This window comes from Lissotriton vulgaris, unplaced genomic scaffold (genome assembly GCF_964263255.1).
Source record: "Lissotriton vulgaris unplaced genomic scaffold, aLisVul1.2 SCAFFOLD_2325, whole genome shotgun sequence".
NCBI lineage: Eukaryota > Metazoa > Chordata > Amphibia > Caudata > Salamandridae > Lissotriton > Lissotriton vulgaris.
This window is the reverse complement of record NW_028254618.1, coordinates 89,369-377,726: the sequence shown is the minus strand read 5'-3', so window position 1 is coordinate 377,726 and position 288,358 is coordinate 89,369. Positions and strand designations below refer to the sequence as shown.

Genomic DNA, 288,358 nt, shown 5'->3' with positions numbered 1-288,358 from the left:
AAGGTTAATAAAGCAATTGTGAAAGTGCAGTTATTACCCACACAGCCGTCACAGCCCACACAGCTCTCACAGCCCACACAGGTCTCACAGCCCACACAACTCTCACAGCCCACACAGCCCACACAGCCCACTCAGCCCACTCAGCCCACATAGCCCACACAGCCCTCACAGCCCTCACAGCCCACACAGCCCACACAGCCCACACAGCCCACACAGCCCACACAGCTCTCACAGCTCTCACAGCCCAGAGACATTTTAAGGCATGGGCAAAGTGGGCCCTTTCCAGGGGGCTCGTGAGAGAGCCAGCTCGGTTCTGCAGAGTCTTGCCCAGATGATCATGATTAATTCTTAAACAGATCGTTTAAAAAATCAATTTCCTTAAATGTATTTTTAATGTGGGTGATTTGAGAGAGCCTATTACAGACATTTGGCAGAGTAATATTGTGTTTGTTTTATGCAACATCCATTAAAAAAAAGTTTATTTTAGATCAAACAGGACCTCTCATATGAGAAATGGGAGGGTGTTGCTAAATTTATTTGCAGTAATATTAGTGAGCTGCTGCTGTGTTACAAATTTGATTCAGAAAAGGGGGTGGTGATGAACAGAGTGTCTGAATTAAGCAGACCACTCTTACCCAGTCCAAAGATCAGGGCTTGATCCAACACCGTTTTTTAGCTCACTGCACCATCCCAGCTCAGAACCTGGCTACATGCAAATTAGTCTGTTCCTGTCCCAGTGCATGATGGGAACAGGGCAAACCAAACTACCATGCCAATTCTTATACTGGGAAGGAAACAAGCCCTGATCTTTGGACTGGGTAAGAGTGGTCTACTTAATTCAGACACTCTGTTCATCACCACCCCCTTTTCTGAATCGTGTTACAAATTTGGCACTATCCCTGAATTTTAGAACTGGACGAGTGCACCTGTGCACTGTCGGTGACTTGCAGGGTCAGATTGAGATGAAAAATTGTCCCAAGCTCCCCTTAAAAGAGCGGCCTACATTTGCAGATAGCAACCTTTCATGAATCATTGTGTGGTTATCATCAGGAGCTCATTTTTTAGAGATATTTGTGATAAATTACGCTTTTTAAAGTTTCAAAAGCCAGTAGCATCATCCAAGACTGGAAACACCAATAATCTATCACAAATCACCCATCTGCCTTCTGACGCATACCTTCAGGTCCACAAAGCTCTCACCATCAGGTCCCTGAACGTATACCTCTCTCTTAGATCTCCAAGCCTTTGCTCACCCTGGGATTTCTGAATCCCCTGTCAGGACCTAAAACTCCTGGTCATCCTTAGGGCTTTTCAGTCACTTCGAACCTACATGCCGTAGAGGTTCATTGTCATCCTAAAGTCTTCTGCTCACCTCAAGGACTCACAGGTTCTGTGCATTCTAAGGACTTGAGGCTCTTACTCCCTATCAGTTGGTACATAAACTACCCACTTTCCAATACGACCCTTAAGCTCATTTCCACTCTTTGGTCCACTGAGCGTACTGCTCAGGCTCAGATCTCAGAGGCTGCAGCTCTCTCTCTAGTGCTTTTGGATTCCAGATTTCCAAATAATTCCCTTGCTACTTTGCATATAATCAGCACCAGATGTTTAAAACGCCTGCTTGCTCTTAGTGGGCATTGGGAGTGAATATTTGCCTCAGTGGTATTGCTTTATTTAGGCCCCTGAGTCTGCAGCTCACCTTCAGCTTCCTGATGTTCATGCTCTCTCTGAGGTCCACAAAGCCTTGCTTGCTCTCAGGATTTAAAGGCTCCTGATTGTACCAGGACTCCTGCACACCATCCGTTGCCCAATGTTCTTCATACCATCCGTTGCCCATAATTCCTCACTGTCATTTAATTGTGGCTCCTTGCCCTAGTCAGGGGCGCAGAAACTCCTTCTCAGGGACATTGTTCATCGAAGCACCGACTAACCTTAAGCCCCTGAGGTTCCTTCAGACTATTAAAACTCCTTCTCAATTTCACATCCAAGCCTTCTTGCTTACCTTCTGAACACTGACATTCGTGATTACTCAGAGGCCCCCGAATCTTCTGCCAATCCTTAGCTGTTCGGAAAACTCTTTGCTAAACCTCAGGCATTAATGGTTGTACATATCTAAGGCTTTCATCAATCAGAACTGAGCCCTTAAACCGAAAATAATGACAACTGGCTGTCCACACTACAATAACACTGATTATGTGAATATTTACGGATACTTGACAAAAGGGGCATGTAATGCACCGTAATAGGTAACTATTACACTCTGAAATACTCGGTTTTATCCTGCTGTTTACAATTATTCTCATGTTAATTACAACATGATTCGTCAAGCCCCAAAAACTGCGGGTAAATCCTGCCCTAAACCCACACTGATGCCGAACCAAGATAAGCACAGCAAGTCAGCGAAACCCCAAGAAAATAACAGATCAATGTAGTGAAAACTCTAACAAAATTACAGTGTAAACATCGCTCAGTGGAAAACTCATCCAAAAGAGGGCAGCCAAGGATGTGGTCCGTCGGCTAGGCTGCCAACTTTGGTGTTGAAGACCAGGGTTCGAGCCTCGAGGTCGCGTCCACATCCTGTGGTTCTGGGCAAATCACTTAATCTTCCCGGTCCTGAGTGTGTAATGTAAATACGGTGCTCATGTAAAGCTCTCCAATACCTTCAGTTCGCGCTATATAAATATGCAAAAAAAACTCCTACGGTTTGACCTAGGAATGCCAGATGTTATGAATTATTTGTGCCACCTGGGAGCAGATGAGCCTGTCAGAAGAGCTTCATGCTGTAGTGTAACAATGGAAATCAACACGCATTAAGCTCACACTTACTGTTCACCGGCCTTTTCCAATACCTTACCACGAAACGGGTACGCGGTGTATGCACCTGCTGCACCTTCACTTGACATAACTCCACATTCAGGAAGCAACAGTGACAAAGCCCACACAAGCACTGACTTTCAACCTTAGGGCAGACTGTTCAGCCCTTCACTGTTACTCTCAACCTGCACAGGGGACCAAGGGTCCAGTCTCACCAAGCACTCGGGTTCTCTCAAACCTTCAACTGCACATGGAAGCTCTCAACACTCATGCTACACCACAGGCTATTCACACATCCTCAAACAGCACACACCAGCTGTCCATAGTCATGCAGCATAGGACAAGTGTCAACCTTATAAATAAATAATAAACTTCATATCACAACGAAGGATGCTGCACAATTCTCAAACGGCAGTTTCATCCAGAAAAACCTATCTATCGGCTCTTATCACTCTAGTATCTTTAAATGTCATACTACAACACAGATTGTCTCCCTGACCACTCCAAATTGGATAATCCCTCATTTGACAAGATGAGCTACCTTTCAACTACCCGTCAATTTTTCTCTTGTGGATCACCGGCCTCCTCAGCTCGGCCCTCCCCACCCATAACTAGGAGTGATGTTCAACCACATCTGTCTTTCCTACAACAATGTCAGTTAAAGACTCTGAGAAAAGGTGGTGGGATCCTGCGTTATTGCCGTCCTGGACTATGGCAAAGCTATCCTCCTGAATTGCCTGTTACGAAGCTCCAGCGACAGCAGGATATAGCCATGCACCGGTGAATGCTCTCAGGAAACTGAGTGTTTCGCAGTGGGGACAAAACCTGAATTGGCTGCCGATAAAACAAAGGGTTCTTCTTGAAATACTCTGCTTGACTCAGAGCATTCCATCAGACAGTTACTATCTGTGCAAGACTATTCTGCCGCTGCATGCAAGTCTGCACGTTCACTGATGAACAGCATGAAAGTGCACCCTGGCAAATAAGGTTATTTTAAGATATTGTTAAACGCCGCATTAAAATGCCTCAGATATGATATGTTATTAGAGCTGTCCGTGTATATTTCTCCAACTCAGAGGGGCGCAGTGACCTAAAACTACCGACGTTTTTTTACCTCACAAAGTCGCTTCAGAATGTGTCGATCACTACCCTCTTCTGAGACTGAAATGCAGCCTCGGACAGACTAGTGTTAATAAGCATTACAACACCTTTGCGAGCAAGCCTCACGGGAATCAATTCACAGAGGACAAACAAACTTATACTACACTTCTTCACGCCTCCCGGCGATGGCACATGGGAGTCTCTCCTCTCTCGCCGCCGTCTGCTTCTCCTCCTGCCCGGGGTCGCGCCACTCTGCCCCTACCCACGCCGCACCCCCCTAGCCAATCCTGGTGATGCATGCAGCGCCAGGATTGGCTGGCCCATCGCGCAACATCTATTATTGGATGCGCGGTGGACCAGCCAATCCTGGAGCTGCATGCAGCACCAGGATTGGCTAGGGGAGCACACTCAGCACTCGCCCTGGGCAGCCCTTGTAAACCCGGCCAGGCTGAAGCCGCACCCCTGGCCCCTACTCTATGCCAAAGTGTTTTTCGCGCAACAGCGCGTGCGCGGGCAAGTCTCAGCCCGGTAATTCCATGCGCAGCTCCAGCAGACCAGCAGACCTGCCCCCCCACCCCTGCGCACTCCGGACCGCACAAATTACCAGGCATCAACATGATCATATGATCGCCTGTCCCTCCCGCTCTGCGCTGAATTTGAAGAATTAGCGTTATGTTTATAATAGTTTAGCTGCAGTGCCACGGTGCGTCCAGGGCTTAGTGGGGCTACGCCCCTACGCCCCAATGGACGCACCGTGGTTGGTGACAGTGTTGCAAGATACGTATACCCATCCCAAGCCCAAAGCTGTCATAGTGTAAGCCTAAATTCAGCCCAACACATACCAATATTAAACCAAATGAGCTCAAAGTTGCAACTCTCAAATACCGGAAAATAGCCTTCTGGAAACTGTCTAAGCATACTTCTAATTACTATTCACCTTTGTACTTCCACTTCCACAATACTGTACAAATTCTGTTAATTTCTACTCATTGTGAAGATCAGTGCCCACTGTGACGTTTTAACTTGTATTTTTGTCACACAAAACCAAATCTTGCACTGAATAATAAACTCTACGAGATAAATTATAATCCACCAAAATGAAGTCTGACTACCTGAACGTCAAATTGTTTTCGATACAAAAGGAGATGATGGACGGAGCGTTTGAGCAAATCAAACACTCACCCCCCAGTCAACAGATCTGGGTTTAATCCATCACCATTCTTTAGCTCACTCAGCCACCCCAGTTCAGACATGGCCATATGCAAATCAGTCTGACCCTGTGCCTCATGGGAGCAGTCCAGCCCGAACTGCCAAGCCATGTCTTCCCTGGACCGGAAACAAGCATCCTGGGACCGGTTTTGGATTCATAATCCTCATCAGCCAGGCTATCTTGAATCCAGTGGCCAAGTGAGCAAGGGACTCACGTCTGAGCATACCCTGCCAATTAAGGTCGAACAAAGCGATACAAAAGGAGATGATGGACGGAGCGTTTGAGCAAATCAAACACCCACCCCCAGTCAACAGATCTGGGTTTAATCTATCACCATTCTTTAGCTCACTCAGCCACCCCAGTTCAGACATGGCCATATGCAAATCAGTCTGACCCTGTGCCTCATGGGAACAGTCCAGCCCAAACTGCCAAGCCATGTCTTCCCTGGACCGGAAACAAGCATCCTGGGACCGGTTTCGGATTCATAATCCTCATCAGCCAGGCTATCTTGAATCCAGTGGCCAAGTGAGCAAGGGACTCACGTCTGAGCATACCCTGACAACTTAGGGCGAACAAAGCGATACAAAAGGAGATGATGGACGGAGCGTTTTAACGAATTAAACACTCACCACCAGCAGTGTGGATCCAAAAACTTTACGTTAAAACGGTATAAGCATTTAAATCCTGAATCTTTTTGCAAATGTTGTGACAGTCTATCTTACAATTTGCATAATATATGTTTTTAAATTTCAGCAGCATATCTTACACTGGGTGAAATAACTTTTTTTAGTCTGGAAATGTACATACTCGTAGCACTTTTGCAAGCGGGCACCCCATAGCTCTATCAATACACGTCGACCAACCCAGATTCAAATCAGTGACCCTCCGGTTGCACACAAAGACATCTAAAATGATCACATTTACAAAAGTACACTGACTTACCAGATCAAGGCGTCCTCTCCCCCCCCACCCCTGATTAGTTTAACTTGTATATATTTTTCATTTTAAGTGTGTAGATTATATTTTATAACACAGTTAAATGCAGCTAAGGGGCAACTAGATTGAAAATGTTATTCTGTGAGGCCAAGTGTCAGACTTCACCCACACTCTGACACCACCCATTGTACTCTGGATCATAGTTTCTCAATTTTTTTTAACAATGCATTTTGACTGCTGCCTACACACCCACCATTGCTCATCAGCCTTTTGCCCTTGAACTGCCTACAACCCTGGTCTCACCTCCTAATGGGCATGCAAAACTGGCTGTGCACCATGCGTGACTGCACATGCACAGTGCTGCTTCCATGTTTCTGATGCATAAGAAGGGGCAGGAGAACTTCCTCAAACCTCCTAATTTAGTACAGAAGGAAATAGAGAGGCTGCCCCAAGTAATGGATTGCTGACCATGGCCATCACTCACTAAACCTGCTCATTATATTGGTGAAGGGCACATTTGTTTCAGAGGAATGAGGCTGCTGTATGCAACCACTCAAACACCACCCAAGTCAGGCTACCACAAGATTAGTGACTACAGGGAAACTGCAAGGTCAGATCTGCATGCACCACTCGGGTACGGCTATGTGGGCTAGTGAATGTAGGCAAAAGGCTTGGGCAGGGCATGAGGCAGACACCCGTGTGTTTCTGAAATTGTACAATAAGCAGGATCACTAGCGAGGATATTAGGAGTGCTGTGGTGTTAGAGATGAGCAACAAAGTGGTCAGTTATTACGAATCGTAGTGATAAACTGTATTGTCTTTCTCCTGTGACTGTAGAGTGGAAGCAGTACCTCAAGTGAGGCCAGACCCTTTCATCTAGCTTTTCAGCTAGAAAAAAACCTGTGACAGAGCACTCCCCGGAGCAGCACCAAGAATATGGCACTCGCTTTCCGCACACATCAGAAAAATCTCTTCTACTCCCCTATTCAAAAGGGACGCAAAATCATTCTTTTTTTGAGTTTAGAAAGCTTTATTGAAACAATTATGCCAAGTAAAACATCAGTACAGAAACACAATCAATAAGAGGGAACAAAAGGAAAAAAGGAATAATACAATATGAATGTGAAATATAAAAAACAAGAACCCCAAAAGGGGAAATATAAAGAATATACTGAGAGAAAATGATTTTTTAAAAAATTTATGGAGTTGGGAAAGAAGAGAAGTAGGGGGAAAAGTAAAGAAAAAAAAGTGAAAGAAAGGTAGAAGAAAGGGGAACAGAGAGTGGGAAAAGTAGAAGGAAAGAAAGAAAGAAAAAAGAGAAGGATGTGGCATATCAGGGTAGACGTCTGGAAAGAAAATCGGTTAAGGGTAACCATAACAAATCTCTTTTGATTAAAAGAGAAGTAGACGTAGCATGTGCACGATCTAGTCTGTGATGATGACATGACAAATTCCACCAGGCAGTAGAAGAGATCTTTGAGGTATCTTTCCAGTTGGAAGTAATAATCTGCAAAGAAATGGCTATAAACAAATCTATAAAATTACGAACATTGCGTGAAACATTCCAAATAGGAGAGGAACCACCTAGAAAAATGTGAACAATATCAAAGATATGATTGGAGTTTAAAATCTCATTCAGCTTGCACCATATATGTTGCCAGAGGGATACTACCAAGGGACATTGAAAAAACATATGAAACAAAGTGCCATCAGGATGAGAGCATGACCAACAATGGCTGGAGCCTAGGACTTTGAACTTAAAAAGGTCATTTGGGGGGGGCGTGGCCAAGATGGCGGCCAGGACGGACGTGTAACCACGGAGCTCCTCGCCCTGAACTCTCGTAACCCCCACAAAGCCCCTAAAACATAGCAGATTGGCCCCCCATGCGCTGCAAAAGCGCTGCACAAGGCGGGGTAGACCCGGAACCCCGGAGTGTAAGCCTACGGGGCTGCTGCTGGACATCTTGCCGCCGCCGCAAATCGAGGCAGGAAAGGGCCGAAGACCGGGCTCCGCACTGTCCGGACCTGCCGCGACCCTGCGGATGCCCGAAGCTACTGCGGGGCAGAGCTGGTGAGTCGGAGGCCGTTCCCCGGTGGGGGTGTCCCCGGAGCACAGGAGAGCCACACTACAGCCACCGGCGGGGACGGGACGCCTCGCGGCTGAAAAGCGCTGCAGCCCGGGCAGTCCCCTAATCTAGCACCAGGCTTGGGCCTGCGCAGACACCGGAACTGCTGACGTGGGAAGACACAAGCCCCGCGCTGCACCGGCCGGGCTGCCGCCGGTGAACCGGGCGGGACACCGGCACGCAACACCTGTGGCCACTGGGTCTACGCTGTGCAGCGGGAGAGGACGTGGCCGGCGCCCGAGGCGGGCCTCAGCCGGAAGACTCTGCACGCCGGGCCCTGGCTCGGGCCTATACGGCAAAGAAAGACACAGGGCGCGCACACGCCGGGGGCCCGCCTGATCCGGCGAGGTTGTGCCCAGGATTCCCAGTGCAACCCCCCGCACCGCACAGTGCCCTGCATCGGGCCCACACAACGGCGCCTCACTCGGGCCCCGGCCCAGCCTGAGCTCCTGTACTTCAGCGGAGGGCCCGTCGACGGCCAGGAGCACTGGTCGCGCATCGGAGTGGCTGCTTGGATCTGCCCCGACCGGGGACATCGGGCCTCCCACACAGCGGTGGGGTACCCTGGAACAGCACCTGTGCCCCACCTGCAACGAGGACGATCCGAAGCACAACACTTACCGAGGTGAGGAGCTGGGGAAACTCGAGGGGCCTGGTGTTCGCGCCCCCGGTGGGAGGAGAGATGATGTAGGCCCAAAGCCGGATCCTGCACTGGGCCCACTAACGACTGCATGCAGTGCCCGGGGAGGAGGGAGCTATGCCTGGGCTGCGTCCTGAGTGCGTGCTGAGAGCCCTGTAGACCACCGGTCTAGCGGTGTGAGGCCCCTGTCTGCACCGCCGCCTGCTACTCGGGGGTCGCGAGCCGAGCCTCCGGCGAAGGTGGTACGCACGCAATACTCGCCTGCACTTCAGGCCCATCGCCGGGGCACGCAAGGGACTGGATCTAAGAGCATCCGTTTGACACCGCACTTTCACTCCATTGGGGCGTAGACTGCTCTTCGTCTCGCCCCACAATGTCGAATGCTAACCGCAGAGGGGGCCGGCCGATCAATGAACTGCTAATGAAAACCTCCTCTAAATCAGAGAAAACCCAGGCACCCACGTCGCCGGCAACTCAGACAATCACCCCATCCAGAGAAACTGCGGATGCCCCTATCACAAAATCATTTCTAGAATCCCTCTTCAACACGTTGCGTGAAGACTTTCAGACTCTAAAGCAGGAACTGGTGAGTGAACAGAAGGAACTGCGCCGGGACCTGGATGGTCTGGGGGAAAGAGTGGTGGCAGTGGAAGAATCTAATCATGCACGCTGTTAAGACTTGGTGCACCTCCAACAAGAAGTTGTCCGTCTCCAAGAGCAGCAGGTAGGCCTCCAAGCCCACGCGGAGGACCTTGAAAACCGCTCTCGGCGGAACAATATACGTGTTCGGAGAGTGCCATTGAAAGCGGAGGGGAACAGTGTTATGGAATACCTCCAGGACCTCTTCCGAGAGGTTCTCCACGAACCTGCCGACTTCCCCATTCGTATCGACCGAGCGCATCGAGTGGGATTGCCACGCCGGGCTCCGGCCCCCCCGCCAGACATCCTAGCGTTCCTCCCGGACTTTCCCCTAAAAGAGAGGATACTGAGAGACGCACGCAGAGCACAGCCTATCCGTTTCCGAGACATCCCCATTGAACTCTATCAGGATCTCTCAGCTATTACTCTTCAGAAACGCAAAGACTTTAGGGTCGTCACTACGTTCCTGAGGGACAAAGGAGTGCCATACTCCTGGGGTCACCCGTTCCGCCTGATCTTCAAATGGGAGGGAACCCTGCATCAACACCGCTCACTTCAAGACACCTGCGCCGTGCTGGGCATTGAGCTGCCGACGACATCTCGGATGGGGATTTTACCCCGGGATCTTCGCAGGCGGCCCGGACCCATTCATCTGGAGGAGACTGGCAACAAGTGAAGAGATGCCGCGTGCCTAAACACCGCCTCCGCCCGGACCCGGGAACGATTGCCAAAGATAAGGCTGCAGCCATTGAAGAGGTCGTTAAGGACACTACCACCAAATCCTAAACTGTGCCTCGGAAGGGGGCCATGTTTGCAACGCTATTTCTGAGTGGGGGGAGGGGGAGAGGAGGGGTGGGTGGGCCACGAGGGCTGCCACTGCCACAGTCTCCTTCACTTCCTTGACCTACAGGCCTGAACTGACTTTGGATAGGCCTGGGACTTTGACTTTGGGTTGGGAACCACAAGTTGGGGTTAGGGTGGGAAGGGAAGGGAGGGGGTGTTTGACAGGGGGGACAAGGGGGATTCTGGGCGAGAGGGAGGACAAAGGTTGGGGAAGCTGGGGTCAGGGTTGGGTGGGGAAGGAGGTACCGGGAGAGGGAGGGGACCAGTATGCCAAGGGACGTCGACAAACTTCATATACTGAACACTGTTCGCCGCACAAGTTAATGGGCATGTCACAGCGCTAAGCCGAACCCACACCACTCCCAAATGTCTGATACACTTAAAATATTGTCTCTCAATGTAAAAGGCCTTAACAATCCAATTAAAAGACGAGCTGTACTTTCATATCTGGAACATTCGGAGGCAGACATCTGCTTATTGCAGGAGACTCACCACCTCCCTAAGGACTGGCACAGGATGCGCTCCAGAGTCTTCCCCCAACAGTTTTTTTCATCTCTTCCAACTAAAAAAGGGGGGGGGGGGTGGCCATGCTTGTGTCCCGACGCTTTCGGGGCCGGATAGGGGTCAAAGTGGGAGAAATTAAAGGCCGCCTCCTGGCATACACCCTTTTAGTAGGGTCCAGCACGATGACAATCGGTTCCATTTACGCCCCGAACACTGGCCAAGAAATCTTTCTCAAGAATGCACTTTCAGAAGCACTACAACCTCCTACTTCCCACCTGCTCATTGGGGGGGACCTCAATCTAGTTATGGACACACACAAAGACAGGTCCGGGCACCGATATGGGGACACTGGAGCGTTATCTGAGGCGGGTGGGTTGTGGCTAGAGGAAAGAGGCCTAGTGAACCTATGGAGGGCGAGGCACCCCAACGCGACACATTTCACATTCTACTCGCATGTACACCACACATATGCGCGCTTGGATCATTTCCTAGGCTCCTCAGAACTAACGGCCCGCATCACCGACATCTCCATTGTCCCAGCGGCCCTCTCTGACCACGACGCAGTGGAATTGACGCTTACCGTACCCATGACCACACGCACCCCAGGCTCATGGCGGCTTAACGAAACCATGTTGCAAAGACCGGCCGTCACCACACAAATCCATAAATGCATTTCTGACTTCCTCGCCACCAATGATGGCTCCGTCACCTCCATATCGGCTCTCTGGGGAGCCTTGAAAGCTGTAGAGCGGGGGGAACTGATTGCTATAGCAGCTGCAGACGCCACAATTCGCAAAGAAAAAAGAGAGGATCTCACAGCACAAGTGGCTGAGCTTGAAAGAGTTCACAGCCGCACTGGAGCTCCGAGAATTTGGAGACAGCTAAAGGCCGCCAAAGCCCAACTGGCCAGCCTTGATACCGACAGAGCTGAGTTTGCCGCCCTCCGACTCCGCCATTCCTACTACGTAGGGGGCAATCGCACCGGGCGCCTTCTAGCTAGTGCCCTAAAAGCCAAGACCCAACGCTCCAAAATCACCACCCTCCTGAATGACTCCGCGGAAGCCCTCACTGAAGAAATGCAGGTTGCGGACGCCTTCCGCTCGTTTTATGCTTCCCTATACAGGGAAGACAAAGTGTCGCCCGCTGACATAGATGCATACTTGCAATCAGTGGATATCACACCGCTGTCCAAGACAAACTCGGAGGCCCTGGATGCTCCTATCCGCTTGGACGAAGTCCTGGCCGCCATCTCCCGACTGCGACCGCTCAAGTCTCCGGGTCCTGATGGCTTCTCCTCAGGCTTCTATAAACTCTTCGGTCAACTTTTGGCACCGGTACTCACGAGATTATTCAATTCATTCGAAGGCCCGAGCTCCATACCCCCAGATATGCTTGCAGCAGACATAGTGGTGTTGCCCTAACCAGGCAAAAGCCCAACACACTGCTCGGCGTTCCGTCCCATCTCGCTACTTAATTTGGATTTAAAATTGTTCACTGGGGTGCTAGCAGCCCGCTTGGGCCCCTGTCTTCCAGGGATCCTCGAACCAGATCAATCGGGCTTTGTCCCGAATTGCCAGTGCAGCGATAATACTAAAAGACTCCTACACCTAGTGGACAAAGCCCACTTCCAGGACTCAGACTCAGCGCTGTTGGCTATAGACGCAGAAAAAGCGTTTGATCGTGTCGACTGGACTTACCTGCAGAAAGTCCTACAACGATACCAACTAGGCGACAGATTTCAAACCTGGATAGCGAGCTGCTACTACCACCCTCATGCTAGGGTCCGCTTGGGTAGTCTTAAATCAGACCCCTTCGAGATACAACGTGGCACGCGTCAAGGGTGCCCTCTCTCACCCCTCCTATTCGCCCTTTATGTGGAGCCGCTCGCGCAGAAACTCAGGGATAATCCTAATATCCATGGTATTACTTTCGGCCATGAACCTCACGTGGTGGGATTATATGCCGATTACATCATTGCCACCATGAACAGATCATCCCACTCTATACCTGCCTTCTTACAGGAACTGGAGAATTTTGGGGCCGTATCTGGCTTCAAGATCAATCGGGGGAAATCCCTGATCCTGCCTCTGGGCAGTAATGCTCACCCTCACACTCCTGCACCCGACTTTGGGTGCGACCTTCACGCATCCTCGCAGCTCCCGTATTTGGCGATCACTCTCACCTCCACCACCGATGCGACGGCATCCCTTAACTATAAAACACTCACTTCCCAGATCCGAGCTGAACTTGCGCGCTGGTCGAAACAACCCCTTTCCCTGTTAGGCCGCATAGCAGCGGTGAAAATGTCAGCCTTGCCTAAGATCTTGTATATCTTTCAAATGCTCCCGATCCCACCGCCGCCTGGTGCATTTCCGGACTTACAAACCGCCCTCCACCAGTTTATCTGGGGTAAGAAACTCGCGCGCCTGCACAAACAAGTTGCGCACAGAGCTGTAGACGATGGCGGTCTTGAAATTCCCAACCTCCTGCAATATTTCCAGGCCTCACAAATCCGCTATTTGGTGGAATGGTATTGGCCAGAATCCGAGAAGAGGTGGTTGTTCCAGGACAGGGCGATGGCCCAAACCTCACTACGGAAGATAACATTTCTCGCCCGCCAGCACAGACCACGATATCTACTCAGATCCCCCATCACATGCACCGTCATGAAAGTTTGGGACGCAGTGGCGGTCAAGAGAGGCTTAACAACTTTCCCCTCCCCGCTCACCCCGATACTAGATAATCCGGAATTCCCACCAGGCAACGACCCTTGCGCCTTCCCGCAATGGTGCGGTAAGGAATGCCGTTCCGCTGGCTATTTCTTTGATTCGGAGAGCTTTCTTCCCCTTGACACCATTGTGCAGGACTATGGGGTGACCAAACCTCACCTGTTCCAGTACTTCCAACTCCGCCACTGGCTGTCGGGCCCAGACTGCGCTCCCTTAGTGAGTCAGAAAAGGGGGTGATGATGAACCGAGTGTCTGAATTAAGCAGACCACTCTTACCCAGTCCAAAGATCAGGGCTTGATCCATCACCGTTTTAGCTCACTGCACCATCCCAGCTCAGAACCTGGCTACATGCAAATTAGTCTGTTCCTGTCCCAGTGCATGATCACCACCCCCTTTTTTTGAATCATTTTGTCCACCATAAGCGTGGAAGGGTATACTCAGACATGAGTCCCTTGCTCACTGCACCATCAGGATTCAAGCAAGCCGGGCCGAAGATGGCTGAAATGCCAGAAACCGGTCCCCGGAAGCTTGTTTCCTTCCCGGTATAAGAATTGGCTTGGTAGTTTGGTCTGCCCTGTTCCCATGATGCACTGGGCCAGGGACAGACTAATTTGTATGTAGCCAGGTTCTGAGCTGGGATGGTGCAGTGAGCTAAAAAACGGTGATGGATCAAGCCCTGATCTTTGGACTGGGTAAGAGTGGTCTGCTTAATTCAGACACTCTGTTCATCACCACCCCCCTTTTTTGAATCATTTTGTCCACCATAAGCGTGGAAGGGTATACTCAGACATGAGTCCCTTGCTCACAGCACCATCAGGATTCAAGCAAGCCGGGCCGAAGACGGCTGAAATGCCAGAAACCGGTCCCCGGAAGCTTGTTTCCTTCCCGCTATAAGAATTGGCTTGGTAGTTTGGTCTGCCCTGTTCCCATGATGCACTGGGCCAGGGACAGACTAATTTGCATGTAGCCAGGTTCTGAGCTGGGATGGTGCAGTGAGCTAAAAAACGGTGATGGATCAAGCCCTGATCTTTGGACTGGGTAAGAGTGGTCTGCTTAATTCAGACACTCTGTTCATCACCACCCCCCTTTTTTGAACCCATAGTGAGTCGGCAGCTGACGTCGTTCGAAAAGTGGCTGATCACAAAAGACTCCGACCGACATCTTATCTCGGATCTTTACAAGATGCTTTTTCCTGCGATCGGCCCGGGCAAGACAGCGGGACAGAAGCGCTGGGAATCGGAGCTTGGCAGGACGTTATCACCCAAGGAATGGGGGTTCATATATTACAGAGCGGCGCACACCACCCGTAATACTAGTGCCAGGGAAGCAGCAGTAAAACTGACCATCTACTGGCACCTCACCCCGGTCAGACTCAACCGTGGCAACCCTCTTCGGAGCAAGCACGCTGTGTTGGAGAGGCTGCGGCGAGCAGGGCACCTTGACCCACCTGCTGTGGGATTGCCACACAGTCCGGGATTATTGGAAAGTGGTCCTGGATGATATTGACTCCACCTTCCAGACCGAAATCCCACGCTTCCCCGCGTATGCCATTTTAGGACTGCCTAATGCGCTTACATTTACCTTGCAATCCACGCGCGACAAACAAATGGGCATTGCCATGCAAGCAGCATCATAACATATCCTGCGTCTCTGGGGTTCGCCCACCGCCCACACTCACACTGGATGGTTGCATAAATTGTGGTTCACGGTAGGCATGGAGCGCATCTAAGCCACATTGACACACACCACAAACTCCTTTCAGAAAACTTGGCAGCCGCTTTTATCTCTACTGTCCAAAGAATTTCATGAAATCACCTGCCCCAAATATCTTCGCATTCTACGGCTCACAGGCCCACCACAGAATCCTTCGTGAGTCCGAATACCCTGCAACACACAGCTCTAACAGTGACATACCGCAGATCCCTAGTGAACGGCATACTAGTCGGGATGGAGGGAGGGAAAGGGCGTTGGGAAGAGGGAGGGGGGTTTGGTTCTTCTTGTTCTGGTCGGTTGACCACTTTGCACGGCACCTCAGTTACAGCACTGGCTATACTTGTCTACGTTGGCATATTGCTGTCACTTCCTTGATGATGTTTATAGAAGACGTGCCTGTCTGTCTCGCTCGCCATATATGCCTGCTTCTTGATTGCTGTATTGAAATGCCCTTTTTCGCTTTTGAAATCAATAAAACAGATTTGAAATTAAAAAGGTCATTTGGGGTAAGAAAAAGTCTGTTATAAAAGAAATAAAGAGTCTGAGTGGTGCTAGCTGAACGAGAAATGGTGTGAATTTTAGACCATATGGATTCCCAAACAGGAAAGGAAAATTCCTGTGCTAGATCCTTTTCCAATGCAATTTCAGGTTTGGATTTAGGGCGATCAGGAATAGAACTGGAGAGGATCTTATAAATTGTAGCTGCTTTGTGTGGGGTGGTAAAAACTAAGGGAGTGGAATCAGGTGGGACAACATATGATAAGGTAGTGTGGTATGTGAAGAGGGTAGATGGGGCTATTTTGAGATCAGGAAACTGGGGAGAGTGTGAATTGGATATTTGAAACGAAGAGCAAATGGTATGGAAATCCAATACAGAACCATCAACAAAGAGCTCATCCATATACATAACACCTTTGTCAATCCATTCCTTCCAGAAGAGGGCCTTGTTGTTAATTGTCAGAGAGTGATTGTACCATAACGGGATAAGGGAGTGTAAATACGCTTGAGAAAAAGAGGAGCGAAACAGTGAGAGGGAAAGCGCCCTGGAGAGCTTAAAAGTGGGAGAAAGAAATCGTTTTGGGGGTAGAGATAATTGGATAGCAGCGAGAAAAGGAAAAGGCAAAAGCTGGGCTTGCTCTAAAGCACTCCATGCAGTGGAAGAGGGGGGAGGTGAATCAGCAAGGAAAGGCCATATTTGCTTTAAAGTAAAGGAAGAATGAAAACTGACAAGGTTGGGAAAATTTACACCACCTAATTGCTTTGGTTGCTGAAGGCGTGATATGGATATCCTGGATTTGCGGTTATTCCAGAGGAAACGAGTGAGGATACGAATAATCTGAGTGACAAAATAGGCAGGAAGAGAAATAGGCAACATAGAAGGGTAAAAATTAATTATGGAGAGAAACATCATCTTAACAGTTGCCAATCGACCCCACCAGGATAGGAATAGGGGGAACAACGCTCTATAAGGGCAGAGAGCTTGGAAAGAATATCTTTATGATTAATTTTAACGGTGTCTTTAATGGATGGAGAATATAAGACACCTAAACTTTAATGCTGGTAGGATTCCAAGCAAAATCGGAACCATGAAACATATGTGCAAGACAGTATTTGTTAAGAGGTAAGACTTCAGACTTATCAATATTTAACTTATAACCAGAGACTAATGAATATTCGGTAAGTAAAGACAAAATTGCTGGTAAAGAGGTTGCAGGGTTGGAAATATAAAGTAAAATATCATCAGCATATGCTGTGAATTTGATGTCTAATGATTTATAAACAAAACCGGAATAGGAGGTAGAAAGACAAATTTTTTCAAGGAAAGGTTCTAGTGCTAAGGGGAGACAGAGGACAACCTTGTCTAGTGCCTCTGTGTAAAGGAAAATAAGATGACTGAGCACCATTAACCCAAATAGAAGTAGAGGGGGACGAATATAATAATTGGATACGTTTAATAATATGAGGACTAAAACCATGCCAGCGAAGGGCCCCAAACATGAAATCCCAATTAACCCTATCGAAAGCTTTCTCAGCATCAAGGGTGATAACAGCGAGAGGGGTTGTCATTTTGGAAGCTAAGTGAAAAATATTAAGGAGAGCTCTAGAATTATCAGTGATAGATCTGCCCTTAACAAAGCCGGACTGATAAATATTGATGAGGTCCGGAACAAAAGTAGATAAACGGGAAGCTAAGATTTTGGCATCATTTTTACAATCCGTATTAATTAAGGAGATGGGCCTATAATTCTTACAAAGGGAAGGATCTTTATCTTTTTGGGGGAGTAAACATAACATGGCTTGGGTAAAGGAGCCTTTAGATTCGTCCGCGGAAAGAAAAGAAGATATCAAGGAGGATAAATGTGGTATGAGACAATTTTTGAACTGAAAATAAAAACGAACAGTAAAACCGTCTGGACCGGGAGATTTGTCTTTGGGTAAGAGAGTAATTAGTTGTAATATCTCTTTCTCAGAAATGGGAGCATCCAGAGAAGAGAAATCGAGGTCAGCGGATGAGGATTTGGGTATATTGAGAAAAAAGGAGTCTATTTGAGAAGGAGTTGGGGTGGATTCAGGGGTATATAAAGAGGAGTAATACTGAACGAAACAATCAAGAATGTTATCATCCATGCAGTGACGGATCCCAGTAGCGTCAGATATAACAGCTATTTTAGATTTTTGTTTCTTAATTTTAAGATAATTTGCAAGAGACCTGCCCGCTTTATTACGCCCACCATACATCTTGGAGTTAAATTTTAAAAGATGATTGCAGGCGGAGTCGCAGGAAAATTTGTTAAATTGAAGTTTAGCTTTGATGAGAGAAGAGAGAGCTTCAGGAGAGTTGGAGGTATAAAAAATGTGTTCTAGATCCTTAATTTGTTTGAGAATAAGAGAGGATTTGGAAAGGGCCAATTTCTTTTTACGCGAAACGAAATCAATAATAAAGCCTCTGGCCGAAGCTTTAAAAGCATCAAAAAACAAAATGGAATTGAGAAGTGGAATTAAGATTAGTGTGAAAGAAATCATCCATAAAAAGGGTGAATTGGTCGACGAACTGAGGGTCCAAAAGAAGAGAATTATTGAAACGCCAACGGCGAGAGCTGGGAGCAGGTGAGGGTAAATCAAAGTCTAGGATGACAGGGGCATGATCTGAAATGAGTATAGAGCCAATCTCAACATTTGTCATAAATTGAAAAGTGTGTTGGGTGAGAAAGATATAATCGATCCGGGAGTGTGAAGCATGGACAGGGGAGAAAAAGGAAAATTCCAAATTATCAGGGTGAGAAAGTCTCCAGGAGTCAATTAAACCGCAAGAGGAAATTGCTTGGTAAAAGGATTTTTCCATTTTATTAGGAATATACCTGGCCTGAGATATATGATCCAGAAAGGGGTCCATTAACTGATTACAATCACCTCCAACAATCAAATCAACACTAGTTTGAGAGGAGAGGAGCATGGAAAAATCAGTCCAAAAAGTAGGGTCAATACCATTTGGACCATAAACATTGCAAAAAGATAAATCAGTGTTATTAACCTTAACATCTAAGTATAACCATCTACCATCAGAATCTGAAATCTCATTTTTTAACTGAATTGACAACGATTTATGAAACAAAATAAGAACACCATTCTTATTGTTAACTGACGGTGAACAGAAAACATCACCCACCCATTGTTTACACAGAGAGGATAGATCTTTTTGGGAGAGGTGGGTTTCTTGCAAAAGAGCAACTTGGCATTTCAGTCTGGCTAAATGGGATAACACCGGTTGTTTTTTAATCGGATTACGAAGACCTTTGACATTCCAAGAAATGACACGAAGATCATTCATTTAGAAGTAAAAGAGAAAAGTAAGCGTGAAGATAGAAAAAGTTGAGGGAAGAGAAGATAGACAAGAGCAATAGAGAGATAGTCTAGAACCGACAAGGAAAGAAAAATCTGAAAGGAGAGAGAGAATCCAAAAGGGAGATAAATAGCCATTACCACAGTGTACGGAGAGAGAACAAATGGAAAATATAAGAGGGAAAAGGGAAGCAGAAGTACATGAAAAATGCCATGAAGAAAGAAGAAGAAAAGAAGAAAGAGATGGAAAGAGGAGTGGGAGATAACAGCTCCCCTGAGAAAGAGAAAAGAGAGAAGGATGGCAAAAAAAACAGAAAGGTTTCAGGCATACAGGACAAATAACGTGAAGATCAGTAGAGTGAGAGCGGGAGCAACAGGAAAAGACGACCGCACAATAAAAGAAGATGTCAAAGGCATGGCTTCAAAAATATGAAATAAAGGAATGAAAAATACGATACAAATAAAATGGGAGACCAAACACAACGATATAAGACAAATGAAGGAGACTTACCAAACATTCGTGAAGGGAAGGCAGCGAACTGGGGCGCCTAAGACGAACAACAGCACAGTACATTAGGGAGAGCAGAGAACCAAAACACTTGAAGAGTAGACCTAGAAAACCAGGTAGCAGAACAAAATAATATTACAAGGAGGAACAATAAGACGTGGAATTAAAAAAACAATAAACGAATTACAGTAAACAAAAACATTGAGAGATTAAGAACTGCTGTGTTCCATGGAATCCTCCTTGTGAGTGTTGATGAATTTCCGAAGGTCCGCAGGATCATCAAAGCTGAAGGATCTGTCTTTATAAGTCACCTTGAAAAAGCAAGGGTGAATAAAACCGTATCTGGCATTCATGGATCGTAGTGAAGGTCTTAAGTCCAAGAACTCCTTTTGTCGCGCAGCAGTCAATTTAGAAACATCCTGAGAAAGAAAAGGTTTGTGACCAGACAATAATAACTGCTTGTGCTGCTTGGCATAGTGAAGAATAGTCATAAGGTCAGAGTAGAGAAGAAAGTAAGCGATGATGCCTCTTGGTTTGGAAGATGGAGAAGAATTTTTGGTCCAAGACGGTGCGCCCTTTGAATATTCACATCCAGATGCTTAGGTATGCCAGTAATAGGTAGAACCTGGGTCTTTAGAAATTGGACGATGTCAGACCCCTCTGAATTCTCTGGAATACCATAAATGCGCAGGTTATTGCGCCTATTGCGATTTTCCAAATCCTCAGAGGTTTTCTTGAGCATATCAACTTCTTTTGTAAGATTAGCAACCTTAGCAACCACATCCTGAGCATCACTAATCTGCTGCTCAACGTCAGAAACCCTTTATCCAGATTAGACCATTTTTCATCTAGTCTCTGTAGGGTGGCAGTGGTATCTGCCATAAAGGGGCGTATGAGGCAGGGTTCCTCCTTGATATCTTCTAAGGTGACAGGAAGTGGAGACTTAGAAGGCGAGGGAGGATACTTTTTGAGGCGTTTGCCAGAGGCAGCAGGGTCCTTGTGTGTAGAAGATGCAGTAGTAGAGGCTTTAGAGTTATGTGCGTGATCCATAGTATTAAACTCAGAGAGAACCAGTTGTTAATGTGAAAAAGAAATGAACAAGCGATGCAAACAGATGAGGATCTGACGGAGAGAACAGCACAGTCAAATTGGAGGAAAATAAAAAAATAATAGTAGCACTAGTGCAAGGACTGAAGAAAATGCCACACAAAAGCCAATGACGCACAGTCAAATAAGTGAAGCTGAGGCAATGATAAATCCGAGGAGCAACATGAAAGCAGTCATTTGGGGAATTAGCAAATATATGTGATATTAGATAAACAGTAGAGGAGTTGGAAGGTCTGAGGCAAAAACAAAGTCATTTAAAAAAAAAAAAAAGAAGTGAAAAAAAACCAAAATGGTGCCCGCAGTTGAAGGAGGAGCATTTCCGTCATTTTTCAGGTGAAAAACTGCATATTAAGCCCCACAAAGCATACCATGATGATGAGTGGCATTTCCGATTGTGGAATCAGCCGTTTTGCGGAGAAAACACTGCCAGGAAGAGAATCCTTCGTAGCAAAGCGCCGCTGAAAATCGCGGAGCTCAGAGGGGAGCGGCCATCTTGTCTGCCGCGTCGCGCGCTCTCCACAAAATCATTCTTGATATGTAAATTCCTCCCATGAACTCTCACATGGACAATTCCTGTTCTACACTCCAGTTCCACATCTTCAAACTTGCCTCCTCTATCCCACTAAGGATACCCTCGCCTCTCGACCTGTGCCGATGCTCACAACTATGCTACAACCCTCCAAACAACATGTTCTGTTCATTCTTTGTATACTATGCTTTGCTAACTGTCTCATTCGTACTGTGCTCTCATTGTAAAGTGCTCCGATACCCTACCCTGGGTCTGGTCCGCGCTATAAAAAAACTCAACAAAAAAAAAACAACAAATCTACAGTGCTTCTCTCCTGGTTTTTCCCCTTTTACCTCTCTGTTCCTCCAATACTGTCAGAGACACTACAAGGAAGTAGGGTGCGAGGGACACAAGGAGGCAGAAGTGCTGCCAGGGTGAAAGGGTGCCAAATACAACATGGAATGGCTGGCCAGGGTCTTATAGCGAGGGGAAGTGGGCATCCAGTGCACCAAAGGGAAAGTGATATTTGTGGCAGGAAATGGCTAATGCTAATAAGGCTGAGTATTGTGCTGGTCTACACATTTTTTTTATTGAGATCCATCAAAAATATACCAATTCATCCAAATGACACAATACAAAATATCCAATAATAAAACCTTTTACAATAGCCATATTGATCATAAAAAGTGAATTGAAGGTTACATAGTCAGGGATAAGGGAAAAAAGGAATAGACCAAACATTAGAGATCAGATACAGAATTCTTTCATCAATAGCTAGATAATCACTGAAGTGCCCACTAAGCAGCAAAAATAGAAGTCTGGGAAAAGCTGCAAATATTGCCGAATTTGAGGCTACTAATGGTGTTTTAGGTGTTATAAAGGTCAAATGCAGTGTCGCCTGCCAGGTCTAAAACGAGCTAAAGTGTCTATAGTGCATTAGGTCCAAAGATTTGTGCAAAAGTAATATGATCAATATATAGGTCATAATTACTGTTTTTTATCCTGTTGACTTAAACCATTTTTAAGAAAGGGAGGCTAAAGTGTCGTGCGTGCAATAAAGTGCTATACATTAGGTGTCTATAGTGTAATAAAGTGCAAACGAGTATGCAGGTTTGTCGACACATATAAAGTTAGTTACAATTTCTGCATATTAGGGTAGCCTTTACAAACCTTTACAAATGTAAGCTCTTATTTAAAATCCAGTCGAAATGAGCCGCTTAAACTTTTTCAAACTTCTTAATCCCTCCAATTCGTAATGCATACAAGCACTCACTATTCCTAACCTGCTTCATTTTCCGAGCCCATTCACATTTTGTTGGTACCAGGACTGATCTCCATCTCTGAAGCAAGAGTGACCTGGCGACCGCCATCGCAATGTATAATAATTTAACCAAGTTATCGGAGAGATGAAAAGAAGAGTCATAGCCATTAAAAACAAATAAAAAGGGTCATAGCCTAGGACTTTCAGCCAAATATGGGAGTCTATTGTAATGAAACATTCAGCCTCCAGATGACGAAAAATGTAATTCCAGAACCCGTGCTGGTCTACACATGTCTTGAGTCTGTACCTCCAGTATATGTGGCTTTCCGGCTTCATAGTCTCCATCCAAATGTAGCCAATAAGCTTTCCAGCTCCTGACTGCAGGAGTTCACAAAGGTTCTGAGCTCCCTCCTTAGTTGGTCTTTATGCCCTCAGTAGCTGAACAACTGGGCTGCAGAGATACAAGAAAGGAGAAGAGGTATGGGGAAGAAAGTCTTCAAGAGAGGAGTACTTTGGAAAGCTGGGCATTAGGCTCTTGAGACGAACAGGGACCAGGGGAGTGAGCAGAGGTAGTGGGTGATGCAGTGGGCTGTTAAGTGACCTGGGATGGTCTGTCGCAAGAAGGGGACCGTGAGAGCTTCCAGAGTTCTTCGTGAAAGAAAACCTATGAGTTGCCCTCCTTGCACGATACTGTGATCTGTCTGTATCTCCTTTCCTGAGACCAATCTCTAACTTTCAATTAGTTGTATCCATTGGCATATGAAGTATTTTGAGCTGCCCAGTCATGCACACAAAATCTGCATTTGCTTTTCTTTCCCATTTGACGGTCTCTCTACTAGCTTTGTAAAGAGTTGTTTGAACACATTTATGACACCGCCTTCAGTTTTGCAGTATAAAGTTTACATGACATAACGTGTATTTGTAAAGCACACGTTTACCGGTAGTTATCTTGGCGCTGAATAACAGATGTTTATTGTTACCCAACTCAATGGTACTGACCTGACCTCAGATGGATGAAAGGCTGAGTGGACCCGTAGGGATTTGAACCTGTGACCATGAGGTCTAACACAGGCCCCTGCAGTGGAATCATTAGTCCACTGAGCCACCAGACCCGGCTATAGACAGGCATGTTACATGAAAAACAAGACTACAGAAACGTATGGGGAAATTTTAATTGGTGCTTAATTGACCTTTGCTCTGTGTCCTCTTCAGAGAGGCCAAGGCAAGGATTAGATGAGCATGTAGTTTGAAAACCTTTTTGACAGTCACAAGCATTTTGAAAAAACACAGTTTTCAGCCTCAACTTCAATAGTCAATCATGCCCCATTCCAAACATTCATCCACACTCTGAACTCATCCACACACTTAGAATGTTGCATGAAAATTAAAACTATGAAATCACATCTGGAAAATTACAATTGGTATTTAAATAACCATCTGTCCAACAAGGTCAAGGAGAAGATGAGCATGCAGTCTATACACCTGTATGACAGTGACAGGGAGAAACTCGCACTGCTTTTAGTTTCAGCTTCAACTCCAGAGCTCTTAATCATGCCCTGCAGTAAGCACTCTACAAGGCTCCCATGTTGCATGCACAACAAAGGTACAGAAAAAACATTTGGGAAAATATCAACACACGTTTTTGCAGTTGTATTTATATAAGGTGAACTTGCGGTTACATTAAGCGATTTGCCCGCCAAAGACAGGAACTGAACCGGGTTCTCCTTTAGTAACTAAGTCAGCAGCTCTGGCCCTTAGGCCATATCTCCTTCATAATTTAATAAAGCATCACAGGTTCTGAACAAGGAGCAGTAGGGAGGCTCATGTGTACCAGCATGACGTAATGGTGGTGCCTGGCGCTCCTGGGAAGACTGTGGATGGGGCGGGCCCTGTAGAGTGGCACATGCAGAGACTTTCCTGTTTCGTCTGCTCTTTTCAGTTACAGTGTCGAACTGGATTCAAGTCTGTCCAAGTTAACGCACAAGTCCGTGCACTTCTGATGCAACGTAACAATGTACTATTCATTTTATTGACATAACTGGGCGCTGCCACCGCCTTAAAAAATGTGCACAAAGGGCAAATATAAGCCCAAAAAACAGGCACCCACCAATTGAGTTTTTTCCTGCACAAATGCGAAGAATATCCCCCATTTGTGCTGGAACTAGCTTAATCTGGCAACACTGGCTAGTGAATGATACTGTTGTGGGACTCAGCAAATTAGCCACAGTGGGAGCTAGCTATGTTTTCTGCTTCTGGTCAACTCCTAAATAGCAGAATTGCAAACTGCTAACTATTTTGTTGGCTAAAATATAATACAGAAATCCCCTCGTATAACACACTCCTAATTGCAGTTTGTATTTGAAAGAACACAGAAACACACGCAAGCCCTATTCTTTTGAGTTCTCGCCTAGGCAGAACATACGCTGTCTCATTCGAGACCTGCAGTATCCACTCCCTGGGTATTCAGCATGCCCATCCCTTTTCATTGGTTCCTTTTGCGTGCCTTTCTTAATGTCTTTATTTTGTGTGGTCAATCATTGCCATATGTCCCTCCTTTTTGTGTGTTTGTCCCACCCATGGAGACTGGCCATTACCTGGATTATTTCACTTTAGGCCATTTGTTACTTTTGGCGCACTATTTTTTTCATTGGTTTCTAGCCGTAACACAAGCACTCGTGTTTTCAGTCGCTGTTGGTTTATGGCTGTAACAGGAGAACTTGTGTTTTCAGTTGCGTTCCTGGGCTCATAGTTTACTTTCATTTTAAACCTGCATGGGCCTTTCAGGATCCAATAAACAAATAAATCCAGCCGAGCCCCCACTTAACACCAGCAGTCTGCCAAGGGCACCACATCCCACTCAACAACACAAAATACCAATCCACATAATTACACTCCATGACAATCTCAATCTACATAATTCCAAGACACTCAATACAACATAATTACTATCCACATAACTCCACTGCCCACCATGCCACATAATTCCTCTACACAAATCCACTCCACGCCACACTATTCCACACCACACAATTCCATAACTAACCATTTCAATGGAACCCACATAATCCCACCTCACACCACATACATCCACTGCATAAACATGGGTAAAACATAGACATTTACAATGCTACAGATCTAACTCTCACAAAAGCTAGGCCTATTGGCTTTGCCAATGCTAGTCCCCAGTTGGTTTCACCTAGTGGACGATAAGCTCATCACACTAAAAACTGTGTCCTTGTGTGTTTGAGTAGGTGTAGAAATGAGAGAACACAAAGCACTCTAGGAAGAAGTGCTGTAATGTGCCTCTTTTAACTAACTCGTAACTCATGTGTATGGAAAACAAATGAATTTACATATTTTGTTTACACCTGCCAAGTTAACCTCCCGTGTCTAGAAAAATGAACGTGTAGTTGCTCATGTAAAGGGCTCCAATACCTTCAGGTAGAGTTTTCGCTATACAAAAACTTCAACAACAAAAACAAAGTTGCCCATGTGATCCAGCGTTTCAAAAACAACAGGTACTCCACTCTCATATACTCACCTCGGCCCATAAACTCACAGTGCGTAAAACCGCGGGGGTCAAATTTGTAATTTCCACAGTTTTCAGGATTAGTTATTTAATATTCTTAACTAACCTTCCACTGATCAAAACGTTCTTTCCTCTGGTCAATGGACCATTAGTTGAACTAGTTGATGGTGAAAAATAACATAAAACTAACTGTTCTTTTATTCAATGTAAATAACCAAAGACTCAGGAACGTTTTAAATCTTTATCTAAATTAATGCATGTGAAGCATTCCAAAATACATTGCAGTCACCGTCATTAATAGGAGAGAAAATTCAATTTATAAACACCAAGCATATACTTCGGACTCATCCAATAATCAATGATCAGAAAGGGAGAGGACAGAGAGAAAAGGACATCAACAAATAACCGAAAATAAAACTTACCAAGAATGGTGTGAAAGACCAACACCCTGGCCAAAGGGCTGGTAAGGTTCCCCCGGAATAGGGCAGGACACAAAGACATCAGGACAGGAATCAGGACAGGATAGATGACCTCTCTAAATACCGACGGTTGCGTCGCACCCCTCTCTGATACTCTCTTCCTCCTCGAGATTCTTCTGCGACCTTCTGATCTAACCCAATTAATTAGGATAGAAAGTTCTGCCTCAAGTTCCGCATTCGGTTCTTCTCACAGCATCTCTCCCAGCAACACAGCATCCGAAGAATCATCTGCATCCTCTGTTCTGACTAACTAACTAAAACTATCTTAAATTATACCTTTAGTTCTGAATATTCCACCCACTAAAGTTTCAATATCGCAAAAATACAAAATCTGATTGGTCAGGGTAAGGGGGAAACTCCATCACACCATGCTTATATGTCATTAAAATCAGTTCAACTACTGTTCGTAAACCCATCCCCTTAATTTTTATTCATACATTTTATTCCCATCCACTACATGTATCCATTTTGAAACATTAATGACACTACGATGAATAGAACATCTCATTGCTGAACTCTGCACCATCCGTTCCCATGCTTGTAACACTCTATCTTGGCTCCCGATGTTAATGTTAATGTTAATGTTATGGTGATTTGTATAGCGCACGGCTGCCCCAGCCAAGGGGCGTCCCGGCGCTGCGAACAGACAGTTTACAGAGAGATAGAGGCGCAGAAAGTGAAACAGTTATTGAAAGAGATGAGTTTTGACAGCCTTTCTGAAGGCTAAGAGGTCCTGTATACCACGGATAGCTTCGGGCAGACTATCCCATAACTTGGCAGCCAGAAAGCTGAAGGATCGGCCGCCTACTCTGGCCAGTCTAGTGCGGGGGATGATCGCAAGATGTTGCCCCTCTGAGCGAAGCGATCTTCTAGGAATGTACTCTGACAAAAGCGGGCGCAACATTGGGGGAGAGGCAGTTTTAAGGATTTTAAAGGCTAAGCACAGTGCCTTAAACTGGATCCTTTTGCCCACCGGGAGCCAGTGCAGTTTTTCCAAGGCTCCAGATACCGAAGAATGGCGAGGGAGACCTACCAGAGCCCTGGCTGCCGCATTCTGAACTCTCTGCAATCTGGTGATTTCAGCTAGATTTGCCCCCAATAAGAGAGAGCTGGCATAGTCCAGTCTGGAAAGGATGGTCGCCTGGACAATTAACTGGCAAGTGCGGCAGTCAAAGAACTTCAAAATGGGCCTGATGTTACGCAACATCTTTGTCATGGCCTTCATGGTTCCACTCAGTGGGCATGCGCAGGCATCACATCACTTCATTCAGTCTGGTTATGCAAGAGAGGCCAAAATATGCTCTAGTGATAAAGTCAAAAGACAGATGTTACTTTCACAAATAAAATGGCCGCACTGTATACCACCCACCTCTACTCTATCCCAGTTTAGTTATTAATGTCTTTTCCTGCATTAGCATTAGTAAAAATCACTCGCTTTAGTTCAAACAAGCAGATGCCATGCACGCGAGTCTTCAAGACTCCAATTTAGTATCTTTTGCTCATGTGCCAGAATTTCCCTTCAAGCGTTAGCGCGTCATACTGCGTTGATGCAGTTGACGCATGCGCACCACAGTTTCCCCGTTTAGAATGATATTAGTCCGTCTTCATTGTTATCCGCATTAGTACACACATATGCAAGCTTCACTAACCCTCGTATTCATGTGGTGTGTATTAGTTATTCATGAAAACGGGATTAGTAACTTGTTAGTGAGTTAAACGAGTGGATTGCTCCGAGCAAGTTTCTTCTTTACGAGTCCTTGATCCATCACATGTACATGCATCGCTAATTTGGTCCGTCCTGTTTTGGGTTTTTTCTTAGCATTCTGGGACTTGTAGTCCTGGCTTTATACTGAGTTAAATACTTCTTACAAGTCCCAGTATTCTAAGAAAAAACTCAGACTGGCCTAACCAGGCACATTTGGACCTGGTAAACCGAGCAGCTATATTTAAATAAGCAAAAGTAATAGGGCCAAAGTACATTGTAAGCAAATTGAGGTTATAAATTCACATATAAATTCGTTTTACTTAACATGTATCAATTTTTTTTATTATTTATGTGAGCTTATAAAAAACTTAATTAAAGTTTCTCATAGGGTAGTATAATCCTGCCTTTTTTCACAGAATTCCTCGTTGTGCCTATTTCATGGCAGATGCTGCAATAAAAGCAAATTAAAATAAATAAATTAATAATTTCAAGCAAATACGTGTCATCTCTGGATATTAGAAACACATCATATATCAAGTTCTATGCAATTATAGTGTTCTAGGAATGCTAATATTGGCTAATATTGGTTTGCTTCAAGCAACTGAAGTTAAACTGATTTGTGAAAAGATACCTCAGAAATCAAAGCACCCGCCTAATATGGAGTGATATGACGTTCCTGTTGTACAGCAAACGTGAGCTGGAGGATACGCTCTGGTCTCTGCAGCAGGTGCTTCTTCCCAATGAACTTTTTTTGTAAGTATTTTTTCAGTTCACTTATATTTTTTACTCTATTTAGAATGGGAAGTCATGCTTTGTATTGATCTATTTTACTGCTATCAATATGCAAAATAGCATATTCCAATAGCATACATGCCAAAAGACCAATTCCATTGGGATTCTCCAGATTTTTTTTCAGATTTTTTTTCACCCAAAAATAATTTTATCTAGGCTGCTTTACACCTGCATTTGCCTCTGCTTCAATAGTGCTCAACGGGGAACATAAATCCCCCTGTTTTTCCTTTTTTTATCTCTCCATTTCACCAAAGTTGGCATATTTTCTATAGCCAAAAGTATCCCAAAAAATTGAAGGATGGAGTTCTCAAATTAACCTCTGGCACTGATAATTTCTGAGGGCTGCCGCCCAATCCATCATTATTTTGCGCACCATGTCACCTCAGTCTTGACCCTGCTCCAATCAGAGCAGTTCTGCCCAAACTGCCAAGGCAGGGAACCCAGGACCAGTTTTACTGTAGTAATGGGTTCTCGCCCTGCCAAGGACCTCGCATCAGGGGTTAGACTAATGCATTTTAGTGTGTGGTCTGCATCACCGCACTAAAATGCATTAGCCACGCAATGATATACAGGCACAGTCTTATCATTGGGATATCCCGAATCAATTATTTAGCAGTCAGTGCAAGACATCAAAGGCGGCAAAGGCACTACTGGAAGACCTAGAACACATGGGCCTGATGGTGCTAAACGGAAGATTCGTAAAGGATTCACCATCTGTGGCCTCATTCACCTCAGCCACTACTACCTCTTTTATTGATTATACGTTAATCTCCCTCACGCTATTTCATCACGTTCTGGGCTACAACTTAGGAGACAAGGGTGAAAGTGATCATCGCCCTCAAGAGGTCAGTTTAGGAGCCCTCCCAGACGATATTCTTCTAAATGCAACTGGGCTGCAGGACAGTTACACCATCAACCTTAAACGTATTAAAACGTCAGTAGCAAATACTGCGGAGGTATTTCTAGCGGCAAAAACTCAGCTGACCACCGCAAACTATCCTTCCGGCAATATAGTGGCAGGCTGGGAAAAATTTACGATGGAGTTTGCGAACAACTACTCGACAACTGTACGGCACTCTCCACGACCAGCACAGGGTGCTTCAATGAAGATCTCGGGCACCCAGAAACTGGCAATGAAATCATACAAAAAATCGATTAATAAAGCTTTAAGATTGCTAAAGAAAACCCCGGGGGATGCAATGCTGCTAGCATGGATCCGCAAGCAATGAGCGGATATCAAAAAACTGAAATGGGCAATTAAAAGGGCTAATGACGTTGACTTCTGGGCCAAACTTCATCATGCATCCATGGGCAACAACAGCGCCCAGTTCTGGTCGATCATAAACAAACTGCTAAATCCAAAAATCAGTGGAATAACATCACACATATCGAAATCAACTTGGGAAGGGTTTCTTGATGAACATTTTAATCACCAGGATAGGAAAACAAAGGGGCCTCTTAATCTTCTGGGTGGCAGACAACCGCAAATTCACTCACCAAGTGAAGACGTCATTCTAGTACCCTCTGCAGCTCAAATCAGGAAACTAATCTCCAAAGGTAGAAAAGACGGGGCAGCTGGACCAAACGGTATTCCCCCGGCCCTCTTCAAACTTGAACCTGATTACTGGGCCGACACACTGATCCCCCTCTATTCATCTGTCACCAACTCTGGGTGCTTCCCCGCCTCATGGAGGGGCTCGATCATTTCACCGATCTATAAGGCTGGGGATAGACTCCATCCAAAAAACTACCGACTGATTGCACTCCTTGACGTTGAGGCCAAATACTTTGCAGGACTCCTATTGACCCATCTGCGAGAATGGGCTGCAAACCAAAGCTTAATACCATCCAGCCAAACGGGGTTCTGCAAAGACACGGGGACAACAACTAACTTGATCGCCATCTCGTTGCTCATTGACAAGGCAAGAGCGACCAAGCAGGCTCTCCACCTCTGCTTTGTGGACTTTAAAGCGGCCTTTGACAATGTCAACCGAGAAATCCTATGGCGAAAACTGGCCTCCTGTGGGATTCCCTCGCCCCTACTAAACCTTTTGATTGAGTTGCACACAAATACATGGGTCCAGGTAAAGCTTGGGAACGGCTCGCACCTCTCTAGGCGCATTCCGACCACAAAGGGCCTAAAACAGGGGTGCGTGTTAGCTCCAACTCTTTTCAATCTTTTTACAGCTGACCTGCCACCCGCCTTAGATACCTGCAATTCGCATGCTCCGCGGTTAGGAGGTAAAGGGCTGTCCAGCATCTCCTATGCAGATGACGTGGTCCTGGTCAGTCACACGAAAGTTGGCCTTCAAAACCTTATCAACACGCTTCATGGTTATGCTGTCGAAAACCTATTAGAAGTGAACATTAGTAAAACAAAAGTTCTTTCGATAACTAGAAGCAAAAAGTCGTACACTTGGATGCTTGGTTCGGATGCAATCTCAAACTGCTCTGAATACAAATATCTAGGGATCCAAGTCGATAAAGGCGGCCGCTACCAAAATCAATTAGAGGCCATCAAGAGGAAATGCATGCTAATAGCCGTGATAATGAAACAGCTAAAGACCAATCTGACCGGTGAGACTCTACTTCCTCTATTACGAATAGCCAAAATTAAAATAGAGTCATCAATCACGTATGGCAGTGAGGCCCTAAGAGGAATTGATGCTAAACTTCTGGACACAAGCATCTCAAAGGCCTATAGATTTCTTTTTAATCTACCATCCTATACTTCGCAGGCCCAGATTCGGTTGGAATTCGGGTTGACGTGCCAAACGCTTGCTCGAAGAGGTTCATACATCAAGTGCTGGCACAAATTAAAGAACTCCCAAGAAAACACCCTGAACCGACAGCTCTGGCAAGACATGCTTACCACATCGCGATTGCCGGCAAAAAAATACCTAGAGGAGTCCTTGTCCATAACAGGACTGAAACACCTATGGGAGACTCCTGTATCACATGCGCAATTCAAGCGCATAGTGAACAAGAGTCTAAAGAGACAATCGCATGTGGAGGACAAAGCATTGCTCTCTTATAGGCAACATGCCTGGATGACCTTGTGCACATATAGAACACCGGGGCTCCAATCATATTTTGGTCTGGGGTATGGCTGGAAAACAAAAGAGGCCTTTTTCAAACACAGGCTGGGGATTCTACCTGCTATTCCTCACTTACCACCATGGTTGAGGCAGAACTATGGGACCAAATGCCGGCTATGTGGAACAGGAATCGAAGATTTGGAACACCTATTGTGCACTTGTCCGAGGCTGAACGAAGAAAGAGTAGCTTTGTTGAAAACAGCTTTCAACAAACTAGGAGTCCGCTCACGTAGACAAGCTGTCCTCGCTTGTTTTGATCCTGGTCTCCCGCTACTAAACGGGAAGCTAGTGAAATTTCTGAAACTAGCGGAACGGAAACAAATAACCCAGGCACTTGTATAGTGGAAGCCCAGTATAGGACTAAGCGCATTTACATTTTTTCCCGTGGGGTTTTATTGTTTTTTACCTTTACTATTCGGTCAACCATGAATTTCTGTTTTTAAGGTCTTTTAAATTTCTTATGAGTTTGTTTTACTGCACTTTTTTGTAACGGTTTTTATTAACCTAAACAATAAAAATTACTTACTTACTGCATTAGCCACGCATTTTTTGTGCCTCAACGCGCAGAAGCTGGGAGTGGCCGCGAGCATCATGAGGCACTAGGAACAGCAGGAGTGATGTGCACACCTTGCTGCAAGACTCACACTAGCCTCAATCTGGTGTCTGTGTGTCAGAGTTTACATATTAATAATTGACTGACATGATTCAATAATTAATTATTAAGCAGCTTGCAACAACAGCTCTCACCTGGAGCCGGCGTGCCACATGCGGGCTCAGCTGAATGTATTGATTAGCAGCTGAGACCCCACCGTCGCTGCCTCAGAGGCGGTACTTTTATTTTTATTTTATTTTATGCGTTTTTATATAGCGTGGACTTTACCCGAAAGTGTCAGAGCGCTTCACAATAGGAACAGTAATGCTACATGAGGAGAAAATTACAAGTGAACAAATTACAAAAGCAAACGTTACGTTACATGAGGCAATAGTGACAATTGTGAGCAAACAAAATAGAAGAGGTAGCAAACGGTACATTACAGGAGAAAAAAGTGACAAGTGTGAAAGTTACAAAAGCGTACAAAGTACAAGTAGAGGTATAATACTTCAATGAATTGCAGACACTCAAAACACAAGAGCAAACGTTACGTAGGCAATGGTGGCATTTGTGCAAGTATCAAAAGCAAACAAAATGCAAGAGGTAGCAAACAATACATTACAAGAGAAAAGTGACCAGTGCATGTTACAAAAGAGTACAAAATACAAGTAGAAGGATAATACTGCAATAAATGGCAGACACTCACACCGTGTTCAGAGATAAGTGCACCCCTAGGTCCCCCACAGACCCCATTCCAAGTGATCAATCTCAGATTTCATGTGTTGACAATTGCTCCAACTGTATTTCAGAGCCCCGCCACCCAAGCAATGCCCCGCTTCCAGTGGGCATAGTGCTCTTCTCCCTACCCCTGTGTTAAAAGCGCTCCAGCCCTTCGGGTGTGAACAGTGCACCAGTCCTGTGCTTAACTTGTAAAAGAATAAGTGCTGGGGCTCCCGTCGGACGCCACTGCAGCGTGCACCACACACATGTCAGGTGGCCTGTGTAACCTATATGCATCCTATCCGACAGTGCCCTTACGTGCGGACATGATTCTGATGCACATCTGTTTTAATCTTACGGGTCTCTCAGGTCCACGTGTGTACATACACAGTCACTGTCAATGAAGAGGTCCATCCGGTCGGCACAGGTAGGATATTTTATATTTCAAAATCCTGCTGCAGACGGTCCTGGCCCACATGTACTGCTGCCTCCCACCGGCAGAATTAAATTAAGGGACAAGCAGTGACCTTCTCTGCTGGAAGAAGGGTACATTCCTTCACATCCTGTGGTCCTGCCCTGTAATACAGACATACTGGGTGGCACTACAGAAACTCGCCGGGGAGGTCGTAGGAGTGGAGATACTGGCCTCAGCAAAAACGTGCCTCCTGCACATATGGGGGGAGACCCCCTGCCGAGTTATAACAAAATATGGCTATCCTTGGGTCTCGGAGTGGCAAAACACAGTATAATTTTCTTGGCTGTTTCCGAATATATATTTAGGGACACGGACGGCCGTTCTATAGTCCTAACTCTCTACCTTCTGGTTTTGAATCATTGGCAGCGCACAGCTGCGAGAGCCTTTCTCTTTCTTTTTCTTTTTCTTTCCCTTTTTTTACCTTTCCTTGAAAATCCATACTGTCAGAGAGATACACACCATGGCGGAGAATTTGGGCTTCACCTTTTCGGAGGATATAATCAGCGACATCCTAGCTGCACCACCACTAATGGCAGACCTGAACATAGCGAGAACGATAGCGCAAAGTACCGCAGGGAATCACTATCTGAAAAGAAACGCAATCACATCAGAACCATTTTGCACGAGGTCATACTCACAAGTATTTAAGAGCCAACCCCGCACCAAGAGGGTTGATACTGACCAACGCCCCAAAAATATTCCTAGAGGATGCCGCATTTCAAAGAGATTGGGCGAAAATCGCATGGCGATGCACAAGAGATTGGATTGTGTTAATAATCCAAACTGCAAAAAGATTGGGAGACTCATACCTAATAGAGATCCAGGCAACAAAAAACCACTTCAGAACCACATTAACTGCATACAAAAAGAAACTAGATGAGGTCAATAAAGAAATGCAGGAATACAAAGAAAACCTAACACAGTCGAAAATCCAAAGCTTGTATATATATATACATGGTCAGTGACATCACTGATGACATCATCCAGTGACTGTATGTTTCTGTAAAGTTAAAATATGTCTTACATATTGAAGAATGAGTGGATGTATAAGTGTCTGGATGAAGGATTTAGTAGGTGCATGACTGACTGTATGAGAGAGTGATTAAATGTGTCTCACTGAGTGCATGGGTTAGTGATTAAACTGTCTTAATTTGTGCATCATTATATCTGTTGTTCTGTTAAGTGCTGCATGTGTTGATCAGTACCTATATGAGTAACTATATGGGTTATTGATTGGTTGCCCAAGTATTTGTTTGGGAGAGTGAGTGTGTGTATGTGTGGGTAGCTGGCAGGTGTGTGACTCTGTGCATAGATATGTGAACAGTTGATTCACTAGATGTATGGGTTCAAAACTGCATGTGGAAACAGCTGTATGGGTGGTTGTCTGTGTGCATGAGTGTATTGGTGAGTGAATGGATATCTCAGTGCTACATGTCAAAGTAAGTACATATGTAAAACACAGTACATGTGAGAGTTGACATATATAAATTACTGTGTATAAGAGCTAGTGAATGTGTGAGTGGCTGCATGGATCATTGAAAACTTGTATCAGTGATTGTATAAGAGAGTAAATATGTGTTAGAATATGTTTGAATAAGTAAGGTGTGTATAACTGTATAGTTGAGGAAATGGAGGTGTGATTGATTATTTGCATGACTGACTAGGTGTATGAGTAACTCCATGGATGAGTAACAATCTGTGTGTCTGTTTACACTGAGTGTATCTAAGGTTATGTTAGAGTCTGAAGAGGTTCATCGTATTATCACATGAATGATGTCATCAGTGATGTTGTCAGTGATGTCATTTGAGTTGTCATCAATGATGTCATCAGTGATGTCACTGACCATGTCATGAATGATGTAATATGTGACATCATCAGCAGTGGATTGCGGGTGCGCGATATATAGTTAGTGCAACTCACTATATATGCGAATTTCAGTGGTTTTGTGTGAGTAAAATAAGGTTTTGTAAATGCTAATCCCTAACTATATATGGTCTATAACCTATGGTTTTTTCAGTGAATTTTCAAGGTTTTGTAAATGCTAATTCCTAACTATATATGGTCTATAACCTATGGTTTTTTCAGTGAATTTCCATGGTTTTTTAATAGCAAATATCAAAAGCTGTAAAATGTATTCTTCTTTTAAAGGAAAAATATATTTTATATCTTTTTAATATAATTTGTTTATGCATCTGCCAAACCCTGACCTCTTAATAGTGCACTGTGGTGGAAATGATTTTGGGACTATGACTGGGGTTGGTCTGGAAATGCTTTTAAAGGACACCTTTCATCAATTGATGACACTTTTTCCCCAAACTGCCTTGGTATATTCCAATATATGCCAAAGACAGAAATGGAACTGGTCCAACCAATTTTGTCCACAGTTTGAGAAAGCACGGAAACATGTGAGTAAATCTGTTTCTGCTTACATGAGAGACTTTAGAATGGGTTTAATATACAACAATAACTTGCGTTACAACATGCAAGACATCTACAGAGGAGATGGTGTGCACTTCTCCGATGAGGGGAATAGAATATTCCTCCTGAATTTAAAACTGTGCATTGGAACCTACTTGTAGGTACCTAAATTAGCCACAGAACCCAATAGCTCTTTTCAGAGCTACCCTACCTCTGATCATTCAAAATGTTTATCTTTTTCTAACTTTTTTCACTATTTTTCACCAAAGTACGCTCCCCGGTTCGCTTACCGGTGCGCGTACCGGGCGCTCCCCACGCAATTTTTTTTTTTGCCTATATGAGCGTCCTAAGCCCCCCTCAGAAAACCTAGAGGGTCAGGAAGTGTCTACCGTGCCCCCTTCTACCCATTCCGAACATTGTTTCCCCTCCATCTTGTGTCCCAATTCTACCGATACACAAAATGGAGGACTCCCGTAACGCTGCCGGTACGCGTACAGGGCCGCGCACCGGTGAGCGCTCGCTAAAAAAAGGTGGGAAAGTAATTTACAGAAAAACCACTGGAGACACTTTCATCAAATATAGAATAGGGCCTACTACATAGCAGTCCCTACCATTTACCCAAATTTGATGGAATTCCATTGAGAAAATTATGCTGTAGGCCTGACTAAATATCCTGAGGTAAAATACATGACAAAAACACATATGAAGTGTGAGAATTGACAACCAATTAAAATGTTACTTTCATTTTCTACTATTATTTCAAGACATTTGATTGGTTATGTACCTGAATATATATAAAGAAAGAGAGAGAAACACAGCCATTTTGACTACTACTTCCTGAAGTACATTTCAAGAGCATTTTTACTGACAACTTTAACTTTTTTTTCAAAGGTAAGATATAATTTAAAAAATTTGAAAGGAGAACTATGCTATGCACTTTAAATAATTTAGGAAAACGTTTTCAGATAGTTACATACTGTCCCTCTATAAGAGTTAGTCATTGAGAAAGACTTAATTATTTAAATTATTGATTGAGTTAGGCTTCTGTGGTATAATTATGAATTTACTTAGGCTTCATCACAGGCACTTTTTAATAGTTCTACATCCTGCCTGAAACCATGCACTGCCCAAAGATAACTACATTGTTAAAAACTCACAAGTACCTGTCTGAACTTAAACCCAACAGTGCCCTATCCCCACTGATATATTTATTGTTTATGCAATTTACAGCAAGAAAATGGAAGCACAGCAAAAAGAAAATACAATTTCATTTCAAATTAAGATTGAAAACAATCCTAACGAAGAAAAAGAAGAAGTAGACTTTATGGATGAAACAGTAGACCAAGAATTAATAAAATGTGCTGAAGAATGTGATTCTTGGAATGAAAAGGAGGACATACCTGATTATTTAATGTTACAAATTCTCTTAGATTTTGAAAAATCAGAACAATAAATTTATATTTTAAAAGTTAAAATTGTTTGAGACATTATTCTTTTTAATATGAAAATTATGAAATAGTACCCAAAAAGATAAAATATAAAGTGAGACTTAAAATATACTGTGCAACTTTTTTGTGTTACATAGTAAGTTTGTTCATAGTTACTTCCTTTCTCCCACTATATTATCTCCAATGTGTATTTAACATCACTTTATCATCTCCTGCCTCCATGTTCTTTCTGCTTTCCTGACAGACTATTCTATGAATTCCATATACCACAATAACTTCTGAAACAACATGCAAGATATCTACAAAGGAGACGGTGTATTTTTATTTTTAGACTCTGCATTGGTACCTACATGTTGGTACTTAAATAAAAAAAAACAAAAAAAAATACAACAAAAAGAACAATCAATAAACATACAATATTTGAAAATTCTTTAATTCTTTTTTCCCTATATTACGCTCCCCTGACCGCTTCCCGGTGCGCGTGCCGGGAGCAACCCCCGCAAAAAAAACGATAATAAAAATGTTTTTTTTTTTTTGCCCCGCGGGGTCCTTTTAAAGCCCCCTCATCAAACCTAGGGGGTCAGGGAGGATGTACTCTGCCCCCTTATGCTCATTTCCCCCTTAGTTTTTGCCACCTCTTGTGTCTCGATCCTACCAAGACACAAGATGGCGGCCGCTCCGGACTGTTTAGAATGTTCACAGTCACCGGGGAGCCAATCCGCTTCTCCTCGCGAAGTTCCGTTACGCGTCAGGTACGCGAACTGGGGCGCTAACCGGGACGCTGTCACAGATATATATATTTTTTTTAACATTAATTTCTCAAAATCCACTGGAGCACATATCTTGAGACCTAGCAAAGGCACGTCGGGCAAACAATATCTACAATTTTGCCAAGTTTCGTGGAAATCCATTCAGCCGTTCGAGCTAAAAGTGAGTCCAACCTATGAGGTGTGATTGATTCTTTGCATGACTGACTAGGTGTATGAGTAACTCCATGGATGAGTAACAATATGTGAGTGTCTGTTTACACTGAGTGTATCTAAGGTTATATTAGAGTCTGAAGAGGTTCATCGTATTATCACATGAATGATGTCATCAGTGATGTCAGTGATGTCATTTGAGTTGTCATCAGTGATGTCATCAGTGATGTCACTGACCATGTCATGAATGATGTAATATGTGACATCATCAGCAGTGGATTGCGGGTGCGCGATATATAGTTAGTGCAACTAACTATATATGCGAATTTCAATGGTTTTGTGTGAGTAAAATAAGGTTTTGTAAATGCTAATCCCTAACTATATATGGTCTATAACCTATGGTTTTTTTCAGTGAATTTTCAAGGTTTTGTAAATGCTAATTCCTAACTATATATGGTCTATAACCTATGGTTTTTTCATTAAATTTCAATGGTTTTTTTAATAGCAAATATCAAAAGCTGTACAATGTATTCTTCTTTTAATCGAAAAATATATTTGATATGTTTTTAATATAATATTTTTATGTATATATTTATTTTTTATTTATTTTTTTTGTTTCGCTACCGGTTAGCGTACCGGGTAGCTTCCCGTTAGCTCAATTTGGTGCCGCGACCCGGTCCGCCAACCGGTAAACGATCCATTAGCGCAACTGCCGCGTTAGAAAACAACATCGTGACGCGTCGCGTAAGCGCGACGTACCGCGTTGCCGCGTAATGCGTCTTATGACGCGCCGCGTTAGCGCACCCGGAAGCGTTCCAGAACGCGAACCGAGGCGCGAAGCGCAGCACCCCGGAAGCGCTCCGGGTGCGTAGCGGGACGCGTAACGTAAGCGTAACAGGTCATGTGACTTGAAAATAACACTTTTTATTGGTTCATTTCACTTTGGTTTCATAATGATGTAAGGCTAGGTCATGTGACCTAAAAATAACACTTTTCATTGGTTTAGAACATTTTTTTTCTCCCAAATGATGAAAGCCCCCACCTTTTTTTCTCACTCTGACTTTCAACTTTGTGAGAGGAAGACCTACTTTGATTATTGAAAGATGGCTTCAATAGTAGCTGCAGCTGGAGGACCCCCACCACCACCACCACCTCCTAGGAAGGAAGGACCACCTCCCCAGTTCATTCCCAACCCTGAGGAAGAGGAGGAAGAAGAGGAACAGGATGTACATGATTGAGTATTCTTGCCAGAACAGCCCCGGAAATCCCACCACAAGGACAATTTCATTTGGCAGTTTTTTACATTTCCTCAAGGCCAAAAAAAGGTCAATCCTCGTAATGTAGCATGCCTGATCTGTAAAGAAGTTCTGTCCCGAGGCACAGATAAAAAGTATAGCTTCGGGAACTATACTATGCATCGCCATATGCAAAGGTGGCATCCAATAAATTACAGTGTGGCTGAGGTTCGTAACCTCCGTGAAAACCCACCAACTCCTGTGGCCACCACCTCAACACAGGAAAGTCTTTCGGGACCAGAGGCAAGGGAGACGGTCCCCAGTATCCAGACAAATTTTGCACACATCAAGCTAGTGTGTATATATTGTGGGGGATTACTTTGTTACGGCGAAATTAGTATAAACTTAATGAACAGAGCATATGAAAATCACAAGTGCTCAAAACGCCCCAAAAAGTGATTTTTTATTTTTTGCTCCTATTGAGCTGTTTCTAATGCCTGTTTTTCGTTCTTCCCCCTCAAAAAAAACCCAATTTTTTTTAAATTGTTCAAAAAATACAAAAGAAATTAAAAATGTTCAGAAAAATAATAAAAAAATATAAAACAACAAAAACAATAAAAAAAAGTTCTTTTCAGAACTACCTCCCATTTATAAAAAAAATGCTAAAATGTTTAGCACTCTTGCATTCTCTTTTTTTTTGATTTGCTTCCTGGTTCGCGCCCCGGTACGCGAACCGGAAGCGAACCAAAACAAAAATGAAAAAAAAAATAGTGTATATAAGGGAAGGAGACAGAGAGAATAATGTTAAAAGAAAGACAGCTAGAGGGAGTAACACAGAGATACTGTATAATAGATAATTATACAAAGAAAAGTTGTAAGAGGGAAAAATTGAGAAAAAGAAAATAGAAAAGGAAGTGAAAGAAAAAAAGAGTGTAGAAGAATAATAAACAAGAGTTACTTGGAGAATGTGAATGAATCTTCAAATTAAAAAGAAAGAGAGTAAAGGATGTGGAATAAGAAGTAGGGATAGAACCGGAGTAAAACAACAACCCTGAGGGAAGGTGTTAAAAAAAAGAGAGTGAATGTAAATAGGATTAAAACAAGGTGTATCATAGTGAATAAGATTAAAACATGTGGAATGACAGAGAAAAAACAGAAAGAAGAAAAGAAGAAGTGATAGAAAAAGAATAATTGAAGCAGCAAAAAAATGAAAATAAGATAGTGTGCATGAACTACAGAGAGAAAGCATAAAGAACAACTTGTAAAAGAGTGAAGAGACAGTGACAGTTTGTGTTACAGAAACGGACTGAGTGAAAAGGAGTGAGGAACTGTGAGAACAGAGGGACTGACAAAAGGAGTGGAAGGAGTAGAGTAAGTAAGTAATTGAAAAGGAATGAGGGAAAAAGCAAAGGAAGGAAACTGAGGGTTAAGGAAATAAAGCAGTGGAAGTAATAGAAGTTGAATGTGATAGAGATGTAAGGGAAAAAGTACTAAATACTTACTTTATAGTTGTTGTTAACTCCATCACTTATAATTTTTTTACTTTCAATCTGTGAAAGAAAGAACAAAAATTTGAAAAATATTAAATATTAAATAAGGTAGTAAAAGACAAGTGAGCATGAGACAAGATGAGTACAAATTTAAAATCACAATACAAAATATAGAATTAATTATACATGTTAAATGGTTTATTTTTGCTGTTCTCAGAATATATCAAATTTCACTAAAAACAGTGAGTTGAAGGTATTCATCATATAACAGCAGGGAAAAAAAAACACAATCAAAATGATTGTGTTTAAAAAACCCATATAATATAACAAATCAGAAATCAGAACTCATCAAAAGTACACTTACTTTCCATGACGTCGAATGATATGCGATGAACAGCTTATACTCTGTTGTGCTCTAAAAAATCTGTGCCCGCCACTTTCTGAAAGAAAAGCTCTTTCTTTCTGAGTAATATGTTAGAAACAATAAATGACTTTTTGCTCTCTACCACACTTCTCCTCACGGCCAAATCGTGTAAGAGCCAATTTAATCTCTTCGAATTCCTCAAAGCAAATCCCGTCATTTTCTTTTTCCCCGACTTTCAGAAAGAAAACGTCCAAAATCACTTTCACAATCTTGTACTAATAATATCTCCCCTTCTAGTTTACTCATGTTTCACATTTCCTATAACATTGATACCACTTTCTATGAGGCACACTTACACTACCTCTATGACTTTTCCAATTTTTTCATTCTCTTGATCTTAGTTACTAACAAAGCAATTTTAAACAACAGAGTAAATCATATCAACTCTTTGAATCATTATAGACCAGTTATGTATCTCTATGACACTTTACATTTTTATTTATTATGATCACTCTAATTCACAAAGCAATTTAAAACACCAGACTAAAATTTATCAACTGCTCCAATCTTCGTAGGCCACTTTCCTTCCCTAAAATTTTGGTTTTAAAAACACTAGGTAAAACATTTTAAAGTCAAACGGTAAACGTTTTTTGAAAGTTAAAACAGAATCATTGCAGAATGACCAGCCGTTTCCAGATTTTAAATAAGCTGTGTAATGTCCTGAAGTTGTTGAAGGACCGTCACTATATATAATTGCTGCAGTTACAAAAGTCTTTCCTGATATTGACAACTGCGAAGCCACAAAATTTTTAATTAAAGTTGTCAATTTAGTTCCATTAGACCTACATTGTTGGAACATTAAAATGACATACTGGCCATAACTTCGTATAAATAATGTAGACAGCATTGCAGACTTTTTTTGAAAGGAATAAATCAGGTTATTGTACTTAATATTTTATGAGTTATCTAGACGCAGTTTGGATCAAAAATTCTATCAGATCATCATTTGTTCAAACTGTTTATTTCTATTTCATCTTTTTGTTTTTTTCAAGCTCTCCTTTGATCTCTATTGTTTATACATATATAGACACTTTTTTGTTTTTTTGTACACATAATTTTTACATATAATTCATTTTAGTTACTGTACAATAGAAAAAATCTTTAAAACATTCAACAATACGCAGAAGTTATTCCTTTCAACCCGTTTCGGCGCTTCGCATTGCAGACTTACATTGGCTACACTCCATGTTTTGATCGGCTGCTTTGCCTAGCTTATTAAAGGATACTGATTTACTGTCAGGCAAAGTTAAATATATAAATCTTTCTGAGTCTACACTAGTAATACTTGATAGCCTACAGTTCTCGCAGTCATGCTGCCATTGATAAGAAGGGCCAAACAGATAATCTACATCTACACCTTCATCTTGCAAAACATCAAGCATATACATTAAAAACTCCTGACAATCCTGTTGAATATTTTGAGAGAATTGCGTTTGACCTGAACATTTGTCTAAGAGATTTCGAATTTCAGATACACTTTCTATTTTTCTTCTATCAGTGCTACATTTCTCTAACACAGAATTTAACAAACAGCAAAAACTTTGATCCGAATTGATCACAATCTGTTCTTTTAAAGTTTCTAGAGAAAAGACAACATTAACCACTACATTAGCATAGCAATTGACACCAGAACTATTTTCAAATTGAAAACCAACAACATCTTCAACAGAATTCATTTTCTTTCTGCTTACAATTTTGGGTTCATCGACTTTTTGTCTTTTTGCTACAACCTCCCTACTATTGGTGACATTTCTTCATTTCCGGCCTACCACACGTTTCTCAAACAAAGGATATTGAGGCAAATGTGGCGCATACTCTCTTCTTAACCTATTGTATTCCTTAACACAATCTAGATCCGCACAAATGTTTGTGACATCACACTCAATCAAGTACAATCCCGATAAAGTTCTGACTCGTGACAATGCTACATAAGGCATACCCTCTTTGAACACAGAACTGCCAATATTCACCAAAGCACTGTCTACACTTAAACCTTGTGATTTATGGATTGTCACCGCATATGCCAAGCAAACAGGAAACTGCTTACGGCGAACATATAAGTCTTTTACAAGCAAAAACCTAGCAGAGCAACGACCGATTAGCTGTACTTCCTCAATGCCATCAAATTTAATTTTTAAAAATTCAATTCCATCTCTATTTCTGTATTTCTCAAAATCAACAACATTAGCCGTTGATCCATTTACCAGACCTCTTTCAACATGTAAATTCCTTCTCAAAATGATACAGCAATTTAAACACACATTCAGAGTCTTTTCAAAACCAGCAGTTTTAGATATAGTCTTCTCTAATGAATCCAATTTAGATTTCAAATTCTCAGACAAAATAATTGTTGCTCCCATATGCTCTATTCTGTCAATAGCTTCCAGTTTCACAATCTCTTGGTTTTCTAAATTCAACATTTTGTTGTTGAAGATGGAACATTCTGCAAGAGTTTGCATCAAACATATTCCAGATTTCTTCTCAGTAATTTTCTGAAAAATATTCTCTGGCAGAACGTCTTCTTCTGGATACAAATTTGACAGTAATCGTGCATGTAAAGCTTCTTTCCCACGCTCTGTCACTTTCCCGATTCTAACATCTTGTAGAATATTCTTGTAATCTTCATCCTTCGCCTGACGCATATTTTCACGCAGCTCAGCATAATTGAAGTTTAACCATATGTTAACGTTGCCAATGCTCCCTAGGCACTTCCTGGTATCTTCATGCGTAAGCAGTTTAAACACTGGTTGTCCTTTCTCTGGTGTCAGCTGCAGAAGATCACCGAAAACAATGATGTGTTTGCCACCAAATAACACATCATACTCTGTTTTAAGAACTTCCTGCATTCTCAAATGCACAAAGGCAAGCATGACATTGGAAACCATGCTTACTTCGTCAATGATAAGACGTTTCATCTTCTTCAAGACTCTAGATACTTCACAACAAGCATCTCCAGATAACTTGTGGTATTGTAATTTGTTATCATGCTCCACTGGCAGCATCAGTAGCCGATGCAAAGTAATACCTTTAATGTTATGTGCTGCCAGTCCAGTTGGAGCGGTGACAACACAAGACAGCGATGACTCAGTCCTTTTCTGCAGATAACATGAAATTGCTTTAATGAGGAAACTTTTTCCAGTTCCTGCTTCTCCCCTCACGTACAGTCGGACAGGCTTCAACGACGTACATGAGCACTCTTTCTTCTCATTTTTTTTTTTTGTAAATATCTTTTTATTGCAGTAAGATCAGAAATGCAGACAGTAAATTTAAGCCATTCCCCTTGGTGCTCAGTGAAAGCGCCGCTCCCTCACCCCAGTATCACACAGCCATTCAGCTCGCACCCCGGAGGTCGAGCGGCAAAGTCATAGGTACAAAGATACTGCGCTGGATCGTACTGTACATGGCTGTAGCCACCAAGTGGGTGGGAAATGGCATAGCTGCTTTTGGGTCCTAACACTCCCTCTTCCATGTCCCAAGTCCAGTGTGAGCCAGGAGTCCCCGTACACCCTTCATGAACAAAACCCCCTCCCCTTCCCCGTAACCCCCTCAACCATTCCTACCCCGCCACCCACGTCTAGGATCCCCCCCCAGCTGCTCCCCACCCCTGCCCAGTCCCCCCACCCCCCCAGGCGTGCCAGAGTATCACCTAACCGAGCTCTCAACCCCTTCACCAAGATCAGCTCCGAAACAAGGCCCCAGGATTTATCAGCAATCATTCGTAAATCATCACAATGGGACGCAAGGGTAGCGAAATAGCAGCGCGGGCTTATACTGTCCCCCCGTCAGGCGGGTGTCCCGCAGGAGCCGGGCTATGCACCGGGGAGTCCTCCTCCTCCACATCCAGGAGCGTGAGATCTAGGACCAGCCCCTCCCACGCCCTGGCTCTCTCCAGTGCCATGTCATTGTCTAACCTAAGCGCCGCTCGCAGGCGAAGTTCACCCTCACATCTGGCCCATTTAAGCAGCTCAGCCTTCCAGCGCTCTACTACGGGGCCCCGGGACGCCTTCCACTGGGACGTAATGGCCCGCTTCGCCAGGAGAAGTCCCAAGTCCAGGAACTTGCTAGTGACTTTATTCTTTGATGTGTGTGGGAACCAGTGTAGTATGCAATGTGCCATGGTGAGTTGCAGGTCCCTCTCCGTCACCTCCCTCAGGACCTCCACTACTTCCTCCCAAAAGGGCCCCAGCTCAGGACAGGACCAGAACATGTGTTGGAAGTCTGCTGGATCCGCCGGGCAGCGCGGACAGGACGCCGGGTGGGCCGGGAAGTACTTATGTAGTTTGTCAGGGGTCAGGTAAGCCCTATGTAGGACATAGAAGTGCACCAGCTGGAATCTCGCGTTGCGCGTGCCATTCCGGGCCCCCTCCAGTATGCCATTCCAGGCCTCCTCGGGGATCTCAGTCCCCAGATCGGCCTCCCATTTCGCCTTCAAGGCCAACAGTGGAGCGATGGATTCCGAGAGCATGCGTCGAGATAGGCATGTGACCGCCCTGACCGTCCCCGTCATCATCACGACGTACTGGCAGCCCAGCGACAGCGTCGGCTCCGACATGCCCGCCCCCCAGTGCTTGCGAATCGCCGCCGTTAACGCCGCATGTAGGAGGAAGTCCCCCCCCGCCAGCTCAAAGCGCTCCTGCAGGAGAAGGGCAACATCACCCCGTTTTCGTACAGATCGCCCATGGAGGAGAGCCCCCGCTGATCCCAACCGGCCAGCCCGTGCCACGAGCCCCCGTGCGGCAATGTCTCGCAGAGTCTAAGTGGGATCTCAGGTGCGTACGGGACCGTGACACCGCACCTCCGGCGGTATCTGTTCCAGCATTTTCGGGCCGTTGCAAACTCCTGCGTGAGGTGGAAATCCCCCATCGGAAGTCCCAGGACAATCCGGGACAACACCTGGACCGGACCCGCCGGCTCCCCCGACCCGTCCGCCTCTCTCCTAGCCCGCGCCACCCACTGCGTCAGCCACTGCAGCTGTGCCGCCAAGTAGTAGAGCTCGTAGTTGGAACAGCTAGACCTCCGTCCGCCCGAGGGCGGAGAAGTGTGGCAAGGGCCACCCTACGCCTGCCCGCCCCCCACAGAAAGCCGATGACCATCGATCGCAGCCGTCGAAAGTAGCTCGCCGGGATCCAGATCGGGAGGGTCCCGAAGAAGTAAAGCAGCCGCGGCAGGGTCACCATCTTGAGGAGCGCCACCCTCCCCATGAGCGATAATGGGAGCGTGCCCCAAAAGTCGAAGTTCCCTTTAGCGTGCCTGATCGCCGTACCGATATTCCCTTCAAGGATATCGGCACTGTCATGAAAGATCGAGGTGCCAAGATATCGTAGGCTCCTCTCTTCCCAAGTCACGCCTTCCGTAGTTAGCGGACATGGTCCCCGTGGGCGGGCCGGGAATAGGTGAGATTTCGCCCAGTTCACTCGAAGGCCGGAGACCTTACTCAGCGATTGCAGGAGAGTCTTAGCCCCACGCAGGGAGTCCGCCGAGTCCGCCAGGAACATCAGTAGGTCATCAGCGTATAATGCGATGTGGTGTATTTGGCCATAGACGTCCAGGCCCTGATATGCCCGGCCCAGCCGGGCCCGCGCCACGAGGGGCTCGACAGCCAGGGCAAACAGCAAGGGGGAAAGAGGGCATCCCTGACGGGTGCCCCTGCCCACCCCACACATCTCAGAGATGACCCTCCCTGTTCTGACTCTTGCCGTCGCGTTTGTATAGAGCAGCCTCGTCCAATCGACGAAGCCTTCGCCAAGGCCCAGAGCTCGTAGCACATGGAAGAGATAAGGCCATTCCAGGCTGTCGAAGGCTTTCTCCATGTCGACAGCAAACACCACTGCCTCGTCGCCGTCGTATGTGTCGGCCTCTAGGATATGCAGGAGTCGTCGCACATTAAGCGCCGTGTTGCGGGCCGGGATGAAACCCGACTGGTCCGCATGTACCAGCATGGGCATGTGGGGGAGCAAACACGTCGCCAAGACCTTGCTCAGGATCTTGTAATCCAGGTTGAGCATGGACAAGGGGCGGTACGCCGATCTGTCCCATGGCTGCTTACCCGGCTTCAGTAGGGGGACAATCAGCGCCTCCCTCGTGGTCGCAGGGAGACAGCCCAGTCGCCTCGCCTCGTTGTACAGCCACGTCAGCCGGGGCGCTAGGAGATCTACGTAGGTAAGATAGAATTCTGTAGGGAATCCATCGGTGCCCGGTGTCTTGTTTCTCGCCATGCTCTTGATGGCGACCCGCACCTCTCTCTCCTCGATCTTGTCCCCGAGTCGTTTTGCGTCCTCCTCTTCCATTTCCGGCAGGTCAAGACCCTCCGTAAAGGTCTGGAACTCCTCCACCGAAGGGAGGACCCTGCTGCGGTAGAGCTCTGTATAGTAGTCGTAAAACAGCGCGTTGATCCCCTGCTGATCAAATCTCGCCGCCCCCGCGTGGTCTCTGAGCTCAAGGATGACCGAGCTCCGGCGGGCCGGGTTGGCCAGCCAGGCCAGAAGAGCCCCCGATTTGTCGCGTTCCGAGTGCGCCCGCGTGAGGTAGGCCTTGTAATCAAAGCATCGGAGGCGCTCCACCGTTGCCGCCACCGCCTCCCGCGCCCCCAACAGGGCCTCGTGAATGTCCGGCCGTTCAGGCCTCTCTCTCTCCAGCCTCCGCAGGGTCTCGTCCTCTTTCTCAATTTCTACCAGTAGTGTTCTCCGCACCCCCGATGACGTCGCAATGCACTGGCCCCGTAGTACGGATTTGAAGGCGTCCCATTCCGTCGTGGCCGAGCCCGCCGTGCCCGCGTTAGTTTGGAAATACGCCTCGATGCCCGAGGCGATCGTGGTACGGAAGAGCTGATCTTCCAGTGCCTCAGGGCGGAGTTTCCAAGCCGGTATTCTCGGGCGGATCTGCGACCAGCGCAGCCGCACGAGAAGCGGGTTGTGGTCAGAGATCGAGCGCGTGAGGTACTCGCTGTGGCACACTTCCGCGTGCACGTCCTGTGAGCACAGGAAGGCATCAATACGGACATGTAACTCGTGGAGGGCGGAGAAGAATGAGTAGTCCCTGTCCGACGGGTGGTTAGTCCTCCAGGAGTCAACCAGTCCCCACTGGCGTTTCCAGGCTGAGCGCGCGAGTGCGAGTCTACCAGCTGGTGCGTTCGGAAGGGGGGGATGGGATCTATCCAGGGCGACGTCGGCCACACTGTTAAAGTCGCCGCCCAGGAGCAGGGGCTCCACTAGGAACTGGGCTAGTTTATTGGACAGTAGGGAGAGGAATGCAGTTTGGTCCACATTCGGGGCGTACAAGCAACCCAGGTTAAGGTCCCTCCCGTCCAGCTTGCCTCTCACCATTATAAATCTCCCCTCCGGGTCAATTACCTGTTGTGTGCACTGAAAGGGGACCCCCGCCCGTATCCAGATGGCCACCCCCCTAGCATAAGCAGAGTAACCGGTGTGAAAGACCTGCCCCCTCCAGCGCCTCTGCAGTGCCCTCCCTTCTTTGTCCAGCAGATGAGTTTCCTGAAGGAAGGCTATGTGTATGCCCCGCCTGACCAGATAGGAGTGGATCTTATGGCGTCTATGCATCGAGTGCATCCCCCTTACGTTCCATGTGAGACATTTGTAGCCTAGGTTGGATCCCATGGTAGTGTCCACCAAGCCCCGTTCGCCCTCTCAGCAACCCCCCCGGCACGCCTAGGTCCCACCCTCGTCCCCCCCCCAACTTGCATAATCAAACTACCCCAACACCCACACCCCCGGACAGACAACCAACGTGGAAACCCCATCCAAACTCAAGTATCCGAAAGCGTGTCACTACAAAATAGGACTGGAGAGGCAGCGATGCCGGCTCCATACGGGCCCGAAGCCCCCCGCCCCCGCCCCAACACCCCTAACAACAAACAGGAGAGGTCCCCCGACTCTCCCCGTCCCCAAGGTCTCAGTAAGAAGTCCCGGGGGGCACCCGCAACTCACTGCATAGCGTCCGGAAGCGGCCCCCCCCGCCTGCACGCCCCAGTACCTTACTTATGTGGCCGGTCTTCCACGAGCCGTCTCAGCCAAGGATACCATCCGCTGTCTGGGGAGTCACCACCGGCATGTCTGTCTCTGACAGCTCGTGCCCACTGCTGGAGCCAGGGCTGGGAGCACTGGCCTTCGACTGCTCCGACGTGTTGCTGGAGGGGCTGGCGTCCCCCTGGCTGATGGCCGCCACTGCCTGCACCGCCTTGGCTCGTTCCTGCTGCCAGCCCGAAGGGGAGCCAGAACGTCGCGCCGGTGCCGTTTCCGTGGAGTGTCTCCTGGGAGGGGTCCGTGGTGTGTGGGCCGTGCCCGGCTCCCCCCTCGCGTCCAACCAGCTCCAGGCCTCCTGTGGCGTTGTGAAAAAGTGTGTGCGTTCTCCATCGACCACCCGCAGTCGCGCCGGGAACAGCATAGCATAGGGCAGTTGCAGCGATCTCAATTTCCGCTTGACCGCCAGGAAGGAGGCTCGTAGCTTCTGCACATCCCTGGTGAAGTCCGGAAAAATCATGACCCTGCCGTTGTCGATTCTCAGGTCCGGGACGTCTCTCACCTTCCGCAGTATATGGTCTCTGTCCCTGAAGTGCAGGAGGCGCAGTACAATCGGGCGCGGAGGCGCCCCCGGTTTGGGGGGACGCGCAGGGACCCTGTGTGCCCGTTCAATGGCAAAGAACGGCGAGAGCCCCTCCGGGGCCACCTCAGATCGCAGCCAGACCTCCAGGTAGGTGACCGCGTCCCGCCCCTCTGTGTTTTCAGGGACCCCAACGAGGCGGAGGTTATTGCGCCGAGAGCGCCCTTCACTGTCCTCCGCTCAGAGCTCTAGCACCCGTACCTTCTGCGCCATATCCGCCAGTGACTTTTTCAGCTCCACCACGTCCCCTGGGAGACTTTTCAGGGTAACCTCAGAGGTCGTCACCCGCTCCTTCAGCTTCCTGTGGTCGTCCTTCAGTAGGGTCAGGTCCGACCCAATGGTGTCTATGCGCTTCTCAAGAGCCTCCCGCGACGCCACAATCGCCTGCATTATGTCTCCCAGGGAGGGGTCTCGCGGGTGGGACGAGCTCCCGGCTCCCTCCCCTGGTGGGACGTCGTCGACAGGGTGTCCCGGGTCGTCCAGCTTCAGGGCCTCGAAGCCCTTCTTCCTGTTGCCTCGTACCATCTTCGCGGGCAGCGCTCGTCTGATGGCTCTGCAGTGGCCGCCGATACTCCCGCTCTTTGTCCGCCTCAGGTCCGCCGACTCCCTTGCTCTCTGGGCCCGCGCCTCGTGGGGTCCAGTCCGTGGAGCCGTCCAGAGGCCAGGTCCCGCTTCACCAGCGTTGTGGGGCACCAGCGCCCCAGGTCTGGGCACCTAGAAGGCTCCGGCAGGGTGTGCGCCACTGAGCACCAGTCCCGATGTGGCCCGCTGTAATCGGGCGTCCCCGGCCAGTTAGGCGCTTCCTCCCGTCTGTAAGTTCAGCGCCTCATGTGGGTGGGGAGCCAGCATCACATCCCGAATTTCCCTCGTCGCCCTCTTCGCTCCTGTGCCACCGACCACCTGTGGCGCAGGCTCCCTGGCTATGCCACCGCCAGGAGGGCAGGACAGGTGCTCTCCGCAGGCCCAGCACTCCCCGCGGCCACCGCGGCCCAGCAAACGGCCGCCAGGACCAGATATGCGCCTCTTCCCGCCTTCAAAGACAATGCCTCGTTTGGGAGGGTAGCCAGTACCTCATCCCCCGCTCTCCCCGTCGACTTCCGCACTCGTGTGCCCCCAAACCACCTGTGGTGCAGGCTCCTCGTCTAAGTCACCACCAGGGGGGCGGGTCAGGTGCCCCACGCTGACCCAGTGCTCTGCGCGGGTCCAGTGGGTCCACAGCCGGCCGCCAAGGCGATCACCGGGACTCTGTCGGCGCCATTTTGGAGTCAGACAGGCCGATCGTCCCCCGTCCTCTGAGTCCACCCGCGATGGTGCCAGCCTCTACCCCTCACCTCCGCTCGCTCCCGGGGGGTCTCGTCTGGCCAGCGGCCCGCCAACACAGCGCCAGAGGGCTTCTCCTCCTCTCCCGGGCTCCGCCGCCAGGCGCGTCACAGCAGGACGGCGGCCGCCATTTTGGGCGCTCGCATCCCCGTGTGCCGCGCTCGCCGCCAAAAGTCCGGCGGGGGCAGCTACAGGGGCCCCCCGTCCTCCAGAGTCTCCCTGCGTGCCCCTGATGTCCACCTGGGCACTGTTGAGGGGTCGGGGAGTCCGTCGGGGCGCAGGATATGTGGTGGTGCGAGGCGGGCACGGAGGAGCTCCGGAGTCCCGCTTCCACCTACATCGGCGCCTTAGCCGCGCCCCCCTGCACTCTTTCTTCTCATGACTTAATCCATGATCAATTTGGTTGGTAACTTCGTCATATATTTTCCTCTGCTCAATGTTGAGTTGTCTTTCCAAATCTTCTAAGTTAACCGCATCCTCCTGAGCATGTGCCATGGCTCTTTCCACTTCAATCATGGCAGTGGCAGCTTCATTTTCAATAACTGGTCCTCCTAGTGGATCCTGACTCAATGAAACAGAACTCTGACTGTCCTGAGAACTGTCTCTAGCAATCTCGGCTGCAATTGTTGCTTCCTGCTCGATTTCTGCATTCAACATTTCTAGATATTTTTGAAAACCAGGACATTCTATGGACTCCTTGGCTGCATTGAAAGAGTCTTTGTAACAGAGGAAATCTCCAAGCAGTTCCTCTTCTGCACGCCAAGGCTTGAAAAGTTGCAAAAGAGCTAAATAGAAAAACTCTTTTCTTTCTGGAGATTCGCAACTCAATTTTCGATGATTTACCAATTGACATTTTCTTTGCTTGACCAGACATCCTCACTTCCAATTACAGCATACACTCCTTTATCAATATCTTCTTTGATGTTCCTCTTGAATATGTAATTTTGTAGAACCTCATACAGACAAACATTCTCCAGGTGACTGCTTCTATTTGGATAATATGTATCCAACATGTTGGTCTTCAAAATATCTGTACTGCTTGGCTCCTTTTCCACCAAATACTCAATTTCCCGTACAGGTTTCAGAACTCGATTACGCGTTGCAGCAAGACCAAGACTCGCCCAAATGATACTCCTAGATTTGGCATAGAGACTTGCTGAAGATAACCGGTCAGAACATTCGTAAGCTCCGATTTCTCGATGCGACAACATCTTCAGACTGAAACTGTACAACTTCTTACTGAGGCTCTTTTCATGGGAAATGTCCTCCCACATATCCTTCAGTTCTGTCTTTTCTTTTTTGTGATGTAAGACGTCACATACCGAGCCACAGCCATACAGTTGTCAGCCACAAACTGTATATCCATATATATATATGGTATATATATGGGAAATTTGCGATTAGCAATTTGCTAATCGCAATTTAGGAATGTTAAGGAATCGCTAAAAAGAAGAGATTTCCTACATACATACCAATTTGCGATTTCTAAATAGCGATTCCTTAAAAATCGCTATTTAGAAATCGCAAATGGTCAGGATGATACATATGGCCCTAAGAGTTTTAGCGACTAAATGCGAGTATAATGAGATACAAGAAAGACTGTTAGCGTGCAGGAATCCAATGCTTCAAGAGGTAGTTGAAATTGCAAAGGGAATAGAACGTTCACTTGAGTCTTCGAAAGTTTTATCTACAGAAAGTACACATTCTACTAATGTTTTTTCATTACAGGACAAAAGAATAATGGGTAACAGACTAGTAAAACTTCACAACTTGGCAAAAGTACTGATACAAGATATGTTGTTTGTTACAGGTGTGGCTCTAAAAGTCACAAGGCTGATTTCCAAGGATGCCCAGCGGTTGGTAAGAAATGCATGAAATATCAAAAAATTGGTCACTTTGCATCAGTATGCAAGAACATTAAAGGGAACAATTTTCAAAAGGTTAGAATTAGCAATGTAGAAGAATTTGATGAAGAACTGTGTTCCATTATAGTGTTAACAGTTGAGGAGTCAACCGGTAGAATGAAAGGACCGTTATGTGTGATTCAAATAGGAGAAATCGATTTAAAAGTTATGGCTGATTCAGGTTCACCTATAATTATTTTGTCAGACAAGACATACTTTGAATTTTGGCCACATGTTAATTTACACACGACAGACGTAAATCCAAAAGCCTTTGGTGAATTTGACATAGACATGCTTGCCTACTTTGAAGATACTTTCAAGTTTAAGGAGAGGTCAAACGAAGCAAAAATGTATGTGGCTGAAAAAGGGTGAAACATTGTTGGCTGGAAAGATTTAGGTAGACTTGGTATCATTTTAAAAACAGGTTCAACAGAGCCAATAATTTTAGGAGAAATACAAATTTCAAATGTTTATCAACAGAAAGAAAAGATAACATTGGAAAATGTTTTAGAAACAATCAAGCAGTATTTGCTAATCAGATAGGCTGTGTAAAAGGTTTCGAACATATCATTAAAATAAAAAAAATGTGATGCCAGTAAAACATAAAGTTAGAGTAGTACCACTTTCCGTAAAGGATGATTTGAAACAGTTACTAGATAAGTTGATGGAAGAAGAAGTAATAGAACCTACTAATTCATCAGAATTGGTTTCTGCAATTGCAATCATTGAAAAAAGACTGGGGATATTTGGATGTGTGCTGACTTGAGATCCTTAAATAAAAATGTTGTTGTGGACTGTCATCCTCTGTCCAAAATACAGGAGATGTTGGCAGCCACATCAGGGTCCAAAGTTTTTTCTTTGATTGATTTCAAGTCAGCATACCACCAAGTTAAACTGTCTAATGAGTCCAGGTGTGAGAAGTTGGCCTGATATGTAGTGTTTCCAATTCTGGAACCACTTGGTATCAGTCCAAACAAACCCCAAAGATGTCAGGTTGTAAGTCAACCTTGTTAGACAAGCTATCCTAGTGGTAGCATGGACTAAGCAGCCTTAAAGGCTTAACTTAAGAGGTCGTGTTAAGCGAGCTGTTTTACCACATACAATCCTGTAATCAAATGAAAGGACACCACACAAGTATATATTATAAAAATATATGTATTTATTTCTAAATTACTCCCCAGTACTCTTTATGAGGAAAGGGGCACAAGCGTTAAATCAAAAGCACTGTTACACATATAAAGTTGCACAATTATGGATGAGGGCGGGTGGCCACTCAGACCATATATTAAAAAAGTGGTATAAGTAACACTTATCGAACAATGGTTAGGCCTAGGGCCTAGAGATTCGCTGGGAGCAGTCAGGACTAGCAATGATGAAGTCGGGAGTAGCCCACAGGAGACGGGTGCAGCACGGAAAGTGCGGCGCGCACCAATGCACTGTCAATGGTGCGTAAAAGTCAGTTAAAGTGAATTAAAAGATACTTCCGCTGAACCTAGGAACACAAAACTTTAGACACAGACCCTAGAGGTGTGTACCAGTGTATAGACACCGGCGTTGCAATGTTACCTCACCCACAGGCCGTGGGTGCACAGGGTCGAAGTGGCGTCGGGTTCTGTCACGCAGGTTCTTGGTGCTTGAAGCTGTTGCAGCTGCAGGCGCTGTGAAGCAGAAGTGTCCGGTGCGATCCAAGGGTGGATCGAAGTAGAAAAGTACCTGAAAGCAGAGGGGACAGAGTCTGGGTCACTCAGCAGTGACCAGGGTGGAACCAGGACGGAACCAGGCAATGTCGGGCGCAATCAGGCGGTTGTCGATAGGCTTCTCTCCGCTGTCACGTGGGCTCTGGGGCATCTGCGACGTCCAGGAGCAGGTCACGATCTGTCCCACGTAGGCTCTCGCCGTCAGCACCGTCGGCTTCAAGATTGCAGCAAACAGCACTTGGCAAAAGCAATCCACGCGGAACCGGGAGATTGCTTATCACTCGAACCAGGAGGGTCAGAGTGGGTGCTCCTTTTCACAGGAGCTGGTGCAGATCTGGAGCAACCAGAAAAGCGAGTCGTATTTCAAGTTTCGTCGGCACAGGGGCCACAAGCCAGCTGGCAAGTGACCGGGCCAACGCGTCGAGCGCACACAAGCAGAAGGGTCCCACGCAGCACTCGTCGAGTGTGGAGGGGTGAGCTTTGGTGCAAGTGGAGCTCGGGGCTGGGGCTTCTCAAACCCCGGTGCACAGCTTCGAGGGTCACTCGTGGGCTGCACGGTCAGCGTCTCGTGGCCTTTTCAAGATGGCGTGCCCTACGCTTCCGGTCGCCTCCACGGGTCTCAGCTCTGCAGGGACTGTGGATCGGGCAGGTAGAAGGCAGGCAAGCTTGATCTCGTCGATCTCTGTCGCTCGAGTTCCGGCGGGAACTGCAACAAAGCAAGGGTCGAGGGCTGGATGGTGCCTGTTTGCACAGGGTGGTCACTCCTTGACCACAAGGGAGATTCTTCAGTCTTCTCACGTCGTGTAGAAAGTCGAAGGGTCCAGAATTCGTTTCTTATGTTTCTTCAGGATGATCTGAGTTGCATTGGCACTGCTCCCCCTCTTATTCGAATCTCGGGGGTTGATCTCCTGCTAGGTCCCTCCCCTATGGGTGGGACCAGGAAGGGGGGTGGTTACACCCCCTTTCCTTTGTCCAGGTCTCACTGGAGCTGGGGCTGGGCTGCCCCAGAACCGGTTTGACCGGATTATGCAAGGGGAAGCCTTGTGCTCCCCAGGCACTGTCTGGTTTCATTCAAACCTCCCTGCTACAATCCACTATCTCCTGTCTGGGGTGGTGTCACACCTCCCTGTGACAGGAAATCCTTTGTCCAGGCCTCCTCTGCTGAGTTTCGGTCAGCAGCAGGAGGTCAGACATGTGTCTGTGGCAGAAGCATCCATTTTGTGGATCTGAGGCTCTTTTAAAAATCAACCGCGTTTTAGCAAAAGTAACATGTCGTCCCCTCTAGAGGGGTGGAATGCTACCCCCGTCGCCAGGACTGGCGAGGGGGTAGTATTCCAAATCGTATGACACCTTACACGACATGTTTTGATAAAGCCAAACCAAAGTTGACATATAACCGCGAGGATTATAATGCATTTTATAGTATATGGTTTGGCATTATCCCGGAACAGCTAAGGGAATTGGTCCCGACAGCTGCAGACAGGCTCAGCTCATGCTAGAGCACCATCTCACATTAAACCACGCACTCTGCCTTCAGGATTGTTAAGGCCTGCCATAGGAGTGGCTCACAGGTTTATATGTGTCCAGATAGGTTTAGATATAGGCATACTATATCTAAGCAAGGGGTGATTACACCACCTTGCCCCAGCTGAGTGATCAGCCAGTTGTGTCAATTTTAGATAGCCAGCCAGGGGTGGCAAAAGATATGCTGCAGCCCCTGGTAGGCCTTGGATGCACCTATGCCCTGGGCACCTATAGTGCTCTGTACAGGGGCTGATAAGGTGACCCAAGCCAATCTAGTTATGCACCTAGGGTACATGGCATCCATTTTACAGAGAGAGCAGATAGCCTGGGGCCCTGATTAGCAGGGAACCAGGCCAACTAAGTCGAAAACCAGCTAAACACAAGGCAAAAAATCTGGGGTAACCATAGTCAGGTAGCCACCTTCCTACATAACCCCCCCCAAAACGAAAGGAGATAAGGCTATCCTTGTCCAGGTAAGCCTTTATTGCCTGAGTGGCCATATAAGGAAGTACCTGCACTAGCATGGGTACCCCCTGTCTCATGGTCCACTAAGCAGTCCCTCACCCTAGGGGTATTAGAGGGTCTCCACCATAGGGAATCACTACCTTGGGTGTGTTTATGCAAAGTTAAAGGCTGGTTTGGATATGGAGTATTGAAGTGAGACTCCACTAATTTTGGGCTCAACTTCCTCCAATTATCTTCCACCATGTGGGCCTTTCTTTCTTCAACTGAGTTGCACTGAGCTCTCAGGGTCAACCTCTGGCTACCTAAAGCTGGAGGCTGGGTCCCTCTGTTTGGTTTGCTGGAGGGACAGTTCAGGTTTGGGCCCTTTGGGTCCCAGGTTTGGCTGTGCCCAACAGAATCCATCTGGGGGAGGTCCCTAACTACTTTTAAGGGGGCTCCCTCAGGAGTTTTTAAAGTTTTCACCTTACTAGGGCTACTAGTTTTGGTGCCCCTAATCTGTTGATGGGGGTGCTTTATTTGACAGGGGGCCCTCTGGGTCTCACTGTCCTTCTTGTCCTCTGCAGCCCTGGGCTGACTAAGGCAAGGTAGAGAGGGGCAGGTTACCTGCTCCAGACTGGATCCCACCTGAGAAGGGTCCACTGCCATCAGAGGCTCTGTCAGGCCAGGCCTAACAACCTCTGGGGCAGTTCCTTCATCAGGGGTAAGATCAGTTCCCTGAGGAGGCTGATCCTGTCCTACTGTCTGGTGAGGGGGAGATTTCTCTTCCTCCTCCATGCTCTCAGTTTGGGTGGAGTGATCCATCATTTCAGGCTTCACAACACACATATCTGTTTGAGTTTGGGCTGTGGCCATCACAGCCCCACCAACCTTTTCAGGAGGAGACTCAGTTTGGGTTTCTGCTGTTATCATAACAGCTTTGCTATTCTGGTTTGGAAGAGCTTCTGGTAAAGATGGGGCAGAGAGTTGCTCAGCCCTACCAACCTTTTCAGGAAGGACATCTTGAATTGGGGCTATAGCCAGTACAGCCCCACTAACCTTTCCATTGGAATTTACCATTCTAGAATGGATTTCCTGTTCAACCTCGGCCCAGGCTGAGATTTCTAAATCATTACCCAGTAGGCATTCTACAGGCAAGTTTGGTGACACTGCCACTCTCTTTGGGCCAGTGACACCTCCCCAGCTGAGACTTACTACTGCCATGGGATGATTTGTTTGGATGCCATCAATGTTTGTTACCTGGTATGTGGCACCAGGTAAAAGTTGCTTAGAGGGGACTATACAGTCAGCCACCATGGTGATGCTAGCCCCTGTGTCTCTAAAAGCTTCAACTTTCAAACCATTGATGATGGGTTCTTGTCTATATTTGCTCAAGGTATTTGGGCAAACGGAGAAGTTGGCAAACCCCATGCCAGTCTCATAAACAAGATCATTTGGGGATGGGGACCTGGATAGGCCAGGGTCCCCTTGGGCTCCAAAAGTAAACCCACCCAGATTCCTGGGTGTGCTCCCACTTCCTGGGGGATTACTACTGACAGTAACAGGAGGTGTTGGAGCTGGCTTTGGAGGTATGTTTTCTTTATTGCCATTCTTGGGACAACAGCTGTCTGTTTTGTAATGCCCAACCTGTTTACAGGCATGACAATAAGGCTTTTTCTCATTTGATGAAGTGTCTTGGGACCCACCCCCCTTCTTGGAGTTTTGGGGCCCTGGGGAAGTGTTTTCTTTACTTTTATCCCCACCCTTATCTTGAGGCTTGGTAGACTCCTTCTTCTGGTTATTGTCCTGATTCTTAGGCCTAATCCTGGTTCTGACCCATTTATCTGCCCTCTTTCCCAATTCTTGGGGAGAGGTCAAATCTGAGTCCACCAGGTGCTGGTGTAAGAGCTGGTTCTGACAATTACTTAGGATCTGCTCCCTCATAATCAAATTATACAATCCTGTGAAGTCATGTACTTTGCTGCCATTCAGCCAACCCTCCAGAGCCTTAGTTGCACAATCAACAAAATCAGTCCAGTCCTGAGTCTGTGTCTTCTGGGTGTCTCTGAACTTTAACCTGTACTGTTCAGTGGTTAAGCCAAACCCATCTATTAGAACACTCTTCAGGACTTTGTAATTGCTGGCATCCTCATGTCTGACAGTGAGGAGCCTATCTCTCCCTTTCTCTGAAAAGGAGTACCATAAGATTGCTGCCCACTGTTCCTCAGGAACCTGCTGTACCATGCAGGCTCTCTCAAGAGCAGTCATCCATTTGTGGATGTCATCCCCTTCCTTGTAGGGGGGCACAATCTTTGTCAGGTTTCTACTATCATAGGACCTGGGTTTCTCTTTAGGAATTTTGCTGCCACCAGTGGCATCTAAGCCACACAATTTTCTTTCTCTTGCTAAAGCAAGTTTAGCTTGAGCCAAGGCTACCTCTTCCCTTTCTATTTGGAGTTGGACAGCCCTCATTCTGGCCCTATGCTCTTTTCTCTGGGAGGGAGTCATCCCTCTTTGAGATTCTCTTGAGGCACTAGAAAGATGAGAGTCCCCTGATGGAGATCTCACCCTCCTGTTGCCTGGGAGAATTTGGTTATGAGATCTGGAGTGGTGCTGGCCCTCTCCATTCTCATGTAGGTCCAGGTTGGCCTGGTTAAGCCTGGCAACCTGTACCTGGTTTCCCCCCTGATCCTGATCTTCAGGCTCTTCTAAATCAGAGTCTTCTTCTTCCTCCTCCTCCTCTACTACTTCATCTGGAAGATTCTCATTCTCAGGGGAGTTTATCCCTTCACCTGATTCTAAGGGAGCCTGGCTCACCTTATCTAGGTCATCCTTTTCTAGGAGAGCTACTAGGGAAGGAATGGTAGGGCCTCTGCCCTTTTTTAGCCCCCTGGCTGTGCACAAGGCACTCAGGTCTTTGTGGCTAAGGTTGTCATATCTGGATGTTGTCCCTATAGGATCAACTATTACAGGAGCAGAGCCTGAGGCTCTACCTGTATCAGACATGACTGCTAGTGAGGTGTAAGTGATGCACTTACCTACACTAAGTGGTTTCCTACTGTACCTTGCTAGTGAGTTGTAGTCAGGGTGTGCTAATCCCTTTAATCTACAACTACTAAGTTCAGTAGAACTTAATATGCTAAGCTTTTTGATTTATATGTACCTAGAGGTACTTGATGTGATCTTTCAATTTGATAAAGATTGCAATGGTAAAACAAACAGCAAGCTCAAATCCGCATCGCTGCACACCAATGTGAGAAGTTGGCCTGATATGTAGTGTTTCCAATTCTGGAACCACTTGGTATCAGTCCAAACAAACCCCAAAGATGTCAGGTTGTAAGTCAACCTTGTTAGACAAGCTATCCTAGTGGTAGCATGGACTAAGCAGCCTTAAAGGCTTAACTTAAGAGGTCGTGTTAAGCGAGCTGTTTTACCACATACAATCCTGTAATCAAATGAAAGGACACCACACAAGTATATATTATAAAAATATATGTATTTATTTCTAAATTACTCCCCAGTACTCTTTATGAGGAAAGGGGCACAAGCGTTAAATCAAAAGCACTGTTACACATATAAAGTTGCACAATTATGGATGAGGGCGGGTGGCCACTCAGACCATATATTAAAAAAGTGGTATAAGTAACACTTATCGAACAATGGTTAGGCCTAGGGCCTAGAGATTCGCTGGGAGCAGTCAGGACTAGCAATGATGAAGTCGGGAGTAGCCCACAGGAGACGGGTGCAGCACGGAAAGTGCGGCGTGCACCAATGCACTGTCAATGGTGCGTAAAAGTCAGTTAAAGTGAATTAAAAGATACTTCCGCTGAACCTAGGAACACAAAACTTTAGACACAGACCCTAGAGGTGTGTACCAGTGTATAGACACCGGCGTTGCAATGTTACCTCACCCACAGGCCGTGGGTGCACAGGGTCGAAGTGGCGTCGGGTTCTGTCACGCAGGTTCTTGGTGCTTGAAGCTGTTGCAGCTGCAGGCGCTGTGAAGCAGAAGTGTCCGGTGCGATCCAAGGGTGGATCGAAGTAGAAAAGTACCTGAAAGCAGAGGGGACAGAGTCTGGGTCACTCAGCAGTGACCAGGGTGGAACCAGGACGGAACCAGGCAATGTCGGGCGCAATCAGGCGGTTGTCGATAGGCTTCTCTCCGCTGTCACGTGGGCTCTGGGGCATCTGCGACGTCCAGGAGCGGGTCACGATCTGTCCCACGTAGGCTCTTGCCGTCAGCACCGTCGGCTTCAAGATTGCAGCAAACAGCACTTGGCAAAAGCAATCCACGCGGAACCGGGAGATTGCTTATCACTCGAACCAGGAGGGTCAGAGTGGGTGCTCCTTTTCACAGGAGCTGGTGCAGATCTGGAGCAACCAGAAAAGCGAGTCGTATTTCAAGTTTCGTCGGCACAGGGGCCACAAGCCAGCTGGCAAGTGACCGGGCCAACGCGTCGAGCGCACACAAGCAGAAGGGTCCCACGCAGCACTCGTCGAGTGTGGAGGGGTGAGCTTTGGTGCAAGTGGAGCTCGGGGCTGGGGCTTCTCAAACCCCGGTGCACAGCTTCGAGGGTCACTCGTGGGCTGCACGGTCAGCGTCTCATGGCCTTTTCAAGATGGCGTGCCCCACGCTTCCGGTCGCCTCCACGGGTCTCAGCTCTGCAGGGACTGTGGATCGGGCAGGTAGAAGGCAGGCAAGCTTGATCTCGTTGATCTCTGTCGCTCGAGTTCCGGCGGGAACTGCAACAAAGCAAGGGTCGAGGGCTGGATGGTGCCTGTTTGCACAGGGTGGTCACTCCTTGACCACAAGGGAGATTCTTCAGTCTTCTCACGTCGTGTAGAAAGTCGAAGGGTCCAGAATTCATTTCTTATGTTTCTTCAGGATGATCTGAGTTGCATTGGCACTGCTCCCCCTCTTATTCGAATCTCGGGGGTTGATCTCCTGCTAGGTCCCTCCCCTATGGGTGGGACCAGGAAGGGGGGTGGTTACACCCCCTTTCCTTTGTCCAGGTCTCACTGGAGCTGGGGCTGGGCTGCCCCAGAACCGGTTTGACCGGATTATGCAAGGGGAAGCCTTGTGCTCCCCAGGCACTGTCTGGTTTCATTCAAACCTCCCTGCTACAATCCACTATCTCCTGTCTGGGGTGGTGTCACACCTCCCTGTGACAGGAAATCCTTTGTCCAGGCCTCCTCTGCTGAGTTTCGGTCAGCAGCAGGAGGTCAGACATGTGTCTGTGGCAGAAGCATCCATTTTGTGGATCTGAGGCTCTTTTAAAAATCAACCGCGTTTTAGCAAAAGTAACATGTCGTCCCCTCTAGAGGGGTGGAATGCTACCCCCGTCACCAGGACTGGCGAGGGGGTAGTATTCCAAATCGTATGACACCTTACACGACATGTTTTGATAAAGCCAAACCAAAGTTGACATATAACCGCGAGGATTATAATGCATTTTATAGTATATGGTTTGGCATTATCCCGGAACAGCTAAGGGAATTGGTCCCGACAGCTGCAGACAGGCTCAGCTCATGCTAGAGCACCATCTCACATTAAACCACGCACTCTGCCTTCAGGATTGTTAAGGCCTGCCATAGGAGTGGCTCACAGGTTTATATGTGTCCAGATAGGTTTAGATATAGGCATACTATATCTAAGCAAGGGGTGATTACACCACCTTGCCCCAGCTGAGTGATCAGCCAGTTGTGTCAATTTTAGATAGCCAGCCAGGGGTGGCAAAATATATGCTGCAGCCCCTGGTAGGCCTTGGATGCACCTATGCCCTGGGCACCTATAGTGCTCTGTACAGGGGCTGATAAGGTGACCCAAGCCAATCTAGTTATGCACCTAGGGTACATGGCATCCATTTTACAGAGAGAGCAGATAGCCTGGGGCCCTGATTAGCAGGGAACCAGGCCAACTAAGTCGAAAACCAGCTAAACACAAGGCAAAAAATCTGGGGTAACCATAGTCAGGTAGCCACCTTCCTACACCAGGGATTACACAACTTTTGTAACTCCATTCGGAGCTTATAGATTTATAAGATTACCATTTGGACTTGCATCAGCTGCAAGTGTTTTCCAGAAATTGATGGAAGTATTTTTTAGAGATGTTAAAGGAGTTGAACAATTCCAAGATGATATACTGGTACATGACAGTACTGTGTGATACCATAATACAATTTTAGATACAGCTCTAAGCATTTTATAAAATAGAGGCATGACAGTTTCAAAAAGTAAATGCCAATTTCTAATATAAAATGAAATATAATATTTAGGGCATATTTTGAGTCCAGATGGAATCAAACCTAAGGATGATTTAGTAAGAGAAATCACTGAGGCACCCACACCTAGAGACAATGACATGCTCAAGTCCTTTATGGGGTTAAGCAAACATTATTTGTGCTTTATTGAGGGTTATGATGACAAAGTTGAACCAATGTGCATCTTATTTTGGAAAGCTGTCAATTTTTTTGGGGGGAGAAGAACAGGATCCCGCTTTTAATGTGATTAAGAATGTCATTGTGGCTGCACCTATGTTACAACCATTTGATTCAGAAGGGAAAAACATTGTCACTGTAGTGCTGTTGTTATAGGAGCTGTGTTTACTCAAAGAATAAGGGGGCATTAACGTACAGTAGCATTCATTTCAAGACGATTACGTAATGCAGAATTGTACTACAGCACAATTAAAAGAGAAACGTTGGCTTGTGTATGGGCAGTAGAAAAGTTGAAAATGTACCTTTGGGGCAACAATTTTGAGTTAGTGACAGATCATAAACCTTTAATTAACATGATGGATGGTTGTGGGAGAGGAAATGGAAAGGCTTCTTTGAGGTTAGTGAGATTGTTGGTGAAGTTACTAGAATTCAATTTCCGAATTAAACATATATCGGGTTGTCAAAATTGCTGCACTGGCTGTTTATCTAGACTTCCCGTTTTTGATCAGGATTTTGATCATTTTGAAGATACTGAGTGTGTTGTAGCACCCATATTTGCAATTCTAGATAGTGATGGAACCATTTCTGAAAAAGACTGGATTGAAGTGATAAAAACGGAAGCTATGTGACAAAGATGTATAGGACACTTGACAGGAGTTTTGCCACCCATAAGGAATCTTGATACTAGTTTAAAGAGTTTCCAACATGTTGTAGAAGAATTGACTATAGTAAATGAAATTTTATTAAGAGGGAATTTGTTTATACCACCACCACAACAACTAAGGAAAAGTTTAATAGATTTAGCACACAGGGAACATCCTGGATCCATTACAACTAAAAAACATATAAAAAATTATTACTGGTGGCCAGGTATGGACTCAGCCCTTAATTCATATATAGATTCATGTACAGAATGTTTAAAAGCCGGCAAGCATTGGAAAACAAGCAAAAAGAAATGCAAATAGTTGCAATTCCTAAGGTACCTTGGTCTAAAATCACTATTGATTTTACAGTACCATTGCATATATTGGAAGACAATTGCAGATTTATGGTTGTGGTGAGTGACTATTACAGTAAGTGGATTTATCATGAGTTTATACCACATATCACTACACATTGTGTTATAGACTTTGGGGTCTACCTGATATTTTAGTGTCCGATACCGGTACACAATATGTTTCACATAAACTGACAAATTGTTTAAAATATGACGGTATTAAACAGGAGAAGACACCATTACATTCACCTAAACCCAATGGTCAAGTAGAAGAAGTAAACAGATTTTTTAAAGAGGGTGTGTAATTAGCTGGTGCATCACATCTTCCTATTCGTGATTTATACAAGATAAGGTAAACAGTATACTTATAATGAAGTAACTGGTTTTACGCCATTCTTTTTAATGAGAGGAAGGAAAGGAAATACTTTACTCAAGCCTAAGTTTGGATCTGTATTCACAAATTCAAAACATAGTGAAAAAGTTAAGATGCTAAACTCAAGATTCATCAGAAAATTGTAGATAAACAATTGTTGGCTTAGTTATATCACGATACTTTGCATAGAACAAAACACTAAAATATTTGAAAAAAGAGATTGGGTTATAGTGAAAAAATCTATTAAAGTTCAAAAAGGTATCCAATGGAGCTGTACATTTGAAAGATAAAGGTTGGTGGAATAAGAGTGACGTAATCAAGTCGAAGTTACATTTTTGAGATTTCTAACACTGATCTATTTGTTGATAATGATCTGCTGTTCTGGAATGATAATGATAGAATTGTATAAAGAAATAAAGATACCATGTTGTGCAATCATATGTAAAAATACCAGTAATGAGAATTCTAGCACAGAAAGCATAATTAATTCTTCTGTTGTCAAACATGTTTCTGAAGCCAGTGATTACCATAACATTAGTCAATCTGCTGAAACTCAAACAATAGATGTTCTGATGATGAAATTAACTTTAGTAGAAACATTTCAACTTCTTATCATTCAGAAATGTCACAAAATGTTATTGAAGAAACTACTACATCAGGCAGGTTCACAAAGTTACCTAAGAAATATCAAGAATATGTTTTATTTTAAGTTTCTTTATTTAAAGAAAGGGAGATGTTGTATAGGTGTATATAGTTTATGTATCGAGAACATCCATGTTAATCTTAGTATCAAGCGTGTCTAAACATTCACATACTCTGTGTGCATGATTACATTGTGATGTCAATTATAGAATCCTTATACAGTATCTATCTGAGGTCATATAACGTTTGACTCAGATGAGCTTTTGGATTTTTTTGATTCTCCTTGCATGCCCCTTTACTGCATACGGGCCTTTATGTTCCTATGTTAATAAACTTTTGATTAACATACTTTGGAGTGTGGCGCACATTATGTCACAACACAGCAGCCATTATTTTCCCCAGCACTGTCCCAGTGACTCTTAGTTTGTAAGTCAAAGATAACAATGGTGATTAAGCTACAATCCTAGTATAGCACAGTGAGCTATGAACTGACATCAAAGAGCTGCATGTAAACTCCAATATATGTTATAGCGTTATGTTTTTTACCCCAGTCGTTCATTGTCCTTATGTTGCTAAAAGGGGTGAGTTTGTGCAGAGACACATTCTTATTAGTAAAGTCAACCCCGACCACTATGGTAAGTTTTAAATCCCCAGTTTGTGCTTTTCCATAACAAACACTCTTAAAATATACTGCCTGCTAGTATGGATGGAATGGGATTCCTACACCTTGTAATCCTCATTGTTTTATGTAACATTTCCTAGACTAATTGACACACTTGATTCATTGTCTCTATATTATGTGTCTGATGTAAAATTCTCTGACACCCTACACTGGTATGAGTAGCGCAATAAATCAGATGAAATGCATGTGAGAGAGGCGCTATGGAGATATGAGGGGCAGTGTTTGAGAGTGGTAATGAGGGAATACATGGAGAAGAAGGCCTTTGGATATACTGCACGTGTGTATATATTTTTTGTATTTAACTGCGTATGTATTCACATGTGTGCACAGAATATTAATAAAGTACTGCCTCTGAAAAACGTGTTTATTAACATGGTTCATGCATGCCGACCCTCCTGATTGAAACAGGAGACTACCGATTTCAAAGCTAGTCTCCGGCCTCCTGATTACTGCAAGCAAAAAACAGATTCCTCAGCAGGTTTCAGCCAACAGGGACTGGTCTTGTGTGACGCTGAATATGCACTGCTAACCTGCTAATGCAGACCAATGCACAACATGTTTATCAATATCTCTTAACCTGCCACAGCGTTTTCTCTGTGCTCCTGACAGGTAAGGAATAAACGTATATTTGTATTTTGGATCCCTGCATCATCACACTCGCAGGTCCCACACATTCCAATAGATCTGATTCTGGCTTCAACAAAAGTCAATGGGAGAAATACATTCTACCGATGTATTTTCTTTTAAATCTCCCACTTTCCTTTTCTAAAATGTTGACAGGTATGGTGCTTACACTATGTGTGATCAGCTTACAAGGGCAATGGGTTCGTGCCCTTCTGTTTCAGGTGCTTTGCTGCAGTTTCATGCACATATAGGTGTAACTTCTGATATTTATGTTTCCATGGACTCCATTGCTTGTTTTTGGTCGCGAGAAAGTGTCACTGTAAGTGTCACACACGGTCGTTGAATGTCACTCATAAATACACTGAAACTACGAACATGTCACACATAAGCATTCTGAAACCTTAGCAGCTTTGCGAAAGGGCTTAGCCGACTTAAATCCCCGTGTGCACGCAACTCCCGCGAGTAGAGCAATCAGACTGCTTAGTGGTATGCATGAACAAGAGCCATGGTAGTACTGCTTTCGATCCCCATCCTGGTAGAAGTAGGGACGTTTGACCAGTCTATAATGGCCGCCACGGTTAGGAGTGACAGGCAGGTCTTCCTTCTGCAGTCCTTTTTCTGTGTTCATGGTCGGTTGTAATTCATAGCTCTGTAAATGCGACGCCGCGGTTTAACAGTGTTTTTATCGGATACCATGGGTATTGCCCTAGTCTGTAACAAGTATATTTCGCGTTGCCCCTAGTCTGAAGTAGGATGGCCATGCTCTTATGCCTTGACTCATGGTTCTATGGATTCATCATGTCTGTTACTCGGGCGTGGCATGGCCCTTCCAGGCTTCCGTAATTCTGTATGGTGTAAATTAAACCGGGTCAGTCGACCCAGGGATAGAGGTAACCTGAAGTGCTACACGCTTGGGTTTAAGGGCCAAGTCTTGTGTCACAAGCTCAGCGGGGCACAGTAGGGGGTTCATCAGTCTCTGGCCACCCTCCCAGGAAGAACAGCTGCTTTTACCGGAACAGTGCAGGTGCCAAGAAAGCAGCTGCCCTATTACCGGTTGGATCGTTTCGACTAGAGGAGATGGAGATTTTGATGGACAACATTCTCAAGACCAGCTGGTGAGACCAGCAGCATTCCGAATATCCTGCAATCTTTACTTTGCAGTTTCTAACATCGAACTAAATTTTTACCTGACACCCTCTCGTGTGTTCACCCACCTTTTCCCCCTCCTGCTAGCGGGTTCATCTCTATCACTGACAGCCTCTCCCTCTGACAGTCGCCCCTCCCTCCTGCCGACACCCACTCCTCCCTCCTGCTGGCATCTTCTCCGCCTCTCTCGTGCTGACAGCTTCTCCGCCTCTCTCGTGCTGACAGCTTCTCCTTTTGCTGACAGTGTCTCCTACATCTGACTGACAGCCTCTCCTCTCTCTCCTGCTCACAGCCTCGGTGAATTCCCTGCAGCTGACATTCACGGGTTCCTCCTGCGGCTGACACTCTCGACTCGATGCTTTCCAACGAATGACAGTTTCTATATGCCTTCCTCTGTCTCTGTGTGTCCGCCCACCTGTTTCTGTTTGTGTCCCTCATTTGTCTCTGTTTGTGTGTCTCTGTTTGTGCCCCTCTCTTTGTCTCTGTTTGTGCCCCTCTCTTTGTCTCACATCCCTTCGTACCGTGCCATCACGATTGACTGCTCTTGTGCCTACGCTCCACCCCTGGGCTCACATCTCTTGTGTTTAGTTTCCAAGTACCTTTTGGCTAACATTTCTAGGCATCACCCCCATTATTATGACACACCCCGTTATCTTTTGGCTCACACTTTTTCCATGAGGTTGCTTCCCCCTTCTGGCTACTGCTCTTCTCCTATTCACCCCTCTTCCACTTTCAGGCAGACAGGCAGTCAGTTCTCTGTGTTCAATAATGTTAATGAGGCTGCAGTTCCGTGACTCTCATTCAGAATGACATTAGGTCTTGCCCGAGACAGTCCTTGTGGTGTTATTTGCGAGGCTGTTTACTTACAGGGTGCCTACTGTTGGTTGGCTTCATAGTCACACTAATTTTCTTGCTTCTCTTTGGTTACGTGTTCTGGCATTTACTGTGTTTGTCCCTCACCTGGTGCATGGCCAAATTACTGTTCTTTGTCCAGTGTGTTCTCTTCCACTGCTTGCACTTTCGGACTTAGATTTGAAACTTATCACAGCTGTCAGGTTTGCTAACAACATCTTGGGGACATTCAGAAAGCTTCCCTGGGAATGCATTCTGCCCATTGCTTACCATTGGCTTTGTAACTCACATTTGTTTGCTTTCTATTTGCTGGCGTTATTTGTTTTAGGCTGTCCAGATAGAGTTTCTCTTCCTTGGCCCATACCTTATTTACTGTATCTTTCCAAATGCTCCCTTTCTGTTAACCGACCTCTAAATTTTGTTATTATCTTGTCACATTTGCTGTGCTTTCAAAGACAGAAGTCAAGGGTCAAGCTTTGTCTTCTAGGGAGCTTGGTGTTTAATTTTCTTTCTCTGACTTCAAAGTAAGAGAACTTACGTAATAATCACAGTGGGGGTGTGCTGAGGAAGGATGTACAATGTTATTTTTTACTACATAACATAACATAACGTGTATTTGTGCCACTACCACACAACAACATTTATATGGCTGGTAATTAACTGTGCGGATATTTCGGAATATATCAGAATTAAGAAAACACAAATTCAGCAAATACTTTAGTAATTCTGAAGTGTGGTGGGCTGTATACTTTTACCAGTAAAACTGTGTGTCTGTGCAAATGTAATGGTCATTTCAATGTAAGATGTGCTATCTGTAATGGCAGTGCGCAACCACACCATGCATACTAAACTTTACCCCACCGCACTGAACTTTAGGCCACTCTACTCTGCACCACCACACTTTGTCACTGCACTCTACTCTGCACCACTCTACTCCAATCTACTGCACTCTACACCAATAGACTGTACGCTAATACACTCTAATCCACTTTACGCTGCTCCACTCTACACCAATCCACTCTAAGCCACTTATGATCTACTCTGCACCACCGCACTCTACGACACAGCTCTCTACGTCACGCTACGCAACTGCATTCTACGCCACTTCAGTCTACTCTGAAACAACCTACTCTCTGCCACTGCACTCTTCGCCACTCTATGCCACCTCGTGGTCACAATTATACACACCTAAAAGGTAATTCACTTATCGCATATTTGGAGACTCTTACACGCAAGCTCTTTCCCGTCCGTCTCTTTTTACAGAGCCCTAATCATCGTAGTCTCCTCAATCTAAACGCGGCATTCTTCGTGGAGAGAGCAAAACAAACAAACCATGCCGCGTTTAGATTGAGGAGACTACGATGATAAGGGCTCTGTAAAAAGAGACGGACGGGAAGGAGCTTGCGTGTAAGTGTCTCCAAATATGCGATAAGTGAATTGCCTTTTAGGTGTGTATAATTGTGACCACGAGGCAGATAAGGATACATAGATTCGTTTGAGACATTAGCTGGGATCAGCACCTTCTTGCCCCGTTAGACATTGATGCAAAGAGTCAAACGGATGAATTCACGGCCACAGTTGTTACATGAGTAGTCGTGGCAGAAAGAGCGACATTATAGGATAAGGAACGTAGGAACGTATATCCGAGGCCACATAAAGGAAGGAAAGGTGTTTTCTTTCTGACTTGTTTGGTATCGAGTATAATTGAAATTTGGTTCCAATCCCTCTGTTTTGGTGTTTTTTTTCCCCCGGGTTGAGTAGACACTTCTTTTGGTATCTGGCTGGTCCTGAAGAAGGTGGCATGTCATCCCTGTTTAGCCACCGAAACGCATCGACTAGAGTCTGATCAAGATCCTGTCTTGTGCAGTTGCTGGATATGGTCTACGAAAACTACTATATCATTCTGTAGCAGATCCTCCCAGATTGATTGAATGTGTGTTGGGGGAAAGAGATTTTGTGGTATGAAAGTGGTTGTGTGAATTTGTTGTGTGTTTCCTCTCTCGGGGTTAATATTTGTTGTGTATATTATGCCTTTTGATTTTTTTATATATATATTCTGCTTTTGAATAATTCATGTATTGTTATTCTATAATTGTGAAAAAAAGACAAAAATGTTATTTATGAAAAAAAGAGAATAAGATAAAAATATTTTTGATAAAAGAAAAAAATTATAAAGATATTTTTGTGAACTGGCTTGTGTTCTGAACAGTTCTTGGATGGCTCACATATGAAATTGAAATAATGTCAATGTAAAATAACTGTAGGTCAGAGGGAGACTCTTTGTTTTGATGATTCTGTACTTCCCCTCTTCTCCCTGAACTCTTATTGCTCTTTCAGAGGGGGTCCCCTTTTTATTGCGCTAGATGTATGGATCGTACAGTAGATGGGTGATTAGGTTGTCAAATATGTGAGTAGATAGATGTGTGGATGAATGAAAGGTTTGTTGGAGCAGTGAGTAGATAGTTAACACTAATTCGATGAGTAGGTAGAGGAGTGAGAGTAATTGATTTGATGGGCAATTTGGTGGATGATTGAGAGTGAAAGCATGAGTGGCTGTCTCGTCAGTCGGTGGTTTTATGGATGAGAGAATGGTTTATCAGGTGAAAGAGTGAATGGAATCATGGGGGTAGATAGTTTGATTGCTTTGGTTTATTTAACACTTGGCTGATGGTTATTCATGAATCCGAATGTAAAATAACAGTTTAAAGAAAAACAAGTTTACAAGAAAAGCGTCAGAGTAACATTTGTTTACTAATTAATGTAAAGTCATGCTGTTAAACTGTTAGCTCATTATAAATACGTTGCCGAGGAAGTACTTTACAGAGAATGCTTCATGCTGAGCCGTTAGAAGAATCAAGGTGATTTAAGAAGTCACAGTTTATAAACAACTTCCGTGAGGCGAGAGAACATGCTGGAATCAAAACAGAGAGTGTGTGTTAGCTGAGTCTTATCTGCATAAATGATTCCTCGTGGAACCCACAACAGACACTCTGCAAACTTGGTTTGATGTTTCCTGGCCAAATGTTTATTCACGAGTAATATGTGCTGTGTGCCAGGAAGAGCTTTTCAGAGTCACATACCTAGTCCTTTATGTACCAAACCTGAAAACCTAAGGACAATTGATGGCTTTTATTTTTTTTCACTCTTGAGCTAATGGTTTCAGCATTTGTCTTGTTTAGGCACTGGTTAACTTGTAACAAAAGTAGGCAAATAGAAAAAAATATTGCAGCCGCATGCTTTTTTTGTTTACTTTTGTTACAATCGCGGCACCCCCGCTTAGGCTTTGAACATCTTAAGCTAAAGCGTGGGTGCTGTGATTGCTTTAAAAGTAAAGAAATAGAAAAAAAAGCAATTTCTTTTTTTCTATTTCTTTGTGTTTGAAGCAGTCGCAATACCCGCGTTTTAGTTTAATGTTTAAAGTTGAAGCGCGGGTGCTGCCATTGTAAAAAAAAAAAAAAAAAAAGTAACATTGAAAAAAAGGTATATGGCTATGTTCCGCGATCAGAAGGAAGAAAAAGAAAGCGTGGCCGCCACTATTAGTACTAAGGCGTGCCATGCTTGTTAAATAATAATAATAAAACCTTGTGTGCAAAAGCAGGCAGGAGAAAGCCCTTTAAGAAAATACTGCTTGGAAGCTGTAATTAAAACATGCCAAATAACAACACATGTAACCGGGGGTGTCTTTTTTTTATGTGATGAGTTTTATATAGCGCACAGCTGCCCCAGCAAAGCGGCGTCCCAGCGCTGACAGCAGGAATTAGGAGGCTACTAATAGAACGCCAGGTGTAGGCTGGAGGGAAGAGGTGTGTTTAAATTGCCATACAGAATGCCAGGTAGTTATTCATGCTGCGGATGTGCATAGGAAGAGAGTTCCTGAGGTTAGCTGCCAGGGTGTGGAAAGAGCGCCCACCAGCACGCACCCTCCTCACCCACGGAACAACCGCCTAAAGCTGCCCCATGAACCCTTCATGGAAGGTTACAAGAAGAGCAAAGGCGGTACTAAGGAGGGACTACTAAGCCTATTGACCAATGAAAAACCACCATTTACATAGGATAGGAGCCAATTAAAAAGGTGGGCGGAAAGTGAGCAGAGCTTCATGCCCATATCCTGAATAAAGCATGTCTTGGAGACAGCACAAGCACAGCCTAGGTGAGATCTAAAAACGATAGGATGAGTTTATAAGATGTTTCTAATAGTTTTAAATTATATTAATGTGTTTCATTTCTTCAACTCATGATATTAAATGTTTAATCATTAATGTGCCTTAAAATGTTGTTGCAGCCTTAGATTAATAATTATTGGAAGTTGGTTTACATTAAAACATCTTTAATATTATTTTATAGTGATTAAACATTCATGTTTTTTTCTATACTTTACCTTAATGAGACTCCCGCAGAGTGGCAGAGACCTCTGGGTGAAAAGTTACTAGTAACTTTAAAAAAAATGTTTTTATTAACTTTTTCGAACTTGCCTGAATAAGGTAACCAGAGGAACATAATCCGTCATTCTCCAACCCATACACAGTGTATTACAGGTACGTTTTATGGGTGGTATGCTGGCGATAGCAAATTGGATGAGGGAGCAATGTCTCCAACTCAACCCGGGGAAAACTGAGTTAATGCTGCTGGGGAAGTCTGCAGGCCTCTGGGCAGCAGATTGGTGGCCTCTCCAACTGGGATTAGCACCGACACCCTCTACTTCAGTAAAAAGTCTGGGAATCCAATTGGATGCCAAACTTGACATGAAAGAAAATGTGAAAAACATTGCAGGCTCTTGCTATCATAATTTACGCCTGCTACGCAGAATTATCCCCTATCTTCCCCTGGAGCACCGTAGAACAGTGGTGCAGGCATTGATAGGAAGTAGGCTGGATTATGGCAATGCCCTACTAGCAGAGGTAGGAATTTCTACCCTATCTAAGCTGCAGGTAATACAGAACACCGCGGCCAGAATGGTCTTGAACTGCCCCCCCCCCGGTACCCCCTCCCTCTGCTCCAAAAACTGCACTCGCTGCCAATCCAAAAGCGCGCAATGTTCAAGATCTGCTGTCTGTCTTTTGAGGCCCTAAGAGGGGAAGGCCCAGCATATTTTAGGGACAAACTCGTCAAGCATAGTAGCGAGTGCAATCTAAGATCAAATGCCCTTGCTCTACTGAGTGTTCCTCGAATCCGACTCACCCGCACAGGCGGTAGAGCTTTCTCATTTATTGCACCAAAGTACTGGAACTCGCTTCCACTGACACTGCGAAAATCCCCAACCTACCTGATCTTCAGGAAGCAACTAAAAACCTGGTTGTTCTGAATCTTTTAACCACAGGACTTCCTTCCCCTCTTTTTGGTGAGCGCTGAGATGCCCCTGGGTGAGCCATGCGCGATAAAAGAGCCATTAACATAACATAACAACAACATTAGCAGTTCACTGCGTTCTGGTCCCTCTTCTCCTGCCCATCCCCATTTTTTGTATACAGCTCCGTTCCCCCATGAACTCAAAATCACCTGCATACCTATTAAAGGTGGTCTTTTTCTGGGTGCGCCCATAATCTTAGCAAGCATGGCTCCTTACTATTAACTTTACATTTATAAATATTGTTCTTGTAGGCTTCAACCCCAGTTTCGAGGGAGGTGGAGACACATTATTCTGCACCTAGTAGTTAATTTACACTTCGAAATAGTAAATAGCCAAGAAGTGTACATTTACTAATAGGTGCAGTATTAAGTTTACACCTAAGTAAAACTATGCGTTCACATTTACTTTTGCAATTAGGCTCACTTTTTTGTGCCTGGCAGAATGAGAAAATCCTGATACAATGTGTTGAGGACCTCGTGGTTGAATGGGGTGGATTAGCAAAGTTTTTGTTCTTGCATCTAGTAAGACATTCATACATTTGTAGTTGCTTTGTGGTAGTCTGTAGAATACGAGGTAGGAGTAATCAATGGCTGGAGTGGAGTATGATACATTTGGAGTTTGTATGGGAAAAGTTTTGATGTGTGCGATTTTCAAATATTTCTTAAAGATGAAAGCTAAGCCTGCTCCTGTCCAGTGTGTTTTCTGTTGATGAGGTAATATGCCGGGGGAAAATTTTCAGGACATGAGGTTGATGTTGTTGCTGAGCCAGGTTTCTTTAAGTAACTTCTTGTGCTGTTTTGTGGAGGAGACCAAAGATGCTCATGCAGTTCTTGTTCATTGGACGTAGTATGAAGAGAGAGGAGTGGGCAGGAGAGAGATGGATGTGGGAGGAGGAGGGTAAATGCTGATCGTGACATTGTTTGATCTCCTGGCTAAGCTGGTGGCTTGAGTAGAGAGGGGGGCTCAGCAGTGTAGACAGATGACGGGCACTTTGGAGTGGCTGGGCTGGGAGTCAAGGGGTCAGTAAATGCTGGAGTAGAGTGAGGAGGGAAAGGGATGTGTTCTGATCCCTAGCTTCTTCCTGATGAGACACATTGAAGGTGGTTGAGCATCTTGGATTGTGGTAAATCGTGTATGTATTGTTTTTAGCTCTCGCCTGCCAATGCGCTTGCGCATTCGAGCTGGCGAGAGATATAGGGGCTTATCCAGAGTTCAACCAAACTGGCGATTTGATGCAGTGCACGTGAACACAAGTACGGGCATTCTCGCCACATGCCCTTTTTTTAAAGTTCTTTCATTGGCTCGTCACTTTAAGTCCTCCCACCCTCTCCATCTCGCGCCTCACACTGATCACCCCCCCTTTGCTCTCCAGCATGCCATCATGCATCCCACAGCTACCACACTCATTCCACAGCCTCTCTCCCATTGTCTCTCCACTTAGTCCACGCTCTTTTCAGCTAACTCGCGCGCCTCGTGCTTATCAACTCCCCCTTGCTCTCCAGCACGCTATCATGCATCCTACAGCCACCACACTCATTCCACAGCCTCTCTCCCATTGGCTCTTCACTTCACAGCCTTTCTCCCATTGGCTCTCCACTTAGTCCACGCTCTTTTCAGCTGACTCGCGTGCCTCGCACTGATCACCCCCCTTGCTCTCCAGCACGCTATCATGCATCCCACAGCCACCACACTCATTCCACATCCTCTCTCCCATTGGCTCTCCACTTAGTCCACGCACTTTTCAGCTGACTCGTGCGCCTCGCGCTGATCACCCCCCCCTTGCTCTCCAGCACGCTATCATGCATCCTACAACCACCACACTCATTCCACATCCTGTCTCCCATTGGCTCTCCACTTAGTCCACGCTCTTTTCAGCTGACTCGCGCGCCTCCCGCTTATCACCCCCCCTTGCTCTCCAGCACGCTATCATGCATCCTACAGCCACCACACTCATTCCACAGCCTCTCTCCCATTGGCTCTCCACTTAGTCCACGCTCTTTTCAGCTGACTCGCGTGCCTCGCTCTGATCACCCCCCCCTTTCTCTCCAGCACGCTATCATGCATCCTACAGCCACCACACTCATTCCACAGCCTCTCTCCCATTGGCTCTCCACTTAGTCCACGCTCTTTTCAGCTGACTCGCGCGCCTCGCGCTGATCCACCCCCCTTGCTCTCCAGCACGCTATCATGCATCCTACAGCCACCATACTCATTCCACATACTGTCTCCCATTGGCTCTCCACTTAGTCCACGCTCTTTTCAGCTTACTCGCGTGCCTCGCGCTGATCCCCCCCCCCTTGCTCTCCAGCACGCTATGATGCATCCTACAGCCACCACACTCATTCCACATCCTCTCTCCCATTGGCTCTCCACTTAGTCCACGCTCTTTTCAGCTGACTCGCGCGCCTCGCGCTGATCACCCCCTTGCTCTCCAGCACGCTATCATGCATCCCACAGCCACCACACTCATTCCACAGCCTCTCTCCCACTGGCTCTCCACTTAGTCCACGCTCTTTTCAGCTGACTCGCGCGCCTCGCACTGATCACCCCCTTGCTCTCCAGCACGCTATCATGCATCCTACAGCCACCACACTCATTCCACAGCCTCTCTCCCATTGGCTCTCCACTTAGTCCACGCTCTTTGCTGCTAACTCGCGCGCCTCGAGTTGATCACCCCCCTTGCTCTCCAGCATGCTATCATGCATTCCACAGCCACCTACACCCACTGCATCCATCCATTCATCCATCCATCCATCCATTCATTCATACAACAAACACACTACATCCATCTATCCTACTACATCCATCCATCCCACTGCATCCATTCATTCATCTAACCATCCATCAAACCATTCATCCCCCTACTCCATACATCCATCCACACACTCCGACCATCCATCCAGCAACCCACTTAATCCATCCGTCACCCCACTCCACCCATACACCCATCCCCTCACTCCATCCATCCCCCCTCTCAATCCTTCAATATATACATCCATCCATTAGTCCCCCCACTCCATCCGTCCGTTCCCCCACTACATCCATCCATCTATACCGTGTCTCTCTATTGCCCTACCTCTATTCATCTTTCACACTCACTCACTCTACCTCTATTTATCTTTCACACTCACTCACTCTATCTATCACCCTCACTATCCATTGCATCACCACAGCATCACTTATAGCCACCACAACATTACTATACGCTACATCCATCCTCTCAACCCATCCATCCATCCTCTCACTACAACCATCCATCTATCTACCTACAATAATCCATCCATCCAAACATCCATCCCACTGTATCCATACATCACATTTACAAAGAAATAAATGCTTTATTGAGTCCCCTCACTCCCCCAAGGTACCTACAAACACCCATCCATCCAAACATCCATCCCACTGTATCCTTACATCCCTCCAGCACGCTATCATGCATCCCACAGCCACCCACCCCCACTGCATCCATCCATTCATCCATCCGTACATTCACAACCATCCATCCATCTACCTACAATAATCCATCCATCCCACTGTATCCATTCATCCATACATCAAATTTACAAAGAAATAAATGCTTTATTTAGTAATGAGTAGTGAGCACCACTACAAAAGTATGCACAACAAAACAATGCTAAGTTGTGCTGTTGTGCTGCTGAGTGGTGCTGTTCTGGGGCTAAATGATGCTGTAGTGATGTTCAGTGATGGTGTTGTGGTGCTAAGTGTTCCTGTTGTGGTGCTGCATGATGCTGTGGTGATGCTAGCTGATCCTATGGTGTTAGTGAGTGATGCTAGTGTGTTGATGAGTGTTGCTCTGGTGGCGGTGAGTAATGCTGGATATGTTACAGAGTAATGCTAGTGTTGCGCTGAGTGATGCTGGTGTTGCACTGGTGCTGTGGTGGGGCTAAGTACACCACCACAGTACCAGGGTACAACAGCACAGCATCACCCAGCGTCACCATAGCACCACTCTGCACCACAACAGCAACACTCAGCACCAACACAGCAACACTCATCAGCACAACATTATCACTAAACAACACCACATTATCACTAAGCACCAACACACCATCACTCTGCACCATTACAGTATCACTCAACAACAACACAACATCACTCTGCAATACCACAAACAACACTCTGCACCAATACAACACCACTCAATACTACTACAGCACTACCACACCAACACTTATCAACACACCAGCATCACTCAAGACAACTCCAGCATCACTAAGCACCACCACACACCACCACAACATCACTTAGCAACACAAATTACCACAACAAAATAATTATGCAACGCCACATTATAACTACACACCACCACATTATAACTCACAACACACACAGCAACACTCAGCAACACTACACCATCTCTCAGCAAGAAAAACAATATTTCCAGAAACAATTACATTTCAAACAGTAGAGGAGAATACAAATAAAAAATTAACAAACAAATAAAATATCTCCATTATGTAGTACCACCAACAATACCCCAAAAAAAAATAAGGGCCAAATTACAAACATTCAAAAAATACAATTGCACCAAAACTTAATAACTAATAAAAAAATTAATGAATTCATGCAATGAAGGACCAAATAACACGCCAAAAATAAAACCCACTCAATAATAACTTACTAACGAATAAACAACTCATGGAATTCTATTTAAAAGGCCAATCCTGTACATACTTCAAAGAAAATGATCAAGTTACCCCCCAAAAAATGAAAAGACGAACGGAAGTAAAACAATCATGTTATTAAAAATACAAGACCAATACTGTACATACGATAACTGAAATAATAACCCAACACCTACAAAATACATACCGATTCAATATAAGCATGGCAATACTTTATTACATTAAATTATTAATACATAACCGCTCATAAATAAAGGCAAATACTATTTACAAACACAAAATACTTAAGCAAAATAAATAAATGTATCATATTTACACATTAACTATAACTTTAAATCAATACATTGCTATACATTACATAAAAGTACATTAAAACATGGCACATTCACAATTAAGAAAGTTCAATACATATTTAACTATATGCTAAGTACATCCGCTAAAGCCAAAAAAAGGCGCGATACACAAATGTCGAACATTACTATGAAACAGTCATACAAATGAAAAATAATCTCTACAAAATCAATAATACATTCACATAATACATTATATAGTCTTACATTATAAACGTACCTGTCAAACGACGCAGGAAGAAGACCGGAACAACAACACGCCTTTCCCACACGAATGTTGCCGAAGATCTGTGAATTTCCCAATTGACGCACGTCGAACGCAACGCAACGCTACGTCACAAAACGTAGCGCTGCGATTGGCTACAGATTAAGTCATACCTCAAACACTTTGAAACTTCACTAGAACGCTAAACACAAAACGTAAATCACGTAAAGGAAACACATAGCTTCCGCCATTTAAAAAAAAATAATTTTTTTTATAAACGATGTTACAACACAATACATTAACACACATAACACATACTTAACAAATATATAAATACACACACGTTACAAAAAAAATACATGCAATACACTAACACTCACACAACATCACATCTGACAAATACAATAAAACATCACACACAATGCATAACGCCACAACATATAATACACTAATAACAAACATCTACACAGCAGCATTAATACACACCATCACAGCAACACACCAACTCAACTCTGCAACACCAAACCAACACTCAGCACCACCACATCAACAGTCAGCAACAGCACAGCACCACTCACAACAAATACAGCAATACTCAGCATCAAAACAGCAACACTCAGCTACACCACAGCAACACTCAGAAAAACACATGCATAATTAAACAACACAACACAACATCACTGTACAACACCACAGCAACACTCAGCACCAGCCCAGCATCACTCAGCAACACACCAGCATTACTTAGCGCAACACCAGCAACAATCCGCACCAACACATCATCACTCAGCACCACACAAAAAAAAAATTATAATTGCATCAATCCGCAAAACACCTGAAACAATCAGCAGAACAACATTAGCCCCTTCGCTGCTTGTGACGGAACCATTCCGTCATCAGTCACGGTTGGGCTGTGCTGATGACGGAATGGTTCCGTCACGACCACAACCATTTTCATAGGGGCCAAGCACAGGAGGAAAATATCGCCCGCAGCGATGCGGTTAAGAATAAACATCACAACATTTACAATGTGAAAAACAAGTGCATCAACACACCACCACAACATCACTCAGAAACACACAAAAAATAAATAAATAAATAATAAATTAAAAAAAACTCGGAAAAAAACCAAAATTTCAATCTTGCTGTCACTCAACTGCCCTCACTCTACTACTCTAACACCCTCACTCTACCGACAGCAATCTACCACTCTACCGCACTCACTATACCGCTCTCACGCCCTCACTCTACCTCACTCACTCTACTGCCCTCACTCCCTCACTCTACCAACCTCAATCTACAACTCTAATGCCCTTCCTCTATCACTCTATCACCCTCACTCTAAAGCCCTAACTCTACCACTCTCACTCTAACACCATCACTATACCACTCTACCTCCCTCACGCCCTCAATCTACCACCCTCATTCTACCGCCCTCACTCTACCGACCTCACTTTCACACTCTACCGCCCTTACGCTCTCACTCTACCACACACACTATACCTCACTACCACCTTCACGCACTCACTCTACTGCCCTCACTCTACTACTCTAATACACTCACTCTACCGACCTCACGGCCTTCACGCTACCATCCTCACTATAACACTCTACCGCACTCACTCTAACACTATGCCGTCCTCACTCTACCACTCTAGTACCCTCACTCTACCACTCTACAACCATCACTCTATCCCCCTCACTCTACCACTCTACCTCCCTCACCCTACCACTATAACGCCCTCACTCTACCGCCCTCAATCAACCACTCTACCAAACTCACCCTAACACTCTACCGCCCTCACTCAACCACCCACACTCAACCACCCTCACTCTACCACCCTCACTCTATCCCCCTCATTCTATCCCCCTCATTCTACCGCACTCACTCGAACATCCTCACTGACTCTACCGCACTCACTCACTATAACGCCCTCACTCACTCTACAACCCTCCCTCACTCAATCGAACTTCATCACTCTGCCGCCCTCCATAACTCTACCATCCTCACTCACTCTATCGCCCTTCCATCACTCTATCGCCCTTCCATCACTCTATCGCCCTTCCATCACTCTATCGCCCTTCCATCACTCTATCGCCCTCCCTCACTCTATCGCCCTCCCTCACTCTATCGCCCTCCCTCACTCTATCGCCCTCCCTCACTCTATCGCCCTTCCATCACTCTATCGCCCTTCCATCACTCTATCGCCCTTCCATCACTCTATCGCCCTTCCATCACTCTATCGCCCTTCCATCACTCTATCCCATCACTCTATCGCCCTTCCATCACTCTATCGCCCTTCCATCACTCTATCGCCCTTCCATCACTCTATCGCCCTCCCTCTATGGCCCTCCCTCTATCTAACATCCTCCCTCTATCTATTGCATCAACATAGCATCACTCAGCACCACCACTGCGTCACTCAGGGGCACCACACATCACTATGCGCAACAACAGCATCACTGAGCGCCACAGCATCACTTGTAGCCAAAACAACATCACTCAGCGCCACAACACCATCAATCTGTGCAACAATTCAACAACTGGTTCAATTATATTCTAGCAATGTTTCAAACTTTATTACAAATCTCAGAAAAATATGTTAAAGGTTTTCACTTCTGTTCATGTTAAAACATTTTTATTTGTCAGGTCAATACATGTAAGACAGGGGAAAACTATATATTGTACCATTACTAATGCTATACATGTAACATGTGATAATTTTATAACTATTGCCATTTCTAAAAACTTAAATAATACTTTTATATTTTGCAAAGAAAAATAACATTTTCCACACCAAAAGCTCAAACTTTTCTATTGCGAGACCTATTGCATTTCCAATGCTTGTTGTGTAAAGGTGACATTTGATTATGCATGGAAGGTTCCAAGCATAAACAGGTTGATATTGATCAGACCTCATTGCTCATTGCTCCCCTGAGGCGGAAGCCGGGGGATAGAATAGACCATTACTAGCGTTTTGCCAGAAATTGCATTACTTGTTTTAAAAATATTAATTTGCGCCGCAAAGCCTTTTAATTTTAATAGGATCACTGCCCACAGATAAGCGCAGCAACTTCAGTGCTAAAAACTGTAAGAATCGCCCCATACCCAGCTGATTAAGGTGCTGAGTGAGAGGCGGCCATATTGGGCGTACACACAGCCCCAGCGCTCTAGTATTCGAGGCTCCTGCATAAAAGCATACGGTGATACCTCCCCGCAGCGGACGCGATCAGCGGGCGCGCCGGAAGCGCGCCGAAGTCGAGCCAAAGTCCAGCCTGTCTGTGCCCGTCCGCGCTAAGGACGGGCTGGTGGCTGCTGTATCTGCTCTACTCATCAAAAATGCTTTCAGGACAGATAATCAGGGAAAAGCTACTGTCTTTAAACCCCAGTAATACGCAATGTCAACATGCTATAGAAGTAGATAGGGGGCTAGGACCCATTTCCTGTATGACGTGTAAACAAACACTACAACCCTATGTGAGGTTCACTCCGAAAATCACACACAAAACTATTAATGGAGGACTAATCAATGCACGCTCTATGTGTAAGAATGCACTACACATACATGATTTGATCGTAGAAAGCAATTTGGACTGTCTCATGGTCACTGAAACGTGGCTAAAAGACTGGTCCAATCCAGACATTGTATGTGCACTTCCACCTGGCTATATGATACAGAGACTGGACAGACCTGTACAAAGAGGAGGAGGGATTGCTGTCATACATCGAGAGACCCTCATATGTAGTATTCGGGAATTACCTGATATCAAAGGCGCAGAATGCCTAGCCTTTAATTTACAAGCCCATGACTCCTTTACGTTTTCAGGGGCAATAATTTATCGCCCACCAGGACAAACAAGCCATTTCCTGGAAAGTTTGGGAGAAGTACTCACCAGTTTGACACTTAAGCCAATTTCACCTTACTGGGAGATTTAAATCTTCATCTTGACAGCATTAGCGACCCAAACGTATTATATTTTAAAGACACAATGCATGTGTTGGGGCTTACAATTCTCGCGAATGACCCAACACACACAGAGGGTCACGTGTTAGATTGTATCTGCTCTAATCTTAATTCCATTAATGTTTCCACGCCCTTGCTCCAAACTTGGACCGACCACAAATTTATTGCATTTCACCTTAAAACGGAAGAAATTAAGACTGTAAAATCAGATAAAATGAGAAACCAACTCCATGTTGGACTAAAATCATTGAGCACCCAGATCTACTTGACTGGGTCAAAGAGAATAAACCAGAGATAGTAGGAAATGCTGTTATTGACAATCTTAGCTATGAAAGATGGATGAGAGCTATAGGTGAGAAACGGATTTCTGGAGGAACCAAAAAATCTACATCCAAACAAGGGAAAATCTCAGCTCCCTGGTTTACGAATGAATTAAAAGATACACTACGAACAGTTCGTAGACTTGAACGTAAATGGCGTAAGCACTATGATGATGATGACCAGGTTAATTTTAAAATAGCAAGACGGAACTATCACGCACTTATTAAACGCACTAAAACAATTTATTTTACAAATAGGATAGAAGCTTCGCAGAATGATCAAAAGGAAATCTTTTGTATTGTTACAAGTTTCCGAAATCCAAAAATCCTATCTCAGGATATACCACCATCACAGATTTTTTGCAATGAGATTGCAAACTACTTTGAACAAAAGATTGTTAACATTACGAAAATTTTTCCAGTTATCCCTCTAAACAATGAAAACAGCATACAAGGAAATAATCCCGGGACAACCATATGGAATACTTTCGACATGATTGATCAGGCAGACACCTTACAAACCATGTCAAAAATTAAATCGGGCTCGCCACTTGACCCATGTCCCCCTTCACTGGTTCACATGATCAAAGAAGAGGTAAACCCCATGATTAATGATATTATCAATGCCTCACTCCAATCTGGAGAAGTCCCCAGTACATGGAAAACTGCGATTGTAAAACCACTGCAAAAAAAGACCTTACATGATCCCTCTGTCCTAACGAACCTGCGACCTATTTCTCAACTCCCTGCACTATGTAAATGTGCTGAAACCCTGGTCAATAAACAGCTATCAACATTCCTGGAGGTAAATAACATCTTACACCCCAACCAGGCAGGTTTCAGAGCAAACCATTCCACAGAATCAGCACTACTATCCACAACAGAAACCATAAGAGCTGCACTAGATCAAGGGAGTAAAGCTGTCCTGATTCTCCTTGATCTATCGGCAGCTTTCGACACGGTGTCCCATGCCATTTTATTACATCGCCTAGCTGAAGCAGGCATAGGGGGCACCGTGTTGAACTGGTTCACAAATTTTCTGTTACATAGAAAACAAATAATCAGGTTAGGACAATATTATTCAGAGGAGAAGGAGATTGGCTCAGGGCTGCCTCAGGGCTCTAGTTTGAGCCCTACTCTATTCAATCTGTATATGGCACCCCTGATCAATCTAATTGCTTCCTATAATGTGAATACGGTTGCATACGCCGACGACACTCAACTGGTCCTGATCTTGGATGATGATACAGATAAGGCCGAACGGGTTCTAAAAGAGTGTCTGACTGCGACTTTCAACTGGATGCATGATAACCACCTTAAATGCAACTCTGCTAAAACAGAGATCCTACCATTTGGGAAAAACAATCTCTTTTCTCCACACACCTGCTGGCCATCTGATGCGGAAGCTCCCCCAAATACCATCAATGCAACTCGTAACCTGGGCATAAAATTTGACAACATGCTTTCCTTGAAACAACAATCTAAAGAAATAGCGGCCGTCTGTTTTAACATCATAAAAGGCCTACGCAAATTCTTTGATTACCTGCCGCTGTCTGCCCGCCGAACAGTAGCAATTGCTCTAATTACATTGAGAATTGACTATTGTAATAGTCTGTATGCAGGGGTGACAAAATCCACCCTGCATAAATTACAGATGGTTCAAAACGCGGCGGCGCGGCTGGTCTTAAGGTGGCCAAGAAAATAGTCAGCGTCAGCCCCCCTGGACAGGTTGCATTGGCTTCCCATCCAGAAGCGGATATTATTTAAAATCCTTGTGATCACATTTAGGTTTTTTCACAAGCGTGGCCCAAAATATCTGTCCAACAAATTTCACAGATATCATCCCAATAGAGAACTTAGGTCAGCCACGGCCAATTTGATGACTGTCCCCAAGTTTAGACTTGCCACTAAGGGCGGAAAATCACTGGCAGTTCTTGGAGCCAAAGCCTGGAACACACTCCCCACGCACCTCCGCCTAATCACATCAGAAAAGAACTTCAAAAAATCTTTAAAAACTTGGATCTACGGATTGTCAGAATCAAAATGCAAAACTCTGGTCTAACTGTACATAACAACTTGAACGCAGATAAAAACATCTGATAATCTATCAGCCATGAAGTCAAAAGCGCCAGGATGCTCCCTGGAGTGACAGAGCGCTATACAAAACCCCCCAAACATCAAACATCAACATCAGATACGTCTTTAAGTGGAACCTCAGGATTCGTACGTGGTGGTGATTAGGTGTACTCTAAATTGATCATCTCTGTTTTGTGGAAGGCTAAGTGGGTTATCCCCAGGTGTGCTTATCCCCCGCACCCCCTTTAAAACCTAGGAAGGGTTGTTCCATCCTGTAGAAGTGGAGACGGATAATGTCTAATAACGACTGTCTTTTGGACCCAGGGTAGCTATCCCATCTCAATCAGAGGGGCTGTTGCCTGAGGGACTACCCCACTCTGTAAAAGTCAAGTATTGTGTTAGAGTGAATCCCCTGAAACCAAGGTGTGGCTGTTCCGTGCTAAGTGGCAGAGAGAGGGGTGTAAACCGGATTGGTTTTCTTCAGCCTGTGTTTAGGTGGACACAAAACACAGACTTTTGGGGGCTAACCCTGGTATAGTTATCAGTATATTCTTGGTTTAGGAAGTTAGTAGTTACTGAAGGGCAGATGGCTCAACTGGCAGTTTGGTGGAGGAGGCAGGGTTACTGACCCCCCTGCTATTTCGAGCATCTAACAGGCTCAAACGGAAGTGATGCCTTAAGCTGCCGCCCTTAAGCTGGACGCTGTGGGGAGCTAGTTTTGTGCACAGAAAGAGGTGGGAACTCTGGTAACGCTACCCAGCCCTATGGATCTCAGAGATCTTTGTGATGCTAGAGATCCTGGTCCCAGAAGCAATCAAACCCCACGAAAGACAGCAATTCACAAACTAACAAATTAACTGGCTTCCAATTTATGTTAAACTACACCATTGAGAAATGTGGTTAAAATTACAGTCAATGATTACAAAGGCAATCCAAATGTCATTGCATCAAATAGAGCAGTGATTATCAAATCCATATTTATGTCCAAGGCAAATTGCCTACACTTTTTGCAAGAGGGAGACACCTACAACCCACAATTTCTTCTGGGAGATTTCATATCCAGTCCTGTTTTGTCTTTCAGCATTGTTCCAACTCCTTTTTTCCCCATCCACCCTGCTTTTCCTGCCTTTTCATTGTCTCCACATACCTTTTTAGGTCGAGCAGACCTACCCTCAATGCGTGAGCATTGAAGGTGTCTGCTTCAGACCTATTGTGGCCCGTATTTAGGAATGTGGACAGCTATCAGACGCGCGCTTTGACAATGTCAGATTTCACCTCGGGAGCGCGCGTCTGAGCTGCGCTTGCGCGGAGCAAAGCCCTTGCTCACACACAGACACAGGCAGCCCCCACCCCTCTGCATGCACGCACGCACACACACACACACAGGTGCGCGCATGCACACGCAGGCACACGGCACACATACAGGCACAGGGCACACTATCCCCTGCCTCGCATTCTCTCAATCACACACAGTCACGCATGCGCACACACATTCCCTCGCGCACACACGCACACACGCGCGCACACGCGCACACACTACAACAACAGGAGATGTGCACGCGACTGGCTGCTGGCATCTCGCATCTCTTCCGCCTTGTTTTTAACGTTTCGGAGGATTAATAGCCGTGTTTGTAAATTAGACTACACAACTGAGCAGTAATGCAGCGCCAGTACTATTGAAAACACAAAAGCCCTGTCTAGTGGGAGACCGTTGGTGACTGCAGATCAGAGGAACGACACACATGGGCCAAGTGAGGCTTCCATCGAACACAGATTTCACGCTCTCGGAAATTGTGCAACCTTCTGCGAGATGAACTCGGCCTTCATAAATAGTGCCATAGTATCACTTATACCGTCTGGCATGGTGAATGACTATGAAAAACCCTCTGCACATTCAGAGCTAGGGCCCGCATGCCGTAAATCAGACAGTGGGATTTCTTTAGGAGTACTTAAAATACTTTAAACTGAGCATTAAAATGGATTTACAAACCATGAGTGTATTGTGTTTAGTGAAAGCATGTCCTGGACGGTGGCCGGAGTGTCTCTACAAAGGTGAGCTTAGACATGTGGTTAATTACTGGCGACAACTGAAGCTTGAGGAGATGAGGCTTTGTAAATTAGCTTAGTAAAGTGCCCTGGCTTCACCCGATCTGAATACGGGTGTTCTACCGCTGACTGACTGCTCAACCCCTATGTGTCCTGACGAGTGCTAGGCAAATGGCTTTACTCGCTCACTCAGATTCTCGGGGATTTTTTCACCTGCTATTTCACACCTCGACTCAAAAGTCGCTCATTTACCCAAACCTCGACTCATTCGGTCATCCTCACGCCAATTTGTTCCCTCCCTCGTTGAAGGGATATATTGTAACCAATCGATGTTGAAAGCATTGACCTGGTGATATATATGTATGGGGCGAGGGAGGGGACACGCACGTGCAGATCTGTGACTGTGCCTGCATGTCTGTTGCGTCTGTGTTTTGGTGAGTGTGTACGCATGCACGTGCGTGTGTTTGTACAAGTGTGTGCATGTGGGCGTTTTCACATATCGGAATATCTCTGAGTGCATCAGTGCTGTTAGCGTGTTTATCTGTGCACTTAGTGCAGGGGTACATATCTGCAGATGTATGTCAGTGTTTTGTGAGTGTATGTGTGCGTATTCATAAAGCTGTGAGTCTGTGTGTTGTGTATGTGCGTATGCTTGAATGTGTAAGGGACAGAGCGGGCAAAGCAGGGCTGCTCTGAACACACTACTCAGCAGGGTACTTAAAACCGCTTCTATTAAATGAGCCCTAATTTCAAGGGAGGGCATTGGATACGTAGTAGAAATGAAAAGCACAACCAACTATATAATTGTCATTTTACTATATGTGCCGCCCTATTTGTATCATGCAGCTTCAACCGAGGTCTGCCTGCTAAGGAGCAGTTACCGCTCTTCCAATCCCTCTGAGAGCCCGCAAAGCATGCGCCTGCTTGTTCATAGATGTATTAGATATTAGTGTAGATTTCATGCTAGCCACGCCTATTTGCTTTGTCATCTCTAGCTTTCTGTTTTTTTTTTTTACTGACCCCACCACAAAGAACATATCTTCTGCAATGTAGAACTGCAGATGACATAACATTTTTTGTGCTCTCTATTGCTTTACGTCTGGCACTAGTATCTGCTGCGCAGAGTAAGCTTGTTATTAGATGTAGTAACTTACACTTGAAGTTTGTGAATACTGAAGAATAGTAATCATACTCAAAACTGTAAACTTACTCAAATTGTATATTACCTTTGTAAATCGGAGCCAGAATGTTCAGTACGGCCTTCTTCTCAAGCTTCATTCAGGCAGAAATAACAATACGGCACACTGTCTTGCAAAAGGTATAGAATGTTCTATGTAGATACCAATAAATAACCATGTGCGGCATTGGCAGCTTCTCCTCGTTGCACAGAGCATGCAACCAATCACGCACAGAACAGGTTCAGTATGGGGAAACTTATAACTGCTGATGTTTCACTGATGGGCACAGTACACCAGTGCCTTTTTGATGGTGAGGTCCTTAGTGCCTCATATTTTGAAGCCTCTCAACTATTTGTTGTGCACCTTTTATTTTGTTACCCTAATTTAGAATACATTTTTTATATTTTGCTAGTCATTAGATTGCAGTAGTTTACCTGCCTTATTCTGTACTACATACAATTGCAAATTACTTTTTCTTGCATTCTGTGCAAGTACATAATACTTCACATATACACATGCACCACATACAGCAGGAAAGCTCTATGCAGCTGCCAAGAAACTTCAAACAATGAGTGACACATTCAGAAATTCAAAATTTATTTTTAACCGATGGCAGAACGCATTCTGGAGTTTATACTTTCAGTACTCTAATTGCAGGTATGTGCCTAGATGTCCTGACATGGAAAATGAGGGAGCTCCTGTCACCTATGTGAACCTTCCTTCAAATGTAAAGCAGACACGGACAGCAGTGCAAACATCTCTCCTACATCAATCATAGACAATAGGGGTACTAGCATCCTTTCAAAAGCATAGGTATAATTTATGGAGATGGCTGCTGGTGATGGACACCTGCGCTCAGTTTGGGGAGCAGCACTTATTCTTCATCGTCAGCATTTGACCTTGAACAGCAGAGAAGCAAAAGATGAGAAAACATTGCCAAAGGGAGAAGCAAGGATGAACAAGCATTTGCAATGCAATAGGTCTCACATTATAAAAAGCTTGAGATATTGGTGTTGCATTATTAGCAATGGCAATAGCTCAAACTTTTTTAATCATGGTCTCCATCTATGCCGGATCACTGTCATTGTTATTTGTAATATCAATACATCAAACTCACGTAAATACAAAACATATTGCATTATAAATGCTATAGTTGTCACATTTACGAAAGAAAAAACTATTGGCATTGTAAATGACAAAGCTATTAATTTCGCTATTTTCAAAACCAACTCATAAATAAAATAATTGTCATTTACAATACCAATAGCTCAAACTTTCCTAATGCGAGACCTATTGCATTGCAAATGCTTGTTCCTTTTCTTATTTGCTAGGCGTAGGTTATTTTCCATTGCTGTCCGCGCCCTCGCCTTTCCTTTCATCACTTCCTCTTACCCTTACACCAGTCTGTTTTGAAACTTCTTTCCCCATTTCTCTGCACCCGCATGGCAACCTTCACCACTGGTTTATCTATCACTCTTTGTAGAGCTCCTGTTGGCTTCGGAGGCCTGCGCATGGCGCTGACAAAGGTTACTTTTGACAGCTGCTAGCCATCCAGATGTACATTGTTTTTGCCTAAACAACCTCTGTTGGGATAGTCTGTCATTGGGTTCTCTCTTGTGCCCATGCAGTGGCTGAGGAAGTGGCGTACAGTATAACTCATATCATCATGTACCAGGGCAAGGATGGCAAATGGAGCGATAACGTTCCAGATAGGGAAGGGAGAAAGATGGAGCACATAAGTGTGAAGTTGGATAGAAATGGAGGAGTTTAAGATTCAAACGGCAGGGAAGCAGAAAGTGATCAGAGAAGCAGCAATGGGAAACACAGGGGAAACAAGGGTTGTGATTTGACTTTTAGTGACATTGGTGAGGAAATGATGCATGGTTTGCGGGGAAAAAAGCTTTACTACGTGTTCAAATTTTAAATAAAGTAGACTAGAAAAAGGTTAGTCATACGTGAAGTGAAGTAGTAAACAGAAAAACAAGCATTGGCAGTGCCAATAGGTCTGGCTTTAAAGTAATGTTGTAATGTAATGTGACAAGCAGTGGCAATGCCAATAGGTCTGGCTTTAAAGGTATGTTGTATGGCAATGTGATTCAGAAAAGGGGGTGGTGATGAACAGAGTGTCTGAACTAAGCAGACCACTCTTACCCAGTCCAAAGATCAGGGCTTGATCCATCACTGTTTTTTAGCTTACTGCACCATCCCAGCTCAGAACCTGGCTACATGCAAATTAGTCTGTTCCTGTCCCAGTGCATGATGGGAACAGGGCAAACCAAACTACCAAGCCAATTCTTATACTGGGAAGGAAACAAGCTTCCGGGAACCGGTTTCTGGCATTTCAGCCGTCGTCGGCCCGGCTTACTTGAATCCTGATGGTGCAATGAGCAAGGGACTCACATCGGAGTATACCGTTCCACGCTTATGGTGGACAAAATGATTCAGAAAAGGGGGTGGTGATGAACAGAGTGTCTGAATTAAGCAGACCATTCTTACCCAGTCCAAAGATCAGGGCTTGATCCATCACCGTTTTTTAGCTCACTGCACCATCCCAGCTCAGAACCTGGCTACATGCAAATTAGTCTGTTCCTGTCCCAGTGCATGATGGGAACAGGGCAAACCAAACTACCAAGCCAATTCTTATACTGGGAAGGAAACAAGCTTCCGGGGACCGGTTTCTGGCATTTCAGCCATCGTCGGCCCGGCTTGCTTGAATCCTGATGGTGCAATGAGCAAGGGACTCACATCTGAGTATACCCTTCCACGCTTATGGTGGACAAAATGATTCAGAAAAGGGGGTGGTGATGAACAGATTGTCTGAATTAAGCAGACCACTCTTACCCAGTCCAAAGATCAGGGCTTGATCCATCACCGTTTTTTAGCTCACTGCACCATCCCAGCTCAGAACCTGGCTACATGCAAATTAGTCTGTTCCTGTCCCAGTGCATGATGGGAACAGGGCAAACCAAACTACCAAGCCAATTCTTATACTGGGAAGGAAACAAGCTTCCGGGGACCGGTTTCTGACATTTCAGCCTTCGTCGGCCCGGCTTGCTTTCGTTTTGGCCACTATAGGTGTGGCAGGGTATACTCAGACATGAGTCCCTTGCTCACTGCACCATCAGGATTCAAGCAAGCCGGGCCGACGACGGCTGAAATGCCAGAAACCGGTCCCCGGAAGCTTGTCTCCTTTCTGGTGAAGAATAGGCTTGGTAGTTTAGTTTTCCCTGTTCCCATGATGCACTGGGCCAGGGACAGACTGATTTGCATATAGACAGGTTCTGAGCTGGGATGGTGCAGTGAGCTAAATAACGGTGATGGATCAAGCCCTGATCTTTGGACTGGGAAAGAGTGGTCTGCTTAATTCTGACACTCTGTTCATCACCACCCCCTTTTCTAAATCGTATGGCAATGTGAAGCATTACAAGTAAGAAGCATGGTAATGGATACATGTTAGTGTGGAATCAAAAAACTGTAGAATAATACTGGTGTAGGTTAAAAGTTCAGATGACAGTAGCACTGTGAAGCCAGACCTAAAAATCCATGTAGGTTAACAACTGTCCTCCTCCCACCTGTGATGCTCCCAGAGAAAAACAATGTAAATTATCTAGTTGTCGAATGCACTTTGATTGCCTTCCAATGTTGTGTGTGTGTCAAGTTTGGGTAGATGAATAAATAACAAAAATGATCACAGCTGCTAGAGGGTAAGCACGTTTTTTTGTGGAAGCACACAAGGTATGCCCAATCAAAACACGTACTTCTGGCTCTTAAAATGTGGACGGGGCCAAAGTTCCTCTGAAGTGATGAGTACATAATTGTCAAGCAAGAACATAAAAATCAGTTACGGAAATCATGCAGCATACTAGTGCCAGAAAGAAAATGTATGTTTGGGGTTGATTCAGCCAAAAGAGTGCTTGAGTACATGTACAAGTTTGGAGAGGTAGAACTAACTCCTTGGTACCTAGATAAAGTTGTGCCTGGTGCTAGGTAGGCTCTTTGTCAGCAGAGTGTCATATTCCAAGTAATTGGTTTATTTGAAGTGAAAAGCAGCCTTTGGGTATCTCAAATTCCTGTAAAATGTTGTTTTCTAGCTCAAGTTCTCCTGCCTGAGCATGGAAACACAGACTCTCATGTCAAAGTAGAATCTTCTTGCTGTGATTACAAATTTCAATGTTCTGACGAAAGACATTTAGTTTAATATGTGATGGAAAAGTCAAAGACATGTTTCCTTTCTTTGTACAGGGCCCTCACTACGTAGGTTACGATTTTAGACAATCTGTGCTGTTTTTTTCCCTTGTGATTTATCAAAAACATGTTTACTTGTTATTTTGTAGAATCCACATTCTAGTCCAGAAAGCTGAAAATATGAGTTGGCACTACTGTTTACTCCTACTCCAATGAACCCTAAGAGCTAATGCTGAGACTCAACCAGAACGTGGTTTTGGCCCTGCTGACCTTGGCAAGTTCACTGTTTCTCCTGTTTCAGTTGTACTACTACAAACTTTATTTATCACCAAAGGTAAGGCATTTTTCTTTTATTATTTTGACTGTCCTTATCTCCTGATTATTTTGTTCATTTATTGTGCGCTCCGCTCATGGTCTGGGGTGCCTTTGCAGTGCTCACACCCGGGATTCCATGGTGATTTACTCTTTTCATGGGAAATCCCTTGAGTTTTATTCATTGTAGACCTTTTAACTCAACCTGAGCTGCCTCATTAACACCTAAGGAGGCAACTTGTCTACTACAGGTTAGGGATATCCTAATTGAGTTCACCCCTCCTTCGCCCCTTTTGTGGACACTATTGATGCTCTGAACTCAGGAACCCTACCAGGAAATAATCCCCCCCCCCCCAATTTTGTCCACACCTGAGGTAAAGCACCTCCTCCTGATTTTAACACTTCCATCTACTCTTGGATTTAATACTAACCTTTCTGCATCTAAGCCCACCCATTTCCATTGCTCTATTCTCCATTCCGTGAGTGTAGCATGTGTGTTCACTAACGGAATTCTTCCACTTATCTTCCATGTATTTTTGACAATACTTTTCCCACTTGTTCCTTACTTATAATCATTGCTGTGGCCAACACCATTGAGTCATGCGTCATGAGGTGAGTACCCTTTAACTCTTCTAAGACTTCTATCCGCCCCACCCCTCATCTCCCAAGCACCTTGCCTCAGTGTAACACCACCTCTCCACCTGGTACCCCCCCCCCCTCTACCTCACAGCTCCCCCGGTTTCTTCCCTTTTTGTTTCTATGTCTAATCGCCCACCATGCAGCTTTAGCACATAGGCCAATAGATATACCCAACCCTGTTTCATTGTTGTTGGTTGGAAATTATGTTTTAAAGATTGTTTTGTTTGTGTTGGGTGAATAATACACTCATTTATTGCTGTATTTCTATTTCTAAATAGTTCTGTAATAAACCATTGTTTTTCTGTACTAGGTGCGTTTTAGGCATGCAGTAACCGGTTCTATGAGGGGTTAATTAAGATCTTGGTCCATAATACTCTTTATAGTTTGTAACCTTAATACTCTTTTTAGTTCAGTAGCTTTTGACTTGCTGTTCCGGAGTGACCGTATAACAAGGCATCAGAAGCTAATATTACATTATCTTCCTACTTCAGTTTTTATAAATATCGTGAAGCTAAGTTTAATACAGCACTGGTGACACATCACAGGGTATACATTGCCCAACTTTAAGGCACATCAAAATCAAATGCTTTGCCCAGAATCACACAGGTTGGTCAGTTGGGGTGCCCTAGCCACTAAACCACATCTGCTCCACATGAATCTTTCTAAAGCTTCACAATGATCCATAAATAGCTTCCATTTGGGCCCATGGTATTTAAAGTGTCTTGCTTTGCAATTCCAAAAAGTGTTAAGATTTTATCCCTAAATCAGTAAGCTGAGCCACGTTAATCCATGACTAGCTTGTCCTGTAGAAAATGTTTATTTTTTTGTGGATTTCAGTGATGTTTTTCATTTTTCCCAAACCTTTTCAAATAGTGCTTTTCTAGTAATTATTATAAAGCACACATTTAATTCAAAGGGGAAGTAATGCAGAATATGTAGTGTCTTCCCATTGGCAGTGGATCCAGCAGACTTATATTAGACTGTTATAAGCATGGAAAGTCTGCCCTTGCACTCTAACTCACACTCTGATCTTATTTCGCTGTCACACTAATTCTGTCAGGACTCTCCATGGTTTACAGGACTATTAATGGATTTGTTATATTCAAATGCTTTAATAATAGATTCCTGAACACAGTCAGGGACCATTCACCTACTCCTTACTGAATATTATGACATTGAAGGGGTGGTTAAATCCTGCCAACAACACTGCTTTTCTGGACTCTTGATAGCATATCTTTCTTTAAGTTAGTAATGACCTTCCTTTTAACATGTATTCTGGGATTTTACATTTTGCTGTTGTTGGACCTGGTCCTCTCTGCAGGGTTACTCCAAACATTTTGCCTTTACCCTCCTAGAACTGCAAATTTGACTTTGCAATATAACCCTCTTACCAAATCCTAAACTCTCCTTCTATGGTATATAAGTCACTTCTAAGGTAGGTCCTACGTAGCCTGTGGGGCAGGGTGCCTTTTATTGGACATGTACTTTTAAGTTTTACATGTCCTGGCAGTGAAAACCCTTTCAATTAATTTTTCACTACTGTGAGTCCTACTTCTCCCATAGGATTAGATCGGTTGCCTTATTACATTTAATAAGTGCTATCTTTTGATTGGAAACCGGTTAACATTTCATATTTAGTGTTTGAGAAATTGTAATTAAAAATCCTCTTTAATGAGGGGCGTGGCCAACAACATGGCCAAATAGTCGCACTCTCCATGAGCTCCGGCCGGATATAAATGAAATCAACAAAAATCCTGCCATAGTAGGTTACATCCACTACAGCCATGGCAATCTAAATGCAAGCGTCACACCATCAAGTTGCTATTTGGTGATTTCTGGCCCTGGATCCTGCCGGAAATTTGAATTTGGGGAAACAAAATCCTGGCCGCTGGCAAAATGGCGACACGCACCGGCTGACTGTATCCTGGGCCTGACTGCTGGGGTTCTGCACCATCCATTACAGTGGGTGGCCCTGTGGTGACGAATCACCGGGACAGCCTTTGAAGAGCACCTGGCCCCATGGTGCTTGGCCTCTGCTCCCCCCTGGCAGTAAGGGCTCTAGTTTGCTGGGAGCTACACGGGCACAGGGGTCGCGCAGCCGAGGCCTTTTGAGGTGGGAGGAAGGAGAAGTCGAACAACAGTGCCAGCACGCACTAGAAAGGAGTTCCTGGGCTGGACTGCTATCAACCACCACCAAATGCGGCGGTAGGTGTTATATGGAGGCGGCCCGTATCTTGAGCTGCTAGGAGGATATTTACTTGCTCTCCTAGATGGTCTGAGTCTTGTGCACTGTGGTGGGGGACAGTGGAAGGCATGTGTAGTAATGTGGACCGGTGCAATGCATAGTGCCCAGTAATTGTGCAGCGTAGGACACAGTGTCAGAAACACGGGGGGTGCACCTCAATAAAGGGTCCAGGGAGCTGTTTTCTCCTCCCTCCCAGCTGGGCCCTGTTGGCTGCTCCGCTCTCGTCCCCCCTCACACCCCAACCCCCCTCCCTAGATGTACTTGCGTTAGCTTGCAGAAGGTTACTGGATCCTCGTCCTGAAACTAGCATGCCTGCTGATCGCCCAATGTCATGGCGAAAGACAAAGAGACTAAACTCCCTCTCCAAAGAAAGATGGACCGCTATACCAAAATTATGTGCCCTCATGTAGAGTGGGAGGAAGGCTAGAGCCTCTGTCGAGTAATGCTGCATTATTGTAAGTGATCCAATCCCCGAGAGAGGTGCGAGAGGGTAAGATAGGGGAGGTATGCTCGGAGGAGTCCCTGTTGCGCCAGGACCTATGCAATGTCTTGAAAAAAGTTACTGAGGCTGAGACTCAACTCTCCGAGGAGGAGGACACAGTACAAAACTTCTGAAAAGGGGTGGAAGAGCTCTGTTGCACCAGTAAGGATGTAATATGGCGTTTGGAAGATGCAAAAAATCAAGCGCATCGTTCACTTTCCGGAAGGCGCAGAAGACGCCAGTGTGCCTGTGGTCTTGGCAAACTGTCTGTATGTCTCACTATCGTCCGACCAAATTTCTGCTTGCTTTATAATAGAATGGGCACACAGGATGCCTCACCGCGGCCCTCCATAGCAAAGTTCCTTAACTTTTTGGATTTGGTTATGATCCTCCAGAAGGTACATCGCAAAGAGGAGGTCGGGTACGAAAACTGACTATAGTGGTGAGGTCCAACACCAGTGACGTACGTTTGACTCTGTGAAAGTGAAACAAAGAGCCCTCCAACCTCAATACATGTTGCTGTTTCCAACACAGCTAAAGATCCATTATCAAGAAAAGTCCCTCTTCTTTCAATCGGCAGAGGAAACCTGGGCTTGGATAGAGTAGCAGCCAATCTTGCCCTCACAGAAGGCACGATAATCCAAACAATGACTGTCCCAGAGCCTGGGTGCCAGACCTGAGGACAGTCCGCAGCAGAGATGGGAAGGAGGAGGCCGCAGTCCATAACACTGGGGCAAGAGAACCCCTTACCTGCCGAGGAGAACAGGCCGGGGAAGGAGGCTTTCCACAGACATGGAAGGCGAACATTATCAATCTTCAAAAAGGGCCATGGGCTCTGCTGGACAGCGGGCTTCCCCATCAGGGTCAGTAGAGGATGAACTGTCCTTGGAGGCTGAGAGTCTGCATACCCTTGCAGCTAAATTTCAGTGTTGGAGCAAGATGTAGAGCCACAGCAGCAGCCGCCACAGGCACAAATTTGAGACCCAGAACAACCAGACCCCTGAAATGGCATCAGTAAGCTGGTGACCAGAGAAATGGACACACAGATACCCAGACACTCCATGGGTGATTATATTCGTATTGCGACTATTCTCAGTCCCTCTTTGACTTCTGTGGGTTTCCACTCATTGGCTTTTTTCTTTGTGTTTGGTCTAAAGTTTTAAGTGATAGTATGTTTGGGCACTAAGTAGTATTAGGGGCTGGGCGACAGACCTCTCCTTCTCCTCTTGCATTCAGTTGTTCTATAATAGAGCGGTTAAGTGTTGCAGCGATCTTGTGGGGTGGAGAGGCAGGTTGGTTAGGAAGGGGGAGTTCAATTGTTCTTTTATATTTGTTGGTCAAGCAGGTTTTTGGAGAACAGACATACACACAAAAGGCACCAAGTGAGCTACATGAGCTTTCTCTACATCGTTAAGACAATTCCCAAGACTACACCATGGCTATGTCGACTTCAGCTAAAACCTCTACCTTTACAGTACTGACCTGGAATGCCAATGGACAAGGGGATAAGATCAAGCACAGGCTGGTGGCACAATATATTAAATGAACATAACCTGACATGGTAATGCTTCAGGAGACACACCTACAAGGTCTTCAGTGTAGATTTCTTGGCAGGGGAGTCTACACCACCCGGGCCCATGCGGACTATACTTCCGGGTCTCAGGGAGTGGCAATATTAGTTAAAAAGTCCTCCAGTTTTGAAGTGACATGCAGATGGACTAACCCCCTGGGTCGATACGTAAGGGTTAGGGGGGTGTGGGGCAGACAGGAAGTGTGTTTGGTATGTGTGTATTGCCCACCTCTGCTGACGAAGGTGGTGGACATTTTGGAGATGCCCTCATCCCTTCATGTTTTAGGAGGGAATTTCAGTGATCTAGTGCACACGCCACTTGATCGATCTGAGACACATAGAGGTCCTACACACACTACCCTGCTGGCCTGCTTCCCTAGCACGTTGGGGCTAACTGACATATGGTGCTGCCAGCATCCGCACAATAGACGTACACCTATTTTTCAGGGGCCCACAATGCGTACTCCTGACTGGACTATACATTTGTGTCTACTGGTGAGGTGGGTGAAATAGGGCAGGCTGACTACTTAGCATGGGCCTGTCTGATCATTCCGAGCTCCTGGTGCAAATAGGACCGTGTCCTAACTGTCCAAGCATGGGGTGGAGACTTATTGCCTGGGACCTGCAAGATGGGGAGGTAATAAGGGGTCTTTGGCCTAACACTGAACTTTTCTTCTTAGACAATAAAGACAGTGTCACCTGTGGCTACACTGTCGGAGGCCTATAGAACAGTGCTGTGCGACAAGGCTCGAAATGTATTATCCCGGAAAAAGTAGAGTGGGTTTGTGAGGTTCGAACAACTAGAGCATCAAATCCTCCACTTAGAGGGACGGTCCATTAGCAGGTCGGATCCCTTGGTCTCCCGGCCCTTCTACTAAAGTACCATGACCTGGTGCAAAACAGCGCCAAAAAGCAGAGGCTGGTGACGCTACACCAACTCTACGAGGTCAGGGACAAGGCGGGGAAGCTCCTTGCCTGGCTTAGCAAAAATGAAGTGAAAGTCAGATGGGTACAGGGTCTTATTGATGGCACGGAGACCACTCACAACACAGACGTACAAATTACTCAGGTGTTTGCGGACTGCTACAGATCATTCTATGATGCGCGTCCATTTAGCAGTTCCTCAGATATAGACCACTATCTGGCTGCCATTGGGACCCCAGTGCTCGGAGAAGAAGAGGTAGAGGGGCTGGAAGGTGACCTAACATTGACAGAAGTACAGGAGGCGATCTCTAAGCTAAGACCGGGTAAAACCTCAGGCATCTACGGCATACCCCCCAAGTTTTATAAACGCATAGATTTACTTTGACCACACTTATTAATTCTTTACTAAGATGCTGGCAAGGCCGGTACTCTTTCACTAGACCTCCGAACAGCCACGATCATGGTCTTACATAAAGATGGCAAACTCAAAGTCGGTGCAATTCATACCGTCCCATTTCATTATTAAACACGGACGTAGAAATTCTAGCCACAATACTTGCGACCCGTTTATCGAAGGCCATCGCATCACTGATTCACAATGACCAGTCCGGGTTCATGCCAGGTCGTGCTACCTGCCGAATCTCCATTAAATACGTAAGTGGCTGATGAAGATCAAGGACTGCATGGCTCCACATGTTTTTCTGTCAGACGCAGAAAAGGCATTTGATGTGGTGCATTGGCCTTTTCTGGATTGTACACTAATCAAATTTGGATTTGGGCTGAAATTTCGGAAATTGATACCGCTATTATCTTGAAAAGATAGCAGTGGTCAAGGTGAATGGGAGGTTGTCCTCAGAATTCGCAAGTGGACAAGGGACAAGGCAGGTGTCTCCCCTATCCCCTCTCCCTTTTGTGCTTACTGTGGAATCCTTGGCATGTGGCATTCAAGCACAATCAGGGGTTTCCGAATTACTCACAATGATGACGAAGAGGAGAAGATTTCCCTCTATGCCAATGGTATTGTTTTATACGTAACGGAACCTATGACAACTATCCCCGTCCTCTTCCACAACTCCCGAGGAATATGGGAGACACTCGGGATATAAGATTAATTGGAATAAGTCCACTCTGTATTGCACTGGGCTTACATAAGATTGGCCTCCCCTTCCTGGGAAGTTGAAACTGACTACTAAGGGCTTTAAATGGCTCAGTATCTTTATGACACCGCTTAGGGAGGTGTGTCCCCACTGCAACATTGGGAGGGTAATATCTAATTTTTGGGGAGATGCAGAGCGGTGGAAAGACCTTCTCTAGTTATTAAGTTGGGCGGACATTTTTTAAATGATTACCCTTCCCCGACTTCTCTACGCCTTCCAAAATACGTACCACCCACTCATTTGGGCAGTGTTCACCGAATTGCTGGATAGGTACGATCGCTGCTATGGCAGGGTGGGCACCCCAGGGCAGCACCGAAGACTTTACAGTGCAGGGGAGACACTGGAATTTCGCACTCACCTGCACTATCTCTATGGTGGTAAAGATATGTGCAGGCTACTTCCTGCAATTCAAGTTACCTACCCTGGAACTATGGGAGCGGGCAACTAGATCAATTGAGTGGGCGCTGAGTTACCAGAATGCGCACCATAGATGAGGAGACTGATGTAGGAAGAGCTAACAAGACAAGCAGTGTCCCTCACATATAAAACACTAAACAATAATGTGCCTGATAATCTTGGTCAGCTTTGGGAGTGGTGTGAGAGGGACACAGGAGAAGTTAAAGATATATTCATTGGGAGGCGGCCCTTATGCACCACAGTGAGGTAGCCATTAAAGCCCGACTATGCCTCATCCAATATAAAATTCAGTATAGGATATATTAAGACAGAAAGAGATTGCATCCAATATGGAGGGCAGATACCCTGGCATGTCTGCGGTGCCAGAGTGCCAGGCAAAACTTTCTACACACATTATGGGGATGCCCCATCATCCAGGCCTACTGGAAGGCAACCATTGAGGAGCTTAATGCGGTTCTGGAGATATCCCTCCAGCGGATCCAAAATTTGTCCTTCTGGGCATCCAAAATGAAGTAGACGCTCCTAGTTCCCAACTCCTCTTTATTGCCCTTGGTCTAGTGGTTACTAGGCTGATTTGGCCATACTATTGGGGTGGCCAAGGTTTCCACTATCCAAGAATGGAGAACTAGTATGGACCTCTATATGCCAGCAGAAAAGGTCACTTTTGAAAGTAGGGGATGCCCCCCAGACATTCTGCAAGGTCTGGGGTGGTTGGATGAGTTATTATGGGTTTGGTCTGTTGGAGGATGCCCAGGGACACCACGTGGCCACATATACAGGCCCTAGTACTTCCTTTGGACATGATGGTCAATCGGAATGAATGTGAATCATTGTTGATATTGCTATGATGGTGTACTGAGATGTAATGCGATGTTCCTTTTTATTTGTCCTACTGGTCCTATGTGGAATCACTGTTGCCTATATTGTAATGTACTCTGTGAATGTTCTCCAGGCAACTGTTGTTGCTGTTGTGATGACACTGCCTTTATTATGATCACCAAAAACAATAAAGATATTTGACAAATAAAAATTTTCTTTAATTGTAAAGTCGGATTTTAAGTTACAATTTTGGAAATGCCACATTTAGAAAGTTGGCTATCCTACCTTAAACTATTTGGTGCCTGCAGCCTATCCTGGTTCACATGACTGGGTGTAGTTGGCAGTTGGGCTTTGTTAATTCGTCCCAGGCAGCAACACTGTGTAGAGGGATTAGGTGTGCCTGGATGGGCCATCAACTAGCAGGATTTGAGTGGGGGAGATGGGATACTGCAACTAAATAAACTATGCTCTGCTTTCACACAAAGGACTGGTCACCCCTGCATTGTTCATGCTGCCAGCTTGGAGCCAGAGCAGAGGAGTTCGGAAACGTCAAGCATTTCAAAGGGTATTCTTTAGAAATGTCTCCAACTTTAAAGAAGGTACCTTGTATAAAAAGGTGACCCTCAGACTCACTCTTCAGTTCACTTTCCGAACCTGCGGAAGGATTCTGAAGAGTGCCTGCTGCTGTGAGCTGCTGTGTATGCCACAAGACCCCTTTATTGCACCTGGAAGCACTGCTTTGCTGCCTGGAGCTTTCCTTAAACCCTCCGATGCCGGACCTGCTGCTTGAGCCTTGCTTCATCACCTGCACCCAGGATTACCAGAGTGACTCCAAGGGATAGTTATCTGGCCTTCTGTTCAGAGCCTCAGGGATAGAAAAGGCTCCCACAATCTTGAACTTGCACCTTAGCCCAGCATGAGTGAGTCCTAACCCTCCAGTGTGTGACGCCTCCAGTTCTGGACTCTTGGTGGTGGTGCTAAAGGTTCCCAGATGGCCAAAATCCAAAACTTGGGCTGTAAAAAAGTTTTGGACTAAAACTGCTCTGAGAACAGAAGGAAGACCAGGACCATCCTGCTTGTCTATCCGCCCCCCCCCCAGGTGCCTTGCAGTTCTGCCTGACTTTGTGGCACTTCTTGTTACGTTGTTCTCCGCAGCAGCAAATCCTGTTCGTGTCCTTAGCCAAACAGGCATCAGGCCTCGTGGAACTGCCTAATCTCGCAGGTGATGTTTGACTTCCAAAACAGTGACTAAGTCCGAACATAGAAATCGTGACAACAACTTCATTCAAGCGGCTCTCTGACTACGATGCTCCCTCCTCTGAAACTGCCTGCAGCCTTGCCCCATTGAACTATACCTACTCAGAAAATTTTTCTCAGAATATCTTCTAAGTATGAGAGTAAGCACTGATTGGGCCCAATTCACCGATTTATCCATCGCGGTTGGCCATATTTTTCTGACTTTTACCTGATCTCTCATGACCAGATGTCCGCGGTTGGTGCTGTGAATTTTTTAGGCACTAGATTTAACTTAAAACATTTTTAAATCATAACTCTGGTTCGACTGATTGGATTGTTGTTGTTTTGGTCTCTGATACTTAATTACATTTTTATCTATTTTCCAAATTGGTTTTGGATTTTTGTTGTGTGTTTTCACTTAATTACTGTTTGTGTGCTGCACAAAAATTTACACATTGCCTCTAATTTAAGCCTGACTGCCTTTGTGCCAAGCTACCAGGGGGTTAAGCATTAATTTAGTAAATTTTGTGGTTCACCCTGACTAGGATTGTGGCTGTTGCTTACACAGGGGTCACCTCCCCCCTGTTGCAACAGCCCAATTTCTCACAGCTGTGAACAATGCAACTATGGGCTCAAGAACCAAAGCAGTAAAGTGTAGTTGGATAAATAGTCCAGATTTCATGAAGGTATCACACATACTAATGGCCTCCATTCTTCCATAAAGATTAACCGGTGTGGTCAGAGGTTGTGGGATCCGGGAGGGCGACCAAGGGGAAGTGCCTTCTATTAAACTGCTGCTCTCCTCTTCCACACTGATCTGCTCCTTCACACTGGTTCGCAGTCGCTGTTCCTTGAGTTTTTACAATACACAAATGACCGTTTTTTTGCACTGCTTGTGTTTCAAAAGCAGCAGCTAAAAACAGTCTCTTGCGTGATGAGTGAAGTGTGCGCGCATCACAATCAAGATTGCGCGTTCGGGGAAGTCATTGTGCACACACCTTACAAGAAGCACTGGTCACAAAAATCCCATAGACTCATACGGCCAGTTATAGACCGCATCATCAATGAGGTCCAAGGTCATTTACCTGACAGGGCATGTCTTTGATTCATTCAACTCTGTCCCCTATACCCCTGTCCATGCACACTCCGGGCCCTTGCGAGCATACGGAGTATACATTCCAGACACAAAAAACATCTAACATAACCAGTGTATTCTGCTCACCTCTACTACTCTCCTTGCCTGATTAAACAGTCTCCATTTACATCTGAGAACCGTGTCACAATGCAAATACTGGAAGATTCTAAGTGCTAAAAAAATCGATGTCCAATGTTTGTACATTCAAATAGCCACTTTCCAATAATCACCAGGCATGTGTTTTAATCTGATATGTGGCATATAGTACACTATCGAGATGTTCTAAACACAGTATTCTCAATACATTTCCACTGTGTGGTGTACTTTTCTTTATCCTTAATCAAAATGCCTTTGTTGAATTTTATGTATGGATCTGCTAAAAGCCTCACTGAGAGCAACCTGTTAAAAGCACGTGTAGCGTTCATTGCTACTCATCATGCAGTGATGGGTTGGCTAAAATCGTACGAAATGGAATGGTGAACTAAAAAATATAACGTACAAAGCGTATCATACACAATGAAAAGTGCTGTATTTCAATTCCATGTGACACAAGACAGTTGCCCTTTTGTCAATATTTGAAGTGTTGTTCTGGTAGAATCTGATTCGAGGTTACCATTTGATTGGTGTTAGAAAGGTATGGGGACAGTATGAGGTTCAGGGAGTCAGATGGGCTGCTGGCTGGGATACTTGGAAGGCCAGGCTGTTGGAGGCTAGGAGGGGGTGCTCAGACCGGCCTCCAACGTGTCATCCCATTGTGCCTGCTTATAGTGGAGAGGTACAAATTCTGGGTTTGCGCCCAATCCAGATATAGGATCTGATCGAAGTGTGTCCTGTACTTAGTCTATCATAAGACTGTAGCAGCGCCTCAATGACGAAGCACAGCAAGGTTAGAATTGGTCATTAGTTACTTTTATTCTCATCCGGAGAGTACGTGACCTGAGAGTTTAGATTGGACTGGTATTGGGCAGGGCAAGGTTTGATTTGGCTCTGCCTAAAGTGGAAAAAAATTGATGGACTGAAATGCGACCCGAGAAATTATGAGTGTCTCAGATTAATTCATGCGTTCAATCCATCACATTTTGTTTTCTCCCATAAGCGTTACAGATCATTCAGTGGGTCCACAGAGATGTTTTAGACAACTGTTGTGGCACCCATAGTGTGAAGAAGAGATATTTTCTATCTTTATTCCTTGTATTTATGAAGTGCCTGTTCACCAGCAGGCATCATTGTACTTAGGCACAGAAATACGAGAAGGACAGGTGCCAGATGAATAGATCGAAAGGTTTTTAAGACCAAAGATGCCCTCTGTCCTGCGACAAAAATAGCAATAGGTTATTCCAGAGTTTTCTTGACTTGCAATACCCATGTGTGGACACGAAGAGAGTGTCAGGGACGGTATGGTTACAGAGACAGCTCAGTTTTCTAATAGTATATCTTTTGACACAATCTAAGACCATGCATGTGTAAGTCACATGGATTCATTTACAAAAATAATGACCAGTATGACACCAAAATTCTGGTTGCACATAAAGATAAAAACAGGTATCCTGGAAGCCGTTATTTTCTGTTGGTGTACCCTCTTCTGGAGTGTTTACAAATGGCAACATTAAGAACTTGGGAGGTTTTAGACCGACCTTCCTTAACATGCAGAGATCCAAAAATAGGGATGTAAAGGTTTTCTTGAACTCAAAAATGTTCACCTCTCCCTTAAAATATGTTTTTTTGTTTTAAGGTACTAACTTAAATAAAATAATGAGTGTTTATTCAGCAATCTTTGTAGGTTAAGGGATGTGTTGGAAATGTTTTCCTTTCTGCCAGGTCACTCTAGATTTGTGTTGCCTTTTGCGGAACGCTATTTTTGCTGGGCATTGACCTTTATGCACCTCACCCCTGCTAACCAGTGATAAAGGGCATACTTTGAAGATTGACATTCTTATACACTTGATAGGCATAGTTAACTTACCTAAAAGTCCCTAGTATATGGTACAAAGGTGTACCCAGTGCCTGCAAGTTAAATGTCACAGTTGGGCTGCAGCATCCATTGTGCTATCATCTTCAGGGACAATTTAACCATGATTGTAGGCCTGCCACCAGTAGCCTAGCTGTCCAGGTTTTAACTGCAAACTCAACCTGTCAAAAGAACTCCTTTTAACCGGCCTAACCCTTTAAAAAATATATATTTATTGGTTTATCATAACAGATGCATTGTACATATAGTAACCAGCAGCATTGGCAATTAGGCAAAGGTGTTCCGGGCACACAACATGGCAAGCAACGTAAAAAGCAGAAAGAAAACGTGTAGGGGCACTGCATCATACCTGGGTGCCCCCAACTCTTGGAATGAGAAGTCATGTATTCACAACTGAACAGTCAAATAGCACAACATAACTAACTCCTGCTGCTCGTCCCCCATCTGTATTGCTTACATTTGACAGATATATATATATATATATAGACGAGGTAGACCCTGTTCAGTGCTTCTTTTAGTTTATTTGCAAATTAACAACCATACCATCACGACGCGTTTCGGCAGCTCCCTGCCTTGATCATATATATATATATATATATATATATATATATATATATATATATATATATATATATATATATATATATATATATATATATATATATATATATATATATATATATATTTCAGCTCCAATCTCCTTTGCCCATACCCAGCCGGGTTGGGAACGAAGAAACAGCACTCACAGGCTCAGATAATGCAGCAAAGATTTTTATTTTTCAAGCAAACGCGTTTCGGGACAGCGTCCCTTCGTCAGTGGTTTAACAGTGAATATCACGCCGCGCCATTTTTTAAAACCACAATAGGTTACAAAAATGAAAAACGGACTCATCACAGCTTAAATGAGGTAGCACCATCTTGGAATGTCCAAAACGGTTTCAAAGTCCATAATTACGTACATTATTCAAACGCAATTTCAATTTGTTCTTAAAAATGATAGTGAAACATTTTTAGCCGTGTATCGGCTTAAACCGCCCATGGCACTATTTCCTCATATATTATCTTTGTTATGGGGTGTTCTCTCGATTGGGCTCAGCAGTGAAACTAATTATATAAATGCCAAAATGACAAACATGGTTTATAAACCATGTCAGCTTGAATGGTATCATCCAGGTTATTACCTTGCCGTGTATCGGCAATTGCAGCCTGATGGCTGCATGGAGTTGCACTTGCCTCGTCCCTCTCAGAGGACACCCCTCATGTACATGATTTGAGTTAGCCGTCATATGTTCAGAACCTAACAGACATAAATAGCCACCACCCACCACAGATTTTCAACATTTTCTATATTTTTTACTTTGTATGTCATTACTAAGTTCATATTCGGTTATTTCAAAAGTCACATCATCCAATTCATCCATTGTTCAATTTAAACAAAGTGAATAACTCATCCTAGATGAGTTGCCATTTCCTCTCCCATGTTAAGACCTCCTGGCGCCTTAGTCTCAAGATCAGCAATGTAACGGGATTCAAGTCTCCTGAGAGTCAAAAGTCTGTTCCCTCCCCTTGGGCTTTCCGGGACACAGTCTAAACAGAAAAATCTCAACAAATCCCTGTTGCTATTATGCTTGATTGCAAAGTGTCGAGCAACAGGGTAGGTGAAATCCTTGTTCATAATCGCTCTCATGTGTTCTAGGACTCGCAATTTTACAGGGTTGATTGTACTTCCAACATATTTTAGTTGGCAGGGACACATAAGGCAATATACGGCATGGTCTGTCAGACAGGACATGAACTTGTTGATCTTTCTTCCACCGCGACACCCCCTCACTTGATAGGTTAGTGTGCGTTTACTGAAGGCACACGCTTTACACTTCCCACAAGGGAAGAAACCTCTTGCGTCCTTTAGCGTACCTTTGATGTTACGTACAGGTTCCAAATAGCTATGAACCATTTGGTTTTTTAAAGATCTAGCTTTCCTAAAGGTAAGTTGTGGGGTTGAGGGTATATCCGGCCCCACTATGTGATCCGTTTTCAGAATATGCCAGTGTTTGGTCAAAATTGTCCTGAGTTTAGCGGAATTCGCCGAGTATGTGGTTAGCATGCGAAATTTTCCTTCTACAATAGGTCTTACTTTCTTTACGAACAAAGTACTTCGTGGCAATTTCTTTACACGACTCAGAGTGTCAAGTAGAAGATTCAGTTTATATCCCCTTTCTAAAAATCTGTCCATGCTATCAGAAATTGCTGAATTGAAGTCTTCCTCATGGGTACAGTTCCGTTTTAACCTCAAGAACTCCCCATAGGGGATGCTATTGATCAATTTGCGTGGGTGACTGCTTGTTGCAAAAAGCACGCTGTTCCCCGCTGTTGGTTTGCGGTAGAGGGAAGTGAAGATTTTTCCTTCCTTTATTGTCACCTGTAAATGCAAGTAATTGACTTGTGTCTCACTCACATCCCCTGTAAATCTGAGGTTACAGACATTCTGATTAAGCAACTCAATATACTCTTTTGCCTCATCAATGGACCCATTCCATACCAGGAACAGGTCATCAATATACCTGTACCAGGTCACCACTTTGTTGTTCCATGTGGCGTTTGCGGGACCCCAGGCTTCCTGCTCCTCCCACCAGCCCACGAATAAATTCGCGTAGCTGGGGGCGAAGCAGGAACCCATCGCAGTCCCCGACTGTTGCCTGTATAGGACCTCCTGAAAGAGAAAGATGTTATTGTCTAGACAAAAGTTAACTAGTTCGAGTAACATTTTGTTATGCATTGCATATTTCAATGGCTTCTTTCTCAGGAAGTAATTAACAGCATTGAGTCCTTGTCCATGCTCTATGCATGTATATAGGCTTGTTATATCGAGCGTTGCCATTACATAGGTTGGTTGCCATGCCAAGCTTTCAATTTTTTCGATGAAGTCTGTAGTGTCTCGTATGTAGGACTTCAATTCCAAAACAAATTCGAACAGATAATGATCTAAAAATTTAGAAAGGTTTTCTGTCAGTCCGCCAATGGAGGAAATGATTGGTCTCCCTGGGGGTTTATCAATGTTCTTATGAACTTTTGGCAGATGGTAGAATGTAGGTAGAATAGGGTTCCAATTCCAACATCTGTTTACAGTGCCATTTCCTCAAAAGTTCATGTAAGGTCTAAATGCTTGTAAGATATTCCTTTTTGTCAATCTCTGCGTAACAGTGTGCATCCTGTAGTTGGCGTCTGGCTTCCTCCACATAACTTTCACGTGACATAATCACAATGTTGCCCCCTTTATCGGAGGGTTTGCAAATGATGGATTTATCGTCTGCCAAGGTCTTTATCGCCATTCTCTGTTTTTTAGTGATGTTAAAATTGTCCATTGATCCTTTGTTCGTTGTTCTCATGGCCATCAGATCCCTGATGACCGCGTCGGAGAATGTATCAATGGCATCCGTTGTAGTTTGTGGTGCAAATTTAGAAGGTAATTTGAAACCACTGTTGGGAACTTCTTGATCAACACCAACGTGCGCTAGTCTCTGGGTGAGAGTAGTGTTAGAGACACTTCTTTCACAATCATTTCCTTGGCGCAGGTTTTCTAGGAGCTCACATGCCGTTAAATCATTGACAGTTAAGAGATCGGTCCCCTTCTTATTGCCACGTAAATATTTAGCCTCTTTGGCTGTTGGTTTCACTTTAAAATATTTGTGCAACTTGAACTTCCTGATGAATTTATAGAGGTCAATCCTTGTTTGGGTGTATTCCAGATGCACATTTGGGCAAAAGGTAAGTCCTAGTTTTAAAACAGACTCCTCGCACGGGGATAGAACTCTCTTCGAAAGATTGACAATAGTCAAGGAATCTTGTTTCACCATCTGTTTACTCTCATGCTTCTTGTTGTGCGCAAGGCTGTACTGCTCTTTCCTTTGCCTCTTCCTCTTCCAGCCACCTCGTCTTGTTTGTCTGCCTCTTCCGGTGGCTTGTTTTTTCCACCCCTTAACCAACTGTGCCTGATGACTTTGAACTCCTGATGAAAAGGAGTCTTATCTGGTGAGTCGGAAGGGCCTGCCACTTCATCCCCAGAGACTTCACTCACAATGACATCAGAATCCGAGGTTTCTATTCTTGATTCGGAAGTTGCCCCTGGCATTAGATTTTTCTTTGCCAAGTCTTTTCGTGGCTGATCGTATTTTTTGGCAAAGGTTAGTACCCTGCCCATCGCATAATCGCGCTCATCCCGATCAAATTTCTCCTGCTTCCTCATCTTGATTTTTAACTCATATTTTTGTAGCCTCTTTTTCATGGCCGAACGCAATTGATCTTGTTCATCCTTGTCTGGGTTCTTGAGTATTTCTTCTTCTAATGCCTCAATTTCGTTGACCGTCTTGTCCCGGTCACTCCAGGCAAATTGCACTAGAATCTCCAGCATTCCTTTACAGGATAAGGCAATATGAGCGGCCCAGGCTTCCAGCAGGAGAGGGTCGGGATTTTCGTAAGCAGGGACGGTGAATATTCGCAGCCCCCTGGGCACTCCCTGTACTTCGATGTAGCCCTGAAGTGATGTTCTCTCCCACCACTTACGGAGTTCTCTTTCATAAAGTTTCTCTAATTTTTGGAATTGTGTGACCAAGGTCCTTTTGACATCTCCAGTTGCTGCGGGTGGTGGTTTTGTTATGTCCGGGTTCTTGTTTTTGAACATATCCCCCGCTGTGTCTCTACGTTCACTCATGTTAAACATTGTAAATGCTTAATGGAGTTGGACGTTCCGATCCTGGAACCTCTCCTCCCACCTCTTGTTGCTGCCGTTTATCAAAAGAGCCCTCGACACACCGTCAAAATAATTCAGTTCAAAGTTCTAGAGTACCGGACAGTAAAATAGGAAGAAATCCTTGAATGCTGGCTTACCGCTCTTCTTCGTCGCGGATCGCTCAGTCTCTCTTCTGGCTTCTCCTTATGTATATTCCCTTCAAAATCCGGTACAAAAAATTTCTTCTCCCAGATCTTTTTCTGCAAGCAACGAAGGATCACTTTTTCTCCTTCTCGCTCGCAGATGGCGATACACGGCAAGATAATAACCTGGATGATACCATTCAAGCTGACATGGTTTATAAACCATGTTTGTCATTTTGGCATTTATATAATTAGTTTCACTGCTGAGCCCAATCGAGAGAACACCCCATAACAAAGATAATATATGAGGAAATCGTGCCATGGGCGGTTTAAGCCGATACACGGCTAAAAATGTTTCACTATCATTTTTAAGAACAAATTGAAATTGCGTTTGAATAATGTACGTAATTATGGACTTAGAAACCGTTTTGGACATTCCAAGATGGCGCTACCTCATTGAAGCTGTGATGAGTCAGTTTTTCATTTTTGTAACCTATTGTGGTTTTAAAAAATGGCGCGGCGTGATATTCACTATTGACCCACTGACGAAGGGACGCTGTCCCGAAACGCGTTTGCTTGAAAAATAAAAATCTTTGCTGCATTATCTGAGCCCGTGAGTGCTGTTTCTTCGTTCCCAACCCGGCTGGGTATGGGCAAAGGAGATTGGAGCTGCAATTTAATAACGCGGTACACTGCCGCGTTCAACGGCACCCAACACCAAGAGTGACCCACGGTTTCGGTGTATCTGGAGCCTTAATATGTAAATATATATAATATATTTTAAATGAATCATAATGTAGTATTAGAACATGCAGATCATCATTATAATGATTTTTAACATGTTTTCTACCCATGTTTTCTACCTATGTTTCCTTTGATCAATTGGTACATTTTAACTTGGAAAAGGTGATATGGTGATTTTATATCTTCTTATCCAAGTTTCACTGCAATTTGCATTATGCACTGATTTGCACATGTAGATATTTTGCACTAGCACCTTTAGTCCTTCTTTTGGGGCTGTCTGAATTTTAGCGCTTTTCTAAAAAACATTCTTGAGATTTAAGGGCTTTTTATTATGCCATACAGTCATCCGTATTATGTTGTGGTAATGAATTTTAGTATTTTAAATCCTTAAAAATGTGCCTCAGATTTGTGTACATAATATCTTACAATTAAGGATTACCTGTGAAATTTACTATTTATGAATTAGCTATTTAATAGGTTAATAGCTTTTTTACATATTTTTTTTTTATATGATGTCCACGTCGATTATGACTGCACTTTAAGGTATGTTTTCTATGTCTATGCGCTCAAATGACTTGCCTCTGATTGCACCACTCTTTATTTAAACACTGTTATTGGTTCCTAATGTCATGTGAACAAGGCTACAGTGACGTAGCCGAAATGCGCCATGCTGGAGACGATGGGACAATAAAACCACCTTTGCATACTATTTCAGCGTTTTTCGTGGTCTGTACTTGTCTTGACGTTGGCATCCAGGGCCAAGAAGCAGGAGTTGAGATATATATATATATATATATATATATATATATATATAGATATATATATATATATATATATATATATATATATCTATATATATATATATATCCTACTGGTGGTCGCCAGTAGGTATATATAGTTAGGATTTTTTTGAATAGGGATTTCTGAAAATTCTATGTTGAATAACTTTGGCGTTGACAGACGGAATTGGCTGACATTTTCAGGAAAATGGCACATTTTGTTTCTGAGCGTCCCCTGAAAGTTTGGGGCAGTTTCGTCAAGCGGGGGCCGAGAAAAAAGAGGGGTCCCAAAACGTGTTTTTAACATTGAGTTTTCCATAGGGCAGTTGGACTCACTTTGCGCTCGAACGGCTGAATGGATTTCCACAAAACTTGGCAAAATTGTAGGGACTGGTAGCCCGATGTGCCTTTGCTATGTCTCAAGATATGTGCTCCAGTGGATTTTGAGAAATTAACGTTCAAAAAAATATATATATCTGTGACAGCGTCCTGGTTAGCGCCCCGGTTCGCGTACCAGACGCGTAACGGAACTTCGCGAGGAGAAGCGGATTGGCTCTCCGGTGACTCAACATTCTAAACAGTCCGGAGCGGCCGCCATCTTGTCTCTCGGTAGGATCGAGAGACAAGAGGTGGAAATAAACGAAGGGGGAAATTAATGAAAGGGGCAAGGTAGACCCCTCCTGACCCCTAGGATTGATGTGGGGGCTATTAAAGGGCCCCGCGGGGCAAAAAAATAAAATACATTTTTTTCGATTTTTCGCGGTGGAAGCGCTACCCGGTACGTGAACCGGGTAGCTCACCGGTAGCGTAACGGGAGTCCGCCATCTTGTGTTTCGGACGAATTTAGTCACAAGATGGAGGATAAACAATGTTGGGAATGGGTATAAGGGGTCACGGGAGACATATCCTGACCCCCTAGGTTTTCTGAGGGTGGCTGAGGAGGCCCATATATGTAAAAAAAACAACCTTTTTTTCCAATTTACGCACGGTTAGCGCCCGGTCCGCGTACCAGGTAGCGTTCTGGAAAGCCTAACAAGGGGAAAACCAAGGGAAATAGCAAAATAATATTTTAGAGTGCTTTGTGGTAGGGTAGCTCTGAATAGAGCTGTTGTGTTGTGTGGGGGATGTAAGTACCAACATGTAGGTACCAATGAAGAGTCTAAAATTCAATGTACACCGTCTCCTCTGTAGATATTTTGTATGTTCTAATATGGGTTATTTAAATGTAAATGTGTGGAAAAGCACTTCATGCTTTAAAGCAATTGTATTTTTGAACTGATTGTTCTTTCCTCTTAGTCCTCCTCTTTGTTTTTTTTCCCCCACACTCTTCTTCAGCATGATAGTTGATAAATTCTTTCCCTCAAAAAATGTATATACATAAAAAAATTATATTAAATGCATATAAAATATATTTTCCTTTAAAAGAAGAATACATTTTACAGCTTTTGATATTTGCTATTAAAAAACCATCGAAATTCACTGAAAAAACCATAGGTTATAGACCATATATAGTTAGGAATTAGCATTTACAAAACCTTGAAAATTCACTGAAAAAACCATAGGTTATAGACCATATATAGTTAGGAATTAGCATTTACAAAACCTTATTTTACTCACACAAAACCATTGAAATTTGCATATATAGTTAGTTGCACTAACTATATATCGCGCACCCGCAATCCACTGCTGATCATGTCACATATTACATCATTCATGACATGGTCAGTGACATCACTGATGACATCACTGATGACATCTCAAATGACATCTCAAATGACATCACTGATGACATCACTGATGACAACATCCAGTGACTGTATGTTTCTGTAAAGTTAAAATATGTCTTACATATTGAAGAATGAGTGGATGTATAAGTGTCTGGATGAAGGATTTAGTAGGTGCATGACTGACTGTATGAGTGAGTGATTAAATGTGTCTCACTGAGTGCATGGGTTAGTGACTAAACTGTCTTAATGTGTGCATCATTATGTCTGTTGTTCTGTAAACTGCTGCATGTGTTGATCAGTAGCTATATGAGTAACTATATGGGCTATTGATTGGTTGCCCAAGTATTTGTATGGGAGACTGAGTGTGTATGTGGGTGGCTGGGAGGTGTATGACTCTGTGCATAGATGTGTGAGCAGTTGATTCACTAGATGTATGGGTTCAAAAGTGCATGTGGAAACAGCTGTATAGGCGGTTGACTGTGTGCATGAGTGTATTGGTGAGTGAATGGATATCTCAGTGCTACATGTCAAAGTAAGTACATATGTAAAACACAGTACATGTGAGAGTTGACCTATATAAATAACTGTGCATAAGAGCCAGTGAATGTGTGAGTGGCTGTATGGATCATTGTGAACTTGTATCAGGGATTGTATAAGAGAGTAAATATGTGTTAGTATATGTTTGAATAAGTAAGGTGTGTATAACTGTATAGTTGAGGAAATGGAGGTGTGATTGATTCTTTGCATGACTGACTAGGTGTGTGAGTAACTCCATGGATGAGTGACAGTCTGTGAGTGTCTGTTTACACTGAGTGTATCTAAGGTTATATTAGAGTCTGAAGAGGTTCATCATATTATCACATGAATGATGTCATCAGTGATGTGATCAGTAATGTCAAATGAGATGTCATCAGTGATGTCATCAGTGATGTCATTTGAGATGTCATCAGTGATGTCATCAGTGATGTCACTGACCATGTCATGAATGATGTAATATGTGACAGGATCAGCAGTGGATTGCGGGTGCGCGATATATAGTTAGTGCAACTAACTATATATGCGAATTTCAATGGTTTTGTGTGAGTAAAATAAGGTTTTGTAAATGCTAATTCCTAACTATATATGGTCTATAACCTATGGTTTTTTCAGTGAATATATATATATATATATATATTCCGTTTGCCAACACTACCAACATGTACCCCAGCCATCTGTCCTCAGACAGTCACATTCAGCCCCCCAAGATGGTCATTTCCTTGCCAGGACAGGTCATCATCTCCTGCCTCCTCCCTAGTTGGAATCCTGTTCAGGGTTAAGGGCTGTACTCCCTCTGCAAAGTATCTGCTCAAGACTAACCACCGCAACCGTGGGTTGAGTAATCTTTTCAGCCATTCCAGATAAACCTTCCATTGACCCAAGAGGTTTAATCTCCTAGCCCTGGAATCAGCACATACTGATAACTCCGCTGAAGTCCAGTGGACTACATCTTTCTGCCACACATGGACAAAGGGGTCCACAGTCGCCTTCTAAGACATTGCTATTAGGTGTCTAGCGAGTACCAAGGACAAATTGAGAAATACAGATAGCTGCTTTGTCTTCTTAGTCAACACTCCAGTATTAAGTAAGCAGCATGAGTGGTCCTGTGATAGAATAGCAAAATCACATTCTCTAACTGGCATCTAGGGTAGGTGCCCCTGATTCCCACATATATCAACAGGCCTAACCCTTATTATTAAATATTGATAAGTCACCTCTAAGAAGGCCTTATTGCCTATAATGTAGGGCACAATATATTTAAAAGTTGGACATGTAAAGATTCAGTGTTAAATATGTCCTTACTGTAAAAACGTCCTAAATACCTACTTTCACTGTAGCAGGGTTGGATTACCCATAGGAAAGCTTTTGGCTACAATATTAAGTTTAATAAATGACCTCTCCGCCTATGAAACGGCTCTACATTTAATTTTTTGACTTTTTTTATTATTAATTCACAGGTGAAGTTGGATTTGTAATAAATATTTTAAAAACATGTCTTTTAAAAAGTTACCTTTGCCCTGCCTGATGTCCCTGGAAGCTAAATCTACAGGTTTCTGTTGCTGCTGCTACCCAGTAATTAGCATTTAAATAGGCATGAATGCGGTGTAAACTTGCCTTCCAGGATAAGGACAAAAGACCTTAGGTGTTAGGAGGTGTTGTTGTGCCCCTGAAAGTATGGCCTAGGCCCAAGGACTTTATTAACTTCAAAGAGACCTACTCTGTCACAAACAGATGTACTTAACACTAAGACCTGCACCCTCCTTTTGTCTCCTCCGTATCCATCCTGCTCTCCTCCTTCCCACCCAAGCTCCACCCCCAGGCCAGCCTTAATCACAGTGGGCATCTTGTTGACATCAGTGTCTGATCTTGCTGGAGTTTCAAGACCTGCTTGATCAACCATCTGGGGCTTTTCATATAACATTTGGTTCACAGTTCAAAGAAGAGAAACAGAATGGCCAAACAATTTGTGGGTATCCACTGTCTGGTTGCTGACAGCTCATCTATTTTCTACCAGACGGCTGCCTCTGAGTTTGTTGGGGGTACAAGGGCAGCATAAACCTGGATTTTAGTTTGAGATGTGAGAGGACACTAGGATTACCATAGTACAGCCCCCCCCCCAAACAACCAGCCTTTAGAGATCAAGTTTAGTGTGACCAAAGACTTTGGCTATCTCGAAAATGCGCAAAGTGGATAGGGTTAGCCTTTGAACCTTCATCCCATTAGTTAGGGTGTCTCCAGGGGTCCTTCTCGTCCACTAACTTGCGCCAGGCATAAATGTGGCATCTCCAGGCAACCACTTCAGACACTGTTGGACCTGTGGAAGATCAGAAGAGGCCTGAAACTGCCGTCTGAGACATGGGAAGAACCTAGAAGGCTGGACCTGTTCTCCCTCTTGTACTCAGGACAAAAAAGAGGACTCTAAGGGTCATAAAGCTGATTTCCTGTTAAAGCTACAGGGATACAACAAGCTCCAAGAGGTCTTTCTAGCAACTGCCCCGCTGGTCATTGGCAATTAAAGTTGGACTGACTGCCTGCCACATTGAGTCTCTAAATGCTTCTGCTAAGGTTCTAGGGGGCTTTAGAAGTGTACTCCTGTGCTGGATTGGGTCTTAAAGGCCTAAAGTCAGAAGGTAAAATCTTTTACTAGAGCGAACCTGGTTAGTGTATCCGACTTGCACTCATTCACAGTCAGCATCAAATTGTGCCTAGGCCCTGTTCTATCACGACCATTGACAATCAATGGCACTTTATGCTCCTTGGTGCTATTTCTCCAAAATTCGTACCTCCAGTTCGCCTTATTAATTGTTGTCAATTTGGTGACATTGTATTTATTAAATTATACTCTATTTTCTCATTTGTTTGGGGATTTTTGTTTTGCATTTCCACTTAATTACTGTTTTAGTATTGCATAAATTCTTTCCACATTGCCTTTAAGTTGTCGGTCTGCTCAGTGCCATAACTACCAGGGGGTGAGCTCAGGTTTATTTAGTTACCTCAGTGGTTCACCCTTACAAGGATTGTGGCTATTATTTGGTTTAGATGTCTTTTATTGATTTTGTCCACAAAGAGAACAAATGAGCCATTGTGCTCTGCAATCAGAGTGGGGATGATCGGCATATGTTCTTTGAATGCCACTCACTTCAGTTTATTGGACGTTTGTGGAGAAGGTAATAAGTGAAATTCTCTGCCCCAATATAAAAATTAGTCTAATGTTGGTAATGATGGGGGTGGAGGAGAAACCGGTTTCACCCGTATCGAAGTATATGCAGGCCTTATTGTTTTACTTGATTCTTCTCGCCAGGAGAGAATTATGTAAGAAATGAACAGACGCTGTACCGCCATTAGGGAAGGAATGGCTCCAGGTGGTAAAATTCATTTGCAAAATGGACATAGGAGTTCAAAACAGTGCACACTCTGAGATATGGGATGATTTTTTAAATTGAAATGGTACCATCAGATCCTAAAAAGTTTTTGGAGTCCTATGATTACACCTGCGTGGAACTAGCAACCAGGAAACTGGGTGGGCTGATACGCAGGACTATTAAGATATTGCAAACAGCCTGGGGCGGTACAGGTCGGCTGGCTGGCTAGACATTGCAAACTATGGTGGTATGAGGAAAAAAATAAAATAAATTGTGCTCTTCAATCATCGGGTTGTAACCCGGCACATCACTATTACGTGCTTCAGGCCTAAACGACAACAAACTGGGAAAACGAAATACCCACTTCTCCTCCTCAGAAAAGAAAGAAAAAGGACAATCTGATGAAAAAGGAAGTGTTACGGCCCAACAATCAGATCCCATAAGCGGCTAGGTAGCAGAGTTAGCGGTGGTAGGCGTTGGAGGGGGATCCGCCAACCGTAGCAGTCTGGAATATTTGGGACAGGTGAGCTCTGTAAATTCGGATGTCAAGAGTGCAAGGAGGGGCGCCCATAATTTGTGGAATGAAGTCCCGGGGTTGGTTAACGAGAGAACGATCTTCTCCATCCCTTAGATGGACCATAGCTTATAGAGCCAGCCCAATCGTGTAGGGACTGTAGTGGAACCCCAATGTGTGAGGATATTTTGTACTGCTGCGCCTAAAGTTAGCGCCATCTGTTTGCCTCTCCTAGAGCTAAGCGGGAAGGTGATGGCATTGGGGAGGCCCAAGATTTGAAGCTGATTCTCAACCCCCTCAAATAATAACCCAATTTCTTACAATATGCAATTCTGATATCGGAAATCTAGCTTAATTAAAATATATTCCCACTGTCATCTCAATCTTTGGCCTCCTCTTTAATACTTCCTCATTAGTTCTTCATACACACACTTAAAGCCATGTCTGGGGACTTTGACCACCAAACTCAATGGCGATTGTTTTTCACATTCTTACTATTCTTTATTTGTTATCTATCCCTGTTACGCTCATATTTTTCTTTGGACGTGTTAACTAGTAGCAACTCTGCTATCAATCAGTCTCTGCACCAATGTAATCCTAGACCAGAATATTCTGATTCATAATTTAAATTAAACAGAAATAATTGTATATTTAAAAAAGAAAGAAAAAACCTTATCTCAACTACAGGCGTTTTCTTTAAAGTTTAAACCCTCACCAACTGTAACAAGTTGTCTTTCAAATAAATTGGAGATAATCAAGAGTAAAATGTACTATGTAAATGTATACCAAAACACTCTAATCAAACCATTAAACATTACTGACAAAAATCTAGAACCCTCCCTCTATATTTAACTCATCCACATTTCTTTTTCAAATTAGTAGAGAGGAGCTAATAACCCATGTAAAGAATAATGTGGCCAATAAACTGTTCATTTCTCCAGTTAACTTTCTTAAAGTATGTCATTACGCTACACAGATATTCTATCAACAGATATACTTTCTGTCCATGCTCAGGCGTTCTTCATAGCAAGGAACCAAAATTGAGCAGCACTGAGCACTAATTGGTTACTGGTGGGGGAAGAGATGGTTGTATCTCGCACTAGACCAGAGTGGTCTCCATTTATTTATTTTCTGAAATAAGTCCCTCATTTAACATTAAACCCCAGTTTAATGATGGTCTTTCTAAATAAGATTGAGGTGTTAATTGACTAAGATTGGTGTTTGTGACTTGCTTGTTTTAGCAAATGGATGGTGCCCATCTATTGTGGCACTGTGGATAAAAAACAATGGACTGGAATAGGACTTACAGCAATTATTAGTGTCTGTGATTATTTCAAGCATCACACTGCTTCTGGTTGCATTAATGACGTCCTCTTCTCAGCTCCTAGGGCCTGACTAATGTCACTTGCTGGAAGGCTTTTAAGTAATTATTTGCACTTCCCCAGGAAATTAAGAACACGCCTACAATAATGTACAGTGTTTTTCTAATGTTATCGATGCACACACATTAACTTGGGTAAGTGTTAAATTAGGAAATATCACTTCTGTTAAATAATACGTAGCACTCTATTTTTTTGTAATGATACTCATGCACCAGTGAGGCATTGCTCACCTCTCAATGCTGTGTGAATAGATTACAAAACAATTGTGCTGCTTGGAATTCTTCTTCACTGACTGAAACTATGTGACTTCAATATTCACGGATCCGAATCATTTCCACATTGTGACTTGTTCTTTCATTTGCTTTTTGTCAGAATGGATCTGCTTTTTCCAAGTTGAAAGGAACTCTGACGGCACAAGAGAGTCCACGATGGGTAAGATCACCACGATGAACATTGTTATACTTATTCATTTTTTTAAGTTTAACTGGTATCCTGGAGTCTATGTCCTTACACTGCCCAAAAACAATAGAGACATTGCAGACGATGTGTTTAAAATCCTATATCTGCCTTGCCACAGTGCCTATGATCTCGAGTTATAGTTGTTTATTACAGAATGTAGATGCTAAAGCAGCAACTCACCTTTGTGCCACTCAATTGTTTTACTTGAAATTAGAAAAGTCTGTCTGTGGCTCCAAATTAATTAACATTTTCAGTGGTTTCCCCTTCAGTTTGATCCAGCTAAAGAGTCACCATCTTCCCCCCGAAGCTAGCCTTCGAACTGTATTTCTTTAATATCTGAAAAAGACCCCAGCTTGCAAATTGTCTAAAATAAAAAATGTTAGTGGAACATCTTGTAGTAAAGAAAAAGTTGCAGTCTATTGGGTATAAATAGATGTATATCTGCTTCAAAAGAACTTATTGATCTACGGTGCCTTGGTACACCAAGGTGTAAACATCACCTAATTTATGTTTTGGCAGTTTTTTTGGCTCCCCTACTAGACTCAACCAAGAACTAGAGCAGGTTGTCTTACAGGGAAAATATGACATTTTCCAGTTTGCAGTGCTTCTGCATCCTGAAAGGTGAATGGCCATAATGCAGTTCTGACATGTATTCATCTTACCATAGTGGTTGGTTTATAATCTATTCAGATGTACCCCTGCAGAAGTCAGTATGTTGTCAAGTTTTTCAGTCCAGTGGAATGTTGCACTTAGTTTGTTCCTGGCTGTGGGCCTTTTAGAAATAGATCGGTACCATCTTCATGAACACATCCTTGTAATTTCTTATTGAGAGCTCTCTCTTGGAGTGGGGGAATGTTTCAGAATGGATGGGGTAACTAGAGGATAATCTTTGGCAGTGGTATGAAGGTGTGTTAATTGCCACTGCTGGGCTTTGATTCTTACATAGAGTCACACAATTTGAAAAATTTCCCATTTCCCGACCCTTCTTGGGGTGCACAGGGCAGAAAGAGGCTAGTGGATCTTGACCGTGGTGGTTGAGGTCACTAGCCACTGGTGTCCTAAAGCTGTCTTACTATGACTCAGTAAAACTGGGTTGTACCAAGTACAACCCTTTCCATACTTGACTCTGAGTAGTGAGGGTGATCACCAGAAGGCTTCTCTGGGAGTTAATGTGGGTGGCATGAGCTTAGAAGATAACAATCAATTAAGTCATAATAACTTTAGTACCCAGCCCAGTGCTTGTCATTTGAAGAAAAGAAAGTACTTTTTAATTACATAGCACTAAATACCACAATTTAAATTCAGTATGCAGGACAGTGGTGTTGATGCAGTTATCCTTGTGGTGCTACACCAACTGATTTTCTTATGCAAATCCACCTGGGATCATCAAGGGATAGTTTCACCTTTTTAGCAATTAGGGCAGAAGCTTGAATCTGGCTCAAGTGCAGTTTTAAATACACACGAGTCAAATGCTCACATTTTTCACGTTGTGCGAAAGTTCTTACTCCTAGTGGTGTAGTGGATAATTCGTTAGTCTCTTTCCTGTGGCCTACTCGGCTGCCTAGTAGGCCAAGCAGAGCCCTTGTCTTGATATGTGAAGCCACCCAGCTCAGTACAGCAATGGACTGTGAACATGGTGCTTGCACAAAGGTTCAGGCTCTACTGCTGTGCCTCCTTTCGGACAGAGTATGGGGATTAGCCCCAACTGGGCTATGTGGCTGAAACAAGTACAGGCCCCAAGTGGACTGACTCAGTTGCCAGAGCTGTTGTAGTCTGCATCTGATTGGTGCAGTCACTACATCAGTTCTGGTCTTGTCTTGCCTGATGCAGGCAGTTGCAGCCCCTATCAGACCGATGTAGTCACCTCAGCAGATGTAGATCCGAAGCAGACTATTTGAGCCACAATGGCAGATGGAACCCCGAACGATCCTAGACTGTCGAGAATCTTCTCTGATGGACAAGGGGAATCCTCTGTCAAACTGGTTGCTCCTAACTTAGTGCTCAGATAGTTGGCTTCTTCTGGATGGGACTTGTTCCATAGGATATGCTGAGTTTCTCCTCCTGATCAGACTCTCAAGCTGTAGGCCTAGGCAGACAGGCAGGTAATTGCAGTCCCACCCCTCATCCTACCATCAACCAAATAGCAGTGCTCAGGAAGAACTAATCGGCAGCCCGAGTCCTCATGGAATTTCTTAAGGTAGCCCTGTCTCCATCCACCAGGATTTGTAAGGAGAAAAGGGAGGGAGCCCTTGACGCCAAAGGAATAGGGTTCAACTCAACCGTGTTGCAAAAAAAGTGTTTCCTTTGGAATGCACTTAAGACTCAATAGATATTGTGATCTATACACTCACATGCTAGCCTCATTAATACACATTCAAGTTCTCACCACTCTTATGAGAGAAATATAATTATAAACCCAAGGTCAACAGTCTGGAAAAAGTTGTTTGTAAAAAATATATAGATCTATTTATTCATGATGATATAATACTGTACATAAATCATTTGATTTGTAGTCTTTGACTTGTACCATTCCTAACATAAAATCTAGAATAAATTCATAACATTGTATACATTATAAAAACAACTAAGTTAAAACGAGAGTACTTCAAAAAGACAAGGTAATATGTCATAACCTTTCCAAAGGAAACACTTTTTTATCCATCCACCAGGCTACAGACAATACTTTTCTGTTATCTGAGGAAACGGTTCTTATCTTTTTTTGTGCAGCATTAATTCAGGAGAATCCAAAAATTATCCCATTGGTTTAAATACTCTAGCTTACCCTCACACATAGCCCTATTACTGCTCATTTGCTACATGCACACTTCACAAGCGTGAAACATACATGATGACAGATTTCTGGACCTAAACATGACAGCAAAACAGTACAACCCTATATCCAAGAGTGTGCATGCCCTGGCGGCTGTTTTTGCGATGGTGGTCAATGCAACTGTAATCCTGTATTGTTAATAAAGTCAATTCTGGCATGACACTCGTCCCTCCAAAATTCAAATAACCCTCTTAGTATCATATACATGCTCAGTCAGTCAAAACAGCTTTATTCGGTATAAAATCAAAACCACTGAAGAATAAAAACAAACGTGATGAAATACAGCATAAAATGTAAAACCATATTGAATACGTTGATCAGTTATGCACACCAGCAGTTAAAAACACATCTTATGCGATGTATACACCGACATGGGCTCCATATCTCTTCCTCACTGAAAAACAGCATCAAATAAAATTCATTATAGCCAGGCAGATCCAGTATGAAGTCTGCCTATGAAAGTGTGCCTTTATGTTGTCTGATGTTAGCCTTTTGTACAATCAGCACTAGAAAATGTTTCAGAATAGACCTATATAAAGTGCAGAGAAGGGTAAAATGAATTGTGGTCTGTTCTGAGATGTTATTGCAGAAACATTTTGTTAAATCAGCGAACGATGCTGCTTGTATGGGAAACACCACTTAAAAATGAATTGTATTAAAACGAAAATGGGGCATATGAAATCTATGCTGTGAGATGGGGGGAAAAGAATAGATGTCATTTCAATACAGGCAACTCTTTAATCGACCAGTAGTGACCTGTCTTCAATTTACATGACACCATCCAGCAAGTCTCTTTTTGGAGATTAAAAAAATCGTTTTGACTAAAAAGGTACACTCACTTGATATGCTCACGGGCTTAGCAAAAAGTTTGGGAAGCCCCAACCTAGTGAAAGTTACCTCAACAAAAGCCAACCAAGGTGTAGCAGCTGCGTTGTCTAGAGACCGACAATCAGCGATAATCATCCTTGAGAGTTTTGCTTCTGGTGTTGTCAAGACTCTCAGCCTGAACAACAAAAAGAGTTAAGCTTAATGCCTACCTCTGTATGCGCCAGCCTGCCCTCTTTATGATACAAAAAGGTGGGGGATGATTAAGGGGACAGCTATAACCCTGCACGAAAATTAGTATCTGAAAGAAACAGGTTAGTATTAGATTCCTTACCTTAGAATATCCCCAGGCGTCAGACTGGATCCGGAAATTTTTGCATAGCAGTACCCTTGCGCGTTGGTAGGCGTCGTCTGCGGCTCAGCGTCCGTTGTCTGCGTCGTGGGCGCCGTGATGACGTCGTCGGAGTACTTAGACGCCGCCTCCGTGTGATGACGTCAGTTCTTCTTTTTTCCGCGCCAGCAGCGCAGATCCGGAAAAAGTGGTACCTTAGTCACTTTTTGACTAACTTTTTTGAGATCTTTTTGATCATTTCTTCTAGTCTTCGACTCCGATCGGTGCCGATAGGGATGCCAGGTTTTAAGCCTCGTGGGGACTGCGACTGACTGATGTCGGTCACCGACCCTCACCGTCGGTGCCTCCACTGTCTCGGCGTCGATCATGACGACAAGACCTGCTCCGACTGTCGGGCCTTAACCTCGAAGGCTAGGCGGGAGCGGTCCCGGTCCGGACGGAGGTCGAGGGACTGGTCGCGGGGGCGGAGCCATCATAGCTCCGGGAGTCGACATCATTCCTCCGGGTCGAAGTAGTCGTCGGGTAGGCACAAGAAGTCGAAGAGATGTCATCGCTCTTCCGGCTCCCCCCGACGCTTGCGCGATTCGGGTGACACCGCCCACGCGGCTCCGTCTGAGTCACAGGGTCGCGGCCTGTCCCATACCCTCCAGTCCCTGGGCAGCAAGCGACGCCGGAGGAGATCGAGCGCTTCCTCATGGCCATGAGGTCCCTCTCTCCTCCGACGGGTTCCGCGGCGCCTTCGGGCCCAGCGGACCCGTCTGGGGGCCCTAGCGGGTCGGGTGCTTCGGTACGTCGCCGCCGGGTGCTTCGGCCCCGACGCCGCTGGCGCCTTTGGGCCCGGCACCGCAGGGCCCCACTGGATCCGCTTCTGGATCCGGATCGTCGCCGGTCGACCTGACGACCTTACCGGCGCCGGTTCCACAGGTGTCACCTCCGGCGCCGCACTCAGGCGGCGCCGTCCCCAATACCTCCCTTAACCCGGTTCCGGCGTCGGAGCGGCGCCGCTTGGGGAGTTCTACTTCAATGAACCGGCCCGTTCTTTGAAAACCCTGATTATCAGGAGATGGGTGATGAGGAGTATTGGGAGGGGTCTGAGGACCCTCTGACACGTGAGTGTCAGTCCCAGGAGGACTACACAGGTGGACTTGGGGATGCCAGTGGTCTGGAAATTTCGCCAGACACTGGTTTTGTCTCGCCTCCTACCGTGGCTTCGGAGGAGGGGGGCACCCTTCTATGTGGTGTTGACGCAGGCAGCCAAGGCCTTGGGCCTTGAGCTCCCCGTCGCGGCCGTGAGGACTAACCTCCTCACTGAGGTCCTTAAGTCAAGCTCAACAGAGCCTCAGCTGCCGTTTAATGAGGCCTTGACTGACGTTCTTTTGGGCACTTGGTCCAGGCCCGCTACAGGCCAGCCTGTAGATAGGAACGTGGCCACCGCCACCGCCCGGCCCGGGCGACCCTTGTTTCCTGTCCACCCACCCCACACCCGAGAGCATGGTCATCCTGGCCTCTAATTCCCAGACCGCATTCCTGTCGGCTCCGCCTGATCGGGAATCCAAGAGGTATGAGAATTATGTAAAGAAAATATTCTCCTCCCTTAGTTTGGGACTGCGGTCTTCCAACACAGCATGCCTCTTGGGCCGTTACACCCACTCCCTGTGGGACACGGTCGCGGACGTGCTGCCACAATGCCCGGCGGAGGTCAAGGCTAAACTCGCCCAAGATCTTGCGGAGGGTCGAGATGCGGCACGTTTCTCCATCCGGTGTGGGCTGGATACCACCGACTCACTGGGCAGAGTGATGGCAACGACGGTGGCGATTCGTCGCCACGCCTGGTTGAGGTCCGCCAACTTTTCGGCCGATGTCCAAAATACTCTCATGGACATGCCGTCTGATGGCCGTCGCCTCTGTGGCGACAAGGCAGACCATGCGCTTGAGCGCTTTAAGGACTCCAGGGCAACGGCCAAGTCCTAGGGCCTCTTGGCCCACGCCAGCAAACGGGTGCCTTTCGCTCCTTTCGTGGCCAAGGAAGGGGCACCCCCACACGTGCTGCCAGCCACGCACCGCAGACTAACATCCAACGCGGTGGTGGCCGTGGAAATCACTGTGGAGGCGGTCGGGGACAATGGCGAGGCCAGTCCACACCTTCCCCCGCAGCATCCGCCTCAAAACCCTCACAGTCCGTGCTTTCAGGCCCATGTGACGCCAGTGGGGGGCAGGGTTCGCCATCACCACTCCCACTGGCGCACTGTCACATCGGACCGGTGGGTGCTGCAAATCGTCCGAAGGGGTTATCCCCTCCCCTTCGAGACGACCCCTCAAGCCATGCCACCGCAATACCACTGCGTATCGGGGATCATATGCGGGTTCTGCAGGAGGAAGTTACGGCCCTCTTGGCCAAGGGGGCCATCAAGCGCGTTCCTGGGCCAGAAGTAGGGTATGGTTGCTACTCCCACTACTTTCTGGTACCCAAGAAGGGCAAAGGGGGCCTACGACCTATTTTGTATCTACAGAACGTCAACGGCTTCCTCCGGAAGGAGAAGTTCAAAATGCTGACACTGGCTCAGGTCTTAGCTGCCCTGGACCCAGGAGACTGGATGGTAGCGTTTGACTTGCAGGACGCTTATTCCCATATCCCCGTCCTGCTGGCCCACCGGCGCTACCTGCGGTTCACGGTAGGCCACGAGCACTTTCAGTTTACCGTGCTCACCTTCGGCCTTACCAGCGCCCCATGGGTGTTCACGAAAGTGATGGCGGTGGTCGCAGCTCATCTGCGCAGGTTAGTGGTTTCAGTCTTCCCCTACCTCGACGACTGGTTGTTGAAGGCGGGCTCGCCCCAGACAGTCGTCAGCCATCTCCAGACGACGGCAGACCTCCTGCACCAGCTGGGGTTCTCCATCAATGTGCCGAAGTCACACCTGTGCCCCTCTCAGAAGCTCCTTTTCATCGGAGCGGTTCTCGACTCGGCGCAGTTTCGTGTTTACCCCCCCGAACAGCGGGTTCAGGATATACAGGCTCTGATTCCACTCTTTCAGCCTTTATCCCGAGTCTCGGTCAGGTTGACACTTGCGGCTTCTGGGGCTGATGGCTTCCTGCATCCTTCTGGTGCATCACGCCCGTTGGCGGATGCAGGCTCTGCAGTGGGACCTGAAGTTTCAGTGTGCCCAGCATCAGGGCAACCTGTCCGACCATGTCCTGATCTCGGAGCGCACTGTGAGACAGCTGCAGTGGTGGCTCACGGACCGCGATTGGGTCAGCGGCAGATCCCTCTCCATTCCCCAACCGGCGCACGTAGTTGTGACGGACGCGTCCCTCCAGGGCTGGGGAGGCCACATGTGAGGGCGGAGATCAGAGGCCTCTGATCTCCGGCGGAGTCCCTGCTCCATATCAACCTTTTGGAGCTGCAGGCGATTCGTCTAGCACTGAAGGCATTCCTCCCCTCTGTCCGGGGGAGTGTAGTGCAGGTGTTCACGGACAACACCATCGCCATGTGGTACTGCAACAAACAGGGCGGGGTGGGATCGTGGACCCTCTGCCAGGAGGCTATGCGCCTTTGGCAGTGGCTGGAACATCAGGGTGTGTCCCTGGTGGTTCAACACCTGGCAGGTTCTCTGAACGCCAGGGCGGAAGAAGTCAGCCGCCGATGCATGATGGATCACGAATGGCGTCTGAACTCGGACGTGGCGCAAGGTCTCTTTCTGCAGTGGGGAGAGCCTTGGTTAGATCTATTCGCCACAGAAGAGAACGCGCAATGTCATCAGTTCTGCGTGTTGGAATTTCCAAGGCGGCACTCGCTCGGAGACGCTTTTCGTCGCGAGTGGAGTTGCCGTCTGTTGTATGCCTTTCCGCCTATACCACTTCTGCCCAGAGTGCTGAAGAAGATCAAACGCGACCGGGCCCAAGTCATCCTTGTGGCTCCGGACTGGGCACGAAGGTACTGGTATCCCGAGCTACTCAGTATGTCAGTCGATCCCCGCGTTCGTCTGCCTCTTCAGGAGGACCTTCTGTCGCAGCAGCAGGGGACGGTCCTCCACCCGAACCTGTCCAGTCTCCACCTCCATGCTTGGAGGTTGAGCGGCGACAGTTGAGGCCATTTGACTTGCCTCTGTAACATCATTCTGGCAGCCAGGTGTCCCTCAACAAAGTCGGTATACGCCTGCAGGTGGAACAGATTTGTGGCATGGTGCACAGCAAAGGCTGTGGACCCTCTCTCTGCCCCTCTTTGAGGTTCTTCTCTTCCTTCTTTCTCTTGCCCAGCAGGGCTCTGCTCTGGGCACTATCAAGGGCTACCTTTCTGCCCTTTCAGCCTTTCTAAGGCTGCCTGATCAACCTTCTTTGTTCAAGTCCCCTATTGTAACTCGTTTCCTGAAAGGCATCACGCACACTTTTCCACCTGTTCCGTTTGTGATGCCTCAGTGGGACTTGAACCTGGTTCTTACCTATCTGATGTGCGCTCCCTTTGAGCCACTTCACAACTGTCCTCTCCGCCTTCTTACTCTGAAGACTGCTTTACTGGTTGCCATCACCTCTGCCAGGAGAGTGAGTGAGCTCCAGGCCCTTTCCTCTAAACCTCCTTTCCTTTCTGTCCACCCGGACACAGTTGTGTTGCGGACTAGACCCTTTTTCTTGCCCAAGGTCGTCACGGCCTTCCACATTGGACAGTCCATCACCTTGCCCACCTTCTTTCCGCCTCCGCATCCCTCAAAAGAGGAAGAGCGGCTCCACCGTCTGGACCCAAAACGTGCGCTCTCGCTTTATCTTGATCGCACTAGCCAGTTCCGGGTGGATGACCAACTCTTTGTTGGTTACTTGGGCGCTAAGAAGGGACAGGCGGTACACAAGCGGACCATCTCATGGTGGGTCGTGTTGTGTATCAAGGCATGCTACTCCTTGGCTAAGAAGGAGCCTCCTGTTGGGCTGAGGGCCCATTCCACTCGGGCCACGGCGGCTACTACTGCCCTGGGTCGGGGAGTCCCCTTGCAGGACATTTGTCAGGCAGCTATGTGGGCCTCGCTGCACACGTTCGCAAGACACTACTGCCTGGACTGTCAAGTCCGGAGGGATGGCTTCTTTGGGCGTTCCGTCCTCCAGGACTTTCTGGTTTGATTATTGGTTCGCAGACCCACCACCGGGGTTGGTATTGCTGGGGTATCTATTCTTAGGTAAGGAATCTAATACTAACTTGTTTCTTTCAGATGAACAAGTTACTTACCTTCGGTAACGATATATCTGTAAGAAACAATAGTTAGTATTAGATTCCTTACCGCCCCACCCATCCTCCCCGTTCTGCGAACCGATATCTAGGGTTAAGGTCATCCCCTTTCAGGGCCCTAGTTTCAATGGCACCACATTATCTTTGCCTTACCCCCACCTCTGCACCAGCCAATTGGCACACATTTGCTTTTATAGCTATGCAGAATTTCCCATATCAGTTGTGGCTCAATCTAGAGGCTAAACAGAAAACAGATTCAATTGCTCTTTGCATATACTATACCCTAAGATTGAGTAACTGGTTCCAGCTTATAGTGTAATTGAACGGGATACCAAGGTAGGTAAACTTACATAGCTAGGTCCCCTTTGTTCCTTTTATTTAAAAGGTCTCAGTTTTAGTGTTCTTGGATCCACAGCTCATAACAAAAGACTTATTTAGATTTGTTTTTAATCCTGAAACATTAATAGAAGAGCTAAATATTTCTAGTAGAATTTGCTACCCATTTGCTGTTCAAGCTATTAAATCTGCATCATCTGCGTACAAATGCACTGGGACAGAACAATTCCTCAGGTGGGACACATTCTTATCCTCCTGACATAAGTACTTGTGTAGCCCATTTATATGGAATAAAAACAAAGAAGGGTCATCTGCCCTTTGTGCTGCGGCAAGTTTTAACTGAAGTGTCCCAGTGATACGACTCAACAGATAGATCAAGATCTTATCAATATACATCTCCTGCATAAACTTCCACAATTTTGATCAGAGTTGTGTGTTAAAAGCGCAGGAGAGGTCCATAAACCTCATGTGGATAGCCCCTCTCCTGGCATTGACATTCTGATTACAAGATGGTTAAGGATTTGAATTTGAATTTAAAAACATTTATATAGCGCTCTGCTACCATGCGGTTTCTTGGCGCTTTAGGATTGCGAGGGGGATGGCAGGAGCGGAGGGGGATCAGACCTTGTAGGCTTGGGAAAAAAGCAGAGTTTTAAGACCCTTCCGGAACTCTGTGTAGGAGGAAGTCAATCGGAGTTCTGTCGGGAGGGAGTTCCAGAACGCAGGAGCGAGAACTGCAAATTTTGTTCCTCCGGCCTTTTTCTTGCGAAAACGGGGGATGGTTAGCAGGGCCTGATGGGAGGAGCGGAGCTCTCTGCCAGGTGAGTAGGGTTTGATGGCGGAGCAGATAAACTCCGGAGCGGTGCCCATTTTGGCCTGGAAGGTGGTGCAGCCGAGTTTGAACAGGGCACGCTCTTTCACCGGCAGCCAGTGCAGTGCCTGCATTAGGGGGGTAGCCCGATGGAATTTAGGCAGGCCGTGGATCAGGCGAGCCGCCTGGTTCTGCACAAGCTGCAATCGGCGAATGGCGTAGGCTGGTGCGCCATTGTAGATGATATTACCATAATCAAGGCGCGAGAGCACCATGGCCATCACTATGATTTTTAACGCAGGCAGAGAGAAAAAGCGAGAGATCTTCCTAATAGTTCTAAGGGAGAAGAAACAAGAAGAAACAACTGAGGAAACCTGTGAGTGAACGGAAAGTGAAGAGTTGAGGAAAATGCCAAGGGTTTTGACCTTGGGAACAGGAAGCGGGGGGACACCAAGTGAGGAAGGCCAGTGGGAGGGGGACCAGGGACTGCAACCACCTCCAGTCAAGACTAACTCCGTCTTGTCTGGATTGAGTTTGAGGTGGTTGCAGTTCATCCAGTCCTGGATGAGCAACATGACGGACTGGACGTTCTGGGAGGAGGAAGGGGAATGGGAAAGGTTGAAAATTAGCTGGAGGTCATCGGCGTAATTGAACACCGTGACCTCGAGCTGCTGTAACATAAAAATTAGAGGGTAGATGTATAAATTAAACAAAAGAGGGGAAAGTGAGGAACCTTGGGGGACTCCACAAGCAACCCTGCGAGGAGCAGCGGTGAAGCCAGCTAGGTGAACCGCCTGAGCCCTGTCGCTCAGGAAGGATTCAAGCCAGGCGAGGGCCAGGCCCTCGATGCCCGCCGCCTTGACACGGGTGAGAAGGGTGGAATGGTCCACCGTGTCAAAAGCGGCGGACAGATCTAAAAGGATGAGGGCCTGCTGACGGTTGGTGTCGATGCCCTCGCGTAGGCTGTCCATCACTGAGGTCACCACCCTCTCGGTGGAGTGGAGGGGGCGGAAGCCCGCCTGCCTGGTAGAGAGGCAGTGGTTGGCTTCCACATAGGCGCTCAGGGTGCTGGTCACGTGGGCTTCTAGAACTTTACCCAAGTAAGGCAGGAGGGAGATGGGGCGATAGTTGGAAGGGGGGGGAGGGGTCTGCACCAGGTTTTTTTAGAATGGGGATGATGGCCGCGAATTTGTGAGCAGTGGGGACCGCTCCGTTGCTGAGCGAGTCGTTCAAAAGTGTGACGGGGGGGTGGGGCAGTTTAGGAAGATTTCTCTTAAGATGTAAGCAGGGGCAAAGTCAAGGGGGGAGCCTGACTTTACCTTGTGAAGCAGGGGGAAGAGCGTGGCCTTGGTTAAGGGGGGAATGGAAGTGAGTTTAGAGGTGATGACGGGCGGGGAAGGGTTGGTAAAAGTGGAGGAAGGGAGAGGAATGTTGGCTTTAATCTTTGCGACCTTGTCAACGAAGAAATCGTTGAGTGAGTCGCAAAGCGGTTGGGAGGGGGGAATGGAAGCCACAGCTCTATTAGACGAAGCGAGTTCGTGAACTGTGGCAAAAATCTCCTTAGTTTGAGATTCCGCTGCCAGTATCCTGTTGGAATAGAACAGGGTCTTAGCATCCAGGATACCCTGCTTGTATGTCTTAAGCACGGAGAGGTAGATGTTTTTTTTTAGAGGGCAGTATTCTCTTCTCCATACACGCTCTGCTCTGCGAGCGGCCAGTTTCATAGCCTTGAGGTCAGGGGTGAACCAACGGTTAGCGGCGTGAGCTCGCTTAACCGTGATCCGCCTCAAGGGGGCGAAGTCTTCGCCAGCACGGGTCAGCCACCCATCGATCATGGCCAACTGATCCGGGGCGGCGAGGCCGGAAAGATCGGGGCAGGCGTTGACTAGGGATGAATGGAAGGATGGCATGTCTGCCTTGCCCCATTTCCTAACCCAGGTGTTCTTGGGAAGGGAAGGTTTAGCCACTGGGGCTAAGGCAAGGGAAAAGGAAATTAAAAAATGGTCTGACCACGGACAGGGGGATATAACAGGGGAGGAGGTGGGGATGTTCAGGGTCCAAACCTGGTCGAGAGAGTGGCCATGCACATGGGTAGGACTCTGAACATGGGTAGTAAAGTTAAGGCTGGTCATTAGTTCGGTGAACTCCTTAGATTGAGAGCTTTCGGCCGGATCGTTAGGCCAAAAGTTAAGGTCACCCAGGACCAGTACAGATGAGTTATTAATGACCAGGGTTGCGAGGATGTCCTGGAGGCAAGAAACAAAGGTGGGGGTAGGGTTAGGGGGGCGATAGATAAGAACAGCAGTTAGGGGAGTGACATGGGAAGTAGAGCGAATAATCAGGCAGTCAACTTAAGGCACTGCTAGAACTTTGCCTACATCTGGCCGAAAGCTAAACTGTACGTCAGACACCTTATTCTCAATTGCCCAGTATTCCAATTTTGAAACTTGTTGGACTTGGCCCTTTTGGCAGGCTCACCCCTAAACTTTTTGCCTTTTCTGTGACCTGATATTAGTAGTTTTTGCCCTGTGTACACTTTAGCACAGTGGCCCAGTGTAAAAAGCGTGCGCGCTCTGAGTGTAGGTGGTGAGATTGGCCTGCCCTCCCATAGGAATGCATGGGGGATATGTGTGTCCATGGTAATTCCTGTTATGAGAGGAGTGCAGGGGCAAGTTTAGAATGTATGAAATCGTGAGAATAAATGCTGCGCAATGGTGTGCGCAGGTATTTGGTGAGTGGTGGAGAAATGCCACTTTTAGAAGTTGGCATTTCTGTGTGCAGTGTGTCTGCCTGCCTGATGTGAATTGCATGTCTGGCTTGTGATTGACATGTGCTGGATGGTGTGGGTGGCTCCAGGAGCCAGGATGAGTCTGCCCAGTGGTGAATAGGGAGATCTGCACATAGATAGGAGGGAGGAGCTGAACCTGAATAGGACTGTGCCTTACCACCACAATGTTGGCTCCGCTCCCTGTGGTGTGTCTAATTCCTGAGCCCCCACCTGACAAAGGAGAGAGGAGCTGTGCAAAACAAAGTGCTCCATAGCTCCCCTATACCAGTTCTAACTAGTATCCCTAAAACCTGTGCTGTGACACAAAGGGAAATGCAGTATAAATATTGGGGCTGTGACCCCATGAAAATGTCCTGGTGTACTATTCCTGACTTGAGGTGGGGGCCTGCTGCTGCTGGGCTCCAGGAAGTACCGTCACTAGGGACTGCCTCCCTGCTGGAGGGTCCTGTGAGCTGGCCTGCCTGGGCCCAGCCTTTGCCCCCTTGCCCCTGAAAGGACTTTTCTCTGGACTGAGAGCCTGCCTGGATTCTTGCTGAAAAGCCCTGCATCCTTCTTGCTGGGGAGCGCTGTGCTTCCTGGGAGCAGCGCTTGTGTTTTGTCCAGCTTGCACCTTTGACCTTTTGCTGAGTTGTGGGCCCTGGCGCTTGGAAGACGCTTCCGTTCGTGAATTGCAGCACGGAGAGGCTGCCTGGCAATTCCCCTGTGTTTTGCTCGTTGGCGGGACCCCACCCCACCTTATGCGTGAAAGTAAGCGTGTGCCCACCCTGCATCTCTGCCTTGTTGGGTTTTTAGTTATATACTTATCGGGTGCCCACTTCGCATCTCTGCTGTGGAATCACTGCCACAGCCCGGGGAGACAAAGCGCTGCAGCCGCAACGCGGTCCCAGGAGTGGGCCCTGGTGAAGTTCGGTGAGGCCGGACGAAGGCTCATTGGCGGGGCTCCCATGCTTGGAGAGAGCCCTGCATCTTGAGGGAGAGCCCCGCGACGTATGCCCGCGACGAAGCTCTGAAGGATCCTGGTGGCAGGGCTCCCGCAGCCGTGGTGCGAGCCCTGCGTGTCCGGCCAGCGTGAGGAAAAGGCTGAGAGATGCCCGGGAGCGTGGGTGAGTGGGGTTGGTAACCGAGCCCCGTGGGGTCCACACGCACATGGTTGGCGCCCGCTTCAGGCACATTGTCCGTGCTCACAGCTGCACCCTTGTCAGAGGGCAGCTGCAACACGGGGGCAAGGTTTAGTTTCCTTCTGAGTCCCAAAGGGGGACTCCAACGTAACGTGCACCGTTGTGCCAGCACTCTCTTGGGCCATTCCTTTTTAGAAGTCCCGGAGTGGGACTTGGGGGCCATTTCAGGTTGAGAGTCCCAGTGTGGACTCCTAAGGCCCCCGCAGTGCCAGTACTTGTTTTGGTAGTTTTTCCAGCTGCCCTGCGAGAGCGCAGGCAGCTGCAACTTGGGGCCATAGTTAATTTCAGAGTCCCAGAGAGGGGCTTAGAGGGCATCCTGGTGCCCATGCTCATTTTCATAGCTGCCCAGCAAATAGTGGGCAGCTGCCACGTTTAGGCCTGATCTTTTGCACAATTTTACTCCGCTGCATGCGCAAACAGCCCTGACATTCTGGACGTTGGGCGTTTGAACCCCCTGTGAGAGGCCAGTTGGCCTGGGGTCCATTTCAGTGTGTGAGACCCTGATTTCTGTGTAATATGTCTATACTGGTGATACCTATGCCTAATGTGATTTAGTGTTTATGAGGTTGGCACATCATGTATTTTATGCCCAATGTGATGATTATTGCATAGTGTGATTTACGTTGCAGGCTCTAGGCCTCAGTTCAGTATTTCACCAGTAGCAACTGGTTGTGCTATACATTTACTATTTGTGCTACAATTACTGGTTGTGTTCTATGTCTATGATAAATCTTACTGTTACTATTTCTACTAAGTGATGATTCTGACAGTGGTCCGTGTGGCCCTGTCATGTGTATATAATCCCCCTGTAAATACTGCCCAGTGCCAGTTGGCACAGTGTACATTCTGTGATTACTATTCTAATGTGTTTCTCATAATGCAAAGGCTGTTTTTATATATAACCTTGTGTGGAGTTCCTTTTGTGGTGCGCCTAGTTTGTTGCTGCTGTGTGTGTGTGTTTTGCGCAAACGCTTTACAGATTGCCTCTGGGATAAGCCTGACTGCACGTGCCAAGCTACCAAGGGGGTGAGAAGGGGTTATCTTTGACATGTACCTCCCTTGCCCTGACTGGAGTGGTGATCTCTGCCTGGCTTTGGCGCAAGCCTTAGCCAACCAGAGATCCCATTTCTAACAAAACTAAAATCCTTCCCAGTATTTTAAAGGTCCTATCTAGTAAAGAGATAGGCAGATGGCATCCTGGGTAATTTATACCACCTTTTTTGAAAATCTGGACCAAATTATCTCTCTCCAGGATGAAACTAGGGCGCTAACTATGGACTCTTGTGTCAAGTTGTCAATCAAGCGGCCCAGATCGGTAAGTTCTCCTTAAAGAGATTCACAGGAACTCTGTCTGGGCCTGAGGCTTTCTCACCTGGGCTCTCCTGATTTATAAACGCAACCTTGTTAGAGCTAATAGTTTTACTAAAAAGGAGAGGTTCTCCCTGATCAAGAGTGGCCTCGTCCACATTCACGGCAGAAGAAACAGGATATTCTGGTTAAAAAATGTTAAGAAAATGCTTAACCCACCTTTGTACAGGGATAAGGCACTCAACATTTGAACTATGATGCAGAGTAAAGAACAAATTATTAACTACCTTCTAAAAGGCCGAGCTGTCTTTATGAGACCCTGCAATTTTAAGATCGCACCATGCCTTAGCTCTGATCTCAGACTTCCTCACCGCTAGTGTCTCCTTATACGATTTTCTGTCTGTGAGAATCTTAGCCCTATCTTGTGGACTTTATCTCAATACTGCTTTAAGATCATGATGAGCAGCAGTACATGTTTGGTTGAACTAACCTGGAGGAGGTTGGCTCTTGGCCTTCTTTTCTTTTTTTTCTTTTCAGTTTTGAAGAGCTGGAGGCACACAACAGGTTAAAAGCAGTTAATATGGAGGCTGGTTCTTCCATCTAATTGGTCATAACAGTGAAAGGTTCTGATTCTCCTTGATACATTCTTGCACAAATTGTTCTATATTTACTTTCCCACCATTAACTTTAACACCTTTGTTCTGCAATTACTCAGTCTCATGACTTTCACCCTGAGAACTTCCTCCTCTTAAAATAATGTTAAAAGCAGTTATTAGTGGGTTATGATCACTGCTACAGCTAGCTAAAACATCAAAAAAGTGGAGCTAAGTCAGAAGACAAAATCACATGGTCTATAGTACTGCATCTATTATTGCCCTAAGAAGTAGGAAGAAATGACTTCAGAAGAGGCCAAAAACCAAATCCCTAGCCATTGTGATGATGTTTCAGGCCTCTCCATAAGGTGCAAGCTTACAATGTGTCAAAGTTCTCCCCTCAAAGTCTACAAGACCTCATGTCTTATACCAATCCGGATTACATAATACCTATATTAAAATCACCAAGTAATCGGAGTAAAATCTCCTTTTTGTGTTTGTCTTGGAACTTGGTAATTTTTTCATTTGAATTTTTTATCACATAAGTTTTACTAGCGTCAAAAATATTATGACAAAAATCAACCAGCAACATGTCAAACAATATATACAATCAAAACTAAACAGCAAGCCTAAGAAGCAAAACGCACCTCCCCCAATAATTACCCAAAGTTAGTCCAGAATTCAAATTATATTACTGAATAGTGTGCACGTCCACTGCTCCCGCTGTTTCCAGAGAGCGATCACAAGGACCAAGAACCGATTCAATCACAATTGTGAAGTGCACCACAAGTTCCAATAATAACTTAGTCCATCCAATCAGTACAAATCCAAAATTGCTCTTTAATCTTCAAATGAGTAAGGTAAAAACAGCCAACGCGTTTCGTCCAACTTCTGTGGACTTCATCAGGGCTGCGAAACATACAAAACATATATTGTATAATACAACATATATAAAAGACTGACGATACCACATTTATAAATACAAAACAGTGCACTGATAAGATTCCCTCACAGGATGGTTGGAGGTTTCCAAACATATATCTACAGGGACAGTATATACATTTAAATACCAATGTATTAACAAAAGGGGAAACAGAAGGGTTACTCAGTTGAAATCTCAAAATGTCAGTAATCCTTGTTTGTTGTAGTACCTGGCCACATTGTTAGATCGGTGACCTTGCTCTGTTTAGAGTGCACGGGCTGTCACGGTGTGCGATTTATAGTGCTGATTTGCAAATTATTGTTTCTGTTTGTTGATAGTGCAGAAATAAGATCCATCGTCTCATTCAGTTGTTTAAATCTTCCCAACACTAAGGCACTAAAATATATTAAAAAAATGATTACAGCTTGGAAAAACTATTTATTAAATGATCTTTGAACCTAGCTTCCCTTTTTGCACATTGCAAGGAATTATGTCATAGGAACTGTTATTATAAGGCTTCTTCTTGAAAACTATTTGTGCAAACCACCTGTGGCTGACCTTGGTTTTTGTTCTGCGTGTATTTCTCATTTACTTTTGTCACTCTTTCTTTTAGTTAGATGTGAACTAGATGTAGCAGTGGTTGCTGCTGTGGTTTCTAACAGGGAAAGCTTTGCCTCACAATAGTTCCCTCTAGCGAGAATGCAAGATCTTCTTGAATGGACCTCCTTGTTAAGCTTGCAAGCCTCCATACAGGTGGCTGCAAGACTGCCATGTGCTCCAAGCTATCTCTTTGAGGTGGATCATAAATAGCCACAGTTAGTGAGGAGGATTGTGTCTTGGATTGTTGCCACCATGTACATGTTCATATGCAATAGAAATATTGGGTGGCATATTGCCTCAGGTCATTAAGTGTTACATAGTTTCGGCATACCCTGCGCCTCCTGGTGCACATCGGTGCCAGGAGGGGGCAGGTGGAAAATGCCTACAGTTCTCTTCCTTTGAATCGGGGGAACCACACTCAAAAGGACTTCAGGGATCAAGCAGTTATCTTGTAATCAGGGTGTTCGAGCATGTTTGACTGAGGGATGTCCTTTGTTGACCTGGTGGAACACTGCCTACCATACTTAAAGATCTGCGCCATCCACGCAAAGATCTCTCTTCCTTCAGTAAAGCTGCCATGTTGCCTCTTCTGAAGACACTGAAGTTTTGCTGAGCGGTTTCCATGTTTAATCGCCAGCTCAGCAAAGACTTTTGTATTGTTAGTGGGAGTTTATTACTGAAAAGCAACAAAGAAATTCCACCTGATATCCTAGGCATTTTATTACTAGCGCTTGGATGTCTTTATTTTGATTTCCTGTTTGGAGCTAATAGTGTTGAGTTATTGTCATGCATTGACCGATGGATCACTGCTGGGTGGGCTGCTGTTCAGTGGTTCTCCCTGGCAGAGCCAGCACGTGCTCTGCCATAGAAAATAAAGAGGTTCTTCCAACTCTAAATAGAACGAGGGAACCACAAGTTTTGAGGATGGAACATATGCCATGTTATCACTGCTGTTCCTCATCCACTACACTTAACATGAGGCTTTTGTCTTAATAACAATGTATATTTCATTTCTTCATTAGCCTACATTAATTTCTTCATAGCTTACTCTTAGTCATTTAGTTCATTACGTTTGCTGCTGTGCCTTGAATTAATAAGTAACATGCAATGCTATTTTTAGCACCGTTCACTTAAAAAGAAGATAAATTGTGAAAGAAGAATGGAAAAAATAGAAGTAACCGATTAGAAAATATGGCATGCCAAAAAGGGGTGTCTGATGTAGAGGTATCCAAATTTTATTCAATATGTATCTCAATTCATATTAACTACTGTAGATACCAATTAAATGTGTCTTGTGTAATGCTTACATTCATACAGTGTGGGTATCTGTACTAAGTGTTTAATTCTAAAGTAATAGATACTAAACTGTATTCCTACCCTGTGCTAAAAACTGGCTCATGGCTACCTAAAAGTGTTTAATATGGATATGTTTGTGCCATGTCAGAGTTGTAGATTGTGAGTGTTTTCAATTCCTGCAGTAGCAAAGTTTCAAACATTAGGGTGTTTGCTTCTCACGATAATTCTGTGACATCCCCCAATATAGATCATTGGTTAAATGCAGCGTTCAATTTATCCATCCCCTGTTTCATGCATTGTTTGCTTTGGAAGGAGGAGCAGCAAGGTGGACCTGCTGTTATACAAGCGTTCAACCACCTTCAGTCTTGCGTGTTACTTTTCCAAATGCTGGATACCTATGCTTGTGTCCTGTCGAGATATTCTATTTGTTGTGTGGAGTGATAACATTTGTGTCACATGTTCATATGTAGACTAATCCCCTCTACTGTCAAATTTATTTTGTGTAACGTGTTATAGCAGTCTCCTTTACATCAGCCAACAAACATTTGCCACATTATCTTTGAGGTTAGAGTACTGACTAGAATAGAAATAAAGCCATCACAATGCTTCATGTCAGTCAAACATAATCAGGATCATTGTTCTTTTTTTCTTTTACAAACAGCGTGCCGTTAGAAAATTTCTTGCTCTGGTATCGAGCCACAATGTACCAGTGTATCTCATAGACCCTCCAGTACTCCGTCTGATTAGTAAGGACTTGGAGCAGATCAGGAGCTCCCCTGACAGTATCAGCAATGGATGCAAGTACTTCTGCTCCCCAAGGGAATTCACCACCTTTGCTCTGCTTGAAAAACAGTGGAAACATGAGGTATGACCCACAGTCTGAAGTTGGATTGCTTGTGTTTTTTTAAAAAGCAGTGCCTTATACAGCCTTAAAAGTGCACCCAAACCATTAACTTATCCACCATTTCCTGTGTTTAAAGAATGGTTGTGAATATTATTATATCACCTATGGCCAACATTTTGGATTTAAAAGTTTAAGTTTGAAATGTATTTAATTTACGCATGTAGTTTTTTTCTAATTTATTTTGAGGAGATCGAAACTGCCAGATGCTTTGGGTGTCATGTTTTTTGTTCATTGAGACTTTTATGGTGTGTAATATGGACTGCAGGACACTTTGGGGGTAAACGTCTTATTGCTTGAGTTGCATGCTTTCTTTCAATGTAAGCAACATACTTTCTCTTTTTTGGGTTTTTAAAATGCTACAAAAGACACAGAAATGGTTCCAAAATAAATGTTGTTTGAATTCACACTTCTGTGTTTTGCACATGTGAATTCTGTCATGCTTCCGGACTCTTCATGCCAACTGCCCTCTCCTTTGGTTAGAGCCATTCTCCATATCTCAGACTGCCTGTCTTATTGCATGCTGTCCCCCATTTTAAGAGTGCCATGTCTTGCACCTATGGAGGTAATTGTTAAAAGTAGAATAACTTTGTTGGCCCAGGCAAAATAATGGCATGTTGCTACATCACCTTTTTGGAGTTGGCCCTTTTCCAAAGTTGTCTCCTGTGTACCTGCCTAAAATGGTAATTATCCACAGATTAACACCTAACACCTGCTGTAAATAGCACCTCTCGCCTCTTCAACCTATACCTGTTTGGCCTGATGCCTGTGGTCAGACCACAGAACAAGGTGAGCACTAGAGGACTGTCTGCTCTTCATTGCACTGCTTTACTCCTATCCTGCCCATCCATTTTACACATTCATCCAGTGTACTACAGTGATTTAAAAAAGGGCACACCCTTGATCAGGCTTCTCCGAATCTCTTGTGAGTTACTGGTAGCTCTCAAGGTACCGCTAAGTAGCTCTCCTGGGTGCAGCCCAGCCTACTAAATTAGAAGATTTTGCGCTACTGAATATGTATACCAAAATTGAAAAGAATGTATTCGAGACTAACATTTGTGTATTTCTAGAACTTATGATCTAATGTTTTGAGAAAATTATCGCATTTCCGAAATATAGATTTAATGCAGATATTTGAGTGTTAAATCGTGCACAGTGTGAACAATTTATTACTAATATGATTCTAGGGTAATCGCAGTTATGGCTGTTGTGTATTAACCATGCAGAAGAATTCACATTTTTTTTACATTACTGGTGGCAGTCCGGCCTGATGCACTGAGGTGATCACTGCTGGTATCCTTTCATTGGGTGGCCACTAATGTTATTATTTCTGATGTGGTCCCTATTACAACACTGATAATACTAGTAGCCCAGTATGATTTTAACTGAACATAAGTAGCTCGAAGTAAAGAAAAGGTTGGACACCCTACCCTTCATACTACTTTCAAAACCAGGCTTTAACTCTCTCAACAAGTCTAGAGGATGTGCTGCTGCAAACAGTTTTATGGTTTTGGGGTTAATAAAAACACAGTGTTCATTTCCAGAGCATTCTCATAAAGGCTTGTAGCTTATTATACAATTGTTTTTATAAAAACCCCACCAGTCCTCGTTGCTGCATCTTTTTTTGCTTTAAGGAGGCACATTGGGAGCACATTTAGTGTCCGACTAAACTGTGTTCAGATGCCTGCTTTAACTAGCCAGCAAGGCTATAACATCACAATATTATTGACAGTTGAGTCTTCAGGAAATCGGGTGATCTCATAAACTTGCATAGAATCTTATTTCACTAAAGAAGTATGCTTTAGAGGCAGGTTTCTTATATGGAAAAAGCGCTTGTGATGTATACCTCTAACTACAGATGCTTCATCTTCAAAATTTCCAGGCACTGGAGTGGACCTGGAAAGTTCTCACTGACAAATAGTGCTGTGTGGTTCTGCAGCGACCTTGCACCACACTGGAAGTAATGAGTGGAGCTGCATATAGGCTCCACCCCTGTGTGCTGTGGCTTATTTATTTCATTCCATGCCAGTCGACGTGGCTCCAGAGCTTTACTCCCAATGTTGCTAGCCTTTTGATAACTCAAAATAATCTCCAAACAGTATGCGATGGAAAATGTCTCCCCAATAAAAACCACAGGATTAAAGCAGTGCTGCAACTGTAGGAAGCAGATGTCGATTAGGGACACCCATGACGTGTTCCTATGATGCCTGGCCTTAAAGCTGTGTGAAAAGTGTACTCTCGTGTACCCGAAAGCCTTCAGAGAGCTGAAGGTGCGCTCCATGTCACTGAGCATTAGAAGAGGTCGTGTTTGACACAAGTGGTCCCACTCGAAGTTGTGGGCCGCTAGTGGTCAGGATGCCAGTCCAATGTGAAGTCCACTTTCCCCTCAAAGTCTTCAAGTAAGTGGAAGTTGCAAATGTGCCATAAGAACAAGAATGTCAAGGGAGACTTGACCCTATCCCGCCAGAAGTTGCAAGGTTCTCTTCTGATCCCGATTCGGTTCTGCTGTTGTTCACCGCATACCCTGAATTTTTCCATAGCAAACAGTGGCCTTCAAATAGGCTATGCTACAGATTGTCCACATTCCGCCAGTTCCCATTGATGCACCTATGGTACCCATGGAACCACATAAGCTTCCAATTGAACTTCCAGTCGCAGGCCTCCCTCAACTCTGACTGTCCCATTGGGACCTGTTCCCAAGACCTATACTGACACTAATACAGAATTTACACCCACACTTCATGGGCCACACGTGTCACTTTCCTTTCATGCCGATTTTAATACTGCTAGTGCCGTTACCGGGTCCAGTGCTGATGTTGATCTCCAACCCTAGTCAACACTGGCCAGCACCAGGTGAATGCTGCATTATGATATTTCTAAGTTGCAACCTTATCCTCAACCTCTTTCGCGACAGCAGTATTCACAGCGGCTGGAGACCGTATTCAGCCCTGATTCTGACATGATGAGGGCACACCAACTGTTTCACATGACACTGTTCATGACGAGGAGAGGACAATTTGCTTCCCCCTCGCTGTACTGATAAAAGGCTTTACTTGTACTTACAAAATGCCAGTGGGTTAAACTCTTCGAAATTCAAATGGGACCCACAATCCCACAGTAATCACAAACACCTCCACCGAAATCTGCAAAGCATTTACAACCTCCTTTCGAGGAGAAAATAAAAAAATTGAAAAAGCAACCGCTTCTGAAAATGAAATGATACAGGACTCAATCAACAGCGTATTCAGCGCTTATTGGGAAACCACAATATGATGAAGCCCAAACCTACATCCAGTCGGCTGAGACCAAAAATTAGGCCACATAGAGCGAGTTCAGAAACCTTAATGTAGATGAGATCGCCAAGATCATAGTGTTTATTAAACCAACATTGCGTTTCAATGAGTCAATCCCCTCAACAATCCTGAAAGATATCAGTCAACTGATCTCACCACTAGATGAAAATCGCAGTTGTTAACCCTAGAAACTATCCCAGACTTTTAGAAGGTGGGGCAAGTGGCACCTCGCCTCAAAAAACCAGAAGCTGATACAATAGATTGAAATCATTTCGGTCTGGTGTTGAACATCCCCTTCCTCACAAAAATGTGTTAAAAATGTGTACACAACCGATTATTTCGACACATTGAACAGTTCATCCAACTGCTCATGTTCCAGTTTGGTTTCAGACCAGGATGCAGCAGCGAATTGGCCACCATACACTTCATGGACAACTTTTAATTTCCATGACCAGAATGTCTTTGGTGTTTGACACAACCAGTCAAGATTCCCTCCTAGAGTTATTTGCTCACAGAATGTGGCTTTATGGAAAACTACTCAAATGCTTCACCTCTTTTATACAAAACTGCCAGCAAAGAATCAAACTAGGAGGATCACTATCTAAAGTGTTCCCAGTCAAAATGGGAGTCCCTCAACCTCTCCTCACACTTTTTAACCTAGATTTGGAACTGCAGGCGAAGACCATGACACAAGTACCACATGTATGTTGATGACACTACTCTGAACTTGAAGATGTCCTCCATGAAAGATATCACCTGACTCCGTGACACTTCAGCGAAAACCCAGACCTGGCTGTCACAAAAACACCTCAATTTAAATGCCATGAAAACTAAATTCCTACTCTTCTCTCGACCCCACAGTTATCCCCTGATACATTAATGAATTAAATAACCAGACATTCTCAAATGTAAACCCATCACCCTGAAATCAACAGAATTCCTTTGGATAACCCTGGAAAATATCTTTTGCATGTCGGCACATCCACACACAGTGCCTTTCTCCAGCGTAACCTCCTGAAGATTAAACCCTTCATCTCACCACCAAACTTCAAGATCGTAGTCCAATCCTTAGTCCCTTCCAGACCGGAATATGGAAGTGTGACCTTAACAGATTTACCGAAATCAAGCACAGCACTACTCGAGGCTACCCCAAAAACAGGAACAAGGCATTTCACCCAAATCACACCCTCTTTAAAATCCCTCAGCTGGCACCCAGTTGAAGCTAGGATCAGCTGAAGATAGCTTGCATGGCACTGAAAGTCCTGCACCATGATAGACCTAGGCCCTGCACCTGGGTACCTTACAAATAAGCTCAAAATTTCGGGGGGATCCACTCCATATGAAGTGTCAACTCCCTCTTGCTCGAACTACAGAGATTCAGAAAAAAGAAGGCTTTTGTCATTTAATAAAACTCTTTTGGACACTGTCAGCGCCACTTGGTCTGAGCCATAGTAACCTCTGCCGGTCTGACTTTTTTAACTCTGCGCCACTCGCCTAAAAGTCTTGTGGTTCAGGCAGTTACAAGTAAAGTCAATCCAAACACCCTCCCCCGGGGAGAGTTGAGAGTCAAAACGTATTAATGCCTTTGGCAGGAAATTGTTTTTCTTATGTAGCCTATCCCTAAGGTCCTCCTGGGCAAACCTGTCCTGTAACCTGAAGGGGCGCACCAAGTGTGAGCTCTGTCTTGACATAAGACTTCAGTCCAGCTACTTGAGTTGTTGACCTGAAGCAGTGGCAGCAGCATAGGTTTTCGTAGATTATAGTACTGAGCATAACGTTTCCTGGTTCAGATGGAGAGCAGGACCAACTGGCATAACTTGCGTCAAGTTCCACTAATATCTGACACCCAGACACTTAAACCGACATTCTGAATGTGTGTCACATGCTTGTTCGTAAGGTATGTATGGTTTAAAGACTGCTTAGTGTGTTAAAATTGTGGTTGTTGGAGGAAGCAGAATCCATTTTGGGTTGCCCGTTGTTGACTCTGCATACGATGGAGGATGTAGTACAGCTTCCCCAGACAATGGAGTTATTTCGTGCATTCCTGGTGCTAGAATGAGGAGCCTGAGGCGTGGATTTGTGGGAGGATAAACATGCAGCTATTCTTAGAAACTATGAGGACCTTTTAGCAAAGGGATTGTTGATTAGCCATTATACCATTTGGTTTATGGTGGAAAAATGGGGGTGTAGCTGCAAATTCTGTTGTTTGAGCTAGGGAGGTGTCTAGCAAGGGACTGCCCTTTTCTCTTCAGGAAGGCTAATGACAGAAAAGTTTAAAGAATTCGCATTTCATGGTGCTCCTGTTTTGGATAGTCTCTCTTGGAGCCAGCCTTGTTATTACCTGTTGTGAGCGCCATCCCCTTGCATAAATGCTGTATTTGCACTCTGGCCAAAAATGAAATTTGAGAATAACCCACCCCCCTGACCCTCTCCAAGCTCTTCCTTGACGTTCGAGATTGGAGCAACATCCCCTTATTTGGAAAACCAATATAAAGGTGCCACTTTGTTCCATTTCCACTCTATTCTTGATCAAAGAAGGGAATGTTCTAAGCAGTACTCAAAGAGCTAGATTGGTGTCTGTCTGACAGCCAGTCTCGCAGATGGGAGGGGACATCACATGAAATATGAGCACCTTGCTTGAGGGCTGTGGGCCTGACTAGCACCTAGAAGCTTGTCTGCACAGAGAGGGAAAGAGTGTCCTGGAGAAGCCCAGTTATGTTACCAGAGTGTGGAACACTCACGAGCGAACTGGGATTAAAACAGGCACAGTTCTGAGCTTTGATGGATCACCGGATCTCTCTACATGGATCCTGAGGTGAAGTGCATGAAGAATTGATAACCAACCAGGTGACAGCATACCTTTCGGCGTCCCCAAACGGTAATCTGAGGGACTATTCTGACTATGACAGTCACTAGGCTGGACAGTCAGTCATTGTCTATTTGACTGAGTTCTAAGTCTGTACTCCCAGAATACCTCCATGAGAAACCTTCGACTGCTCGCCCTTACTACCATGAGAGTGTGGAAGGGAATGTACTGGCCTTCGTTTGCAGAGCCCTGTTAAGACATACTGTAGAAATCAAAAAAGTTCCTAGGGGTCCCACTGATACTTGGTCCTTTTAAACCAACAAAGAAGAAATTGGCACAGAAGCTGAAACATAAAAGAACATCTTTATTAAACTCAAATGAGTGAGACTACTTCACACAGAAACCTTAGCAACTGAATGAGGCAGTCTGAGGAGTACAGAAAACAGAGGCCTTATATAATATTAGGGCTACATAGTAAGCATAAAACAAGGGGCAGTCCTGTCTCATGTAAGCATGCAAAATGACTAAGATGGGCATACAAGATCTGCTTGCTCAACAAAGTGGGAGGAGAGTTACTTCTCCATACAGCACCAAAAATAGCCTGACAATTATACTAGAGAAGCAGGTGCATTCTACTAGCTAGGCCCTTCTGGGCATCTGCGAAGGTGGAAGATGCTGAATATAGTTTGTCTCTAGGCAGATTTCAAGTGCAGTTAACAGAAAGGTAGGACAGAGCACATGTCGAGCACATGGCAAACAAAATGGCTGCCAGAAATACAATATGGCTTTCACAAAACGGATAAGATAACTTATAAATATAGGATGGCTTCTGCTAATGCTAACCCATTGCTGCCAATTTACAACAGAAAACCGTTTTAGCATTAGCTGATGACATTCCCATGATCCAGTAGGAACATAGAAAATATTTGCACATTAATTTTCATAATTTATCAATTTCCTAATTCATTGCTAGGTGGGCATTTTCCATTCTAAACATTTCATCAAGCGGGTATATGTAAGCTATAAGCAGGAATACATGGAGCATTGGGTCATAATTAACCTACAGATAGCAGGAGAGAGTAATGACCACTATTACAAACAGAATTATCATTTTTCTAGTCCTAAGCTAAAGCAAATCCTAAAATCATCTAGTAAACATTTTCAGGGCTCCTATGCATTTCAGTGACTATTATATACTCAGGCGAGACAGTGGCAATCCTTATCAATGGTCTCAGGTGAAATGGGAATACCCTTTATCAGAGTACAGACAGAACACTACTTAAAAACGATGCCCGCAGAACAGTAAGAACAGTCACACAAATGTACTTCTGGTGGACCATTTTGGATGCTAGGGGCAGAGCTACTAGAGGCTATTCCTCTTCCATGGCAATTCAGTCCAATGGGAACATATCCTACACCCACTTCATACAATTGCACTGGAATCACTTGTCCAACTATGCCAAAGTCCGTTCTAAGCCTCTTTGGTAGGCTTCTATCGTCCATCAAATCTGCTTCCGTTGTCTTCTTCCGATCAAGGCCTTCCATGAAAATAATGCTTCTGAGTATCTGTTGGAGTGTCCTCCTGGCAAACACTCACAGCTCACTCGAAAGTCTCAATGTCTCAATGCAGTGCACCAGTGTCTCTCCTCTGCGGCAGCACTACAGATATTGTGCTCTTCTTTGGTCGTGGGCACAGATCAATAAGTGCAGACCCGGGTACTGCTTAAACAGAAAAAGCAATACAATTTCATGTTCAGCTACATTCTCAGGCTCCAACACTCGTTATTCAGTGTCATTGGACGCTCGGGCTGCTCTTTAATTTTATTTTTCCTTTCATCATGGGTACCACAATGTAGTGCCTTTTGCCAATCTTGGATCCTCCGGTGCACTGCCCTTCCGTTGGAGCAAAGACAAGGGGGGTGGCCAAAACTCAGGCCAAGGGGCTCAAGGGACCGCGCGCTGTCAGAGGTTACCAGCACATGACAGGTAGAAAACTGAAGCCTCAAACCAGCCCTGCCATCAACAACAGGGATCCTTCTCTTTCGCTCTTTTGCACTGAAACTCTGGTTCTGTGGCAAACAGGGAACCAGCTTCTCCTTCTTGTCTAATGTCCAACGCCGTCTGATAGAGCAGGCACAATGCTTTGGAGATGCCATTGATGGCGCGCTGAAGATCGCTGTCCAGCCTTGCTACTTTCTGGGTGCTGGGACTGTAGGTCCAAGACGTCTGCCCTTCATCTGTAGCTGTCACTGATGAGAATTAGGACTCATCTTAATCATCGTTCTGCAGGTTATTATGACTCTTCCTTTTATTCTGGAAGATCCTGCAGAACCTGGTTATGTAAGAACCTGACCCAGCTGTTCGTTTTCTTCAATATAGTACAAAAACAATTCATTGTATTTAACAATGGGACTGCAGGCAGATGGCCTGCAATCTTCAAAGGAGTGGCCAGAAGCCATGGGACAACTCTGGTCTAGAATGCACTGTCACTCTCAAAGGCAAAGGCAGTACTTCTAGTCTCTTCAATTGGGTACTCTTCATTATCCTCACTAACTTCAATGTGAGAGCATTATCCTCTGCCATTTAAGGGTAGATAGCTACATGGAAAGTCTGTCTGCTGAAAACTCTTTAAAAAAAAAAAAGGAAATGTTCTACACTTTTGCTCATAAATTTTACATTACTTGTACAGGACTGCAGACACTTCTAAAATGATTCTTCTTAATAAAACGCACCTACATTGTACGCTTAGGACCATGCTCTCATGTTATAGGAGCATCAGGAAAAATATAAATTGCTAATTTCACAGGGGCTCTTATCTATAAAACAACATTTTCTTCAAAACATTTTTGCTAAGGATCACATGGGCATCTTCCCTACGTTCTACTTTTCATGATCCAAACTAGGCCACATCAGATCTAATACGGACTGTCAGTTTATTTACACAAACTAGCTAATAAAAAACTAGCAAAGCCCTTGCAAAACTACAATAATGGTCTTATCACCTAAGACTTGTAGAACAAAACTACCCACATCTAATTCCCCTTAAAGGTAAAAATAAGGGAACAGCAGTCTAAACTACTGATTCTGCCATAATTTCATCAAACAGGATGGGCAGTAATAAAACCTATATATTTTTTCATTTTATTAATGCTAACAGTGTTTAAAAAAGTATTACTGAATAGCCAATTAAATGTCTCATTGCTATTTCACAGACAATTTAGACAGGCTAAAAACAAATTGAGAAAAGGAGAGAGCAACATACATATTACCTAGCCTTAATTTGTAGAGGAGCTAGCCTCCTTCTCCCATTTTGACAGTAGGAAACCTGAAACAGGTTTCACTTCTGTCAACAATATCAACCCCTATTTATAAGTCAAGTCAAAAACCACTTTATTCGATTTAGTTTAAAAGCATTCTACAAGCAAAAAAAAAAAGGGACAATACAAATTCATGAGAAGTTACATACATCAATAGCAATTTATATATACACAATTTAAAAACCGCTAAAAGAGGAATAAATATTTAGCTAAAAATTACAGGTACAAAAAAATAAATTTCATCCTTCCGTGCAAAACCCCTATGTTAAATTTTAAGTCGTCTCCTCCTGATCCTAACAGCAGCAACAAGATAATTGGCCACGCTAAACATAACCAAAGCTGAATCCAACAATTGGAGATACAGGAGGGCTGGTTTTGCCTGATGGAAGGCTTTGTCCTTCAATAAAGGTACCAGGTATTTCTGTCTGGGCACAATATAGAAATGACAGAACAGCATAAGGTGCATGTTATCTTGCGGTGAAAAGTTGTCGCAGTTACAGACAGGTGCATCCTCCTCCTTATACCAACCTTGACTATGACAAAGGACCGTGTAAATCTGGTTAAACCGAAATTTAACCAGAAGCCACCTGTGAAAAGGGATGTTAACAATGGCAAGGTACGGTTGTATAGCAAGGCAGGTAATGGTCAAAAAATGGGCTCTAACCGTGGGTTTTGTAAGTTGGCGTTCCTCCCTCTCCACGATTTTCAATTTGGAAAAATTGAGCTTGACCCAATCTAAATCAGATTTCTTTAGACCTTGAGGGGCAGAAAAAATCTCAGGACGACCAAGGTCCAAAGAACACTTATGGATGTATGATAGCCAAGCAATATTTTTAGATTTATCCAATTTTAAACAGTCCCCCAGTATTTTATGATTCAAACCTAGATTGTTATTGGTCCAGGTCCTAATCCATAACAAAATAGATGCCATTAAAAGGATATCAGTGATATACCCTAAACCAAGTTCCTGGTGAACTGAGAACGTGGCTGTTGATTGGGGGAGCCCTAGTATAGATCGAAGGAACTTATTTTCTTCCCTTTGTATAGATTCACAATTCACATAGCCCCACAGACCTGAGCCATACCTGGCTATTGCCACAGATTTTGCCCTATACAGGCTTAATAAAGCACCAGTTGGCTTCCCACCCAGTCTCCTAGAAAAACTTAAAATAGCATTGGCCGAGCTCCTAACTGCTTTAGTTTTGGCTGTAATTTGAGGAGCCCAGCTACCCTTGGTATCATAGATTACACCGAGGTAAGTAAAAATTTTGACATTAGTGATCACATCACCATTACAATTGAACTGTTTGGTATTATTTTTAACAGCCCCAAATGCCATAACGTGAGATTTGGAATTGTTTACCACTAAGTCAAGTGAAGACATAAAATCATTAAAAGCATTTAAGAGTCTTTGCAATCCTAAATGAGTCTGAGCTATCAAAGCTGCGTCATCCGCGTACAGGAGAACAGGGATGCGAGTATCCCCTGCACGCGGAGTGTCCAAGGTAGCAGTTAAAAGAGTCTTCTCTAATGAATTTATATAAAGAGTGAACAGCATGGGAGCAAGAATGCAGCCCTGCCGCACGCCCCTACTTGATTTGAACCAAGCTGTACGATTTCCTTCTTGGTCCATTCTAATTGAAGCTTTTAAATCCTTGTGGAGTTCTGCCAAAAAGTGTACAAGGGGAGGATCAAGTCCCAATTTTAACAATATGGTCCACAGCCGGGCTCTATTAACCAAATCTAAGGCTGTGGACAGGTCCATAAATGCAACAAAAATTTACCCTTTTTTGCAGTAGTGTATTTTGAAATTATCAAATGAAGATTTAAGCATTGGTCCTCTATTCCTCTGCCTGAACGAAACCCATACTGGGCATCTGTTAAAATATCATTATCTAGGGACCAACTGTTAATTCTTGCTAGCAAAACTTTGCCCAGGACCTTCATGGAAGAATCCAATAAAGATATCGGTCGGAAGCACTTGGGGTCGTTTCTTTGGCCCTTTTTAAAAATGGGAACTATGATTGAGCATGCCCAAGTTTTTGGCAAACCCCCCTCAAGCACACAGTTAAAAACATTGGCTAAGATCTCTGCCCACATCTCAGGGTTAAGTTTGTAGAGATCCAAGGGGACCCCGTCTGGGCCGGGAGCTTTATTAACAGCAGAGCCTAAAATCGCCACCTCTACTTCGGATTTACTAAATTTTAACTTAAGAGGAGAAGTTGGGGAACAGGGCATTTCAAATGCCTCAACTATTTCATTTGAGCCATATATATTAGAAAAATGTTTAATCCATTCTGCTTCAGGGATGTTTATTTCAAGATCCATGTTATTTGATTGAGCAAATAAAGGGTTATTAATTATGGACCAGAATTTGAAACTTTGTTTAAGGGTGGTAGGATCCATCAAAGAGTCCCAGGCTTCCTCTTTGATGGCCTTTTTTCGCGACTTGACCGCCATAGCATATTCTTTTCTCAACTGTGCCACCAATGACCTATCTCTAGGGGATTGTTTAAGGGCTTTCAGCAAAGCCGAGTCTGCCTTGGAGCAAGTGCGATCGAACCACCCAAAAGCTGGAACAGGACCCCTCCTTGGTTTAGCTGTAAGTTCTTTTTCTACTCTGGCACAAATAGCCTCAAAGGCACTAACTACCTCCTTCCCCCTCCTCTCTACGTCCCTACATTTCTCAAATTCTACTACCATGTTTTGCTCAATAAGACCAAGAAAGTCCTCAGGGCAAACTTTACACCATTTAAGGCGCTTTCCCTGGTCTCTACTCCTTACATCCCTTGCAGAGGTGGCCCTCAAAGCCCCTTTGCTCAAGCCGGAGAGAGCGTCCAAAACTAGCAGCACCGGGTTATGGTCGCTGAACCCGCTTACAATTGCATTGTAGAACAATACATGGCGTAAGAGCCCCGGGGACATAAAAAAGTAATCAATGATCGATTCACTTCCCCTTGCATTATACGTGACCACACGATTTGTTGAGTCTGAAAACCCTGGTTCATATAAATCATTAGATGATAACAGATTTTCCATTGCCACGCCCTTGGGGCTATGCTCAAAATGTGGCAAAGATGTGTGATCTGGACCGGTATCATCTACAATCTGGCAGTGTAACTCACACAAATGAACATTAAAATCTCCCATCATAATTAATTGAACAAAAGTGGTTTGTTTTGACATGTAATTAATTAAAAAAGAGGATAAACCTTCTAAAACAAAATTAGGCCCCCCCCCCCCCTGCATGGAGTTATAGCAGTTTATTAACACAATCTTGTTCTTATCTGCCAAAAGAATTTCCACCAGCTGGAAAAAGTGTGAGGAACTGGGGATTTCTTTGACAGTCCCTGCTACTTTAACTGAAACTAGAAGTAGCAGACCCCCTCTATCCCTTCCCGCCGTGGAACTCTGCGCATTAACAAAGAATGAAATATAGCCATCTACCCAAAAACCATTATCTTTTGACCAAGTTTCCTGTAAGGCAACTATATCGTGTTCCTTAAGCTTTTGTAGCCAAATCGGGTCCTCCTGTTTAGCCCGTAGGCCCGCGATGTTCCATGATAATAACCTGATGTGCCCCCTGCCCGGTTCTAAAGGGTCATTTAAGGCAGTACTAACAGTGTCGCCTGATGTAACAATCGCTGCATTATCTAAGCATGGGACAATCAGGCTTTCATGCTCAGGCTCTAGTCATTCAATATCTATTCGATCGGCTAGAGCCGTGAACCTATTTGACAATGGTAAGTCATTTGAAGGAATGTTCCTTACAGAATTAGCTAGGCCACCGCCCCTAGGTGGTTTTGTCACCCATTCATTTACAGACAGGGTCGAAATAAGTTTGTCTTCAGCCCAAGCATTTTCGGTAAAATGTGACATGTTGTTCTCACCATCACCTGGCCTGTAGACTCGAGGGTAAAAAAAGCCAAGGGGCATCGCTCGAACACCTTTTCCTACAGGGTCCAAAGGGGAGCCATCCCAGAAGAGGCGGCTGGCGACATTTCTAGATTTAAAATTAACAATTACACAATCTCCAGCTACCTCTTTCTTGCTTGTGCCCACCCAGTTAACCCTTCTACCTGTTACAATATTGTCTGCGATGTTACTTTCTCCCGTGCAGTTAGCATTACACCATTTTTTAACATGCTTAAGAAGTGTCATGATGTTCTACCACCCCATCTGCAAGTTTAGGCACGTTAACCAAAATTGCTACAAAAGGTGTTGCATCCGGAGGTAGATTTACTGGGGGTACCCTTCCTGCCCCACCCCCCTGCGGTCCTCTAGGCCTTACTGTGGGATTTACATTGGGAGCAGCCTCCGTCGTGGGAATATATATCCCCTTATCCACTTTCCCTTTTTTTTTAACAGGGTTATCGGTGGCCACTTTAGAAGTGACAGTGGGTCTATTTGTAGAAGGACCACCAACCTTAGGGGCAGAAACCTGCACGACTGTAGGGCATGGCGCCATAGGTGTAAAAGAAAAAGGGGCCCGGGTATTAAGGGCATCATTGATGCGCTCACATTTTGCCACAAGGCCCTTAACACAATCCTTCAGAGTCTCAGTGATGTCAGAAGCAATCTGGATTAGTGCGGTTTCTAGTCTTTCTGTAAAAAGTTTTTCCAATAAAGATGAGATGCCCTCCTCAGTGACGTAAATTGGACGTTGAGCCCCAGGCTGGTTAACTGCTGTACTTCCTAAATCCCCCGGGGTCATAGGGAATGATGGTATCACTGTTTCAGGCAACACCGGGAATGGAAGAACTGTAGGGGATTGTGGCAAGATGGGTCTACAAGACTCAATGATGACCCTAGGTTCCAGCGGGATACAGTTGATAGCAGAAGTATTAGATGTGTTAACGGCCCCTGGGCTAGTTGCAAGACCCAGCTCACGCTCTGACTCTGCAATCTGTGTTGATAATTCACCCACCTTCGTTGTTAAGTACGTAATGATACTGGTCGTATACTTAGGCACCTTAGGTTTAGCTTTGCCTGCCGCCGATGTAACAAGTTTGCGCTTACCCATGATGAAAGGGATATGGCCCGTCCCGTCCCTGGTCGTCCTTGGACGGCCTTAGACGGCCCGCCCTCTGCCCGCCCTCTGCCCGCCCTCTGCCCGGGCTCCGCCCGGCGCCGCCCGCGCGCGTCCGCGACGCGGAGGGAGCTGTCTCCTTTTGTGCGCCTCCTGGCGCTGTGAGCAGGAAGTGGGCGGTGATTTGCTCCGGGCAAGCTGGGAGTTGTGGTCCGCTCCGCTCCGCGGCCGTGTGATGGTGCTGCACGGCGGCGGGGGCGACCACAACGTCAGGGACCTAGCGGCGCTGTGGGTGCTGGTCGGTGAGAGCAGCGTGCTGCGACACCTCCTGGAGCCGGTAATGATTTCTTATGCCCCCCGCTCCACTCCGGGAGCCGTCTCCTTTTGTGCGCCTCCTGGCGCTGTGAGCAGGAAGTGGGCGGTGATTTGCTCCGGGCAAGCTGGGAGTTGTGGTCCGCTCTGCTCCGGGGCCGTGTGATGGTGCTGCACGGCGGCGGAGGCGACCACAACGTCAGGGACCCAGCGGCGCTGTGGGTGCTGGTCGGTGAGAGCAGCGTGCTGCGACCCCTCCTGGAGCCGGTAATGATTTCTTATGCCCCCCGCTCCACTCCGGGAGCCGTCTCCTTTTGTGCGCCTCCTGGCGCTGTGAGCAGGAAGTGGGCGGTGATTTGCTCCGGGCAAGCTGGGAGTTGTGGTCCGCTCCGCGGCCGTGTGATGGTGCTGCATGGCGGCGGGGGCAACCACAACGTCAGGGACCCAGCGGCGCTGTGGGTGCTGGTCGGTGAGAGCAGCATGCTGCGACCCCTCCTGGAGCCGGTAATGATTTCTTATACCCCTATTTATAGCAACTGGCCATTAACAAAGTTATAGGAGGTACATAGCACTTTTGAAAGGGCTAAAACACATGAATACCCAAACCCCTCAGCTTTTAAGCATTAGTGCTGTATAAATATGGCAAAGCGTATCTGTTAATCAAAGTTCACATATACCATGATATCGTTTTCTATCACTAGAGTGCATAAAGTGATTGTTTCCCCCCTCCAAAAAAAGGTAAAACTTCTCTTTTTTTTCCCTGTCCTCTTTCAAAAAATTTCAGAGGTCCAAATGTCAAAGGAAACTTTGCTCTGGGAGCCATGCTAGAGCTGACATTTAACTCTTCCCAGCTGTCCTATTATGTGTGCAAAGTATTCCATGCAGCTTTCCCTATTCAAAGTCACTCTAGAGACAGAAAGCTGGAAAGCACGTATCCCCCTGTTTGTAGTTAAAAGAATAACTTCTGCTTGTTTTTATATTTATTTTCAATTGTAAGCAGTGTGCAATATACTAGTCTAATAATATAGAAGTCAGCTATTTGTATTATACCTAAATGTATGCATTTACTGAAGCCTAAGGCACTTTAAAAGCTACTGTAAATGGAAAAAATGCTGTTTAAATAGTGCATTTTACCCAATTTCGACTTTGATATTTGGGGCACTTAAAATTGAATATCCTATAATTTATTTGCATAATATTCATTATCAGAATGTTCATTACATAGCCCAGGAGTTAGAAATTGAAAATAATCATATATAGCTTTATAAAAATGAGTTTTTTACGCCTGCGCAGAGTGAAATTCCATAAGCAAATATCCTCATTATGTGGTACAACACAACTTAAATTAAATTTTAATGAGGTCACAGTATGAGTATTGAGCTTTATAAATATTAAAAAACGAATTTAAAAGCACTTATTTAATCATTTTTCATAAATAATATATATATATATATATATATATATATATATATATATATATATATATATATATATATATATATATAATAAAACCAATCATTTTGCTAATTCCACATAGGAAAAGCAAGCTGCATCCCTTGCACTCATTCGTAAGCCTAAGCACAGAAGCCTAACTTGAAACATGAAAAGATTTGCGGCAATTTTTTTTTTTTTTAAATGGACAGTCATTATTTAACATCAGAACCAAGAATGTGCTTATGTAAAAGACTTTAAAAAAGGAAATCCTGTTAAATGTTTTCCTGTTATCCAAAATAATGAATCTGATTTTTGTAACTTTTAAAAACGGTAATCTGAAATGCAGGGTTTCACCCCGTGTTTTAACTGACAAAATCCTGGCTGAGTGAACATTCCTGTCTCTCCGTGGCCTACAATCAAAACAGCTGCTGCTTAAGCTTTTTTTTAATGTTGAAATGGAAGCACGGTGACTGTCTATTTAAAACTGAGGCCTTTCAATACATGTTCTATAATATGCGTTTTAGTTCAGCAAAAATGTATTTCAGATGAAGTGTTTGCCTGTTAATATCTAATACAATGTATCTAAGGAAAATGCTTTATAATTGTTTATTTATTACAAAACACACAATTTCGTTTTTGAGGCCTTTTTATTCCTATTGAATGTGAATTCTAATTTTATCTTTTAAGCATTGGTAGTTTGTACATGTGCATAATTGCTTACTCTTATCAATTTAATAATAACATACTGTTATTTAGCATATCATATGGTTCATTTCTGGATTTTTATTTAATTTGTATTCAATATTAATTAAATGACATTTTGCATAACAGACTGATGTTAACAAGAAAAACACAAACACACGCATTGAGCTCATTTTAGACATATACAGAAGGGGTCAAACAATCAGGACACATAATACAGCCCGCTTAATAGCCATTGTTTCATAAATAGAGCAATCGCTATTTACTTACAGAAGTATCACTAATGTGAAACCACGAACCACATAGACATTTAAACACATATTTAACCCACAGATCAACACTTCCATTTGTAAATACTAGTTGTAAGTCATATTTACAAGAAGCGCTTCTCAATAATATTCCAAAAGACTGCAAAAAAAACAGCCCAACAAACTGTTTTATTTCCAAGAAGTCAAAATACACTCAATTCACTAGCTTTGGCTGGCAAAACACCCACAAATCGCTCTGCATATCTCCATTCATAAAATTGCGCAGAAAAAAGGATCCTTGTTTGTATTATTTTCATATTTGAATTCCACGGGGATACAAAATCACCAAGGAAGAAATATGTTTTTATACCTAAACCTATCTAGCTATTCCCTCAAGGGAGCCGGCTTTTACATCTCACTATGGTACCTCCAAAAAGCCACACATTCTTCGATATGTGCTTGAAACAGGCATGCCAAAAATAATGCAGAATATGCAAATATTATAATCAAAGTAGTGCTTAAGGTACTCTTCGTACGTTAAGCCGTTCAAACAAATTCCTAACAAAGAAAAATCTCCTCATTACCTGCCTACATAAATTGCAATTTACATATTACATACATATAAATCAAAAGTTGGCCAACGCAAATCTAAGCCACAGTAAGTGTTACTAAACTACCTTACCAAACAAAGGCATCAAAACCAACAGCAAGTGCCGCAGAACGACTCTTACCAAACAAATTGTTGTCCAAATTCTAACTGCCAAGTTCTGAATGACCGAACGGTCTTTTTTAGAATACTTACGCCAAAAAGGTTCTCAGTCAGGGGTGACATCATATAGAGGATCAAAATCAGGAAGATCAGAAATATACTGGGCTGCAGAGACAGAGAATCCCCAGAGTCTTCGTGCACAGAGTACCTCCTTAGTAGAGTCCTGTCCTGTCCTGTCCTGCACAGTAGATTTCTGTCTCCTGAAAAAATCACTCCCTCAGATAGCCACTTCTCTGATGAGGCCCACATTGGGCGCCATTTGTAGGAATCAAAAAAAGTTCCTAGGAGTTCCACTGATACTTGGTCCTTTTAAACCAACAAAGAAGAAATTGGCGCCGAAGCCTAAATATAAAAGAACATCTTTATTAAACTCAAAGGAGTGAGACTACGTCACAAAGAAGCCTTAGCAACTGAATGAGGCAGTCTGAGGAGTACAGAAAACAGAGGCCTTATATATGCTTAGGGTTACATAGTAAGCATAAAATCAAGGGGCAGTCCTGGCTCATGTAAGCATGTTAAATGACTAAGATGGGCATACAAGATCTGCTTGCTCAACAAAGTGGGAGGAGAGTTACTTCTCCATACAGCAGCAAAAATAGCCTGACAGTTATACTAGAGAAGCAGGTGCATTCTACTAGCTAGGCCCTTCTGGGCATGTGCGAAGGTGGAAGATGCTGAATATAGTTTGTCTCTAGGCAGATTTCAAGCGCAGTTAACAGAAAGGTAGGACAGAGCACATGGCAAACAAAATGGTTGCAAGAAATACAAAATGGCTTTCACAAAACGGATAAGATAACTTCTAAATACAGGATGGCTTCTGCTAATGCTAACCCATTGCTGCCAATTTATAACAATACCCCAGGACACCAGAGGAATACGACTTCAACCACCACAGTTGAGGCACAGTACCCCCTGCCTGCCCTGCTGATCTCATACAACTCGGGGCCCTCACGAGGGGGTCCTAAAATCACTATGCTATTATATTCCCTGAGTTCAGAGTTATAATTGGTTTCTTTTTTAGAAATAGTTTTTATTCATTTTTAACATCTAAAATAAAAGGCAACAAAAACAGGCAAGATAACGAAAAAAAACTCATGTGAGCAATGAAAATGCTCACATGAGCTAGTTTGCTCGCCTGCTCATTTTTTAAAAATTTGCACTTTTGTGAACTGTTCTTTTTAAAATTGCACTGCTGTGTTCTGGTTAGCAGGAATTTGGGGGGTTGGTTAGGTGGGCTACTGGGAATTTGGCAGCCTGCGTTGGTCACCCTATTGATCATAGCGGTCCTCTGCTGCATGTTTTGCTGCCACATTTTATTCCGGGCAGTATTTTAATTATTTCCCATTCCTTGGGAGTGCTCCTTGCTGAGGCGGCTCTCTTGGGGGCGGTATTTGGTGACGGCGGCCATTTTGGGCAAGCCACGCGTCACGAGCGGTCAGCGCTCTAGTCGTTTGACGCCGACCGCCGTCTTCAGACAAAGGAAGAAGCTATTTAGGTAGGCTCGGTTCTCACAGGCGGCGCTTCCTGGAGCTAGTTTGCTCACCTGCTCATTTTTTTAAAATGTGCACTGTTGTGAACTGTTCTTTTTCAAATTGTATTTATCAACAGAAAAAAGGGGGATTGAGGCTTTAGGGGCCGCACCAAGGGTCAAGTTCCTAATGATTGTTATAATATGGGTGCAAATGGTCTGGGATACAACCCCCTAGATCCCAACATAGAACAAATGAAAATTTGTTCTGTACATCAAATTTCACAAATTGACCTCGCACACCAAAAACTGTATAATAAACACGATATTAGTGCTTAATAAACATTTATATTGTAACAAAGATAGAATCCAACTGTTCTCCCAAGAAATTTTCAAGTCAGTTTTCTTCGTTTTATTCTTTCTTTTATTATTCAAAAACTCGCAGATAAAAATAGCCAACGCGTTTCGTCCGAAACCGGACTTCTTCAGGGCTTTGCGCAGTGTATTTTTATGCTACACGTCCCATCCGTCTTGGTAGGTGTCTGAACAATGGGTTTTATAGTTGTATAGTTGGCAGATCTAATAATCATCCATTCGTTTAAGATCCAGTAGGGTAAGAGAAGAATAAGGTATATGCCATATGTTCGGCGTCGTCGTCGCGTACGTGTGCGGTCGTCTGGTCTCCCGGTCCGGTTTCTTGGGAGAACAGTTGGATTCTATCTTTGTTACAATATAAATGTTTATTAAGCACTAATATCGTGTTTATTATACAGTTTTTGGTGTGCGAGGTCAATTTGTGAAATTTCTTTTTCAAATTGCACTGCTGTGTTCTGGTTAGCGGGAATTCGGGGGGTTGGTTAGGTGGGCTACTGGGAATTTGGCAGCCTGCTTTGGTCACCCTATTGATCACAGCAGTCCTCTGCTGCATGTTTTGTTGCCGCATTTTATTCCGCGGTACAAAAGAGGGGTGAGTGTTTGATTGATTCGGATGCTTCGTCCATCACCACCCCCTTTTGTACTGCTTTTGGCCGCCATAAGTGTGGCAGGGTATGCTCAGACGTGAGTCCCTTGCTCACTTTGCCACTGGATTCCAGCAAGCCGGGCTGAATTTGGCTGGAATGCCAGAAACCGGTCCTCGGAAGCTTGTTTCCGGTCCAGGGAAGACATGGCATGGCAGTTCGGGCTGGCCTGTTCCCATGAGGCACAGGGGTCAGACTGATTTGCATATAGCCGTGTCTGAACTGGGGTGGCAGAGTGGGCTAAAGAACGGTGATGGATTAAACCCAGATCTTTTGACTGGTTGTGAGTGTTTGATTGATTCGGATGCTCCGTCCATCACCACCCCCATTTGTACCGCATTTTATTCCGGGCAGTATTTTAATTATTTCCCGTTACCTTGAGAGTGCTCCTCGCTGAGGCGGCTCTCCTGGGGGCGGTATTTGGTGACGGAGGACATTTTGGGCGAGCCACGCATCACGAGCAGTCCGCGCTCTAGTCGTTTGGCGCTGACCGCCAGCTTCCAGCCACATCTATTTAAACAAATGTCGACCCGGAAGCGCAGCGGACTAGCGCAGCGGGCACGCCGAAGGCGCTAAGTCAGCGCTCAGGGCGAGACACTCTGCTCAACAGGGCGCAACCACTCTCAGTGATATTTTCACTCATTACACAGGCGAGGAGCTGATTTTGTTTGTGCTGAGTGTGGTTATACCTTTCCCACCGAGCCATGCGTTTCGACCTTACCGGCATTTGCCACTTCAGTGGGGACCATCAGGGCCTGCCTTAACAACGCTAGGTCAGTAAGAAGGCACTGTGTCGATGTGGCTGACCTCATCTCAGATAATGATTTGGATATGCTGTTTGTGACCGAAACGTGGTTTGATGCATATTCCAATCAGATTGTGGCGTTGGCTACTCCAGCCGGTTATAAAGTTCATCGGCTGGACCAGCAGTCGGGTAGGGGCGGGGGACTCGCCATTTGGCTTAGGGATAGCTGGACTTTGCTCGTTGAATCCTTTTCGCTCCTAGCTGACTGCAAGGTCCTTAACTTCTGCATCCAATTCTCAGTGCACTTTACGCTCGAAAGCTCGTTGGTCTATCGACCTCCTGATCCGTCAAAGCATTTCTTGGACTCCTGTGGAGACGCTTTAGCTGAGCGAGCGCTGCGCTTTTCCCGTTTCATTTTTCTTGGCGATGTTAATATCCATCTTGACCACGCGGAAGCCTTGGATGCCTCTGTCCTGTTGGATGCTTTCCAGGCTTTGCTGTTACCTGTGGCTCAGCTCCTCAGCGCGTCGCTTCTCAGCGCTGAATTTTAACCTGCATGCGCATTTAACTGCGTTTATTTTTACATTGCTTTGCTGCTTGGCCTGGGGGAAAGGGCTCCCACTGACTTGCATTTAAAAGGTTGAAGCACCGCCGTTTTGGCGGGTCCGGGTCCCGAGGGGGCATGTTTATTTAACTTTAGCCGCCATTTTGGATTGGGCTGTTGGCGCTTTTCACGGGCGCCATCTTAGAGCGTCCTGACGCTCGTTTCAGCCCAGGGGACGCCTATTTAAGGCGGACTCGTGGTGTCTGACGGCGGTCAGGCTTTGCTGTTACCTGTGGCTCAGCTCCTCAGCGCGTCGCTTCTCAGCGCTGAATTTTAACCTGCATGCGCATTTAACTGCGTTTATTTTTACATTGCTTTGCTGCTTGGCCTGGGGGAAAGGGCTCCCACTGACTTGCATTTAAAAGGTTGAAGCACCGCCGTTTTGGCGGGTCCGGGTCCCGAGGGGGCATGTTTATTTAACTTTAGCCGCCATTTTGGATTGGGCTGTTGGCGCTTTTCACGGGCGCCATCTTAGAGCGTCCTGACGCTCGTTTCAGCCCAGGGGACGCCTATTTAAGGCGGACTCGTGGTGTCTGACGGCGGTCAGGCTTTGCTGTTACCTGTGGCTCAGCTCCTCAGCGCGTCGCTTCTCAGCGCTGAATTTTAACCTGTATGCGCATTTAACTGCGTTTATTTTTACATTGCTTTGCTGCTTGGCCTGGGGGAAAGGGCTCCCACTGACTTGCATTTAAAAGGTTGAAGCACCGCCGTTTTGGCGGGTCCGGGTCCCGAGGGGGCATGTTTATTTAACTTTAGCCGCCATTTTGGATTGGGCTGTCGGCGCTTTTCACGGGCGCCATCTTAGAGCGTCCTGACGCTCGTTTCAGCCCAGGGGACGCCTATTTAAAGTCGTCCTCTCCGCGCAGCGGGAACGCGCAGTTGGGACGCCGGCGCTTAGCCGGAGTCGTACCTGAGTCCTGCCCGTCTGCGCCCGTCCGCGCTAAGGACGCGCGGGCTCGGGCTCGGCCCTGCTGGCGCGGGGTGCGGGTGGGCTTTTCAGCCATGCTGACATACTCCTGTGATACCTTGCGCGACCTGGGCCGCCGGACGGCGGGCTGTAGTTCACCCCTCCTACATCCATTGGACGGTCCCTATTATTGTGCTGGCTGTCAGTGGTTTTTGGAGCGAGCTACTTCCATCGTCCCCATACTTCCGGTGGCAGCCGTCTGCAACACCTGCCCGGAGCATGTTCTCCGTATTTTTAGTTTTAATGCTAGGTCTCTGGTGTCACACTATCAGGTAGTATTTGACCTATTGCAGGATGAAAGCCCGGACATCGTGGCTATCACCGAGACATGGCTGAAAGATGAGGACGCAGCTATTATTAATCTGGCTTTCCCCCCTGACTATACAGTCTGTACCCTTAATCGATCTTCTAGGGGAGGGGGAATTGCCCTGGCTATTCGTTCTAGTTTCACTTGCTCCTGGACTGCACTGACCATTGCGGGATGTGAAAGTGCTTTGTTTAAGATTCTGGTTACTCCTCACTTCTCTCTCTCAGGGATGGTGGTCTACCGTCCCCCAGGGAGCGAGGCGGCGTTTCGCGCCGCTTTCCCGGATGTGGTTTGCTCCTTGGTGGTGGGGTGTCCCAATTTTTCGATTCTGGGGGACCTTAATCTCCATTTCGATAGACCTAATCTACCTGCGGTCAGTGGCATTCTCACGGACTTGGAGGCCTTACAGCTGATGCAGCTTGTTCAACAGCCCACCCACATCGGTGGCCACACGCTAGATCCCTTCTTCACTAATTTGACAGAGGCTTCTGTCACTGCCGTCTCGCCCCTGGGTTGGACTGATCATTCTTTGGTTGCCATTAGTACCCCTCTACCAGGTAGGACCGTCATCCCTCCTGCTAAGCTGATCGTAAGGCGGCACTGGGGTAAATTACGGTTGGAAGATCTGCACCGTGTCCTCGCTGCAGAGCCATTAGATCCGTTTGTAACTGTTGATTCAGGTTACGATGGGTTCTGCGCGTGGATCTCCAAGGCGCTAGATATGCTCATTCCACTCACCGCCTGTAAGACCAGTGCTAGAGAATCTAGCCCATGGTACGATTGCGCCCTACGTGCGCTCAAGGGCAGTTGCAGGCGTGCAGAGAGGGCTTGGCAGAAGGCGTACGATTCGGGCAAAAAAGCTATCTATCTCGCCTCCGTCAAAGTATACCATCGGGCTGTGTGCCGTGCTCGGGCACTGTATTATACTGCCGAAGTTGGCAACAGCTCTAACCCCTCGAAAACTATTTTCAAATTGATGAAGGATCTTCTAGCTAAGCGCCCCGATGTTCCGACGACGGGTTCCACTGCTCACTGTGAGGCTCTTGCGGTGTTCTTTCAGGAAAAGGTCCAAAACATCTATATGACCTTTCCATCTACAGGACCCCCAGTCGAGTCTCCTACTTCCATCTGTGGAGACTCGGCTCTGCACTCGCTTCCCCTGTTGACATCGGAAGGGTTTAACATCTTGGCAAAGCAGGTGAAATCTGGGTCCCCCGCCGACCCTCTTAGTTCGGCTCTCTTTAGAGATGAGTCGTTCGTGGGTCGGACCGTGGTACACTCCCTGATCAACATCTCGTTGGAGTCTGGCACGGTCCCCCGTAGCTGGAAGCGAGCGATGGTTTCCCCCATTCTAAAGAAACCTTCATTGGACCCAGACAAGCCGGAAAATTATCGGCCTATTTCTTTGCTTCCCTGGCCTACCAAAGTAATGGAGGCCCATGTCAACAAAGTTCTCTCGGCCCACCTTATCCAGTTTAACATCTTGGATCCCACCCAAAATGGCTTCCGTGCTGGTCACAGCACGGAGTCTGCCCTTCTCTCCATGGCTGAACACCTACGCACAGTGATGGATGCGGGGCAGACAGCGGCGCTCGTTTTATTAGATCTGAGCGCCGCTTTCGACACCGTGTCCCATCCTATCCTGTTGCGTCGCCTGGAGGAGGTCGGGCTGGGTGGCTCTGCCCTCCAGTGGTTTCGCTCTTTCCTGAACGATCGTTTCTTTAGCGTTGCGTTGCCACCGTACCAGTCCCAATTCCTTCCTCTGAGACAGGGGGTCCCGCAAGGCTCCTCGCTGAGTCCCACGCTTTTCAATCTGTATGTGAGACCGCTGGCTGAGATCGTCAAGCAATGGGACATGACTATGGTCTCGTATGCTGACGACACTCAGCTAGCGGTAACTATCAGCGGGGATGCGGACCGGGATGCCCCCAGGTTTCAGAGTGGACTTAGGGCGGTGGCAAGCTGGATGAAGAACAACTGTCTCCAGCTCAACGCGAAGAAAACCGAGATCATGATCGTTGGCAGGAGAGCGGAACTGTGGGGGGACAAGTGGTGGCCCATTGAACTGGGGCCGGCCCCTCTCCCGGTCGATGAACTTAGGAATCTGGGAGTGTGGATGGATCCCGCTCTCAGCTACGAGGGCCACTCGAAGAAAATCGCGGCCGGCTGTTTTGGCATCTTGCGGTCGCTGAGGCCCATTCTTAAGTTCTTCGACCGTGGCACCAGGCAGTTGATAGTCCAGGCTACGGTATTATCTCGCCTGGACTATGCCAGCTCGCTTTTGGTAGGGACCAATGTGGCGGAGACTACCCGCCTCCAACGAGTGCAGAATGCCGCAGCTAGAGCCATCGTTGGCTTACCCCGAAGGAGCTCTGTTTCAGGAGTCTTGAGATCCTTGCATTGGCTCCCCATTAAATCACGCATCCAGTTCAAGGTGCTGTGCTTGGCGTTTAAGATCTTGAGGGGAGTAGGTCCGCCAATTCTTGCTGACCTCCTGTCGTGGTATGTTCCTTCCCGCGCTTTGAGATCAGGAAGCCAAGCACTTGCGGTGGTCCCCCGATACAGGTTGTGTCGGGCTGGTGGTCGTTCTTTCCGGGTGAGGGCGGCTGAACTCTGGAATTCCCTTCCAGTGGACCTGCGGCTACTGACTGACCTCTTGGCCTTTCGCAAAGCTTTGAAAACGTTTCTTTTTAAATAAATCTTTTATCTGTGTTGTGTTTCTGCTATCTGTTGCACTCTGCCTGCCATGCGCCAGGACGCCCCTTAGCTGGGGCAGCTGTGCGCAATACAAAAGTGCATAACATAACATAACATAACAAACCTGGCGAACCTCACTCAAAGAGTTTTGTTTCCCACCCATCTTGGCGGACATACCTTAGATATTATAGGGGCCAATTTTCATCTATTGGTAAAGAAACCTAGCCCGGTGGCTTTGTCCGTCCATTTCCCTATCTTTTTTTCTTGGTCCTTGGTAATTCCTCCCCGTTCAGCACATTGGTCTCGGCCCCCTGCCTTTAGGAGACCAGACTTAGGGTCTCTGAGCGCCGCTCTGGATGCCTCTTGTCCCTCCTTCTGTAGGGAGCTAGAGGACAATGTTGCCCAGTTTGCAGAGTGGATTTCAGGGTCTGTCTCAGCACAACCTGCATTGAGCCAGGCCAAGCTGAGGAGAGAATCTCCTTCTAAGCCCTGGTTTTCTCCTAAGCTAAGGACTTTGAAACGGGAATGTAAAGCGTCTGAGAGAGCTTGGTGTGCCAGAGGCTACAGTCTAGCTGATAAGAACCCTCTCAGAGCAAGACAGAGGCTATATTATACAGCCATCGGAGAAGGTAAGGGTCTTTATTTTGCCATGCGTATTGAGCGGGCCAAAAACAACTCCAAAGAGATCTTTTCCATCGTGCAAAGTTTTTTGGCCCCTGGTGCTCAGTCGGTGGCCACCCCTATCTCGGATTCTTGGAGCAATTCCTTGGCAACCTTCTTGAAGTATAAAATAGCTAACAATCAAGCTTCACTTGCCATCTTCTCAGGGCATCCTGTCTCTGGGTTATCTCCGTTTATCAATGGGGTAGAGACCCTAGTTTCTTTTGCGGACTTTGACCCTGTGGACTTGGCCAGCTCTCTTAAAATCCTGAAGGCTCTTAAGTCTGGCACTCCTAGTGACCCCTGTCCTGCCAGGCTCCTGTCGAATGTGGCCGATATCGTCAATCCAGAGGTGAACTACTTGATTAATAAGTCTCTCTGCTCGGCCTCCGTGCCTAGAGCCTGGAAACTTGCCCTGATCCTTCCGTTGCTTAAAAAGCCGTCCTTGGACCCTTTAGTGCCGGAGAATTATCGCCCTATTTCGCTTCTGCCCAGCTTGGCGAAAGTGTGCGAGAAGACCGTCACTTTTCAGCTTACCAAGTTCATCGAGGAGTCCAAGGTGCTTCACCCGGCTCAGTCAGGTTTCCGTGCACGGAATCGGCTTTGCTGGAGGTCTCTGAGGCTATCGGAGAGTGTCAGGAGGCCGGCGGGAGGGCAGCATTGGTCATGCTGGACCTCTATGTGGCATTCGACACGGTTCCCCATGCCATGCAGCTTAACCGCCTGTCTGCCATTGGTATCATTGGCAACGCCTGGCACTGGATTAGTTCCTTCCTTGAGGGCCGGCATCAGCAGGTTTGGCTTCCCCCGAGTGCCTCTGCACCTCTCCCGGTGTCAACGGGGGTGCCTCAGGGTCCATCACTTAGCCCCCTCCTTTTTAACATCTATGTGACCCCGCTTGTGTACCTGGCGGAGTCACTGGGGGCTAAGGTGATGACCTACGCCGAAGACACCCAGCTGCTGTTTACTTGGCCTAAGGAAGTGGACTCGGTCGGGCTGGCCCAAAATTGCCTTTCCTCTGTTTTTCACTGGTTATCTAATGCCCAGTTAAAATGCAATGAAGGGAAGTCTGAGGTGCTGCTGTTTGGTTCCTTTCCTTCTGACTTCAGAGAAAAGCTTTGGCCCCTGGGTTTTTCTCGGCCCTCTGAAAGAACGGGCGCGGTAAAAAACCTGGGCGTTTGGTTTGACCAAAACTTGCATTTTGTGACGCACGTAAAGAAACTGGCCGGCTCCTGCTTCGGCATATTGAAGAGCTTGAGGAACTTTCTTCCTCTTCTGCCGAGTGCTTCCAGGGAAACCGTGGTCCGTGTGCTGATCCTGTCCCGCCTGGACTACGCCAATGCACTCCTGGTCAGCTGCTCTGGGTCACTGGTTAAAAAACTCCAGGTTGTGCAGAATTCAGCGGTTAGACTCCTTATGGGGCTTTCTCTTAGAGATAGTGTGCGGATACACTTGCGCGCCTTGCATTGGCTGCCAGTGGAGTCCCGCCTGAAATTCAAAATGCTTACCATCGCTCACCGGGCCTTGTATGATACCGGCCCCCTTTACATACAGAGAAGATTTGCCTTCTATGTGCCTGGCAGAGCACTGCGGTTCTCTGCTCAATGGCTGATGAGGATCCCGAAGTTTAAGCGCCAGCGTCTTACGGAAACTCCTTTGTGCGTAGGGCCGGTCTGGCCTGGAATCTACTGCCTTTAACCCTGAGGACTACTCAGGACCCAGTGCTTTTTATAAAAAACTCAAGACTTTGCTGTTTTAATTTTATACTTGTTCATCCTTCCTTCAGGAGCTAGCGCCGGTACACTTTGAGTAGATGCGCGCTTTACAAGCTTAATAAACATAAACATAAACATGTCCACTGCATAGCTGAAGCTTTGCAGATCAGTGGTTCCAATGCTGGACAACCACCTAGTCCATCATAATTGTTTTCTGTTCACAAATGAGGTTATTTTTTGTCAATCCAGTTACACAGAAATATTTTAAAGTACGAGTAATGAAAAGTGAAGACATGACCCAGACTTTGTAGTCTGCAAGGAGAGAGGTGATACGTAATGTCTGCAGATCTCCAGTCTGAGTGAAATTTACTCATTTGGCGTAGTATGTTGCAAATGAGTGATAAATAAATCATTTTATCTTGCCTTTGTCAAGGCGCAGGCACTGTTAAATCGTGACCTTTCCGGAATCCTCACTAATCATATCATCTCTGCTAGAACTGAGAAAAAGTCCCACCTATAAAATCCAGAGTATGAAGCTGTGTCATGATAGTAAGATTTTACAAGCATTTGCAATACAATCGGTCTTGCCTTTGGGACCTTATATGTATTTAGCTATGCAGCACATTAGCCTGGCTGCTGAAACATCTACTGTTCTTTAACATGGAGGGAAAGTAATCCCCAAACTGGGTGACACGCCATTTATGGGAACAGATGGAGAGAAATGTTGCCTTTCAGCGGGAAATGGTATAATCCCAAACTCTGTTTTTAATACAAAATCAGGGCCTTAGGTGGTCATATCACTGAAGATACAAGATTTAAAAAAAAAATTTCTTGTCTACGGGTGTTTGTGGAAGACAATTTCTATGGACTGGAATCTAGAGAATTTCAACTGGATGCCCTATGCACGCAAGTCAATATGTAAAGTGTGTCAAAGTGGACACATATAAGTTACAACACAAAGCATAAGCAGAAACAACACAAATAATTCTTGTTTGGTGTGTCAATAGTTCTGTCTCTTTAAATCACTTCAGAACAAGCCAGCCGACACGTGTTTCGTCGCAATGGAATAGTGTTTCCGTGACTCCTCAGGGCTGTATGGAAAGTGTGATACGAGTTGGTAGTCGCTCCGCCGTTGATAATGCCGACCCGGCAGGGCTCGAGACTTAATTAAGAATTCCAGTAAGGAGTTGAACGGATAAAAGTTGCGGTGGTGAGATCTAGAAGTCAATTTGGGATCTAGAGAATGTTAAAGTGATTGTGGTATTTTACTGATTTCTGATGGTCGTTTTCTATCAAGAAAGTTAAATAGATAAATGCCAGAAAAAAAAAAAAAAAGAAAATCCCTCAGCAGGAAGCAAATCTGATATTTTATTGACCTCTACTGGTCGATTTCTTTCAAGACAGTCGAATGAAGGCAGTTGAGCAGAGAAAAAGTCCCTAAGCAGAAGCAGACCAGTCCTAGGGCTGATCTTCAGAGCCCACAAAGCACATACACATATAAGTGTATACTAAAGTATATACAAGAGGTCTTGAATGCTCGACCTAAAAAATGACATTATGCCACGTGTAGTGTAAAATATTGTAATAGCATTTCCTGGCTAGAAACAATAATAGCATTTCCTGACTACAAACCAGGTTGTACCAGTCATCTCTTGTTTGCTAACACATGAAAAACACATTAACATATAGCGGATGGCTGCTTACATTCGAAGCAGTGTTTTGTTTCCAGGCATCCGTGTTTTTGTCCAAACTGTAGTTTAATGTTGTACTGTCATCTGCCATGGCATGAAGCATTGTAGTACTCGGATGGCCATTGGAAAACTTCAAATGAGTTTATGTTGGAGCAAAATGGCAGGCGCATTTATCTGACTGTCATTTTGTGTGCCAGTATTTTGTTACTTCCTTTCTACACTCCTGCTCCAACATTCCTCCATGAACTGCATGATTTTATGTTAATCATTCACAATTCATGACTTTGTACCTGTTATGCACCCATTTCCTCTTGGGCTTTAGTATACATCTACCCCTCTCTGCCTGTTCCCAGGGTTTGTATCTCTTAATAATTATGTTCCTCACAAGTTTGTTCCTTCTCACCACTCTTCATGTAGTGGGCCCTCCAGTCTGGTAACAGTCTCCACCCGTATGCCTCTGTCCACTGTTGACGTCCTTGAATATCTTGTTTTATCTCATCCTTCCCAGCTCATTTCGGTGTTTTTTTTATAGCTTTCCTTATGTCACGGATGCCAAATACTAATAAAATGAAATAAAACTTGGGAATTTGGAATTACCAGCTCGATAAGCCATACCTCTGTGTACAATTCCACAGTGAGGCTTTTCAGCAATACAATAGGGCCACTTTCAGAATATTCAGTTTTGATTTCCATAAATGAACATGGATATTTGTGCAGCGGAAAATGTTAAGATATGGCCAAAAAAAGAACTAAGGAGAGGGACATTTTGAGTTACAAGTAGTAGAACCAACATTGTTGAATTTAACAAATACCCCTAAATATCTTAATGGGGTTGTTGTAGAAATTCAACCTTCGAACAAAAGAGCAACTGTGTGCCAACTGGAGCTCAAGCGAACCTTTCTCTTTGGAATGGCTTTTTGTACAGAGTGAGTGGTACGCCTAGCTTTTTTTCACATGTAAAACTCGAAGTTCCTGTCAGTTGTTAAGGGTCCATTAAATGAGGCATGGCGTTTATGTATGTCTTTTTAGCATTCTTGATTATTTGTATTGATATTTAGCAAATTTCTCTCTGGTTGCAAGGTAATTTTGTTAATGTAATGGTATTCTGGTATGTTAACAGAAAACCAGAGTAACAAGCATTCATAATCTCCATATTTCTAAAATTCATATTATCAATCCCAGTAACTTGTCAAGTCTTGCTTTAATGTTTGTTTCTAATTTGTTAGTAAGATCATTATGATAATTTCTATTTCCTTAGCTTAGCTTGTTCCAGGCTGCTGAGAAAATGGGGTTCCAGTGGCTGGAGATCCAGGGGAAAGATCCACGCCTGGAGGGGATGGTCGACCTCTCTGGAACCGAAATCCCCCTGCACTACATATTCAAGCTGGCAGCTCACACCATACATCTGGTTGTCTTTTACGAGAGGAGTGGTAACTACCTCTGGCACGGCCCATTGCGGCTCAGGCAACACATGGACAGAAAATTTGTGCATTTTCGCAAGCTACATTATGGGCGAAATCCTGGTGCCTATGACAAGTGAGCTTTCAATACAAAGATCTCTGACAATACGTGTTAGTAGATAGTTCTTGCATTGGAATATTAACAGTTTGATATTTTCTTTCTGCACTGCAACATTCTTATTTACGGATTCAAATTTCTCATGCTTTCCCCATTAAAACCCAATATAATGGTACTAAATCTATCCGCATTGTGTTGATCGACTGGCATGGCATACAAATGAGTAGAGAGTAGCAGGTATTTAACTTTGTGCCATCTTAATGGCTGGCAATCACTTGAATGACATTAGGCTTTTTGTAGTTCGGAATTGATACTCAAATAAAACTGGTTAATACCCAAACAATTTCAGTGTTAGGGCTTGTAAAACACAGGGCCAATTGTTATCTTTTGTATCATACCTGTTAGAATGGATAGTTCTGAGAACATGTTAGAACTCTGTGAAGAGTGACGTTCATCGCTGCAGAGATAACCTTAAAGACACTCAGTTTGAGAAAGGGAGGTTGTCTGGATACTATCAAGATAATGGGTAGGGTCATATTGCAGCCATGCCTGCTTTCATCTGTGAAACACACAATATTTTAAGCCAGAGTGAAAGAAGTAGTTGGACAAATCTGCAGCTTTCTCTTCAGCACTTCGCACAGATTATATTGGCATTTCCTCTCAGACGCCCTTGAGCTCTAATGATTTATTTTGTTGATAAAATTCAAACTTATAGTTTATGTACAAATCCACACATTCTTTGAAATAGAAAATAGAGTTTCTATTTTATATATAACAATTCTCCAATCTATGGGCTTTTTCATTTTGTGCTAGCACATGCTTGTGTTTTCCCCCAGGCTTCAGAGGAATATGAGAACAAAATTCTTAAAGGTATTTAGAATCCAATTTAGTCCTTGCCATAAACCTAGTCCAGTTAATATAATAACACAATTAACTGTATGGAAATGATGCTTTCTTTGCTAGTGTTATTTGAATATATATTATTGCAAATTAAAATAGTGTTTTCCTCCCTCTATTCTGTTCTTCCTAGGCCAGAGCTAATGCCCATTTCCGTCGATGGGTTGAAAGTCAAAATTCCAAAAGAAGTATCAAGCTTTCTAGAAGAAATGTCTGAATCCAGGGTGCTTGAATGTAGGTACAAAGAAGCCAAGTCTTTCTTTCAGGTCAGTGGTACTCGGTATATGTTTTGCAAAAATTTGGTAATGGCAGTAACAAAATGTCTGAGACGGTGTGTGGCCTAATGTGAATGTTAGTTACAATAGACTGTATTTTTTAATTAAACTGATAGTTTAACGTTTTGATCTTATTTTAAATGATCCTGTCTGCTTTTTGTCTGATATGATTGTCCTCCTATGTTTCGGAGAATACTTGAACCCATGTGTCCACTCCTTTTGTTTTAGAAACTTGATACCTACCTTAAGACTATTACAAACTGACACATTGCCTTTTATAGTGTGTTGATGGAGGAAATATATATATTGCTTGTGGATTAGCAGAAAAAGTGTAAGCCTGGATATTTAAAGTTATTCATTATTATCATGATAATTTGATTTTACCCTGTATTTAAGGTGTGTTTTATGGGGTGTATCACTGAATAAAAATGATGTTGAAAAGGACCTGCAGTGACTAAATAAGAGCCCATCTACCCCTCATAAGCTACAGTCTAATTGAAAAGGTCCACTCTGTTTCAAATTGAAGAATTCATTGAATTTAAAGCTCTCTTTCATCTTCTCGTTTCCCCATGCCTCCATGTTCTCAGATTAAGGTTGCCAAAGACTTCTGAAAGGAGATCCCTCAAACCCAGCTATTTTATAGTAAAATCCCAACCAAAACATTTTCACTTTCTGATGGATACTCTTAACCGCACATTCCTAATTTTTTAATATTCCCTAGGTGTCAGACAGGAAATTTTGGAGCAGTACTCCAGCGCAACGGTAGGTACGGTCTTGCGGCTCTGTGCTGACGTCGTTCTGCTCCGGAAGTGTTGTGCCGAGCTGGATACAAGCCCGCCAAGCACGCTGACGTAGGTTCCTTTCTTACCATGCCCCCAAACGTGGATGCGTAACTACTCCTTCCTCTCTGATGAGATTATTTTTTTCTCTCTAAATTCTACAAACTACCAGTGTGCAAGGGAAAATGTCACCTCCCAAAATGAAAAGATTGAAACCTTGTTGCAAGCAAATGTCATTGACCAATCCCATGAAGTGTGCCTTTGGTGCCTAGGCTCAGGTCACAACTCCAAGGTCTTTAACGACTGCGCCCAGATGAATCCGAAGGCCATATGGGACAATGAGATGAAACTTTGTATCTTCAAACATTGAAAGACTCTTCACTGTGACCGGTGGAGGTCAAAGGGAAGTCCCTTTCCCGCTCCCTAAGTCCTTACAGCGGCAGATAATTGCCACTTTTCAAGCTATCAGATAAGTCCATAAAGAAACATAAGCAGTCTAAGTGGGACTCAGCCCCATCCTGCCACTCTCAAACTCCAGAGAAGACAAGGATGTCAACATGCCTCTCAGTTTCGCTCTCAATATAGTACACCATCTGAATTGATTCCTAATTTCAAGCCACAAGAAACTGCATGGACCTCCACCTTACTATCGCTGGCAGGTCGACCCTCAGTGCCAGCTGGATCTTCTGAACCTGCTTCATTACGAACTTTGGTTCCAGCGCCACACACTTTGCCGATTCTTTGTGCATCGCTGCCGATGCAGGAGGACAAAGCACAACCCATATTTTGGGGTTCGGACTAAACTCATCTCGACTGAGGACACGCACTGATCCCACCTGACTGCTGCCATCCAGCAACCCATCTCACTCTGACACTTTGCCCTTTCCTCGTGGCAGGACTCAAGTCATCCATAACCAATGTGGAATGGATTTGGAAAAGGGCAACAGCTATTTTGACAAATCGTTTGAGGTATTACAAGATGTCAGTGGTCTGTACGTATGGACACTTCTCCTGATACTGGTTTGGTTACACCACCTGGGCCTCCCACTGAGGACAGTGCCTCCTTCGCTATAGTAATTTAGAGGGAGGCTGAGGTGCTTAGTGTTCAACTACAAACCATGGATGTTAGAACAAATGTCTTGACAGCTTCTCCAGCCGGGTCAAAGACATACAGATCCTCTTTTACCCTTCAATGAATTCCTACGAGGCATCCGATAAGGAGCGTGTGAGAAGCCTTATTCTGGCCACCAATGAGCTGGCACATTGCAAGGCGCCATTGCCCTTCCCCATGCGCGGCCCACCCATAAACTTGATGGTACCTGTGTCAACCAATATGAAGAATCCAAGCGCATTCCCTGCCACTCCAGCGGACTGCGAATCCAAGCGCATCAAAACATTTTGCAGGCACATGGTCTCTTAGACTAGTGTTCCACTTTGTCAGTGCTACTGTCTTTTGTGCCGCACTCCCACACACTGTGGCACAAATTGTACATTCAAGATGCTCACTCTGGTCCATGTCTTGTTTGCCCTCGACCCTGGAGACTGGATTGTAGCTTTGGGCCTGCAGTATGCTTCTTTCAATATCCTCGTCTTGCAGCCCACAGGTGTTGTCTGCGGTTCATGGTGTGGCACAAGTAATTTGGCCTCACCAGTACCCATCAGGTTTTCACAAAAGTGATGGCAGGGGTTTAGCTGATCTTCAGAGGTCAGGGGTGCCAGTCTTTCTCCCCCCATTACCCCTGCCTCCTGAATCAAAGTCCAGTACATTTGGGCTTTGACCCTGATATTTCAACCTTTGTCCTGGATTTCAATGAGGGCTACTCTGAGGCGGCTGGGATTGATAACCCCTGCTTCTTGCTGGTTAAGCACGCCAGATGGTATGTGCGGATCTGCAGTGGAATCTGAAGTCCCGGTGGGCTCAGCATCAAGGCGAGCTCTCTGATCAAGTCCAGGAGAAGACTGCAGGAGATTTGTAGTTGTGGCTGCTGTGATTGGGTCAGCCGCATACCGCTCTCTATACCCAATAGAGTCCTCAGAGTGGTCACAGACGCATTGCTTCTGGGTTGGGAAAGCCATCTGTGACAGCTGGAGATCAGAGGCTTCTGGTCTCCGGTGTAGGCCTGGCTCCACACCAACTTGTTTTAGTTACAGGCCATCCACTTGGCATTGAAGGGCTTTCTGCCCACCATCAGAGGTGGGCTAGTGCAGGTGCTCACAGACAACAGCACCACCATGTGGTACTGCAACAAATGGGATGTGGTGGGGTGACCAGAGGCTTTAAGCCTCTGCAAGTGGCTCGACAGCCACAGGATTTTCCTGGTAGCACACCATGTGGCAGAATCTTTAAGCACCAGGGCAGGCTAACTTAGCTCCTGATGCCTAAATGATCATGAATAGTAGTTGTACTCAGATGTGGCTCGGGGTCTTTTCCCCAAGTGGGAATAATCCTGCCTCTATACACCACTGCAGAGAACACGCAGTTTTAACAGTTTTGCGTGACAGAGTTTCCAAGGTAGCCCCTCAAAGACTCATTCCACCTAGAGTGGAGCACGGGACTCCTGTGTGCCTTTCTGCCGCTCCCTCTTCTGCCACGACTTCTGAAGAAGATCAAGATAGACCATGCCCAACTCAACCCATTAGCACCTGAATGGGCAAGGAAAGTCTGATATCTGCAAACCCTTGACATGAGCATCTATTCTCCAGTTAGACTGCTGCTGCAGTATAATCTTTTGTTGCAGCAGCAGAGAAGGGTCCCGCATTCTAGGCCTGCGCAATGTTCTTCTCCATCCTTGGAGATTGAGCGGAGATAGTCAACTGCTTTCAACTTTCCTTCTGAAGTTGTACATTTCATCTTGGCAGCCAGACATCCCTCCGCCAAATCAGTATGCACCTGCCATTGGGCCAGATTTGTGGTTGGTGTGACACTCGTTAGCTTGACTCCCTGCAGAGCAAACTCTCTGATGTATTGCTTTTTGTTGTCCCTCACCCAGGACAATTAAATATTGCTTATCGGTTCTTTTGGATTTTTTTACAGTGCCCTGTTGAGATGTTCTTTTTGAAAGGTTTGCAGTATCTCTTCCCACCTAAGCCTTTTATCATGACTCAGTGGGACTTAAATGTAGTGCTCATTCCTCTACTGTACTCCTTTACAACCACCAAATAACTGTACTTTATGACTCCTCACATTAAACATGATCATCCGTTTTGTCATAACATCATCACAGCACAAGAGCAAGTTACAATCTCTATCTGTGAACTTGCCATCCGCCTTTGTTCCGGATGAACTGGTACTATGGAATTCTGCTTCTTTTCTACCAAAAATTGTCATGTCAGGCAATTGATCACCATTGCAGCATTTTTTGCCTCGCCTCACCCGTTGAAGGAGGAGGAGTGACTCAATTGGTTAGATCTTGAGAGCTATGAGCTTTTACATCCATCTTGCCAGGGAACATTGTGTGAACAATCAGCTCTTTGCTGGATTCACTTGAGGGAAGAAGGGTAAAGCAGTGCAGAAAAGGACCATCTCCAGTTGGATCCTGCTCTGCATCTATGTCTGCAACACACTGGCAAGGAAGTAGACTTCAGAGGGCTTGTGGGCTCTTTCCACCAGAGGCAAGGCTGCTACCATTGTGTTGGCATGTAGAGCGCTGGTTCTAGATATTTGCCAGGGTGCTATGTGGCCATCACTCCATACGTTCACAAAGCTCTATTGCCGGACAGTCGGGTCCATAGAAAGGGGCACTTTGCACACTCAATCCTGCCGGATGTTGTAGTATGAGCCAGTTAACAGACCCAACACCTAGAAGGGACTGGTTTCATATGTATTCAAAAGGTAAGGAAGCTGCAGTTAGAAGTGTCCATCAAGAGAACAAGTTACTTCAATGATGCTCTTTCAACTGGATACTTTCTCACCACAGATTCTTCGCCGACTCTCCCACCCTCTTGTTCTGTAAACTGGATGCTTTTTCCATCTAAACAGGTCCCACTTCTAGAGATCTGCTCACTGTTCAAACCAATCTGCTGTTGGGCTCTGTGTCTGCAGGCGCACACAGCCTAGAAAGCGATTTGAATTCAGAACGCTTGGGTGGCACTTGTTATATGTCTGCTTCATATACGACCTGATCGAGTTTGGGTTTGTTTCACTTACTGTTGCATAGATATGATGCCCCCAGTGAAAGTGTAAGTTAGAAGAAGTTTTTCCCAGTGGTTGGGCAGTGTTGTTTCTGCTCTGGTGTTCTCAGCTGAAAGTAGTGCATGTGTTCCTTTTCATTCAGATGTAAGCCCTGTCTACTCTGTTGGAATGACTCGGCTTCACTTTCCTGGGACAAGTCCCTCAACATTCATCATTCTCCCTTATCCTAATTCTCAAAGTCAGGGCCATTGAGCCCTGGTGTGAACTCGGCATTGCCCAAGCACAGAGTAAAGGGTGATGGAAATGAATTTAACTCAGGTACACTTGTCAGGGAGTCCCATAACTCCAAGGTAGGGTGTAGTATGTGAGAAAGTTAACACACTGTTGGTCGTGCTGACCTTGGCAACCAGGAGACTGCTCCTGGTGCCTGACCCATCACTGCTGCATCTAAATTAACCCAGTGATGCTCTTTTTCATATAGAGACCATTCAAATAAAATCTGAATCTATGTAGGTTTGTAGTTTTCCTATCAATGGTGTAGCACTCAACCTCTGGGTCCTTAGAGTGGACCACAGGCAATTGGCCACCAGGGTTACAGAGATGGAAGTCACCATGGGCCACTTGATGCCAGAAATGGGGATATGAAGGTCAGACTTCAGTACTTCAACGGCTCATTACTAACATTTAGAAGGCAGCCCTTCTGCTCTGCTTTCTATGGAAAGGGCACACCGGATATCGGGATGCCCCCCGTCCCTGGGGGCCCCTTTCCAACTGAATGTTGCCAGACTATTGAAGTTTAGTGACTGCAATCTGATTTTACAGACTGCTGGGGCCCATGGGCCATGGACTGTGGAAGGCAATGTGGTCCACCTCCCTTATTTTATGCTACAAGTCTAAAGGCAGAGGAGATCCTTCCTCAAAGTGAAGGCGAAACTGAGACAACTGGACCTGCAGTGTGAGGTCCTCTGCCTAAGCCTCGAGTAATTAAAGACAATATGGCCCACAGCAGAACACATTTTATATAGACAGCTCAGATCAGACCCTCCACAAGTCATAGGGGTCACCTTCTAACGTGGGCCAAAGGAATCTAGTGTGGAGTCCAACTTTGATTCGGTGAGGGTCCAAGAGGCCGCCGGAAAAGGCACTAACATTGAGTCTTGGCAATCACAGTTCATCCCCACAGCAGGCCATCACCTTGACTTTCCCCGTTTTCACCTGAGAGGCCTGTGTGACTGGACTCAGCTGGGTCAAGTTACTCCTGAGTCCTGAGTGGACTGGAGTGAAATGTGGTCACAGGGGTCTTAGGTATATCTAGTAAGGTCCTCTATTCCCTTTACGAGGAAGAGAGGAGGGAGTGGTCTACCTGGCTGTCTTTCATGGTTCAGCTCAACATACTTGCTTCTTACTGATTTTCATGTTGGTTAGGCGGCTGGGCAACAGACCTTCCCAGTGTTGGGGATAACAATGTTATGGCGTATTAGGAAATTTAGGTTTGGGGGATTGAAAGGGATGTTGGGTGCTGTTCAGTTCTTGTGCAGATGAACAAATATCGGAGTGGCCACAGGACTCCCTGTGTGGGGCTGGGGGCTTGAGAGGATTTTGATGATGCATTATTGCGGTAGTGGACTGTAGGGTTGGCCACCAATGTAAATGGCTGGGATCAGATTACACTCCGTCGTCAAAGAGCCTGGGACTTTGTGATGTTGTGCCGCTCAACACCACCCTCCACCTTCCGGACTGTAGACCTCTCACTTGATCCTTACAAATGTGGGACTCAAACTGTTATAATGTCTCCTATATGTAAACACTGGCATCATGTTTTATTCTGCTCAACATGTTTGTTTATGCACACAGTAAATAAATAAATAAACAATTCTACAGAAATAAACATTTAAAAAAATGTGTGTACATTACAAGTCTGCTATGGAACAATAATGTTTGTACTCCTTATACATAATTGAAAGTACAGTGATGGGAGCAATCACAAAAAGTTCCAATTGCCATGTTTGTCAGCAGCGTTTCAACCCTTGATGGTTAGTGGGTCATCGTCAGTACATTAAATATTTTAGAAGTAGGGAGGCATGTATGTGTCCATAGTCGCAGAATGAATTTCAAGAAGAAATGCTGAAGCTAAAAGTTGTGCTGTGCCAAATGGAGAGCCACTCAAGGCAAAAAGCGGGCCTCCCGTGCATGTCTTCAGATCGCCAATGGAAGCCTACATAGTGTTCTGCTGTCATGGGAACAAGCTGTAGTAGTCGAAGTTCTGATGAAGTGATTAGGAAGATAGCATATGATTCAAGGCATTAAATATTAATTTTGTGATGCAGGTGATGAATGTATATAATAACTAAATTGAGATGGTTGTGAGCCCTGTGTATCAAACTCATTTTAGCAGGTTGTATCCTCTTGGTAATGGTAGATGAGTGTTTCTCACCATCGATTTCTGCAATCCTTATTGTGTTGAAGAAATAAGTTTGGTAATCAAGCTTATGAATTCACAAAGTGCTAACCCACTTTAAAGGCAAGTTAAAAGCAGATAACCATCTAATTAATGGTAGAATCTCATTGGATTTTCATGGAGTACATTTTCTATTGTGCCAGACCTTAGAGAAACAATATGCCATAAAAGAAATGTCGAAATGGGAATTTGTGAGGGACATGATTCATACAAGGTTTTTGGGACTGAATATAATCAATCAACTTAATATGCCTTTGTTAATGAAGCTATCTTTTCTGGAAACACTTACGTCACATAAACCTCATTCCAGGCATCAAACATTACCAGATCACTCCTGTAGACCATAATAAAAACTCAAAAGACCTTGGTTGAGGTATAGCAATTCTTCCTGGCAAACATACATTTATCAATAGCTAAATATAGTTCCTAGTTCTTGTGCGATATATTTACAGTTGTACAAAAGGGGTCTTGAAGACACCACACAAGTTGCCCAAGCCAACACATTTCAGACATGTTACTTATCTAATCACAAAGTACCATACTGGAGTTATTTTTTTGGAACAGTATATTAAACAGTAATCACGTAATTAATTTACCACCTGGAGTTGGTGCCAATTTACAAAAAAAAAGACTAATTTGGCTTGCCATCAAAGCTAAATCCCATGGACAAACATACAGGAGCCAAGTTGTCAGCCACAGTAATACATAACTGCATTTTCTTCTGTAAGAATGTATTCCTGGACGTTAGGGTCCACAACACAGGACCCCAATACCTCAGTGAGAGAATCACCTTCCACGTACCCAAAAAAAACCTCCGCTCCAGCAACCTCGCCGAAACCCTGACATCCTCAGAGCAAGAACAGGGGGAACAGCCTTCGCCTATATCGCGGCCAAGACCTGGAACGCGCTCCCGATTGACATCAGAAGCGCCCCCTCCCTGAACACCTTCAGGAGTACTCTTAAGACCCTGTTCTTCGACTGATCGGCACTGCTGATTCCTCCCTCCTAGCGCCTTGAGACCCTCATAGGTGAGTAGGTCCCTTACAATTCCCTGATTATTTGATAGGGTGTTGACTTCCAAGGTCTGTACTCCGTCCAACATATGAGTCCTTTTGTGTCTCAACCTGCCACGGTCCTGACAACTTGGAAGGACCTTCTTTTGGTGAAGAACTCAGCATCTGTTTTGTTCAGATATTGATTCCATGGTATTTTGATGCTACATAAGTTCCGAATGTAAAAATGAAAAAGAAAGGCAACACCTATTTCGCAGATCAAAACCTGTGACGAAGACTGAAATAAAATCTCTGACCACCATCTAAAATGATTGAAGTTATTCCATGAAAATCTAGTCAGAGCAGCGCCAACTTCAGCCACGGGACAATGGGACCAGAGGCTCACAATAACTTTCAGGTCCAGCAACCAGAATACTGGATACTTTAGCTTTTATGCAGCTACTATTGGTAACCTGAAAACTAACAAAAATCTTTTTATAGTGGCGATAGGAATAGGCATCAAACAAGGTATTCTGTCTTGCAAAAGTACTATTTAAAACTTTTTTAAAAAAAAACATTAAGTTTGTGTAGGATATGCCCCTACAAGTTTCCCTGTGGTATAGGAAAGATAACAGTTCACCAGCCTTGCTAGAGTGGAACAAATGTAGCAGATTCAAAACGATAAGGTTGCGAGTGATCCTAATGCAGGATGGCAGAGATAGAGGGACAAGAACTGACATTTATACTGCAGTGCTCGTGGGTGACTGTACAGTGGCACTGGTGCCTGTTGTGGAATGACCGGCAAGGGCAAAGCTGCCCTCAGCTGCAACAGGAGTATATGCGGGAGGATAATCAAAAAGGCAAGGAATTGTTGTAGAAGGATGTGTGGAGAGTAGTGGAGAAGAAAAAAAAACAGTGTATAGGATGCAAAGACACAAAGGAAACGAGCATACACAACACTGGGGTGAGACTAATAGCAGGGGGATGCCGTCCATTGGCAGAGATAGCATTATGCAGAGAGCTGTAGGTTATTTTCAATTGTAGCATGAAACTGCCTTAAAATTTTTGTTGTAACATCCTGGTCCTAGAAAGTCTAGGGCCAACTTCTCTAATACTTTCTACATGGGCAATGAAATAATTGAACTCCTCTAGAGTGAGCCTTGACTGCTTAGCTTACTACCCTTAAAGGGTCAAGAGTTTTGATGAATCTACTGGGTTATCCAGTTAGAGTGCAGTAGTATCTGAAGCCCTGGGATACAAGTAATCATAATAGTGACTTCTTTCATAGTGTCCAGTAACTGTTGAATTCCAAGTATCTAGAGAAAAAGTGTCAAATAGATACATTCTGCTCTTTTAAAATGTGTTTTTGACACACACCCTTAAAGATAAATTCTTCTGCGCTTTTCCTGCAGCTGTACCCTGATGATGTTTCCCTTGATAGTGTGGAGTTCAGAAAGAAAGCAAAATCGTTGGTGCACCTTGCAGCGATAACACTAAACCGTTTAGGAGTGAAATTCTGGATGAGCAGCGGAACCTGCCTTGGTGAGTAAAGTTATTTGGATCAAGCACTAGATGCTTTCTTAGGTAATGAGGATACTGTGGTCCCACATGCAGATAATGCAGCCAGGCCTAAATATGTGCTTTATAGAGCATTATTAGTTTTCTTAATACAAATGGAACACAATTCCATCGTATGGTGAGCCTCACAGAACATTAATAAATGTATAAAAATGTGTTCAGTTATTGAAAGCATTTAACAATTTCAGTATTAAAAAACATTGGCTGCCTTTCCCGAGTCCTCATGCTCTTTTACTGACTTGTTAGAGCATTAAACAATTGAGATAAAAAAGTCTCTCCGCTTCATTTCTATGCATGCTTTCTCCAGCAATTGGACAGTATGCGAGTGGAAGCCTTAACAAGTATGACTTTTAGGTTTGGGATCTGTGATTACTACCAGGCTTCACCTTTCTCCTGTCTCACCTAGCACCTCTCTCTTGGTTATTATTTGTTGTGTCATTGAAAGAGGTGCACTCCTATATATCGCTTTAGGCAGTAGGGGGCCTAATTTATCAAACCCACCTCGCAAACCAGAAAGAATTGTTCGATCACATACTGTATTGCGAGGTTGAATTCATGGTGTGATGTGACTCCATTACGGTGCAGAATGCACATTTGCAAGAGATTACAAAACCCCAGCCTTATTAATATAAATGAGGAAGGATGTATTTGTGGCATTTCCCATCCCCCGTGACTGTCTGTTAACACAATGAAGGTGGCCTGCAAGTTATAGCCGACCTTTATCTATGCATTCGTATTAAAACATTTCACATTTGGGAGTGGCAGACCGTCCTAATAAGCTCTTTGTCAGGTAACGTTTTGTGAAGCGACCATGGGCAGAATTTAAGCAGAGTTGAGGTCCCCAGTAGTGACAGAGAAGCGGGGGCACGGGATGCTCCTCTCCCTGGCCTCTAACTACTATTCTCGCTCTTAGACAACTGAGAGGCAGTCTTCTCTCCGTACGCCGCAAAGAGGAGATTCTAGAAATCCTCTGCTCTGAGAAAGTTGACGACCATGTGGGTCTGCGGCCAGTAACCAGGGAATTCCTTGGTACAAGACAACTGGTGGAGGAAAGATCACCAGAAAGATACACAACAGCTTCCAAAAGACCAGTCTTGGAGATAGGATGCCTATGGTGCTACAACCGGCATTGTAAAGCAGTGAACCTCTGTAGTGAAGGTGGGATCCACGTTGTGGGATAATGGGGCCCAGGGCAACAATATATAAAATGCCCTCAATGGATGTCCGCTGCCAACCCATGACGAGCTTACCTACCCGAAGCAAAGAAAAATTGAACTGATGAATCTCTACCATTATGCCACCGAAAGGATTAAACCAAGACATGAGGACAAAAATGAACTCATGAGTTGTTTAGAGAATTAAATGCTGCAATTGGATGTATCAACGTAAGGTCGCCGCAATAAAAGATGGTTTGAAACAACTGAAATTGACAATTGGACAGCATGAGGTATGATGTCCAAAACAAATGTCAGAACATCCTCTGAGAAAGATATAGACAGTGTTATATGGGATGGAAATAGAAAAACTTTCATATATTTTGCGCTGTACCTGCTTCCAAAAGAGTTAAGGAACTTTAGGACAATGAAAAAGCATATGAAGAAAATCCCCATTAGGGGTGTTACAAGTTCAGCAATTATTATTATTTGAAATTTTCATTTTGAATTGGGAACAAGGAGTTAAAAATGCCCGTCTGTAAAAGAAGAGCATGGTCTGAGTGGTGCTAGCAGACCCAGAAATATGATTTATTTCAAGCCACAACTTGTTCTTTGCTGAAATGGATGAAGAAGACTGTAAGTTCTGTTCCCAAGAGTCTTCAATTTTTGACTTAACCATATCGGAGTCACAAGAGTTGTTTATACAAAAAGAAAGCTTTGATTTTGGCGGAGAAATCATAAGATGTAACAGGGACATCCAGAGATTGAGAAGGAATAGAGTAATTTTCCATGACATTTTGTTAATTGGCATCTAAAAGAAGGGCATATTTGGGCCGATAGGAGGAGGAGTTTCGGCAGCGAGCATGTAATTCCTCAAAAGAATGGTAAATACACCAACTTCTCAAAAGGGGGGGGGGTCCAAGGGATATAGAGTTTAAAGACCCACACCTGGTTTTATCCCCAGCTCCAAATAGATATACTCCATAAGAAACACAGGGGGTCTATTAGCTAACTATTAGAGCTATGCTATCACTACGGAGTCACCTAGATCTCAACGTGTGTGCAAAAGAATAAGGACAAAGTAAGAAAACAAGTGGCTACAAAGGTGAAAAAGATATCGATACATTATAGACTATTCATCAGTGGCTGACCAGTCCAAAAGAGTGATGTAGGGTTTCCATCAAAAAAGACTTTTGTGATCAGTCATATCATCTGGCCAAACCCTGGAGTGTGAACGGCTAGTCCCCTGATCAATGGGACTGAACCACACAGTGTTGATATCTTAGGAGACTGATGAATAGTCTATAATGTATCGATCTCTTTTTCACCTTTGTATCCACTTGTTTTCTTACTTTGTCCTTATTCTTTTGCACACACGTTGAGATCTAGGTGACTCCGTAGTGATAGCATAGCTCTAATAGTTAGCTAATAAACCCCCTGTGTTTCTTATGGTGTATATTCCTCAAAAGAAATCAATTAATTATTGGAGATGATCTTGGAAATCGAAGTAATACGATTGACCAGGGGCGTAACACAGGCCCCGCAGCCCCCGCGATGTGGGGGGGGGGTCCCCTCAGCACAAAGTAGACTGGCTGCGCGGTTCACCTGGGAAGAGTCTCTGAGGTTGAGGAGAATTTCAATAATGATAATGACCTCCCACCCATGCACTGCAAAGGCTGGCTCTGTGCACGGGCAGCAGGCCATTAATAAAACCGGCCCTCGGCCTTAGACAGAGCAGAGGCTGGGATCACGCGGCCGCGCGCACGTTGTTCACATGTTCACAGCAATCAATAACAGCCTTGTCACCCCTTACCACCCTAAAAGGAACCTCCGGTCTATGGGTGCCTGTCTGGCAGTGGTACCCAGAGTGAAGAGAGCCAGGTCCGGGGGTAGGCTATTCTCGCTGAACGCTGCCTAGCTTTGGAATGCCCCTCCCCCTTGCTCTTCGATCCACACCCGACCTCCTCTCATTCCGTAAGAAATTGAAAACAACACTATTCGTTAAGCCCCTCTAGCCCTCCCTTCTGCTCCGTCACATCTCTGTCTAAACTCAGCGCTTGGACGCCCCTGGGCAGCAACTGCGCTTAACAAATCGATAAATAATAATAATATAACATGTAGTGCGCCCCCCTGCGTGCCATCACGCGTTGCTTTAAAGGGTGGGGCAGTGTGGGTCACGTCATATGCGCAGAGTATACTGCGCGCATCAGCAACAGTCATCTGTGCTTGCTCCCGTGGACACTACATAAGAATGCCTCTTGCCATCTTGCCCGCCGTTCCGAGGTATCTCGAGGTATTCATTGTTCATGATAAGTTTCATGAGGAGGACTGTGGGTGGCAGCGCGTGGCGAACTCAACTGTAATTATCCGGCCTGATTGGGAAGTCAAGGAGTGCGCCCTTGACGTGTGATCACTCTGAAGAGGCTTATCTGCCTCTGCATTTTGCCTGCTCTCCTCTTTATAGTAGTCACATTGCTAGAATGTCCTCTCTCATTCAGTGGATCGGACTGAATGTCTCCTCTCAAGCTGCAATGGAGGGAATGATGCTCCCATAACACTGTGATGGCCAGAATGCTGCTCCTTCATATTGAATTGGGTACAACGTTCCTCTCTCCCACTGGAATGGGCTGAATGCCCCTCTCACCTAATGGAATGGACTGAATGCCTCTCTCATACTAGAAAGGACCGAATGTTCTCTCCAATTGGAATTGACTGAATACTCCTCTCCCCCTGGAATTTAATAAATGTCCCTCTCTCACTCGAATTGACTGAATGTCCCTCTCACACACAGTAATGGGCTGAATGTCACCTTCTCATATTGGAATGGGCCGAATCCTCCACTGCACACTGAAATGGGCTGAATATCCCCCCTGCCACTCACCCCCTGCAGCCTGGAATGGACAGAATATCCCACAGCACACTGGACTTGGCAGAATTCCCCCCGCACACTGGAATGGGCAGAATATCCCCCTGCACACTGGACTTGGCAGAATTCTCCCCGCACACTGAGATGGGCAGAATATCCCCCTGCACACTGGAATGGGCAGAACCCCCCCCCCCCCCCCGCACACTGGAATGGGCAGAATAACTCCTGCACACTAGAATGGGCAGAATATCCCCCAGTGTGAATATCCCCCTGCACACTGGTATGGGCAGAATATCCACCTGCACACTGGAATGGGCAGAATATCCCCCTGCACACTGGAATGGGCAGAATATCTCCCTGCACACTGGAATGGGTGGAATGCCCCCCAGCACACTGGAATGGGTGGAATATCCCCCTGCATACTGGAATGAACAGAATATCCCCCTGCACACTGGAATTGGCAGAATGTCCCCCAGCACACTGGAATGGGCGGAATATCTCCCTGCACACTGTATTGGGCAGACTATCCCCTGCACACTGGAACGGGCAAAATATCTCCCCACACACTGGAATGTGCAGAATCCCCCCCCCCCCCCCTCCACTGGAATGGGCAGAACATCCCCCACCCAATGGAATGGGCAGAATACCCCTCCCCCACCCCTCCACACGCTGGAATGGGCAGAATATCCCCCAGTGTGAATATCCCCCTGCAAACTGGAATGCGCAGGATATCCCCCTGCACACTGGAATGGACAGAATATCCCCCAGTGTGAATATCCCCCTGCACACTGGAATAGGCAGAATATCCCCCAGTGTGAATATCCCCCTGCACACTGGAATAGGCAGAATATCCCCCTGCACACTGGAATGGGCAGAATGTCCCCCAGCGCCCTGGAATGGGTGGAATATCCCCCTGCTCAAAGGAATGGGCAGAATATCCCCCAGTGTGAATATCCCCCTGCACACTTGAATGGACAGAATATCCCCCTGCACACTGGAATGGGCAGAATATCCCCCTGCACACTGGAATGGGCAGAATATCCCCCAGCACTCTGGAATGGGTGGAATATCCCCCTGCACACTGGAATGGACAGAATATCCCCCTGCACACTGGAATGGGCAGAATATCCCCCAGCACACTGGAATGAGTGGAATATCCCCCTGCACACTGTAATGTGCAGAATTCCCCCCCAAACCACACTGGAATGGGCAGAACATCCCCCCACACACTGGAATAGGCAGAATCCCCCTTCCCCACCCCTCCGCACACTGGAAGGGGCAGGATATCGCCCCCGCCCACTGGAATGGGCTTTATATCCCCATTTCACGCTGGAACAGACTGAATGCCTCTCTTTCACATTGGAATGGGCTGAATGTCCCCTTTTTACACTGGAATGGACTGAATGTCCCTCTTTTACACTGGAATGGACTGAATGTCCCTGTCAAACATTGGAATGGACTGAATGTCCCTGTCAAACATTGGAATGGACTGAATGTCCCTGTCAAACATTGGAATGGACTGAATGTCCCTGTCAAACATTGGAATGGACTGAATGTCCCTCTTTTACACTGGAATGGATTAAATGTCCCTGTCAAACATTGGAATGGACTGAATATCCCTCTTTTACACTGGAATGGATTGAATGTCCCTCTTTTACACCGGAATGGACTGAATGTCCCTGTCAAACATTGGAATTGACTGAATGTCCCTGTCAAACATTGGAATGGACTGAATGTCCCTCTTTTACAGTGGAATGGATTGAATATCCCTGCCAAACATTGGAATGGACTGAATGTCCCTGTCAAACATTGGAATGGACTGAATGTCCCTCTTTTACAGTGGAATGGATTGAATGTCCCTGTCAAACATTGGAATGGACTGAATGTCCCTCTTTTACACTGGAATGGATTGAATGTCCCTCTTTTACACCGGAATGGACTGAATGTCCCTGTCAAACATTGGAATGGACTGAATGTCCCTCTTTTACAGTGGAATGGATTAAATGTCCCTGTCAAACATTGGAATGGACTGAATGTCCCTCTTTTACACTGGAATGGATTGAATGTCCCTCTTTTACACCGGAATGGACTGAATGTCCCTGTCAAACATTGGAATGGACTGAATGTCCCTGTCAAACATTGGAATGGACTGAATGTCCCTCTTTTACAGTGGAATGGATTGAATGTCCCCGTAAACATTGGAATGGACTGAATGTCACTGTCAAACATTGGAATGGACTGAATGTCCCTGTCACACATTGGAATGGGCTGAATGTCCCTGTCAAACATTGGAATGGACTGAATGTCCCTCTTTTACAGTGGAATGGATTGAATGTCCCTGTCAAACATTGGAATGGACTGAATGTCCCCATAAACATTGGAATGGACTGAATGTCACTGTCAAACATTGGAATGGACTGAATGTCCCTGTCACACATTGGAATGGGCTCTCTGACAATAGAAGGGACTGAATGGCTCCATCGCGCACTGGAATGGGCTTTCTCTCGAATTTAGTCCATATTTTTATGATTTCTTGTTGTATGTTTCACCAGCTTAGTGTCTGTTTCATCATTCGAACTCACCCTTAATTTTGTGTTACCGTTCTATGTATATTTCACAGTGTGCTAGGTCCAGGATCACCCCTTAACACTCAGGACACCCAGCAAACTTCTCAAGGCTGTGAAAACCCTAGCTGGCAACAGCAGCGTTTCACGCAGGCACGCTGCCATTAGCCCAGTTGAGCCAGATGTGCAGTGGTGCATTTACCTCCATCACGTTTTACACCAGCTGTTGATGACTGGAAATGTGTCTACATTCTGGGTGTCTACTTTTTTTAATGGATATTTACATCGTGTCTTGTGCTGAGCTCCAGACTTGCGTCCGATTGAGTTTTCGTCATTAACCTCACTCAGGCGTGATACCAGACTATCATCGTTCGAGTATCATCTGACATAAATATTTTATCCTGAATAGTATCCACAAAAATATCTCTACATGGCAGTAAAACATAGAAATAATAGAAAATTCTCCCCCAAGGTGGTGACTGTTATTGTAAACCATGTTTAGGACAGATTATTGTCTCAGACAAGGCGGTGGGTGTGGGGCCCCCTCGGGTTTCGTTACGCCACTGCCATTGGCCAGCCAGAGAGTCCACTTAAGAACTTTGCTATCCGTAGTAATACAAGGATTGTACCAAATGGGAGCAAGGAACAATAGCTGCGAGGATGTATAGACCTGTGAAATAGACATTTTAGCAATAAAACAACAATGATGTACTAGAGGAGAGACCACAGTCTTAAGCTTTTGAGCAATAAGGGAAAATTGGAGGATGAAAAGGGGTGGAGAGGTGTGGCTCACTGGTTAGAGGCGGCAGACCCGAGTGCAGAGAACGGCCCGGGACCAGGGTTCGATTCCCGACGCGGCAGGGTCTTGGACCAGGATCAGCGGACTGATAATTCTCGCATCGGTGCCTACTCCGACCAGGGAGCACACTCGGCAACTCTGGGCATTAGCTTGCCTCATCTCCACAACGGCCCCACACAAACGCCGGGGATGCCTGGTTTCACCTTGGAGACCCCCAGGAGGGACTATCTCACAGGGAAAGCCAGGACGGGTTCCCCAGCGGTCTATAGCGCTACGAGGCCTCCGGGTAGCAGTGCGCTTTATAAGACACAACAATTTAATTTAATTTAATTTTAATTTAATTTAATTTATAAGACACAACAATTTAAATGAAAGAAAGCTCAATAAATAGCCAGAGTGAGGGAGAAAGAATGGTTGGTGTTCCTAAAGATGACCATATCTGTTAGAGAGCAAAAGCAGAATGACCCGTGAGGGTCTCAAGGCGCTTTTCTAAGCTATGGAGAGAATATCCATTCCAACACTGCTTAACAGACAATTTATTTCCTGAGAGACCTACAGAACACTATTCTGAGCCTTCTGCTTTACATTCCTCGGTTTAAAACCTAGAGCACCCACACGTTTTGACTTGAGTAGTATAAGACTGCCACTGTGTGTTTTCATATGGTACTGCAACTGTGCAAATTGTTTCTGTACAGAAAAGAGTGCATTATCGCTGTCAAAAAAAGGTGAGCAGGCTCCTCAGTTATTCATCCACCTGGCCCCAGTTTACAGAACATTTCTGCTTGTATCACAGGCAGCAACGCTGTTGTTCTAGGGGAGGTGTATTACTATTTTAAGTTTGGGAAACACTCTGCTCTTCTTAAATATAGCTACACATATTTGCCTATTCACTCGTACAAAGGTCAGCCCACCACTCCACTGAGCTCATCGAAAGTTACTGCACCCAAAGTAGTAATCGTCCACCTGCAGTCTAGTGACTCACGTTTTGGGACTCTTAATATTTTGTCATAGTGTTGCCTCAGAATTGCTAGGAAAAAAAACGGTAGCGTATCTCTGTAGAATTGCCTCCTTAGCTGGGCAAGTCCTTACATTGTGACACATACATTACCAAGGAAAAAAGTTGCTTCCATTACAGTGCCTGGACGGTAAAACTTCTATTTGGCGTAGTGGAAGCGCATTTATCCTCCTTGTGGGATATAGGATAGTTATTTGGGGTGGACAAATTACCACCTCAAAGAATAAGGCTACCACCCGCTAGGTATCACAAAAATGAAATTAAGTAAACCATTGTTCAATCTCTGGTAATGTTAGACGGAGCAGTTAAGCTAATTTAAAAGGTATATTAAAAGGCATGTAAAATATTTAAGCATTGCATACACAATAGAAAAAGTAACACAAACAAGGAGGAGGCAAGATGGCGGCCGTGTAGAACGGCTGTGTGCGTTGAAGATGAGCGAGTAACCTTGTTCTGACCATGAGTGCCGTACGGGAACCGCACTACAGCATGGAATTCGGTCTGGAGTTAACACATATCGGAAATCGGCTTACAACCCTTTCATAAAACAATTATTGAGAAACGGAGGAGAAACGGCGAGATCGGCGACCAGTGAATGACTAATGTTCCTGCCTCTTACCTGCCGCGGGCCCATTGGACGACTGCTCCGGGAGCTAACGCTAGCGGTGAGAGCGCTGGCAGTGGGAGGCAAAGCCTATGCGGAGGGGAGGAGCACGGAGGCACGAAATCCGCGAAGCCTGCGGAGCAGGCAGGAGTTCCCTGCATTGGCGAGAGGCTTGCGAAACTGAGGGGCAAACAGGAACAAAGGTCAGAAAGGAGTTATGGCGCCGAAACTAAACACAACCTCAAAAGCTGCCGCGAAAAGGAAAGCTGCTGCCGAAGCTGCAGCTGAGATTGAGGAAGAAGATACCCATCAGACGAAGCAGACGCCCCCGGTAAGGAGACACCAACATGGGAGTAAAGCTAAGCCGGCAACTACCCCTATTATCGATATGCTAGTTAAAATGGGCAAAGAAAAAGACCCTAAAGCTGGTGTGGTGTCTGTGGAGAAAGGGCAGGAGAAGGCGGTTGTAGTGGCCATAACAAGAGTGGACGCTGAGGGGGGTAGTTACCCCCCCCCCCCCCCCCCCCCCCCTCTGCCAGAACAGAGTGCTGAACCTTTTATTAGTTCGGCAGAGACTAACCTAAAGATGGCTGGGGAGCTTAATGGGGGATCTAATGACCCAGTTTCAAAGAATGAAGCAACAGAGGTTCAGGAGGGGGCAGGAGAAAATTCAGAGGCTCCAAATTTGAGCTCAAATGAGACAATGAAAGGAAAAACGGAATATGTAGTGTCTCAAGAGGGTATCTTGGATAATATGGATAATGTGATGAACCACCCTGGCCACGAAAAACTAACTGATAAAGATAAGGAAAAAACCCCTAGCGAATGCTTCTTTTCTGTTTCAGAAGGTGGTGAGTGGTCGGAGGATGATAGCTCAGTGCAGGAAGGAAGTAACTTGGATACAGAAAGTGAGCCAGAACATGCTCCTGAGCCTCCTATATCTGCAGCTAGACCACCTGCGGGGATTAAAATCCAGGAGCTTAGCTGGGACCACTCGTCAGCCACTCCTTTACTTGGGATCCCACACGGGGAAGTTGCACAGATTTCCCTCTTAGAGGTGATACACAAGGAGATCCTTGCACACAGGGAAGAAACTCGTCAGGACAACCGTAAGGCACAGGCGGCTGTTAGAAAAATGCAAGGTGCTGTAAGAAAACTGTCTAAAGTGTGTGTCCACTTGGGCGACCAAGTATCACACTTAGAAGAAAGAGTGGTCTCAATGGAGGCTGAGTCGGCGGCAGCCACTACCAAGGTGGATGCCCACAGTGCTCAGATAACAGACATTCAATGGAAGCTGGAGGATTTGGAGAACCGGCAAAGGCGGAATAACCTCAGAGTGCTAGGGGTACAGGAGGGGGCTGAAGGGTCGGATGCGAGAGCATTTGTCATTAGGCTCTTTGAGCAAGCATTTGTTGATCGACCAGGATGTAACTGGGCAGAAGAAATACAGCGGGCGCATCGTACTCCGTTTAAGCCAAAAAAACATACAAAGGAAGGGGACAAGCCTAGAGCAATATTGATATTCTTGGGCAATTTTTTATTGAGACAAGCAATATCGGAAAAAGCAAGACCAGACTCAAGAAAAACTGTTGGAGAGATATTGTTTCTTTGTTAGGCCCGACTTCTGCCATATAACTGTTGAGAGGCGATGGAGATTGAGACAGCTGATTTTACCTTTTCAAGCTAAAATGATGCAGGCTTACTTGATCAATCCGGCGCAATTAAAAATAATCAATGCGGGCAGAACATTGTACTTCACGTCGGAGGTGAAAGCTAAAGAATATCAGGACTCTCAGGGGGCATGAGCATGATGAAATAGTCCTCTCCTTTTGTCTTTCGAGTAGTATAAGTATTGGTATATCGATAAGTCTCAATAGGACGTTCAACAGGCTAAATGTACTATTTTTCCCAGCATGGTACTATTGCTGTATGATGTGTGGTGTGCGGTTATCCTATGGCAGTCAGTTACTAAGTTAATTATCGGCAGTTTATTCTTTCTGTATCCAGGGCTTGGATCTTATGAACGGTTTCGAGAAAACTTCATCTCCACCCCTTTAATCGACTCTCCATCATGTGCACAGACTAGGTCTGAGCGCATTACTTGAGTAGGTGTGTGGGTGCTGGGTGGTGGTGGGGGTGGTTGGGGAGGAATGGAGTGGGGGTGGGCGAGAGAATGGTGGGAAGGGAGGGGGTGGGTGGGGAGGGAGCAAAAATCAAAAAATGAGATGTTTTGGTATAAAAAGGTTTTTAGTTTCAGTCAGAGAGTGTCAACAACTCTAATCGATAAATCAAGATTTTGTCTTTTATACTATCAGGAAAAGATAATACTAGTTTATGTCACACATTAAAATCTGCTCCATCAATGTCGCTGGGCTAAATGATTGGAGGAAGCGTCAAAGAGGTGGTCACTTCGCTAGATATAATAACCTGGAAATTCTTTGTGTGCAAGAGACACACCTGCCATGGGCTAGTAAAAATTTATTAAATATTAGGGGCTATGAGATACTGGCCTGTTCATCACAAACCTCAATGGTTAGGGGGGTGGCTATTCTTGCCAAACAAAATCTAGGTGGTGCAAAGAGAGTGAAGGCAGATAGCTCAGGAAGATGGGCAATAGTAGAACTGACCCTTGGATATACATTGTGTACAGTGTATGGCTCAAACTTTGATGACCCGGAAGTCTTTGATATCCTAGAGGAAGAGCTAGTAGACTGGCCGACACCGATCATAATGTGTGGGGATATGAATATCTTGGCCGATTGGAATAAGTTAGGTAGTTACGCAGGATCTAAGCCAAAAGTGTTTAGGGCGTTTACCTCACTTATGAGATCGCTTGAGGATGTGTGGAATGTGAAACATCCTACTGAACCGGGTTTTACCTATTTCTCTTTCCCGCATCAGAAATACTCTAAATTGGACTATTTTCTTCTCTCTTCAGATAGGCTCTGTAAAGTTAACATAATGAAATTGCCCAAATACATTTCTGACTATTACCCACTGATTCTAACATGTGTGGTAGATAATGTGAAAAGGCGGCAAACGAAATGGTCATTTGAAAGAAAGCTTCTTGTAGACGATAGGTTTGTGAGTTATATTAGGCAATGGACCAAGGAATTCTACGAGATGAATCGGTATAGTGCCTCTCGTAATATAGTTTGGGATACGTTTAAGGCGTCTCTGAGGGGGGAGACAATAAACTGCTCAGCCAGATTGAGGAAGTAGGATAGGTTGAAGGTTGAAACTCTGATTGGGGAGTTGGGCATAGTGGAAACACAACATATTAAAGAGATAGGGCAGGGGGCTGATGGTCAGGAAGCTTAAATAGAATGATTACTATCAAAGCGGATCTCCAGGGGGTAGTGACACAGAAGGAGTCTAGAGAATATCAGTCCTCAAGGGCGAAGCGATATGAGACAGGGGAACAGGCAGGAAGAGTGTTAGCACTCCGGATTAGGCAGGAGAGATCTAAAAATCTGATCTCCAGCATACAGGAAAATGGGACTGAATATACTGAACCGGAGGAGATTCTAAAAGTTTTCCAGATCCTTCTACCAAAAATTATATGATGAAGAGGGTGGGGGGCAGTCCAAAATTTAATCCTCAAAGATGATGGCCCAAAATTAGATGAAAGAAGTCGGGAGATATTGGAATGTGATCTGACTCTGACTGAGGTAAAGTTGGCGCTTCAGGAACTAGCTGCTGGTAAAGCTGCGGGACCTGATGGGATTCCCCTTGAAGTTTATAAGTGTTTAGAGGAGGAAATTGCCCCAATTTTGCTGGATTTATTTAACGGTGTAGTGTGCTCAGCGTTAATTCCTGAAACATGGAAGGAGACAAACATAGTCATATTTCATAAAAAAGGCAAACCCAAAAACAATCCAGGCTCATATAGTCCGATTTCTCTCATAAATGCAGACACAAAATTATATTCGAAGGTTTGGGCGAAAAGGTTGGGAGGGATCATCGGTCGCTTGGTCTCCCCGTGGCAACATGGGTTCGTACCAGGTCGAGGCACTACGGACCTTATAAGACGTGCAATAGCACTCTTTGATGCCCATGCTGCCACAGATGGAGATATGGCAATGATCCTTTTCGATGCTGAGAAAGCATTCGACTGTGTGACCTGGGAATGTCTGTGGGGGATCTTGACCGGAAGAGGGTTTGGGAAGAAGAGCTTGAAGGCGATTAAGGCAATGTATAGCGACCCTATTGCAGGGGTTATGGTTATGGGTCAAAGCTCGGATAAGATAATAATCAGAAGGGGGAACCGACAAGGATGCCCCTGCTCCCCGATATTCTCGTTGTATATAGATCCTTTGATCCAAAAAATTCTGACGTGTGAACAGATCATTCCGGTGATACTTAATGGCAACACTACCAAACTCCTGGCATATGCTGACGATCTGGCAATTATTACAACCGCCCCCCAACAAGCTATGGTTGAGATATGGCTAAGGATTTTGGGGCACGGTCAGGATATCGCCTGAATGAGGCACGAATAATATCATAAAGTCGGATCAAAGATATGTGGAATCAGCAGTTTACCTGGGGGTAAGGGTGAATGCTAATGTGAATAAGATCATCTCGGATAACTATCTCCCATTGATAGTCAATCGAAAAGGAGCTTAAGAGGATAGACGTATTACATTTATCACTGATTGGTAGGGTAAATGTACTGAAAATGACTATGTTTCCCAAGTTGATTTACCTGTTTCGTGCCATACCATTGCTATTGGAAGAGGGGACAATTAGGAAAATTGAAGCAATATTTATCCGATTTATTTGGCAATATGGGAAAGTCAGAAGGTCGATTGCCTGTATGTCTCTACCACTTGAGAGGGGTTGCCTGGCGATGCCTAATATCAGGCTATATCATTGGACATGTTTATTAGTACAAATGAATGTATTGTTTCAATATGATCTGGGAACAGCAGAACCCCTGCCTGACGTTCAAGCACTCCCCACTATTTTTGAGCTTTTACTAGGTAGGAAGGCAGTAGGATTACTGATGTGCGAGGTTGAAAGAAGGTACTACAAGAGAGCCAGATATAAGATTCTGATGGGTGCATGGGAACTTGGAAGTTGGTAATGAAATTTTTGAACGTCCCAAAAGTTCATGCTAATATTGACATATGGAAATCTAACATCTTTGCCCATTTAGGCCAAAACATAAATAGTCGTCTTTGGAGGGAGCTGGGAGCTAGGTGTCTAGTTGATGTTATTCTTGGCTTTAATATACTGCAACAAAAATTTGGGCTCCCAGCTAGTCAATGGCTATTATATGCGCAACTGGCTCAAACAATTCGCTCACTTAGGCCTAGGCTATCTCCCTTGTTGATCTATCCAATAGTAGAATATCTGAACAGGGGAGGCAGTAAAATTAAAATATGTTACAATAATCTTCTGCAAGGAGCTAGAGGACGATATGGAAAAGACAGAAACCACCCTAGTTCAAAAATTGGGTGACCCAGATGTGGACCTTGATTTAGCCATAATATTGAATAAAAAGATCTTTTGTTCCTCAAATCTGAGGGCTCAGCATTATAAGACCCTTTTTAACTTGTATTTTACCCCATCAAAACTGTTCGCCTGGGGAGTAAGAGATAATGATAGATGTCCTAGGTGTAATACTGGTCCGGCAGATTTACTTCATATGTTTTATAACTGCCCGAATTTAACCCCATTTATTAGGGAGATACAGCTATTTTTGGAGGGGCTGCTAGAACAAAACATCATTCTATCCCCTACTGTGGTCTTAGTGGGCATGGATGGCAAACTGAAGGCAGATGGTGGGGCAGAAGCCCTGGTTTTTATATCTGTGGCTATATTACGTTTATTAATTTCAGCTGGATGGAAAGATACCTCTGCACCCACCTTCCAACAATGGCTGTCAAGGCTTTTAGGAATGCACAATATTGAGGAGTGCCTATATAATTTTAAGGGGAAGAAAACCCGTGAATTGGGTAGAAATATGTGGGCACCAGTTAGAAAATGGAGGGAATTTAGACACTGATGAATTCTGTATAAGATTGTACGGTCCCCATGCCTATTCTTGCCTACTAAAGTGCATGTTTTAATCTTGTATGTCTTCCTTTTCAGCCATGTCGTTTTTTTCTACTGTCTTCTACCACCTATTTATTATCGTTGATGTATCTATTTATTCTGATTATTTATTCTGATTGTGTAATGAATTGATATATGTAATGATTTCTCTTTACCTTAAATACCTGAAACATCTCAATAATTTTTTTTTTTTTAAATTATATACGGCCAAGGTAGCTTAAATGGGACATAACAACATACAGATTACACTTGGGGTTGTCTGTTAGTTTTTGATTCAGAAAAAATATATATATAATAAGATTCCTTTTTTTTTTTAGGCAGGCTTTTTGTTGATGATTCAATATGTATGCTTTTCATTTTATACCTTGATGTACTTAAGGTTTCAATAAACGTGTGTGAACAAAAAAAAAAAAAAAAAAAGTAACACAAACATATTACAACTCCATAACAAATTATAAAATATAGGGAGCAAGTTTTGGGGTAAAATTAGATCAATACAAAAATTCTATAAGGGAAACCAGAGGTATTCATTTTTATGATTTAAGTGAAAAAAAGCACCAATGATAGTCTATGGCAGCAATAAACCAGGTTTTCGGTGCGATTTGAGGGAAATGGTGGTGGAGCCCAGGTCGGATACAAGTAGATTGGTTTCTGTGAAAGTCTGGGAGTCACACATTTCTAAAATATTTCTATGTCCAAATGACGAAAGGTACAATGCCACTTTTTGAGAAGAAAAATTCTCTTTGAGCAGGCCAGCCCTGAAATTTTAGCAACCAAAAAACAGTTTAGTCCCTCTGGAACTGAAGATTTTTCGGGGAAAATGTTTCTAAATCCCAATGCAGACTTTATGTAGTCATTATCTCGTACATGCTGGGAGCCTGGCTGGGACGAAGCTGAAATACAGTCCAATGCTGTGGAACTGCTGATCGAATAGTTTTACCTGCTGGTCCCCCTGAAACTTTGGAAGAAAAGTTTTCCAAAGTTTCCAAATTTTGTTCTGGTGCCAAAACACCACAGGAGAACACTTCTAATGCCTCAAGGATGTCTGGGGAGGGCACTTAGGGTGTCGGGCATTCACCACTCTCAGGGTGTCACAGCAGTGTCTGGTCCAGTTGTCACTGGTTGGCTGTGCACTTCTCTGAAAGGCCTCCAGCAGCTTGTTGTGGCCCTGAAGCCAGACAGGAAGTCAACCAACTGACATTTGAGGTGAAGTCCATCAGAGCTCCTCCCTGATCACTGACAGCAGGTCTGGTCCTCTTCTGATGTTCTACAGGTCCAAAACATGTTCTGAGGAGGGTTCCTGGGGATTCTAAATTTATGCTTGGCACCAGCTTATTGGTGGGGGTTATTCGTGGGAACTCCTTAACCAAAGGGGTAAAAATTCATGAGCCATCCCTCCTCCCTTTTGTAGTAGTTTCTATTTGCCTTGTTACGAACAGTCTCAAAATGCCTTGCACCAGGGCATTTGCAATATGGCGAAGGTCTTCAGGCACACTAAACTGGGGCTAAGGGTCTTGTGGGTGTGTCAGGGGGTGCATTATGCTAATCGGTTGTATCCTCCCTCATCTAACACTAAAATCAAGTTTGAAGCAGGCTATGTACCCACAACAAACCAGGCTACAGCAGTCTGGAAGGACAAAGTGGGGTCCTGCCGCACACAGACAGGGAATACACAAGAATTGTACTGGCATCCTATTTGCTCCATTTCAAATGTACCAAAGTTTTACATGTGACTTGGAGAAACCGGTCCTGCAGTACTTGACACTGTTGTGCGACAAGGGTGGTCAACCCCACCCTTCAGCTGAGCTTAGATGGGCCATTTCATCCCATTCAGGTTGACCTGAAAATCATGGCCTATTGTGTGGTACCTGGGAGGAATTTCACAACTCTTTAAGGGCTGAGGAAAGGCTGGGAGTTGGCAGAGGCTAATGCTAAATAGCCTTCTGAAAACTCAGGCAGGTCAAGGGTAACTTCTTAAATGCTACATTTCATACAAATTCTACTTTACCATTGGGTTGGATTTTTAATAAATATAAACATATTTTTTTGAATTACTATGTAGCTGGTACAGGTCAAAACTTTAAAGTATATAATCTATACTTCGGCTTCCTCTATGCACCAGCTACAGCCCAATCACTGACTGTTGTTTTGGCCCTAGTCAATGGCGAAAAATGACATTTCTAGTAACACACATGTTCTATTGTTAAACTTTATGCACCCTACCTTGTGGGCAACATGGTGTGCTAAAGGGTGACTTATTTAATGTTTGAAATCAGGTTTTCCTACCTTGCAAAGGGTAATTTTGACACGTATGTCCAGCAAGGTTCAAGCTGCTGCCGTCAGTCCTGAACTTATGTTTTCACTGTAGTGGATGACAATATGGGTGCTGCACTTCAAAAGCGTCATTTAGCTTTCCATGCTAAGGTTGTATTTCTGCACTTTATACTGTGGCCTTATAGGAAAGGTAAATTTGCCAATCGGGTTTTAAACCAAGTTCGACATGTTTTAGCTGCCAGAGTAAATACACTTGGCACTGTGTAGCATATTCCCACTGTTAGAGTTTTAGATTACCATGTGGTGGCCAGCCAAAAAGGAGTAACTTCCCAACACTCCTTATTTCAGTGAGTCTTCCTCATTCGGAAACCATGTCCTGTGCATTCGATAACACAGACTATGCCCTGCCAGAAGTGTCGGTTTGAGTGCCAGGAGCTGTCAAGTCTTTGGTCTATTAAAGATGTAGAATGTGATGGAATTTAGCAAAATTTTCAGGTAGTTGTCTCTCGTGCCAAAGAGCCCCTGAACCCAAACAGTTGTTTTTGCTTTCTTCTCTATTCTGACAGTTATGAAATCCAAGAGAACAATTTACTAATCATTCCATCCAACGTTCCTTCAAAATGAAGAAACTATGTGAGGCTACTGCCACTACAAGGCATCCAGTGTAGTCGAAGCTCTTGGAGTCTTAAAGGAACAGTACATATAGTAATCTTTTAACACAAGCTTATCAGGCTGCGCTTTTTGTCACTGTTCAGGCTTTTCAATGCAGTGTTTAAGTGCTGCAATGTAGTCTGTGAAAAGTTACATTTCTAGTGGTTTTAAAGAATGCAATTATGAAAACCTTGCCTACATAGGCTTTTGGGGTGTACTCGGTACTGTATGAGTGTTTTAGATTCTTAACCAGTTCGACCGGTTTATGGCCAAGCGATAGGACATATACTGTGGAAGAAGTGTTCTGGGGTCCCTGAATAGAGTGGGACATTGGTAATGCTGTCTGGTTCTTGCCAGCACCGAAAAGTGGAAGAGTAACATTCATAAAGCTGCAGAATCTTCCACATAAATTCAGTTTATTTATAGAAGGTGTAATTAGCCTTATTACCCTTCTTTGCATCATAACACTAAAATACAGAACAGTAAAATCCAGTCGGTGGAAACTAATGAGTCTTAAAATAAGAAATTGTAAGAGATTCCCTAAAGGCAGGTTCATCAGAAATGAGGTGCAGTAAATGGGGAAGAGAGTTCCAAGATATCACAGCTGCACATAAAAAAACTTCCTCCAGATTTTAACCCAGATGGACCTTGGGAGGAAGTTGCGAACAAGAGGGCACAGAATTAAGCGTCTGATGAGGGTGGTTTGGAGTTGTTAAAATGCATATAATTGGAGGACTTGCATAGCAGATGCCTTTTTTGCAGATGCAAAGGTTCTTCATTCTGCATGACTTCACAGTGGGAAACCAGAGAAAATGTTTAAGATCTTTTGAAAAGAGAACGCAATAAGGGAGATGTTGGACCTGGCCCTTTTTGGCAGGTTCACCCCGAAACTTTTTGCTTTTGCCTAGCCTGTTTCTGTAACCTGGTGTTGTTGATTTTATGTCTCTGCGCACTTTTTCACTGTGGTCCAGTGTAAAGTGCGTGCGCTCTCTGTGTGTGGTGAGAGTGACCTGCCCTTCCATAGGAATGCATGGGGAATATGTGTGACCATGGTAGTTCCTAATGTGTGGGGAGTGCAGGGTCGAGTTTGGTATGTGCGAACTCATGAGATTGAATGCTGAGAAATGATGTATGCGGCATGAATGTGTCTAGTGTGGAAGTGCCACTTCTAGAAGTTAAAAATAACAGAAAAAGATTGCCAGTACTGATAACAAAGAGTACATTACATGTGTTATACCACGGCACCTGAAAAATACCATTCAAGACCGGGAGCTCGTTGATAGCTTTTATTATTCTTTTTAGCTTTTGTCAGCAAAGAAACAATTATTTTATAAAATGCTTATTCAAAAGAACACAAACGACTCATACATGCTAGGTACAAGCTGTGATTTGGAAATCATTCACCATATCAAACATGTCACTGGCATACAACAATCAACCATTCATGGGGGGTAAGGGATAACTACAAAAACTAAAAAAGTGCAAAGCGAACAATATTTACAGTGAAATGACAAGCACAAAACACGGGGGAATGAGAGAGCCAAAGTCTGCGGAACAATTGGAAAATAATGTCACTTGAAAGTTATTCAAACAAAAAGTACATTCCTATGTCAAGTTCGAATATTCATAATATTTGTTAAGTAAAGAGGTAATGTACACAGAATAGTGATAAGCAACAGGGGAACTTTTTGATGAGCTTATCACTCTTGCAGACAGCGGTATGGCTAGGGCCTACGCGTTTCGAATCCCGCTGGTCTCGGGGGATTCTCTTCAGGGCCTTGGTCGTCTCAAAAGCAGATGTTCAAACGTGTAATGGAAGCCTCAGCACCTTAGCTTTAAGGGATTGATCTGAAACTTATTAGTCAACAAGAAAGCATTACTTGAAAATGAGCCAAAGCGCGAAGTATGACTGACGTTTTACCTAATATAATTAGACCATGATTTCGGTGTCCGCTGCCGTGGAGTTAAGGATAATAGCACAAGGTCGAAAACACTGGGAGTCCAGTGGAATATTCAATTGCGCATGTGCCAGTGTGCAGCGCCCGTCCAAACGCCGTCGGTTGAAGGTCTGGTTCAGCAATTTTGCTTAATTATTTTTAAACACGTTCTCAGCGTGCATCGCCGATATGTCGGTTCCTTAAATTCTGTTTTACTAGCGAGCCGCTCCCTGCGGACCACGCCCTTCCCGAATTATCACGACTAACTTAGCATCCATTAACAGAGACACCCGATCGTCGAATTGAATAGCTTTAGGACACCCCCGCGCCGCACGGCCACCAGCTGCTGTGTGCGTGTCCCCTCCCTGCCTGCTGCCTCGCTAGCCGAGCTCCGCCGCGTGGCCACGCCCCCTGCCTTCTGGCATCGTGGTCCGCGACCTGCCCCCGTCGTTTTGCTGTGATTACAGCTTGCTGTCACTGTTGCCTGTCTCCCTGTAATTTGGTGTCTTTACCCTTCTGTTTTGATTGTAAATTGGTTTTCATTCCTTCTGTTTTGCCTTTCGCGCCAGCCCCTTCGTCCCCCTCCCCGCTTCCCGCCACCGCCGCTAACCCCGCCCCTTTTGCCTTCTGTACCCTCCCCGCTCCCGCCTCCCAGCTGCTCCGCCCCCCCCAGCACTTCGCCATATATGGCGACCGTGCGAACGCGCAGCGGTCACGCGCAGCGGGCGCGCCGATTGTGCGCCGAAGGCGCGCCAAAGGTAAGCCCGTCTGCGCCCGTCCGCGACCGGATCGCGACCAGCGCCAGGACCCCTGGCCCACGAAGTCCCCGACCGACCCGCTTGACGTACTCCGCCGCCACCCTCATCGCACTCAACACCGGCCGAGTCCCAGGATGCCACCAAGCCACACCACGACGCACCCACGGACCCTTCAGCTGCCACGCCTGCAAGTTCACCAGTATCCGGACCTGCCCCGCACCAGCACCCGCCAAGTCGAACACCACCAGCACCCACCTCAAGTGCATCCTACTCAACACCCGCTCCGTCCACAGACACGCCATCGAACTCTGGAACCTCCTAGACGCCACAGCCCCAGACGTTGCCTTCCTCACGGAGACCTGGATGAACGCCTCTTCAGCTCCCGACATCGCCATCGCCATCCCAGAGGGCTACAAGATCGTCCGTAGGGACCGCACCGCCAACCAGATGGGAGGAGGCATCGCCATCATCCACAGGAACACCATCCGTCTCACGACCAGCACCGACAACACCCTGACCACCGCCGAACACCTGCATTTCCAGATCCACACCGACCCGAACACCACCCTCAGAGGCACCCTGATCTACCGACCTCCGGGACCACGCACACAATTCAGCGAGGACATCGCCGACTTCGTCAGCCCGCATGCCCTCCCCTCCGCTGACTACATCCTCCTGGGGGACCTCAACTTCCACCTGGAGAACAACAACGACCGCAACACCAGCACCCTGCTCGACAACCTCGCCAATCTTGGACTCAAGCAGCTGGTGTCCACCCCCACCCACCTCGCCGGACACACACTCGACGCAGTCTTCTCTTCCAGCACAGACATAGACTTCAGCCACGCCTCAGAGCTTCAATGGACGGACCACAGCTGCGTCCACTTCACCTTCAAGAGAACGACGACCCACCACCACCAGCAACAGGCCGCCCGCAGAAGCTGGAACAAGATCACAGCAGACCAGCTCGCCACCTCCCTGAGCCAGCACCCTCCTGCCAGCTCAGCGAACCCCAGCCAGGCCGCCGACAACCTCACGAAGTGGATCAGCGAATGCGCGGACGAGCTCGCCCCGCTGAGAACCCCGCCCAGCAGACCCGGCAGCAAGAAAGCCCCATGGTTCACCGATGAACTCAAGAGCTCCAAGAAGAACTGCCGAGCCCTCGAGAAAGTCTGGAGAAGGGAACCTACACCGGACAACAGGACCACCTTCAAGCTGGCCACCCGGAAGCACCACCAGCTGATCCGCGCCGCCAAGAAAACTGCATTCAAGGACCGGCTGGACAACAACGCACACAACTGCAAGGAACTCTTCAACATCGTGAAAGAGCTATCCAACCCCAGCGCAGGAAAAAACGACATCACCCCATCGCAAGACCTCTGCAACTCCCTCGCCTCATACTTCCACAACAAGATCGCGGACATACACAACAGCTTCAACAACCAACCAACGCACACCAAGACCGAACAACCACCCCCCACCACCACCCTCCACGCCTGGACCCCGATCAGCACCGAAGACACCATCCGCACGATGCACTCCATCCACTCCGGATCACCGTCCGACCCCTGCCCTCACCAAGTCTTCAACAAGGCCGACGCTATCATCGCACCCCACCTGCGAGACATCATCAACACATCCTTCGACACCGCCACCTTCCCTGAGAGCTGGAAGCACGCCGAACTCAGCGCTCTACTCAAGAAACCCACAGCGGACCCCACCGAACTCAAGAATTACCGCCCCATCTCGCTCCTCCCGTTTCCAGCCAAAGTCATCGAGAAGACCGTCAACAAGCAGATGGCCGCCTTCCTCGAGACGAATGGATCCCTCGACCCCTCACAGTCTGGCTTCCGAGCCAACCACAGCACCGAGACCGCCCTCATCGCCGCCACCGATGACATCCGAGCCCTGATGGACAACGGAGAAACAGCGGCCCTCATCCTCCTAGACCTCTCCGCGGCATTCGACACTGTCTGCCACCGCACCCTAGTACAGCGCCTCAGCAACGTCGGAATCCAGGACAAGGCGCTGGAATGGATCATCTCCTTCCTCGACGGAAGAACACAGAGAGTCCGCCTACCACCGTACAAGTCAGAGGCCACCGAAGTCATCTGTGGCGTCCCTCAAGGATCCTCACTGAGCCCCACCCTCTTCAACGTCTACATGAGCCCCCTCGCGGCCATCGCACGCCAACACAACCTCAGCATAATCTCCTACGCCGACGACACCCAGCTGATCCTCTCCCTGACCAACGACCCCGCCGCCGCCAGAGCCAACCTGCACGAAGGGATGAAAGAGGTAGCCGAGTGGATGACGACCAGCCGCCTGAAGCTGAACTCAGACAAAACGGAAGTCCTCATCCTGGGCTCTTCACCCTCCGCCTGGGACGACTCCTGGTGGCCTCCCGCCCTGGGCACCGCACCCAAACCGACAGACCATGCACGCAACCTGGGCTTCATCCTGGACTCCTCCCTCTCCATGACCAGGCAAGTCAACAACGTCTCCTCGGCGTGCTTCAACATCCTACGCATGCTACGGAAGATCTTCTGGTGGATCCCCACCGAGACCAGGAAGACCGTCACCCAGGCCCTCGTCACCAGCCGACTGGACTACGGCAACGCCCTCTACGCCGGTACCACCGCCAAGCTCCAGAAGAGACTCCAGCGGATCCAGAACCCCTCAGCCAGACTCATCCTCGACATCCCACGAACCAGCCACATCACCGGACATCTGAGAGACCTTCACTGGCTCCCCGTCAACAAAAGAATCACCTTCTGCCTCCTCACCCACGCACACAAAGCCCTACACGACCAAGGCCCGAGCTACCTCAACAGCCGAATCAACTTCTACGCTCCCAAACGCCACCTCCGATCAGCCAACCACGCCCTCGCCGCCGTCCCCCGCATCCGAAGAGCGACTACAGGAGGAAGGTCCTTCTCCTACCTGGCCGCCAAGACCTGGAACTCCCTCCCTCCCGACCTGCGCCTGACCCAAGACCACCTCTCCTTCAGGAAGAAGCTGAAGACCTGGCTGTTCGAGCAGTAGCGGCACCCCCCCACCCCCAGCGCCTTGAGACCCCACGGGTATGTAGGGCGCTCTATAAATGTCATTGATTGATTGAATATTCCACTGGACTCCCAGTGTTTTCGACCTTGTGCTATTATCCTTAACTCCACGGCAGCAGACACGGAAATCATGGTCTAATTATATTAGGTAAAACGTCAGTCATACTTCGCGCTTTGGCTCATTTTCAAGTAATGCTTTCTTGTTGACTAATAAGGTTCAGATCAATCCCTTAAAGCTAAGGTGCTGAGGCTTCCATTACACGTTTGAACATCTGCTTTTGAGACGACCAAGGCCCTGAAGAGAATCCCCCGAGACCAGCGGGATTCGAAACGCGTAGGCCCTAGCCATACCGCTGTCTGCAAGAGTGATAAGCTCATCAAAAAGTTCCCCTGTTGCTTATCACTATTCTGTGTACATTGCCTCTTTACTTAACAAATATTATGAATATTCGAACTTGACATAGGAATGTACTTTTTGTTTGAATAACTTTCAAGTGACATTATTTTCCAATTGTTCCGCAGACTTTGGCTCTCTCATTCCCCCGTGTTTTGTGCTTGTCATTTCACTGTAAATATTGTTCGCTTTGCACTTTTTTAGTTTTTGTAGTTATCCCTTACCCCCCATGAATGGTTGATTGTTGTATGCCTGTGACATGTTTGATATGGTGAATGATTTCCAAATCACAGCTTGTACCTAGCATGTATGAGTCGTTTGTGTTCTTTTGAATAAGTATTTTATAAAATAATTGTTTCTTTGCTGACAAAAGCTAAAAAGAATAATAAAAGCTATCAACGAGCTCCCGGTCTTGAATGGTATTTTTCAGGTGCCGTGGTATAACATATGTAATGTACTCTTTGTTATCAGTACTGGCAATCTTTTTCTGTTATTTTGGATTATGGCTCAGCCATACTGATTAGAGCCAACCCGTAGTTGCTCTTTGGTACTTCTAGAAGTTGGCATGTTTGTGTAATATGTGTCTGGCGTGTGATTGGCTGGAGCTGGCTGATGAGCCTGGCTCCAGGAGTCAGGATGGGTCTGCCCCAGTGGTGAATGGAGAGATTAGCATGCTGATGTGAGGGAGGGGTGCACATGGGACCTGAATAGGGCTGGGGTTTCCCTCCACAATGCTGGCTCCACCCCCTGTGGTGCATCTGATGTCCCTAGCCTGGCCAGTGAAAGGAGTCCCCCATAACCAGTTGTAGCTGGTTCTCACATTGCCTGCACCCTGCTAGACAAAGGATTTTGTGTATAAAAAGAGGCTGTGAACTCTTGTAAAATGTTCTTGTTTCTGACTGGAATCTACCAGGGGCGTGCTGCTGCTTGGGCCCAGGGGAAGGCTTGCCTCCTTGGGTCCTGCCCAGCCCCTGGATGCCTTGAATTGCTGGAGGAATTCCTGTGACCCCTCTGCCTTGCCTGGGGGACTGGAAGACTTTATTTTGCCACTAGCGCCTGGGAGCGCTTTATTTGGCCCCTAGTGCTTGAGAGCGCTTTATTTTTACACTAGCGCCTGGGAGCGCTTTATTTTGCCTAAGCGCTTGGTAGCGCTTCTTGTTACCCTCGCAGGAGCCCACCCTGCATTTTGTTGCTATTTTGCGGCGGGCTGCGCCGCAAGAATCACCCCCGGGCTGCTGCCTAGCGCGACCCGGAAGTGCTAGCCCCGAAAACCGGAAGCGGACGGGACCCCCCCCCGGCACTCCGGTGTGGCCGGGAGAAGTAGGAAAAACGAGTAGTGCCGCTGCTAGCGAGGCTCTGGTGAAGGAGAGCCCCGTCCGCAGCACCAGGGGAGCTCTCGAGAGCCCCGAAGTGGAAGTCGTCGGCGAGGAGAGGGCGGGAGCCCACCCCGCCTCCCAGGACGTCCCGGCAGCCATAGAGCCTCGCAGCCCAGCTGCCGAGAGGAGCAGCCGCCGCACCCGGAGAAGCCAGTGAGTGTGAAGAGCAGGGGAGAGCTCCGGGCAGGTTCAGCGTGCCGGAGAGAGGCACAGGGGCCTACCTTGCATCGAGCGGCCCCGGTTGGCAGAGGGCCGCTCCAACGAAGACTGGGGCATTCTTCTTAAGAGCCCCTCCCGCTGCCATTTTCTTTCTGAGTCCCCAGAGAAGCGGTACTCCAACGAGGGGCACAATTGTTTTAGAGCCCCAAGAGGTTCCTGGGGGCAGTTGTACTTTGGAGCCCCGAGGCTTGCAGGGGCCATTGTGATCACGAGTCCCCAGAGGGGGGACTCCAACGTCTGGGTAGCATTATTGTTCTTGAGCCCACGAGGCTCAAGGGATCACAGTTGTTTTGGTTGCTAGAGCCCACGAGGCTCCCCGGGGGCATGTTTGTCTCAGAGCCTAGAGGGCTCCCCTGTGCGCTACATGATTTCTAGAGCCTGTGTGGCCCCAGCATTGGCGTAGTGTTGTTCCAGGGCTAGTGAGAGCCCATGCCACAGTGTTTGATTCCCAGCTGCCCAGCAATTAGTGGGCAGCTGCACCGTTTAGGCACCATTTCAGTGAAAGTCCTTGTGAGGGACGGAGATGGCGCAGAGGTGCCAGGCCTTCTATAGCTGCGCAGCACTTAGTGCCAGCTGCAACGTTTAGGCCCTGTTACTGTTCCCAGCTGCCCAGCAATTAGTGGGCAGCTGCAACGTTTAGGTTTGCGCCGGTGGCGCACCCCTGACTGGCGCTGCATTGGCAGAGCGCCCTGACATTCTGGACACAGGGCATTTGAGCCCCCATCTTGAGATGGCCAGTTGGCAAGGGGGCTGGTATGTGGGTAGGGCGCAAGGCCCTCATTTGATTTTTGTGCAATGTGGTTTTACTATGTTTATGATGGTAATTTTTAAATTGCCTAATGTGATTTTTGCGCAATGTGATATTACTATGTTTATGATGGTAATTGCCTAATGTGTTTTATGGGCTAGAGTGATGTGGTGCTAGGAAATGTAATGCATTTAGTATGTTTTACGCACCCTGTGTTGATACCTCTAGAGATGGTTTTACCTGCGGAGGTTTATGTTAGTGAGATTATGTCTCACTCTCTGAGTTACGCCCCTAACTGTGAGCTATGCTTAGGGGGGAGGGTCTAATGTGTTTAGACTAGTGAGGAGATTGCCTACTGTATTTTCCCTGGTTAGGCCTAAATGTGATTGCTGCGTAATGTGCTTTGCCATTATGCCTGTGATACTTCTAAAGGTGCACATGCTTAGAAGTTTGTTTTGACTAGTATAATTTATACTAGAGAGGTTATGTGTCCATGCGTGATCTAAGCCTATGCTTATTAGTAATGCGTAGTGTGTACCTACCTGTTATCATTGGTTACTGGTTGTGATCTAGAATTGTGATTTGGTGTGACAGTTATTCTAAGTGCTAGTTCTACTAAGTGCTGATTCTGACTGTGGCCCATGTGGCCCTGTCCTGGTGTAAATAATCCCTTGTGAATATTGCCCATGCCAGTTGGCACAATGTATATTGTGTGATTACTATCTGATGTGTTTTGACAATACAAAAGTTATTTTTATATAACCTTGTGTGGAGTTCCTTTTGTGGTGTGCCTAGGATGTTGTTGCTGTTGTGTGAGTGCGCAAATGCTTTACACATTGCCTCCGGGATAAGCCTGTCTGCTCGTGCCAAGCTACCAAGGGGGTGAGCAGGGGTTATCTTGGCGTGTGACTCCCTTGCCCTGACTAGAATGGTGGTTTCTGCCTGGCTTTGGCTTAAGACTTAGACAACCAGAAATCCCAGTTCTAACAGGAGACATAAAAAAAGGTTTCACTGACCAGTTTGAACGAGTTGAAGTTCCTGCAGGTGGTCTTCGGTGAGAGTAAGAGTGTGGTGTAGCTGTCGAAGTTCAATCCCACAGCTGCGTGAATGACCGTAAATTGAGAATATGTAGAAAGATGAGATAGTATTTTCCTCGAAAGTCTGATCGTGAATAAAACAGGAAGAAGCGAGCCAAGCCATTTGAGGAGAACAGTCTAGCTTGTCATCAAAAATAAAAACAAAGTCGGAGTCACAGGAGTGGGATAAAGGCCTACTGCTGGGGGTCACCAGTTTTGGGACCAAATTATGGAGGCACCCCCTATAATTAGGACCAGTGTCTTGTCAGAGATGAGCTTCAGGAAATTCCTGCTCATCCAAGAAGATACAGCAGAGAGACCTGAGTTAACATCCGTCTGAGCTGACTGTGAGTTCCTATCCAGTCTAATATCTATTACAGGATCTAGATTGAAAGATACAACATATTTTTCTGGTGGGGCAAATAATAGCACTTGGTTTTAAGAGCCATGGGGAACACCTCAGTCATGCTTTCAAAATCCAGATGAGTCAGGGGATAGGAACTGCCTGAGCACGTCCTCAAGAAGTTAGCCAATCCAGCCTCTCCTCTTGCGCCAGCATCCTACAGTCTATATAACATGACCAAGTGAGATGGCCCCTCTTCTTGTACAATCCACAGCTGATCCATGGCTGCTATAGTAGCTACTTGAGTTTCATGACGAGTATAGAATCTAGGCTGTGCCTCAGCAAGAAGAGCATTTGTGTCTCTAAAAGCAGACAGTTGTTTATCAACCTTTCTTTCTGCTTCTTTTCCCACGAAAGATGGGAGGGAAATAGGTTGGAAAATAATAGGGACAGAGGGATCTGCAGTAGGTTTCCTTAGCAAAGGGTACATGATGGCTTGTTTTCAGCAGGTGGGAAATATTTGGCGAAAGAAGAATGTTATAACATCTGTGGGTTGAAATATTTCAGTTTTTTGGCTTGGAAATATAACAGGTGTTGCAATCTGTTTGACTTTCCCGCATAACGCAACATAAATGTGGAATGTATCCTGATATTATATTACAAAAGTGTGTCTACATTCTGCCTACAGTACATCAAATGATGATTTCTAAAAGTAATGGTAAAGAATCAGGTCACAGTTTAAAATATAAAACAATTACTGGAGTGACTGCTAATCAATTTTTTATGTTTTTTAGGTTGGTACAGGCAGTGCAATATTATTCCGTACAGTAAAGATGTCGATTTAGGGATATTTATCCAAGACTATAAATCTGATATTATTCCGGCATTCCAGAAGGCGGGCCTTCCTCTCAAACACAAGTTTGGCAAGGTTAGTACTAAACTTCTGAATGTGCTTGTCCTGAGTTTCCCATACTTTACATAGTTTTAATCGAAATGAACAAACAGATACTTGAACGGAGGGTCATATTGATTTAAGCGTTCTTCTAGGATAATGAAAGCAAAACGGACGCTGTAGGAGTTGAAGTTCAGACCAGCAAGAAGAACTTATCCTGCTTCGTTCCAGGAATGGTCTGAAAAAAGCCACATGAATAAGATTAGATCACACTCTGCATCACATAATACAGAAACACTGGTGTGACATTACATGATGGTATTATGCTGAAAGTGAAGTAATTTGCTGGTAAGACAGACAATATTTAAGAAATAGGGTTGTCCCACTTCAGCTTCACATTGTCCACTTCCTCCAGGAAGAACAATACTGCTTCAGAGCCTGCATAGACTCATCTGAGCCTATGATGAATTAATGCTGCAATGATTAGTAACAATACAGTAGAATGTAAGTGTCTCAGTTGGACATTGCTCACTTTGCCAGTGGATTCAAGCAATCCGGGCTGAAGTTGGCTGAAATGCCGGAAACAGGTCCTCGGAAGCTTGTTTCCGGTCCAGGAAAGGCATGGCTTGGCAGTTTGGGCTGGACTGTTCCCATGAGGCACAGGGTCAGACTGATTTGCATATGGCCATGTCTGAACTGGGGTGGCAGAGTGGGCTAAAGAACGGTGATGGATTAAACCCACATCTGTTGACTGGGTGTGAGTGTTTGATTGGTTCAGATCTCCGTCCATCACCACCCCCTTTTGTACCGCTTTGTTCGCCATAAGTTGGCAGGGTATGCTCAGACGTGAGTCCCTTGCTCACTTTGCCACTGGATTCAATCAAGCCGAGCTGAAGACGGCTGAAATACCAGAAACCGGACTTCGGAAGCTTGTTTCCGGTCCAGGGAAGGCATGGCTTGGCAGTTCGGGCTAGACTGTTCCCATGAGGCACAGGGTCCGACTGATTTGCATATGGCCATGTCTGAACTGGGGTGGCAGAGTGGGCTAAAGAACGGTGATGGATTAAACCCAGATCTGTTGACTAGGTGTGAGTGTTTGATTGGTTCAGATGCTCCGTCCATCACCACCCCCTTTTGTACCTCTCAGTTGGACCTTAGTTCCATGTTTATAATAGGTTTGCACTTATTCGTACTTGCCTTGTATTGTAGAAGCTAGAATGTTTATGAACATGACTTTGGGTGCAAATATTAGTTTTGGCCTATTTTATTGGCTTTAGTTATTTTAAGGTTAGACTTGACCAAAACTCCACCCCAAAACGTTTGGGACCAAAGGATTGTGCTAGCTGTAATTCTCCAATATCTGTATGCTTAACGGTGCCAAAGGTAAGGACGGATCCTAATTTAAGGCATTTGCTCTTGAGGCATGGCCTGAGAATGGTGCATGCATGAAGTGTCAGATAAACCTACTAATCTAACCTCCACTAAAGACTGTAACTTCTCAATAATACTTGATTTTAGCATATCCTGAATGTATATATTGAGCACTTGTCATGTGGCTATATGAGCTCACTCTCTGTGCATGTTTTGCAACATGGCGTACCAATCGGCTAACTCCTAAAGTCCTGGATAAAGGCAACTATTTTCACACTATTCAAGAAATGAAATATGGTTATCCTGCATGTAATTAAACAAACGCCTTGCTAGACTTTCTGTTCGTATGACAAGGTTTCCTTCAACTATCTGCAAGAGAAGGTCACTAAAGAAGCAAACTTTTTGCATGCACAGAGGTGATTATCCAGGATAGAGTGGGAAATATCTAATGCTGTTCTTGATCGTGGCACATTGATCCATTACAAATGGGTTCCATAACTCTGACACTTGTAGATCAAGTGGACTTAAATCCAATGTATAGGGTCCTTCTTTGGGGTTTCTTCTCTTGAGAGCTCCTTCCGCGTGAGCTGTTAATTCTGGTGGGGGAGATAACCGCAGTTACCACCCTCTTTCGGAACTATACATTATGTTGTTTTTACCTGGACATCCCAGCTACTGAAAACAGCTGAATTCTCTTACGTGAAACAGCGGAGAAACATGCAATAGTCATCACAGGCACAATTCCTGTATGTTAATCCCCCAAATTACATAACCTTTAGTATTTCTAGCCTGTTGGCTTATCGAAGTTCTGGGCAATGGGTAACGCTGGGGGATTTTGAGTTCTTCTGTTAATTTGTTCACACTTCTTCAGTAAAACCAACCCCAAGATAATTTGTCCACTTATACCTTATTTTCTTTGTTGCAGTGTTATGACATTACTGAGCTGCTCGTATATGGACATCTCTTTGGTGTCTGAAATGCAACTTCATATGCAAATCAGTGCACACCCAGAATGATTCCTGTCATAAAGCTTCGCATTGGACATACTTGTAAAAATTACTCCTAAAGAGAAGACCAAAATCTCCAATTTCTGTAAACGATTTCAACACCCCCAGTCCCTCACAACCGGAATACTTCTCTTATTCTAATAATTTCCCATTCCATAGTAAAGTGAGTAAGATGTTTTGTAAAATTCTGGTTCAACCATGGTTGTGGACACTCAAGATCTGCAATAGAGTAAGGTTTCAGGAGCAAAAGGTGATAGTTGCGGCACAATACTTGAAGCATATACAATGTAACTTTCCTCTGTTGCAATACACTGCTAAATTTGTGAGCAAAACCAAACAGGAATGTCTTCTACCATCTCTGATAGAATTACTTTAGTGAACTCCTGGGTTATCTTTGAGATAACCATCCTCTGTAATGCAAGGTAGTAACTTTTAAACTTAGGACGGGCCCACTCCCCTTTTTCTGCCTCAGCTACAGGAAGTGTTTCCTGTACATTACATACAGCAGAGTGAGTTTTAGGTCATCCCATTGCTTATGATTGGATGGATTTGTTGTCTTTCTCGGTTTCCTTCTCCTGATTTAATGACTTTCCTCCTGTCACAGCCTCTTTCAGAGGGCTACTGGGCAAGCTGGAGCTACTGGGTCCAATCTTAGTGTTTGAGGCCTTTTACTCCACGTTTCCTAAGGCCCGTCATACTAAGCACCTGGGCCAAGTACACCTTCAGCACCTGACTCTGTGGTAGGGTGGGTCTAGCAGACCGAGGCTTCTTTGGAGGAGGTAGGTTGTGTAAGGCAAGCACAGACTCATAACTCAAAATACAACTCAGCAACCCCAATGAATAGTTGCCCCGTCAAGTACTTGCTTTTATGTAAAAAATAATATTTATCTACTAACACAAAGTACAATACAGCACACTGCAATAAAATACACACAGTCTTCTTAAGGCCCGGCTAGTGTTACTGGTCATATCCTGTCCCTCTTGCCCATTTGCGGTTTTTAGTTATTTCTCATTTACGTGTGGTAACATCCAAGCTAGGACCAACTAAGAAGCTCAATTTGAAGTTCTACAAGGGCTATTAGCAAAACTCCATGTCTACCCACACCTGTGTGTGTTAGTCTGAGCAAGTTTCCCCTAGGGCCGGACAGCCTAGTATCAGTCTCATCCGGACTTGCTAGGATGGTGATTCATAGTCCTCGAGTGCGTTCCTGGTCCCGGTAGAGAGGAGAACCCTGGGATCTATGACTGGAGTGGCTGACAACCATAGTGCTCCTCCAATCTGCTGGTAAGTCTTCTTCTTTGTCAGCGGGTATTGGATGGTCCAAGACTGGTGTACAGGGTCTTCACAGCGCTAACAGGCGATGGACCTTACTGTTCTCCGTGATCTCCTCCTGGTATACAGGATTCTCCAGTATTAGGGGTGTCTTTCATAGATTCACATGCCTGAATCATTCCCCGTCGTCGGAGTGGGAGTCCCACGGTACATAAAAAAGCAATAAAATGCCATAATAACATAGGAAAAAAACAGTGATTCCCAACCAGGAAGTAAAGTAGCCCAAGCTACAGGAGAAAAAACTTCCACACTCATGACTATCTTAGTGATTTTGTATAGCCCAAACTGCAGCCAATCACGCGACAGCACCCAACAGAAGGTTCTCCCCAGAGGCTCAGGCTCTCAGATTTTCTACCGCACGTCGTGTGAAGGGAGTCTCCCTGAGCTCTGCTTAGTACTTCTCTATTTTCCTTCTGGAATCTAGTTTTGAAGATGTCTTCTTCCAAGAAATCTTTATTCAGGCCTTGTGACTCTTGTGGTAAGCTCTGGCTGTTTAAAGAAGATCCCCACAAGAAGTGCATGTACTGCCTGTATCCTGAACATCAAGTGAAGGACTGCAAGATCTGTAGGACCTTCCCTCAGAAGACCCTCAGGGACAGAGCGGGCCGTCTTCTTTTGTGGCTACAAAAGCTTAAGGATACTGATTATCCTGCTTCTGAGGTAGGCAGTATTGCCTCTGGGTCTACTTCAGCCTCTAGGAAGAGAGCTGCCTCGACAGCTACCACACCGTTGACGAAGACACCATCATCTACACCATCGTCGACTAAGACACCATCGTCGACGAAGCCCCGTCGTCAACGAAGACACCGTCGTCGACGATGATAACTCTACCGTCGACGAAGACCTCGTCGACGTCTGCCACCAAACCCAGGTCAACGAGCCCTTTGGTGGGGCCCCCGTCGAAGCCACAACTATCTTTATGTACTACTCTGCAAGTTTGGTCGCCGTCTACGGCTTTTTTGTCGACACCAAAGCCGTCTTTACTTCAAAGGCGTGGTTCTAGTTTAGAACCTTTATCTCCTCTACACATCTCACCACAAAGGGTACCCCTACAGGTTCCAGACAAGTTACTGGATTCTGAGGACAGTGAGGAGGATTCTGTTATTGAAGAAACATTTGGAAGGGTGACAAGTCCTTCCGAATTAAACATTAAATATCAGGAGGACGATCAAGAAGATCAGCATTCACCTGAGCAAGTGCATTCGCCTGTGACCAATATCCCCTCAGCTCAGGTACCAATAGCATTGCTTACCAACCTTCAATGCATGCTGGATTACTATTACAAGTGTTTTCCGCCATCGGAGTCAACAGGCCTGTGGTGCAAACGCCTAGACCTGATTTCAGACCCCCAAGGTCTCCTCCACCTGCATCGTTCAATCAGCCGGACGAACAACATTCTTCTGACGGAGAAGAAAGAGAAGAAGGAGATGTCGATGACAGATCATTGATGTCGGAGTGGGATTATTACCAAGTGCAAACTCCTTCTCCTTCACCATCGGCTACCTCTGATTCACCTCCAGTGGACGTGGGTGGATTCCACCTTTTAATGGAGCGGGCTCCGAATCGCTTCCACATTAACATGGAGCATACAGAGCAGGAATGCTTTCTATATGATTTTAAAGACCAGCCCCGGAAGCAAGCCAAGTCTATACCTATCAGAGATTTCATCTGGAAGGAGGGAATTAAAGTAATGTCTACTCCGGCTTCCATACCTCCGGATCTGCCAAGCATTGATAAAAAATATAAGGCTCCTGAAAAGTCCCCTGCTTGCCTTATAGGACAACCCAAACTGGATTCGGTCATCGTTCAAGCTGCACAAAAGAGATCTAGAAACCCTTCATCTCCAATTTAGCCCCACCGGATAGAGACTGCAGACGCTTGGATGCCATTGGTAAACGCATGTCAACAATGGCGGCTACCACAGTCAGAGCTGCCAACTCATTGGCCATCCTGGGCAGATATGACCGGCAAATGTGGTCGGATATCTCACCATATGTCAACTTACTTCCAGAACCCTCTAAGTCTGAAGCTCAGATAATCCTGCCGGAAGGTGAAAGGATCTCGGCTGAGATCATTGACTCGGCTGTTGATGTGGCCTCAACTGGTTTCAGGCAATTGGCTGGGGATGCTGTCTTACGCAGACTTCGTTCCATCAGGAAGTGCAAACAAAGGTATTGGATATGCCTTATGACGGAGAGCTGCTGTTTGGTCTGCAAGTGGAAGAAGCCCTGCAGACAATGAAAAAGGACACAGAAACTGCTAAATCCTTGGGCACCCTACAATTTCGTAAGCCGCCCTTTCAAGGAGCGAGAGGACGTGGATCGTCCTCTAACAGAGGCGGATATACTCAACAGTCCTCCTACAGGCAGGGTAATCAACGCTACCAAAACCAGCCTTATCAGTCCTACGGCCAACACAACACTTATTATTCACATAACAAAAAGAAACCGGCCTACCGCGGAAAGGATAAACGACAATTAACTTTATCACCTGCCACCGCTACTGCCCCAATCTCACATAAAAATTGGAGGACAAATATCAAAATTCTACTCAAAATGGTCATCGATAACATCGGACAGGTGGGTCCTGGACATCGTGGCCAAGGGCCATGCCCTCGAATTCGAACAGTTTCCTCCAAACGTTCCCCCAAAGGCCCCACCTCCAGCTCATCTCAAAGAACTGTTTGCCCAAATCAATTTGATGTTGAAGAAAGGAGCAATCAAAAAGGTTCCTCAGACTCTGAGAGGAACTGGATTCTACTGCAGATTCTTTCTGGTAAAGAAGGAATCCGGAGAGTGGCGTCCAATTCTGGATCTCCGTGCCATAAACAAATATTTGAAGAAGCTAACGTTCAGAATGTTGTCACTACAAGAAATATTGGATCTCCTATCGGCTGGAGACTACATGGCCACCTTGGATCTCCAAGATGCGTATTTCCACATCCCCATCTTACCTCGTCACAGAAAGTTCCTGCGATTCAGAGTGGCTGGCAGGGATTATCAGTTCAAGGTCCTTCCCTTTGGGCTGCGCTCGGCACCCAGGGTATTTACAAAGGTCCTGGCTCCGGTAGCAGCACACCTCCGGCTGGAGGGAATACAAATATTTCCATATTTGGACGACTGCCTTATCAAGGCCAGTTCTTACACAGACACAGACAACCATTTACAGCAGTGTCTAGCTCTCTTTCAATATCTGGGTCTTTCCATCAAAGTCATTAAGTCCCAGATGGTACCATCCCGAAGACGAGCTTTCTTGGGAGCAACCTTAGACACCCAGCTGCTCCAAGCCTTCGTGTTGGACTAGAGACAAAACAGAATCCAGGACATGGATCGGAATCTACTTTCAAAAAAGTCAGTTTCAGTCAGACGGTTCAAATCCTTTCTGGGGATGATATCGTCTTGAATTCCTTTGATACGGAATTACCGACTCAGAATGAGGCCTCTTCAATAAGAGCTCAGTCTTCAATAGCTGCAGGTCTCTGGTTCATTCGAGGACTTCATCCAGATCACCCCTCGCATTCGGGGTTCCCTTCTTTGGTGGATAGAAAAAAGGAATCTGCAACAGGGTTGCGCGTTCCTTCATGATGCACCAAACTTTACAATCACCACGGACGCATCCCTCAAAGGTTGGGGAGCTCATCTTCAGGGACTGACAATCAGCGGCAAATGGAGCCCATAGCAGAAACGCTGGCACATCAATCAATTGGAGGGGAGGGCCATCTTCCTTGCCCTCAAATCATTTTGAGCACTCATTCAAGGAGCCACTGTATTGGTTTGCACAGAAAATACAACAGGGAGGGACAAGATCGACTCTTTTGTCTCAGGAAGCCCAGGAGCTATGGGCATAGGCAATACGTCACAGAATCAATCTTCTGGCGGTTCATGTACCGGGAACGGAGAACGTTCTTGCGGACACTCTCAGCAGGATGATAGTGTCCACTCACGAGTGGGAGCTTCATCAACAAACGGTGGATCGGATCCTTCGGCAGTGGGGCATCCAGATCTAGACCTCTTTGCGACCAGGAAGAACAGCAAATGCCGGTTCTTTGCAAGTTGGCATCCCCACAAAGACTCTCAGGGGAATGCGTTTTCGATCAACTGGTCTCAAATATATGGTTACGCTTTTCCTCCGATACCGTTGGTTCCCAGAGTTATGCGGAAGATGAAGAAAGAACCGTGTCGGCTGATTCTTATAGGCCCCAGATGGCCACGCCAATACTGGTTCACCGAGCTCCTTCTCCTATCGGAGTGCGAACCAATTCAATTGCGTCCAGCTCCGGACCTACTCTCCAACCAGGACGGTCAGATTTACCATCCGGACCCGACAACTCTGAGGTTAGCGGCCTGGCGCCTGAGTACCTAGAATTCGCCCATCTAAACATCCCTGCAGATTGCAAAGAGGTACTAGCCAAAGCAAGAGCACCTGCTACAATAAAGACATACAGACTCAAATGGAAACGCTTCTGTATCTGGTGTCGTTCGGCTGGAATTCATCCTTTTTTGGCTAAGCCAGAGCAAATCATACCTTTTTTCGTGCATCTGGCAAGATCGGGATTGTCTCATGCAACCCTAAAGGTTTTCCTGGCAGCGATTTTAAGATACCGACAAGATGGGTCCACTTCTCTTTACTCTTCAAGAATTATACAACAATTCTTCAAAGGGCTTTTCAGAATGTTCCCTCCGGTACGTCGTCCACCACCATTGTGGCATCTCAATGTAGTGTTAGCGCAACTCATGCACCATCCTTTTGAACCTATCCACTGAGCCGATTTGAAGTTCCTTACGTGGAAGGTGTCACTTTTATTGGCTTTGACTTCTTCTAGAAGAGTCGGTGATATTCAGGCTTTCACAGTCTATCCTCCTTTCTTACAGTTCGCAAATGACTCTGTAGTGCTCCGCACGAATCCGAAATTCATACCTAAGGTGCCTTCGGACTTCCACCTGAATGAGCCTGTCATCTTAAAGACATTTTTTCCTAACCCACAATCCCCTGCGGAAAGGGCATTGCATACACTGGACATTAAGAGATGTTTAAAATTCTATTTACAAAGAACATCTACGTTGCGAAATTTGATCAACTGTTTATCACCTATGGTAGGATTCGTACAGGCCAAGCAGTATCTAAGCAAACAATTGCAAGATGGATCTCTGCAGCTATCGACTTTTGCCATACACAAGCAGGACGGCACATCTGCAGAGCTGCAACCTGGGCCAGTCGGCATACTTTCACCAAGCACTACTGTTTGGATGCAGCCAGCGAGACCGATGCTTCAGTGGGTCAAGCAGTTATGTGTAATCTTTTCAGATAAGGTGAGCCTCTGTTTCCCTCCTCCTCTTATTGCTGTCAGACGCTTGTTATGCTTATTATTATTATGCACATGCTCAAGTAACTGCATTTTATCATGCTTTCAGTGATGTGATTACATACATATATATATATATATATATATATATATATATATATATATATATATATATATATATATTTTTCATGGTTATGTGCATCTCATATTTACAAGCTTATGCTACAAATAGCGTCTTTCGAGCACGGATATGTACTGCTATCCACTCTGATTCAGGCATGTGAATCTATGAAACCCCTAATACTGGAGAAGAACAATAGTTACTTAACCTGTAATCTGTGGTTCTCCAGTATTGGTGTCTTTCATAGATTCACATGCAACCCGCCCACCTCCCCTCAGAGGCTCTTAGGCTACATTGGTTACCATCACTCCTTGCGAGAAAATCTGAGAGCTTGAGCCTCTGGGGAGAACCTTCTGATGGCTTCTGTCGCCTGGTTAGCTGCAGTTTGGGTTATACAAAATGACTAAGATAGTCATGAGTGTGGAAGTTTTTTCTCCTGTAGCTTGGGCTACTTAACTTCCTGGTTGGGAATTACTGTTTTTTTCCTATGTTATTATGGCATTTTATTGCTTTTTTATGTACCATGGGACTCCCACTCCGACAACGGGGAATGATTCAGGCATGTGAATCTATGAAATACACCAATACTGGAGAACCACAGATTACAGATAAGTAACTATTGTTCTTCCCTTAGAAGATAAGATGACAGCCTTTTTTGTGTCCCAGCACTACCAAGAGCAGAGGCCCTCCCTTCACAGCAATAGGTACAAGAGTCTCTCAGCAGCGGACCCCTCACGGCATCAGGGTGTTTGCATGCTGCACACAGGCAGATGACCAATCAGTGTGGAGGTCCAGTCCTTTTCACTGCCTCCTCCTGGAATTTCGGTCTTGCACAGAACATCTAGGCAGACGATTCAATTGGCACACTGTTCTCAACTGATCAGAATCTCACACTTTACCCTCGGATCCTCTCAGTAGGATCCTCACTGGACCTCAATTCCTCCAGGCCATCCTCTTCTCCTCACAGGACTCATGTGTCTGAGGTCAGGTGAATGTTCTTGATTCTCCTGGGTGATGTCCTCTCACCCAGCATGGGAGACTGGCAAAACATTATTCCTGTTGATAAAGATGAACACAATTTTCAGGGACTGTTATTGAAACATTTGTATGTATACATCAGCATGGTTTCGTGTCTGGAAGCAACACCATTATACACACAAACACTTCAATTTCCTTGTTTGATCCTGCCAACAACCGGCATAAACGGGCCAGAAAGATCTTTTTCAACACCAAGAAGGCATTTTTTGTGGAGATCAAGAATGGTGACAGACTGCTCTCTGGAGGAAGAACACAATAAAGGAGTGGGCACTTCAAAGTGGACAACCCCAGAACATTAACTTCAAAGACAGAGACACTAAATCACAATTGCATCTAGAAATGGATAATAGCAAGCATTTACAATGCAAATGTCTCGCCTTTGCAAAAGTTAGAGCTATTGGCATTGTAAAAAAAAACTTTTTTATTTATGGGTTGGTTTTGAAAACATATAAATAAATGGTATTGTCATTTACAATGCCAATAGCTTAATCTCTTGCAAATGCGAGACCTATTGCATTTGCACACACACGCACACACGCACACGCACACACACACACACACACACACACACACACACACACGCGCACTGAGCCACACACACAGAGCCACACACACACACACACACACACACAGAGCCACACAGAGACACACACAAAGACACACACACAGAGACACACACAGCCACACACACACACAGCCAAACACACACAGAGATACACGCACAGAGCCGCACACAAACACACACACAAACACACACACACACAGAGCCAGACACAGCCACACACACACAGAGCCACACACACACACACATAGCCACACACAGAGCTACAGAAACATAGCCACACACACAGCCACACACACAGAGCCACACACACACAGAGCCACACACACACAGAGCCACACACGGAGCCACACACACACACACACACACACTCACACACACACACACACACACACACACACACACACACACAGCCACACACACACACAGAGCCACACACAGCCACACACACACAGAGCCAGACACACACACATAGCCACACACAGCCACACACACACAGAGCCACACACACACACACACACACACAGAACCCCACACACACACACAGAACCCCACACACACACAGAACCCCACACACACACACACACACAGAACCCCCCCACACACACATAGCCATACACACACACACACACAAAGCCACACACACAGAGCCACACACAAACACACAGAACCACACACACAGAGCCACACACACACATACACACCCACACACACACACACACACCCACACACACACACACAGAGCCATACACACACACACATAGCCACACACACACAGAGCCACACACACGCACACATCAGGGATGTCACAGTCTGGTGTCACAGTTGTGTAAAAATATCCGAGTTTAAGACACAGTTCCTACAGTTATGTCACAGCCCAGAAGTGGGTTCCTGAAGTGATAATCAAAGTAATATCAGAGTCTGATGCAAATTCTTGAAATATTGCCATTGTCCGCAGTGATGTCACAGACTGTTTTCAGGTTCCTGAAGTGATGCACAGACTGACGTCATGTCCTCGCAGTGGTAGCATAGCATAATACGAAGTTTTTGTAGGGCATTTCACAGTGTGACGTCATGAGCCAGCAGCAGTCTCACGGTGTGACATCAGGTTCCCTCAGATGTTACAGACCGCGACGGCAAGTGGAACTGACGTCAGACTGCGACATCACTGCAACATAATGACATAAGAAAAAGGAGACTGCAAAATAAAAAATGCTGCAGCAAGAAAATAAATCAAACACCTGCTTTCCAGAGGCCAAACAGAAACACCACTTACATATGTTATTAGCATAAAAAAACACAGAGGAAATAACATGAGGAGCCTTTGCTAATACAGACATATAGATTCTTAAAGTGCATTGTGTTCTTGTAACTTAACATCTTCTCCGAGAGATACGATTTAACATCGAGGCAGCCAACTAAAAGTGTCTGAATACCCTCATTCGAAAAACAACTTACTGTCAACAAATAAACCATCTCCCCACACAATACATTTTGTTTGTCCTTGAAGTTTGGCAACGTCTGCAGATTATCGCTCACCTGACAAGGCTATTAAGTAGGTACAAAGAGACTACTTTGAGTGTTCACAGCTTACAGAAATGCAAGTCTGAGGGGATAAACCTGTACTTTCCACGCCGGTTTTAGATCTGAGGTGGATACACGTCAAGAAGTCAGCGCGAACAACAGTAAAGCTACACTACGCTCGCTTTGATCTTCCTTAATGCATAATACAAAAGTGCGGATATACTGAGGGTGGGTGGGTGGAGCGGTCGGTTATCACCAGATATGTGTGCCCCAAGCCAAACCAGTTTGACAGCAGCAAGGTCTAAGCCCCAGTTCGAACTCCCCAGGCCCTACTCTTCAGCCTGATCGCCATAATCAATACTGTCGCCTCAATGCTGCACACCAGGGCCACCTTCATAATGTTGCGCTACCTCTTTCCTTACCTGAGAGTGGCCTCTCTAGTTCCTCAGAGCCTTGGTGCGGTGGGTTCAATAAGTGTGCGAATATAGCGACGAAGGGGTTGGCTGCGAGGCGCTCGGTCCGGTACATCTCCCAGAGTAGGTGGAGTGCGATAAGGCGCTGCGCCGGGCTGGACAGCAGATCTGGCTGCTGTAGCAGCATCACCAGGACAGACCTGGCTCGGAAGTGCTCGGACTTCAAGAAGACCTGATGGAAGGCGGCAGACAGCGCCTCGAAGGTGCTGGTGCACGACTCCTCCGAGAGCAGTCCTAGAAGGCTGGACAGCTCCTTGGGACCCAGGCTCATGGCGGGGCCGCCCACATGCAAGGCTGCAACCTGGAGATCGGTTCATACTGCCTAGAATCCGATTCCATGGCTGATTCTCAAGTGGGCCAAGCCTCCTTAAGGAATCTGTTTGGATAGCCATCTAACCCGTGATCAAGGCGCAGGGAGCGCTGAAACGCGTTGGGTAGTTTTAATTGAATCGAACAGAACGATGTCCGGATACCAAATAAAGGGTGCTGTTGCAAAAACAGGATTCGCCTATTGTCAGGTGCGCTCTCGCAGAGGGACAACCTTCTTTGATGATTATATATATATATATATTTCTGAAACAGGACTTCACCGCCGTCGCTCCGTGTTTCCGGGTGCACCCTTTGACGATGGTGAATCGTTCAATATTTCTTCACTTAGCGAGCAAAGGTGGCTTGCTAGTAGATTAAGAGGCTTAAATTCCTCTCCCCTCCATATCGTCGATATGGAGGGGAGAGGAATTTAAGCACCAAATAAAGCATTTTAAGCTTTGTACTTCAACTCCGTGTGTTCCTCTTAATCTACTAGCAAGCCACCTTTGCTTGCTAAGTGAAGATATCTATCTATCTATCTATCTATCTATCTATCTATCTATCTATCTATCTATCTATCTATCTATCTATCTATCTATCTATCTATCTATCTATCTATCTATCTATCTCCTACTGGCAGTCGCCAGTAGGTAGTTATAGTTAGGATCTACTTTCCATAGGAAATCCGCAACATTCTATTGGGAATAACTTTGGCGCCGGTGGACGAATCTTCGCGAATTTCTCCAAGAAAATGGCCCGCTCCGCTCCTTCCCTGAAAGTTTGGGGGGGATTCGTCAAGCGGGGGCCGAGATAAAAGGGGGGTCCCAAAAACGTGTTTTCCCCATGTTAATTTCCATAGGGTGGTCGACTTCACTTTTAGCCCGAACGGCTGAATGGATTTCCACCAAACTTGGCAAAATTGTAGGGACTGGTAGCCCGATGTGCCTTTGCTATGTCTCAAGATATGTGCTCCAGTGGATTTTGAGTAATTTAGGTTAAAAAAATATATATATATCTATGGCAGCGCCCCGGTACGCGCACCGGGGAGCGCAGCGGGCGCGACACACGAGGTGCGCATGGAAAGCGGATTGGCTCTCGGGTGTCTGTAAACATTCGAAACAGTCCGGAGCGGCCGCCATCTTGGCCAAAACAAAGGGGGAAAGTACCATAAGGGGGCAGAGTAGACCCCTCCTGACCACCTAGGTTTGATGTGGGGGCTTTATTTTTTCGTTTTGCGCGGGGGGAGCGCCCGGTACACGCACCGGGGAGCGTACCATGAGGAAAAAAGAATCAGAGTTTTTTAAAAATGAAGCCTTTTTTTTATAAATTGGAGGTAGTTCTAAAAAGAACTGTTTTTTTTTCTTCTTTTTGTTGTTTTATATATTTTTTAATGTTTTTTGAACATTTTGTACTTTTTTTGGCTTTTCAAAACAGTTTTATTTTTTTTTTGTATTTTTTTAGGGGGAGAAACAAAAAAAAGGGAATTGAAACTGGCTCAACTGGAGCAAAAAATAAAAAACGGAAAAAATTACTTCTTTTTGGGGCACTTGTGATTGTCACCAGCAAGGAAGATGAGCTTTACGCTCTTTTCACCATAGGCGATAAGCTTGCCACATTCAGTACAATTGATTTTAAAATCAGCAAATCGTTGCTGAATACAAGGCATCATCTCTGATGTTTCTGGTCCCGATGAAGTGGGTTCGTTTCTTTGGGAGGTGGTCCTTGAAGACTGGGGGAGGTTACTGGCCAGTTCCCTGAGCTCTGCACGAGAATAGTTGTTAGGGTGCTTACGGATCATATGTCGAATCATGATATTGTTACCAAAGGAATACTTTTTGTTTGGGTTGCCCTTGAGAGTTGTTCGTTACAGATTAGGCAAGTTACATTGGCCGCATTCACTTTTTTCTTGCCCTCTGGGAGTGAAAAAAAACTCCCATACAATGTGTGACTTGGGCTTGTATGGGGTATTTTGTTCAGGCAGCCATCTTCTCCCATCCTCCTCTTCCTCTTCCTCTTCCTCTTCCTCCTCCTCCTCTTCTTGACCACCAATGTACTGTTTGGTGGTCCTCTTGGTGGTTGTGGTGGTGGTGCAGATGCTCCAGCTGTTGCAGCTACAGTAGCCATTAGAAAATACAAAATAGTTCTCTCTCTATTAATGAAACAGGTCTTCCTCAGTCAAAGGACAAAGTCGGAATAAGGAAAAAAGGTGGGGTCTTTCATCATTTGGAGAAAAAAAAGGCCTGAACCAATGAGAAGTGTTATTTTCAGGTCACAAGACCAGGGATTTCATCATTATGAAAGTAAAACTGTTCTGCACCAATTAAAAGTGTTATTTTCAGGTCACATAACCGACGCGCTTACGCGACGTGCCCACGGGCGCGCCCCGGGTCGCGTCGCGTAAGCGTGTCAGAAGTTTACGTTGCGCGATCGTATTCGCTCGAGTGCTTCCGGGTGCGCTTACGCCGTGCGTATCACGCGGACGCGGCTACGCGATACGTCACAATCATGTTTTCGTTCGCGACATTGGTGCTAATGGGACGCTTCCCGGTTCGCGCACCGGGGCGCTTCAAAACGACTACGCTCTCCGGGGCGCTCACCGGGGCGCGCCCCGGGAGCGCTCCAGGGTCAAAAATAAATAAAATAACAATTTTTAAAAATTGTTTAAAATACAAATAAAATATAGGATTCATTCATTTTCAAAAATATTACATTTCATAGCTATAGACATTTGCTATTAACCAAATTTTGAACTTCAAAGAAAAAAACATAGGTTTGGGGCCTTATATATAGTTAGGAATTAGCATTTAAAAAACCAATGAAATTCACTGAAAAAACCATAGGTTTCACACCAGTTATAGTTAGCTGCAAATTTTACTGACATAAAACCATTGAAATTCCACGTTATAGTTAGTTGGGCTCACTATAACTTGCGCGTGTAATGCACTGCTGATGACGTCACATATTACATCACTCATGTATCAGTGTTTCACTTTGTGTATAATTGGCTACATGGGTTGGTGAGTAGCTACATGTGTGTGTATATGAGTGTCTGTATGGTTTGGTGGGGGTATTACTTTGCACATAGATGCATCAATGACTGACTCACTGTTTGTATTTGTTTTGAAGACAGCATATGTGCAGGACTGTATGGGTGGATGAGTGTGTAAATGTGTGTGTTAGTGAGTGAATGACTGTCTCACTAGTGTCTTTATCAGTAACGACATATGTTTTAATCTAGTATATGTGAGTATTGATGTTTATAAGTGAGTATATGTGAGATTGTAAGAGTTCCTGTTTAAATAAGTATGTGTTTCTATAAGTGATTGTTTAAGAGAGTAAGTATGTGTAAGTTTCCTTAGAAGTAAGGTGGTAGTGTGTGTATAGTTGTATATGCAAATAAATGGATGTTCAATAGTTTATTTGCATGTGTGAATATGTGTGTGAGTAACTTTTGGATGACTGTCGGTGTGTAACAGGATGTATTGGTGTATCACTACATATGATGAGTGAGTATATGTATGAGTGACTATATAGACCTGTTGGTGAATGAGTGGATGTGTATATAGATGGTGGTATTACTGAATTGGTTGTTGTAACTGGTATGGATATCTCCATTTTTTTGAAAATGTTAATTTCTATTTTTGAATATGTGTTTCAAGGGTTACATTACACTGAAAGGAGGACTGTCACTCTGTCACAAAGATGGTGTCATAAGTGATGTCATGAGTGATGTCACTGACATGTCATGAGTGATGTAATATGTGACGTCATCAGCAGTGCATTACACGCGCAAGTTATAGTGAGTCCAACTAACTATAACGTGGAATTTCATTGGTTTTATGTCAGTAAAATTTGCAGCCAACTATAACTGGTGTGAAACTTATGGTTTTTTCAGTGAATATATATATATATATATATATATATATATATATATATATATATATATATATCTTTTCCACAAGTGCCCAAGAGCTTCAGGAGGCACTCACCAACAAAGTACGGCAGCAGTGTAATGCACGATGAAAGTCAGAAACGCGTCAGGCAATTTGATTGAACCCTGAATTCGATGTTTGTGTTGCAGCCTGATGTGAGCTGTTGGAGAGTGCATCCTATGCTTGGGCACTTGGGGAACTTTGATATATATATATATATATATATATATATATATATATATATATATATATATATATATATATATAGTGGGGCACATATATTGTAGTGTTTCTCGGGTCCCGTGCATGGGCGGGAATATTCTAATGCTTATGACTTTGATGAAGATACCCCTGGAAGAGAACTAGGATTACAGGTAAGTAAGTAATCCTAACTTACTATGATAGCAATTGAAGGAGGGTCCGTAAACACATTCAGCGTGCAGCTCCAGGGTTGGAAATGTATGCAGAGTCCAGTTGAATCCATGGAAAATGCCAGTAGTAAATTTTAACACTTTGTATTTTTGCAAGTATACAATTTGTTTTTTCTAAGGAGAGTATTTACATACCAATTTTTTCGGTGTTCCTGTGCTTTTTTTTTAATTGATGTTTTTTACTCTAGTAGAGGCGAGAAGGGTAGATGTTTCTTAGTTGATTTTCAGTGTATTTCTTCCTTTGTATTAAGGGTCTTTTTAATGCATTTGCACTGTTGCTTTATTTGTTAAATTGGTTACTGTAAAGTAATATGCAGTACATGTGACTGTGACTCATCGTACTTTCGTAGAAAATATTTTGTTATTTTTATGACAATGTACTGTTTACACATATAGGTAGAGGACAGCTTGGAACTCTCGTTTCAGGGAGCAGACGGCGTGAAACTGGATATTTTTTTCTTCTATGAAGAAGTGGACCACGTATGGAATGGAGGCACCCAGGCCAAAAGCGGAAAAAAATTTAAGTGAGTGCAATATTTATAGTACTTCATGAGTATATGCATATCCACCTTAGCACCCACTCAGTCTGCAATGCACGAGCTTCCAAGTGTTATTCAGCATGTTTTTGGTCAAAAGAGTAGCCCTTTAATCGCCAGATCCAGCCCGGTTCTTAACGGGGCACTCAGGTTGTCTCCTGACATAGAGTTTTCAATTTGTTCCTTCTATAACAATATGGCCACTGGTTACTGTACGCCTCTGTCATGTTAGGCATTCTGATGTGCCCCACTGGCTGAGCCTCTACCTTTTAGAGCTGGCCTAGAGACAGCTCTGTCTCGCCAGTCTCAATTCATCAAAAAAATCATATATAAAAAAATGGATAAGTATACTCGTACATAGGATGTTGATCAACCCCCTGGTCAATTGTCATTCACATTTTGCATCCCCCCCCCCCCCCCCCCCCCCCCCACCCCGGATACATTTTCAAGTTCGTTTGGAAATACGACCCAGATTGACTTTCAGAACCTGTCAACGTAGGTATGAACCAGCTTACCAAAATCAGCAGGAAAGACAGGCTGTGATCAAGGCACCACCCACAACTTGTCTGAAGATAATGTGTTGTTCATGTGTGTTGTACAGCAATCATCCCATATCATTTCCGAGTGATTGCTAGAGCACCTTCCCTCACAGATGGTTAAAAAAAATATTTGTTAAATATTTAAAAAGTCTTTATTAGGAATCAAAGCCAAGGTCTAGTGAAGATTATATGAATTTGCGTTATTGCAGAAATATAAATAATGATGAAAATGAAAAATGCAACAGACAAAAATAGAAACATTGGCAGCATATTAATTGAGATTCATCCTGTTGAGTCCATGACGGAATCAAGTTTTTAATGGTATCCTGGAATCCCTTCTTCACTAGGCACTACATAATATATGTATTAGTACAAGAAGTCCCTTAGAACAGTTAACTAGATGGCTTTTTAACAACCATGCTTGTCACTCATTTCTAGCTAATGTTTTCAGTCTACAGTCTTGCTGTAGGAAGCACGGCCAATGTCTGCTGCACGTGATCTTGGGAATACGACCGCTCACCCCAACAGAGTTGAAGAATGACCTTGATGCAAGTGTCTTCAACCCCGAAGTTCTCTTGGACATCTGAAGATCCTTTCTCCCCAAAATACCTGCTTATCAGACTTACATCCTGTTCTCAACTTTATTATAAAAAAAACTAGACCTTGTGATTTGGGATGTAAAGGAAGAAAATTAAATATGACTTTCTCCTATACATTTTCCTAAAAGTACTTCGGTTTATAAACCATTCTGTAGGAATAGATAACATGAGCTGTTGATGCGCTGTCAGCCAACATTAAAGCATTACATTATATAAAGAATATAAGTGATAAAATATTAAACCGAGCACGCATTTATAAAGGATAACATGAATGTGAATAACTTAATAAATTAATGCATTGAGGCTCTAAAAGCAAGAAAAACGAAAAGCACATGACACACCCCAGATTCAGCTCAGGTTAGTGGATCAACCCATTCAGTCAATCTTTTCCACTTTTGAGTGACCGCATTTGAGTATGTGACCCTCTGCCTTAAAGAAATGCACTTCAATGTCAAGGGCTAGTGGGCCCATAATTTACTTTTCCAATGCTTTATCCTTTTTATTTTGTTTGATATTATTGTGTTTAAATGATATCTTCAGATACCAATAATTCAAGGTCAATAGTTCCTTTTGTATGTGCCAATGAGACTGTGCATATTAAACTAAAAATAGTTTCTATTACTGTTTTTAAGTACACCTGCCTGGTAGGAAGCATTCATAATGCTCTATTGAAACGTTTATATGACGGTTACATTTTTTTTCAATATGAAAGGTTTGTGGGAAACCTATGACTACTACTTTTAGGTAGCTATATTTTGCTTTTTATGTTTCTTCATTTTGTGGCATATGCTTGCAATAAAAGAAATATTCATTGCGCTAACTTGCTGAGCCAGACCCGTTAACTTTGCAGGGCTTGTTTATGTCTTGCCTGCAAACCGCTTTAATTGTTTATTGTTTAAGAACTAGGGCCTGATTACGATGTCAACCGATGGTCGCAGGCTTAACCGACCGACATGGTATTGCAATGACGGCAATTGGAGTTTAAACCCGACCGGGGGATCCGACGTGGTTCCGCCGCGGGCAGTCAAATTGGCCTCATAATCCCTTAAGGACAGCGTTTCCGCTGTCGGGATTGATGTCGGTATCCGACAGCCTTTCCATGCTGGCCTTTCTGACATAGAAAGGCTGTTGGAAAGTGACTTTGGGGACCCTAGCAAGGCCCAATTCCCCCCTGGCGGAGGGGTGGGGGCACCTAGGGTACCCCCCTGAATGGGAGCTTGTGCTGCGGGGGGTTTCCACCCTCCACACAAGCTCTCCCATAAAGGAATTGGAGTTTGCGACTGCACCATGTGCGGTCGCATTGTAATTCCGGTGTGCGGAAACGCCGACCTATGGTCAGGCGGTTCCCTCACCGAAACAGTGTCGGTTAGAGGCAGCTCCGACCGACATCGTAATTAGGGCCCTAGTGTCTTCTAAACAATGTACATAGATTTGAGCTTTGGGTCATGCTTTTGCTCATAATCAGATGACTTTCTTTTCCATCGTAATTCCCTCCTCCATATTCAGTGACCTATACCCCTATTTTTGTGTTTGTCCTGCCCCTGCAACATTTCCTTTGCACATCACTTCTAACTGGATCACTTGTTACCCTTCCAATACTGACCTGAGGGAACTACTTATTTAATTCTCTGTTACCACCCTATCGGAGTGCATCGCTTTTGCCTCTCTTCAGTCTAGTTAATCCAGCTTGCCACCCTTACCCTTGTCCGTTACTCCCCTCCCGCCCCTGCTGCATTCTTTTTTTAGCAGCTTTTTTTCCTTCAATTGCTTGTGGAGGGCCCTGCAGTTGCATAATAATCTCTTGCCGATGCCTACCCCTTTCCAAACTCACTTTATTTTTTATTGATATTTTTATTTCTGTGAGAACTTGGAAGCTGCGCTCTGCTTCCGGAACTCTCGCTTTTTTCTTTCAGTGATTAGCGCACATTCTATAACTTAGTTTTTAATTTACTGAGCGAAATTGGCCATCGTGAAATGGTAAATTAAAATACCAACGTTGCCGCTAATGTATCGCTACACATGCACAGGCATAGATGGCCATCTTGGAATATTTTTTCTTTCAGAAAAAGCATTCAATGTAGTCCCACCTTTGTGTGTGCATGCATGGTGATGCATCCTTGGCCTCTTGGAATTACGTTTTTCATGAAGGAAAAAACATTCCAAAATTAATTGGCTGGATCCTAGATTTCAGCTCGATTTATAGTATTTTAGGAATTGTCTATCAAGTACCTACATTTAGAATTGTTTTTGCAGCTCAGTATTTTTTCTAAGATTCTGTGGTTAAGTCAAAGGTTCTCGAGAAGGAAGACAAAATGACCTGCTTAGTGTTGATTATTTTCTTGAAAGTGTTGACATTTGATAGATGTGATGATAAAGTGGACTTTTACCTACTGATGCTGCTTTTGGAATTATAATTTGACATGGGAAAGGCTTTATTTCTCATTTATATAATGATATGCATTGTACTTTTCAAAAGCATGAGTAGGTGTGTAATACACATTTGTCTCACTTTTCAGTGACATTTCTTTTTATCATTTTTCTGTAGATACCTGTTTCCTAAATTTACATTATGCTGGACAGAATTTCTTGAAATAAAGGTACGGGTCCCTTGTGAAACACTTGGTTACATTGAAGCCAACTATGGCAAAAATTGGGACGTACCTGTGAAGGAGTGGGACTGGAAAAGCTCTCCTCCGAATGTGATACCCAATGGGATGTGGCATGTGGATGAATGGGATGACGTCATTCAGTTGTACTGAAAGTAACCAGACAAAGACGGACTCGCCACATATCCCTCAGAATTTCAACAAGTTTTATTTTCTTTATTTGCCTTTGATTTTCTGTACATGCTCTCATATTCTTCCATGTGTCTTAAAAATATATTGTGTTTGATGGAACTTAAGGCTACATAAATTATGCTGTGTCTCCTACTGCAACTAGGAGAAACTATACATTCTAATTTGCCTTAGGAAAATTGCAGTGTTATTCAGGGCGTTATGGTAACAGTATGCGTTTGTTTATTCATTGCTATCATAGCAACGAGTCTGAGTGTTAGAATAGAATACAGATCTAATGTTGAAAAGGAAATCGGAGTACTAGAAGTAACAGAAAATGGTAATCACGTTATCAGTAGATCAAGAAGTGCAAAGTAAACTTTGTGCTGTGTGGCACAAAGCTTAGTTGTTTTTGTTTCATTCTCTCTTTGCTGAAACTGAAGCAAACATTGTCCAGACTGATGTAAAGCTCTTCATACTTCGGGATTGCCATCAGTGCAGACATAACATTTGCAAAGTTTACATTTTATAACATGAAGCCTTAAATTAATAAATGTTTTAGCGTAGCAGTACTTGCTATATATGGATATGTCATAGGTTTGAATGAATACTCCTCCGATGTAGAGTAATTTTCTAAGCAGGCAGCAGACTGTTGTGAAGTTATTCAGGTAGGCAACAGGACACTTCTTAGTAGTTACAAGTTAGGTTTATTAAGTTACAGCAGAGCAACTTTCCTCGCCAGCTGACCAGACCATCAACCAACAAGTTTAGTACATTCTATGTACTAGAATGTACACAGACATTCTGGGTACTTAGTAGAAAGGAACATATAGGAAGGTGTAATGACAGCAGGTGGCCATGTTGGGGGGAAAACAAATTTACAACACATCCTCCTTTATCTAGAAAGGACTGATGACCGCAGATGGCCATGTTGGGAGGAACACATGTTTACTGCAAATCCTCCTCCTTTATCTAGAAATGTATTACACATCCTACTCCTTTATAATGGAAAGAGAAGGTAAAGTCAACGTCTATAACTATTTTTAAGATAGAGAAAGTAAATGAGCTTTAAGAGGCAAAGAGTGTAAAGAGTGAAATTTGATGCGAGGCACATCACCCAAAAACAACTAATAGGTATCACCACCACCTATTCCCCGTAAAGTGATAAACAGGAAAAGCAGTCCACTTTCTCCTATATTCCTTGACCAGCAAAAGCATAAAGAGACAGTTCACTATCTTCAACCTGTTTTACGCTCCAAGTTGAAGCTAAAGGTTCAACTGATGCTACAATGCTTCTGCTAAGAAATTACAGCAAAAAAATGACAAGAAAGTAATGTTGTTGAAGCATGTATACATTTAGAACTAAATATCCCTTGTCTGGTTGTGGTTCCCTCTAACCGGTTGTTGACTTCTTTCTTGCTCTGGTTGATGGTCTTTTTTTAGATTTGGTTTCTAGACTCTGATGTGGAACGTTAGACCCAGTTCTAGGTCCTCTGACCCGCTTCTGGTCACCATACCAGTCATGGGCTTTATGCTCTCCTGGACGACCTTTGTCCAGACCTTGTTCTGTGCTCTCCTGGACGACCTTTGTCCAAACCTTGTTTTGGTACGACCTTTGTCCCCTCTGGGACGAGCTTTGTCCACTCCTTGTTCTGGGATGACTTTTGTCCCCACTTGGATGACCTTTGTCCACTCTTTGTTCTGGGATGACCTTTGTTCCCACTTGGCTGACCTTTGTCCACTCTTTGCTCTGGGACGACCTTTGTCCCCACTAGGACGACCTTTGTCCACTCTTTGTTCTGGGATGACGCCTTTTTTTCCAGTGGGACCTTTGAGCACAGGACTCTCCATCTAGGTTTCGGGACACCCTGTCGTGGCACAGGGTGTTTACCCACTTCAACTTTTGCCCACTGACGGTTCTGGGACTGTTGTGGGCTCTCTGTTCTGCCTTTCCGCCGTGGTTCTGGGACCTTTGCTCACTGCCACATTCGCCCACTGCTCATTCTTGGCCCTTTGTCCCCTTTGACCACAGAAATCTCCATCTAGGTCTTGGGACTCTGTTGTGGTATTGAGTTGACAGCTATAGTCTTGAAACCATTTCTACAGTACATTACTTTCCTTGTTCCGAACTGGCAGTCACTGTCCCATGGAATATTTATACACTGCAATGGGTTTAGCTGCTATGCCGGTAAAACTGTTTCCATACACCCCATTGATGCTTCATAACTGTATGCACTTGAGCCTCTACAAGCATGCATTCCAAGCAAAGCAGCAGTAAGTTTTATTATTCTCAAATATTGCTTTCAATGTACTCGTACTGCCTGAGTTTTGTTCTGGCTTTCAAATGAAGATCTATAGTGTGACCTTCCAATTCCTCATTAAAAGAAACAAATCCACAGATAAAATACTTTAAAAACCCACCAGATGACACTCCTGTCTGATAATTAACACTGTAACTGCCTTTAGATTGTAGAGATAGCGCACCATCAACGCACCGCAAACTTGATAAAATGGACTTTGTTTATTCTTTATTACAAAATTCTACTGTAAGCAGACGGACGGATTTTAGCAGGGATAAACACGAGTCTGTTTAAAGCATGCGCACAATTACCATGAAATATAAATTAGTGCCTACCTCACGGCTTCAGATTCAGAGATGGCCATCACTTACTTCATTAGAAAATGTATGTAAAGGCAGCCCCTTTCTATCAGGCTCTCCGGCGTTACGATCTCATGCTAGTTTGGCAGTTTCCTTTAATTACTCGGCGGTACTGCGGAAGAAACTATACAAAATATGACCGCTTTACGTTGTGCGCAAAGACGTGCTGAAAGTTCATCTCGACCCAAATGCTGTTAGCCAGGCAACAAGGAGAAGCGCTAGAAGGTCATGACGTGTGACATAGGACACGCTGACTCTCCGCTAGCACCAGCGGAGATTCTATTACGTCGTCATCAGTATGAGGATGACTGCGCCGCAGAAGGATCACTCGGAAAACAAAAAGGGCAAGAGAGACTGAGTAAATCTTTTCCCAAGAACAGTCCATGCGTTACAGGAATGCTCACCTGCCGGTAGGCGGAAAAGTCCCTTTGTACTGAAAAAGGTGACCCTTCGTGAAAGATGTACCAGAGTCTTTCAAGTAAGGTTTTTGCTCATTCCGTTTTGATGAGATAGATCGCGGTTGGTTTCTTTTAAATTTTATTCTTGGTTTGATTGAAAAGTGTTTTACTTCGATCTTGCAGATTTCTCAGGTGAAATGCTTCTTTTTACAAATTATTAGCAGCAGATGAGGAATTCTTCTGGCAGGTTTCATAGAGTTACCGGTTTCTTTTATCTTCGTTCGGGTTTCTCGTGTTAATTGCCTATTGTAGTTTCAAAATGCTCCGGTAAGCCTTTTCTCTGTTTCTTTACTTGGATTACATTGCGGATGATTTAGACTCTTCTTCTTCATAGTTTAGTTTATTTTTTTTATTTTTTTACTTGCGCTCATTTCTGCTGGCTTTCTTAAGTTTCAATGTTTTTTTGTAGCTTTTCTTCTTGTTTCTGGCCGCAGTTAGGTGGGTTCTTGGTGCGAGGTGTTGCTCATGCTGGGCTGTTCTTCTTGGTCTTCTTCTCTGGTCTGCCTCTGGTCTGGTCAGCCAAGATTGTCGCCAAAATGTTGTGAAGTTATTCAGGTAGGCAGCAGGACACTTCTTAGTAGTTACAAGTTAGGTTTATTAAGTTACAGCAGAGCAACACACCTCACCAGCTGACAAGACCATCAACCGACAAGTGTGGAACATTCAAGTACCACATAGAATGTACACAGGCATTCTGGGAGGCTTAGTAGGAAGGAACATAGAGGAAGGTGTAATGACAGCAGGTGGCCATGTTGGGAGGATAGCAAGTTTACAACACAGACCTCCGGATATCTTCACCCCAGCACCCTAAATCAAAGGCTGAGAGACTGTAGTATCTTTTGCTAGAATGAACATGAAGAATTAAATGCAGAATTCCGCAAAATCATGTTCCTAAAATGTAAATGTAAATCTCTTCCATGTAGGAGTCCTTGACTACAGCGATGTAGATTGATTTCTAAGGATGTCACTCTAACAAACAGTATTTCAACTTTTTAGGCAAATACTGGGATAGTAGAAGAAAGAGCTATCTTAATATTTCTAGTTCTTTAGAGGTCATCCTGCGCTGGTGGTGAATCTTTCACAGCAACTGTGGCTTTGTGGTCCATACACCATGATTACTAAACACATGTAGGTAAGGAGCTCTGTTCCTACTATTTACTTTTTACTTAGAAAGCTTACACATTGTCTTATTCTAAACACCATGTTAAGCCAAATTTTCGGAATGAAATTCCTTGTTTGATTACCATTGGTCTAGTGATCATGCAAATGACATGCACAAACTAAATAGAGAAACGTAATTATTGTCATTCAAAGCTTTGTTAGATGCACCTTACTTGCATCACTTGGCTAGTGCAAATGTTATCATGTCATTGCTCTTAAACTAGAGTCGTGGACATGACACAGCAGAATGGTGCTTCCTTCAAAGTGTTGTTGAGGGTCATTTTTCATTAATGTAAATAGACTTTGAAATACATTTTTTATTTCTGGGTTTTGTTGTTTTCAAGTCCTAACCAAGATCTGAGAAACCTGATTGTCTCTCACCTGTTGCTTCTTTTTTCCATAGAAGAAAGAAAGGAGGTTAGTGATGATTTGCCATGGTTTCTTGAGAGACTTTGTTCACAGCCTTTCTTGAGCTGTTTGAAGTTTTGAGATTTAATTGGTTCTTGCCTTCTATTATAACAGCCAGGGTTAGACAACATTTGGCACTTGTCATCTACACCTGGAATGTGATCCCATATCATTTTTAGAAAGCAGTCTGGATTGAGTGTGCCTCATTTCAGCTGCCACAAAGTCTATAGGATTGAAACTGCCCCTTAGATATTTGCATTGTTTACTTTGAATGGTATATTTAATGTGCTATCTTTTAGATTTTTATATTGTTTCCCCCAACAAATTACTTACAATGTCCCCAACCTTCTGACTTGGAGGTATGTGAGATACCATTGTTAAATAATAGACCAAATTTGCCCCTGAAACTTTCATCATGAAAACAGTGGGTTAAGTGAAGGCACATATTGAGAAGCAGAATGTAAAATTATGCCTGTCCACAAGGAAAAGGATCGATGCTTTTCAAATAGTGGTGCCAATCCTGAGGCAAGTTGGTGAGGGTCCTGGTATCTGTTTCCACCTCAGCTGATGCTGGGTTCAGTCTGAACAGCAGTATTTGAGAGATGACTTACTGGGAGCAAAGAGTAGAATTGACTTGCTGGGAGCACAGAGCTGGATTTACTCTTGGACTTGGAGACTACAGGAGAAAAGAAAAAAACAATTGAAAACTGCAGAAATCTGGATAAAAAAAACACAAGCACGTTCATGTGAAGGACACGGTTCAATAGGATCATATTCTGAGTACCTTCGAATTACTATTAAATGTTCAGAAACTCTGGATTACGTTTTAATATTAAGGAAAAACTTTATTTAGTTTGTAGAACTTGATTTTGGAGCTTTTTCTTTTTTTAGTGTTTGTTCAATTATTTACAAGACTAGTTTTTAACTTTTGACTAAGAAACTTCTGGTATTTATGGTGTTTGTGTGATTTCACGTGGGTGGCCTCCCTCTGTGTTTTTGTAAGAATGATGTTTAGGTTCAATAGTGGGCCATCAAATATTTTCCTTTTGCCAATCTATCGTCTTCTACTAAAGGGTAGTGGACATTTACATTAGTTTCCAGGACACTATCAGATCTATTCATGGATCAAATATTTTATTCTTATGGTAAAGCTTGTAGTGTCAGCGCAGCAACTACTTTCAACTTTTTATTTTTTATAACCTAACCGTTAAAGTGCCACTTCCTGGAGACAGGAAATTTAACATGTCTTCTCTGGCCAAAGCACCTCCAACCACCAACTTTCTGCATGCACTTAGTTGCATTTCTATTGGTGCCTACAGTTTTATTTCCAGAGTATTATAATTTCTAGAGCATTTTAGTTTTTTTTTCTATGAAAAACATCACTGGCCTTATTCTGAAATCTGTCTACGTGGGGCTTTTCTGCATGTATGTAGAAACTAGATGAATGCTTTTTGAGGCCAAGCAGTAGCAAAAGTACTTGGGGTTTATCCCTCAATTGGTATTCAAAGGCAGAAAGGGCATTCTGAAGGAACTAAAACAGGACGAACAGTGACAGAAGAAAGGTATTGTGTTTGATATTTTTCATTGGATAATTGAGTGTGCAAATGTTGTCCTCACTAACGAGTGGACACGTACGGTGGCTTTTGGCATATTCCAGTAAAGTGAGTAAGTGAGAAAGAATGCTTCAAGAGCAGGATGAGTAAGAAAAAAAGTGAACTTTTATAGTCTATAACAACAGGTAGGACTGAGTTTGGTATCCCGAGGACGCACATAAGAATGGCACAGGGCTGTTCTTGGTAGAAGCATGGAACTTTCCACTGGAGAAGTCCTACCAAAGGGGATCCACTGAAATGAATTTCAACTCTGGTACGGCGTAAAACCAGTCACGTCTGTGCAAGTTCAGAACGAAGCTATGCTCCTGAGTGTGACTGGAAGAATGCTGTCTACAATCCATACCTCATCTCCGAATGCACGAGCTTAAGACTTTGCAGCACAAAATCAGAGCAGCAACAGAAGTTGTCTGCAGCTCAGGCATTGACCCATACATCCCATGCGCATAAAAGGGAACCACAATATCATTCACAACAGGCGCACTGCTCTCTTGCACCTCTGCGCTGTGCTCCTGAGACGGCCACTGGTGGGAACGTATGTTGTCCAAAAGTTTAGGTTATGAACATTTAATACCTTAAATCTGTAATAAAGCGAATTTAAAGCTCAAAGCGGACTTGGGTAGGTTCCGGAGGATGGCTGCTTCGAGCTTGAATGCACTAATACACCACTGTATCAATGGAGCCAACTGCTGCACTAAATTAATCTTTTTCATCAGTTTGCTAAGATACGCCTCACACTTTGTTTTCTTTGCAAAGGTCTGTTGATCCAGAGGCAAGGGCTTTGACTTCAAATGGGCGAGTGGGCATAGAATCAGCCCTGTATAGTGACAAAGGTTTACTCATGTGACATGAAATTATAACAATTTAATTATTTGGATAATTAACCCCTCAAAACCAAAATACATTATTATTTGATGTAAACAAATAAACACACACATTTGGTACAGTGATAAAGGTGCTGCGTGCTGCTTTAATTCATATTTGTTTAAAAATGTGATGAGATGTGACTAATTGGAAACCATTACTCCTTGCATTTAAAAAGATTTATGCGAATTTTGGCACTTTATGTATTCTGTATATCATCATCTTACATAGCTGCTGTGCCTAGACACATAAAGGTAGGTTGGTTGAAACTATTTCCATAGCACATATTTAGGGTAACACTGCAAATGGAAGAGTTGCAGGCAAATGTATTTAATTTGTTAGTTTGCATGCAGTTGCATCCTTTTTTTCTAGCTGCCTTAATGTTTTGTAGATATTGTCATCCGTCAATGATCTTGTTAATAAAATATTTGTATATATTTTTTTAATTCTTTTTATTTAACATTTGCATTACTATGCTCAGTACATGACTGCGCATACCTTTTGTTCCTTAAGTTCGTAACAAATAAAGCTGTAAAAGAATAGCATATTAGGTACTACATGAAAGTTTACATTTGAGTGTCTGATTTCCAAATTTTAGTAAAGTCTTGCCCTGGTCAACATACTAGTTTAAATTCCACCCTGCGATCTCACTGTCCCCTTTAGGATTTCCATGGTCTTGTATTTATTCTTTACTGCATATTATGAGGACAAATACATAGACAACAAAGTAATATAAGCCATTTACTTTTGAATGAAGGGAAGCCATGTAGAAGTAGAATTTTTTAGTTCTGGCGTTAACCAAGACCATTTGATTTTAATAAAATCATATGTGTAATATACTTATTTGAAGGGACATTCATCCATCCCATTTCATCGAATGGTCTAATATTGTGTCATTTACATTTTCCTTCTGTCCACTGTAGCATACAGCGTGGGGCAATGGGGAAGCCCTCTTCAGCCATTGGTAGCTTAACTGCGAGTGACTGCATTCTGTCCTTTCACTAGGAGAACATCCACACGCTGAGTAGACTCCTTAGGGCCAGTGACGACTATTGCGATGTGAGCTTTTTGAGACCCAAAACATATTTTTGCTTTTAGCCATTGTTTTTTTTTTTTAATGCTGTTTCAATTTGCTTCGGGACCAGGTGTTTAATTTTTAAGTTGCCCCACCTTTGTGACGCTCAAACTTCACTGCTATACTGCAGAAGGCTTACTGGCCTTTAATCTTTGCAGTGGCATGCCCCCACTCTAGAGCATGACCAGCAACCCTTCACACGTAACACGATGTGGAACTTACATTCTCATTTGTGAGTTTACTTAAGTGATGCCTTACCTTACAGCCTCTTCTGAGTGCTGAATTGTCCACATGGGTACTGCGGAGTAGTTGTTTGTGGGTAGTTAGAATCTAGTCAAATGCGAGGGCCCTTTGACATTCCTCCATCGCTATCAGACTACTTGTCACCATCTTTGAAAAGCTAATGAGAATAGCCTGTTTTCAGCTGACTTCTGAAACAGAGATAGTTTGTTAAAGCCTTTGGGTTTCAAAGACATTCCAGACCCCTAAAAGAGCTGCCTATGTGTTTTGTTGCACCTTCAGTGTCACCTAGTGATTGCAGTGCTTCTGCTAGCAAGTAGATTAGAAAGGAAACTTGGCAGGTACCCCTGCAAATTGCTCTAAAATTACTTTTGCATAGCACACCGTAATAGACATTTGACATGTAATATCACTGGTACTCATTAAAGCTCCTTTATTGTAGGTTTGAGGTGGCCATGTTTATGTTCATTCATTTTCTAACATTTTTGTAACAGACGGTTTGGCCAGGGGGTTGAGGGGAGGAGGTTTAGAGGCACCCAAAAGAACTTCATATATTATTACCAGTACCGGTGCTATAGCACCATTTAAAATGAAGAATATTTCTTTCTTCGAGTCAGTCGCGTACGGCATTAATTGCGGGGTGGGGGATTGCGACGAGGTGGGGGTAAATGTAATAATTAATAATTTTTTATAAACATAGCTGTCCGCGGGTCACGCGTTTTCCGGGCTATGGCTCCTGCTCTTGCTCTCCTCCCCTCCCTCTGGCAGGAACAGGAAGCAGGCAGCCTCCCTCCCCAAAGCCAATCACAATGCTGGCAGCGTTGTGATTGGTGGGGACGCCTATTGGGAGGCACTTAGGGGGCACCTATTGGGAGGCCGTTTTCTGCATGTAGGCTGCATGCAGCCTGCATGGAAAAAGGGCAAAATGCGCATGACTGGTTTGGGCGGCCCCAGTCATGCTCACTCAGGAGTGGGTACACCACTCCTCCCCTGCGAGAAGCAGAAACATAAAATGGTAGTTTTACCATTTAATGTTTCTGCTTCTCGCACAGCGTGAAGGTAGTAGGTCGACGCTCCTCCGCCCTAGTGGATGAGCTGCCCTGCATCAAGTACATGTGATGTAGTCACTTGGGGAGAATTGCCTTTCCACTTTTTTGTTCTTGAGCTGGTTGTAAATTACCACGGACAGTGTCTAAAAGTTCAAAAGTTTAGCATGTGAGTGAGGAACCCAGGGGCTCTCTGCTTGAAAACCCTGAGGTAAATGACTGATATGCTTATTCAGAAGTGCCGGCTTTGGTTGGAGAGAAGATCCTCCATAGACCTGTTCTGGACACCCCATCCACGTGTGTTAGTCTTTTCAGAACATGGCATTGTACACTGCCTTAATAAAGGGCCAATAAAGTTGATGATTAGTCTGAAAGTACCCAGTTCCTTAGAGTTTTTCATCTGTTGTGTCAAGAGGGGCTTAATTATCTTGTACTTCCCAAGGCAGTGGATCGGTTTCTAAAGGTCTGTCTGCTGGGCATGTAGCATTTTTATTCTTGTTTGCATTAAAGCTTGTGAATTAACTTTTTCTGGGTAGTGGTGGGGAGGAAAAATGCTGCTTTGGTTTATCATTCTATTGTTGTATTACTCGTTTATGGTTATTTGTTATTCATTATGATTTTATCATAGTGCTAGCGGGTCTCATAAGGAGTATTTTAATGGCTTCTGTGTTGGACATTTCCTGAATGTGTTAAAGGTACCCTTTCATTAGTTTAGTTCCTTATTAATGGCTTTCTTTCACACCACCCTATGTCTCCTGCAGCACGCTTTGTCTTCCTAGGTCAGTGATAGGATGCTTAAGAAAATGCTCTACTTGGATCTTTCATCGTGACCGTTTTTCATGTGCTTCAATCTCTATAATCTACATTGCAGTTGTACATTAAAGATAAGTGGAATTCCTTTAACAGTGCTCTTTTTGTTGTCTGCCTTTCTGCACAAAGCCTTTGCAGGATGATCCAAGATTCCTTCTTAGAATTTCAAGGTCGCATTAGGGAGTCTAGCATTATACATGTTAGAAGGGATTGAATTGTTACATGTTCATTTTGTATGAACACGTACAATTAAGAAAAAAAAACAATATGCAATCTAGAGAAGTTTGCGCGGTTGTCATCCCATCAGCGATTAGTCTCCTCGTTTTGCCAGTAATCCTGTCTGAAGGATACCCATCTCATTGTTTAGCATCACCCTAGCCAGTAGCCCTGTGTCAAGCCCTTGTAGCAACCCTTGCTCTTTGGCACCCACCATTAACCACTTTCTCTTCACCTTAACCGTTCCTCCTAATGCCCTTGTCTTTATGCCCCTGTAACACTGGGCAGGGGACGGGAGGAAAAGAACCTATTAATACGGAGTGGTGGCGTAGTGAACTGACTCCCCCCTCTCTGCCCCATTACCAACATGACTGGAACAGTGGAGAAGCCTGTCCGTGGGACCTAGCAGACGAACTGGAAGATGACGGCGCCTTTAATTGGAAGACCCAAGAGACCGTGACTCCGCCCCCTGATGACGCGGGATTCCTAATGGGTAAAAACACGGAAGAAGATGTCCTGGCGTGTGACGTCACCCTTCGAGGATCGAGAGTGGAAGAGCGGATCGGAGGAGCGGAGGAAGGAGCTTTTGGAGGCGAACCAGATGACAACAGAAGTAAGCCAGGAGGCCACCGGATCCGTGATTCGCCGTGCCACACTCCTGAGGGAGGAGTGTGGCTACAGCAGGTACGGCAGCGTTGGCGGGCTGGGTAGGAAGACTGGGATCTTCTAGACCGTAACCTCGTTTTCAGCAGCTGTACCCGAACGACTGTCCAACCCTTTTTTCCCTCATAGTGTAAATATACCCCTCCTCACTATCGCCTGTATATTCAAGTGTATAGCACCGTAGCACTGGTGTCCCCTGCACTTACCCGGTTCCCTGTGGGGAAACCTAGATCGAGTACCTATCCTGACAGTCTGTACCTATTTCTTTTCCCTGGCGGAGTCCAACGAGGCCTTACAGTGCAGAAGTTGTTAGGAAGCACGGAACACCCCCTGAAGACTACCTCATAGCCAAGTCGAAACAAGATCAGATCCAGACGCCATCATTGAGCCCCGGGATTTCCAGAAAGACAGACTGACAACCCGCCACAAAAAGACCTTTTCCAAAATAAAACCATACCTTCCCCGAACTGGTCTTCGGTCTATTTTTGATCCCACGCCACAACTGGCGTCAGAAGTGGGATTTCCCCCTTCCATCCCGCAACAGAAGATGGACCAACTAATACAGCACCTTATAAAGGGACAAGAAAAGCTAGAATGGGCGGTAGAAAGACAAATGACGTCCGCCCAAGCAGACAGGGACGTTTTTAAGAACACCATTACGGCCCAAATAGAAGGCTTAAATAAGGCGGTCCAACAACCCAGTGCTCTACCCGTTGGGGAACGAAGAGCTACACCGACGCACCCCTCTGGAGTATCCTTACAGAAATATAACGCAGGGGAGGACCCAGATGCTTTTTTTACTAACTTTGAATGAGCAGCCAGGGCCTGTGATTGGGCCGAAGAAAAAATTCCCTTCTTTCTAGCCCCATTGTTAACCGGGGAAGCTCAGGCTGCGAACCAGGTGGCCAATGCCACAGGGAATACGCCATATCAACAGATCAAAGAAATAATCCTGGACCACTTAGGACTAGACTCCGAGGCCTATTGTGTACGGTTCAGGAAAGAAAAAGGAATACCCGGTGAAAACCCCAAGACCCTATATCTCCGTTTGAAAATGGCAGCCGATAAGTGGCTTAAACCCGAGAGTAGGTCCAAAGAAGAAATCATGACAAGTATATACTTGGAACAATTTCTGGAAGTGTTACCGTACGGAACCCAACGTTGGCTTAAGCAACATTCTGGCCTTACTGCCCAGCAAGCCGTGGAGATGGCCACCAATTATTCCCGAGCGCAGCCTAGGTCCCTCCCTTGGGATCAAGAAAAACCAACAAAGATATCCGCAGTACCAAAACCGGAGAGAAAGTTCGAAGTCGGTCCAGAGCAGCCAAAAGTGAAACCCATGAGAATGGAACCAGTTTTCAAAGGGCCCCAGTGCTTCGAGTGCGGCGAATGGGGCCATATCGCTAGAATGTGTCCCAGAAGAAAGTCCCCTGAAGAACCAATGGAGGTGGGGTACATACCTAAGGCCGTGATGTACACCGCTGAGATGGGACCTTCTTTCTATGTAAGGGTAACGGTCAACCAACGACAAATAAGGGCGCTGTTGGACTCAGGATGCAGACAGTCAGTGATCCAAAAGAAACTAGTGCTCCCCCAACAGCTCATCCCCAAATCATTAGTCTATATTAGATGTGTTCATGGGGACGTAAAACCCTATCGGTTGGCCCACATTACGATTCCCACCTTGGGAAGAACTCCTTGTTCAGTGAGAGTAGGAGTGGTAGATTCCCTTCCTAAAGACCTCATAATAGGGGTAGACAACCCAGATTTTTTGGACCTATTTCAGAGGGTACTTAAAGAAAACAAAACAGAAAAACCGAATGCATGCCCATCCCTCTTGTCTACTGAACCCTGGTTACTGGATCGTAGTTTCCACTTTGCCCAAATTAACGATGCTTCCCTATTTAACGCTTGGGAAAAGGCACATGTGGAACAAGCCCTTGCTAGTCAAACCTTCCCTAAATTCCTGATAAAAGACGACCTATTATATAGGTTAGGTAAACCCATGGATTCCCTCCAATTGTTAGTACCAAGGGAATTCAGAGAACAAGTCCTGTTTTTATGCCCACACTGACCTAACTGCCGGTCATTTAGGTGCCGAAAAAACTGCACAACACCTGCTGAAGCTCTTTTATTCACCAGGATTATTGTAAACAATGTGACATTTGCCAGAAAAGAAACATGTATAAGCCCCCTGCTGTTCCCTCACAACCACTCCCCATATTGGGGAATCCCTTCGAAAGGGTAGGCATGGATATTATCGGGCCCCTCCCTCGCGCTGCAAAAGGACATTCCTATGTCCTGGTCCTAGTGGTCTACACAACTAGATTTCCGGAGGCCTTTCCCTTAAGAGTACCCAATTCTAAGAACATAGCCGAGAAATTGATAGAATTATTCTCGAGTGTGGGATTTCCAAAGGAAATCTTAACGGTCCAGGGGACCCCTTTTGTCTCCAGATTAATGAGGGAAGTCTGTAAATTACTAGATTTGAGTCACATAAAAACCTCAGCTTACCACCGCCAAACGGACGGGTTGGTAGAAAGGTACAACCGGACCTTGAAAACAACCCTAAAAAAAATGCTCTCTATTGAACACAAAGACTGAGATCAAGTCCTACCCTTAGCACAATCTGTACTGAGGGCCCAGGTACAAAGTAGTTTAGGTTGTTCAGCCTTCGAACTGCTGTGCGGCAGACAACCTCGGTCCCTATTAGAAATAACTAAGGACACTTGGGAACAAAAGAGACACCACAAACAGAAAACCCTACTAGAGTATACTCAACAGCTGAAATCCAAGCTCAGCAAATTAAGAGATTTGGCATACTCTTCCTTAGAAAATAGCCAGAATAGGCAAAAGAAATACTATGACAAAGGAAAGAAATGGAGAACCCTAGAAAATAGAGACTGAGTCTTAGTGTTTTTACCCTCCCCCACTAACAAGTTCAGGAGTGAATGGCTGGGTCCCTATCCCATAATAGACACCGTTGGGCGAACCACCTACAGAGTCCAGATCTCCCCTTCGAGGAGGCAGACCTTTCACATCAATCTATTAAAAAAATGGATAGGTACGATACCAAAGGTAGCTCAATTCCCTGGACCGGATACAAGCTTCGGAGGACCGGTTTCTGGCATTCCAGCCGTCTTGTGCCCGGCTTGCTTGAATCCAGTGGCAAAGTGAGCAAGGGACTCACGTCTGAGCATACCCTGCCACACTTATGGCGGCCAAAAGCGGTACAAAAGGGGGATTCAAGCAAGCCGGGCTGAAGACGGCTGGAATGCCAGAATTTGCATATAGCCATGTCTGAACTGGCAGAGTGGGCTAAAGAACGGTGATGGATTAAACCCAGATCTTTTGACTGGGTGTGAGTGTTTGATTGATTCAGATGCTCCGTCCATCACCACCCCCTTTTGTACCGCTTTTGGCTGCCATAAGTGTGGCAGGGTATGCTCAGACGTGAGTCCCTTGCTCACTTTGCCACTGGATTTTAAGCAAGCTGGGCTGAAGACGGCTGGAATGCCAGAAACCGGTCCTCGGAAGCTTGTTTCCGGTCCAGGGAAGACATGGCTTGGCAGTTCGGGCTGGACTGTTCCCATGAGGCACAGGGTCAGACTGATTTGCATATAGCCATGTCTGAACTGGGGTGGCAGAGTGGGCTAAAGAACGGTGATGGATTAAACCCAGATCTTTTGACTGGGTGTGAGTGTTTGATTGATTCAGATGCTCCGTCCATCACCACCCCCTTTTGTACCGCTTTTGGCCACCATAAGTGTGGCAGGGTATGCTCAGACGTGAGTCCCTTGCTCACTTTGCCACTGGATTCAAGCAAGCCGGGCTGAAGACGGCTGGAATGCCAGAAACCGGTCCTCGGAAGCTTGTTTCCGGTCCAGGGAAGACATGGCTTGGCAGTTCGGGCTGGACTGTTCCCATGAGGCACAGGGTCAGTCTGATTTGCATATAGCCATGTCTGAACTGGGGTGGCAGAGTGGGCTGAAGAACGGTGATGGATTAAACCCAGATCTTTTGACTGGGTGTGAGTGTTTGATTGATTCAGATGCTCCGTCCATCACCACCCCCTTTTGTACCGCTTTTGGCCACCATAAGTGTGGCAGGGTGTGCTCAGACGTGAGTCCCTTGCTCACTTTGCCACTGGATTCAAGCAAGCCGGGCTGAAGACGGCTGGAATGCCAGAAACCGGTCCTCGGAAGCTTGTTTCCAGTCCAGGGAAGACATGGCTTGGCAGTTCGGGCTGGACTGTTCCCATGAGGCACAGGGTCAGACTGATTTGCATATAGCCATGTGTGAACTGGGGTGGCAGAGTGGGCTAAAGAACGGTGATGGATTAAACCCAGATCTTTTGACTGGGTGTGAGTGTATGATTGATTCAGATGCTCAGTCCATCACCACCCCATTTTGTACCACTTTGGGCTACATGGGGCACCCCTACCTTCCAGAGGTTGATGAACACCATCCTACACCCCTTTTCCTCCTTCTGGCCTGTCTATCTTGACGACATTGTAATTTTTAGCAATTCCTGGTCAGATCACTTAACCCACTTAACATCTATTCTGGAAGCCCTACACAAGGCCGGATTACACATAAACTCAAAAAAATCTAGAGCGGCATACTCCAAGGTTAAATACCTGGGGTACATGTTGGGGGATTGTGTCATAACACCACAAGAGGTAAAAGTGAAAATCATCATGAATACTCCCTTCCCCAAAACAAAGAGAGAGATACAAGCCTTTCTAGGCCTTATAGGCTATTACAGGAGATTTATAGACAAGTTCGCGGTGAGAGCAGCTCCGCTCACAGACCTATTACGAAAGGATGTTAAACCCGCCTCCATCCTAAATCCCTCTGAGGAGGCCAAACAAGCCTTTAAGACCCTTAAAGTGGCCATCACTACACGCCCAGTATTGATACCTCCCAACTTCAGTAAACCTTTCTCTTTAGCCACTGATGCTTCGAACATAGGGTTAGGAGCGGTATTGTCCCAAATAGGAGAGGACGGATTAGAACATCCGAGCCTCTACATTAGCAGGAAACTACATCCTAGGGAGTGCAAATATCCCACGATTGAAGGAGAATGGTTGGCGAGAAGGTGGGCAGTGGAGAAATTAAGGTACTACCTGGAAGGCAAGCCTTTTGTACTTTATACAGATCACACTCCTCTACAATGGATGAATAGGACCAAAGCCCATAACCCTAGAGTACCCAGGTGGTTCCTTTTTCTACAACCCTTTTCTTTTTCGATACATCGTAAGAGCACTGAGAATGGGAATGCTGATTTCCTATCCAGGCAATTCATTCTTCCCAATCGGCAGAAACCAGCGGAGGGGCGGGGGGAATGTAACACTGGGCAGGGGACGGGAAGAAAAGAACCTATTAATACGGAGTGGTGGCGTAGTGAACTGAAGTCCCCCCTCTCTTCCCCATTACCAGCATGACTGGAACAGTGGAGAAGCCTGTCCGTGGGACCTAGCCGACGATCTGGAAGATGACGGCGCCTTTAATTGGAAGACCCAAGAGAACGTGACTCCGCCCCCTGATGACGACGCGGGATTCCTAATGGGTAAAAACACGGAAGAAGATGTCCTGGCGTGTGACGTCATCCTTCGAGGATCGAGAGTGGGAGAGCGGATCGGAGGAGCGGAGGAAGGAGCTTTTGGGGGCGAACCAGAGGACGACATGATTAAGCCAGGAGGCCACCGGATCCGTGATTCGCTGTGCCACACTCCCGAGGGAGGAGTGTGGCTACAGCAGGTACTGCAGCATTTGGCGGGCTGGGTAGGAAGACGGGGATCTTCTAGACCGTAACCTCGTTTTCAGTAGCTGTACCCGAACGACCGTCCAACCCTTTTTTCCCTCATAGTGTAAATATACCCCTCCTCACGAGTAAACACAGCTCCTCACTATCGCCTGTATATTGAAGTGTATAGCACCGTAGCACTGGTGTCCCCTGCACTTACCCGGTTCCCTGTGGGGAAACCTAGATAGAGTACCTATCCTGACAGTCTGTACCTATTTCATTTCCCTGACGGAGTCCGACGAGGCCTTACAGTGCAGAAGAAGTTAGGAAGCACGGAACACCCCCTGAAGACTACCTCATAGCCAAGTCGAAACAAGATCAGATCCAGACGCCATCACGGACCCCTGGGATTTTCAGAAAGACAGACTGACAACCCGCCACAAAAAGACCTTTTGCAAAATAAAACCATACCTACCCCGAACTGGTCTTCGGTCTCTTTTTGATCCCACGCCACAGCCCCCTTTTCAGTGGACAACCAACCTCTCAACCTCCCCGCTTTTAATTTAGTTGCAGTGGGAGGGTGACAGACTGGCAACAATACCTATTCTGAAATGTATTTTAGCTATTTCTGGCAACAGTATAGTTTGTATGTATTATTTTCCTTGTACTTCAGGTGAACTTGCTTCTGCTTCAATCACTAACTATTGGTTGGTTATTATTAGCCTCTCTCCTCTATTTGAGTGTCCACAGCACTTACTGGACCATGACAATATGTTGGCCGCACAGAACGACATACAGCATACAACAGCTCCCCCACCTTTGGTGAGGCCAGGGCAAGTCCCGTCTGTGTGCTCTCGAAGGACAGGAAGACGGTAGGACACTGACCAGGATATGCATCCAGGCTGTGGAACAAGATCTCCAGGACAGTAACAGCCCTGCTCACTTTGATTACTGTGAACAGTCTGTCCCCCTACAGCACAACAGCTTTCAATGTGTAAAAAAGGTGAAGTTGCGCTATGGAAACTTGAGTAAAGATTGAAGAAAGGTTAAATGACCACCTCCTTGAGCTCTCCAGTCATCACTGCACACAAACTACAACTAACCGTGGATACTCTCAACAGTGCTAATAACTACTAAAGTAGATGAACCCATAACCAAAGTAAACAAGTTGTAAAAGTTCTCCAGGGTTGACCTGGACTCTGAATATCCCCACCTAGAGTATTGGTACATTATCATATGCTTAAACCATTTTAGCTTATAGCAATACAGTAGTCTAAATTTGTCATCTCAATTGCAGCCAATGTGTTGCAGAACCATACCCGAGTAGTCAAGCCTAGCGAGGATCATTAATGTCACTGATGTCTTCTTATAAGTGATATGGTAAAGCTGTTCAAAATGGATCTCGGAGAGCGGGTTGACACGTCACTGCAAGAATGCCGAATTACACAGTTTAACACTGAAGCTGAATCAGAAGAATCTTTATTTCAGCCAAGGACTTTGACCATAAAAGCACACACAAAACTATAAATATTTGATGATATAAAATATGAGATACTACCCCAGTATGCAGATAAAAAGACAATATTAATGCCATAATGTTAAAATACATAAAATCAATAAAATATCAGTTAAAACATCAAAGAATTACGGACTGTAACGGCAGATTTTAGGAACAAGCCCATTCCAAAACAGACGTCCTGGGATGGTAGTGACAGAAGATACTAAAATACAGCTTTACATTTGTTTTATCTTAGCTTTCCGTAGCGCCGGAATGAGTAAACCCATTGTAATTTCTCGGTAAAACCTACAGAAAAACATGAAGTGCAAAAAAGTTTGGTCAGATAGCTACCACAGCGACAGTAGAAACATCATATTGACTAAGACGGAAACACAGTTTCCATCTAACAGAGCCCAGGTGAAATCTTGTGAAGAGTGACCGTTCTCAATGGCTATTGACCCACTTTAGGTATGGTTTAAATCTGGGACACATTTTAATCATCACATATTGTCTATAGGAACCCGAAAAGGATAGGACTCGTTCCCTTACTCTCAACCGTTACAACAGGAAATTTTCCTTAATCCATCTCTTATATTACTTCGTGATGGATATAGGATCAGTTAAACGATTGTGCCTTCCCAGACGGGAGAGGTTAGTTTGAATGTATTGGAACCATTGCAACAAACTACCCTAGGTGCACTCCAAACAATCCTTAATTACAGCTCTACACAGAGATGCCTGGGCATTAGACCAGATTGAACACCAAAATAATAATAAAGCTGACTTAATATGCCATGGTCTTCATGCACCTTAATATCGCTACTGGTAGGGGGAACCCCTAAAAGCTTACACAGGACCCTGTTTTCTTCTAGCTGCAGGTTACCCGTAGTTGCACAACCTCAAATCCCATCGCTCGTGGCTACACCAGGCAAGTCACTCACTCTTGCCATATCCAGTGTAGAAATAGCTGATCACACCTGTCTAAAACATTACATCAGTATGCAGAAACAGTCCACTTCCTCTCAGAACCCAGCTACCTATCCACTCGTTTGTTGACTGCATCTTTGCTTTGGACCCTACATGGCTTTGGTGCCATACAGCTAGGTTTGCCCTCCAGAAATTCCACATGCATGCATACATGCAAACGGGCTTATCTGATCAGGGACTAGCTCTAAGCCATTTTTAGGTCTCGCTCGAGACCTATTGCTGTGGAGTTGGCTCTCAAGGGAGACGGACCTGGGCACGCGCGTCGATTTCACATCGTGGACGCGCACGCCCAGCCCAGCCCCCCCCCAGCCGTGTACATCTCTTGCTCCACATTCACAGCGGCAGCCTCTCACAATCACGCACACACACACAGCCACACTCACGGAAGCACACACACACGCAGGCACACACACACACCCCTCCCCCCGTACTTACCTGACGATAGTTCGATATTACCTATTCAGGACTGCAACGGAAGTCCAGAGTGCAATCCCTGAGTGTAGCTTCTCGTTTTTTGGAGCCCCATGCATCCAGAGTAGACTCCCTCTAGTCTCCTAGGGAACTCCGGGGTGAAATCTGGAGCTGCTTACTGGTTTAGGTCGAGCTAGCGCTGGCGATTCCTGTTGGGGTGGGGTGTAAAAAAAGACGTCAGGAGCTGGCCGCGCTCCGACAAGCGCTGTGAGCGCGTACGGCGCCGGCGTCCGCTTCCCCTCGCGTTAGCACAGGACCTGTGCACATGCCGGCCGACAAGCGCTGTGAACGCATGCGGCGGCGTGCGCTTGTTTATAATAAATCTCACAACTTAATTTAACTGAATTCTCAATTTCTTCTATAAATAGTCCAATGTTTACCACAGGTATAGCCATAAAACTTACATAAATATTAAAAAGTCTACTCCTTTTTCTTCCAGGCGGATTGAGTTGTATCACCTGTCCAAAATCTTCATACACTTCCATTGTTTATCCCTTAAATGGACGCCTTTAATTCAGGGACAAAACCTTGCGGTCAACGAATGCTCACAGCCACGCAAACCAACTAGGTGTGTGGAAACAAAATAGTGCTAGAGAGTGTGATGGGATTGGATAAGGCTCTCTTGCGATAGGATTGGCTAGAAAAGCTCTTGTCAGTTGTTTATTGGCTACGGGATCCCCACGAGTGCACGTGCCCCAGTTTCAGCACTCAGCTGCTGCATGGGTACACTTCTGTCTGTGGGTGGGCTTCAGTTAGTCTCGAAAATGCAGATTCCCCCTTGTTTCAGCCTAGGCCTTGCACTGTTTCTCAGAATCCAAGTGCAGGGCTGAGACCAGCCTCCTCCTCTCTCGCTAGGACGGCTCCCCTTCTGCACCCGAGACCGGTTCAGCGCCGACGTCGGGAACACAACCAATGCGGTGAGTGGGACTGACTTGTTGAAAGGGAGAGGGATCTGAGCTGCCCCTGGAATCTAAATGCCACTTCACGGTCCCAGGTGCTGCCCTGTCTGTGCTGCCCTTGTGTAGGTTAGGCTTCCGGCCTGCTCTGAGGCTGGGCTGTCATCAGGCTCCAAATTCGTTGTTTCATTATGGTAGTGCTTGATTGTTCTCTTTGTTCTGTACCAGAATAGGGCCCCTTTCTGTGCCCCCGAAGTCCACCACTTTCCCCACTGCTGGTAGCTCCCATCGATCTCACTCCCTGTGTTCTGTCTCCATTCCTGCGTAAGCCCGGACTGCAATTCTTGGGTTGTGTATCTATTCCTACGTGTGATGGGTATCTCGGATCCTACTCCTGGCTTGGACTTGGTTCTCCAACCTGTGGTTTCTACCAACTCCCATGCGTGAGGCTAACACTCCTTGGCGAGGCTGATCTGCACCACTTTGACTTTAGCATCCACCTACCCGAGCAGCTGCGCTGCCACTCCTTTAACTGCACACACCCCTGCGAGAAACATTCACAGGCTGTTATGGTGTACTTCCACTCACCAAATCATAGAGCTGAGTTAGTCCACCCTTCCCTCCATGTGCTACCTCTCCCGCCGAGCGGTACAAAAGAGGGGTGGTGATGGACGGAGCATCTGAACCAATCAAACACTCACACCCAGTCAACAGATCTGGGTTTAATCCATCACCATTCTTTAGCCCACTCTGCCACCCTAGTTTAGACATGGCCATATGCAAATCAGTCTGACCCTGTGCCTCATGGGAACAATCCAGCCCGAACTGCCAAGCTATGTCTTCCCTGGACCGGACACAAGCTTCCTAGGATCGGTTTCTGGCATTACAGCCGTCTTCAGCTAGGCTTGCTTGAATCCAGTGGCAAAGTAAGCAAGGGACTCACGTCTGAGAATACCCTGCCAACTTATGGCGAACAAAGCGGTACAAAAGGGGGTGGTGATGGACGGAGCATCTAAACCAATCAAATACTCACACCCAGTCAACAGATCTTGGTTTAATCCATCACCGTTCTTTAGCCCACTCTGCCACCCCAGTTCAGACATGGCCATATGCAAATCAGTCTGACCCTGTGCCTCATGGGAACAGTCCAGCCCGAACTGCCAAGCCATGCCTTCCCTGGACCGGAAACAAGCTTCCTAGGACCGGTTTCTGGCATTACAGCCGTCTTCAGCCAGGCTTGCTTGAATCCAGTGGCAAAGTGAGCAAGAGACTCACGTCTGAGCATACCCTGCCAACTTATGGCGAACAAAGCGGTACAAAAGGGGGTGGTGATGGACGGAGTATCTGAACCAATCAAACACTCACACCCAGTCAACAGATCTGGGCTCAATCCATCACTGTTCTTTAGCCCACTCTGCCACCCCAGTTCAGACATGGCCATATGCAAATCAGTCTGACCCTGTGCCTCATGGGGAACAGTCCAACCTGAACTGCCAAGCCATGCCTTCCCTGGACCGGAAACAAGCTTCCTAGGACCGGTTTCTGGTATTACAGCCGTCTTCAGCCAGGCTTGCTTGAATCCAGTGGCAAAGTGAACAAGGGACTCACGTCTGAGCATACCCTGCCAACTGAGTGTTTGATTGGTCAGGTGCTCCGTCCATCACCACCCCCTTTTGTACCACCTCTCCCGCCGAGCCTGGCCTGCCTTCCTTGCACGTCCTGGCGTGTGTTGTTGGGCTCACAACGGCGGTGGTGTGTGTAGCTGGGCTGATCCGGTGCTCCCCACGCATTTATTGTGCGTGATCCCGACTGCTGCCACCCCCCTGTGCTCACCACATTCCGCTGCATGATGAGGATCGCCCCTCACCATTTTGTCCTCGCCACGTCCACAAGCTCCCCATGTTCTTAGTGGTTGTGCTGATCAAATGTACCCCATTCTGTCTTTTATGGCTTTGCTACTCCCACCGCTGCTCCTCACACAGCACTTGAGAAGCTGACCACTCTATTTACTCCTCAGGATCTGCGCCTACCCCTTCACTCATCTGCCCTATAGCATCACTCTCACATTCCACAGTCAGTCAATCAGTACTTTTGAGAGCGTGGCTTATCACCCGTGAGGGTATACAAGCGCTGGGTTGCAGGGCTTAGTAGAAAAGCCAGTTCTTGAGTCTCTTCCTGAAGTCCATCAGAGAGGGTGATGTTTGGAGTTGGAGAGGGAGGGCATTCCAGTACTTGGTGGTGAGGTGGGAGATGTAGCAGCCTCCGCTGTGGCTATGGCGGACGCGCGGTGTCTGTGCAAGGATGAGGGAGACAGACCGAAGGTTTTTGGTTGGTTGGTGGAACTTCACATAATGGTTCATGTATGCTGGTCCTTGGCCATGGAGGGCTGTGTAGGCATGTAAGTAGTTTGGATTGACATCTTTTCTGGACGGGGAGCCAGTGGAGGTTCCTCAGGTGCTCTGTAATGTGGATCCGTTTGGACAGGTTGAGTATCAGTCCGGCTGCCGAATACTGTATGGCAGGGGTCTCCAAACCCGTCCTGGAGGGCCGGATCCATGCCAGATTTTTGGGATATCCCCATTGAGATGCATGTAGTTATTTTTCAAATCTGGCATAGATCCGGCCCTCCAGGACCGGTTTGGAGACCCCTGCTGTATGTGCTTGGGCCTTAGGGATATACTGTAAGAATTACTTTTAGCGCATGGGCTCTTTAAAGTGTAGAATGTTACTTTTTCAGGTGGTATCTCTTGGTATGGGTTCCAGGGTCCATTGAGTTAGATGGTGGAATTTGGAGCTGTCATCAAAGAGACGCTGATTTCCATGAAATGTAAAGGAACCCAATTCAAGAAACTCTGTACCTATGTACACTCCTGTGTGTATATATCTATATCTTGAGCACAACCTCCTTTACTCAGAAAAAGGCACACCAGCTGAAGAATTGCTTCAATCGCTTTAATATTGCACAGTGTAAATACACAAGTGAAAAGAAACCCAACTAATTTCTGCTCCTTCAAGCCTTGATCATAGATAACAAACTCTGCCTTTTGACTTACTACATGTTTTAAAGACGCAGTCCAATCATCTTTCAGAGTCCACACATACATACAGGTGTGTTCATTTGATTATAGAAAGCAGCATAATTAAAAACTTTGATTTTAAATGTCCAAAACCCTGCTTTCATATATTAAGTATATATTGTTTGATGTGCATACTTAATCTTTAGACTTGCGCAGTACTGCCTTTACCTCTCCATACGGCATTCTCCACATCTTCAGCCCGCAAGTAGAAATACATCCATCTTGCTTCTCTTGCCTGTTCCAATGTGAATTTCATATTAGGAATACTCCTGTCTTTGTCGCTCATATACATCCAATCCACCTCCAGTTGCACCACGTTTGATCCCTAGGCAAGGGAAGCATATATATATCTATATCTATATATCCCAGGTAATGGACCACCACACAGCAATGGGATATTTTAGTGCTTTATTCCACCAAAAGCAGACATGACGCGCTTCGACAGGGAAACCCCTGTCTTGAATATATATAATCTTAAATGGTTTTCCCCATCCTGCTTCCTCCCTCTCGCACTTTCCTCAGTGGTTGCTTCCTTCCCCGGATGATGTAATGCCCTGTCACCTGAACATTTCAACTGTCGCCCAGCTGACTGGAGGTTGCGGTTGTGTAAATAAAGGACTGGGAAATTTACACTGGAGTAAAATTACTTCTTTGCAACTTATATGTTCATTTTTTATTAGCACTGCATCATCTGCTCTATTTATCACTATATATAGATATAGATATCTATATCTATATATCTCAACAAAGGCCCTTGAGCTTCGAAAGAGCACTCAATGCTATCTCACACCTTCCAGTATACATGCCTCGCTGTAGCTTGCTTCCTGACATCCTAATTGCATTATACCAAATCCAACGCGTTTCGAGGCTGGAACACCCCATAATCATGGATAGCTTCACAGAGGGATTGACAACTCAACCCTTCCTTTATTCTTTATTTATGGAATGAAACCGCCCATTGTAGGCGTGGTACATTCTGGACGCACATAGTCATGCTGGTAAATGAAGTCCGAGAAGCAATGAGTAACATTATTGCCTTGAGTAGGCTCAGTCCCCCTGTGATCCTTTGGCCTAAAAATATATTTTCCTTGAGAAGGATAAGGAGTCCAGTCTGCAAGCATTCATCACCCTTAAGGAAGGTGCTTCACGGAAAGGAAGGGTTCCTCTCCGAAGCAGTTTCCCATCCGACTTTGCAGTCCTAGAAGAAACTGGTGCATCTTCCCACGGCCAGGGCTGCCGTGCACATAATATAGATCAACAAAGGCCCTTTAGCTTCGAAAGAGCACCCAACTCTGTCTCACACCGTCCAGCATACATGCCTCGCTGTAGTAGGCCGTGAAGAAGGTACCATCACCTGCTGTGAGAGGAATATGGCTACCAGATGAGCGTGGTTGAAGGTACAAGCGGATTGTAACTTTCTTGGCACAGTGCTCTTTGAGTAATTAAGCATACCTAAACGTGACATTGACCTACTAAAGGCGTCTAAAAGACTAGCATCATTTTAAATGTACACTTGAACTTACTGAAGGTAAACCAGGTTTATCGCATTTTGGACTTCAAGTCCCAGAGTAATACTGGAGTGATGTTGCACTCATTACACGCCCACGGGGGGCTTGAAATAAAATGAGCCGGAAATGAAACAATGCGATTCTCAGGTGCCGTTTATGCAGCCCAGGACGAAGGGGTGTTGTAATCTTGAAACTCGTCGGCAAATTGATTGAGCAAACGGAGCGTGAAGGCATGCTGAACTTCAGAGCTGGAGGGCAGAGCACTGTCGAGTGCTTTCCTAATGCTCAAGGCATTTTGTTGATTTCATATATTGCACCATGTTTTGATTAGTTGATTGACTAAATCTGAAACTAAGATAAAAGTGGCTTTGGTTTATTTCTTAATAATTACTGTATATTATTGATCAGATGAGGCAAATACATACATATGATTTAATGGATTACTTTTGAGCCACACAGTTGGTAACCATCCAAATGAGTCTCATGGGATGCCTGTTTGATTATGTATGAAAGAAACCATCCTACTGTTGGTCTCATCTGCATTAAATATTCAGGAGATGGTATGTGAGATATTATGGAATTAGCATAATACTCAATTGACTACTGAAGTGGCACCATTCTTATTGTTATGGTGTAGGCACTCCTCAAATAAGTTGTCTCTGAGTTGGGTACTCGAGTTAACATGTGGAGACTGAATTTCTTGTTTGAAAGATACGAGTCATAGAGTGAAGGATTCTTAAAACAAGAGTAAGTGAACTTGTACAACGGGTTGAGAAAAGCAATTGATTTTCAGGTTGGAGATGTGGTTATTTTCAGGATTAAGGAAAGGTTCCTCAAAGTTTTACCCTAGTATAAACATCATTCAGGTTTCTAAACACATCATTATTGTAGAAATTGTGAGATGGTGGAGTAAAAGAAGTGTAGTTAAGTTTCAGAGTAGAAATTTGAACGAATCAAGGTTGAGTACAGAAAACACTTAACCCTTTTATTGTTTTATATAGCTCAAACTCAACCCGAAGGTATCTGAGTGCTTTACATGGGCACAAGGTGCATTACAGACGGACACCTTCTTTTTAGGTCTCGACTATTCTATCCTGTAAGGGATAAATAGACGAGAGTATAGAGGACAAACCAAGCTCTGAAACCATTGCGGATTGCGTCCAGTTCATGTGGTGCACTCGTGCGGAACGCGCGTCCACATCAAAGCCATCAGCCTCCCTCCCACAGGCATCTGAAGCTTCCCCAGCATGCGCTCGGCCTCAGGCATTGAAGCGTGAAGCTTCCCAAGCGCGCGCTCAGCCTCACTTCTCCTCCCCCCTAATTCACCCCTGCCAGAACCCTAAGGCTGACTTCTTAGGACTGACTTTTTCAAATATCTGCCCCTCACCCCTTCTTTATTTATTCTTTCTCTCACCCCTCTGTTTCTTTTCTCGTATGCTTCTTTTCTATGTTTACTTCTCTCGCCCCTATTGTTTTCTCTCGCTATCTCACACTTTGTTTCTTTCTCTCTCCACACTATGCTTTCCTACTTCCCCCTGTATTCTCCCTCTCATCCTCCTTCTTTCTCTTTCATCTCCCCTCCTATCCTTCCTGCCTCTCTTTAGCTCTCTCTTCGTATTGTCGCGTCTTCTCCGGTCTCTCGCCTTTTCTCTTGTTTGTTCTCTTTCTCACCCTCTCTTCTGTCGTTATCTCCCTCGCTGCTTCTCAAGTGACTGAAAGGGTGTGTTCTGAAACAGATGATTCAATAGAAGTTGGAATTTACTTGAAAAACCCACTATAAGCTACAACATAATGCAGTTAAACCTGCGAGGATTGTACCTCGGGAAGACTGGGATAATTGCCGGCTTTGCCTTTCTGCCTTTGCCCTTTCATGAATACATGCCCTCTTTTGTTTGGTTTAAGTGCGCCACAGTTGTCTTCTGTCTGTGTACACACACGTACAAACAAATCAGCCACATGAATGCACATGAACAAATGCTCCCACGTGCAACATCTCAGATACATATCTACCACACAAAAATAAACACACACACCTAAACAACCAACCACACAAACAAACGCACACGCGACTACCCAAATATACATACACAGACGCAACTACTCAAATACACGTATCTGGGCAAGCAAATACACCAGACGCCTCACAGACACAAACAACCACATAAATACACTAAAACATGCTCACATATACACAAATATGCTCGCATATACACACATGCCTGCATGTATCCACACACACACACACATACACATGCATAAATACCTTCAGCGGTTCAGTTGTTTGATTATGCGGTAGTCACTGAAGCAATATTCTCGTGGTGTTTAGTAAATATGTATACTATCTGCCCGTGACGTTTCTCTGGGCTCAGATAGCTGGACCAAGGAATGTAATGTTTATGAAATGCGTGAATGGCACCTCCACTGTTTTCCTCGTTAGAGTCAACAAAAAACAATATAGGGTTATACCTAATGTTTATGAAAACACAAGTCTTGTAGCAGGACCCATGGGAGTCGGGAGAGATACAGGCACAGCCCACGCTTTCAAAGTCATTGTCTTATCAGACTGTTCGACCTTCACCATCATTGGTCGCATTAGGACACAGGTAACGAGAAACAGATACGGAAAGGCTGGGGATTTCGAGCACATGGAGGCAGTAAAGGCCTGTGTAGCCAGAACCACCACAGCATCACTCAGCACCACCACATCATCACTCAGCACCACCACAGCATCACTCAGCACCACCACAGCATCACTCTGGGCCTCCACAGCATCACTCTGGGCCTCCACAGCATCACTCTGGGCCTCCACAGCATCACTCTGGGCCTCCACAGCATCACTCTGGGCCTCCACAGCATCACTCGTGGCCTCCACAGCATCACTCTGGGCCTCCACAGCATCACTCGGGACCTCCACAGCATCACTCGGGGCCTCCACAGCATCACTCGGGGCCTCCACAGCATCACTCGGGGCCTCCACAGCATCTCTCGGGGCCTCCACAGCATCTCTCGGGGCCTCCACAGCATCTATCGGGGACTCCACAGCATCACTCGGGGCCTCCACAGCATCACTCAGGGCCTCCACAGCATCACTCGGGGCCTCCACAGCATCACTCAGGGCCTCCACAGCATCACTCGGAGCCTCCACAGCATCACTCGGAGCCTCCACAGCATCACTCGGAGCCTCCACAGCATCACTCAGAGCCTCCACAGCATCACTCTGGCCTCCACAGCATCAGTTGGGGCCTCCACAGCATCAGTTGAGGCCTCCACAGCATCACTCAGGGCCTCCACAGCATCACTCGGGGCCTCCACAGCATCACTCGGGGCACCACAACATCACTATGCACTACCACAACATCACTGAACGCCACAGCATCACTCGTCGCCACCACAACATCACTCCGCGCCATCACAGCATCAATCTGTGCAACCATTCAACAACAACTGGTTCAAATATGTTCTCTCAATGTTTCAAGCTTTATTACAAATGTCGCAAAAAATTTTTAATATTTCACTTCTGCTCTTGGATTTTTGTCACAATAAAATACACTGAACATAATCTTCACAAAAGTTATTTACAAAAGTTTAAGCTATTGCCATTATAAATTACAATCACTTTTTTATTTATGTATTAATTATTTAAAAAAATTAAAAGCAATTGTTATTTGTAATATCAATACATCTAAGTCACGTAAATACAAAACATGTTGCATTACAAATGCTATAGGTGTCACATTTACGAAAGTTATAACTATTGGCATTGTAAATGACAAAGCTATTAATGTAGATATTTTCAAAACAAAGACATAAATAAAAAAAATGTCATTTACAAGACCAATAGCTCAAACTTTCCTAATACGAGACCTATTTCATTTCAAATGCTTGTTCTTTGAGGTCGTCAAAAACTTGATGAACTTGTGATCTCTGGGTCTCAGAACAGCCATATAGCTACTGATAGCTACTGGTCCGTCATTTTGTATCTGTGTACCTCAATGATAGTCTTCTAAAATAGTCCTTCTCTTTTATCAGGCACTTGCCCACCAAAGTGCCCCGTTGAGCCAGCACAGGAGAATTAAAAGATATATGTAGAGAGTTATGGACACTAAAACATAAGAAATAACACCACCTTCGACCACTCTAGTAGACATGTCTATGGACACAATCACCTATTCCATAATGGAGCACTGGCCTTTCCCAGTGAATGTGTGAAAATTGTATAAATCTTAATCAAGAAATTCAAGTTCTACCATCAAATTCTTTCGGCGTCGAAAGTCAGGATTGCTGACCCCGCTGCCGCTATACGTAGTTCATTCCCAGAGTCAGATGTGACATATTTTGGGCATTACATCCAGGCCCTGATGTCACTAAGGGCCAGAACACAACCTGCCATAGACAATGCCAGCATGGGGGTGGACAAAGAATGTCACCAATTCTTCTAGGGGAGAAAATATACATCTTTGGCCGACACCACCATGGGGCAATATGACCATAACAAGGCCACAGAACAGGTAGTTAATCCATCCTCACAAGCACCGGAGTTGTCCTGCAGATGCCTATTTCCTATCTGTGGAGTGTCATCCCTGAAACCACCTTAAATAATCAAGTTTTCATGTCATCTACTAACCAGGTCCCCAATCCAGGCTGACTATTCCAACGTACTCACTCCACCAACCAAGAAGATGTTGTACCAGTAGAATTGACAGAACAACAGGTGAATATATGCGTAGTGTTAGACAGAATTTTTGTCTCTGTTAACCACAACTCTGTCATTCTGTTCCCCAGTTGTAACACTAGACAGACTAATTTCAAGTTCTCAGCTGGATACTTTTGGATCTACATAAGCACATCCGCTAAGTCACTGTGTAACCCCCTATAGTAGAACGATGCATGCTTTACCTTGGGTACAGTGTTTCTACATTGCATTTGCCTCGACTTCAATAGGTTGTTGTTGACTTGGTTATTTTTTTACAGCTGAATTTCCTCTAACGATATCGACCATGCTGCAGTATTGGCACTTCGATGTGGTAATACAAAAGCTACTTGTGACACAAATGTGGGCTACATTATGTCATGAAAATCTGTGCCTTCTGTGGGCCCCTCTGAAAGCAGTTTTGGAAGTGGTTAACAATGTTATTTAGTATTGTTTTCACTAGCCTAGTTCTGGTATTTTCGGGGTGTTGCTGGTTGTGGGTTTGCATTGGCTTTCAATCTACATGATAGAGGATCACTTGTGCAACTAAGCAATCCATTTTACTAGCTAATGCTGTTTGCTTTAAATAGAATACAGCTGTATAATAATATTGAACCTACCTTATTTTTGGCCAGTGAAGCAGCCATCTACTTCTGGATAGTTTGCAAACGATTTTGTAGATCATTTTGTGAGACTCCCTCAGCCATAAATTATTTTATCTTTGGATTTTACAAAAAATTGATTTGTTAGAGTCTTGAATACAAAATCAAATTTGGAATTGCAGAAACAGTTTATAAGCAATAATATATAACAATACGGCTGTTGAAATGTGTAAGATATTAATAGCTCTGTTAAAATAGCAAGATAAAAAAAAACTTCAACCTAGAATCAAAAGTTAATAAACCCCAATAATGAAGTGATAAAGTTTCCTTAACAGCAAAAGAGAAGAAAACGAAAATAAAAATAAAATAAGAAGGGACAAAAAAGGTAAAGTTGAATAATGCAAGGGACACAATAATAAACTATTAATAATAACATTTAAAATGGGGTTGATAGCTTTAGAACTTGTTTACTGAAATAGTAATATCATAGCCCATGTGCACTCTATTTTTTACATATTGCAAGGGCATATCATGGCCCTCGAGCATTCGGGATATTTTGGGATCTCTAAACATTTTAGATTTTGTATGCTGTTGCTTACCTAGAATAGCGGGAGAATTTAAGAAATAAAGCCTTGAAGAAGCTACAGTGAGTAATGAAACACATGTCGGCCCCCATCATCTCTTTGACACCAAGGATAACATCAGAAACATGAATTCTATCTGTTCAAATATTGTTTGTGTTTCTGCACTTGACTGATATGATAGGCACGAATACTGGGAATGTATTACTTGTTATAGTTTACAACTTCGGTTTCTATAGGATTGATGTGCTACTTGATATGCCACCACTGCCTTCTTGTTTTCTTTGCATAATGGTTAGGGATATGTGATGAACAATATTTGAGATCTATGTTTTATTACCTCTAATCATATTCATTACAGCTTAACTAGGGCTCCCAGCGCCTTGAGACCCTTAGGGGTGCTTAGTTCACGCTTTACAAATACCGGATACAGATACAAACTACACATTATTGTTATGATACTTATTCACATAAGTTTAATACATAATAATTGTGAATTATTCTAAAATACCATGGTTCATATGTGCACTAATTCTGGAAGGCAGGGTGAGCCCTCAAGAATCAAAAGATGTCCTTGGGGCAAATTAAATCTATCGGGAGTGACCCCCAAAAAGTGGAGGTTTAATGACGGTGGGAGCAAATTATAGAGCAATAAATATTCTGCTCTTAGGTAACTTGTTACACTGTAGTTATCTCAACATTGTTTTAATCCACATGCACAATCCAGATGTTCAAATAATTGTGTCTCCCCATCGTTTTGACTACTATGCATAGTGTGGACATTAAAATGTATTGGATTTGGATGACTTTGCAGTTCCCTTTCTGGATACGGATGCCACCCAGTAGATACCTATGCAAGGTATATATTGGGACATAATGTTTGACCGTGAAATGGAAAAAGAAACAAACCGTGGTGCCCTGTTGGGTTCTTCTGGATGTCCTGCAGGGCCGAGGTGAAGCAGTCATTTCAGATCTGTACATCTGAATGGTCGTCTGGGCCAGAGTCTGTCACAGCAAGTCTCACCTTCAACGATTACAGAATGCAGCAGCGTGACTAGTGTTGAACATACCCAAACACGAGTCCATAGCCCATGGATTGAGAGCTCTGCACTGGTTATCTATGAAAAATAGAATACAATTCAAATCCTTGTGTCTAGCATATAAGGCCCTGCACGGTGCAGGGTCGCAGTCTCTAAAAACCCACCTGGTAAGGTACCAGCCGAACAGGTCCTTGAGATCCAGCAACCTCAATCTGATCCAGGTCCCTAGATATAAACAACTCAGATGGGGAGGGAGAAACTTCCTGCTTTATGCAGCGAAGGCATGGGACCAGCTCCCAATTTCAATCAAGAACTGCCCTCGCTACTTTCCTTTCGGAAAGAGATAAAAACTTGGTTATTTAGTTTGGGATAGTCTTGCTCCGGCCTGGGCAGTTTCGGTCAAGTACTCCTTTTAGCGCCAAGACTCCCATGGGCATTCGCTGCGCTTTACAAATCCATAATCAAATCAAACCAAATCAAATCATCAAATCACCTCAGAGGCCCAAATACCACTCATACTAAGACACAAATCCATCAAACTACAAGTTTTGCAGTACCTTCACAAAGCTGCTACATATAGACTTGATCGTCTGTGAGAACGATTCCTCTTGGTAGCTGGTAAAAATGGGGCACAATTATTGTTACATGTGATATGGCCTGTGATATACTGAGTCACGCATTAAATTAATGCAGTGGGGCCTGGGTAGAATCAGTCAATAGAATGAGGTTTTGGATTAGATACAGTTCATTAAATGGTAGACCCATGCCTCTAGAAAGGCAAAACATCTGGATTGCAGTCAGTTGCAAACCTAGCTGGTGTCACAGAAAGATGGGACAGTAACACTTCATGCTGTGGCCCTGAACAAGTCACCTGTCTCATCTTTAAATATTGAAGGTTGATGGAACTGAGGAGGGATACGTCCCTTAAGAAGCCAATACCTACGAAGCTGAGTGGCAGGGCTGTGCAGATTTACTCATGTCAGGCCAAAGCATCTATTTTACTGCTAGTTTTGGGGTACGGTCAGTAGCATTATAAATTGTTGCTGCTGGAAGGGCACGAGTAGAGTCCATTCTATATTAGACCAATGCCTAGAGAAAAGTCAGTCATGAAGCTGCAGTGCAGTTTATTGTCCAGTTAAATGCACTTACATTCATAATCAATTCTGCCTTTCTCTTATTGTATTAAAGTCACCTTTGTGTATGGCAGTCTTCAGGTTTTGGATGCTCTAGCTGGCTCCCACAATAAGTTTAATTTAGGTGCTGCCCTTCTCCGGTTTCATTAGGCTTTGCTTGTAGATATTCATTTGACTATATAATGCTTGGCAGATTTCCTCCACCAAAATAGCCGCTACCTGACTATTTTACTAACATGAAGTATAGCACCTTGTTAGAGGCTTCTGCAAATCAATTTTGATGTTGGCATCATTATCATTAAAGTGTTTATCCCAGGTATTCATTGCCCTTAAAAGAGGTGAACGTATGTACACAATGATAAGCTTAAGAAAGAGATATAAGGCACAGCAGAATAGACCAATCACAATCATTATATATGTCATAAGTATTATAATCCACATTTGTAAAGCGCACAATCACCCGTAAGGGTCTCTACGCGCTGGGGGCCGTCAGGAAGATTAAGCAAGCTATTGCCCAGAGTCACATGGTGCTGGGCTAATCTGCCGCCAGTGCCGAGGATCGAACCATGATCCCCAGATTCCGGAGTCAGTCGCCCTTGCCGCGGCACCACACCATATTATACATCTAGTACATTCACACATTTCGATGGTTAACATCCAAGTTAAATCCAATTGTGTCTGCATGAAGTGGTAATTCCTTTCTACAAAAAAAATGGCAAATTTGACTAAAAACCTCCACTTTTTACATGTATCGTTCTTGGTATTACTTTTAGATTATTGTGCATGTTAATGCTTTCAAGAAAATCTAGACACATGAACATTCTGTGCAGGTGAAGTGGAGGAACATGCTATTCTAAGTTTGGGTATATAATTTTGTATCCCAAAGATCAGTAATATCGGTATAAGCAACTTCATCCTGATGATTCTGTGATGCAAGGGGCAGAACATTAAAAAGTGTGCCAGACACAAACTGATTATTGCCACTACAGCAGTTTCCGAGATTGCTTTAAGGAATTCGACCAGTATAACAGTAAGATGCCAAATCTCCATTTTTTACTTGAGGTCTTGTCGAATAGTGGCTTTATTGATTTTAAATAATTTTCAAAGTACAGTATATGTTTATGAAGGACACAGTGTTCAGTCAGACTTCCACAACTGGAATTCTGTAAGGTCCAATAAATGATAGTAAGAGAAGTTAAGGTGCATACCAGTAATTTGAAACCACTAGTTTTTCTAAAGCATTTGAACATGCAGCAACCAGGACAAGTTCCATGCATCCCTAACAGACAGAATATTACTAAGGGCTTTTCCATAACATGGTAGTGCATTGATACATCATATCTTGCAACAGAAATATTAGTCTTAGTTTTGCAATCTGTTCAGTATTCTGAATGTTCAGGTCATATAACTTTGGAAGTGTTGGAGCACTCCAGGGTAGTCTTATGAGTATTTTAGGAAGCTGTATTCAGATATATTTACCTTCTTTAAATTAGCTAAACCCCATAACTCCTTTTTATGAAGTAAACTGGCTCAACCGGAGCTCTATGTACATCTCCTAGCAGTGTATTTACGTGGGATCCTAACCTTTTTGCAAATGCTAATGTAGCCTTAGTTTTATGATTTAGTGCAGTAATGTGATTGGTCCATTTAGCACTGGCAGCAAATCAAATACCCTAACAGTCAAATTCATACACACGCTCAGTAGTGACAGAATTTAAATGTATAGTGCGCGTAAAATGTTTAGGTGGATTGAAAATCTTGAGTTACGTTTTTGCAGTATTAGTTTCTAGGGCATTAGTCTTACAAAAATCAGAAAAGCTATGTAAAATGTTCTGTACTCCGCTCACTGTTTTAGAAATGAGTAAGGTGTTGTTAACTTAAAAAAAGCTACAATATTTTACACCATTAATCTTAGGAATGTCAAACACAAAAAGAAAGGTGTTCAACCACATACATTTTTTTAGAACCTTTATTTAAAGTTTTAACCAATAACAAGATACAGGTGTTCATACTGATACCAGGAATAAGAATCATGTAGTCATATATCATAGTGGTAACAGTTCTAGAGATCGGTCCATTCACAATTCCCCCCCAGTTCAACCACATCATTAAAAATAAGGGGGCAGATTTACAAGCCCCTTGTGCCACATTTGTGTCATTTTTAACATGGGAAAAATGGCGCAAAAGTGGCGAAAGTGGCTTGTAAATCTGCCCCAAGGTATATAATGATTATGCCAGCACATATCACTGGCATCGCCCCAATTGATGGGAAATGTTGCAGTGATTTCTCCCTTGTGACTATATCTAACTGTGGCGAAGTTGTTTGCATAGAGACAGCTTATTAAAGCAAGAAAAATATTTGTGACATGGGTTTCTTAGTAACCTTTCCACAAAGTATAATCTGGTATGGTGTCAAAGGCTGATTTTTTGTTGACACTACCAGTGAACAGGATCTTGATTGTATTAGATGCATTGAAGTGATAGGTTTGAAATTGCTTCTTTTTATGGTGTATAGTTCAACGGTATGTGTTATGGAATATAAATTGCTTACAATAATTATTTTGATACTAGGTGATTCTCACCAAGTAAGAAAGCTGTTATATGTGAAGACCTACTTTTTCCTCAAACGTTTTCGCCCTATAGAAATATCAGATGGGGAACAATTTGCTCCTCTGCTGTTGCAGCTAAAAAGTAGGAGTCTTAAGAGACGTGGAGGGGTTGTGAACAAAGAATATATTAATTAAACACCCATTGTTCACCCTTTGCCTCTCAGCAACTTATTTTTTTGTTGCTGAAGGAAATAGAGATTGGTTATGGATTTGGAACTAGAGAAAATAAACTGTGCTTGTTGTCTAACGTTCCTCTTGTTTAAAGCTCTACCTCTGTGAAATCTGAGGACGCAGTCGCTAAAGTACCAGAAATGCCAAATCTTAAGACAGAGGTTGCGCTGCTACCCGAATAACCCTTAAACGATTCAATAACATGCATTCAGTCCCTCCTTGTGCCGCCTTACCTCGTACCTTCACTTCTCTCCCTCCTACCCTGGACCACCACGGGCTTAGCTCGATTGTTGTGGAGGGTAGCGAGGGCGACTGTGCATCACTTCCGGTCGGGAGGGTGGAGTCAGGGGTGAGCGGGCTAGGTTATTTAGTGCCATGCAGTGCACGACGCGCAGCGGACACGCGGTATTATGAGGTTGGTTCGCGCTAGCTGCTAGAGTCTACTGCCACAGTTTAAAAGAAAAAAAAAAGTTTTAAATTATCCTGCACTGTTGCCCACAACTGTGTGTTTGCTTAATTTTTGCTTAGCTGTGCCTCCTTACCTCGTACCTTCACTTCTCTCCCTCCTACCCCGGTCCACCTTGGCCTGATTGTTGTGGAGGGTAGCGAGGGCGACTGTGCATCACTTCCGGTCGGGAGGGTGGAGTCAGGGGTCAGCGGGCTAGGTTATTTAGTGCCATTCAGTACACGACGCGCAGCGGATGCGCCGCTGGCGCGCCAAAGGCAAGCCCGTCTGCGCCCGTCCACGCCTGGCCCGCGACCAGCGCCAGCCATGCTGCTGTTTGCCCCCTGACTATCCGGCGCTGCTGGTCCAGGTCTCAGCTCTTGATGCTAAGAAACGGCGCCTGTACCCTTGCAGTACTGTGCAGTCTTTCTGGGCTTGAAATGCAGCATTTTAGTTGCGCGCATTGTTCGTTTGCTTTGAAACCCTCTAGAAAATGTTCTGTCTCGCAGGTAAGGAACCCCAGGCCGCCTAGTCACCCTGTGACCTGCAAGGCTGGTCTGCTTATCTGTCGTTCTCTTCCTCGTCATGCCAGTGATATCTGGTTATCGCTCTCTACCCACGCTTGGGATCTCCTGGTTCTGACAGAGACGTGGATTAAAGATTCCTCCAATCCGGATATCAACCTGGCTACCCCCCCCCAGGCTTTCGGTTTGTGGGTATAAATCGCGAGGGTACAAAGGGGGGTGAGGGGATCGCTGTTATGTTACGATCCCATTTGAAAATTTTTACCAGGGAAATTGCCAATGTGGGCCCTATTGAAGCGATGTACTTTACTATCTTGGATGCCTCCTCCTTCATTTCAGCAGGAGTCCTGGTACATAACCCCCTGGGTGCCTCACCCTCATCACTCTCTGCTCTCCTTGTCATGATTGCAGACCTTTCACTAAAGCATCCCCACTTCACTATTCTGGGAAACTTTAATCTCCACGTAGATGTGGCCGCATGCACACAGGCTAGTAACTTTTTGGATTCTATGCTCGGCCTGAACCCGACTGAGCTGGTACAGTGTTCTACACATCTAGCAGGACACACTCTTGATCTCTTATTCTCTAATCACACTGGCCTAACTACTCTTCCTTCTTTACCTCTCACCTGGTCTGATCACTACCTGATCCCGTTTGAGCTGACCGTGCTGCAGCCATCTGGCTCTCCATCAAAAGTCCGGGACCATGGTAGAAAATGGCACAAGGTTACTTGTAATGCCCTGGACCCCATCTTTACTAAATTGATAGGGCAGCCCTCCAACGATCTGAACTCAGACGTATCCAAGTTCAACACCTGTCTTTCCTCCTCTATTGACCTTATTGCTCCAATGCTACCGCTAGCTTCTTCAAGATCAAAGCTGTCTGCGCCTTGGTTCTCTATGGCACTGCACGAGGAAAGGAGCAGATGTAAAATATTGGAACGTAATTGGCGACTGACGTATGATTCTGCCGCTAAAACTACCTATAGAACTGCTCTAAAGAACTTCCACAAACTTAAGCGCGCCACCATGAGGGAGTATTTTGTCGAGAAAATCAAGGCTGCTGAAAACTCATCAAAGACCTTATTTAACATCATTAAGGAATTTTCTAATCCTCCAGCCTTGGCCTGCCCGATCGCCCCTAGTCAAATTCTTTGTGATGGTCTTTCTGACTTTTTTCATGATAAATCACTAATATCTCGTCCTCATTAAATCAGCACTGTGCTCTTCCTTCGCCTGACCCTAAAGCCGCTCAAGAGGTGGCGTTTGTCTCATTTAAAAGTCTATCCATGGAGTCTGCTCTGACTATGTTACGCCGTTGCAAATCTGGGTCCCCCCTTGACCAGGCTCCAGCACAGGTGTTAGGCAGTCGTGCCCCCCTTATAATCAGCCCGCTTCTGTCTATTTGGAATACTTCACTACTCTCAGATCTATTCCCCACCGCAATTCTGAAGAAGGCAGACGCCGACCTGTCACTGTTCAGCAACTATCGGCCTATATCGCTCCTCCCTAAGCCGGCCAAAATCCTTGAGAAAGTGGTGCAGGAGCAATTAGCCGATTATCTTGAATCCAAACAACTCCTTCACGACTCCCAGTCCGGTTTTAGACCAGGCTTTAGCACAGAATCCGCTTTGCTTGAGGTGTCTGAGTCCATTCGGGAGTACGTGGACGCCGGCGAGGAGGCCATGCTGGTCCTCCTCGACCTGTCCGCGGCTTTTGATACCGTTTCCCATGACATCCTATTAGATCGATTGCGCAATATTGGTATGGGGGTACCCCTCTGGCCTGGTTCAGATCTTTTTTGATGGGTAGATCTCAGCAGGTCTTTCTCCGACCTTTTGTCTCCGAAGAAAAGCCTCGCTTTGCGGTGTCCCGCAGGGCTCTGCACTTAGTCCTCTTTTTTTCAATGTTTACCTTACACCCCTGGTTGAATCCTGGCGGTTTAGAGTGATCTCTTATGCTGATGACACTCAGCTCGTGTTTTCCTTTAGAGATCACTCTGACGGCAGCCTGACCAACTTTCGGTGCTGCCTTATTAACATCTCCTCTTGTATGAATACTAACACTCTCAAACTTAATACGGACAAGACCGAGGTCTTATTCTTCAATCAAAGTTCTCCACTTCCCTCTATATTGTGGTGGCCATCAGAGTTGAACCCCCCTCCTGTTCCAGTTCAAGCAGCTCGCAATTTGGATTTCCAATTCAACAATGACCTGTCTTGCAAAACCCAAATCAACAAAGTCACCGCAGCCTGCTTTGGTTAACTCTGTATGATCAGGAAATGTTTTCCTTTTCTTCCCCTTGATTCTCGCAGGACCGTCATACATGCCTTAATCACCTCTCATCTTGATTATTCTAACAGCATGTATGTAGGAGCCCCAGCTTACCTGATCAAGCGGCTGCAGATTGTGCAGAATGCTGCTGCCAGGCTGATTTGTAACATCCCGTACCGCCATTCTATTACTCCATACCTGGTGAAGCTACACTGGCTGCCAGTTACCTGTCGCATTCAATTCAAGGCGTTTGTCCTTGCCTTCAGGGCCCTTAATGGCCTCGGCCCGGTCTACCTGAGAAATAGGCTTAAACCCGTCCACTCTAGCCGAGCTCTCAGATCCAATCATCTTCGCCTTCTCTGTACCCCTCGTTTTTGCCGTTCTAGAACGGGTGGTAGAGCCTTTGCTTGGTGACCGCAAAACTCTGGAACAGCCTCCCACTGGGCCTTCGGCTCATTACATCGCAACCGCTGTTTAGAAGCAAACTGAAAACCTGGCTGTTCTCCCATCTTTAGCTGCGTCTGACCTCTCCTGCTGCTCGTCGTCTGAGCGCCGGAACACCCCCGTTGGGGGTAGCTGTGCACTTTATAAGCTTCAAATAAATAAACAAAATAAACATAATGCTCGTCAGGGGGATAATAATTAGAATTTACAAACTAAGAATGTGCAAAGTTGACCAACTTTTCTTGTGATCATTTTGGGAAGTTGGAAATATTAAATATTGAAAACGACCTATGACATATCCGTTAAAAATATGGTTTTGACGGAGAAAAACCAGCAAATGTATGTTTACTTCGTTAATTTGTAAGGAAGTTGAGAAGTTTGCACAGTTTCTCCTGGCATTTTCATTAATAATTCTCCTGCAAAAGCTTTTAATTCAGGTGAACTCCAAACTCATTAGTGACCTTTGCACAACTGAAGTTATGCAGTTCCATTAAAAGAGAAAATCATGTTTTGAAGTTTTATGTGCAGATCGTACATGCTTGTATTTGATGTGACTGTTTGCTCAGCATAACTGCATTCTTGAAGGTTGGAACTGAGGTAGACTATGGAATTGATCAATATCTTCAACAGTTCTGGAATCTGTAGATTTCGCTCTGTGTATGCAACACTGTTGTTATTCTAGTAGTCTGTATTGTCAGCCTTTTAGAAATCAATTTTTTCGCATAATTTTAAAACATACTTTTTTGTGGTATAAGGATATTTGTAATTCCAAGTAAAATTCACAAAGGCTATCGTCCCTGTATCCATGAACATTATAGATGAAACCCCACTATTTTAAATTCGTAAATACACAATAAAAAATAAATAAAAGTTTCAGAGAGAATCATGGCAAAATTAATCTGCATTGCATGTGCAGTTTAAAAGTGTTGAAAGTAGGCATTCATAACCATTAACACAGTAATTTAAAACACCAATGCTACCTTACCTGGTATTTCTTACCTCTGTTTCGAAGAAGTCCCTTTGGAAGGGACATAATATTGGTGGAAGGATCCCGCCGGCTATATTTAAATCCTCAAACATTGCACTTTTCTGCATTCTGGCACTTAGACCTGCACTGAGGATTCCTGAACTGTCACGTGCTCTGGGACCTCTGTGACCAATGCCAGTCACATTTCAAAAAAGTGTAAATTAAATTATTGTCATTTTTGAATTCAATAAAATTAGGCCTAAAGTAGGATACAAGATACTATGTACCTCCATCTAACTCAGCGTTCCATGGTAATTGACCTGCCACTCCCATGCTTCTGCCTATTTGGAAAGGAAAACCTTCCCAGTAACTTCATGTTGGGCTTCAAACCTAGGATAGGCTCTGAAACTAACTAAATTAATGTAAATCATAATAATAACTATTCTGAGCCAGGGATATCAGTCAAACCCGCACCTTAATTCTTCTATACATGGCTGTTGCCATCAATACAGTTTACAACAGCATTCTCTTTTCCTTTTTGGAGACCACGTGATAGTTGGGAGGTGTTTTTCTCAAATAATTTACAGCATTGCTCTCAAACCACATCCTCCAGGTAAAACTCTACCCCTGTTTATAAGAAACTCCTCGCTATAGCAAAGGAGTGCATCGGAGTTCATCCCTCTCATTAGGTTTAAGACGTATAGATTCCCCCACAATGGTCATTAGCAGCCATAATGTCACCTATCACACGCAGGCCGACCGCACTGAAATCTACATCGCAATACTGAAAGACCCAGCACACGAGTGACTTGTGTGAATGTCTCCAAAACATAAAGAGATGAATGGCCTTGAAATCCTAAGACTACCTCATTCTGATTTATCTCTGCCTGGGCACCATTCACACTCCTCTCAACTCTGTCAGATTCCTGGGTTTTATATTCGACTTAGAATTAGCCTTGGTGGATAAGGAAAATTGTATGTCCCAAAAGTATACTTTTCCATTGCCTACACAAGATAATCTCATTACTTCCAACTCAAGCCCCCATCATCCAAGTCACAGCAGTATCCATGTCACCTTTCCACTGCTGCGACGGCTTCTATGAGAGCTTACTGGACAAAAGGGGCTACAAAAAACTTGCTACACACCCCATCTTTGATAAAAAGGCTCTGACCACATTTTACCTTCACCAGCTCTGAGCACACTAAACTGGTTGCCCATTAACCAAGCATTTGAAATGCAATAGGTCTAAATTACTGACATTTTGAGCTATTGGCGATGTTAATAATAATAATGCAACACCAATAGCTCAAACTTTGAGTAATGCGAGACCTATTGCATTGCAAATGTACAAGTGCAGGTTTGACCTGAGATTCAAAGTGTCCTGAGTTGTTGTCACTTGGGGGACAGGATGAGGACTACAGGTTTGAGCTGAGAACAGAGGTTTCCTGAGATGTCACTTGCAGGACAGGAGGAGGACTGACCTGAGAGTAGAAGTGTCCTTGTACATTGTGGGGGTCATTATATGTGCTAGAGATTACTGATTGGCATGGGAGGTGTTGTACCAAAATCTGTGACAGGGAATGAGATGTCCCCCAAAGTCTCGGTTTCAGTGAGGTAATCACTGCTTGAGTGGATTGTAAACCAACTCTGGTTTCTGCCAGTCAATAGTCTCCCACCTAGGGCAGGATACAAATGCAGGAATGTCCCTATGGCGGACTCCTGGTGCACATGGTTGATGTGTAGTGTGTCCTTGATCGGGATATAAGGCAGAACTGGTGTTGTGCCTGAAAGAAGGAACCTACTCCTATTTCTGTATTGTCGCTGCTTCAGGTGGGAGGCAGGTGTATGCTGATGGGGATGGGTTAGGGGACTCATTATGTGTGTGGTTTAACTTTAGTGTTGGGAGATAGGGGATGGGCACGTGTACCCATTGTACACATATCAGGTGTATACAACCGCCAAGCAGCTCTGCTAGCAGTACACTATGTATGCAGTCCTTATTTCTTTTACATGTAATTGTTACCAGACGCTCCCAGGTGATTTCAATTGGGTTTAGTCAGTTGAAGAAAATTAAGACTACAATTCCCAGAATTCCCTAAACTGTAAAGGTATTGAGGGATTGGAACCTGATGTCTCACAAAGCTGTCAACTCCACATTTGTCTCCTTCATCCAGTACTGTGTTAGCCAAAAGAGTGCTGCATCCTGGGATTTTCAAGCCCTGCGCTTCTAGATGATAAACTACAAGTCCTAAAAAGCAGGGTGGAGTTAGCAAAAACAATAAACCATAGTTATCTGTGGTGTAAGGCATTATAAAGGACTGCTGAAATGATTAGTGTTGCTACATTCTTGTACAAGAGAGTGGTATTGTTCATCCTGTTGTCCTGCCTCTGCCACTAACTGGGCCAGCAGAGGTGTGGACCGCAAACAGTCACCGACTGGGTTAGGTTAATTGGATGCTGGTGCAGAACTCAAAAAACGTAATACAGATTAGCACAAGACACAAAAGCACTGAAGTGGGTTAATGTGCAGATGCGAGAGATGACGTAAGAGAAGGCCATTTTTCGGCAAATGTGGCTTCCTTCTCTAATGGAGGAGTTCCCTGAACTCACTGACAACCAGGACAGCTTCTGAGATATGGATGGCAATGCTGCTGTGATGGGGTCAGAGGTAGGGGCCCCTAAATGGGTTGGAACACTTGTGGACGGAACAGAAATCATGGACCTTGGCGCCACACACAGCACACAGTGGATGTAGCCAAGGAGGACAGGCTGCCTGAAGGTGAGTGATGTTGATGTTGGTAGGGGGTGGGGTGAGAAAATTCACATTAAACTCATTCTAAAGTGAATCTTCCATTTCCCCATCTCAGAAAAGTGTTTTTTTTTTTTAAATCGAAATTTGAAAGAGAACGCAGCATTGGGCGTTTCTTTCCAGGCGTTTGAAATCTGAGATCCTAGATAATCGAGGCGAAAAGACAAGTAAAACATGTAGCAGTTAAACTTAAAAAGAAAGTAAAAAAAAGCGACAAACACATGAACAACTGCACGCTGGGAACCAGCTTCTAGCATTACAACTTGAATAAAGGCATGCACGTAGCCACACATTTGCATATGTGAAAAGTTGTTCCGAGCATGCACATAGTCACCCAAAACACATTCCCATTTGTGCAAAGCTGTTCACAGTAAACACGAGCCAAGGCAAACCAAACAAGAAGTCCCCTAAGGAACACATAAACACATACAGAGTAAGGACACTGTAGTTGGTCAGTGCTGCTGAGGGAGAAACGGAAGTGATGTATCAGGAGCATTAATCAATGAGGAGCCAGCAAAGAAGAGTGATGCCAATAGCAAGCAGCAGGTGAGATTATACTCCTAAAAGGATTACAGCAGGTCTTCCAGACAGCACATGCGCTGCCTCGGCTCGACCTAAAAAGGACTGATTTCACAACCCTTTACCTGATACAAAAATACTGCATGCCATAGGTCATCTAAACAGAAACATTTGCAGCAAGAGCTGTACTAATAAAGCGCATCATTCCAGAACTTTCCTACTCTAAATCTTCGCAATGAACTCCGCATTATATCCTACTGGAAATGACTGAAGATAAACGTCATCTTCCAAGTCATTCACTCCTGAATGACTTGCCTCCCTGTAAAAGTACCCACCATATTTTTCATGTTCTGACGTCTGCAGCATCCTTTATTGCATATATGCATTATTTAAACTGCACAATTACAATAAAACATATAATAAGGGATCACCATATATCTTCCACCTTGAGTGCATTACTTTACGACTTGCATTAAAACATTGTTCAGATCTTCCTATTGACAGCATCTACATATGCCAAAATTCATTATTTATGACTGACAGTTTTGTACGTAAATTAGCTTAGTAAGATCTTGATTTCTAACAGCGATTATATTGGAGGCTAAAAAGCAGAGAGTTTAATTTAGCATATCAGCTATGCAAGGAGGCATTCACCTGCAGGGATCTTTATGCTAATTAATTTGCTTGCAAATTCTCTGCCAGTATTATTATACTAAAAAGTCCATTAAAATGATAGGTATCCTAGAGTGGTAGGGACCAGGACAGACCATTATTTCCAAACCTAGTGTATGCTTCTTTCCCCTTGTGCAACAAAAAAATACATGAATCATTTTTGAAGTTACGTTAGACTGTTTTATTTTGGAAAACCCAAACCAATCTGACTATTATAAAATGAGCGTTGGCCACCGTATAGAAAGGCTAGGTTTGTCTCATTGAGGACTGGAAACCTGCATCTATTCATTTAAGGCTTTCACTAATAAAGTGGCATTATTAGCCTACTGATCCTTGCACCAATTCTGCATCAAAAAGAATTTCCTAACTCCCAGGATAGCAAAGCACCACTGATATCTCTGTTGCACTTGTTTCCTTTTCCGGGTTGAACATGGTTGCCAAAGCCGAGGAAACCTGCTGCCTGATCTACCCCACAGATCGTGTGGTACTGTGTCTCCTTGATGTTCTTTATTTCTACTCTGGAGAACAAAGAGATAAGAATACTGTTGATCTGTTAACTCGGAAGTCTAATGAGACACAGGACTCAGAACTGGGCCTGCAGATGGCACCCCTTAAAGGGATCAGTCTTCCTGTTCTAAGCTATGCACAGCAGGAGTGAAAGAGATTTTACCACACACTGGCCAAGGATAGCGCTTGGGGTGATCACTATTCCTAGTTGTGGAATGTTCCTACATTTTCTAAAGTTAGTTGTGTGATTAAAACTCCTCATAAAATGGAATTGAAAGATGAATTTTCTAAAATCCTGATGAGGACAAATCTCTAGATTGATCCAACCACACCTACATCTTAATTGGCCATAGCTACTGTGCGTTGGCCCCGTTTCTTTTGAACACATAGGGGCATATTAACAAGGAGATGCGATAATTATTGCAAATCGCGCTTAGAGCGATTTACTCTATCCCTGGATTACATCACTGTGTTTGCGATGTATTAACAACGATTTGCTAACAGGTGATGTAATTCCAGTGATAGAGGGCGATTCACAGGAATAGCGCATGAAATCCAGCGATGATTTCACAGCGCTAATGTACAGCTTGCTAATAGCCAGGTGTGGACTATCCACCTCCCATTGTCAAGATGGCTAAGTCAGGTTTTAATCAGGCGTTAAATACCAGCAATAATCGCGGTAAGCGCAACTTTTATTATCGCATCGCAGGTCTGCTGCATGGTTTGCTAATATCACGAAGCCTTGTTAGCGAGCATTCCCATGTTGTTTAGCTCAGGAACGCCTACTTTGCATGTCATTAGCGATATTGCTCGCTGACATGCAAAGTCGCAAGGAAACACTCGCTAACGCTTGTTAGCGTGTCCTTGATGATATTGACATAAAAAAATTGCCGTTTTTCTCGTCGCTATGTGCCGAAAAAGCGGCGATATATCTCTTGATAATATGCCCCATAGTCTTCATTGACTGTAGTAATCTGAGCTCTATAATAATCCACATTTGTAAAGCGCACAATCACCCGTAAGGGTCTCTAGGCGCTGTGGGCCGTCGGGATGATAATGTAAACATAAAAAAGCAAACTGCGGAAAACCATCCATTGCATCTGACGGCCTGGCATCCAGCATCATTATAAGAGAGGCACTTGCACTGGTTTGGAGCTCTTTCCTGATCCATCACAACCTCGAGATTGACATTGGTGATCTCAGAGAAGTTTAGTTGGATCAACACAACCACCCCTGGAAGGAAATAAGTTCAATAAAAATTTCGACATCTAAAAATACCTCTGTTCATTGGTGCAAACCGATAAGCTGAACCTCTGTGACGGTCCTGATAAATAGAGCCCTGATCTCATTTTTAATACCACTATTCTCAACAGCATAACTTTGATTTCCATTTCAAAAGAATGTCAAATAAGCTATATTCGAAATGTTATTGTTCTTTTGCACTAGTTTGCTTTTACCTGGATTTCTCAAACCTTCTGTGGAGTTAGTTAGCTTATCAATGTAGACTTCATATTCAACGTCTTTCCGCTTGTGACCTTCATTTAACAAATTGCCAATTGCTGCACCACCCAGTGTAATGTCGTCACTTCCTCAGTTTGGTCTGTCGGAAGCACAAACCGGAAGAGCGGTCACTCAATTAATCTCTGTTACCTATGGGTGCACTAATCTAGGCGAATGACAACCCTAGCATAGCAATATCAAAGATACATTTACATTAACATGCTTTGGAAAAGCTAATGGATGGAGAAATAATTAATTGTCTGTTTTGCATATTTTCAATAAAAGTAAAAAGAACTTCCTTAATTACACGGCTATATCTATAAAGAATCTCTGGTTTAGTCAAAGAAGATTCATCCACAAAATAAGCAGAGTGTATTTCTTAATAAAGTGCACCGTCTTTTCACATTTGCTCAATAATGTTACAAGGAAAAAATCTCCAAATTACACCTGTCATCTCTTCTTGGTGGTAATGTTATAAAACTCGTGCACTAACTCAGAGAAATATATTGTTAAATGTATATGCTTTAGACAGTGCAGTTGCATAAAAACAGATGCACAGCTGTTCCCTGCACAAGCGCACACGTCCACAAAATGTATATATCTATATATAATTCTAAGTCAGTCAGTCGAAACCACTTTATTCGATAGTAAAAACCATAAAAGTACACTGTGTACAATTTATACCACAACAATAAAAATATCATAAATAATCTTAGGCACCATAAAACATATCATCACCAGGTTCATAAAAAAAGGCAATTAAAACGAGCTTCGACCATTAGCAATACACATGTTATACAGCGAGATCCCTCAGGTAGAAAGGCAAACATTAAAACAAAGTTCATCTGTTCATAAAGAAGCAATTGAAGTACTAAACAAAATGTGTCTTCTTTTCCTTTGCCTAGCAGCCGCAACTAAAAAACTTGGGATATTAAAAGTCTTCCAAGGGTCATTCAGCATTTGCAGGTATAATAGTGCCGGCCTGACCTGAGTAAAGCCTTTTCCCTTTAAAATAGATACTAAAGACTTTCTACACATGCCGCTAAAATGATCACAAAACATTGCAAAGTGCATAGTGTCCTAGGTGGAGAAATGATCACATGTACATGAGCCAAGATCACTTACCCTACTCCAACCCTGCGGTTCGGCCAGTAGACAATGCAAAAAGTTAAGATGGAATCTGATTAAAAGGGTTCTGTCAATGCAGATGTTTTTAACAAGAGGTATGCTCCCACCGTGGGTTTCGTTATCTCACTTGCCTCTCTCTCTAAAAATATGATTTAAAAAAAATATTTTTTAACCCATGCAGGATCCTCTTTCCTAATGTTTTCTGGGGAATCAAAAAGTTTTGGGCGCCCTAGTTTCTTTAAAATCATTCTTACATATTGTAGCCACGGAATGCTGCTTGCTTTCTCCAAGGATACACAATTCTCTCGGTTCAGCACCAATTCTGGATTGGTCGAAATTGTTAGCCAGCATACCACTGGGGCCAGACCTATCAGGTCAGAGACAAAGCCAGTGCCTAGTTCTTGATAGATAATGTACGTGGGGGTGGATTGAGGGACCAACAATGGGTTCCTTAGAAACTTATTTTACACTATTTGTAGACCCTCTACCGGCTTATAACCCCAAATTGCAATACTCCGCAATGGCAATACATTTGGATCTGTAGCTATTAAGCATAGCTTCAATTGGCTTGGCCCCAAGTCGCTGCTCCAAACCAATAATGGTTGCTGTGGATCTTGCCATGGCATGTTCTTTAGCTTTCTGTTGGTATCCACGAACCCCTCTCATAAAACAGTACCCCAAATAGGTAAATGAGGATACCCTCGACAGTTCAACGCCGTCGCAATAAAAAGTTTAAAGCCTTTTTGATCTCTGGCCCATGATCATGGTGTGCGATTTGGCTATATTAACATTTAGATCCAAAGATCGCATGAAGACCCCAAAAGAATCCAAGAGCCTCTGGAGCCCCACCGCTGTGCCTGTGATGGAGCAAGGTTTCACTCGTAAAGAGACTTGCTTGGATTCAACCCTCTCGAAATAAACTGTAATACACCAATAAACATGTTTTGTTTTATTAACAACGCAAAACTCAACATTTCTAGTAAGCTGGGGAAGCTTTCCAATGGCCTTCTTACTAACCTTAACTCGAGTAACCCAAAATGGCTGCCGCAGCGCGGGAACTTTTCTGCGCATGCGTCTGTCACACTCACGTGACATGACGTACTTTTTTGCTTTGGTGGGAAAACTTTGCTTCTGCGCACTAGAACTAAAGATGGCTGCTCTATGTTTTTATGTGCTAACGCTTGCATTGCTGTTTTTTACTAAATTGTCGTTCTGCCTAAACCCTAATACTGTAGTTAAAATAAAGTAATGGGAATAGAGTAGAGATAAGTGGTATCCAGTGCATTCATTTATTCTTTGTTGTAAAACTGTTCTTCTTTGACTTTGCTATTAGCTCGTGTTTGGACAATCAAGTACAATGTTGCTCCATCTTGGGTCCCACGACTGCGCATACTCTACGTTCCCAAGAGTCCACAAGCCATGGCATTGAACACGGGCCAACTCCTGACTTGCTAGAAGATGCTCATGGGAACCATACCTTTTGACCCTTTGGAAAGAAGCTGAACAAATTGTTATATTACATTGTAATTCTTATTGATAATTCACTGCCGGGTGGAATAAAAGTGCATGGGAAAATATAATTATGGGAGGGAACGTAAAATTTTAATATTTGAATGAAATGACTTCATTCTGGTATGGTGTGATGACCTCTCCTCGTCCTTTGACCAATCAAATTGAGGGAATACACACATTTGCAACATTGGGGGGTGGTACACTGCCCTGGAAAATGGTATAACTAAGGTAGGCTTAGCTAGTTAGATTGTCCGACTTGTCCGAATAGCTGACCTGTCACTGACTCAACACACTCAATATGCAATCGAGAGCAGAGGTGCAGGCGGAGCACTCTGTCAGAAGATTTGATAACCCAATCGGGGTTCTGTGGGAGAAGGTTCGATAACCCAATCGGGGTCCGACTGTTTGCTGCAGAGAGGGGTGTGACGATGGCGTGCACTTAAGCTGTGGGTGCCGGTCCTGACCTGCGGTGGCCCTGACCTGCAGTGGTCCTGTCCTGATCCAATTTGGTCCGTACTTATCCTGATTCTGGTCTGCACCTGTTCTATCCTGTTGGCACCTGAACTATCGGGGGTCCTGTCCTTTATCCCAGCCCGTGGTCAGGGTTGGTCGTCACACCATTCTAGGTCAATATAAAGTTGTGTGGGTATGTCATTGTGCTGTTTCCCTCTTCTTACCCTTCCTATGTTTCAATGCTTAAAGAAAGTTTCATAATATTTTCACATCATCTTGCTTTGATTATATTCTTTCTAATTGAATGCGCTTTAATCAAAATGGTATGGACTCTGAGATTTAAGAATTTACATAGATAAAGTGTTTAAATCTTTCCAGAGTCTGTGATTATTTTATGAGCGCAAATGTTTATTTACTACCTATTTTCTTGCTAACTCCCTTGATCCCTTAGGACTCTAGGTACCCTTGACTAGGATTGGTCGTCAAGGTATAGGTCCAAAAAGGTTAAATAAAATTCTGGTTTAGCATAGGTTTACCTGTTCAAAGTGTGTATGTTTATGGGCCCAGGTTGGTATGGTAAAATCTCGAGCAGGTGATCCCGCGCTCTATCACCTGTTAGCAATACTGTGTCATTTGCGTATAAAAGGGCAGGGATAGCCCTGTTCCCTACACAGGGAATATATTGGCAGGTTAAACACTGGGAAGTGTCAAGGTTGTTTATATATAAAGTGAAAAGAAGGGGAGCTAAAATACAGATCTGCCTGACACCTCTACCAATATGAAAGTACTTGGTGCATTTCTCACCCTCGCAAAGAGATCCCTGTGTAGGTCTGCCAGGAAGATGACTGTGCAGTGATCCAATCCTAGGTCATTTTTAAATTCACTTACTAGCGCTCAGCTATTGGCGCTGACTCTCACTCTCCATTGTATTCGCACTCGCTCGATACCTGCCGAGTTAAGGCAAGGCACCGAGCACTAGGGATTCCTGTGGCGGCCATCTTAGTGCGGGACAGCGCGGTGAGAGAGCGCTAGTCTCCGACATAAAAGGAAACAGTTGTCCTCCGCGATAGCGGACGCGTTTTAGCGGACGCGCCTCGTCTTCGCCGGAGTCCAGCCAGAGTCAGCCCGTCTGGGCCAGGCCGGGACATAGGGCACAAAACTCTGCCCCTCTATTACTCAGGTATGATGCTCACGCGCAAGTCTCTAACAGCATTACGCCCTGCCAGAAACGATAAATGTACAACTCTCAATCCCTTGTGTGCTGGTACACAGACCTGCCCAACATGTTCCCTTTCCTTGTCAAACTTCCAGCCCTATCCTGATATTCCGCATGGTATCCCCCATAAAGCTGGTTCTAATAAATTCACTTTTTATGTGGTAAATTGCCGTTCTTTACCACAACACAAACTAGATATCTTCCATCTACTAATGAATGAGAAGCCCAGTGCGATATTTCTCACAGAGACTTGGCTCCATGATAGTGCAGGCCCTGATGTGGCTACGGCACTACCAGTGAGCTATGCTATTGTAAGGAGAGATCGCGTTGGCCAAACAGGAGGGGGCATAGCTATCATTTACAGTAGAGACCTTGTATGCAATTTTGAACCTGCAGATATTCCCAATTGCGAAGCAGCATCTTTTAAAATTACCCTTAGCCCCAATTTCACTTTTTCTGGTTTATTAATTTATCGACCACCAGTTTATAACCCCTCATGGTCTGATAATTTGGTAAATTTTATTTTACCTCACCATTTAAAAGCTCAAAACTTTACAATACTCGGGGACTTGAATCTCCATTTGGAGGATGAGAATAATACGAACTGTAAAAACCTCATTGATGATCTCTTGGCATTGAATATGACACTGCGCAATAAGGGTCCTACCCATAAAGCAGGACATTTGCTTGACCCTATCATCTCTAATATGGAAGAACTATCATGGCTGAACACTACCCCTATTTGCTGGTCAGACCATTTTCTCATACTCTTCGCTATCTCTCTTAAACCCACTAAATCTCTCTCTATCACCTCTTCTGAATCTTTGAGGAGAAATTGGAAAAGATTAAATCTAGATGATCTTAACAGTGCATTGAACAAAGACCTCCCATGTCTTGTTGGAGACATGGAAAGCATAGCTGAGGCTACACATACATGGCTAAGTGATGCAGTGAATGCCTGCCTGCCCCTATCCCGCTGTAAGGGAAAAGTACATCGTCCCCCGGCCCCCTGGTTTACAGAGGCCCTCAAGAAAGAAAAATCTACTTGTAAGAACTTGGAGAGACAGTGGCGTAAGAACTATGAGGCTCACCAAAAAGAGATCTACCGCAGGGCCAGAAACAGCTATCACTCGGCATGCATGAAAGCTAAAGCATGCTACGTAACCACGACAATTAATTCAGCGGTTAATAAATCCCAGACTCTTTTTAATACGGTGAAGGAATTGGCTGGAGAAAACACAAGAGCGGAGGCTCCCCCTCTTAGTACTCAGCAATGTCAAGACTTGGCGTCCTTTTTTACTGAAAAGATCGAAAAAATCGTCTCTAATATTAATAACAACAGTTTTATCTCTCATAATCAAGAGGATACCTTCCAAAGCTTTAAAGGAAACTGTCATCTTGAAGTCTGGCGCCCCTTAACATCGGATAAAACGAGGAAACTTCTTAAAGCTATCAAATCGGGCTCTCCTCGTGATCCTATACCCATCAGTATTATCAGCCAACTGGAGGATTCTACCCTGACGCCCATTACGGACATACTCAATGCGTCCATGGAACAGGCTTCAGTTCCTGCTATATGGAAACACGCCATAGTCAGCCCTTTGCTGAAAAAGCCAGCTGCCGATCCTACGGTATTGGCCAATTATCGACCAATATCGTTACTTCCTGCCTTTTCCAAAATGCTGGAAAAGCACATTCATGAAGCTCTCTCCACATATGTGGAAAATAATGAACTACTCCACCCTTCTCAGTCCGGATTCAGGAGTGGGTACTCCACTGAAACTGCCCTGCTCGGAATCACGGAAAAAATTAAAGAGCTCAGGGATGATGGCCAAACGGTGGCACTGGTCCTATTGGACCTAAGCGCAGCCTTCGACACCATCTCTCACTCCAGACTGCTTTGCAGGCTGGGGGAGAGTGGTGTCGAGGGCAAGGCGCTAGAATGGATCAAATCCTATTTATCCTCCCGGACCTTCCAGATCACCTCCTCTGAGGCCTGTTCGGATGTTTTCTACTCCCCGCACGGTGTACCACAGGGATCTATTCTGAGTCCCCTTTTGTTTAATTTGTACCTTCGCCCACTAGCCACCCTCGCAGAGAACTTTGGTCTTGTTTTGATGACCTATGCAGACGATTCTCAGATTCTATTTTCATTATCTAAATCCGATTCGTCTGATTCGTCTGCACTTAAAACAGGCCTCCACGAAATTTTCTGCTGGATGTCGGCCAACCAACTCAAATTAAATGGGGAGAAAACAGAGATCCTCCTTTTAGGAAACAGCAAAAATCTCTGGAGCGATTCCCATTGGCCGACCTCACTGGGCAAGCTCCCGATCCCTGCCACCCAAGTCAGAAATCTTGGGGTCATCATTGATGACAGCTTATCTATGGTTCAGCAAGCTAATAAAGTGGCTGGTATCTGTTTTACTATTCTCAGATGGCTACGTAAAATCGTCTGGATGTTACCATCAACCACCCAGAAGACCGTAGTCAATGCCTTAGTGACATCTCGGCTTGACTACGGCAACATCCTGTACCTGGGTGCAAATAAAGCAGTCATAAGACGCCTACAGTTGGTACAAAATGCTGCGGCCAGACTGCTTTGTAGAATTCCCAGATATGCCAGAATCACTAAACATCTCAGAGACCTACACTGGCTTAGGGTCGAAAATCGGATCCGCTTTAAAGCCCTGAGCTATTTGTTCCAAATTAAAGCTGGGACTGCCCCCAAATATCTTCAAGACCTTGCCAAGCCTTACCTTCCAAATCGCAATCTTCGCTCAATCACATCTGCGAAGTTTGCAGTACCAAGGTACAAACGGGCTAGACTGGGCGGAAGATCCTTTTCATTTTTGGGACCAACTCTTTGGAACACACTGCCTACCCAAATACGCAAAGAAGAAAACTACAGGAGTTTCAGAAAAAGCGTGAAAACCTGGTTGTTTGATCAATAATCTTTGCTTTCAGATCTGCTCTCTCTCCAGTTGTGCCCTGTGTCTTTGCTGATTTCGGCGCCGGGAAACCCTTTGTGGGTAGCTGTGCGCCTTATAAATGCTATAAAATAAATAAATAAAAATAGGTCAATCAATAATGCCCATAGTTTCGATCTATTGACTAGATTGAATGCCGAGGACAGGTCCATAAAGGCCAACTGTAATATCCCGACTTGGCCACTGTATATTTCCCGGCTAGTAAATGTAAATTTAGATACTGGTCTAGTGTGCTCCTTCCCTTTCTAAAACCATATTACAGATTTGACAGTACACCACTGTCGTCCAGCCATTCCATTAGTTTGCTGAGAATCACTCTTCCTAGCACTTTTACAGCAGAATTGATCAAGGATATAGGCCTATAGCAGCGTGGGTCACCTCTCTAGTCCTTTTTGAAGACCAGATTAATGGTGGAGTGGGACCAAGACCTCGGCAATCCATGCTGTCTAGCCACATTAAAAACTTTAATAAAAATATTTACCCAGAGAGTTGGATTCAATTTATATAAGT

At 44.9% G+C, this 288,358-nt stretch overlaps 1 protein-coding gene across 2 annotated transcripts; it reads left to right on the top strand.

Moving 5' to 3' along the window:
- The first annotated feature begins 67,683 nt into the window (after positions 1-67,683).
- Positions 67,684-239,165, top strand: FKTN (fukutin). Of its 2 annotated transcripts, XR_015307228.1 has the most exons (11): positions 67,729-68,178; positions 93,529-93,713; positions 120,570-120,629; positions 140,366-140,569; positions 171,647-171,924; positions 172,937-173,069; positions 182,852-182,981; positions 211,718-211,851; positions 229,615-229,742; positions 233,438-234,723; positions 237,868-239,165. XR_015307228.1 is itself a non-coding variant. In XM_086951704.1 (10 exons), the coding sequence occupies exons 2-10, from the start codon at positions 93,609-93,611 to the stop codon at positions 233,649-233,651; spliced, it is 1,386 nt and encodes a 461-aa protein (XP_086807830.1). In that variant the 5' UTR covers positions 67,684-68,178; positions 93,529-93,608; the 3' UTR covers positions 233,652-239,165. The 2 variants fall into 2 exon arrangements, 1 of the variants encoding a protein (XP_086807830.1); XM_086951704.1 differs by having other exon boundaries at positions 67,684-68,178; positions 233,438-239,165.
- The last annotated feature ends 49,193 nt before the right edge of the window (positions 239,166-288,358 follow it).

Coding starts and splice junctions, on each gene's coding strand:
- FKTN (XM_086951704.1), top strand. CDS start 93,609: ATGCTGAGACTCAACCAGAACGTGGTTTTGGCCCTGCTGACCTTGGCA. Junction 182,982..211,717: donor GAGCAGCGGAACCTGCCTTG/GTGAGTAAAGTT, acceptor TATGTTTTTTAG/GTTGGTACAGGCAGTGCAAT. Junction 229,743..233,437: donor AAAAGCGGAAAAAAATTTAA/GTGAGTGCAATA, acceptor ATTTTTCTGTAG/ATACCTGTTTCCTAAATTTA.